Source organism: Diorhabda sublineata, chromosome X (genome assembly GCF_026230105.1).
Source record: "Diorhabda sublineata isolate icDioSubl1.1 chromosome X, icDioSubl1.1, whole genome shotgun sequence".
NCBI lineage: Eukaryota > Metazoa > Arthropoda > Insecta > Coleoptera > Chrysomelidae > Diorhabda > Diorhabda sublineata.
In genome coordinates, this window is record NC_079485.1 from 30,038,794 (window position 1) to 30,244,746 (window position 205,953).

The 205,953-nt window shown below is 32.5% G+C and overlaps 2 protein-coding genes across 6 annotated transcripts; both read left to right on the forward strand.

Moving 5' to 3' along the window:
• Window positions 1-6,103: 6,103 nt before the first annotated feature.
• LOC130450759 (neuronal acetylcholine receptor subunit alpha-7) lies at window positions 6,104-184,684 on the forward strand. Of its 5 annotated transcripts, XM_056789377.1 has the most exons (11): window positions 6,145-6,366; window positions 18,407-18,546; window positions 42,603-42,647; window positions 92,725-92,834; window positions 121,753-121,933; window positions 152,216-152,291; window positions 155,780-155,974; window positions 156,193-156,279; window positions 161,404-161,490; window positions 173,096-173,205; window positions 174,877-184,684. In XM_056789377.1, the coding sequence occupies exons 1-11, from the start codon at window positions 6,300-6,302 to the stop codon at window positions 175,375-175,377; spliced, it is 1,599 nt and encodes a 532-aa protein (XP_056645355.1). In that variant the 5' UTR covers window positions 6,145-6,299; the 3' UTR covers window positions 175,378-184,684. The 5 variants fall into 5 exon arrangements, with proteins under 5 accessions (XP_056645354.1, XP_056645353.1, XP_056645351.1 ...); XM_056789376.1 differs by lacking the exon at window positions 161,404-161,490 and having other exon boundaries at window positions 6,104-6,366; XM_056789375.1 differs by lacking the exon at window positions 156,193-156,279 and having other exon boundaries at window positions 6,104-6,366.
• A 5,571-nt stretch (window positions 184,685-190,255) lies between these two features.
• Window positions 190,256-200,886, forward strand: LOC130451379 (OTU domain-containing protein 5-A). Its single transcript, XM_056790357.1, has 9 exons — window positions 190,256-190,444; window positions 190,553-190,647; window positions 190,911-191,235; window positions 191,304-191,459; window positions 191,514-191,670; window positions 191,729-191,940; window positions 192,035-192,308; window positions 192,762-192,986; window positions 193,737-200,886. The coding sequence occupies exons 1-9, from the start codon at window positions 190,373-190,375 to the stop codon at window positions 193,862-193,864; spliced, it is 1,644 nt and encodes a 547-aa protein (XP_056646335.1). The 5' UTR covers window positions 190,256-190,372; the 3' UTR covers window positions 193,865-200,886.
• Window positions 200,887-205,953: the final 5,067 nt, after the last annotated feature.

A 205,953-nucleotide genomic window follows, 5' to 3' on the forward strand; every position in this document is an offset into this window, starting at 1 on the left:
AGGACAAAATTGCGAAAGGAGGCAAATAGTGCAAATGAAAATATGAAACTATATCCTTTATAGCGTAGAGATTAATTTTGGTGAAGCTCCAAGCATCCAGGTCCAAGAGTTAGATGAGAAAATGCGAGAAATCACAGAAGACATCTGGTTAATTTACGACCAGCAGGAAATACACCAAAAGGAAACCTATTAGAGGACCTATTATTATTTAGACAGTGGATCCATTCTTAATAAGTTAACTAGAAATTTACTACTACTAGAAGCTGTGAAAAACCCATAGAGAACGTCAAAATAGAAGAAAAAAGGAGATATATGGAGAATTTTTCTTGGATAACATCGTTTTTTGAGGGATAAATTTCATGAGAATGGAATTGGTCAAGTGTGTTTGAATAAATATTAGGAGATTGATCAATTTTCCCCATTATAATACTGCAATTCGTTGATATCAATTGATAGAAGACAAATATCGATAGTTTCCAAATGTTCTTTCTAGGACAATCTCGAGAAGATCAAACTAAAATTATATAAAATTACTTATACTTGAGTCTACCAAAATAAATGAAGGCTTCTTCTCAAACTACGCATAAAGTTTGAGTTCGGGCATTATCGTGGAAAATCCTTCGTGCTTGTTCTGTATTGCTTCTTAATAGTCTCTCAGTAAGCATGTGCATTGAGTTTGGCCTCGTGGTGAGAAGTCAATCAACAAAATGTCTTCTCTGTTCCAAACGGCGCACATAAGTTTTCGAGGTGTGAAATTTGCTCCCGATGGGACGTTGTGTGCCTCCATTCCATTGATTGCCATTTAGTTTCTAGGTGTCACTGGGTTTAACTTTCTTCGCATTTAGAAAACGAATCACATATCTGAATTGAAAAGCGGCGGTATCTACAATTACGGCTGAAATCATGAAGAAGCACTACAGCGAACTTAGAATGCCGTAAATTTTTTCTGCTTGGGTCAGAGTAACTGCCGCGCATGCTTGGAACTGTGAACTTACTTTCTGGATTATTGTTGCAGTTATTTTTGGTTTAGCAATCAAGCAAATGAAGCTGATTGATGTTGCCAGTTTTTCATTTATCTACTTTTATTGAAGTCAATGATGCATAAAGTACTATGGATGAATTACCATGGTTGAAGTACCATGGATAAAGTACCAAGAAGAAAGGGTTAGTTTTGCTTAGAAAAAATCATGAGGCAATTGCAAAAACGCGTGCTTTCGCTCTGGTTTGTGAGAACTATTGTTTTATGTGGTCACAGTACTTTTTTACCAAAGAAATTTTAGCTGTTGCTAAAAACATGTTTTTACTGACAAAAAAACTATGCCCAGTTTAATATGTGATAGTGGTGGTCAGATAATTTTATCACAAGCTATTAATGATTTCTGGAAGGTATTTTCCTTTCTAAGCTCCATATTTTCTCTAAAAGGCCAATTTCTTCGTATCCAATGATCTTGTTTATTTCGACTGCTCCAAAGACATATAAAGTTTGTTTAAAATATTTAAATATCGTATAACTAATTTTGGGAGAAGGATTTTGACTAATTGACAATTATCATCCTTTTGTGATGAGCCTGGTCCTTCAATGTCTTATTCTAAGGGTTCAGACATATTTTTAGGCACTGAAGAATCATGTGAGCGCTGCACTGGTAAATGAACAAATCTAATACTTGGATACCGCCATTTAGATCGATTTTTAGTGTTCAAACCGTTTACGTTCTTGCTACAATATTCCATACGTAACTTTTTCACTTTAAACACATATTCTCAGCATATATTTCTTTGAACTACTCAAAATTTTCTGATACTAATTTTAACACAGTAAAATACGCCCTTTATCGATTATCTGGACGAGTTGGATTGTAGCAGGGAGGTGGTGCAGGATCTGGTGGACGAGTACGTGGCCGCTACCAGGGAGGAAAAATGAGGTTGATTTCGGGGGGTTCGGTGCCATATTTACGTCGGTTAATGAAATATTTTTGTTTGGATCTGATATTTTTTTGTATTTTGATGTTTTTTAGGTTATTTGTGTCGATAGCTCATTGTTTTGTTCGTAGGGGTTGTAATTATAAGTTATATTGTCTATTATTGGTGTTTTATTTTTTTTATTCTTTAAAATTGCTCCTTGTGATGGTGAATTGTTTTTAAATAATCAAATTTTGTATTTTTATCGATTTTTCGAATTTTACAGTGGCTATTTTGAAATTTTTGTCAATTTATTGGGTTCAGATCCTAATTTTTTGGTTTGAAACCTTTTTTTTGAAGGATCTTTTATTGATAATCAGCTGATAATGGGTATTGAATAATCAATTTTCACTATTTTTTCAAATTTTGCGATGAAATTTTCGAAATTTCCTTCGTTTTATCCAATTTTTCTGATTTAGACCCACATTTTTGGATAAGGCCCTTTTTGAAGGATAATTGATTGATAATCAGCTGAAAATGATTCTTAAATGAACAATTTTTACTTATTTTCATTATTTTTTCAAACTTAAAAATGATATTTTTGGAATTTTCATCGTTTTATTTTATTGTTTAGATTTTCGTCCTTTTTTTGGTCAGGTCCTTATTGAAGGATCGTTTATGGATTATTGCCTTGAAATTTTTGTCAAATGATCGATTTTTGTGTATTTTTATTGTCTTTTTGAATTTTGCTGTCAATTTTTTTAGATTTTCTTCGTTTTATGTAATTTTTTTTATTTGGACCCTAATTTTTTGGTTCAGGACCTTTTTTAAGGATAATTCTTTCATAATCAGCTTACAATGGATCTCTAATTGTTAATTTTTGGCAAATTTTAACATTTTTTTAAATTTAAAAATGAAATTTTTGAAATTTTCTTCGTTTCGATCAATTTTTTTGTATTTAAATCCTTTTTAAAGGACAATTCATTGATAAACATCTTAAAATGGGTTTCGAATTATTGATTTTTAGGAATACGCTTAAATGATAAAAAGTAAAAAAAACTGGAGCTGGGTTGAGGGTAGATGTGTCAAAAACAGATCATAAGTGAACATTATCAGCCAAAAAGACACTAGACAAAAAGTTAAACCAGTATCAATTGTATTTGTTGGACATATAAGTCAAAACATTTTTATCCCACTTGACTCAATCGATTCGGGTATGAAATATGTGTTATTGTAAAATAAATGAGAAGTAAATTCCCATTCATTAAGGGGAGTAGACTCAGTTATAAAGGCATGCTTCCCTGTAACTTTTTGGCACCTAAGCCAATAATTACTAGGTGAGAAACGTGACTGGAAGCAGTTTCGTTTTATTTCTCAGAAATGCAACGAAATAAAATTGGTAATGTCAGAGTTTGATGATGATATTTCCGAAGCAATCTAGAAACTCGTATATATCAATATTATCAAAGCCACGGATTAATTAATAATATTAGATGTGAATCGATGTGTTCATTCAACTAATTGACAATATTGTTAAAGTTGGGCTCAATTTATACAGGGTAACTTAATGCCAAAAACAAATTACTAATATTTCAAATCATTTAGAAACATTTTACAAAATAAAAATAATTTTTGAACTTTACATAATAAAAATATAATTTGTTATTAATTACGCACATTTTTGTATTCACTGGTATAAATGAATCTTAATAACATACAGAAGAAGCTTGTGCCCACGGAATAATTTTCACAAGGACAAAAAATATTTTCCAATCCATTTACTTATTAAAAATATTAATGAATGGTTTAGAAAGAACATGGATTTGTAGATCGAAGGGTGTTACAGCTTCGAAATATTCTGTAAAAACATATTATGAACGCTTCAACTAAAATTAAAACCGCAATGTAATTAAACTGAACATATTGTTTACAGCCACTACAACAACACTTACAATTACACTAGTACACTGTTTGACGATAACCAAGTTATCGTCTTCAGAGACTAACTTAATACAGACTGTCCCATATCGTATAAAGATCTCGCTCATTTGACAAAATAATTTAAAAAAATATTTAAATACATTGAAACAACATCGAAAGTCAATAGCAAAGGAATGTTTGGAACAAGGAGTAGATAATCCTCGGTTGCTGAACTGCATGATTTTTTCGGTACGATTCTAAAACGAAGAGATAGACACAACAGTACCTATCACAAAGTAATCCAGGACAAAAAAAAGTGAAAACGATGGTCATCTGCTCCTTTGACAGTCGCGGGGTGGTTTCAGGTGGAGTTCTTTCCACCTGGAGAGACCGTGATTAAAGTATTCTATTGAAAAATGATCGACAGAATGTGCATTAATTGGGTGTGACAATGCGCCCTAACACTGTCCGTAGTTTTTAGATTGCAGTAATACCTTATCTACTATATTCGCCGGATCTATCGCACTACTACCACTTTTTCATCCCCAAAATAAAAAAAAGGGCTTCAAGTAACACATACGCTGTTTCCTAGATGGAAACGAATGGAAATTGAGCTGTGATTAATCCTTTACTGAAAATAGCTAAAGAGCTAAGAAAAAGCATCATATCGAAGATTATGAAGACATTCAAATATCATTTTGGTTCAAGTATTCAGATTAGATATACATATAATTGTCGATAATTCTTTACTTTTAAATGTCTTATGAATAATTTTTTTCAATCTTCACTTTGTATAATCATATGAAAAGGAAGTCTCTAGATTCGATGTATTCTATGATCTTTTAGCAAGCTCTTTGAGGTCTTGGCGAAACCATTATTTGGGTTTTGATGCACTGCACATTCACCATCTCCTTTGGATTCAACACAAGAATTTCAGAAAGGATTGCATCAAATCGATAATGTTGCAAGTGCGAGATTTTACTTGTGACCAAGAAATATTGCGTCTTGCATTACATTGCACGTTGTATTGCATCTTGTCAAGAGGTCCTAAGCAATTTTCATTTAATATATAATATATATACATAGAATATTAGAAACAAAAATGCTTCCATTTTAAAATTGAGGTTAAATACCGCAACAGTTACATCAAAATGGTGTCACGAGATTGAGATGTTAAAGGTATGTAGTACGTGATACCGCTTATAGAATGTCATCCAAATTCACTTACAACAGAGAGTTCCATTTTAAAGCAAAAAGTGATTTAACTAATGTAATAATTTGAACACGTCATTAAGAAATCGCTTTTATGCTATTTTGGGACACCTGGTATTGAAATTATCTTATTACGTTTTTATATTCCCAATAAGTAGTGATAATAATCTCTGTTACCCAAACAAATATTTTTTTTCTTTTTAATTTCTTATTTCTTGGACCGTTTGACATGTTTATGTTTCCAAATGCTCTGGATTTTAGGTTTCTTCTGTTTTAAAATTATTATTATTTCTTTTAATAACTTTTGAAAGAAAGATAAAATTTGACGTTTCGACTTTTTTTTAAGTCATTCTAAAAATATTTTTAATCTTTTTTCAAAAATTATTAAAAGAAACTATTTTAAAACAGAAGAGATCTAAAATCAAGAACATTTGGAAAGATAAACAAATATTTTTTCGACTACTACAAAACCTATATGTAATGGTGTTATTATATTATGTATTAAGTAGACGTTCTATGTAAATTGAAATTTAATAATAATTCATGGAATTTATATGATACAAAAATATAGGACACTTCGAAAACCATCAAACTCGAGCGAAATATCTGTGGTAATCCCCCTATTTAAGAAAATTTGAATTCCAAGTCTGCCAGCAGTTGAAATCAATACTGACACCTAATTTTTACGGTTAGTGTGAATAACGAAGCGAAATTTATGCAGTGATTCTGTGTTTGCGAGTCCTGCTCTGTGGTGTTGCAGATATTTTAATGAGGCTTGAAAGAATACCGCGAGAATTTGGAAAAAAGATTGACAGGGTTGTTTCCAGGTTTGCATGAGGAGCGTGTGGCTGGATTTATACGTCTGATAGTTTTAGAAGCAGTGATTCATCGTAACCACGATGTTAAACAATAAGTTGTGACACGAGGGGTGTATGAGTCTGGTCAGTATGTGGCAGCACGCCTCTGAAAGACAAGGGAACCCGGGAAGAGAGTGTCAAAACGAGATAGCGCGCGCATTCCAGGCCCCTATCGATCATCCAGCTCCGACTCTGCATCGGGAATCGGGAGAGGAGTAGTTATGGCATTGCCAGTCGGGGGTGCAATGCTCAGCTAGTAGTAGAGGAGCGACAGGCCTCCGTAGGCGTGATCAGAGACGTACGCGGGTTCGGTCCATCGCTTCAGTCCTTAGCACCTCCTAGGGCATGACTGCCAAGTCTGGAGGAACATTATTTATTATCAGTGAGTCATGATCATTCATTCAATCTAGAATGGTGAGGAACGATCGAATGTTGTCGACAGTGGTGGTTGTCTTCCTATTTGTCACCATGCTGCCAGGTAAACATCAACACATTAAAATATTTTTCTCTTTTCAATACCTGGACTTCAATTATTTTCGTATCATTTTGGTGATTTATCAATAATTAATATATTTGTTTCAATTCTAAACCCATATTTCTTTTGAATTTTTTTTTCATCCCACTTTCTCTTATTTACATTTCATAGTAAAGTATACTGTACACTACAAAAAAATAGTTTACCCTTTTTTAGAACAATTTGTTGTTAACGTTTCGATTAGAAATCAATGATTGGGTGAATCTCATATAAAATATATTAAATAGATATATAAACTACGATTATATTTAATATTTATCATAAATAAATCTACAACTTCTTCTTTATTCCCCAAGAGTTTTAAAAAATAGTTGGGGATGATACTATGAAGAGGAAAGGTCCCTGAATTTATTTATTCATTGTTTTATTCTTACCGTGATTGATTTTTAACTTTTATTTATTGTTAGTTTTTCTATCATTATAATCTGATCATAATCTGATAAACAATACCATTCTATCCCAAATTAGTACAAATGTCTTGAGCTAAGGGTCTTAATCAGTAGAAGCTCTATTAATTGTATTACAATTAACATTAATATGTAAGATTTCGCACTTTCTCTGTTTTCACATTATGCATTTAGGTAACTAACTCAAAAGGCTTCCTCTTCTTCATTCTTCTCTCTAAGTTGGTGTTATCGAGGAGCTGGATGTTTAAAGAGCTACTTTCGTAACAAATCTAGTGATTACTTGCCTTACCGTGTCTATTTCCAGGTCATGATGGAGATCGCTGTTTCGAAAGTATCATCACTTGAGGCGGATAGTGTATTCTGTACAGCATTCCGTTTAAAACTTTCTCAATTTTCAAAATATATCATTGTTCTAATTATATATTGTGTAATAAAATTAAATATACGAGGATGTATTGATATCTAGTTCCTTGCATAAATGAAATATTGCGTTATAGCATAGCAACGAACAATAACTTATTAGAAGTGTAAGTGTAAAGTTTGAGGTCAAAAAAGTAAACCAGAGTTACGCAATAAATTACAAGAAAAAAGATGTCTAATTGGAGTATCGAGCCATCATCAAGTCCCTGTATTTAAAAGGGTTAAGAGGTAAGCAGATTTACGAAGATATGCTTAATACCCTTGGTGATCAATGTCCTTCGTATGCGACCGTGCAAAATTGGACTGCAAGCTTCAAAAGACGTAAATTTTCCATTGAAGATGATGACCGATCGGGAAGGCTAGTTTCTATGTTTTATTAGACCGTCGAATTGGGCTAAAACAGATACCTAAAGCACTTAATATTTCATATGAACGCGTTCATCATATAGTTCACGTTAATTTGGACATGAGAAAAATTTCTGCAAAATGGATCCCCAAATGTTTGAATGTTGACCAGAAGCGTTCGATCTGTGCTCGATTTGAAAGCGATGTAGACTGCTTTAAAACGAATTGTTGGTATGGATGAGACTTGGGTACATTTCTACGATCCAGAAACAAAACAACAATAGATGGAATAACGACACTCTGGTTCTCCACGACATAAGAAGTTTCGTGTCCAAAAATCTGCTGGAAAAGTTGTTGCTTCAGTTTTTTGGGATTGCCATGGAGTAATCATGATTGATCTTTTGGATAAGGGTAGAACAATAACTGGAGATTACTATTCGACGTTACTACGGGAAAAAATTAAAGAGAAAAGACGCGGAGAGTTATCCAAAGGTGTTTTGTTTTTGTAGGATAATTACTCTGCCCACACATCTCATGTTGCCATGCAAAAAATTTGTGATTTAAGGTTTGAATTACTAGAACACCCCCCTTATTCACCAGATTGAGCAGGTTCGCTGTAATAAGTGTATCTAATTAAGAGGAGAACATGTAATAAAATATTTTGACATTGAAATTTTGTTTGGTTCTATAGTAGGCTAAGAATTTTTCAATATATCCTCGTATATTATACCTCTACATAATTTCAGTTCAAACGCGACGAATGGGGTATAAATATCGGCCAATTCACTCAGTTTCCATAGATTTTCAAAAAGCTTACGATACTGTGAACAGAAACTATTTGTACCACATTATGAACGATCTTAGTGTACCAAAAAAGTTTATAAGTCTTTTCAAAATGACACTAGAACATACAAAAACGAAGATAAAGGAAAACCAATTCAACACAGGATTAGAACAGGAAGATCCGCTATCCACTACGCTGTTCAATATATAATGGATAGTACGTAAAATCTTTTGGAGCAGAACGAAGCCACTAGAAACAAAAACAACGCAACACAACAAATCCTATCAACATCGGAAAATGAGCTTAAAAAAAACGGGAGAAACATTGAATCTACGAGTCAATGAAGATAAATCGAATTCATAAGAAAACCACAAACGAAAAGAGTAATGATAAGTTTTTCAATACATGAAATATCTATATATATGAATATCTTGGGGTGATTAGCAAGAGCGAGGGTAACGAGGAAAGAAGGAGAAAAGCAAGGATGACGAAGGGAGCACTGAATCTTTACAAAACAATGATAAAACCAACAGTGAGGTACCGAAGTGAAAGGGAAATACTCATGAGGATACTAAGGGATAGAAAGGACGAAGAATTAATGATAGAGTAGCGGTCACATCCAAAGAATACCAGATTTTAGAGCAGCTAAAAAAATGATTGACATAGAACAGGGAGGAGCAATAAAAAAAGGAAGACCAAGGAAAAGATGATACGCAGAGGTGATGGAAGACCTAAGAAAGAGAGGAATTCTGGAAAACCAAAAGGACTGCGTGTAGCAACTATTTATTGTTGATGTATTTTTCATTAATTATTATTTTTTTAACGTTTTATGAGTAATTGTCAAAACTTAGGGTGGTATTTAATAAAGTAAAAGATAAAAAATACGTTAATCTCATTTATATTCACGTGGAGCTCGAAAGCTATTTGTCTCTCACTTAATTCATACACAACGCTCTATTGTTTGAGCAAAACTCAATAATGTAAACGTTTTTGAATGATACTTTTTCAAAGCATCTGTTTTCATCAGATAGAAGACACGAAATAGAAATCGAGGCGATTGTAATGATTAATAAATGTTTTGACATAATGGAGTGACATCCTGATTATATTATTCTTTTTTTTTTCGAGAAATATAAATTGTCATGTTCAGTTTAACGTCCTGGTATGCGGAAATTTTAAAAATTCATTTAACGACCTATCCTAGCTACTGTTGCACATTTTCAAGTTTCGCATAGCCGGAAATCATAAATGGATACCGGTTTATATGAAGTTTATTATTCTCGGATTTTAAAATGAGGAATTTTGTAATAAATAATACATATATTTTGAAAAGAATTCAGCTGATGTGCCACTGAGGATTAAAAGCTTTTAGACTTAATATAAAATAGACTTGAACTACCAAATCATTTTACATTGTTTTAGCGTAATTGAATTTGCAATTTTCTAAATTTATTTAAAAGCTTATTTTTTATAAAATACACTAAATTTATATTGTTTGCATTTAGTTATCAAAATTTCATTGTTTTATTGCAAATTACTTAAAGAAATTTGACCCCTATTTTGAACAAAAAATATAAATTTGATAATTGGTGAATATATTTGTAAAACTTCAAATGTCTGAATGGTGCATTTTAAGTGCGCTCGTAAATCCAATAATTCCTAATTGATCTCAATAATTGTGTGTTTGTTAGTTGTTTGCTTGAGATACGAAATTTGTCTATTGATATTCACTATGGAACAAAAAGTTGAGCAACGAGTTTGCTTGAAAATGTTCCAAGTATTTCAGTGAGACAAAGCATTCAATGAAGGTCATGATATTCTCGAAAACTTGCTTAGATACCCGAGAGATAGTAGAGGCTCTCAACATCTCTCAATGATCGAATAATATATCAAGCGCTTTGAATATTAAGCCTAAGTCAATGCTAAATTTATACCAAAAGACCCTATATTCATGAAATACATTATTATTGTTAACAAAACGTAAGTTTATGAATATGACGCCGAAATTGTTATGCAGACAATGTAGTAATCCTTTCAAAATCGGAAAACGAGCTTAAGGAAACCTGTAGAGCCTTGATAGAAATGGGAGAGACAGTGAATCTACGAGTGAACGAAGATAAATCGAAAATCATGGTAATGACAAGAGCTCAAAGGAAATACAACTGTACGAAGAAAAGGCAATGAGCTTAGAGCAAGTTGAAAGTCATGTATATCATGGGGTGGTTATCAAGGACGACGGTGACCAGGGAGAAAATTTGGAAGTGAGGATGACGAGGAGTAGTAAATAGTGGGACCTCTGAACAGGATAATAAATCTCTTAACAAAGCAGAGGAACAGAAGCTAGATATATGGGAAAGAAAAATACTTAGAACGATACAAGGTGGTGAAAATGAAGGAGATTTATGGCTGAGGATAAACAAATAATGAAATAAGGAATCTATTTGGAGAAGCAGAACTAAGCAAAATAATAAGCTGGGTCTCATACAGAGAATGCCAGATTTTAGAGCAACAAAAAAAAACAATGGATATAAAACAAGGAAAAAACGAAGATCGAGGAAAAGATGGTACGCAGAGGTGATGGAAGACCTAAGAGAGAGAGAAAGGTCTGGAAAACGAAAGCAAAAATAGGAAATAGTGGAAGGGAATCACTTCTATACTATGGGCCTAAGAGGCCTGCGTGAAGCACCTATATATACATATATATATATATATATATATATATATATATATATATATATATATATATATATATATACGGTTTATTATAAATATGTATATAAAATTGGTTGACAATGAACAGCCAAAAACATAACCTTATCTTTTCTGTGTGGTATTTCTTTGCGTCCCAATTTAATAAGGCAGATATTTGTATTGCTTTTTCGTCTCCCTCAACTTTTGTTGTCCTGGAAACCATATCAAAGTCTTTTGATAATTTTTTTCGTTTTCTGACTTTTCAATAACGTACTTTCCAATAGTTTTGACAATAAATTTGGGAGGTTGTAATAATACAATATGAAAATAGTTTTGTAAGTGAAAATTGTTAACATTAGTTAGACTACGCCTATTTTATGTCAGCTGCATTATGTATTATAAATTGGAAATGAGAAAAAGCATTTATAATTTATGTGGACAGATCCCTAAGCCTGACATAGTTCACTTTTCACCAAAATATTCCACGCATAAGTATTTACCGTGCCTTAGCCTAATGTTAAGAAGATATACCATGTCTGAAACTTTCAAAAAGTGGAAAACCAAAAATTTTCACCTGAGAAAGAGCAGAAAGACTAGTAAGAAATTAGCACGTGAATACCATACTTTAAGAGTACCGTATGGCAGAAAATCATTTAGCACGGATACCAAGAATCTGTCCTCAACTAAAGGGAAAAATTCTTCACACTTGTCAATTCGGAAATCAAAGGAAACGATGGTTTTTAAACGAAAAGTATAAAGAAAAAGGAAAATTTGTTGATAAAATTCTAGTCTTGTGTGCGATTTCGACGAGGGAGATATTAAAACCTCATGTGGTTCGAGTAAGATGGTAGATTCTGAAAGGTATATTAACAACTGCCACTAAATTGATTTTGTACGTCAAAATCACGTTGGAAACGATATAACGTTTTAGTCAGACTGACGTTCTACCATTATGCAAGGGCAACTGGAAATTAGCCCCCCTAATTTACCTCAGACTCGTTCAAGTGACGATTTGTGGGTACGTTTATCTCGCAAAGTGTATGATGTAGGGTGTCAAGTCGAGGAAAAATTACGAAGTGGGGTTTTTAGAGATATTTGTCGAAAAGGGAAAGAACATGATCCCCTCTATTCAGTTGATTATGGCAAATAAAAAAAGGTTTCATTGAAGATATTTATTACAAAAGTATATGGTAAAATATTGGGTCATACGTTAGAAGTTTGATTTGCTATGTAATTTTCTGAATGAAAATTAGAAAAAGCATCATAGATTCAACTCAAATTTGTAGTTGTAATTAATTTCTTCCATTAATTTCCGCGTGGGAAAAAGATAATGTTATTCCTCTATGCAAATGGACTCTATTTGCACCTTTATTGATAGTATCAGCCAAAGTGGAAAAAAAATCGGTTAGCTCTTTCCCATTTGAATTGTGGGTTAATTGAGACAGTCTCCCGGTCTCCGGTTTCAAATTTATTTCATATTTTTTAATTAGACTTTTGTAGTGTGAAGCGCCTTTGAAGAGAGAATAATGAATATAAATGCGGGTACTTTTGCTCAGATAATTTTAAAAATAAAAAGTTTTTGAATTTATATTCTTTCATAAAGGATTGTCAATGTTCTATAATAGATTGTCGCTTTCCATTTAGCGAAATAAATCTGACAAAATTTTCATTCTAGCACAATTTTTAAAAGCGTAATTTTCCCTACAAACCCAAATTTATTTTTCCCCATAGTCAAGATTGATAATCGTACTCCAACCAAGATTTTCGATACACTGGGTTAAAATCATGTCCAAAAACATATTTACAAAGACAATTGCAACAAAATAGAATATTATGGCATCCGAGGTGTTCCCATAAAATTGTTTGAATATCGAAAACAATTGGTGAGAGCTAATGGTGAAGTTTCAAGGAAGTTGCCAGCTAGCAGTGGTGTACCTCAGGGTTCAATTTTGGGTCCAGATATACAAGCTTTACATTCTACCATAGGCAAAGATCTCATAACTATTAAGTCCTGGTCTGACGCGAACGGTATCTGTTTAAACACTGAGAAAACTTTATTTTCATCCTATAAAGAATATTTACCAGTTCTAAAGCTCAACAGTGGCTGAATACGATCCTCAAGATCAAGTTTCTTGATCTACAGATTGACAGTGCCTTTCAATGGTCTGTATATCTGGAAAAAGTTATCTACTGCTTCTTTTGCGATTGAATCTGTATCTGAACAGCTCGATTCTCGTACTGCTGTAACAACTTACTGTTCGTTGTTCGAATCGCATCTTCGGTATGGTTTACCTTTCTGAGGTTCTTGTAGTTTGCACCTCTTCGAATCTATCATCAAATTACAAAAAAGAGCTATTCGTTATATTTTTGGTTTGAGTAGTAGAATACATTGCGAATTCTATATTGAAAAACACAAAATTTTAGCTCTCCCCGCTCTTTTCATTTTAGTATCTGTTTGTTTAGTTCGCAAACACTTTCACAACTCAACTGGGAGACCCATTCATGCCTATCCTACTAGAAGAAAGAATTTGAACATTTACTTAATTATTATCACTTCTGATTTGGTAGAAAATTCCATCATCTTCAGCGTTGAAAAATTATTTAATCAGCTACCTTCGTAATTAAAAATGACAAACACATTTAATAAGTTTCGAAGATTGACAAAGATATTTCTGCTTGAAAGACCTAATTATTCTATGGAAGAATTATACAATTTACCATATATTCAAGATATTACATATATAATATATATTACAATTTATTATAATTACTTTCTAAATTTTAGGTATCTTCTGTTTGAAAATTAGTTTCTTCAAATAATTTTTAAAAGATAGTTAAAAATTTACTTTTGACTAATTTTAAGTCTTTATCAATTGAAAAACAAAACACAAACGAAATAACAAAATATAAAACATTTTTCCTTACCTCATGGACAAGGACTTACCCAGAAATTATCGAATTATTTTAATAAATATGATATTAGTATGAGTTATAAAGGATATAAAACATTATCCAAATATTTCACAAAATTAAAATCTAAAACATCAAAAAACAAAAGAAGTAATATTATATATCAAGTGCCTTGTACTAATTTTGACGCTGTCTACATAGGACAGACATCTCAGTATTTAGAAAATAGACTAAGAGATCATCAATACTGATATAATTTTTTTGTATTGTCGATAAAATTGTATAATTTTCTAATGACTATAAAGCTCATATTTCTCTAATACGAAGTCAAGTCGTTTTAAGTCAACAATAAAGTCTAGATCAGTTACTACGTGCATTTGACGCTAAGGATCCTTTATTATTATATCTTTTCATTTTCATATTATTAGTATTTTATATATCGGTACACTCAACACAGACCATTTATTTGGAAAATATCGAATTGCCCAAATAGATGAGTGTCTGCATTTTATAAAATACAGATCCAAGTATAAGGCACTTATTAGACGAGGTAGCCAAGCTGCCCACTTAGTTCCTTACCCTGTTCCTGGGTATTGGTTCATATGTAGCTTATTACACCGAGGTAGCCAGTCGCGCTGCAGCTTTATGGCTGCCGATTGGTTGCCCATCCCGGCAACCGCACCGGCACTGGTTACGTTCTTGTATACAATACGGATCTTATTATATTGGTCAGCCAATCGCCCGTCGCCACTATGAGAGTGTGGAAGAAGCAAATATTCATTTCTCATTTTGACTGTCATATTCCCCACACGTTCTCGTCTAAACTGAACAACGAACTGAGCTATGCATTGTCCTCCTTTTTCGTCTTCTTTCAAAATTGATTATTTTCTAGCTGCTCTACTGGTTGCTTTGTCGAGAGACAGACTGGCAACTAGTTGCCCGACTGGTTGCGCAACTTGAATGTCTTGTTTAATAAGGGCCTAAGTAACCATAAATTTTATCCCCTGGCATTTTAAGGGATAAGATTATGTATATAAGTTTGACGTCTTAATTTATACGTTCTCGTATCAGGTGGACTGGAAAGTTCGTAAGTCGGCCATATTTGCAGTTAGTTCTAACCTTCAACAGACATTTCTATGAATTTGACAGCTCTCATACTATTAGTTTGTAAGCTATAGCGTTTCGAGTGGAGCAACTTTTGTTAGTTTAGAAAAATGGGAGTTTCATTCCTTATTGGCAAAAAATATTTAAAAGGGTTTGATAAATATTATTCAGACTTTTTCTTGAGAAATGAACGGTTGAGAAGTGGTTTTGAATGAGGCGAAATGAACACTGATAAAAACATCAAAAAAATTCAAAAAATAATTTCTAACAACTGTAAAACGAAGATGAATAACACTTGATATCAAAGGAGATATTGTGAAGCGTGAAAAGACGCGAAAGTCAACTAACAAGTACATCAGTATTTTGGGATGTGCCTGGTATAATTGATTATCTTAAAAAGGGATTAGGCTTAGAATTGTTGGAGTGTTTGAAGGAAGAAAGTTAATAATAACCTTTTATGTACACAGAAATTGATTTAATTCAAAACATATGTTTTATTTTTTCATGAGACGTAAATTTTAGTTTTTAGTGTAATTTTAAAGACTGGGTTGATCGATATTTCCTTGAATTAAAGTTGTTCATTTGTTCACGTATCCTTTAACAATCTTTATATACAACGTATTTATGGACGAATAAAAAGATATATCGTGAACCATGACCTTAAAGCATGTAAACAAGGAGAGATCACTCGTGTGGAAAATAATCATAAAGTATCCACTGAAGCATTCCATGAAGCACTTTTCTTGTGGTAGGTTATGAGTTTAACTACTTTTTAAAACTCCAATAATAGAAGATCATAAACCAGATACGGATTCACTAAAATTATATTTATAACTTATAAAATTTTAATGATTATAAAGTTATTATAAAAACTATATTAGGTAGAATAAAATAACTAAAAATGCTGGCACGATTTTTAGACTTATATAGGACAAAATATATTGAATAATGGGATAAAAGATTTCGGTTATTATCTAGATTAGGTTACACCGATTCCGTTAAAATTTTAGTATGTTATAGAGAAAATTATGCTGAAAAATTTGATATTTTATGATACTTGATGTCATCATTAGATAATGGAAACATAGCTTCGCAGCTATGATGTATCCGTCCAGATTAAATTGTTGATCTCTGTTTGGGCAAATCAGCCTAATAGACGTTTAAAGAACAATTCTCGCCGTTTACGAAAAACAATCATTTTGTTTCATTTGTAATTCAAAATATTTTTAGGTTTTAACAACAATTCCCAGTTTGAAAAGATTTCTTAATATTTTCATAATTTGCCATTAATATTTCTGTATTAACTCTAAATAACTGTGTGTGTGTGTGTGTTAAATTGAGAAGACACGTGACAATACGATGGCCATTTTATTTCAAGGCCAGTGTAAATGTAAATCAACTTGGATGTAATCAGATAAATTTTCAGCTATAATCAAGAAAATCCTTGTGTCTTGTAGTAATTCCATCTAGGATCTTAGTGTTGACAAACAAGAACTTTAACATTATTGCTGTTTACCAACGTCGTCGTTTTGAGGTTTGAATTCTATAGGAGTTACTGCGACACAAGATATTCATTAATGACGAAAGCTTGGAAACATGTCGCATTTTTTGACATGTTCATGTGAAAGTGGGAATTTCCAACTTGACACCAAAATGCATATGATTTTCACGGGAAACTCATTAAAACTTATTTTGTAGCACTTTGGTAATTTTCCATTCAAGGGAATTAATACTGATGGAAGTTGTGCTACATGGAATTTAATTGAAGTTATAGACTAAATTTCTTTTGTTATTCTGATTCGAACAAAAATTAATAGTTTTTTAATATAAAAAATAGATTAACAGCATTTTAATTCAATTAAGTAATAAGTACTAAGAAAGAAATGGAAACAAATCTAATTAATCACCCTGACATCACCCACCTAACGATTCTTGAAAATAGACCAGACACATTAATCTGGTAACATTTAAAACAATGTTCTTCTGCTTTAATATCTGTTCTATCTACAGTTATTGTAGAATTCTTGATTCTAATCAAGCAATAATTCATTCGGTCACTGTCATATTGTTATTATTCGAAGGAGATCTCTGTGTTTACAGCTTATCCATCAATCCCACTCTACTACATCTACTAGGTCTAGCGTCTTCAGGTGTTTGTTGAAGCGACGGTGTCCTGATAGATCTGTTAGTATTCGTAGATTGCTCTTACTTAAGTTGATACATTCAGCAAATCTACTCTGGTTATAGTTTCCTAGAAAAGTATTTGCCTCTGTAGTTTGTCCCTATATTTTGTTTTGCTCCTATCTACCTTATTTTCCAGTGCTTTTTCCATTGTTCTGTAAGGATTCGGGTCCCATGTCCCGCTGTAGCGAGATTTTCAGCTATTTCATTTCCCTGCGCTCGGGTGTGTCCCGGAATCCTTTTTCTTTCCTAGCTCGTTATATTTTTCTAGGCTATCCCAAACTAGTTTGGATTTTATGCTAGTATGAGTTTCGAGCTCTAATGGCTGATGATTGAACTGATCACATTTTTTAATTGCATAGATTTTTGCTTGAAAAATGCTTGGTGCGCTGCCCAGGCTTGGTTCTCGGCCCTTACACTCCTATTCCAGTTCCATATACCATTTAATGACATTTCTGTTCATTTCTTGTATGGCGTTTGGATTCCACTTGCTTTACAGTTTATTATTGAGGTGAAGTTTTTCTCAAAGCTAAACTTTCCATACAACTTCCTGAGGCATGTCCCAGGGTTGATCATTATTTAGGAACGGATTTTCTTTGATGATTCCATCTCTGAACATTCTAAGTGATATTTTCTCTGCCACGCTTTCCAGTGCAGCTAGAGGGCAAGATTTCATTGTACTGTGATATTCAGACTAGTTCTAGTATCACTGGCCTCGTTTAAAGCCTTATTTAATTGGTGTAAGCTAGTAGTTTTCAGAAAGACAACCCAAACGTCGAACTATTGAATCCAAGAAATCGTCGGTAATGCTTTGCCGTGAAGCCCGATTGAATACCATAATATTACGTAGGTTATGAGAGAGGCTTTCTAATTTGCACGAAACCATACTGATTTAGCTAATTCACAAATATGTAGTTTCTTGGAATGATATGCCATCATCGTCTTTATTATCGTCAATACTTTCACATGCGGCAGTAGAAATCTGCAAGTGTATTTCGAGATATTTGTTTCGATCAATACTATTGTATATCTAAAAGTAACCAGCCTGATAATTATTGGGTCCAAAGCTATCCTTAAATCCATCTAATCCATCATAGCGGACAGTATTTATATAATATTTGTTAAAATGATTATTTTCCAGGTTCAAAACAAGGTCCACATGAAAAACTACTGCTCACCAATTTGCTTGCAAACTACAACGTTTTGGAAAGACCCGTTGCCAATGAGTCGGAACCGTTGGAAGTGAAATTCGGCCTAACTCTTCAACAAATCATTGACGTGGTAAGTAGAATACGTTATAAATCGATTATGTTCCCAAAATGTCGCTCTCTCTGCATTCAATTCTCAAAAACAAAAATTTATTTTTGAATTTTGAATAATATGACGAATGCGCCAATAAGACACCATTCAATATAATTTTTGATGGACGTGCTGTTCCTTCGCCATAAATTGAGCAGTAGCTTCACGTTCGTAAAACTTATTGAAGTAAAATATGGCTATAAATCTTTAGTTCAGTGGCAGGTTAAGCATATGAAGAAGAATACACTACATATTTCTATTTACCTCACGGAAGCAATAAATTAAATATTTAGTATGAAATAAAAATTAAAATAGTGACCATCGGTTGAATGGCCAGAATTGTTTTATCTTTTTTGTTTTTATTACGTTTTCGAAAATCGTATTCATGCTGGTATATTCTGGATTTCAAGTACTGTTTAGTCATACCAATGTAACTTTTATTGCAGTCTAAACAATTTATTTTATAAATCACAATTGAAATGCTGGAGTTTGAGTGTTTTATCATTGATATGTGTGAATAAGTTGCCAACTTTGTTTATTGGGTAGAATTCCAGCTCACAATTATTTGACAAATGCGTTTTGAAACAGTTTCTCCAACAATCCTCTAATGTACGGAAATTTTCGTTTCGAGGTACCTGTATTACGTTATGATTGCTCTCATTTATAATTTTATTAACCAGCTCTCTTGGGTAACCATTAACTTTGATAATTTCTCTGATTTCATTAGTATTATTATCAGTATAGAATTCAGGGCTACATAGACGTGGATACCTGAATATAAGCCCTTTTATTGTCCCTAATTTATGTCTCCAAGGATCGTTTGTATAAAAGTTCAGTTGTTTACCTGTTTATCTTCATCAATGTTATCAAGTACCATACATTTTAGCACTGATAAAGTGTAAATAAAAGATCGAAACGTTGGCATTTTAGAAAACTCTTGGACAGTTTTATTTTGAGTACTCAACCCGCAACATCATTCGATATTACATACTAGAAACGACAATAATTTCAACAGTAAAAATTAATAGTAACATTTTTGAACTAATTGATTATATCTTATGAATTTCATATTTAAAATTGATTCGACTGGGAGTATTTTCACCAATCCTATTTAAACTGATAAAAGATACGTGTATCTACCTTTCAAAAGTGAAAATAGATATTTAATGGAGTTTTCAGTGTTAAATCGAACGATGAAATTGTTGAGTTGTGAACTTTTATCGAGGCTAGCACTTTAATCTACAGGAAATTCAGAAAAATATATTTTTCTGTCGCCGAAGAGGGGACTAATAATCTGACAAGCGAGTATATCACAGAATTATTTATAGGTTTTAGACGACGTATTAAAAAAACGATACGGAGTTATGAAAGAAAGCTCATCTTAAATATTTAATGGCTATAGCTCACCAATAAAATTACAGTAGAATTTCAATTTGATTATACACTGTAAATAACCAATTACATAATTAGAGCAATAAAATCAGTATTGTAGTCTCGGTACTAGATAGAGTAGGATGATTTTATCAACAGTAAAAACACAAGTTTTTTTATCGGATACATTTTTTTTGTAATGAAATCGTTTTGCCAATCAGTAATTTTATGAGAAAAACTGAAATCGCGAGACCAAACGTCGATTGATTTTGTCAAAAGTTTATTGAGCAAAATTACTTATGAAAAAATTTTGCGTTAAAAAGAATTATCAAAAATTATCTATAAATGCATCTAAATGTTCTGGATTTTAGGTCTCTTCTCTTTTAATAAAGACTTAAAGAAATGTCGAAACATTAAAATTTATCTTTCTTTTAAAAACTATAAAAAAACTAATTGTAAAACCTAAAATCAAGAACATTTAGATGCATTAATATATCGAAAGGTCTAAGAAATAAGAAATAAGAAATTATCTATATTGATACAATTAAATTATTTAAATGAAAAGTTACTAAAAACACAATTGCTATAAATTATTTGGTTTGGTGTACTGATTTCAAAATTTTCTTCTCTGGTATTCACACATGGAGAATATTCATTTTGGTTTTTCTCGCTCGAGGCTTGTAAGGAACTAATTTTCGTGATATTCAGGATCAATTTGGAGGTAGGGCTTAATAGAAGATGATGATGTCCCGTTATCTTTATAAGTTGTTGGCACTTACTTCTGCTTTGGCTAACTAGGAAACTGTACTAGCACGTTTCGAATGATTGGTTATTTTATTATTTATAATGTCGAGTCCAATTTTAGTTGCAGAATATTTGGTCCAAGTATAAATCGTATTAATACCCAATGGAACATTTTTGTACCAACCTTTAGAATTTTTGTCTTTCCAAAAGGGATTTGGGATTAAAAAAAGTCGTTCAGATGTTATGTTTTCATTTCTTTTTTGCAACACTAATTTTAACAATGCAACGGGACAAATACTTTCAACCACATGCTGTCTTCCAAGTTTTTCGACCCATCCTGTGTCGTCTTTTTTTCTTTCAAATAGTAAATTTCAAACTTTGCAGCTTCTTCTGTCCTCCAAGCTAATTCATAAGAAGCTATATGAAAGAATCTTTTTTGTAATCCCTCTGGGTTGTCTATATTCCACAATTTTGCCATTTTTACTATATCCTTCTTGTTCAATGCTATATAACTTACTTGTAATTCTTTCCGTTCACTATTTCTCGTATCACGAGCTTCTTTGAAAGTTATGTCGGCAAAAGGATCTAATTTAATATTGTATTCATTGAATTATTTTTCTTCAATCATCTTCGCAGTTGATTTCGAACTTGATTTAACTGCATATTCTTTCTAATTTTTTCCATTCCTCTTTTCCATATTATAGGCCCAATCCTTCTATATATCTGCTACTTTTTGTAACGGAATTATTTTCGACGGTGCGTAATTTCGAACTTGACAAAACACCATGAATTGTCTCCATATTGACGCTTTAGTATTTTTTGTAGATTGCGGGATTGCTTTTTCTAAATTTTTTGTTATTTGTTGAGTCGAAACTTCCCCAAAACGACTCATGTTGTAATGTTTCAGTATCAGTTATCAACAATACTTAAATAACTGACAGGGCAGACATTGAAGTGACTAGATGTAGTCGCTTAAGAGGAACAGGCGTTTTTATCGGTGATAAAATACGATGCAAAATGACAAAACAGTCATATTTAAATGACACATTTTATATAGGAATTAATTTATCATCATAAAATCGTTCGATTGCTACCGTTAAAATTTGCAGCATTTAAATGCTGTTCGAGTGAGCGAAACTAATTTCATTCAGTAGGGATTCTCAACAAGCAATTATCATTTGTATAAAAATCCAAATATTTCAACGAAAATTTTATTTTCCCGTGGAAGTACAAATTTCAATATATTAATTTAGCTCATATTATGGTCATAACAGTCCTAGAAGTACATCAAAGCTTTGTTGATGAACAAATTCCAAAAATTAAGCTCAAATACAGGAAATTCCTCTTTAATCCATATTCATTTTCGTTGGTTTATTATAAACGAAGAAAAATAGAAAGTCTGCTTAATACAAATTAGGATAATTTTGCTTAAAATAATTTGGTATGTATCTGATTTTAACGCAATGTATTTCGAGATGACTATTGGTTCTATATTTGTAAAATACTTAACCTGATCTACACAATTTATTTGCTCGCTAACTGTATTGTTGATTTAACGCAATAATTAACTTACTGGGTTTCTACTTCAGAGTAGATATGACAACATTGATCTATCGTAATAATAATAAAGAACGAGGAAGCATAAATATGAGTGCCGCTGTATATTTTGGGATACATGGAAACTAGAAGTCTTTTTTTCATATTGAACAACCATAGAGGCATTTAATATATTACAATCTGGTCAACAGTGACCAATGATCAATTTAATTCTAACTTAATTTAATAGAGTTTGAAATTTAAAACTAAGGTATACCCATCTGTAGAATGGATTACTCTGAAGTTTTACGTCCACGTACAAACTCTACTTTTTCATTAAAACACTAAACTAACTCAAAAGGTTTGATTTTCTTAAGGCTTCTTTTTAACCCAGTATCGCCAAGTCTTTCTTTATGACTTATTTCTTGATAGTATGGTCAAAATTGTCCATTTTCAGGTCCCTATACACCAAGGGACATCTACTATGTTCCTTGGTGCTTTGTTTTGGAATATTTTGGATGATTGCTAAGCTGTTTGCTTTGAAGTATCCATATAGTTAATAAAATCTGATGTGATTTCTTTAATATTTATTTGTCTATCTCTTTGTCCAGTTACAGAAACGGTGGACAGTTTTTTTGATTGTTGGTTGCTTCTTCATTGCTTGTTTTCTACGTATCACTCTCCCATTGTTTACAACACTATCTGAAAAACAGGGCCTACTAGCACATGTTTCATCACCAAACCATTTCATTTTCTCTTAAATTGGCTATAAATTACAGTGGATCAAAGACAATTAACAAATTATTATTTAGATGGTGAATGCAGTTAAAAATGTTGTATTGCCAAGTTTAACTTTAGGTTCGTGGTATGTCAAAAACATATTCTATTTTTGTTGCTCGGAGCTATCAATTAGCATACTTAATTGCTATGTGTTATACGGTAATAGCGTATACAAGGTAGTCCAATTTAGATATAGAGATAATGCCATGTTTTGATACTTAAAATTCAAAAAACATTATATTTTTCACTTATCTCATATAAATAGGTGATCAATGATAATGTTATATCTATAAATTGTGACATAATATATACAGGGTAGTTTAAAAATCACAATTGAACCATAGAATTTATTCCAAACTGTTTTTTGGTTTGTTATATTGACGTAGCCCAAAAATTGTTCGTTTGATTGCAATGTCACTTAACTAAAGATGGTAAATTTAGGAAATTATCATTTTTGAAATAATAAATTATATTATAGAGAAGTGACAATAATTTTGGGAACATAATGTATCCACTTTTAACTATTCTCCTATTTTCAGTCCATATATTTATTTTGTGGACTAATATTTGAGAAGTTGAAAAAAAATAATATTGAAATATACTGTATTGGTTATTATATGAGAAGATCTATTTCGAAATACATCAAAGTGTACGAATTTATGTTGGCGTAAATAACACTTGATGATATTTTGAAATTAGTTAAATTAATAAACGTATACATCATTTCATTTTCTGAAAATATGGTAATTTAAATCTAGGTCCAAAATGTGAAATAAATTGGATTTTAATTTTCAGCCAAAGTATTTAATAAATATGGTAATTACAAAGTACATCAATACAAGAGAGAATTATGAAGAAATATGTTCATTAGTGATAACTAAATTGTATTAAAAATAGTAATCAGAACTTTCCCCCATCTATTTGTTAATTATATTGATATAAAATAAGTGAAATGGATTAAAAATACCGAGTAAAAGCTTTTTTATAGTTCAGTCATTTTGGCAATGGACCTCGGAATGACATAATAAGATGATTTTTGGTATACACATACCTTTTTGCGTTAAGCTTAAATTTTTATCTGCGTCGTAAGTCAACGGACAAAAATATTTCTTTCTGTTGCTCTAATAATATTGACACATGAAAATTTTTACTCGAAACATTGCTTCATATGCTCAGTAAGTGAGTTTATTATCTTTCGCTTAATTGACTTAATTGACTATTACTACAGTAATAGTCCAATCAGTTATCAGCCAATGAAATAATAACAGTTACTGGTACGATTGTGTTATTTTTTCAAAAATTTGAACTTGAATTTTTGAAAACCTCTCTTCAGAAACCTTCCCGAATCTCAAGAAAAAATTACACATCGTCGGTAACACTAGTTAGTAATCGCAAGTTTTCTATGGGGGTTGAAATCCCAGCAGTTATATCTACCATATTTTTATTATAAAGAATAATGTTTTTTTTTACCTGAGTATGTGATATTTTATGATAGAAATGGTGAAATCAATAGATCAAAGATCGTAAAAAAATGTGCGATAGGTGATTACGATTTTCCCTGTCTATCGTATTTCATCGAGTAAGAATTTTTCTTTGAAGTGCTATATAAAGATTCCCTTCAGTGATTTTCGTAAGCACTTCAGTTCGATTTGTTACATTTGAGAGGTCTCATGGCCTCGAGCATCGTTTTATGATGAAGTAAAACATGAACCGATGCCATTATGTCATTCCAGTGATACTACGGACGTAAACTAAACAAAAGTTGTTCGTTCACTACTATTTTTATTGTGATGTAGAATGATCTTCTCGATTTTTTATGTAGTAACAAAATACAAAACAGTTTATAATAATAATAAAACCGATACAGTATATTTTACAAGTATTATAGGGCAAAATCAGGTATTGCTGTTAATAATTTTCAAGTTTCTGACATGATATGATTGAATACTTTTCTGTTTTTTTAACAGTGAGTATAGAAAACTGTTTGATCATTAAATTCACCATCGAACCGATTGAAACTCTACTAATCTATCCTCTTCATCAAGCTAGAAAGAAAACTAAACAAACAACAGCTCAGAAAGAACTGAATAAGATTCAAAGGCTAATTTATTCAAGCATTACAACCTGCCTCACCACAGCCTTAGAAGCGCAACTAAACCTGCCTCCTTTTCACTTTATAGTGAAGAAAAAGGCATTTAGCGACGCTCACAGGCTAATTCAAACAGTAAAATTGAAGAAAGGAAATCTGAAAAAACTCTAAATGTTTCTTTCTGGTACCCAGACAGCTCTAAGCTAGCGCAAGGAGCTGGATTAAGTATTTGTGCACCAAACCGCAAGCTCATCACTCATAATTTTTCAGATACAGTTGCTAGCAATAAATGAATGTGTTCGGGAGTGTTCGTTTTTCAAGATCTTGCCACAGCAAAACAGGTTTTTCTACACCACGACGGTATAAAAAACTAGTTGCGTATGTGATTGGACGAAGTATTTGGAATCATGGAGAAGGTATCTGTCAGTCAGGATCATCACGGATCATCGTTTTATTGAGGGAGTTTGTTCGGAAAAATGCCTACCTGTATTGAGTATTTTTAAATGCAAGGTCAGAAGAGAAAACTACAAGTTTGAATTTATAAAATGAGAGTGAATATACAAAAAATATTTAACTATTAACAGTAATGTACAATACAGGTTATTCATTCACTTCGACGATTTAACAAATCTGTGAGCAAGCTTGGCAATATGAGAAGCTTATGCGGTTAATTGGAAACGAACTAATATGGTTTCTTTGATCTTGACATCAGTTTGTAACCGTCGTCCTTTAAGCTACTTCTTCAGTTTAACGCCAGGCCGTGACTGCTGTGATTACCGTTTGAGCCGTGTGCTGTGAGACAGGTATTGTCGTAAATTCAAACAATTCCTGAACGCATCATGCCTATTGGTTTATTTTGAACAGCTAACACGTTCACAAGAGAAATCTGTCCTCTAAAAAAACATTATATCGCTGAAAGTTTGTTTGAATTTTGTGGATAACTTTAGAGAATTTATTTCCATCCAATATTGCAACGCACATGAAGCTCAAGCGCTGCGGCCCCTCGGCGATTTATGAAACTTCACTTATTGTAAACGATTTTCCTAAATCAGTTGGTTGTTAAGCAATATCGTTTCTAGCGTCATTACTCTAAAAACAGATATTTTCTGCTTGCGAGAAAAACTCGTAATTCACATAACGACGGCCATATTGTAACTCAACAGAAAATGGCGTGCTGGACTCGCCAGTTGAGCGTGTGGATGGCCATTATATAAGGCGATCGGGGGTTGAAACAAAAACTATTGTACAATAGAAACTTGAAATTTATTTTCGGCGATTTCTGATGTATTAGTCCACCCGAAACAATGATGTTAAATATATAACATCAGTTTTTTTTGTATATAATTATTCAAATTTAATGGAAATATCTTATTCAGGACTTTTGGTACGTATGTATGAAAAAATGTTTAAAAGGTCAACGGACTCACTTTTTTAGTGCCCAATTATTTATGTAATGTATAATAATTTTTTATTTGATGATTGGATTCACTTGAAAGTACTTAAATAGGTTGTTTAAAGCATTTAATATGAATAAAAATCGCCAGACGTCAGAAGTAGGTTTTGATTATTTTAAAGCAACAAGTTACAAGTTTCCGCACACGATATGTTAATATGAATGTATTTATCAAAATTCTATTGATAATATATCGATATACTGGGAGAATAAGTTACAAAATCCAAAATTCTACCTCTATGATTAAACTTACATAAAATTACCAGTTTTCTAAGAACATGGGACGGTTTTGTATTATTGTTTCACATGTTTATTTACTTACTTTGTAGTAAAATAATCATTGGGACATTCCGGTCTCACGGCATTTTAGTTATTATAAAATTTCAAAATGCTTACAAGCTGATGTAGTATTATATTCGTACTTACGGATTTTAAATTAAATAAAAAGTCAAATTAGTTCTTAAAAGAACTGATTTTAACAATACACGTTCGATAGAAAAACAAACAACACAGTAAACAAAGCTCACGTTAAATTCAACATTTAGTACGTCAATTATATCGTTGTCTCTTTTTCGATTACTACTGTCAACATAGAGAAACCATTAAGTATGTCTAGTAATTGGTCTTGTGAAGAAGATAATCGATCTTATGTTTTTATATTTGATTTCTATCGACAGAAAAAGATAGTATGTAGGAAATATGTATTCGATAAATTGTAGATTGGGTCACGTGATGAAACACCTACTCCGCTTTTACTATAGTCTAGCTTCACTAAGTATTCGTCATTACTCTATTATAAAAATAGAGATTGGTAAAACCGTAAACCAATTTTTTTTGAGCTATGTGAAACGTTAGAAAATGAAATTTCTGTTCAATTTTTCATTTCTATTGAATCTAGCTTGTAGTAATTTCAGGAAGGCTATAGTAATTAATAAACAACTGATGAAAATAATATTGTTTGGTTCATAGTGGCTCCGAACATTCTGAAGCACAACGACGAATCGAATAGCTGCTCTGTTTAATTGCTGAACTAGTGTTACACCAGAGCTAGATTAAAAACAACACTAGTTTAAAAGAACTAATAACGAAAGGAAGGAAAATTTTTTATATAGTCTTAGTGGATTAACAAACAATTTTGTGCATTTGTCTATAAAAAATTGAATGTTTGGAAAAATTGAGCGTTTTTTTATTGAAATTAATATCCTTTATTAAGAAAATTAATTAGTTTTAATGTAAATAACATAATGCTTATCTTAAGCAAGTTATCATTAGATACAAAGGGCAATAGAACTAAGAACAAAATTAAACAACAAACAACTAATGAAAAATATTCTATCCTATGTCACCATGTATTAGTATTCATATTGATGATATGCATAATTTATATTTTTTCAAAAAAAAACTCTCCCACGTTTATAGCAGTTTTATGAATATAAACTTTTCATGGTCTGATGATGAAGCTTTCAACGAAATAAAAAAGTGAAAAAGACTTATATATTATGGTGATTAATCGAAGATTTTGTTATAAAAACTTTCATTACTAACATGCTTTTAGAAATGAATAGATGGTTACCGTATTTGATGATGCGTAAAATTTCTCTAAAATTTTAGAGAAAAATCGTCATTTTAGAAATATATCATTTAGTTTAAAACCGTATATTTCCACAGATCTACTTAGAGTCTTCCCCTTAATAAATAAACCGTGAAATTGTTAATAGTTTTAAAGATTTCTTCACTCCCTACAAAGACGATAAAAGCATTTGACTTCAATCCCAGTGAATTTCCGAATAAATATTCATTTGAATCCTTTTAACTATTCTGATTGGGAAGATTAAATGTTGGCTTTGAGTTGAATTAGGAGAAACAGGTTCTATTGAGATGTGCAAGCAATAATTCCAATTAATTTTAAGATGAATACATGTAGCTTTAACGTCTTAAAGCTGAAGTTTAATTCTTGGTAAAGTATGAAATTGTTTTCTCAAATAATAAATATTTTAAGCGCTATATTGCAGCAGTGTGTGAAAAGTTATTAAAATAATTCATTCAATTGAAACATTCTCTGTTGTATTGGAATCTAACCAGTCTTAGATTACGAGATCTAAACCCTTAAGACTTTTTTGAAAGACTAGAAGGTGTATTGGCCCTGCTTCGACATGGTACAAAAAGCTCTTAAATATTATAACTATATCAATTTAAAGCAAAATGGTTTCTCATCTCGCAGGGACATGGTGACCATTTACTTCTATCTGTGTACTTTTTTCTTGCTACTACATATAAAAGAGACCTGAAGTTTCAGGTCACTATAACTTTACAGCTAGTAGTCTAGTTCCAGAGATAACTTGAAGAAGGTCACGTCTTGCTCCTACAAATTTCTTGTCCAAAAAATGTTCTTCATTGAATTTTCACCTTCGGGCGTTCAGTGATTAAATGATTTGGAAAATCTACTATTTTCAGCTGGAGATAGTCTTGTTAGGTGGTTCCTTAAGCGGCAGGGTCCTGTAATGAAGACAGTGAGCTTTTAAAAATGATTCAATCCTAAGAGTATCTTTCAAAGTGGTTCTAACGAAACTTGTAATTGAATTATTTTCCCATAAAGGCTCCTGGCCTGTTCTGGTCTTGTTACCTTCAATTACAGTTACTGAGCTTTCCACGGCTTTCCTATATCAGCTTTGATGGCAAGTATTTCTGCCTAAAATGAGTTCCTCTAGTAATGATTACTCTCATCGGGGTTATTGAACTATATATGTACCAATCGAGGAAAATTTTCTGGAAAAACAAATTCTCAACGCGGACGGTCACCAGGAAATCAGAGTTTACGTGCTTATTGGTTATCACAATTGGGAAGGTTCACTGAGGCTATATTAGGCGAAATATGGTAGTTGGTATATTATTACTTCGACCACATCGGTTACCGCGTCTTGATTTACAAGAAATTATCTAGTAGCAATCAGGATCATATATATATATATATATATATATATATATATATATATATATATATATATATATATATTGTGATTTAATAAAATATTACTGCTTAAATAAATTTTTAAAAAGTAGAAGATATGAAGCTCTAACGAAGAAATATATCCTAAATTGGTCCCTTGTGTTCAATTTTCCCGGTGTTTAATTTCCAATCGATTGAAGCTGCATTTGAGGTTTTCCGTTATACTTAGCGAGAGAGAAAAAATAATGGAGGGATAATCTAAGAAAAAGGGATATAAACTTCGGATTCCGGACAATGCTACCTTTCCTAATAAAAAACAATGTATCCTACGTCTCTTAATATTTTATGAAACGGTGAAAAAGGGAGTCGTTACACACCTTCAAAACAAATTCTATTTTAACCTAGTGAACTGCAAATTCTGATCATAGCCAACCCAAGAGATTTGGACTATTCTGAGAACAATAAACAGTTTAGTTTCACCTTCGTTCATGGAAAGAAAATCATTGTTTATATTAGGTGAATGAAAAGTTTCTAGGCTGATATATTGTATTAAATCCATATGATTTTTAGTTAGCACTAATTTTTTACCGAAAGCTCGAAATGTATCTCTCTGGTACACAGACAATTCGGCGCATTGAAGGTTTTGACAGCTATTGAGTGCACGTCCAAACTAGTGTGGTAGTGCAAGTAAACTACAAAAGAACTAGCTAACAAAATAAAGAAGCCATAACGTACCTTCCAGGCCACCAGGGAATACCAGGAAATGAGGAAGCAGACAGTCTTTTCCATTTCGCTAAAACGATTAAGTACCTCAAAGGAGCAGTACTAGGGAAGTGGGACACAAGAACCCGAAAAAGTAGCTTCCTTCAGGAGATGCGTAGCATGCTCCGAATTTAACATTATTATTAGAATAAAAGTCGTTTATAGAGTATAAGGCACTTTCCAGTGATTATGCCTTTAAATTATTACGAAATGCGGGAAAAGATGTTGATAATCGTGTTTTTTCTCGCATTGTGAAGTAGACAGACTTGCCAAAATAAGAGCAACGACCCCCTACCTTGGACCAGAATCCTACTGTGGTCTCACGAGATGCCACATCAATAACGAACTTAACGAATGGCTAAAGAATCAGATGGAGTCTTACTGAAGAAACACTTAGGCCTAAAACAAACCAAAACATTCATAACCCTTTCAGCCAAGTCTGAAGAGCTTCTCGTGATGACCAGGAACGAGATGAAACTATTGGTTGGTTTTTTGGTAGGTGACTGCCCCATCAAATACCACATTAAGACGATGGACATGGCAGACGATGACAATTGCAGATTTTATGTCATGGAAGCAGCATAGCAGCTACTCTGCGAACGTCCTGCCCTTAGTAATACTAATACCTAGGGAAGTTGGACACAAGAATCCAAAGAAGTAGCCTCCTTTGAACATTATTATTAGAATACAAGTCGTTTATAGAGTAGAAGGCACTTTCCAGTCAGTATGTTCTCAAATTTTTGCGAAATACAGGGAAGGATGTTATGGATGGATGGATTTCGCATTATGAAGTATTGAGCCTTTAACTAATTCTGAACTTGGAGTAGATAGATAAAGGTCATGCTCCGCGTTCCTAAGTGGATAGATGTACTTTTTAAAATTGGAAAAACCTGCTTTCGGATTAGGCAAAAGGCTTTAAAGATAAATAAGGAAGGAAGAGTCGATATTTTGAATATTTTAAAGAAGTCCGGGCAGTGAGTCCTGTTGTTTAGTCTGAGTAAATACCTAACAGCTCTCTTTTGTAGCTTGAAGATTCGTTGAAATTGTGTCGCACCACACGTACTCCAGAAGGTAAGGAAATATCGGAGGGCATAATAAACTGTTATAGAGTTGAGTTCTTTGGAAACTGATCTTAGCACAAAACAGGCAGAACTCAATTTGTTACACAAAGCGGCAATATGCAACGCCCATTTCAAAGAATTGTCTACAATACTACAATTATGAAGTGTGGAGATAAGGAGAAGCCTCAGTGTATCAAAAAGTGTAAGTTGAAAAGGAGGAAATTAATATATATGGATAGTTATAAACAATAACGTCATCAGTATTTTTTTGTATTTATTTAATATAATATTCTGACTCAGAAAGTATTGTTTTATGGAAATGCATTGTCAATGTCACTATCAACGTATCCAGCATTTTTAATGTTATAATTACCAATTTTCTTTTGACTACTTGGTGAGTCTTCGAACAATAACTTGCTGTTTACAGATATGCATTATTTCAGCCCCCCTTCCATTCAAAACGGCTCTTCTCACCTCTATACTCCTTATATTCTTCTAGTTAACTTCTTTTCAAATATTTTTGGATATTCCTTTCGGATTTCCTGATACCCTTCCTGTATTGTAATTCTGATATCGTTCACTTGCAAATTTTATTCTTCGTAAATATTTCAAAAGAATTTTTTCTCTTTATTTTTCATTTTTTATAGAATTTTTATAGCTAGATCTATATAATGGGATCACGTACGATTTTCTTTGATCTTTCAACTTCTCAAAATATAGGTAAAATATGCTATTGCACCTGACCTCAATTTCCTTTTTTGACGTGAGTTTATTTCCCAGAGTGCGTCAAACTGAACTCGACGCAATCAACAGTGAAGAATATAAATGATAAAATTGTGTATAGAGAAATATAAAAAACATTCAAGATATGCGGGAAGTACATAGAATAACTCGCAAACGGGGACAATATATCACAGAAAAAAACTTTCGAAATGGCACCAATGTAGAATGATTTCAACTTTATTTTATATTAGCAGTTATAACGATTGTAATTGAATTCTAAATTCAAGTTTGAGGCAAATAGAATCTGAGATAATGAAATGAAATTGGCCCTAGTCAATTATCATCTTAAAAATCTTGAAGAAGTCCTCAGGAAGATTTCATAAATAACTTTACAGTATTTCCATAGATATAAATCAGTACACACGAGGTGTGGCTATTAAGTAACAAGTAGCGCTGCTAGAGAAAAAGTACGCATGCGCTTGCGGTTTGCGACTGTCAGTTGTTTAGTCTGAAGCCTACTCTTTCGAATGCGATGTAAACCGTGTATATACACAAACCAGTGTAGCTATGGCGAGCTGTTTATTGTTTTGCCTTAAAAATACAACAGATTGTTTTGAAATTACACATGAAATTTGGAAAAACTGAAAATGACACTCATGATTTATTGAAACAAATGTATGGCGATGAATGTTTATCGCATCCACGTGTTTTTTAGTGGTTTAATATGGTCGAGAAGATGTTGAAGATGATTCATGTTCGGGGTACCCTTTCACGTCAAAAACGGATGGCAATATGGAAAAAGTCTGCAATCTGACTGTCGTGAGAATTCTGACTATAGGAATTGACAATGAATTTGTGCGGCAAATTTTACATGAAAATTTTAACATGCGAAAGGTGTGTACAGAACTGGTGCCTAAAATCCTCAGCAAAAAAAAGCTCGCAAAAATATTTGTATTGATACTTTGAAAAAAAAAAACTTCCTGCACTGTTTCGAAGATTCGTATGGAGCGATGTTGGGATAGGGGAGGGGCATATATTGAAAGTGATAAAAAATAAATATACATACGAGGTTGGTTCAATTATAAACAGGAATTTTTGAACAAACGCGCGTCTGCATTGGATCTTAGACTGGTCTGTTACGAAGCTTAGAGAACAGCTGGGACTGCGTAACTCCACTTTTTAGTATACTTATAGTCATGAGTGACAAGGATGTACCGATGTAACGCTTCATAATTCGAGCATTTCGACTTCTCCAGGGCTCAAGTGGATGGATTTGTTTCGGGATGTGACGGGAGTAATTGAGGTAGATTTCATCGCTGAACAACGAACTGTGAACGCGCAGTATTATAATAACTTTCTAAAAAACACGGTCGTTAGTTCAAAACGACGCGATATTCCAATCAGTGGTGCGATATTGCTGCGCCAGACCGCATATAACGGAAAAGTTGAACAATTGGGTTGGGAAATATTGTAACATCTTCTTTATACTCCCGATATATCGCAATGTGACTAATAGTTATTTGGTCCATTGGAGGAGGCACTCGGCGGATTGCGATTCGAAAGCAATGTGGAGCTAGAATCCGTGCGCGAATTGTTATGTTATGTTATGTTAAGAGATTTTTATAAAAAATGCACCTGAAAGCTTTCGGACATGTATCGAAAGTGTTCAGAGTGTGACGAAAATTATCCACAAAATCTGTAAAAAATATCAGCTCTGTAACTTAATGATAAAATTTTTTCATAGCAAAATTCCGGTTTATATTTGAACCACCCTCGTAATATTAGAATAGAATATTTTCCATCACTAGTATCTTAATAGCCACATTTTGTATATAATCTAATTGAAAATGTGTACGATCTTGTTGGTTCGTTCAATTCACTCTCTAATATCTTCTGTTATGTAATCTATGTAAGTTTCAGATTCATACAAAAATAATGATGCTAAATCCGAATCTCTTTTTAAAATAAACAGCGATTTAGATATAAGCTACTAAATGTATTGATGGTGGAATTGTGCAGGATATTCTTTTACATTATAGGATCATTTTACGTTTGTTTTTATTCGAAAATCGTTACAAAAGAAAAGACACGTGTAGTTATTTTTAAGTTAAGCTTATCTAGTTCATGATGCTACTTAGGTTATTCTTCTTTTTTCTGTAACATATCCTTTTTCTATATGATTATGCAGATATCCATTACTCTGGAAGTATTCTGACCGTGTTTGAAAAATATGGCTGAATATTCAGTAAAATCGGATTGACTATTAAAGAAAGTAGTTTACAGACAAACATATCGACGGCTTACAACCAAAAGTAACCAAATCATAATTAAGATTTTTCACAATTATGAAATCAGACATTACTCTTTGTCAAGTGTATTTTTTATATAAAAACACTACATCAACACACAATTACACTGTCTAGTTCTAATAAACACTCTGTTTACAATGCCACTACACTAACAATTAAACTGTCTGACGTGCGTTTCGATTACCAAGTTATCTTCTTCAGAAACTGAAGGTAAGCTAGTTCACTTTACCTTCAGTCAGACAGTGTAATTGTGACTGTTGGTGTACTGGTATTGTGAACAGTGTGTTCAGTATGAATTTAACCAACGGCTCCAGAAATTCCAGCTTAGAAAACGTGGTAGTTTATAATGAATATACTGAGAAACCATAACTATTTTTACTTTTCCAAAAAGTACGACTTTGTCGCCTTTTGTTGTACAAAAAAAGATACATTTGACTGAAAATGAAATGCAGTACAATGGTAGACAAAACTGAAATTCATTAACTGACAAAAAATTCTCCCCCGTATCATTTTCATAGTTGGATGGTTCGAATCAGATGAAATTGATTTATACCCTGGGGGTATAAAGTTCGTTAAGCATAAACTTAGAAGGCTGTTTTTTTCTGTGGTATTGGTTTACAATAATTGAATATTATGAGAAATTTGGAGAGGATTCAGCTAGGTTTGGTTATTCTACTTATTATCGTCCTTATTTCTGTTTTTTGGAATTTTACCTAGAAAATCCGGAAATTTCTGTTGGTAAGAGCTACTTGTCTGTTGCCCAGTCTTTCAGAACATGCCAATTTGGACATATTTGATAACTCATACTTACTTATTCGCAACCTCTTCAACTAGATGTAGAGTTGATATTTCTACTCCATTTGGTTCTATCATCAAGTTTGGTATTTCTGTATCCCATTACCCTCTGGGTCCATCTTTATTTTCTCTTTGTTTCGGTTTCCCATATCACTTTATTCGTTCTGTCCTTCATCCTCACTATGTGTCCAAATCATCTCAACTGTTGTTGTTCGATTTTTTGCACTGCTCTCACTACCCTTAATTCGCTGATTTTGTAGCTTTTTATTTGATTTAGTTTCTTCACCACTGCTATTTTTTTCGGTATTTTCATTTGGCACTTTGTTATTATCTGCTTCAATTTCTTGGCTAGCACCCAGAATTCGTAACCATAGATCAGCATTGGCAGAAGTACTGATTCATAGATTCCCTTTTTTGTACGTTTTTTATCTCTTTTTGTTGAAAAATACTTAGATGGATATTATCTTATTCACCCTAATGGCTACTTCTTCGTCGATTCTTCTAACTGATCCTGTCTTGTCTATAGATACTTTAGCTTATTAACGCTGTTTTTTTTTAGTTCTTGGATTTGCACAGCTATTTATGATAGTTCGTTCAATATTTTCATTATTTCTCTCTTTTATATGTTCATCGCAATCCTTATTACTTCATTTCATCACTTCTGTATTCTGTTTTGTATTTCTTTTCTTCTTTATCTACTTCGTCTATTATAAAAAGGAATAAAACGATTCTCTATTTTCTTATATTTATTCTTAACTATATTCATTTATTGTTTTCTATTCCTCATTATTTTTCGTTTTTTTCTCTGTTTATACTTTCGAGGACTTTCTCTAGGTACATCAACTGCTGCAACATTGTCTGTTATTTTTTCTGTTATTTGTCTCAACTAATAGTTGCTATAAAATTTTATCAAATCTCGTGTGACAGCTTAGATATTTCATACTTTACAAAGACTTGCAAATATTCTAATTTCCTTTGGGTGGAACGAATTTTGAATAAATTATTTGCGTATGTTTAAAAGAATAGCAAAAGAATTTTCAGTAATATTCCGTTACTCCTTCAGAGGAAGGTTTCGTTTGGGGTAGTTGTTGGAAATGTGAAAGTTTTAAAAGTTTTATGTCAAGGGGCTTTTTCCAGAATCGTAGAGCGTAAACTCTCAAACTAACTGAGCTTGTAAAGTCTTCCGAAAACTAGAAAATTTCTGTCAAAGATGAGTAAAGTACGATGGAATATTATAATAGATATTTTAGCAATTTTTAACTGAAGCTTACAAAAATCCCTTACAGGTGACGTAATAGCCATGGGTCACGTCACCAGGTAACTGTGACACCTCGTTTGAAAGGTATTGAGAATACCAATTCGATCACGATTGTTCAAAATGTGCTCCATCTATTGTGATATTGTTAAGAGCTGTAGCATGAACTTTAGATTTAAGATATACCCCCTAGAAAAAAATCTGGTGCTAGGTCCGGTGACCGAGGTGGCCATTCTATTGGACCGCGTCGTCCAACCCATTTACCAAGATATTCCTCATCTAGATAACGTCTTACTACAGAGTTATAGTGTGCAAGACCATCTTGTTTGAACGCCATTTCAAAGTTAATAAATTCATTTGGGTTATTTTCTAGAATTTAAAAAATAACCGTTCAATTTAGTCTAAAATCTCGAGATATACTGTACCGGTTGAATTAGAATCCAAAAAAGAGGCTCTATGTGGTACCTGCTCAGATATTTACTTCTGACGAGAACTGTATCAGTTTTTCACGAAACGTGAGGATTTGTGTCATTCCAACACCTCACATTTGGAATTGTTCTTACATAGTATGGCTGTTAGAAAATTTTAGTGGACATAAGTTCATAGAATTGTAGCCTTCGGTCGGATTGATGCATCATTTTTAATTTGTATAGGTAAAATTTGTTTTTGGTCAACTCCCTGTGAACTGTACTGTGACTGAGTTCACAGGTAGATGCTACTTAGGCTGTGAGAGAAGAAGGATGTACTACAATTTCTGCAACCAGATCAATTCGATTATCAATACCAATATTTGATCGAAAGATCGTTTGGCATCATTAATAGTATCTGTGTTGGAACTAATGAAAGAGCTTGCTGAAATAAGTCCTCGATATAGGTATAGAGGATTCACTGGCTCTTGGTTAACTACGGCTAGCAGAGAAGCTTGCAATAGTTCATTTCCTACCCTCCAAATTATCAGTCTAAGTATTACCATTCAAACCTTCGATCTTTTCTTGTATGATCAATTGGGGTATTGTATATCTTTCTTCACTAAGAACGTGACCCAAGTATCCAACTTTTCGTACCTTGATCAAGTTGAACAACTCTCTCGAAGTCCCCGCTCTTCTTAGTACATCCTCGTTCCTTACTCACAGTATACGCAACATTCTTCGAAGGGTCCACATTTCGAAGGCTTCTAGTTTATTGATGGACGGTATCTTTAATGTCCATGTTTCCATGCCGTACAGTTAAATTGACCACACATAACATTTGACCATTCTATACCGAAGATCAAAGGAGAGATTGCGGTTACACAACATAGGTTTAAATTTAATGAATGCCTATTTCGCGTGTTCAATGCGGCATTCAATTTTCTGCTGAGGGTCGTCCCATTTCTCATTTACAGTTATCCCTAAATATTTGAACTCCTTTACTTGCTCGATAGGCGTGTTATCTGTATGCAGTTGGGCACTTAAAATTGCATTTTTACTTATTCCTATGCACTTGGCTTTTGTTGCATTTATTTTCAAACCATATGATTTATTTTATCTAGTAATGCGTTACTACTACTACTGGAGTACGTTAACTTTAACGTCATAATAGAGCCTTCAAGAGCCCCAGCAAAGACATTCTCTACATAGAGGTTGAGCAGCATAGGAGACAAAATACACCCCTGGGGTACCCCTTTTAAAACTATGAATTCTTCTGTGTTGATTGTCTGATTCAGCCTAACCCGTGTTTTCTGGTTCCAGTAGAGGTTTTGAATAATTCTTATATCTCTGCTTGACGGTATCAAACGCCTTCTCGTAGTCGATAAATGTGATGTAAACGTCTTTTCGTTGGTCAATGCAGTTTTGAACGAGGGTATTTAGGAAGAAAACTGCTTCGCGGGTACCGATACCGCTTTGGAAACCAAACTGGGTCACTCCACTTAGTTCTTCTGACTTTCTGAACATCCTTGTGTGAAGGATTCGGAGGAATAGCTTTAGAATTAACTAATCATATCGAAATAAAAACCATCACTAGATGAAAAACCTCAGCTTTGTTAGATGATTAGTCATACACCTTTTTTTCAATTCATCTCATCAATTTTCAGTATTTTGAGACTAGTATTTGGCCATAAATAATTGTATTTTGAAATTATCATCCAACAAATGTATTCAAGCAAATGTTAAATCGAGGGCCAATGTGAATTGATTAAAAACCAGCCTACGAACTGTCTCCCTTAAAATGTAACGCTGTAGAGGGCGGTATGTATTTAAATTAGCATCCTGTATACGAATTGAGCATTTTTTATTTCGCAATACAGCCCAAGAAAAAGTTTTAAATTCAACTGGAAATTTAAAACTTAAATAATGAATATTTTAGAAGTTTTCAATGAAAGTAGTAATGACCTAATCTGAGGATCGTATTTCTATTAACTTAATGTATAGGGATATTTTAATTATACTTGGGTATATTATATGGGAGTAGTTTCCAGCTAACTTGTACCTTTTTGCTTTAAATTTTATATTCTGTAATTAGTTTGTATACGTTTTTTTTTCTAGGTACGTGTGACGATAAAAAACATATTAGAACCTATTTTTTGCTGAATCCAATCATCTAAATGTCCAAAGTGAAAGTGAGAAATTAAATTTAATTACATAAATTGCTGTTTCCGTGCTATATTATTTCGAACCTCAATATTTTTACAATTCCAATCAATAATCACAAGTCAACACGAATTTTGTGGCATTAATATATTCAATCCCGTTCGAATGACAGGTACAACCCCCAATTTTTAAAATGGAAATTATAATGTTATCGTTTTCAAGTTTATTACTACAATTGAGATGAAATGAAATCATCATAATTACAGTAATATAATGAAAAAATGAAATATAAAGCAAAATGTACTAAAATGTCAATGAAGTAGATGTCAAAATATTCACTGCAAAATTTTAAATATTAATAAAATCGTCTTTCAACCTTATTTAACATATTAGAAGTAATTGAGTTATCTAAATGATATGATTTAGTTTTGTACAGTGCTCCTTACATATCCCCTTTAAAAGAAATCTAATAATGTAATATCAAGTAATTGCGTTGGCTGATTCAACTCCAAGACGATAACATTTTTGAATAGAGAATAAAGAGATTGTTATTGATGCATAATAACACTGCAATGCCTCAATTGACTCTGGTTTTCGAGACCGATATATAGAAAAAAGAAAAGGCTGCACCCCATCTTTTTTAATCACTATAGAACTAGCTCTTATTCACAAAACACATTAAGATCTTCAGAGTGTAATATTCTTCAAATTATTTTATCAACAATTTTATTTCATTTTTATAGTTTAGGAATAAGTTTTTGGACACAATTTTTTTTTAAGACCTAACCTAACCAAACCTAACCTAATCTAATCTAACCTAATCCAACTTAACCTAATCCGACCTAACCTAACCATTTGCGTTGAATAATGAATATTAAAAAAAATAATGTGAAAAAATATAAAATCTTTACAAAATTTTTTCAATTGATACCTGCAGCGTTGGATTTAGGCAGTTACCGGGGGGGGGCTAGAGCTCGAGGCCCCGAACAGATAGGGGCCCCGCCAAAATTACTAATTTGATCATTTATTTCAAAAGCAATATGGGATCCAGTGTAAAATTTGGATTTTCTTCACAAATTTAATTTATGTTTACTTATAATTTATATTTAATTTAAAGCTAATATATTTCTTTTTGATTTTGAAGTGGGCTCGTAGTCGATTTTTGCCTCTTCTAAATCCAACTCTAGATCTCTGCATATTTAATGAACAAAATGAGCTGGTATATTTCATTAAAATCAAATAACAAATTCTGAATTCATTCATATTCAGTTGTAGCACCTGATTGTGAAATTTCTATGTGACTACTGTAACAATCGAAAATACAAAATGTATTTTCATTTTCAATAAGAAAGTTTGAAAGGAAAACATCATGGAATTATATGAATAATTCAAAAATAATACTGAACTATTTACTTCATATAATGAAGAAGTGAAATATGAGCTCCTTACGCAAAGTTTGTGATAATAACCCCAAACACTTTTGCTATAAATGCGGTAAATTTTACAAAAACAACTCGTCTCATAAAACAAGTTTATCATGTATATTTCGAAACGCAAATAGTATATCAAAACAAAAAAGTAACTTTGTCTTTGGAGTCAAGTTGTGCGCAAAAACTTTAGTTTTTTGATAAGGGGCAAACCACTTGGATACACCTGGATAATTACTACACTGTCAAAGTGAAAGAATCGACACCAATAAACGTAAGGATTTTCTCAGAATGCACGCAACGATTTTTTTCAAAGGGGCGTAGCTAGTACACGCACTATATAAGGTTTTCCCCTTCTGAATCGTTAGTGCTGCGGATTTTCTGCGGTTTCCTTGTAACCTGGTGATCCAGTTCACCATCCAAATGGCCTGCCATTTAAATTTTTCGAAAAATAAGAAAAAACATCAAATATTCTTTGTTCGCTTTACCTCCTTTCCAGCCAGGACAGCAAATACAATCCCACACAACCCCAGCCTTGCAGAGGATCAACTTCTATATCAGAGCCAACTCCAAATAGCCGTTCTTCTGCAGTTGTTTGGCTCACCCACGTACAGAAGAATTCCAATCAATTTTAACATTTTTTCCACTACCATGTGTGCTATAGACTCAATATGTTTGCTTCAAGTTTCAGTTGATGTTCACTACAAGCTCATGTTCGCCTTTTGCTGCACATATTAGCGCTATATCGTCGGCAAATGCTATGGTTGTAGAATCTCTTGTTAGTTCCAGCCTAAGAACATGATGGTATTCTAGAAAGTTGGACCTAGTACCAAGCCCTCAGGAGTTAGTGTGCATACATCAAGTATTTCTTTATGTTCTAAGACATCATTTATGATCTATTTTAGACAAAATGCTCCAAGGAGAACAATATCAGCAAGATATTAAAACCACCTACTGCTACAATAACCGCTGTTATTTTTTGTTGATCAATTTGAAATAGAAAAAGATGTAATTTTGAAGAAACTTTTAGAAAATACGGTGCTAGCAACAATTATGAATGAATTCTCACTTAGAAATGTAGTTTAGTCGGAAGAGATTTTTTTCCTGAAACTGTGTGGAAGAAAGCTAAAATTTGGCATGAGACTAGTTTTTATTATCGTAAATACAAAAAAAATTCATCCTGATGGTTGAAATAACTTTTATGAGTTAAGAGGTAGCTATTTCTAAAAACTAACCATACCAAATTAAAGAGCGGGAAGTTTTGCATAAGAAATTATGTCTTTGGTTTTCAAATGTTTTTCTTGGATTCGCGCGTCTCTTTCTCGTTTAACTCATGCGCATTTAATGTATAGTTATCTAATACCACTAAAAATGATTCAGCACTTTAACATAGAAGAAAAATTATGAATTTGTACCAATTAGGGTAGTTTATACTCCCGCGCGGTCAACCCTCAGTATGGATTCTTTGATTTTCTATTTTTTAGTTTCAAGTACTAGCACTACAGTCTTACAGGGGGACATCGATTTTCTCTAGCCTCGAACGCCATCGTTTTACGTTCTCTTGTAAGGACCCTCCAGTTTGATGCACCAATATTTGTAGCATCTTAGACTCTATCTATACTGCCCGTTGGTATGGCCTTAGAGTTCTTTTTGTGAGCGCGCTGTTGTCCTAATCCCAATCCTAATTATTGTTATTAGGTCTTCAGATGTTATTTTCTTGGACAGGCATGTGAATTTTCCAATTACTATAACTAGGAAGAATTCCAGCTTTCTTTCTTGCGATTTCAGCTCAGAATCATTTTTGGTTATTATGAGCAAAATATTTTGTTGAAAAAATTGTGTTTTTTGCCAAATTTTTTTGTAAATCTCTAAAACTATAATAGTGAAAAATAATTGATATTTTTTTTTGATAGTATAACCCCTTTTTTTTTAAAGTGAATTATAAGAATAATAATTTTTAGGGATTGGAGTTGTACCTTATGAACTCGAACTGACTAATTTTTTATTGTGTTGACCTGTGTAGTACAATAAATTTAGTATACTTTACAAAAATCCAGACTAATTGTTATTAACTTAATATCTATTTATTAAAAATAATGACGATGAGGACACATCAAAAAGTAAAAGGAAACAGCGATTTTTTTTTATTCATTCTGATCGTGGAAACCTACGTTCTCAAAAACTGTCTTGCTTTATTATTGTTTTCCCTTGTATAGGACGAAAAGAATCAGATTCTCACGACAAACGCTTGGTTAAATTTGGTAAGTGTCATGAGGTCTGCCTAACCTCACGCAATGTTCTTACAGATCAAACACTCACTAATGCCTGGATTTAAGTCTGTGTTTGATACTGTGTTGAGTGGCTATTGATCGTATATAAATATATAGCTCCCGAGGCTACAAAAACCATCTATACCGTATCCTGCTATCCTGTTACCTCGTTTAATAGAAATTAGCTCGTAGAAATATGTTTACGGCACTCTACCGAATTTCTAGAAAGTGCGTTCAAATAAAAAATCAATTTACAAGTGATTTTTTTTACTATTGTTAATAGTTTTTGATAGAAAATTCTAAATTGTCTAATTGAACTGAAATTTAAAAAAAAATCTACTGATATTGTAATGAATTTGAAGATGTATTGGAACTGAATATGGAATAAGAAAAAATTAAAAGAAAAGAGGTAGTGTACATGAATAATGCAATAAATAGGAAAATAGTACGAAAGTTTGAGGTAATTTTCGTTTTTAATACCCTTCATATTTCCCGAGTTTTTGCGATAGTTCGTATTTCATTTCTAGCAGAAACTGGTGTCTTTCATCTATTTTCATGAAAAACTTTATTTCAAAACAAATGAGATTTTAATAATAAAGTACAGTTTTGTAAATAAAAATTAATCAACCAATGTAATATTGAAAAAACATGATTTCTAAACATGTATTTTGGATTTATTTAAGACGAAGAATAATATACTCAGTGTTATTGGAAAATAAGAAAAATGAGATGACAAATATGGATAATGAACAACGAAGTAAGTTCTTTGCAACCACGTTCAAATCAGTACCGTATCTTGTAAATCTAAGAAAGGCTGCTAGGCTTTTTTTATTGGTCTCGAACATAAAACTAGTTGAGTAAAAATGTCCTCGGAAGAACATGATGTGTGATGTATATTTACTCGCAAAATTAGTTTTTCTTTTCAACTTCATCCTCCGGAATTATTTATGGAAGACCATGATCAGGTTTAAGGGCATTTATCTATTAAGAAGCTATATCAAATTATAGTTTTGCAATAAAAAAATGAACTGAAAAATATATTAAATATGTGGTTTCCTAGAGACAAAGCTATAAATTCTTTACATTCAATGCCGCACCAAAAAATATTGTTAGCGAATACTGAGTCAGCATACAAGAAACAACCATTTAAAAAATATATTCCAAAACTTCCCCAGCATAAATACTATTTTACAGCACTGAACTAATTAGAAACATCTAAGCGATATATTTAATTTTTTATGTTATCCCTAAGTAAGCACAAAATGGAAAACTTCTTAATTATAATTTTTTTTACGAAGTTTTTTTCATAGAAGTTCGAACGTACTACCAAATTTATGCGACCCAAAATGTTTAGTGTAACCGACGCATTTGGAAACTTATTTTGAACTAAAAAAAATACTTTTTTTGAAAAATATGCAAGGATTATTTGATGTTTGTTAATTCAAAAACGTCAGAATGGATATATAAATAATATACTAGTTGAAAGTTTCTCAATACATATCGTGTAATTTCTCAATTAGTCTCATACATTGTACAAATTTCTAAAAAAAAAAAAATAAATTCTGAATACCGAGGACGATCGGATATTTTTGGACTTAAATTTGTTTTAATGAAGTTAAAAAAATTGTTTAATTATATAACTTCCAATAGAAAATATACGGTTATCTTAGCCTATTGGAAAAAAATTATTAAACGATTAAACTTAAACTGAATCCTTATTAGGAATAAAAGAACGAGAGAGAGAGGGGGAGTATTTGTCCTTGTTTACAGTTCACCCTTAAGTTCCGGAGTTCGATACATCAGGATTGGCTTTGAGAAGGATCTGTCGTTGCTCTAACAAGTTTCTAGTGCATAGCTTATTCTGAGTTCGGTTGTGGTGGATGCGCCTTCTGTAACAAAGGGATCCAGGTTCGTTCTTTGCTCTAAAAAACCTGCAATTGTCTTTTTGTGTTAAACCTAAACTCAATTTTCAATGACAGAAAACCATTGAAATTTAGTAGAATAGTTTCACTAGCCTCCAGATAGTTTTAAAGTTCTGAAGGACCTTCGCAAATTAATAATTAATTAGAAGATTGTTCTTTCTATTGGAAACCGTACTTGTAACTACATTTTGCTATGATACAGAAAGGTTTGTGAATTATATTGATCAGTATATCGGTCTCCTAGTTTTCCTTGATTCCCGAATAACGTTTAACGACTCTATTGCTCTTGCTATGTTATAGAGCTTTCTACAGCAAACCAGCTCTAAATCGTTGATCTTGGAGGTGAATATTTTTCTTAAAAGTTTAAATCTCTCTAAACGCGTTTTGAAGCTGGTTCCATTTTCAGTTGTAAAAACTGAAAACGTATTTTTTCCATAATATCCATAGCTTTCCAGGTTTTTTATTTTAATATTTTCTGGATGCTAGAACAAGTAACTAATGGGTGATATTTTTATGTCATCCTAGTTGCTAGTGAAGTAGCTGCGAGTACTTCAGAAAAGACATCAAAAAGAAGACGAAGGGTAGTTTCCACTAGCTGGTTGGTTAGCTACTGAGCTAGTGGTATTATAAAATGTGTCATCAGGCCTTAGCGGAAACTATAACCCGGGTTCAGGTAGATCACCTATCAGATAATTACAGATTCTAACCTAAAACGATGTTTAGATCGCAGTTTCCGAACGTCGCGTTGAATTTTCGGTGAATGTCAAATTTAAAACTTGATATACAAGAACTTTTGATTTTTATTACTTTTTTGTGATGTTTATTAAGTTATATAATAAATTCTAGATGTTTAATAAATGTTATTGAGCAGTTATCACATATTTACGCCCTCTCAAGGATTTTGCACTAAAGTTGAATACTAATAAGCTATTTTTATGCAGAAATGTCGAAAAATATAAGAGCCGCAAACCTCAGTAACTTATCAATGACGCTACTCATGAGAATTAATAGTAGACAGCCATTCAAGGGGAATAAATAACTTTTAAGGGCTCAAAAAACCATAGAAAAATGAAACCACCCCTCCAACGCTTCACTAACTTCTGGATGTCGTGCTTATAGAAGGATTTGTCTTTTGATTCAAAATAGGTATTAGATTCAGGCTGCTGTCCATTCAGTTGATGATCATTTTGATTTCGGAGTGAAGTGATGGATCTATGTTTCATCCATTGTCACATATCGACGCAAAAAGTGATTTATTACTTGTAAACACTGCTCTGAGTCATCGAAAGGTTTTTGATCGACTGTGAGTAAACGCGGCACCCACTATGAAAAAAGTTTTCTCATGGTCAACTGCTCATGCATAATTGTGAATACACTGCCTTCTGATATCTTTACAGCCTCAGCTATCTCACGCACTTTTAAATTACGATTAGATATAACCAATTTGTGCAGTTTTCTGGAGTAATCATCTCAATTGGACGACCATTCACAATTATTGGTGTCTGTACGACCACGTTTAAATTCAGCAATCCAATAATAAATGGTTCTTTTCGACGGATAGTTTTTAAGCCATTGCTGAGCTTGAATAGTATTTTTAATAACCAAGAAGCAATGATAAATCAACACACGAAAGTGTTTTGAATCCATTGTTTTAAAAATAACAAAAGTAGCTTCAATTTAGTGGCTGTCACTTTTTTGTGACTTATCGAAATGTCATGAAATTTGACACATAGTCTTTTGAAAGTTGGTACTTCATAAACGTCATATGGATTTGACATTAGCAGTGCCATCTGTGTGTTAGTGACACGACTTATTGAGGGAAACATTACATTGTTATTGGAAAGTGACGAATCCAGAAACATTTTTTTTTGAAGACGAAGCTACAACCTTAATCTCGTCGATTTCTGATATGGAGAACGATATTTCTGTTAAAATGGACAACATTTCTAACATGAAGAATAATATATTGACTAACAAGAACGATATTTCTGCTAAAATGTTGAATTTGGTAACTTTCAATTGTCTAAACTGGTTATTTGTGCTACTTAACTCACTTTTTCACAATATGAAGTCAGAATATCAAAGAAAATCAATCCTACGGTATGCAAACATAATACACCTTTGCGTTATTTATTTTTTGCGCAGGTGTGGAATTGTTTTTGTGACTCATAAGATATTGTGGTTTATGTACTTATAGGGAAAAAGCTAGTACGAAGGGAGTTAGGGTTTATATAAAAAGAATTGTCATAAAGGTATCACTATATATCTTTTGGGGATTTTGTGAGAAACAAATTGAAATACCATTGTCTAATACATCGACAAAGTTTTTATTTCAACCAGAACTTTTCGTATTTTCAAAGGTATTTTTGAACATTTGGCGGAAAAACAAAAAACAAAAACGCCAATGGAATGATAATTAAAAAAAATTTAGAAATCGAGTTTCTCACAAAATTTACCATAGAAATGTATATTTTTCCCACGCCATCTAAAAGTAGAGATTCCAACGAATAAAAAGCAGATGTTCTCTTTTTTATTAAAAATTAGGGTGTTTTTCATATTAATTCAAATTAAGGTAAAAAGTAAATATTCTAAAATAAAATATTCACAGTGTGTTTGCAACTTAGAAAAATAAGTTTCCACCGAATTTCGTAACAAATGATATATTTTCTCGAAAGATGAAAATAAAAAACCAAAAATTTAGTTATTTGTGCTTTTAACCTGAAATTTGAGGTTATTCTCTCTCTCTCTCTCTTTCACTTCTCGACTTCAGATCGTCTGTATACTATTTTCACTTCCATTTTGGTTATATTGTGTTCCTTTTTAAATGGTTTTCATCCTACTACTATTTCCTTCTATTTTTCATCATTTTCAAAGGCTTTAGCCCTGGTCTATTATCAATAAATATCTAGAATAAGATATCGTCGCTTGTATTTTGAATAACATATACGTTTCTCAATGTATTTACTCTATATATATATATCATAAAATTTTCTACATAAAAGGGATTTTCCATTAATATAGCAGTTGAAAAGCTTCTGCAAACAACTAGTCTTTGTAACATTTAATTCCTTCGCTTCCAAAGTTATTACCAGTAGCGAGGTGGAATACTTTGTTTGCTGTCAGGACCGACCCTTGCATGCCGCTTTCCAAACAGTTCTTATTGTTACTTAGTTGTAGGGTGGAGGTTTAAAGGTTAATGTGTCTATAGGTACCGAAATAAATGTAATCTTCAACATTCATTCATCTTCAAATTTTCAGGGACAGTAATTGTTTGTCTCTGCATTTTTTGAAAATTAACAATTGTTTTGAGTGAAACAACTTTTGTTTCTTCTCTTTTTTTGTAAAATGACGTCGCCACCTGCATCAAATACATTAGTGGTGCTATAAAACACAAAATTTACCCATTAAACTTTATAGCTCGTTATTAAATGAATTATTCTACGAAAATTTGAATATTAGAAATTCGTTGTTATAATTCCGTATAAATTTGAACGTAATGCATGTGTCAGCCATTGCAGTCCAGAAAAAAGATCAAATAAGTGATTAAGGAAGAAAATGCCCTTCTCATTAGATCATTTTTTCAATTTTTATATGTTTTACTTAATAAATACGGAATCAATTTGGTACTCAAGATATTTAAACTTCAATTCATGACATCCGATGTCACAAAGAAGTTTGACTGATAGAGCTAACCAGCTACCAGATTCTCAATTTAGATAGTTAGCAATTCAAAAAGCAAAACTGCATTAAAAGAAAATAATTATCCTGAAATAATGAAATATGATGAAGAGAAGGATTAACACATTTCTATAATCAATCAAGGAGCAAAATAAAAAGATTTTCCTTTAACATTATGTATAAAAACTTTCCGAATTATTTCAATAAATATGTTATGAGTATATGTCATAAAGAACACAAAAATATTTCGCTAACCAAAATCGAAGACACCTAAAAGTAAATAAAGTAATATTATATATCAAGAAATGATTGTAACGCTGTTCACGTAGGACAGATATCTCAGTGTTTGGAAAATAGATGAAAAGGTCATCAATATGATGAAAAAATAGAACTGCATTAAGAAACCAGTATCAAAAAATATACGTTCCAAAATACTTGAAAAGGAGTCGAAATAAAAAAAATATTTAGATTATTTAACGTCGTTTGTGATTAGCTGTTCTGCAGGCGTGTCTAATTCACCAAACTTTCTTCTACCTTACTCAACAATTGAATTTTTCTATTATCTTAGAAAAACTAGAACAAAAATAACAATAATTCAATTTTAGACAATTTAGAACCTACTAAAAGTGAAAATTTGATTTCCAGTTCTCTTTTAATGAGAATGACTGTACGTACTTTATACTGACGAGTTGCCAATATGACAAAACTGAGCTACACACATTTGTTTTATATTATTTATGTATTATACAACAATTGAAGAAATGGAAAGTTTTTATTTGCTTAATTGAGGTACCTGGATACGGGTTAAAGTATTTTTGGTGTTGATCAGTCAGTAAAAATGACTGAGCTCAATCTAATACTCAGACTTGTTGTGCTATGCATGCCATGTTATGTTACTAACTACCGTTGTTTCCCTTTTATTGTTTTACCATAGGACGAGAAGAATCAACTCCTAATAACAAATATTTGGCTTTCTTTGGTAAGTGAAAACCAATTGACTAACTAAACTATGTACACACACGGCAGTTTGATGATTTTGTTCAGTCTGTACATTTTTCAATTTTTTCTTAATTATTAGATATTAACCTATCAGAATGGTATGATATTATGGTGTTGTCGATCTTTTCACCTGTACAGAGCTAGTGTTTCTAATGTATTGCTATGTTGTTGCCCATATATTTTGGCAACTTGAATAGACTGTCACTCCTACCTTGAAATTCCACGTCAATTTTTTAACAAAATTCATTAGAAATATATTAGCATCATATTAATTTGAAGATTACCTTCAGCAATTCCATTGGCACCGCATGTTTTTGGATAAACTTGTTAAATGGATTAATAATGGGGGGAATGGGTGATAATAGGGATAAAAAGGGTCAGAAGATTTAGCGGTTAGGGTCATATCATTTGCGGTGATAAGGAATAAGGATTAGTTTGATTTCTACGGTTGCTTGAAATATTATCTAAATGATTCTGAGAAGCGTTAATTTGGTTCTAAATTAACATCATTCTAATATTAAGAATAAAATAAATAAGGGAATCTTCGGTTTTGAATTGCTTGGATTTTTTTCATTTGTTTTTTAATTTAATATTAGAATCAATCCAAGAAGATTTCATCCAAAATCTTTGAAAATATATTTTAGAATTAACTCAAATATGATGCTATTATTTTTTTCTTATTTCTTGAAAAAATTGGCGATCTTGCAAAAAAATTAAAAACAAAAAAATCTCGGTAATAGTGTTGGTCTACTGTCCCTAGATGTTTATGCCTCCTGTAAAAATTTGGTTTAGAATTAAGGTTTTTTGCTCGATGTTTTAAGTATCACATATGACGTATGATAAGCTATGGCGGTATTTGCACAAGTAAACATTCATTCTTGATTCAGAGTGATGGAGGTTCATTATTAAATAATGCATATACACATTTTGAAAATAAACACCGCACATATTGATCTCTGATTTTCCTGAACTAAAAATACCATAAATATTGTCGATTTCTAACGTCCACTTTTTTTAGTAAATAACCATACAAAAAGAAAGCCTTAATTTCTATGGTTTTAACTTAACTTTCAGAAATTTCTTGTTAAACAATTTTTGAGTTTGGATGCAAAAAATCGTCGCAGTCCATTTTTAACATCTCCTTTGGATTTTTTTCCACGCGAGAATTTCGCCTCAGATCTGAATAAATAGTAATTAATCTAACGATAAAAGATCCGGACTAAATGCTAGTTTAATTTTTTTTATTAAGCATTGGTTTGTTAACTAAACCTGAATAATGCTCCAATGAAACCTCATATATTCGCTGTCCACTATACAGCGTGTCCCACGACGAGTTTAAACTATCTGTATGTGGCAAAATACTTAAAATAAAATCATGAAAATTTCTACGTTTGAGTTTTCGGATACCATCTTTCTAACTAAGATATTTTCATAGATGATCGACTTCCTGTTCTATCGGAAATCGATTGTAACTTTGTTATTTTAAATAGAACACCCCATATATTAATAAATTTTTGAAATCTACGTGAAATTTTAGTATACTTTTGTCTGAGAACTTTTTTCGAAAAATGCATACTTTTTGAGTTATTAGTTTTTTTGTAAAAAATTTGACCGTTGCAGAATTTTTTTACGGGGATACCTTAAAAGAAATGGGAATGGTTTCTGTTCGGTTACTTTAAGCAAGGTCAGGCGTATTTGAATCTATGTTGAAAAATTTTTCATTTTATACAGAGTGTGTATAAAAATTCAACTTCATAAATAACAAATTTCTTCATTTTTTAAATAGAACCACCTGGTTTTTTCTATTTAAATGCATTCAAGGCAAATTCTTTTATATTTTCCTAAACGTCAACAAGCATACTTTCCGCTACTGGAGTTCAAAGAATCCAAAACACAAACTTAAGAAGCCTCTACTTTCGTCTAAAGACACCGCAGATATTAGACGACTTCTTCGTGCCTGAATTGCTTAACATTAATATAACAAAAAAAAACATGATTCCACCAGGACGGAGCAACTTCATACATGTCCAATAGTTCTCTGCCACGAGTTCTTGAAAATTCTTCTGGCAAATTGATTTCCAGGAGAGATGACATAAGTTGGTTACCGAGCAGCCCCGATTTAACAACTATGGATTTGTGAGGCTTCCCAACACAATTAAAAGAAAATGTGCAGTAATCACAAAGAGAATATCTGTCGATCCATTACAGGCAATTTTGTTGTTAGCGTTTTTTTAATAAATAAATTCCCGAGCAATGTATTTTAGTCTAAGAGCTGGTCGCTACTTCGATTAAGGTACTTCACACGATAACTGACTCTAAAAACACTCAAATATGGAAAGCAACGTATATTGAACTAAGAATGTATTACCTGTATGTCAACCTTATATACAGGTAAAAATTCTTTAACTAGAGGGTCGATAGGGTTGGTAGACTTTTGTGATGAAAATACTGTGCCACCCGTCTTAGCAACTTTCGATCCATTTTACAGATACTTGCAACCGAGCAAATCATCTGACAATTTTTATTCACACTCCAAATTGTCGAATTAAAAATATACTCGAAAGCCAGATTTGTGAAGATGCCAAAAGTTGATTTTTCTACTTTAAACATATTAAATAACATATAGAAAAAGTTTCAGCCTTATTCGAAGTGGCGACCTGCTCTCCGACTATTTTAATACGTACTTTTCCTTAAATTATTTCTTCTGAGATACCTTGTATGTAAATATCTCTTTTTCAATATATTACAATTATCAATAATCATTTATCATTTCGGAATAAATTCAGGGGCAATGAGAAATGGTTTAACACGGTTGGAATGCCGGATTTAACGAATACTAAGTTTGTAGATGAATGGAGGGCTATTTCTTTCACATGTTGCATATATGTTACGACTTCACCCCTTCTTATAGCATTATCGATTTTTCAAGAAGGTGATGCGAACATTTCTAACATCAAAGGCACGTCCAAAATTATCCGGAGTGGATTTGTTATGTTTCGTTGGCAGTTTTTTGTTTCGTACGAATTTATTTTGCGATGTGATGAATTGTACTTTTCACGCTACAAAAAAAAGGATTTCATTTTTATTAGTACTATTAATATAAATGGAGGCTATAAGACTGGGCTCAAGTGAGTCAGGAAAATCGTAAAGGAATCCAGAAAGACAAATCAATTAGAAAAAAATTGAAAGAAAACGTTGGAACAAGTATTTGAAATTATACTCAAAAGGAGATAATGGAAAAAATGAGTGCTAATATAAAAATCAAAGTATTTGAGTCTGCGAATAGAGGTCACCTATATCACCAAGAAGAAAATAATTAAATGAAGAGCCAGAGTTAAATCATATAAAAAAATCACCGATGAGTTGAAATGGATCAGGGAGAAATGAGATTAATACATTATAAAATCGTAACTTTTACCTTTACTTTACCAAATCTTAACCTAACCTAACTTAATCTTGACGTGATCCACACCAATATTGACATAACCTAATCTAATCTTGACATTACCTAACCTAATCTCGACGTAACCTAACAAAATCCTGACCTGGATTAGATTAGGTGAGGTTAATGAAGATTAGATCAAAATTAGTTTAAGATTAGGTTAGGCTAGGTTAAAAAAGATTGAATTCGGTTAATATTGGTGTATTTGATGTTAATCAAAAGTGCCTCTCTTTGCTAACACTGGACACATTTATTTATGAAGAGCTGTAGGTGCCTTGCAAAATGTAGGTATTCAAATCGGAGTACATTTTACATGGGTTAAGTTAAGTTATACAGCGCCCAGGCCCACGGGTGCATTTTAATTGGAGTTACCGGGCCATGGGGCGCCCGGCTGCAACGCACTCCATGTACTGTAGGTACAAACAAATCTATTTCTAGTACAAAGTAATACAATGTGATCGTTATCAAGATATAGACAGCATTGGACGGATTCGCTTCTTCTTTTTGAGAAGAACAGCAGCTCTATTAATAAGCTATTAAAAATTGTACATAGAAATAGAATTTTCTTTGTCTAATATCATTCAGGTGTGAATTTATTGTTCTTTTTATCTCAAAAGCCGGGTAATTTACCAAATAAAAAGCCTTTCTCGTAACACAACGTAAGCAATAGAGATAGCATCTTTAATCAATTATAAAAGAATTTCTTTGAATGAAGCTGACGTTAAAAATAATTTTATAAACTCTAAAAGCTCAAGTCCAACAAAATTGTGGCTGTTATAAAATAAGGAAATTATTGTATAAAATTACTGCCGAAGAGGATTAAAAATATTTCTGTAAACTCGGCTTTTTTATGATTCCATTTATATTGTAGGCGATGTTGAAGAGATAAAAATGGAGGAATTAATGAGAGGAACGTTAATTTTACCCGGAAATAAGTACATAGTCTGTGTAAAATCATTACATTTTCTGAAAGAAATTGTTGATACATAACGAATCGATTGCTCTACAAAAGTTATACCCTTATTGCTCTAATGAGAATTTAATTCTTATCGGTATTTTCGGTATTGCCCAACAAACTTTGAAAGCATCCCAAACTTTTTTTTCTTTGTTTTTAAAGCTTGGTTAAACACGGGATCGTTTTTAAGTTGTAGAATTTATGGCCTAAGAAAGATAATTTCAACTTCAAAATCACAACGTAATAGTCCATTCATTTAAGGTAGATTTAGGCAAGAATTTCGGAAAATCGAGATATCCAGCTATAAAGTCGTTTAAACTTATTCATTTGACATCTTAAAACTCCTCTCAAAACTCACATATAATTCGATGTGAGCAACTTTAAAAATCGGGGGTCAAAAGTCGAAAAATCTATTTTTTGCACATTTTTTGCAAATAACTCGTTTTCTATGGGTTTTACGCTATTTATATATCTTATCAATATTGTAGAGTATTAAATTCTCTACAACTTTTGTTTCACAAATTTTTTCATACGGTAAATCGTTACTGAGATAGAGGGCAGCTAGAATTCCGTTTGAAATTCACTGCTAGTCCCTCAGCAAGAAGGTGTTGTGTACCGTGTTTTGGCACATGAGAGGAGTAATTGCGGACTGTGAACGCGCAATTATGATAACCTAAAAAACACGGCGAAACCTGTCTACAAAACGACGCGATATTCCAATCCTTCTTCTTCTTCCGTGTAGTAGGCGTAGTCGCCTGTTTTATCTTCGACATCCTTGCCTCCTATCCTGCTTCAAGGTTGTCGCTCCACCTTTTTCTGGGTCGGCCGTTACTCCTTCGGCCCAATGGGGATTTATCGCGCGCTATTTTGACCAGTCTGTTCTTATCCATACGACTCATTCCATTCTTTCTTTCTGGATAGAACCCATTCGTTGAAGTCATCTATTTTGCACAATCTTCTGATGTTCTCACTTCTTCCCCTGTCCAGAAGGGATTTTCCGAGTATCCTGCGTAGCACTTTCATCTCTGCTGTTTCCATCATTCGTTTGGTTTTCGCCGTTTCTGGCCGTGTATCTGCGGTGTAGGTCATTAAGGGTCTTACCGTGGCCTTGTATATTCTCGATTTGGCTTCTATTCCGATATGCTTATTTCGCCATATGGTTTCGTTCAAACATGCTGCCATTCTTAGTTATTTGCTCTCTTTCTTCGTTCTCTAAGTCTCCAAATCCTGAAATCTCGATTCCTAGGTATTTGAATGTCATTACTTGGTGAATTATCAGGTCATCCACGACAATCCGTGGTGCGATATTGCTGCAAGAAAACGCCAGACCGCATGCAGGAGGCTTACGATAGAAACTTTGAAAGAACATTTTCTTCATAGTTCCGATTTGTCGCCATGCGACTATTATTTATTTGGTCCATTAAAAGAGCTCTTGGCGGACTGGCGCGAATAATTACGTCACAATTCGAGATACTTTACCAAAACGGCAGTGAGAGAGAAAAACTGTAAAAAATTCAGTTCTGTAACTTCATGATAACATTTTTTATAGTAAAAGTCCGGTTTATATTCGAACCACCCTCGTATTAGGTTACAGTCTATGTGTTCTACATTATCTAGGAGCCTCAAAACAACAATAGTTTTGATTACGACTTCCAAATAGTTATAGAATATTTGGTTTTGACAGCTAATTTGCATTTACCATACCATTTACCATATTGATGTTAAGAAAAATCAAGTAGGAACCATTCAATAATTATTTTTAAACCAATCGGAAACTATTGAATATTGAAAAAAATGGTATTGATTGTATTTCGCATTTAATACGTTTCTGTTGAATATCAAACGATAAGGCCGAAGTTGAAACGTGATTGGCAAAATTTGAATAGTAATTTATGAAACAATGGAAAGTAAGATGGCCTGAGCAAACTAGATCACGTTGCATATTGGGTTCCTAGATTCGGGACACAGGTAAATTAATATCGAGATCAGATTAGATTTCAAAATAATTTCCAGTCTTTGTTCAGATCCGTTATTTGTGATCTGGGACTTCCCTCTGTTTCTGTTTAACCCGAAATGAGGTTGAAACATGATTTAAATTACAAATAAAGGCGAACTTAAATAACAGTTAATGAAGATTTGAGGTTTATACTTAACTAAAATGTATTATACACTGGTTAAAGACATGTATAAGCGCGAATTATTAAAAAAGTTGATAGGAAGATAGAAAGTTTATTGACCTCATTGTATAACAAAATCTAAATTGAAATTTGTCCGTCCATTTTTCTCTTTCAAATAAGAGTACAATCCTCATGATAAAAAAATGTTTTTCTTTGGAAACTTTCCACTCAACACTCGTATTTGCAAAAAAATGGAAACGGAATGGCAGAAACAGTACTGACTTTCTCCACCGATCGTGAATTGACGCACTAGAAATTTTTCTAAGGAAAGAGTTTCATATGAGGAATATTGAATTTGAATTAATGGAGTTTTAACATGAGAGAGATAAATTTTGTTGATGGGAGTGAATTGAATAGTGAACCGCTGAACCGCAGTAACCGCCGACTCGACGTATGGTGGTTTCACTGTTAGTGTCGGAGAAAGTGGGTTTGAGTGTGAAGGTGGAAAAGAGTCATAACTCAAAGAGTTTGTTTGGAATCCTGAACTTTTGGTTTGGAAGCGAGGATACTACGGAGAAGACTAGAAGGCAAGGGCTCGTTATTGTAAGTTTCGGAGGCGAGGATGTCAAAAATTAATCTAGTAATAAATTGTCCCATATAGTCGGATTGAGGATATTATAAAGGGGTCTAAGGAACGAGGATTGGTGATTTTGACTGAGGGAACTAGAACATTACAACATGGTTATCTTAGAGTTTATTACAAATTCTAGGTTATCTGCGTGCGAGAAAGTCATGGAAAGTGGTAGCCGTGGTGAAGGGCATGTAAGTTTCTTTGGATACAAAGAAAGGTTTATCCGAAGAAAAAACATAGGTAGCGAAATTGTGTACCCATATTGACGTATACAGGAAGACAAGAAGGCTAAAGATAAAAAAGTTCACAACAACCATTCTAATTTTATGTTTGGCCTTTCAAAATTTAACTTTTTGTCTGTTGCCGCGAATTTTGTAGTACATAATGTTCACTTGTAATTTTTTTTGATAAAATATATCCTAAAATTTTTTTTAATAGTGACTTGATTTTAATTTTTATCAATTAAGCCTATTTATTAATCGATAACAGGTGTATATAGGTTAGTTTTTGCGTAACAGGTAGTTCTAAAAGACGTTTTTTAAACAATCCAGATCATTTTTGCCGTACAAGCGGAGAATATGTGTTATACCACACAAGTCGTGTGACTAACTAAGAAAAAAATGTTTTCTTTGACAAAAATCCATTTTATTCATCAATGTATTCTCCTTCAAGAGCAATACAATCATTCCAACGCTTCTCTAACTTCTTGATGCCGTACTTGTAGAAGGATTTGTCTTTTGCCTCAAAATAGGATTCAGCTCCAGCAATTGATTCTTTATTTGAGCTGAATTACTAGCCAGCGAGCATTTTTTTGAGATCAGCGACTAGCCAATAGGGCCAGATCTGGACTAAACGGTGAAAGAAGAAGCAATTCAAAGTGTAATTCGTTCAATTTAACCATCGTTGCAATCTATTTGTGAATAGGTCGATTTTCTTTGATTTCTGCATTAAAACTATCCAACAACTCTATGTAGTATTTGCTATTGATTGTCTCTTCTTTTTGGTATCGATGAGCAATATTCCATGCGCATTCCAAAATAATGAAGCTATAATCTGCACAGTTAACTATTGTGCTTTTGGACGCTTCGGACGTGGTTCACCGGCTGTAGTCTACTCAGATGATGATCGTTTTGATTCCGGAGTGAAGTGATAGATCAATGTTTCGTCCATTGTCACATATCGACGCAAAAATTCTGTTTTATTACATGTAAACACTGCTCACAATAATCAAAAAGCTCTTGTTTTATATCTACTGTGAGTAAACGGAGTACCTACTTTGACACAAGCTTTCTCATGATCGAATATTCATGCATAATTGTAAACACACTACCTTCTGATATCTTTATGGCCTTAACTATCTCACGCAATTTCAATTTATGATTAAAAATAACCAATTTGTGGATTTTTTTGGAGTAACCACCTCAATTGGACGACCATCATCGGTGTCTGTACGACTAAGTTTAAATTTAGCCAACTAACTAATAGCAAATGGTTCTTTTCGATGGAGCAGAGTCCGAATGATACTTTTGAAGCCATTGCTGAGCTTGTACAGTATTTTTTTCCATCAAGAACCAATAAAAATGCCAAGATGTTTTATCACAAAATCGTTTGAAAGCTGATAATTTATAAACGTCATATGGATTTGACAATAGCAGCGCCATCTGTGTGTCAGTCACATGACTTATTGAGTGATGTAATAAGATGGTGAACAATACCTAATTTAGAGTCTTCTGGGATAAAAATAAGAAGTCTTGGGCTCCCAATTGTGTTTGCAAATCGTGTGTGGAATGTTTAAGATTATGAAGAAGTGGTAAAAGAAGTGCCTTTAAATTTGGGTCACCAACTATTGGGAGCGTGAATATTTGAATTTCTTTACTAACATCTGAACCACCTCGCATAGAAGAGAAATAGGTAAAACACATTTTGAACAACAATATATTTAAAATTCACTTAAAAATCAAATTTTGGTCGTAAATCTTGGTACAGTTGGTATTTAAGAAAGATTAGGATTACAATAGTAATTACCATCTGGAAAGGTTTATGGAAGAGTTGTGAGTCATCAGAAAGTATGTTAATTATCCACTTAGATTGGTAGTGAAGAATTATTAATTTATTTCATTCGATTTTGTTATGATCGGGTAGCTTAATCCATGTCTGACTAGTAATAATTAACTTGAACATTGTATTTTGTTGTCGAAAATATTAGATAATACATGATGTATCTCTTCATTTCTTCAAGTCTTTTCAACTCCTGGGTATCATGAAATAAGAAGTTTTTGACTTCAATATTTTCTTCTTCAACAATTATATTTTATAACCATGACATTATCATTTCTTTTAATCGTTTAATATGTGGTCGCAGCCATTTCTTACAGACTTCTGTGGTATATTGATGAAATTACAAGTAATTCCGTATAATTGACTGAGTTGATAACTTGTACGAACTAGCAATTGAATTACAAAAAATATAAGAAAATGTTGTCATAAAAAATATAATGTATATACTGCACGCAGTAAATTTTAGAAATGAAATTGTTTTTCATACTTCATAAAATCTATTCAACATAAATGCAATACGAGGTCTGGCTATTAGATAACGATGGGTACGTTGGGTATCTAGATATCCTGTCTATGCACATTCCAAAACACGTTTCCGTCACTTTTATAGTATTTGAGCAGTAGCGGTTTGAAACGAACGTATTTTTATTAAACTCAAATTACTAGTTAAATTGAAAAAAACTCCGACTGAGTGCTATAAATTGTTGCAAGAGGCCTATGTGGACAATTCTCTATCTTGTGCGCGTGTTTTGAGTGGCGTAAGCGCTTTAGTGAGGGCCGAGAGAGCAAATCAAAATTCAAGGCAATGTTGATCGTTTTTTTCCACATTAACTGTATCGTGATGATTAAATGGCTTCCAACCTTCAACCAGACTTACTATTTGTCAGTTTTGACAACATTGCGAGAACGAGTTCGTAAAAAACGGCCCGATTTTGCATCAGGACAAACGCACCTGCCTATAATGCGCTATCTGGGAAGCAGTATTTGGCCAGTACGCGCACTCCAGTGCTCGAACACCTGATTCGAGTCTATGGAAGCGGTAAAGCAAAAAACGGCAGAGCTCCTAAAGGTTTTCACTAAAGAAGACAGCACCGCTTCGATCAATGAAAAAAACGTATGGAAAGGTGTATGGTGAGGGGAAGCATTCGAATGTAGAATAATTTTTTTAATAAAACCATTTTTCATAACCAGTCCCATTATTTAATAGCCAGACCTCGTATTACAGAAGTCTGACTCGGTTTTCATTTGTGAAAATTTCTACGCCTAAAATCAAACATGTGGTAACTTGTTATTTTATGGAGAGTGAAATTGTTTTACTTTATTTTAATAATTTAAATATTAATATCAACATGAAATTTCTGTATTATTAACATATTATTTGAAGAAAAGTTTAAAGCAACAAGTGAGCGAATGGCATAGCGTTGGTTCAATCGTTTCAATAGTGAATATTTAATGCTTGAAGATCTTTCACGCTTAGGTCGCCTATCTGCGTGGGATTTTGAGATCAAAATTGCAGCAGTATAAAAAAACCTAAGTACTACCAGCACTCTTATTATAGAACTCCCTTGAACCTTCTATAGATACTATACGAGGATATATTGAAAAATTCTTAGCCTACTATAGAACCAAACAAAATTTCAATGTCAAAATATTTTATTACTCAACATATTCTCCTCTTAATTGGATACATTTATTACAGCGAACCTGCAACCCTTAAAAAAAAGTTTTTTCTTGCTCTGCAAACCAGACCTCCACAGCTTTTAGTTCCCCTTCGTTGGAAGACACATTTACGACCTTTTAAACTTTTTTTTGAGTTGAGGAAAGAGATGGTAGTCGTTGTTGAAAATGTAGTGCAATAATTTTTTGCATCTTAGGCCAAATGATGGTTTTAACATGGTCTCAAAGAACTTGCTGAACTCTGGATTAAAACCATAGATTACCTACAGTGGGCTACACTTCGAATATTAAGGATTTCTTTTGGTATGAATATTGGAAATTGACATTATTTATGAGACACTCTCTATATTTATTTACTAACAACATAAATTGGAGTTTAGAAATCGTATAATGGGGTGAATAATGTTAAACTGACATTTCAATTTTTTCCATTTCATACGTGACTCCATCTCTTCAAATCGATACTGACGTGAAATTCACTCACATATCTCAGTGAAAAGGTGTATTAGACATTTCAATAAGGGTTTGTAGTTTAAAATTTATTATAGCGATCAGTATTGAATTACGGCCCCTATCTCTTTGAGTTTACTGGAAGACGAGATGAGTTCGAAAATATTATCATACTTTCACCGCATCTATTTCAAATCAACCGGAACAACTAACAATAAATTACGAAATGGAATTTTCGTAACACAGTCATTAGTTTACAGAATTTAGAAACCTATTTGTACGTCATCACTGACTTATTTTTTTTTTTAAACAATACACTTCTATAATCAGAGTGATATCGAATTACGGTTTTCATTAACATGAATTATGTCGTCACCAGTAAATATGGCGGTGCCACCGGTGCCTAGGCACAGGGCGTAAACTTTGGGCGTTAAATTAGACAAAACATTTTTTGGCCTTATTTGTTTTTAGTGTTAATCGGAGTCAAGCGGTGCGAGTTTATGCGGACACACCCATCCGCGGACACCGATCTCCGCACAGGCCGATTAATAGTATGTTAAAAGCAAACATCTGTAGTTTTTACTTAAGAACTGCATTCAACATGAAAAAGACGTAGGAGGAAAATTAATTCGAAATTTCAAAAGAACTACACCTTGAGTATCCGATATAGAAGCACCCAGACTTGAACGACGGGGCTTAGTTTGGGCCAACGCTGGGAAACCCGATATTGGCAAACCAATAATGGCCCAAGCTTGGTTGAAGTCTGGGTAAGTGGGGCCCCGGCCATTCTATAGTCAGCCAAGGCTGACTGAACTCTATGTAACCTTACTTCGGCCATCCCATATTCACCCAAGCTTAGCTGAACTCTGAGTAACCCGACCTCGGCCATCCTATAGTCAACAAGGCCTAGCAGATAACTATATAAAGTTTTGTTCTAATATCTTATCCATAATAGATCTCTCAACATTAAAAGTCATAATTTTTTATGAATAAAATTGTAAATTAATTAGTAGAGTGCATTGATAAAAATTTGTCATGAAATTATAATTTTATTAACAATATATTAAAGGTACGCAAACCAGTCTTGGGTTTATCTATAGACAACCAGGTCTGGTCCAGGCTTGCAAGCGAGGGACATCGTTATCATTCCATAATCCCACCAAGCCTGGACCAATAACTGCTTCCAAGCTAGGGTCAGAGTTGTACATACTTCGCCCAAGTCTGGGCCTATACTGGGCCCAAAGTAAAATCCTATATGGGTATCCATTATTTGCCAAAATGCTGCTTAAATGTACTTTATAATCAAAATACATGTGACAAAAAACAATAATTAAATATTTTATAATTTAATTTTAATCACAGACCTCTAATATTTTGATCTCATTATGTATATGAACATCATATGCCGTAAATTTGACAGTCGCGGTCTTTGAAGGTAAGGCATGTTCACTGACCCTTCTAGTGTTTTTCACCAGTTCGAAATTCACATTATGCTACCTCCCTTATTCAAAACTACCATAACAAGTAGAGCAGGGTGTTATTTTATGATAGACGTATGAAGACCAAAGTGACCCAAAAATTGAATCTCAAGCATCAGAGTGGGCAACTCTGCAATTGTGGTTGCGATGGTTTGGGTTCCAAACAAGGACTGTACGACTCATCAATTCGATGTTTTGACTGTCCAAAAAGTGGTGGAGAATAATTCGTTTTCTCCGATTGGTTTCCCTGACTTTTTCGAACACTTCTGGCGAACAAATGCTGGTGTAAAATTCTGCAACTGTTCTACATTGCTTTAATGGAACGTTATTCCAGAAAAACAGGAGACTATTTGCTTAGTTCGATAAACAACTTCTGTTGGATTTTGTTCGTCTTGAAAGACCCATACAGTCTTTTGTTGTTTATTGACACTAGCTTTTTTGAGCGATTGTCAAATTATGCGGTATACGAGCGAACATATCTTTTTGACAGCCAAATGTTCATGCAATATTTGATGTTTGGGAGGTTTGTCACATGACGATCTTGCACTAAGAATTTACATACAGCATCGATGTTTTCTGGCACTACCACTTCTCATGTAGTTAAGATTTCATTCGGAAAACCAGCGAAACACGGTGGCTCGAGATGGTGCTTTATCACCAAATGTCGAAGCGAGTTGATCGTCATAGTCATAGAAAATCGTCACATTAAAATTAGTTCCATTTTTTAACCAAGATGAATGTTTCAAGTATCTGTAAACAACTCAATCAAATAGCACTCGTTTTGGATACGTTCACAATTAAAAATGTCAAATTTATGATTGCAATGTCAGAATTGACATATTCACATCAATGTTGCTATATCTTAAAACTACTCTAGTAGCAACCCTCGCAGTATGACAATAGTCGATTCTAAGGTTAATACTGCACGCTATCGATTGTATTTTTTATCCAAGTTAACTCACAGAACTAGTGAGGGAACTGTTTCATCCCCGCTTGGTTATTGATTATACTGATTCTGAAAGTATATTCTAATTCATCCATAAATAGAAACATCCATCTATAACCATAAAATCTATGACCGCGCCGTAAGATGATCGTTCTAGTTACTTGCGATGAAAAATTGATTTATCTAAACAACCCTAACATGGAAAATCAGTAATTAGACGAAAGACAGTTACCAAAACCCCTCTCAAATGAGTCCGATTAAAGCGGAAAGTTTTGTTGTGTTTGTGGTGGTATTATGAAAGTTTAGTGTGCTTCGAAATGACGGTCAAGCTGTCAATCTGATCTAAATGTTTCATTGGAGAAATATTCAGATTTAATTAACCTGCAACAAGACAATGCTAAATCACATACTGCGAAAGTTACAGGAAATAAAATCGAAGAACTAGGTGGTACTGAACTCCTACCACATCCAGCATTTAGTACGGATCATGTACCTTTATATTTATTCATATCCATAGCCTGGGAAATATTTGAATCCAAAAGATATGTTACAAATGCAGTGTGACAATTTTTGGCATCCAATCCAAAGAATTGTTTTATCAAGGTCTCAAAGAGTTGGTTAAACACCATAGAATACTTTGATTATGGAGATTTTCTTTTTGAATGATTATTAATAAAGAAAGTGAACATTGGAAACTGACATTATCTATATTTTCAAAAATGTTCAAACGCCCCTCCAACATTTGCAGTAGAAAATAGTGGAATTAATGTTTGCTTTCAAAATAAATGGAGATCTAAAATTTGGTTTTTTGAAAATGAATTGTTTTTTGGTAAATTTTTTGTCTTTACGACTACAGATAGGACCGAGTGCTTTTCTTAACTTGCCTCATAATCAAATTATTTACTCAAAATATGTTTAAGAAAATATCTAAAGGTATTTATCATTTCTTCCATTCTATAAACCTTTTATTGTCACAAAAACTAGAATTATTGTTAAAATAATGTGCAGAAGGCTTCTGCTTTAATTGAGTTGTTTCCCATAAATTATATAATAAAGAAAAAGCAATAAAATCATCCGGAGTATGTAGGTGGTGATAATAAAAACGGGTCATCATCCATTTCTCGGTACATCAAAGTGAACTTTATCATATTGCAACGCCTAGAGGAAACACAGAATTCTTTCTCTTTATTTCTTTGGATCTCGTGCCCTTTGAATGTATTCAGAGTTAGTGTGAGAGTTATTGTTATCCACAATTCATTTATATATTTTCATTTGACGTATACGTTAGATTTAGATTTACATACATGTATGTACGTAAGACATTTCAGTTTTTCTGAAAGCATCGAATCGTAATAGAAAAATCTGCAATATATAAATAAAAATGAAAATAAACATCTCGACGCATGTTGTTTTCAATCAATTCGACTAAACATTCAACCAATTTCAGTATTCAATGCCCATTTATACCGAGCTTTTTTGTTGAGTGAAAGCTTTTTCCCAACCTCTCATTATTTAATCTTCTACGAGTAATTCGACCTGAAAATTCATTTTAATTTCTGGAAAAAACTAAGTAAGGAGCTATGAAGATGTTTTCTCTTCATCTTGAAAGACTATATCAGTCATTGAGTATTCTTATAGTCTGGAGCGATAGATCTGCGCGGTTTTGCTCGTTCAAAATGTATAGGGTCTATACTATCGACCAAGATTTTATGTATGAAATAATTTATTTTTTGTATGCACGTTTCGTACTTATCACATATCACGTATTTTGAAAAGGCATTGTAAACTGGTATACGAATCACCACTTGCCAAAAAGCGTAAACTAACAGCTAATTTTTCTTTCCCGGTTATGCACTTTGGAGAGTATGTGTCTTGTTTCGCAATTTTTGGTTCAATCAAATTTACTAGAGAATTTTCGAAAATGTCCAGTACTATAATCCAGGGATAATAGATTTAGTAAATGGTTTTTCTCCTTTGTTAAGCCTTCCTCAATTCTGATTTGTAGTACTGAAAACACAAAGAAGTACAACAGAAAGCAAACAAATCCAAAAATTTAGCAATATTCGTCACTTAAATGATTTGCCAGGTGGTTGAGAATTTTGGAGAAACACTGGTAAAACAAAATCGAGACGTCGAAGGTTCTCTATAACGATCGAAAACGTAGACAGTGTTACTCGGCTTGTTCGTGACGAGCTTGTTGCTTTAAACGTACATAGATAATTATTATTTTGCATTCAAAACAAAGATTTACGGCTACACCCTTATAAAATTCAGTTGGTGCAAGAATTGAAGGCCCAGGATGCTGCTCAGAGGCTTCACTTCGTAAATCAGATGATTGAAAGCTTTCTTATGTTTACCAACATCTTGTTTCATTTTAATGGACATGTCAGCAAGCAAAATTGTAGCTAATGCAGTGCAACCAATCCAAAAAGCAAACATCAGAAACCCCTATATACTTTTTTGAGGATAAAAGGGGTCGCACAGAGCCGTTATATGCAGATGTTAGACGACTTTTTCGTACTTGAACTGCAACTGGTTATAATCAATGAATATATATCTCTATCAAGAGTGAAATTTTTTCTGGCAAATTGCTCTCCATGAGAGGGGACAGAAGTTGGCCTCCACAAAGTGCTGATTTGAGACTTTTTTCCTGTGGGCGCCAACAAACCGAAATGGCAGCATCGTGGAGAATACCTGCCGAGCAGTCATATGCAATTTTAGTTCTTAGCAATGTATTTTAATATATAACAAACATCTTTTCAATAAATTTAATTTTCTTAAAATTGTGAATGTGAACTTTCTTTTCAGACACCCTATACAAGATAGGAAATTATAAAATAGAGTTGTAACAATCACAACTCCTAACTTCATACTGAAATAAAAAGGACCATTCCATTTCTAACGGTATTATAATAGTTTTTTCATAATATTTCCACAAATTTCTACAATATCATCATTAAAATGTCGATACAATCGAAATAATGACATAATATACGTAGATTTTGGCCAACTAATGAATGAATAGAGGTGGGGATATCTGATGGTTTCAAAATAACAGTTTGTCAAAACAAGTTCCTTTTTTTTTTGAATACACACCAAATGTAACGGTTTAAATCTACTATGAAGCTATGCACTTGTTCCCTGTAATGTTTTTTTTGAACTATGTGTAAGATAGTAGAAATTTCAATTTGGTAACTATGTGGTGTTTAGATGAAATTGTCTATGAATTATCGTACAATATTCTTTTTTTTATAAACCTATATACCGTACTCTGAATCAGGAATATTATTTATTTTTTACCGAGTCCTTGAGTAAATTATCTCGCCGTGCACAACAGCGAGAGGAAATTATATTTTTAGCAATAAAAACATAAGTACACTATTAAGGAGAAATTTGTACTACACATATAGAGTATTAAGCTACGCTGAGGAAATAAATTGTTTCTGCTTTGGGGCATTCTGACAGATATAAAAATGATACAAATCTTGCGCAAACACTTTCATAAAATAGATTAATTGTCCTCAAAACCATGTTATTTTGTTTGGTATAATTTCTAAATTAAAATTTATACTGTCGTCACAGTCACAGTATACTTAAAATACTTAAACCGTAAAATTTTAAATATATCAGTTATTAGATTATTCTAAAATTTTTTAATGACGCCCCAATGTTACAATCAAAGCTGTTCAGACTATAAATTCTGATTCACATCCCGCTTTTTATGCTCAGCTTTTTATTAAATATACCAATGGTCCCTCCACCATATATAATGCAATACAAAGATTGTTGTAGAGTAATAAACTAAACAAAAAATTGGTCAGATACAAAATTGGTAAAAAACATTCAGATTCAAGCGCTAATGGTGGAGATACCTGAATGATTGATAATACTCTTAATTATAATTATAATTATAATTTGAAATAAAACATCGGTTCCTCAATAAGATCTGTTGTAAAATTCAAGAGATGGCGCTACGAAATGCGTCATTCTAGTTTTCTTAAAGTACTACTTGACCTTTACGAACACGTGGTTTTCATGTAGTTGATGTATTTATAAATATTTTGTACAATGAAAATCATTTTAATTTCGGAAGATACATCTACCAACGATTGTTCCCCTACGATCCAAACAGTTAAAAAATAGACAGCTACATTTAAGAGTGGTCTCAATAATGTGAAGGACGTCCAAAAATTAGCAAAAATTAGGTACCTCGAGCAATATTCATAGAAGTTATAGATCTGTGAAGCATTAGTCAACAACGGAATAAAAAATGTTCATATATGACTTCGTCAACATTTTTGCGTTTAAAAAACGATAAAAATATGTTTGATAACTCTGTATCTATCACGATAATCAAACAAGAAACAGTTAACATCAGTTTTTTGAGATGCAAAAGGAATTTTACTTTCACATAATGGTGAAAAAATGTAAAAATCTGTGAATCTAATTACTATCTGTTACAGTATCCACAATATTCGCCATACTTAGCTCCCTCTGACTTGTAACTGTTGACATTCCAGAAAATTGAAGCGTAGAAACGAATGTCATCAAAAAAAGTCAAGAGTAGTCGTAGATGTGTATTTAAACACCGGTACAAGTGTATTGGAATCCAGGAAATCTCTTTTAACCTGTAGAATCTTGTTTTCCTTATTGGAGGAAAAGATTTATTCAGCAATCAGTATATTAAAATAACAATAATTGTCAACAAAGCTGCAATCCGTTTCCTGCTGTAATCTAGAAGTTCTAGTATCAAAAATATGACTGACTAATTTCATTTTTAGTTTTTTAGACAAAAAAACTTTTGTGCGCGAGTTCCATAACCTGTTAACCTAAAATATAATAACGTTCTAATGCGTGTGTCACAAGCTTCTTCAATTATACATTTTTTGCTATTATACTAAGTGAGAAATGTTGCGAAGCTTAAGAGGAAATTAATTGAAGGGTTGGTTAAAACGTAGTGAATATTCCTGGAATATGTACAATTCCCTATCAGAAATAACTTACATGACTCGCATTCAATTCCATAAGTAGCTCGCATTAGAGATTATACAGAATGGAGTTCTCTAACTTGGCGAATAAAGATATGTCGTAATGTTCTGACACATCAATTTTATTTTCTGAGACATACTACAAAGAGGTTTGTAACATTTGTAGTGTTACTAAATTTCAATTCAAAGTTCTGTGGAGGTGATCTAATAGGGGTGGTGATTTCGGAACACTTTCAAAGAGGGGAGCTCATAATATGAGGATTGAGTGCAATACCTTTATACCAAGCTGCATCCTAGAGGCTCAAATTAGAAACCAAAATTTAGAAAAAAATTAATTTTTTTGAAACCCTTTAACGTAAAAAATCAAATTTTGTATATTGTATAAGACTGTTAAGGGCATTTAAAAATAAAAAAAATTAATCCTCCGGAATAGTTCAGACGTATTCTTCTTACCATTACTTATAGCCCTTAAAAGTCCTACAGTGTACTAAATGTAGTATTTTTAAGTTGAAAGTAAGAAAAAAATCTATTTTCTCAAATTTCTGGGCTCTACTTCGATGCCCTATTGCTCCTTAGGAATGCAACTTGGTAAACAGGTAAATTGCTCCAAGTCGTCATATTTGGGGCTCTCCTATACACCCTGTTTAACCAACTCACAAATTATTGAGGAATTGAGCAAATCTCTGTATTATTTTTTATCGAAAATGTCGTAGGACAACCTTAAAAGGTTAAAGATTTGCTTTATCTAGTAGCATATAGGGGATACAAAATACTCCTGAACGGATTCTTTTAATTTTCATGAAATTGAATATTATATAAAATTTGTTTACAGACTGTCTCAATTTATTTCTTTCAGCGCTCTATATGTATGGAAATACAGAGCAAATAACTTTATGTAAATGAGTTCTATATTTAAAAAAATTGCTTTTATTTCTTTACAATTTTTTTGTTACTTCTCCCCGCTATTATCTAGTAGTTTTATAATACATTAATTGAGGGACTTCTGTAGAAAGCTGAAAAAAAAGAGATAGTAATTCCAGGTCAGATCCCAGAGTAATTTTGTTTTCGATAATGAAAAAAATAGTTTTCTGGCATATTAATCATATTCAAAAAGAAATTGCACTGATTCTATGATATATTGATTAGTGTGATGAAGTTCAGTGTCTCATTTATCCTTTGAGATATTAATTTAAAAATTTGACCCATTATAGCTATGCTTAGTAATCATATTTTAATTATTTACAATCTTACAAAATGTTCTAAAATCAAATTACATATTTTTAAATGTAACACCCTATATTTTATTGCATAATTGGCTATCATCCCTCAAATTTTTTAAATTAATATTTCAAAGGATAAATGAGGCACTGAACTTTATCATGGTAATCAATCCCCCTATATATATATATATAATATGAAATTTTTAATTTATACTTTTTTTAAATTACTTGTTCCAGTAAATGAGTTTAATTATTTCAAAATATTTAGGTTTTTAACCCGCCTCCGATTTTTAACATCAGATTGAAAGGTTGCAAATGCTGTGTTATAATAAACATGAGATTTGAATTCAAGCTTTTATCCCTAACAATTAAATTGAGCCTGAAGCAATGCCCGTAAAAAGCATTTGGGATTGTTAAAATTGTTTTGGTTTATTGTACAAACCTATATAGAATCATAGCATGTGGATATTTAGTATTATCGAATCCTCTGGGAGTTGGCCTTTATATGTCTGCTTGTAAAATATCGGGATTCTAGTTAATTTGAGGTGTAGAGAATTTCTTTGTAGTAGTAGAGACTCTTGAAATATCAGAGTCGAAAATCACACAAATAATAGATTTACAATTTTTGAATGCACCCTAATACTATGGTGTTCGTTGACAGCTCATTTTACCACTCATTTCCACAGGTTTTCATGATACAAATTCATATTTAATTATAAATGTACAATTTTGGTTACTATTTTTGGTTACTTTAGTATTTAAATAATATAATAACAATTAATATTAAATTAGACGCCAACGGCTCTTAACGACGTTAAAAATAAGTAAAAAAAAGGCGGAAAAGCTGGAAACACTTTATGAATTAAACTAATAATAAAAATTAAACATTCTTAAAGTATCCCCGGACACGATACTCCAAATTGATATTTATTGCTGAGAGCAATACAAACAGTTTCAGCAACAAATAAATTTATTGAAAAAATGATAAATTCACGTTAACTGCGTATCCAAAACAGCACAACTAATAAAAGCAATTATTAATTAAAAACAACTCAGATCTATATATTACTAACGATATGATTGGGATGATTGCAGCCCTCAACTGGTTTCCCACTTGTTGGAATTGAATTTGTGATGTTGCACCTTTTGAATTCCTAGTTGTGGTTCAAACTCTAGCATGGCAGCTGCAGAGCAGCTGATTTAAACTGGAGTGTAGAGGAAGAATTCGAATACATTCTGAGGTTTTATTAAATTTTTCGGGGGGAGGTTTCTTCAAAAACTCGAAAGATAGAATAAATAAATTCGAAGTGACTACTGTGCAACAATACGTGATCGAATGAACATTCAAAATGTTTGAAGAAAAACGTAACAAGCCGAATGATATGTTACAGAGTATAAATTTATCTTGGAATTTGCATGTCCTGAAATTTTGAGTGAAAGATGGCTGAACTTATACAGGGTGAGTCATGAGGAACTTTATATACAACTACCACATGTTGACTGCCCCAATGAGGGTATCATGTGGCTGTTAAAAAATGTCAATTTTATTTCATTCTTAATTTACAGGGTGATTTGTGAAATTGACTATAAATTCTAATTGGCTATAATGTTTACGCAGCTCATTGGATTTTTTCAAATTTTTTCAAGTTTCAGTACTATTATTTGAACTATTATCAATAATTCGACTAATATTAGCCATGAAAAGTTCCAGGACCTGCTTTAAAAAAATCAATTTACGGATTCGTTTTGAATATTGACCCTGTACAATAGTTTTTTCAAGCAATAAGTGATTTTCAAACTACATAAAACATATGCGACAAATTTGTCGTATTTTTGATTCATTTTTTTTTATTCTGCTCTGGGTGAGGCTGCTCTTTCGTTATCAACAGTAAAATACTGTGCGCGAGCTGGCAGACATACGAGGTCTGACTATTAAATAACGAGACTGTGCGCCTAGAGAGCGCCCTAGACGAGTAGGGTAAAAACGAGTAGTGCGTTAGGTATCTAGATATCTTGTCGCGCCGAAAACTCCGACTGAGTGCTATAAATTTTTGTAAGAGGTCTATGGAGACAATTCTCTATCTCGTGCGCGTGTTTTTGAGTGGTGTAAGCGCTTTAGTGAGAGCCGAGATAGCACTGAAGATGATCAGCGCCCAGTTTGCCCTGTGACTGATTCAACTCCGGAAACAGTGACCAAAATCAACCAAAATGTGCGTGTAGATCGTCGAATGAGCATCCGGATGATTGCCGAGGCTGTAAACGCCGATAAAGAAACGGTTAGAAAAATTTTACACGAGGAATTACACATGAAAATAGTCTGTGCGAAGTTGGTGCCAAAAAATCTGACTCCTGACCAAAAGCTCTTGCATCAACGGGTCTGCTCAGATTTTCTTGAAAGGTTAGAAAAAGATCTGCTTTGAAAGGGACCCGATTTGAGCCGAGCTCATAAGGACCCTGACCCTAGAAGACTTCCAGCACTGCTTCGATCAATAGAAAAAACTTCTGGAAAGGTGCGTGGCGAGGGGAGGGGAGTATATTGAAGGGAAGCATTAAAATATAGAATACGTTTAGATACTTATATATAATATTTAGAACTTTTTCGTAACCAGTCTCGGACCTTATCGGTTGGATGCCGCATTTACTCACAATAGAACAAAAACAGCGTCGTATGTCCATCTTGGACGGAACATAAGACAAACATAGAGGTCCTACAGCAAATGGGTAACTTCTCACGACAATCAAGGAGAGAAAGTTGCAGTACTTAGGACATATTCTCCGCCTGATAATATAAGGGAAGATCGAAGGAAAACGGTCGGTTGGCCGTAGACAGACTTGCGCAGATGGCTCGGAGAGGCGTCTACAGAAATTTTCAGAGCTGCAGTTTCTCGTGCGATATAGCCATTTGGATCGTCAACTTCCGTAGGAAGAAGGCGTTGTAAGAAGAAGATGTCCATCGAGAGTTTGACAAGGAATTGATCTGATTGTTTTGCTGTTTCATAACCATGGATGAAACGTGGGTTCATCACGTCACATCCAAAACAATGGACTAATAAGGGAGAACCAACTCCAAAGAAGACTGACCGTTATATCTACAGGCAAGGTAATGGCTTCGGTTTTTTTGGATTTGAGTGAGACAATTTTCATTGACTATCTTGAAAAAGGAAAAATTATCAACAGCGAGTTTTATGCGAGCTTATTACAACGTTTGAGTGGAGAAATCAAGCACAAACGGTCGCAATTGGCTAAGAAGAAAGTGTTGTTTCATCAAGACAATGTACCAGCTCCCAAATCCGTTAATATAATGGCCAAAATTAATAAATAACATAAAATTTTAATCATATATATATACATGAAGTTTGACGTTAATCAATATTATCTACTATTTATCGAAAATAGTGATTCAATGTGATTTTTTTCTAAAAATTTAAAAACTGTTGATTCTACCCTAAGAAATAATATGAAGTGATGAAGATGTAGTTGAATTTACATACACATATTAAATAATGTTGTAGGTACTGTTTCAAATCAAATACTTTGATAATATTGGATAGTTCACTAAAAATTGAATAAAAATGCGAAAACCTTGTCGCATACGCCGTTTTTATTGGTTATTTATGTATGAAAATGACAAAATATTATACAGGGTGCAATATTCAATACAAATCTTGATAATGACATACAGCATCATTAAAAAATTTAAAAAATGAACTGTGTAAACACAGTGTATAGTCGGTTAACCATTTTCACAAACCACCCTGTGAATTATTAAAGAAGAGGAGTTGACACTTTCTAATAACCACATGATATCTTCCCTGAGCGGTTCTAAATATGATAAAAGTATATATAGCTCCTCATAACTCACCCTTTATAACGTAAAATGAGAATTTTAGAAAAAAGTGATGGCAACAAATAACTTTAGAACTTTATTCAGATTTTCATAGAAGATGCCTTCTAAAAAGGTAATATCAATTTAGGTCCATCAACTCTGGTCTTCTGACCTAAGTTTTAGGGAAAATTATATTCCCCAATTTGTTTTAAAACCAAAACAAGTGAAACTACATGCATATCATAATAACGAAATACAGTAGAAAGAAATTGATAAAACGCCAGTAAATCACGTACTACTTAATTATATCAAATATTCAAAATGCTTGTCAAGGTTGTTATACACTAATTCAGCTTTTCAATAAAGATATTAACTCAATTCCTGCATTTCCATTTCAAATTCCAAATTTATAGTCATTTGTTTCTGGGAAACACTTTTATTGATGTCTGAATTGAACCTAGATTGTGTGAATTGGTTTGGGAAACTGGCAATTACCCCGAAGAAAGTACGGGGTTATTCATAACAAACCACCCTTACTTGGTTAATAGGACATAACAAAAAGAGAAATTAATTTCTCTCTTTCCTACGTACAGGATATTATCTCACGCAAAACGCAAACTACAGATACTAGATGGCATTTTAGGTTCTTCTAATATAATTTATCTTCATTTAAAAATTTCTCGTAAGAGGTTGACGTTGTTTAATTAGTTTTTAAGCACATTTATAAAAAAGCTACGTACAAACTTCAAACTTAGTACATTGTAGAAGCCTCCATTGATAAATTATTCACTTTAAACCCGCGTTTTTATTAGTAAACAGGAAATTCGAAAGCTATATGGTATAGCTCCCTTAGATGAACTTTTAAATGAAGATAAATTTGCCTAGATCTTTTGATATTGTTTATATTTCTAGATGTTCTTGATTTTAGGTCTCTTCTGTTTCAAAATTATCAAAATATATTTTGATAAAGACTTAAAGAAAAGTCGAAACGTCAATTTATTTCTATTTTTTAAAAATTATTAAAAAAAATTAATTTTGAAACAGAACAGACCTAAAATCAAGAATATCTAGAAACATAAACATAAAATTTTATCTAGTATCTGTAGTTTTTATATGATAAGGGATAGAATGTCATAATTGTTTTGGAAATAACAACTATGGTAAATGGTGGGGAAATTATAATGCATTGACTTTGGTAAGATTTATATTCAGTAATTGTATTTTTTTAACAACGTTAATTGAGGTATATTTTGTAGAAAATATGATCAAATTATGCATAAAAGAGTGTTCAAATTATCTATCCACATCTGTCAATTTAACCCTCAGTATAGAAAATAATAATTCTAATAACGTAATCAAATATTTAGTCGGCATTTGGCTTTAACCGGTTTAATTTTATACATATTCGCGAAAGTAAATGTTTGAACATGGATAGCCCGATGTAAAAAATAAGGATAAATTGGATTTAGTTTCTTTTTGCTGGAAACCACTCATTCAATGCTACTAATTGTCAGTTCAAACAGTATAAAAATAGATGTACGTCATGGAACAAATATAAGTCATATTTGAACAATGCTGCGAGAGCTTGCGTGAATATTTTGATGCCATTAATTAATGAATAAATACATGTACATGTACACTACTGGTCAAAAGTTTTTGCTCACCCTATAATTTACATAGTACTCAACAATACAACAAGAATATGATCGATTTTGATATTTATATTATAAAAAAACATATATAGATAGTAATCATATAAATACAGTCTGTAATTTTTACATATTCAAATTTTTGGTTCATCGATCATTATTCTAGTTCACAATTTTAACCTTAACTGTCCAATTTTTCCTACAACTCAATCCGGTTCAAGCTGTGACTACCAAATCATATTTTTCTTTTCAAATACTTTTTGCACAGCTTCTAGGAATGCTTGGGATCGTTGTCATGGTGGAAGATAAATTTTCTGCCTATCACTTTCAAAATCCCTCCAATTTTTACCCGCTCTATATTTTCCTTCCTCCAAAACATCCCTAAACCATAACCGCTTTCCATGGATCTAGCATCCGTTCTGTTTTTGATCTGCACACAAACACTATTCTTTTAGATACAAAAACCTCATTCTTTAACTCATCACTGCATAAAACTCTGTCCCACTCTCCAATTTTTATAGTATTTAGAGCACTGCAACCTCTTAATTTTATTTTGACGTCTTAGCAGAGTTTTCTTCATTGCCATCCTCATTGATCTGCTGTGTTATCTCTAATTAATACAATACGTTTATCTTCAACGATTGTGGTATTTCGATACCATCCTGAACGTTTTCTATAGCTAAAGCTCCTGGTTGATGTATATTTTTTCATGTTGTAGTCCACTGTACGAGGAGGTAATTTTAATTCGGCGGGAATGGTACAGTTATTTTTATCTAGATTATGAAGACTAGCGATTAATGCACTAGTTTAACCATTTTAAGACTTACAAGTCTGAATTTGCGAGAACAAAAACAATTCGTTTACGAATTTAACAAAAAGATGTCTTGGTCTAAAAACTATAACTCACAGCACGTTCTGGCGTCTCATATGGCTAATCGGGACTAAACTACAATCACAAACATCGACAAAATAATTCACAGCTGAAGAATAATAGACAAATCACTCAATATTTGCAAGTTTTAACTTGTGCCACTTACCGACAGAATATAAACATGTGCTAAAGTGTATTATTTTGAAATTTAATGAATGGATTATGGGGTAGGCGAAATGTTTTGATCGGTAGTGTAGATAGACTTGAAAACTGTAACTAGACGTTTTCAATAGAAATGGATCACTTTCCTTATTGATGATATATTTAATCGGAAACAACAAAATTTATTGCTTAAAACAGATAGAAATACTTCATGATGAACCTCTGCCAATAAATTCATAATAGCTACTTTTTATTTCAAGACAAATGTTATTAAATTACAAAGAAATATTTTATATTAGTTTTGAGCTACAATAAAATTCTGAAACGACTCATACAAAAGACTGTTAAAAAGTCATTAACACCACTGTTGCCAATATTAATAACAAGTTATTTCTTGACTTTTTAATATCTGTTTACTACTATTTGTCAATGTCTTTGAGTTAATGGTTTGGAAACCTTGACACTACATATTGAGTCTTTTTCTTGTTCCGCTTCGTCATCTATTAAATATACAAGGGCGGTTCAGGTATGATCGAGACAAATGCTGTAGATGGCGTGCCTGTATATTTTTGAAGATCTCGGCTTGATTATGTGTTAGCTGGATCCCTTTCTAACAGTGGTGCTAAATTTTCATAAAACGCACGTTTCCCGTGCATACTACGATCATGAGTGAACGTCGAGTGCCGACCGCCGTTGGCAACGTATTGCCATTCGTTTATTGATTAAAAACACATAAATTTTTCGGCGTTCACAAAATCAATTTGGTAGTGAGTGCATGAGTAGGTCATATCATAACAGATTTCAAAGATGGCTGCGAAACCATCAAGAATGACTGGATGAACTTCGTTCGCGAATCTGCATCACACTAGACAAAATTCGCCGCGTAGAACATTTTTGAGGAACGTAGGGTGAGTATTCGAAAAATTTCTGCTGAACTAAACTCGTTACGAACACCTCCAATATCGAAAAATAATGGCGCGATGAGTTTAAAAACTGTTGAACGTGGCTGGAAGCTTACTGACGCCATTCGTGGTGGAAGGGGGTAGATTTTTAGCGCGAATCTTCACTGCAGACGAATATGGGTACACTATTATACCCCCGAAGGCATGGAGGAGGAGGCACCACTCAGAGTGAAGACAACCAGATCTGCGGGCAATATTATGCTTACTGTATTCTGGGACTGACGAGAAGTGATGTACGTTGATTTCCTGCGTACACACAATCCATAAATGCTGCATACTACTCTAACCCAGTGTTGATTGAAGGTGAGGGGTCTCCAAGCAGTGGGAACTTAATAAATCCAAAATCACTAGTATATTTTCAACTTACACATTCAATAACAATTAACAGTCAGTAAGCGCAGTACGTACGTATGCTTGAAAACTATACAACTGTCTCCCTGTTTATTATAATAAATAAAGTATTTTTACAAAATATTAGCTACCTCGACCTCACTTAATCGATTGATAATATGACAATGTGAATGTTGCAGATATATGGCTTGTTATAAATTTAACATCGCGTATCTAGCGGTACGTGATTGTTAACCGAGTCGAATTTCACGTTTTTGATTTATCATGGCATACAATTAACCTTCTATTTTGAACGACCTTCTGGTTCAACAACCGTCTCAAAGGAGAGCAGTCCAGCGCGAAGTGCGATTCTTCTCCAGGATAACGCGCGTCTCACGCTCAACATAATATTATAACTGGGGTGGGAGATACTAGAACATATCCACTGTAGTCTGGACTTATCACCCCGCGACTACCACATGCTTCGACCACTGACAGAAGCTTTCGGTGGTCGAAAATTTAACACCGACGTCGAGGAATAGGAATTGTTAGAGCGTTTGTCTTGATCATATTTAAACCGCACTCGTATTTACGTGGTTTCTTTCTAAAAAATACCAGTTTCAATTGTGTGAATAAAACAATACATCCATAAAAATCTATTACATAAACGCATGAAATGATGTACATTTTTCGAAACTCATGTTTAAATTGAAATTGTGAATGTGAAAAGGGGAAAAATCAATTTGCTAGCCATTCTAAACCTAAAAGAAAGAGAATTGGATTCTATATTATTGAAAATGTTTCATATTGGAGCTCACCTCTCGTAGTAAGGGTCCATTATTTTCACGTTTTCGCTGAAAATAGTTTTTTTCAGCAGCTTTTTCGTTATTTTGCCTCATTTGCACGGAATTATTTTGAATATTTGTAACCAATTTGATATTATTAGAACAATTTGTTAGAAATAATTCATTATTTCATAATAGTAACATCATGTTAACGACTCAATAGTTATGTTTGATAATGTTCGCAGAACAGAGCGAGCTGAGAGCGATTTGTAGCACGTGATCATAGGCTGTACTGATTGATCGTGGTAATTGTGAATGAATAAAAACTAAAAATAATTGAAGTTTGGAGCCTTATGAAAGTACAAAAATTTTCATTTTAAATGCTTTATTGCATACCATCAAAGCTTGATCATACACTGTTTGAATAAATCAATTATGCTTGCTGTTCAAATGTTTGATGATATGTAAATTGGAATTGGTTTCCAATAAATTTTGGTCTACTGCATAGTCTATGCTCCATGGATGTACTTCTTCATTTCTTCTTACTCTTTTAAGATTCGGAGAAAAGAGATCTTACACACACACATACACACACACACACATACACACACACTTACGTGCGCGTGAGGAAGCTCGTCCCTCTAAGTATCCACCCCAAGATAAATCCGCGGATGGATGCAAAGAAGGATATTCCACCACCCTGTCATTTCGACAGGTCCTCATCTTCATTCTCGGAGGTCTTATCTTTTCGTTAAGCCTGTTGAATACTCATTATTTTCTTCTTTGTTATCTGGACGTCTTAAAGTGTGTGTGTTTCGCTAAGTTGTGTAAATCCTTTCCAACCTTTTCGGCAAGAAAAGATCTAATCCGAGTGGCTCTTCGCCATCTTTAGAGCTGTCTTCCATGTATAACTCAGCACTTGCTTATGAAGTGTTGAGTTAACGTGTCAGGGGGTGTACTCTAGTGAAGCAAAGACTGTTCCAAAATGTATATAACCGAACGCGAACCGAACAGGGAGATCGAAATAACGTGGATGGACGAACGGTGCCGAACAGAGTCATCAATAAAAAACGTAAATATAATTATGAATTTTGAATCTGTCAACTGCCAATTGTTGCTCATAGATCTTCAATAGGAACGACCGGAGTATTAATACATAATAAAATTTAAACTGAGTGGAAATGTTTAATGAAATATTGATTTATGTCTGTAATTTCAAAATGTGTTTTAAATAATATAGAAATTGTTATATTCAACTCGATGATGACTTGAATAATGCCACATGTTTGTTGTTTATATAAAACTAACTAGTGATTTTAGTATATGAGGTTGGTACCAAACTTAATTGATTATGTACATTGTTGTATGAGCTATATCCTGTAGTTTAGTTACAACTTATCAATAATGTGGGCATTAAATAACGTTTTCTTTCTTTGTTTTTATAATAATGATCATATAATTTGTTATATTACTATTATGATATTTTGATAAACACCGAAACCGAATTAAGTCGAAACGACAAATTTTTACATGTTATATTAAAGTGATTTTCAGAGAGGTTTGAAATGTGAAAAGAAACTCATACAATTATTTGAGTAGATATTTCATTGTCGAATATCAATTAATAATATTTCATATTTGATTTTAGAAAATTTGGTACATAGGAAATTCTACTACATTTGTTTCTATATGTTTGATTATAAAGAAAAGCAAAAGTAATATAATCTAATATCCTCTTATCTATTGTCGACTATTGATTATACCAGCAATAATCAATTCTCCTTTCAAGGTCCTTTGTTACTGAATTATAAGGTTTCTTTAAATTCGTTGTACTTGTACATGTATTATTTTGACGTTCTGAACAAGTTTAAATCAATGATAGCAGATGCGGGCTATGCCTAATGGTAAATAGCTCTTCAGTTGTAAACAGGCAATTCTGCTGTATCTATAATATTTATTTTATCAGTTTAAAGAAGTGTATTTACAAAAACTAAATTTTTCAAAAAAAAAGGAAAGATTTAAATCACTTTATATCACAATCATAGCTATATGGTGATTTGTAAGCGCTATTTTTGATGAATATTAGACATGAATTTTTACCCTCAAATGTTGAAATATACATACCAACATAGCATTTGAGGTGATATAGCTCAGTAAAGAAAGACAGAGTAATGAACCCTTGGAAATTTTTAGGTCCATATTAGACTTTGTTTATTTCAATAAATAAAACAACGAACACCCGTTATTCGTCATTGTCAACCAATCAACAAAATCGTTTGTTATATTTTCGAAATTTTACTGCCGTGTGTGTTAACATTTAAATTATTTTTTTAACAATACTGCTTAAATAATTAACTAATCGATTAGTAATAGGAAATCCACAATTTAATATTGCAAAATAATATCAGAAATTATTCGTAAAATTGATATTTTAGTAAATTAATAGAATCTATTTTAGGAAGAAATTTTTGAAAAACATTTTGCAATGAAGTTTCCGAGAGCGTGAGATTTGGAAACTCCTTTATTTTGCTTGGTACTTGAATATCCAAAATATTGCACACTGCAATCGTACTATTAATGTGAGTATCGCTGCTGGCGCCTATTTCATACTTTTTATTTCCTTTTCCAGTTTTGTTATTTATTATTCCACGTTAGCAACTCCCAAAGCAGGCTATTTTCCTGGGGCTTTGTTGTCATATGTCATACCTATTGTGTTAAGATGGTATCTCACTTGGCAGAAGACCGATCATCAGTTTAATGTCGTTCCTGGACAACTCGAGAAGTTCCTCAGACATTCTAGTTGATATAATTCTAAATATTTTGGATTGTCTTATCTCTGAATTGTTTCTCTGATCCTTTAGCTCGTAAATCACGTTCAAAATAGTTATTACCAGTTTTAGTTGATACATTACACCATATTACCAACTCGTTAAAAAAGCAGATCTAACCATGAAAATTTAAGTACACTCCTGTTGTAGAGCTTCCCATGGACTCCTGGGTGTGCATCTGGACCACTTTGGGAATCACTGCTTTAGCCTTTCGTTCAGTTCGTTCTTAATGTGAAATCTCATGAGGCTACAGTAGAGATCTGGTCCAAAATATGAAATCGTTTTTTTGACAAGGCTACCTGCTTCCTTATTGCCCGGTATACCCTAAATCTAGAATACAGTGGGTAAGTGGGAAGTTAACATATTAAGAGAACCAAAAAAATTGATAGTTGATAAGTCTAACGTAACAAGACCCATCTGCTTGTCGATATCGAAAGGATAAACAGCTTGGAGTCAATACTAACCGACATGGTTGGATGCGTAGACGAAACTAGAAGAAGAATATCCTTGCTGGGACATACACAACAAAAAACACTGAAATGAATCTGGTCCCAATCTTCTCATACGGTTCAGAATCGTGAACACCTAAAGCTAAAGAGCGGGAATATATTGATTTATTTGAAACGTGGTGCTATTGGTTGTTTAGAATTCCTTGGACTGATACTAGAAGAGTCCATTGTAACCACCAGAGTAGTATGATTATGAATGAAGAAATTGTTGCAATATTTTGGATACGCAGAAAGACGACGAGATGGCAGACAGGTTTATAGTAATGGGTGAAATACAGAGAAAAGAAGTAGAGGCCGATCGCCTATGAGATGGTATAATTGAATCAAACAATTACAGACCAAATTCTTCACCAGGCTGATTGAGAAATATGGAAGGTGACAATAAAAATAGGAATAGAGATATTTGAAATATGTTATGACTGAGGACAAGAGCAGAAAGAGAAATGAAGAAAGATCCCAATGGTCTGGTAGCAACACTAGGATTACTGTTAGTTGGGGTTTACCTTCCCTCTATAGTTTGGAGTTCACTTATAAGCTTTCAGGGTATTTAATGTTGTTTGCTTATGTAAAAATGTATTTTCTAGTGAGGTTCTTATTTTAATACGTTCATTGCTAACAAAATTTTTTCCCAGTGGTTCAAAACTGCTTCTTGTACTAGAACCATCTATATACCATCAAGATGCGTTTCGAGCTTGTGTAAGTCGAAATAATTTTATGTATTTAGCAGAAATATGATAAATTTCTGGTATTAAAATACGGATTTAATACCCTTTTAATGAAATCATAGAATATTCTGTGAAAGCAGCGACTTCTAATAAAAATTAATCGGTTAATCTAAATGAAAGAACTAATTGCGATTTTAAAGTAATTCCTCTAGTGAATTTCTAATGTATTTAATCATTATTCCATTGCTAGTACTACTTAATCTCAGTCTGGCGAACATGAACGATGTCTTGCTATTAAAATTAACACATTTCAGTCGGTCTGTTATTCAAATTAAACAACAGATGAAATTTTTGTTACATTTCTCTTCTTTTTTCTCATTTCTCGTACAGTTGTCAAGTTATCATCAAGTTACATTTCACGTAACGCATTTACAACATTGTGATTGATTATGTCGACATGTGTCAAAACAAATGAAATTTGATTTCGTTTTTTGTTGACGGAATCTTTTTATCATTATTAAAACAGGACGGTGCGAATTTTCTTATTTCTCAAAATATAACCATCCTCATGATTGATGAGGGATTATTATATTCTTTTCTCTATATTTTCATTTGATAATATTTAGAAGAGCTAAATTATTTGAATCTTCGATTCAATCGAGACGATCGATCTGAATTATGTTATTCATTGTTTGAAATAACATAAAAAACTCTTGGGAATATTTTTTTTTCGTTGATTCGATTTCTAAAGAGTTTACTGAACAATCGAGAGATTTATGTATTATCATTGTTTTGTTACAAAAGGGTCTCGAAATCTATGAAAAAAGGGTAATGGTCGTTGTTTTGTTATTTCATTCACCTTTCGGTACTACGAATAACCCTTGTGGATAACGATGGTTTTCTAGAATGTTAAAAACACTTCCACATTCCCATAGGAACTCTATTTCTTCTCCTCTCGAATCCTGATTTTACTCCCCCTCTATTAATTTAGTGAAAACATTTTTTATTTTGTTTTTTTTTGTGCTTGTTAGTGATAATTCAAATATCTCACGCTCAACGAAATTAAAATCTCAATAAAAATTCCTATCGTCGATGTAATCGTCATGAGATATTAAAACTTATATTTTAAAAATCATACACTAAACGTATCTTGTTAAAAATAAAAAAAAAATATTAAAACAATTTATCCTCGCATGTCCAGTCTGCATGTTCGTAAATATTAGGCTTTTTATTTTAAAATCAAATTTCTTCCAGCTTTTTAGAGTAGCCATAGTAGCACAGAATTAGTTTATAGCAGCGTCACTCTAGCGCAGTTAAAAAACCTTTTCAAATATTTAAAGAGGAACAGCCACCCCCTAAAATTACTTTGTGAAACTCGGCCGGAATGTCCTTTTTATTACACGAATATGTGTTCCGATGTATATATTACTGAAAATTATTTCAAAAACACGAGGTGCCATCGCTAATATGGATTAACATTGTAGTATATGAAGAATATTCCCATGAGATATTTCGACTAATCCAACCCTGATAATTAAACAAAAGGTTATACAATTTGTAATGTTTTTTCTCAAAAGTTTTGAAAAATAAATCAATATTGGGAATGATAATGAGGTGCGAAATAATTCAAAACAAACATTACAAAAAACAATAACGACAGATAGTGAGACTATTTGACGTAAAGCAGACTGAAAAAGATTTGACACGATTTTCAAATAACCCAAAATAATGCATTAAACGATTCACGTGAAAGAATTGAACATTCCAAAAATAAGTTCTATGATAGCTAACTCATTTTGAACTAATCATTTTTTTTGTAACAGAATATGTGAAGCCTCCTATATCGGGGTTGAAATACCTTACAGGAGCTTTTATATATCTACAGAACCCTTCCTCTTTTGATATATTTTACTTTTAATAATTTTGCAAAACATTCAACAATGAAAGAAACTACTAATTTTTATTTAAATGGAAAATAGAACTTGTAAAAAAATTTAAAATTTAACAAAAAATTGGCAGAAGCTAATTTTTACCTACAGAGCTTGGTGATGGTAATCTCATAACATCCTCAGTCTGAAAAACAACAATAACAACAACAAGAAAAATGCTTCTATAGATTTCATTTTAATTGGTAAATTATTGTGCATTTTTTAACATTGTACAGTATTGAGCCCTTAACTAATTCTGAACGTGAAATAAATAGACAAAGATCGTAACTGTAATTCAAAAGAATTCTTCATTGAGTCAATCAAAAGGATACCCTCGCAGTCCCAAAATTTGTAACCATCCACCTTTTTTGGTACTTTTCGTGACGTTTCCGATGTCACTCCATGGAATCTTTTTTAGTGAAAGACTATAATTTCATCACCTGTTACAATTGATTGGATTACACTTTCTTGATCCTCAATGAAAAGCTCTGAAAATCGCTCACCACATTCTACTTGACGCTGCTTTTGCCCTGCGCTGAGAATTCGAAATCATTTTTTAAAATGCTCTATGCTACAATTTCTTAGACGCCAGTCACTTAGAACAATTTGACGTTTTCTGGAGTAGTCACCTCCACAAAACCTCCCGTAGGTCATCTTCTAATTATCGTCTAGCGAAACAACTTTGGCGAATTTTGAATTGTTGAAAATGAGTTTTTGATTTGTGTTGATGTTAAGCCTTTTTACTTAAGCATTTTCCAACAGCGCAAAACAACTTGTCTGAGTGGTTGTCCGAGCTAAAATGGATCGAAGCTGCTAGTTGAAACTTTGTGTGAAGCTTGTTGTGACTTATCACTGACGTGCGCATAAAGATTTTTGCGAACGAACTCTACTTGATCATTATCAGACGCTTTTCGCAATGAATGCCACAAGAAACCGTTTAACTTTGATATTGTTTTATTATTTTTTCAAATAATAGCACAGAATGTCGCCTGGAATAAAATATGAGATTGAAAAAAATCCATTTGCCGGTTCTGTTCCATGCTTTTTCATTTCTCCTTTGGACATATTCAATATTTCAGTACCACTGAGCAAAACCTCAACAAATTCATCTTAGCAGCGAAATCAAACTTCTTTTTAATCTTTTTCATTTCTGATATGATTCGATCAAACACAATTTTTCGAAATACAGTTGAAGTGTTCGTGATTCGTTATTATACATTTTCCATTTCAGAATGAATTTCTTTGGTAAAAAAGATTTTATTTGATATTCAATTGATTTTTTTCTCATTTTGCGCAGTATTTTTAGCATATTATATGTTATAGCATTCGTTGATGTTGCTGAAGAAATAATAGTATGTTTTCAGCCTAATGCTTAGAAAACTAATCGTTCTATTCAAAATTGCTTTTATAATTAGTTTGGGGCATGTCCCTCCAACTAGATCTATTCTTGGCACCCGCTACCTTCGATAAATTTCCTAGAATCTTAAATTTGCTTTTTCGTATTCTCACTATACTACAGAAGTTATTTAATTATTGAAACAAATGTATGGTGGTGTTCATTATATTCATGTGTGTGCTGTACAGGATTAAATATTGATGGAACGGAGCTTGAAGTTACGTTACCGAAAGAATTTTGAAAAATGTATGAAGATTTGTGTTAATGTATTTCCAAGCAGCTTTTTACAAACTTGTGCTATACGTCACGTCTAAAAATGCGAGGCACCCTATTTATTTAATAGACTCATATTTATTTTCAAAAGGCAAAGAAGATATCAGCAAGAGAATGCACCGTAGACAGTGTTTTAAATTACTTTCTCATTTATTATACACTCCAGATAGGTTGCAATGGTTCTTTAAGATAAATGATCTACAAAATATTTGAGAAAAGTTTTTTTAAATACTTCATAATCGATGTTTCAAACATCATCATATACAGAATGCTTTCATATGGGTAACTACGATCACTTAGACTACAAATAACTTTGTAGTCTTTAAGTCAGATTTCTGTAAATCATAAGGCGCAAATTGCTACAAAATTGTCGAAGGAAAATGAGGCTAGAAATCCAAAATCATGAACTGGATGTACAAATCCATTGTGCAGCCTGTCATAAGCTACGTATCATTTGTATGGTGGCCAAGAAAAAAAACAGATTGGGGAAACAACCAACGACAGCAATTGACAAATGAGGGGGTCCACTCACTATACGAAAGGGCTCAGAACATGCGCAGATCGCAACTCAACTACCGTAGTGCAAAGATATTTATTCAGAGCAGCTCTACAACTATTTAACTCTCATAAAATTGAGTCAAAGTATGATACCGTATCGAATCTTTGACTCAATGGGAGCAGACAATGAAGTTACTTTCATGTGGGCTCCTTGCCACACCGGAAAACACTATAATAAACAAACCGATCATCTGGCGGAAAAAAGGCTGGACAATTCCTTTCATAGGTTTTCCAGGAAGCCATTAAGTCGTGATCATAAAAAAATTGGAAAACATGGAATAAGACTCCGGTTGTGAAACCATCGAAGTGATTTCTTTTCTATCTCAATAACTGATCTCAAAACGATCTTTAATTGAGCAACGACGAGATAAGAAGAGTTACTGGTATGCTTGATAGAGACTGTCTGGCGAACTACCATCGGAGAAATTCATGACAGCTCTTGAAGTTTCTATGAGTAACCAAAGGAAACTGCCGAACACTGTCTTTGTGAATGCGAGGCAATCCATAGACAGATACTACGGTATTTATATTCAAGCAAAGTTGCTACTACTTGACTGTCCTGAACAGTCCGGGGTACATAATAGATCAATAGGTCAAAGTGTTAGTGAGATAGATTCACGACCTTATACCCAGCTCATCTAACTTAATCTAACGGTGGGCTGAAATGTTCTTAGGTTAGTATAAAAAATAAAATTTTTCTATAGAATTTGATTCAGTACGATATTTCTTTCGACTCTAAATACACGCACAATTGCTTACCAGAGATCCGAGATCCGAGAAGAGGAAAAGTTGCTGGGTGCTAAATCTGTATGCTAAGGTGATTGTGGAAGCGATTAGAAACCCAATTCATGCATTTTCGCTATTGTTTCCATTGATTTGTGATAAGATGTCTTGATGACACAGCAAGGGCTTCTGTTTCAAATGCTACGTAATAGTTTTGTATACTAGTTTTTACTTTTTGGGATAGTCGATGGGTATTTTACCATGCGCATCCCAAAATACTTATGCCATAACCTTGTTAGCCGACTTTGCGTCTTTCCACGTGTTAGAATCGATTCAGCACGTGCAGACCACTCGGATGACTGTAGATTGGACTGAAGTGAAATGATAGAGACATGTTTTATTCATTGTCAAATACCGATGCGAAAATTCGGGTCTATAATGATTGAACAGCTTCAAACATTGCTAAGAACCATCAATTTGTTGTTCTTTTCAATCGATTGTGAGATCCTACGGTACCTGTTTTGAATAGAACTTTTTTTGCCCAAAGATCAATTCACGATATATCTAACGCGTTCCTTTGATATCTTTGGGATGTAAGCAGTATCAATCAGCTTCACTTTAGAGTTATTCGAAATGATTTTGTGAACTTTCTGTTTGTTTTCGTCTGTAACAGATTCTTTAGAGCGTCTACTAAACCTAACCAATAATATTCAGTCATTGACTAAATTAAGTACAAAAAATACAATTTGTAACCAAATTATGACCCAGTATCCGTATAAAATGCCAGTTAACCTACCAGGTTGATTTTTGAAAGTTATTTTGTCAAAATTATATTAAAAGATACCCTTTTTCATCAGTTTTTTCTCAAAAAAACATATATTCGACCAAAATAGACATAGAAAATTTTTTACAGTAATAAACTTTGCTTCAGTAACGTGAATTCCATAGATAACTAAAAATTCGGGAAAGCAGGTATTTTGCCAAATTAGACCTCATAAAAGCTAGTTTTTGTCCAACTTATACTAAAAAATGCCCCTTTTCCACAATATCAAGCACAAAAGAGATTATTTTATAACCTAATGCTTCTCCAAAACTTTTCTATAAACTTGAAAAGCATCCAAATGGATAACATTAATATTAGAATTATACAAAACGACGTTATTCAATGTATCAAGTAACTGACTTTATTATTGTTTCCAATTTGATATTTCTCACAAATTTACTTTCTCAATAGCAGCAAAGTATTTTAATAATATTCTTCTTTCACTTTCAGTTTCCATTAATAATTTCCAAAGTAAATCATTTAAAAACGTCTTTTAACATCAACTATAATTTTGATTGACTATTTCGGTTCAAGCTCAATTGAAAACTATATCAAATTTTGTCTTCAGATGAAGAGTGAAATAACTCAACCACCTTTGAATGCATTATATCACAAATAAGTCTATTTTCAGCGCTTTGAATGGGTTCTTTGATCGACATTTCTTTCAATGAACTCACGAAAAGTCGTTTCTTATATGTGTAAGTTCTTGTACGAATGGGTTCATGAAAAGATTTTCTCCAGTGTATATCGTACCTCATACTAAATATTCCGTTAAAATTAAACATTTGTCAGTTTTACTTTGTGGCTAAACTATTTTCTAATCTATATTTTTCAAATTCCTTACACATTTATGATAAGAGAATCAGGCCCAGTATTCCATTTGGAGTTGCAAATAAATCAGTCTTATAATAATTGTTTGTGAACACTATTCTGCTTCCAAGTTCTTTCATCCCTTAAAAGCATATATCAAGAGTATGACGCGAAACTCACTATAATAAAGTGTAAAATATTTCAATCTGTATATAGACAAAAAAATTCTCACCGAAGAAATTTTGTTCCAAGAAATATATTAGCGAAAAATTACATTTTTTCATTGAAAATGAAAAACTCGTGTCTGTGACATTCACTGTGCGGCAGTTGTTTTGAATTCTAATATTTTATTTCCAGTTATTTCCAACCATTTTAAGAGATATACGAGTACAACATTAATTCAATTTTCGTTTTTATGAATTTGTAAAATGGCCGACATTATAGTGATATTTACATCGCTTTATGCAAATATAATAAACTTTTTTCATCAAAAATCACTCTAATATATATGACAAATATTATACAGGGTGTCCCACGATGAGTTAAAACTATCTATGGCAAATATATGGCAAAACTATATATGGCAAAATACTTTTCAAAGATGGCCGACTTACGGTAGGCTGTAACATTGTTATTTTGAATAGAACATCCTGTATACTAGTACGTTTTGAAATCTACGTAAAATTTTAGTATACTTTTGTCTAAAAACTTTTTTCGAAAAATGCATACTTTTTGAGTTATTAATTTTTTTTGTAAAAAATTTTACTGTTGCAGACCCTTATAAATTATTTTTTTACAAGGATACCCTTAAAGATATGAAAATGATTTCTATTCGGTTACTTTCAGCAAGGCTAGATGTATTTTGATATATATCTATATAAAACTTTTTCGTTTTATACAGGGTGTGTATAAAAAGTGTTCAAAATTTAACTTCATAAATATCAAATTTCTTCATTTTTTTAGATATAACCACCTGGTTTTTTCTATTTTAATGCATCAAGGGGTAAAAAATCAGGCACATTCATGTATACTTTCCTATACACAACCCTTATCGTTAGATACTAAAAATTTTGTGTAAATTTTTAGAGATGTACGAGTGGTCTAAATTTTATTTTGATCCGTTGATACAAGCACTAAGTTTTTAGACAAAAGGATACTAAAATTTCATGTAAATTTCAAAAATGTATTAATATTCAGGGTATTCTACTTAAAATAACAAAGTTACAGTCGGCCATCGTTGAAAATATTTTAGCTAAAAAGATCGTATCCGAAAACCCAAACGTAGAAATTTTCATGATTTTACTATAAGTATTCTGCCATATACAGATAGTTTTAACTCGTCGTGGCACACCCTGTATATTATAACGAATAGAAATAGGCGTTTGAAATCCTTGTAGATTATGTAATTCCCATATTAGGGGATGGGTCTATAATATTCATTAACGATAGTGATACTGACCTGCAAGACTTGAGGCCTTATAAACAACACAAATTAATGGATTACTTGATAATTACCCAATGAGATTCTCCTCGAGGATTTGAAACTTCATATTTTCATTAAGTTTACTAAAATACGGTTACACTAAGCATCTGTAAACAAGTTTCACAGCTGAAATCCTTTATCATTTAATCGTAAGAATAAAAATTTTACTTTCGATCTCTTAACAGTTTCGAAATAAATCGTTTCTGTTAAGAAACCTACACTAAAGATTTAGATCTGCTAAAATAAGCCTTAGTAGTCTTCAAACTGTGAAAAAACCTTAGATATTGTATAATAAACTTTGAGAAACATTCCCTCTAGCGTATCTGCACTAATCTATTAATACACGTGTTAATTACTGACTAAATGAGCACTTCTTTGAGCACCTTCAATATCTCTACGACAATCTAGGTCAATAGGCTTTCGTAGCAGGGTAATAAATTGAAAAAATTATAGAGACTCACGCCGGCCAATATCAAATTTCTTATTATAAATGAAACCTCCTGTATATTATTCATTTTTCAGGATTCTTAAGAAAATTCTAGACATAATCATTTGGAATGCACGTATCAACTGTTTCGGAAATATTAAGTGTTTTCAGATTCATAACAAAAATGAACGAATGTGAATCATAAGAGTCGAAAAAAAAGCCTTTACACACGAATTGCAAACCATATTATTTCTATTAGCGAAAATTTTATCAAAATATAGAGGTTCAATGGTAATTTCTCAATTAAACATAAGTTTAATTTCTCGTTAGAACGCTTTTATTGATTCCTTATGAAATGCATCATATATTTATTAATATCTTGAACTTTTTAATCAAAATTAGAGCAACAGACGAATTCAATTATTAACAATACTAATATTGAAGGTGCAATTTGTCAATTCCTCTTCAGCATGCATAAATGCCACCAGAAAATAATTATAACATAAATAGGAAAATAATAAATGGAATGAGCGCGACTTGAACCTGGGACTTGCCACGTGTGAGCCTCGTACTCTAACTACTACGCTACGGAGATCTTAATAATAATTTTCTTCACGCACTAGTGTGTAAAGTGAAGTTTTACGCATTCTAAAGTGTGTCTAAAAGTACGCACGGTAGTAGAAAAAAATTATTCTTCGCTGCATTATACCAAAAACCTAATAAGTAATAATAATTATTTATTAATAATGTGAAAAAATAGAAAAGCATGATGCTCAAATTGCTGGTAGCGAAGATCTTGGCTACATACTAATCTGGTAAAAAATGTCTTTTTATGTTACTCAACATCTTAGACGTGACTTGTATAATCGCAAGCGTCTTATTACGTTGAGGGTATTAGTTTTGTTTTTTTATCACATATAGAATACTCCTACGTCTATGACTTGAAACTCTAAATAATACGCATGATCAATGCACTATCATGTGCACTAGACTCGACGTATAATAAGTGAGACTGACTAGCAGTATAAGAGTGTTACATATTTGTTTTGTACACAATACTTCTGATATATCCTCATAAAAAGAAGTCTAATGGTGTCAGATCAGGAGATTGTGCTGGACGTTCTAACGATCCATATCGATTTTGAAAAAATTGGTTTATCTATCGCCGCATATTGATTTGTTGATTGGGAGGTGCTCTATCTTGCTGAAACCGTATATTCATCTCCATTCAAGCGACCTACGACGCTATGATTTCCAGCAATGTCTGCTCAAACATCAGGTTTTTCAGAATATTGCGTATCTTCTTTCATCCAGTGATGATTCTCATTAGATCAATAGCGGCAATTATTTTTCCACATATATGCGTTCTCTTATCTTCCATGAGTTGGTATAAGTTTATAGGGATGCATTTTATTTTCGAAAAATTGATGTGTTGCTAACCTAGAACAGTGGGGCAGCTTTTCGACCAGAATTCTCTTGAAACTCAAACATAATATCAAATTTTGCATCATCATTTACTGCATTTTCATCTGTCTAAGCTCACGAAACTGGTCTTCTATATTTTGCTAATTTTTTCTTGGAATATAGGCGGCAAATTTCGAAATTCTTCGTGACTGAAGCGAACAACTTCCTTTAGTAACCGCGTGTTATCTCGACTTGATATTTGTACAGTTAGCGAAATAGTCCTGACACCGATCACTGATCACTACTGTCATATAGGCAGAAAGTTGCTGAAGCTGAGTTTTAAATAAACATAACATAATAAAATATATAAAAATATATTTTTTCTGATAACCTCAGTAATTGAAATAATTTTCTTTTTTCTATGTCAATTTCTCTGATAAATCTGAAAATACTTAATATTTCCAAAACAGTTGAAGTTAAGTATAGGACATTGACATTAATTATATTCAGAGCTTTCTGTAGAATTAAAAAAATGAATTATATTATTTCATTTAATACAAATATGAAAAATCCAAAAATCCAAAAATAAATTTAAAAAAAACGTGCCTTTGACAATACAAATTGACATATCCAAACGTGTTTTCCAAAACGCTCTTATTTATTTATTAATAATTTATTCCATTTGGTTGTTCCACATTGTATAAATATCTAATAGTACACTATATATCAAGAGCTAAGTTTTCAAATTATATATTATAATTTGGTCAAAGGAAAATAATTCATTTCGGAATGTTATTTAATGCGGTTTATAGAAAAAATTAATTCTGTGTAGATAGCATGCAAGCTTGTGGATGTATTTCTAATTTTGTAAGATATGTATAGTGTTATGTGTATATATAAAGAAAATTGACAACCTCGCTGTTAACAATATGGACAAAGCTGAAAATTTCATTTTTCTTAAACAAACATGTCAAATCGAAATAATTAAAAATTTTTTTGTCTGTATATTTTTACCAATTTATCAAATTTTCAGCTGAGAAATCCATGAATTTCGAGAACTGCGTATTTTTATCAATAATTACATTTATGATCCAGGAATGGAATGACTACAATCTACGATGGAACGAATCTGACTATGGAGGAGTTAAGGACTTGCGGATCACCCCAAACAAGCTATGGAAACCTGACGTTCTCATGTATAACAGGTAACATGTGTTATGCATTGACTGTTGCATCATTTAAGCTTCCGAAATTGAACATTGCTGTTTGACTGGTAAGAGAGTACGAGTGGGAAAACCGGCGAAAATTTTCATTCCACCAATCAATAATAAATCTATTACTATTGAAAATGAATAATAGCAGTTCATTACTTAACAACAAAAATTGGACTAATTTTGTTTTCAGATAATCTACAATATTTTAGAAATCTCAATTTTTATTTACATTTACAAATTGTTTTACATAAAATTCAATGATTCTAAAATTGTTGTAGGAACATACCCCTCAATTTATTTCAGTGTCTATATAAAAATAGAAAATGTGCAGTCACTTTCAGAAACGACAGGCTGGTTTTCAATTGAAATTCATCAATCCTCTAGCAGGAACGGATACAACTCTCGAAATATTTTTATTTAGTTATTTACGTTTCAAAAAATACCGAATACTCCCTAGCGAGAAATCCAGTGAAAGCTATAAACACGTTTTTCTAATATAGACTATTTCAACACTATGTTAAGTTTATGTCAAACTGATTTTAATCCTTTTACCGCAAGCAAAGGACTTTTTTGAAGCAACCTTATGGTGAAAGTGAAATTATTTCGGTACTATAAGAATTAATTTGGTATTTTGTTGTGTTGTAAAATCTGGTAGCAATAATGTCCACAGTTAATTACAAATCCTGCCTTAATGTACTTCTAGTTTATACTAGGATAATAGGCGGAAAGGATCGTTCTTATAGTCTCATCATATCCCAGTTGAAATTATCGTTGAAAAGTCGACCAAACACATTGGAATAAACCTTTTGAAGTCACTAGGCAGCTTGTGACACTTGCCCAAGTGTTTGAGCCACGCCCATTAGAATGCTGGTAATTCACACATGACATGGTCTACTGTTTCCTCCATAGTATGAAGATGGTGTCTAAAATGACCTTATTTGGCTAAAACTCTAGTTACCGGTCGATCTTGTCGCCTGTTCAAATGGTGCAGTTGTTTAATAAGACATGCGGAAGACCCATTTATGTGTGCCTTAGATACCTATCTATCCATCTCTCTATCTCTATCTCTATCCATCTCCGCAGAGTCTACCTCGCAAGAAGACCATCGAGATATGTAATAACAGCCCTTTGACATCATTATACTATACTATAGATACCATTAGTTGCTGGTAACTTTTGTTTAATTTTCGATGATGAATAAGGTCCATGACTGTAATTTTTGGGTCCACTGAATTGATAATCAAGTGTAAACCACTATAACTAAACAGGGTTATATTGTTCAAAATATAACTATTATTATTGATTTCTTGAAACTATGCTTTACACAAACAAACGCTTCAAACGCTTGCTGGAAGTCAAACAAAATTGTACGGTTATAAATAGGCGTTGACGTTTGTATACACTACAAAGATTTTTGAGGTTATGTGCCTCCTATTTTAATGGATTATAATGGGTGAATCCCATATTGTTAAAAGTTAAAACAGATTTTAGACGATGATTTCGACAGAAGGATGTATTTGTTTTACCTTTAAGTGAACATTTACCTAACCAAAATTGTCCCAAATGGAGAGGGGCAAATCGCAATTTTTCATACAAAATATCCACAGAATAATGTTATTGGACCTTTGTTCATTGGGGAGGGAGCTTGAAGTTGTCCTTCAACTACATCAACATGATACGGGTGGTAAACAGTTTCTGCAAAAGATTTGATTACATCCAACAAGCTGAAGGTCTAACATATTCCTTTCTTCCATTTAGATAGATTTCTTGGCAGATGGATTGGTCGAAGAAAGTCATGGAATGAATGGCCACCTCAATCACCCACTTAACTTAAAATTTCTATAAAGAGGCATTCGAAATTGATTTTTCATAGAACAAAGTCACGGGATTTGGAAGTTATTATGAGAAGAATAACAGAATCAGCCTCAAATGTATGTATATATATACAAAGGCTTATATGCAGACCATTTAGGTTCATGGCATGGTAATTTCTCTCAACTTCTTTCGGTACCTTGCTTTTACTCTCCAGTTCTGGATGTTTTTCTCTCTAAGGTCTTCTTCCACTACTTCCTTCCACCTTTTTTGATCTACCTCTTTTTCTCTTGCCCTCTGGTATATTCCATGCAGTTATTTTCAAGAGTCTGTCTTCGTTCTAAGTGACCTTCTGTAACCTTCTTGTCTTTATAAACGCACTGATTGATGACTAATTGAAAATTGTGTAAATTTCATGGTTTGATCTTCTCTCTCATCCTAACTGTCTGTTTTCCTACAAATATTCTTCTTGGTATTTTTTTCAGATTTCCAATTTCTGTTTAGTTTTATTAGTCATTATCCAGGTTTTAAAGGCATATGTCAGGTTGGGTCTCAAAATTGTCTTATAAATTCGAACGTTCGTAGATCTGGATATCTCTTTCGATGTTAATATTTTTCTGAGGCAAACCACAGCAAACGTTTATTTTTGTGCAAAAATTATTCATGAGCTTATTCCAATTAATTATTGTAACTAAAGTGAGCTTTTTAACTGGTTTATTTTTTAAAGGGATTTGAGGGTTTTAGATACCTCAAAATTGTATCGTGAGATTGAGAATCCTCTCACAAAGAATCGAAAGTGTGGAAGATACCATAGTGATTAATGCGTTTTCTTCCACTTTATTCAAAGCTTTTCATTAGACATATTTGTTATTATTATTTGCTTGAGTCTAATTAAGATAAATATTTTTATTATTGATTGGTAGTATGATGTTTTTGACCTTTTTTTCTCTACTAGTATTTAATTACTAGTTAAAAAAGACTAGGTGGTTGGGCATTTTCTTGCGATTTTATTATATCAAATACTTTTGTTAAGATTTTTTTCAACTATTATTTCAACATTTCTCTTTGATATTTCATGACACCTGTGGCATTTTAGTTCGTATTTACTGAATAAACCCTTCGAGAACAATAAAACCCGGATACAGAGAAGACATTTCACGTTTCCGGACGATTGCGAAACGGTTTCATAGGTACCAAATGATAACATGAATTTTTGTGTGTGTAGCACCTAGTATTCACTTGATAATTGTTCAAAAACATTGTTTTAAATAGTAATTATACATCTCAATAGCTACATGGCCATTTACACTGAACGTCACGGAAATGGGCCACCCCAAAAATTTGCGTTATATGATATTTATACGATTTACAATTAGAAAATAAGCAACAATTCTAGAATTGTTTATTAAGAAACAACACTTTCATTTGACACCATAATAATTGAACAAAGCACACACAAAAAGTGTTACCAACCATTACCAACAAATCCAGCATATGGTAGTGCATAATCTTTTAAGATCTCTGTAACATATATTCGTGCTGTTAGTGCGCCTCTGTCATTTACAACGAGATCCGTGTGTGTCTCAAAAGAAATACCTTCCCAAAACATTACTGATCCACCCCTATACGCAACCCGTGGTTCCTTCCAGTCGTCCACTGTCCAATTCATGTTTTCAAATCAAGTCTTCTGTAAGCTGCAGAGTTCTTTAGCTGGACTGCAAGCTATTAAACCATTTCGTCACACAGTAGACGTGCTGATTGTTATTTCGTGAACTTGTTGAAGGCCGCCTTGGAGCATTTTCATGAGACACTAACTGGTGGTGAGAGCCGGTCGCTAGAAACCGCTAGTTCGTTCTTTGTACTGTTGAGCGACTACGTCTCGCTATCGCTCGTTGACTCTTTCCAATATCCAGCAATGTTTCAATCTCAACAGCTCTCCGACATTTTTCTTTTATTGTTAAGAACTCTACTACTTTAGTACAACATACGTCAAAAACTTAAAATCACTTGAAATGTTACAACGCAAATGTTTTAAATCACAAGAAACGTATATGAAGTAGTCGAAATTTTCATTCACGTGATCGGTGACCAATAACTAACAATTGTATCGTTTTCTTAGATCCGAGAAGTTGTTTCTTCTCTGAACAGGGCCGGTCTGCCTGCTTCGTATACATACTGACCCATTTAACTGAATTAATAAATAAGCAATTAGTAACAATTGACGACTTTGCAAATATTTGGGGTGGCCCGTTTTCGCTGACGCGCAGCTTATTTTCAATAATATGAATTGTCAAGCATAAAATGTCAAAAATACTAAAAATTTTTTACTTCGTTTTATAACCGATAATATTATCCAAAGTATTGTATTTTATTGTTTATCCATTTATTTATGGGATTGAAATCAGAGTTTGTCAATTTCGTCTGATATGCAACAAAATACTTTTTTTTCAATTATGAAAATTGATAAATTTTTTTGTTTCTTTCCGAGTCCCTTCCGATTTCAGTACAAATAATCAAAAAAATTAACAAATATAGAAAATATTGCAAATTTAATATGATTTAACTACAAAAAATACGTTTCATTCTGCATTCTATAAAAAACTTCAATAAATAGTTGAAATTAAACAATAAACAATATTAAAATTTGTCTGTATATATATATGTAAGATTTTAAAAAAAATTTTCTTCTCTGAGCATGGATCCACTAAGCTAAATTCTCAGGTATTTAACAGAAGTGCTTTTTCTAACGTGACGGGGCTTTGCATTTATTAAACTAGTATTTTTGTACCTTGTTACTAAATTTCCCGCACTATATAGTATTTTTTGGCAAATATTCCTACTCTAAGTGAATAATGATATAGACTTTGCTTTGAATAGGTTATTTTGTCAAAGCTACCTTTTATTTTCTAATGAAATATTGATTAAATGTATTACTGAATATAGAAATAGAAAATTTGAGGTGGTTAAGCTCTATCTCTCTGTATGTTGCATTGTTAATTTATGAAAGACAAACTGGTCCAACTGAAATTGGAAAGATCTCGTATGTATTTAAGAAATACCCATTGAAAGTAAATAAAAGTAGCTTCTAATGAAAAATAGATGATTTCAATAATTATTATCATAAAAATTTTTATCACAAATAGTCGGAAAATCTAAATGAGATACAACCGAAGCTTTTTGATTACGGAGTTTTTTTTTCGCAAGGAAATGTTACTACCTATGTCGCGGGCCAGTCTATGGGTGACAAACGTCTATGTTGTCGCCAATAGTAATTGAAATAGAAATCTAGGTCGATGTAGGTATCTCCGAAATCAATCCTTTTGGTTACCAAACTAGATCCGAGGGGGAGATAATGCCTATATACGAGTACAAGGTAATGTGGCTATGGATCACCTTAGGTTGGCCTATTTTATAGCATGAATTATTCTGAATAATCAATGATAAATGAAATTTAATGATATATAGTGACGATGATGAACAAATAATTATCTGTAAACAGCAAAAACTGCTTATTGCGTTACATTTTGCGAATGTGGGCGAGTGAAATAATACGTGCACAGTTTGAAATGTTTGAATGGAAAGTCGATTATTATAGTTCCATTGAAATTACAAATGTAGCATAATAATTCCATGTCATAATTAAGGTCACGTCCAAGTTATTTATTTGTTTCAAATAAACATATTATTTGATGATCTACATTTGGTTTCTCGCTGAATACACTGTATACACCACCACTACATCAACACTCACAATTACACTGTCTGACGCGCGTTTCGATTACCAAGTTATCGTCTTCAGAGATGGTTATCGAAACGCGCGTCAGTCAGTGTAATTGTGAGTGTTGGTGTAGTGGTGATGTAAACAGTGTGTTCTGTATGAATATTGCCAACGGTTCCAGAAATTCCAACTTATTTGGTTCCTTGTAGAATACAACAATGTTTCTCAATCAGTTCAGTTTATGACAGAAAGCTTTAGAATCAGTGTTGTATTCATCAGTTTAAACCCTAAAAAATGATTCATTTTAAGTTTTTGAACCGGTTACTATTCATACAATGTCTCCTTTATTATCATATCAACACCTTTTAGCTGTCATTTGTCATATTCTTCTCAGTGGTTTATCTATTTATTGTAGTTTTTTATTTTCCTCGACTACTCTAAGCTAATAATGGCAGTCGGCTATTTATGAAGAACGGATTATATCAAAGCTACAGGGGAGATAAATTCTAATAAAACTCTAAGTATTTTTAGAAATTAGGTCTACCACTTGAGGGAGTATTTGAAATATAAATTTAGAAAAAAAATTTTAAAATTCACCCAATTAAGTGGTGCTTAAGCTCTGCGCATTTTTTCACGAGTTTTAGTCTTATCTCCTCTTCAAATAAAAAGTGGGAGGGAGTGGCAAACTTGTTATGAAAAAATGCCTCCGAAAAAAGTACGATTCTGCTAAGCCGATCTTTATAAATTTGATGTTGTTTGAAAGAAAATTTGTCCAGCAATATAAATTTTTTAGATTCTAAAAGATTTAATCAGAAATGTAAATTCTAGATGGCATTGTTTCATATACTTTATATATTATATTGGGTCTGTTAAGAGTAAAATAAATCAACATTAAAAACGCGAAAGCCACATATTCCTATCCCGAGATATCTTAGGAAATGTGTGAACGACGAGATTTTTTCTTCAAACATCTATTAGAGTGGTTCGCCCAAACGAAAACTGAATATTTATTATGGGTGGAAAGAACTTATATTGGACTACCTGCAATAATTTTAAAAGTTCCCAAAATAATATTATTATTGCCGCTAGATGGCGTTATCTAAATGTAAAGCTAATATTCTCAACAATAAGAACATATCATTAAATAAACCATGTAACACATCTACCAATTGACAGCTTAGATAATTAACAAAATGTCATTTCAATTTCTGCCATTGAAATACTTCGTATTGCCTATCTTATCGTGGATCTATTGGTTTAAATGAGATCTTTTATTAGGCCCTACAAATGAAAATATAAGTAAGTGAGGTCTGGAGATGTTGGGGGCCTAATGAATGAACTTCCATGTCTTATTCACCTTTCAAGGTATGTTTCATCCAAACAATGCCGAATAATTTACCGTGCAACCATCATGTTATGGCGACGAATGGCTTAGGGTATGCTAAAGTCTAAATATCTTTCTTCATTAACTGTCTCATTAATAAAAAAAATGACCCAATTGTTTCTCCACCTAGAATCTCGCACAACATATTTATGGCGATTTACTTTACCAGTACTATGAACATTACCTCATTTGTCCACGAAATTTGTGAAAATATTTCAGGATCGTCGTGTATCACATTTAATAGTCAATGGCAATAATCCAGTCTGAATTTTGGAGAAGAAAAATAATTGATATGAAACAACAACGCCCTCTAGCATTCACTTTGCTAATTAAATTGATTATAATATATATATTGTATATTGCTGGACAAAAGGTCTTTCAACCAACAAGTTTATAAAAATCGCCTAGCCAGAATCCGAATTATAGACGTTTTTTCATAACAAATCTTCCACTCTCCCTAATATTTTTAGAATTCGATTATTGTACATAAAGTGCCACTTGAATAAGTAAAAGTCGGAAAATGTTTATTTTTCAATTTTACATTCTCAAATACGCCCTCTAGTGGTGTCCAATTATCCTTTCTTGTATATTAAGCTGATTTACCAACATTCATTTCAATTCATGATAAATATAAACGTTTTTTCCACTTTATCCCATAGAATTCCCTGAATGTTTCATATGAAAAGCATCGTCATAAATCTTCTTTTCACAATACAATTAAAGACTAAAATTACTTCTCTTGATACGATTTTTCCAGGCATTCGTTTTATCGACATTACTAAAGGCATGTTATTGTTTTGATGCCAACGAGAAAATTACATTGAAGCAGTTTTACTTTCTTTTATTTCAGTTTTGGGCTTTGATGTTCTGCCTTTTTTTTGTACCAAATGTTTTCATTCAATTTTCGCATATAAGATATTCCTGTCGATTACTTTTATTAGTCTTGCACCTCATTATACCACGTATCACCAGATTCATATTTTATTTATATTAAGTCTCTATGTTATTTTTTATACAATAATATCAAATATTATAACAATTGCAAGTTTTTTTCTTGTGAATTAAAGACGTATTTAACAGATATTATCTACGTCGCAATTGTTTCCTAGTAAGGTTTTCAGGTCATTTGAAAAATTAGATTGTTATCTTTCGCGATTACTGCATATTAGCGGCCACTTTTCAACGCTTTCCTTTATTTGTTTCAGTTTGTGAAATGATCTTTGCCACTCAGTTTGCCACTGAAGATTAATTTTCAATTTGATATATGCCTTAACATCATTACATATATTCACTATATATGTACATCGCTGCAAACCGTAGCGTCTTTTGCGTGTTTGTCAGCATCTTTATTTCCTTGTATTCCTTGATGAGAGGGCACCCACAAAAATCTGACATCTAACTTCTTGTTTTGTATTAGATGCAATTATTTCTTGATTTGTAGTTCAATAGGGTTGTTGGTATAGATATTTATTAAGGAGTCTGTTATAATTACAATTTTTGGTAGGTTTCATGACAGAATTTTGAGCAAAGCTTGTAAAATAACATATATACAGAGCTTACGTGAGGTAATTTATATTTCAAGGGAGGTTTATGCAGCCCCAACGTCATTGGGGGCTTTGGATGCATCAGTGTATATTTTATGGAAGTTAGAATACATGGAGAGTTTCGACCGAAAGTTTTGATATATTATGGAGACTGGCGTTTCTGCCTTGTTAAAGATATTCAAACTTGTGTCAATACTCGGAGTTTCAATCAGCCATAGGAAAGGTATATCAATATTCAATTGCAGAATGGGAGGAAACTGCATATTTAGTTGGATAGTCGACTCTTTTCCTGAAATCGAACGTGCTTTGATATCAATTTGCAACTGTGGTGTTATAATTTGTATGTTCATGGTTGCTCATTATAGACAATGCTAGGTATTGTCTTCTTTTAGCTAGTGACGGTGATATTCTGTAAGTTATGCGTAATGCTTGATTGGATATGGTATAGGAAGCATAGGCGATGGACCAATAATCGATCCTAGATCTTATGACATGCCTGTAGATTGAAATTGAAGTTTCTTGGTCAGATCCTTAGTCTTTGTTTGAGAGAACTTTTAATAGGTTTAATCTGACGACAAGGTCCTCAATGTGTTCGTTCTAATTTAATTGGGAATCGGAGATCATTCTCGGGTATTTTTGATACATTACCGAGAGGAATTTAGTTCGAGTAGTGGTTTTTGGTTTAGTTCTCTTTTAGAGAACATTATGCATTTGGTCTTCGCTGCATAGAAGCGAAAACCGGAGTCTCTGGATCATTTTTTGAGTATATTAATGTGTGATTGTAATACCAATTTTAATTATATATACGAATCGATACAGAACATCAATTATTGAAACAATTCATGTTATCTAAAGACAAATCAGTTTTCCCATTTTTCTTAGCTCCCTCAATAAACTTGCTAAGCTTTTGAAAAAATTAATGAATTGAAGGAGATCTGTAACATGTTTTTTGCACAACGCCATTTAAAAGTTGTTCGTTCTGTATTCATTGTATCCATGTAGTAAAAGTGTCTGCAAAGCACTTTCGGGACGCTCTGGAGTAGACAACTTTAACTTCCTTAAATATGACTCTCACCACTTCAATGTTGACAGTTGACAGTTTCACTTCGATGATTTTGCATAACCTTAAATTTTTAATTCTCTGAAATTATTGTTTTTTCCGAAGTTTTGTCTAAATTAATGGATAACAATGAATGATGATGAAAAAGAAAACATCAGCGATAAAGAGTTACTCGAATCCACGCCACCTGATCTCACCGAAGAAAGCGATGCGGCCATTCTTAATTCGTTGCCGGATAAATCTCTAAAAGTACGAAAAACAGTAGGAGTGGTGTCACCAGACAAAGGCGAAAAAGCCAACGGAAAACGTAGTGCTCGCATATTTTTCAGAAAAATCTAAAATCTGGAAAAGTTCTATTTTATGGTCTACATTCTCAATGATTAAAAGTACTCTCGCAATAAAACAAGATGTTCAAATCAACAAATATCCAAAACTTATCAATTTCCTGAAGAAAAGAAAGAAGGGTACACTGCAAAAAAAATCAAAGAAACCGGAGAAAATATAATAAAATTCTTGTTACAATCTTATGCGTCGTCTAAAATATGTTGGCTGAAATACTACTTTGTTGGACTCGTTTGTTTTTCAGATTTTTAGACTCATCCAACAAAGTAGCACTTTCAGTCCTTGGCATACAAGATCAAATGCGACCTATAGCTAGAAAATATTATCGAGTATTATTCCTCGATTTTCCCCTGCCATCTTAATTTCTTCTCTCTATCTCCTCTTCGATGTTTCTTATTTTTGTTAAGCATATATCTTTCGTATTAATCGTTTTCATCCCCATAACATGAACAAACCATCTTAATTTTCTTTCTTCGATTTTTGTTTTGACTTGATTTTAAATTCAAATTTCAAGTCTCATTTCTGTATTTTTTTGTTTCTGTGTGAGAGTCTATGCCTCTAATGCATATATAATTATGAGTTTGGCTCCTTTTTCATATATTTTCGTTTTTATTTGTTTTGCCATTTCCCTTTTTGGCTAGGAACTGTGTATTGTTGTATGATCTTTCAGTTCTCTTATTTTTTTCTTGTTCCAGTCTTCTATCTTGTGTGATACCGAGGAATTTTGACCTGCTGTATTTTTTATTGTTTTAATTTTATCTTATTTGTCTTTATTTTCATATTCATTATCTGTAAACTGTCATCAAGCAAATATATGTCCACAAATTCTCTCTAATACCTTTATCAATACTATGTAATGTTTTTTATGTTACTTAGTATATATCCAAACAAATTGATTTATATTTTGTTGCTAAGTGCCGGGAGATTTATTATAATACATTTCTTCTGAATCAACAATTTATCGTTGTTTATGTTGTTGATAAAACTCGGTTATTTCCATAATTCTAAAATATTCCATTCACTTCGTTCTAACATTAAAAAGTGAATGTCAGGAATTTAATGAATGGAATATTTTACTTTCATATCTCAAAATGCCAATGAATGTATCGATTTCAATAATGCAGTATAAAAATAGCAACACCTAACATGCAAATTGCTTGTATTGATTTCAAAACAACAACAAAATTTTTGAAACTAAGTTTCTACTATTAGTCAGAGAGCCCGCTGCAAAATCTTAGGCCTATTATTACAGGATTCCATTCCTCGATTCTACAGTTATCTTTTTTCTGGATGAGTTTTTTTTAAATGAATGTTGAGAAAGTATGCACAGGAATATCGTTGACTAGCACGGAATAAGTTGACTATAAAAAATCAGCTGCAATTACCTGTAATTGATTTTAGTAGAATTAATTCATTAATCTAATTTGCATCTTTATGTTTTTTCAATCAATTTCACGACATCTGTAAAAAAAAATGATGTCACGAATTGAAATTAAAATTTTGGTTGCCAGCTCTCAGTCAGCCGCGGCGTTAAGGCCCTCATACACTACGGGTAAACACGACAATCTTAACCGAACAGTTAAAATTGTATATGCAAAATTGCCGCTTTTAAGGCCCTTATACACTACGGGTAAACACGCCAATCTTAACCGAACAGTTAAAATTGTATGTGCAAAATTGCCGCTTTTAAACACACTACACTGTCGGAAAATAACGTCTGCAGTTGTGTGTTTCACGATGAACCGCAAGCACATAATTGCAGTGGCTTTGGTTTTTGCATTGATTGGTTATTAAAATGAAACGAATTTTCCCATGTTAATCTATTAAAAGAGTTCAAATTGGAAAAAAGTGACTAGGAATATCCTGAAGATTTTATTTTCCATAAACTTGGCAACGATTTATATAGCTCCAAAAATTCAATAGTAAAATCTTTATTCCACATTCTTGTATCGGCTATTTTAAAGAACGATATGTTTTCACGACAGATTTGAATGAATGAATACACTAGCAATTTTAACTGTTCGGTTAAGATTGTCGTGTTTACCCGTAGTGTATGGGGGCCTTTAGTGTTGCCAGATGTAAACAGGTATATCGGGATTAATTATTGACCCTCACCTGTTTTTAAAAAAATCCAATTAAAAAAAAGTTCTATCTATACTTATTACGAAAATCAATGGTTGTTAGTTTATTAACAGCCGGAAATAGAGGTAGCCATGATTTGAATGAATCAACGCGCCATGATTTGAATGAATCCACGCTCCAGGTAAATGGAAGCGACGTGGAAAGCAACCATAAAGCAACAAGGCTCGAAGACACAGTTAAAGAGCGAAACAGCAAAATGTTAGTTTAATCGCGTTTAGGTCGTCCACTTGGCTGGGATATTCAGGTTCTTAGCGAAGCAGTAGAAACCTATCAGCTGATTATTGGACTCCCTTGAACCTCCTAAAGATACCATAAATGACCATTATCATATTATGATAAAAATCAGTGTTGAGCTTCTACCACATCCAGCATTTAGTCCGGACCTAAGTCAAATTTCTCTGTATTCATATCTATGAGGAAATTAATGCAAAGGAAATGTTATAAACGCAGTGCGACAATATTTTGCGTCCAACCCCAAAGAATTGTTTTACCAACGAGCTTGCTGAACGTTGGGTCAAAACATATAGAATATGATGGGATTTGGGCTTTTTTTCTTATGATAATAAAGTAAAGATTGGAAATCAACCTTATTTATGAGACACCCTCTATACTTGATTTTTTACGAGTTGCAATATTTAATTTCCATTTATTCAAAAAGACCTTCAATATAGTCTCCACTAATTTACGAAACGATATTTTTTTGGAAATATACCGTCCGTACATGTGAACAAAAAACTATTTTGTCTTTGATGTTCTATTCCATTCGATTCATAGAATAAAATTCCAAATTTAGAGTTTTCTTATAATATCCTACACATTCATGGGATTATTATTTGTTGTTTATGCATATGGCTATTTAGGCTTATTAATGTTAATGTAGTCGTCCCAGTTTTTTCTTTCCCATTTGTTAATGTATTAGGCGGTACATTAATGCCGTATATTTTTGTTTGTTTGCCCGTCTCTAAGTGTTATTAGCTATCCTGTTATTCCCGAGTCTCTTCTTATTTCTACCGCTTGAATTATTATCTATTCCATAGTTGTTTTGTATAAAACTCATTCGGTTATAACGGTGAGTGACCCTGTAGGAAAAAAATATGCGAGCTGTATTGCTTTAAGAAATTAAATAATATTATCTGAAGCTATAAGAGACTGATTTATGTCACTGCCGATTTGGACTAGATCGAGTGTTCAGAAAACTTTTATATTTTGAATTTTTCCAATATAAATTTTATTAGTTAGACCCTTTGGTTGAGTACTATTAGAAAAAACTAAATGAAATGTCTGAATTTCAAAACGAGTTGTGAATTTTTAGAAAAGTTCAGGGACTGAGGGTTTGGTGTGGTTTTCGAAAACGGTTTAATTATTTTTAAAATAAACTTGAAAACAAGTGATTATTATGGTTTTATGTAAATATCTGTTTGCTGTTTACGTACTTTATAAACTTATTCTTTAAATACATTGAGAAAACAGAAAACTGCCTAAAAACGAATTCTAGTTTACTGAAAAGCCAATATTTTATCAAATGAAACTCAAAAAATCCCATTTTTTCCGAATGTGATTTCGAAAAACTATTTTTTGTCAAAACTAAACCATAGAAAGCCATATTTTGTCAAAATTAAACCACGAAAAGCCACTTTCTGCTCGATTAATATCGGAAAAGCAGAGTTTTGTCAAAATGAAATTTAGATAAGTTAAGAGCCAATTTTCAGTCAAATTAAATATGGAAAATCTATTTCCAACCAAATTTGATTTAGAGCCAGAAAACCCAGCCACATTTGAATTTGGAAAAGCCATATTATGTTAAAATGGAACAAACTATGAAAAGAAACTTTTTCAAAGTATTAAACTCGGAAAAACGAGCTTTTGAAAAGCGAATTTTTGCTGAAAGAGCTTAGAAAAGCCTTTTTTTAACAAAAGTACATTCAAAAAACCTATTATTTGACCAAATTAAATTTTGTAAAAGCCAATTATCAAATTAAACACGGAAAGACATTTTCAGCCACATTACATCCAGAATAATCAGTTATTGATCATATTAAACAAACATCAGTCAATTTAATCAAATTCAACTCAAGCTTACATTCGTAAAAGCCAATTTTTGTTATAATTAAACAAGAAAAAGCCATTTTTGACCAAATCAAATTGATAAAACGCTAGTTTTTGATCATATTAAAAGTTCATTAAATCAAATTTAACTCGGAAAAGCCAGTTTATGATAAAAATATATTCGGAAAAACTAGAATATAGAAATAAACACAACACAACGTTTGACCAAATTGAATTAGGAAAAAATTATTTTTATCCAAATTGAATATGTTAAAGAATAATTTTGTCAAAAGTACATCATGAGAAGACACTTTTATATAGAAAAAGGGAAAGTTTGACAAAATTGAATTGTGAACAGCCAGTTTTTGATAAAAAAATAGAGAAAAATAGTTCTGAAATGAATATCCATATTAAATTGGATAATCAATTAATAAGTCAACTGATTTTCGTTAAGTCTTGTGTCTTGCAAAATTTTCCCATCACGTCTTTGGAAATATTTTTCGATAAACAATAAATATGCCTCTATGACAATGTGGTAATTTGAATCCAAATACTAAATATCGAGCCAAAGTTTATTAAATAATGATCAAAAACAAGTTTTATGATTGCACAAACATTGTTTCTAAATATAGAAACATTGAATTTTACGAATCCGTTCCGTATTTAAATAAATGTCTTTTCTGCAGATATCCAGGAATTCAGAAATCAATATTTCGTCGCCGTAGCATTCATTCCTTGCAGTCAAACATTTAATTTACAGATATTTGTTGAGTATGCAGGTACAGTTACAATGTTATTCATAAGTTACGAATCATAACTATTCATTTGGACCAATAGTATAACTGAAATAATCTTTTTGACACATACAAGGCGATTAGGTTTCACAAAACATACAAGATCTATTTGCAATAACAACGACATCGCAGTGTCGAATTAACTCATAAAAAAATATTACCTTTGATTATATTGTTTATAAAATCGATAAAAAAAGTAATTTCCGTTTTTATATGTGAAAATTACTACGCCTCAATTTGAACACGTCGTACTTGTTAAGACTAATCTTTAATTCTATGACAATTGTTTTACTAATATTTTTTTTAACCAAAGAGGAGGGCAATGCTCATCCGCACCATCAGCGATCATACGAACCGATGTGTGGGGCTGTACTTGTACAACCCACTAAAACCCTTCCTCTTTAATCTAAACCTCTTTGAGGTTCCCATCCTGGACCAGCGTTAGCATTCCACAGAATGCTTATCCTTCGCTTTGTGTTTGCTCTGTTCATTCGCTGCTCTGTACTATCTTTAGCTATTTCTTGGCGTGATCTGGTCATCGACTAAACCGTCTCGTTTCTTCGTTCGTAAAATTGTTTCCTTGTATTCAGCTACAGCGTCCCAGTTCTCTTCTTTCCTACGATATTCGGGAGTGAATTTTACGATCGTTTTTCGCCGTATTCCGCGCTGTAATTCCCAACGACTACATATGAAGAATATGTGTATCCAGCCCTTGACATATGGCAGTCCATCTACTTCGTTGATCCGCCTGCTGCCTTAGGTCCATTGCCACGAATATTTTTCCTTCGCGACTTTGTCTATGTTTCGATGTGCTAGCAGGTCTACTGGGATGGCTCTAGCAATGATTAGTACTGCTGGTTCTGATACAAAATGGTATGCACTGCATACTCCAAGAGCGGCTATGCGCTGGACCCTCTCTCTTCCCATATCTCTGCTCCGTACAGAAGTATTGAGTTTGTGACTGACATTAACAATTTTCTTTTGGTGGCAGTCGATATTTCTCATTAGTCGGCTTAGTTATTGTGTGAGTGCTTTACTAATACGTAATACAAATGGAGAACTTGATGGTATTTAACTTGTACCACATCCAGTATGTAATCCGAACCTTTGAATCCAAAGTAGACGTTGAAAATATAGTGCGAAAAGTTTTTGTATCGAAGCCCAAAGAATAGATTTAATAATGTCTTGAAGGGCTTGCCAAACGATGGGTAAAAATCATAGAATACGATGGGTTATATTTAAGGCTACATTTCTGTATAATTATTTTATAAACAAAGTGAAAATTGGAGATAGACATTATTTATAAGACACTGTAAATATTTTTAATCTCAATAACACATCTGTGGAGATGAATATTTATTTGAGATTACATTTTCTTATTTGATAACGAATAAATAGGGATAGAAAAAAATAAAAAAAATCATTATACTACTCGGCTTTAAAATAAACATTATTCTATTTGGAGAAATCGCTGCAGAGCGTTGAAATCTAATAAAGCAACATTTAGCTGCGGAAGAAGCATGTTCAGTACCCACGACCTGGAAATATTTTATTTTATCTAATAAACACAGGAGCTATAAACTTAATGAATAACATAAAACTGATTGACTTCTATAATAGGCAATCGATTATCATAATGGTATTAACTCAATTAAAAAATATGATACGGGCATATGATCTATTATTGGTTATAATTGTTCTAGCGATAGATTTAATGCTATCCTTGTTATGTTCGGCAAAATCAACTACAAAATGAAAATATCGTTTTGATAATAATTATCCTTGTCTGAATAGGGTAGCTGTAATTCACTGATAACAACTCCATCTATTAGTTATCAATTGTCATTGTCCGATTTAACATTATCCGATTTTATAATACAAACGTGGAACATTTGCTGGAACACAAAAGTTTGTTCACTAGCTGTATTATTTTCTATGTATGTACCATGGAAGTATGAGAATAGGGAACATGTATTTTAACCATAGTGAATATATATATATATATATATATATATATATATATATATATATATATATATATATATATGCGTTTTCGTAGTGGAAATGCAAAATTAAACACCAATGTGTACTAACTCTAATATATTCCGAGCTTTCAACACAATTCAAAAGTAGTCCCCTTCTCCCCTTAATAAGGGGCACTCGAAAATACCCCTTAGAACCCTTCTGTCCCATATTTTGATTTTCTTCTTCGTTTCCTTGTTTTTTCTTCATAATCTTACACTCACTACCAGACTGCACCGTTGGTTGTGTAACTGTCTTCGGAAATATAGAATTTTTTATACACGCATGTCAAAATTTTTTGTAAATTTCTGGATTTTTTTGCACAATAGTTGAAAATACACCCTCATAGTGAAAGTATGTAAAAATCCATGGAATATTATGTAGTTTTGTTCAAAATATTCGAAAATAATATTAGTACATTAAATGTATAGTTTTCCGTTTGTAATAATTATTTTTCCGAGCAAATGATCTGTTTTTCGAGCTCGCTCATATCGAAGTCGAAGTCGCTTTGAATGATCACGAGAAAGCTTTTTTTTCTATGATACTATCAACGTCCCTCTTCTGATTTTCTTGTATTACAATGTTGCCATTCTACAACTGTAGATACACGTTTTCTCAATTAATTCATGTTAAAAATAAATATCTCAAATTATTTCGGAAATATAGAATTTTTTATACATGTATGTCTATTTTTTTCAAATTTCTGGATTTTTTGATATGATAGTTGAAAATGTACCGTTATGGCAAAAGTAAGCAGAAAATGATAAAATATTATGTATTTTTGTCCAAAAAATTGTTAGTTTCTAGATCAAATGTATAGTTTTCTAGAAAATGACTCTTTCTCATTTTTCTGCCTATGATATTTTTTTTTAGAGCAGCTGAAATGTCTTTCGAATTCCTCGTATCAAAAACTCCTTTCTACAGGATTTTAACAGAATCTGAATTAATTTTTTCTCTGTTTTCGGAGCAACTTTGTCACTTTGAATGATCACGAGAAATCTTTTGAATTTTTTCTATGCAAATATCAACACTCCTCTTCCGATTTTCTTATATTTCAATGTTGCTATCCCACAGCACTGTAGATGCTATAAAGTTATATAATCATATTTTTTCTAAAATTATAATCCAAATTTAACATTGTATTTTTCTCACAAATATAAAGAATCCGATATAAACAATCACTTAGGTACACGATTTCTCAATTGATTCATTCCAGAAATAGATCGATATCTCAAAGAGTTTCGAAAATACCGAATTTTTTAAAAGGATTTTTGAGCTAATTATTAGAAAGTCCCTATATGACAAATCAACTTCTCTTCAAAAACAAAGATTTAGGCCAAAATTTTATTTTTTAGTATTTTATTTTCCATAAAAATCAACAAACAGACATCGCATGAACTTTTATTTTGTTTAAATGTAAAATTTATTAGTACACTTTCAAAATTTATCATCCTACGCAAAATTCTTGCCTCTCAATGATGTCGAGGTTTTTAAACGATGCAGCAGCTATAAAACATGGTCCAATCGATCTTGCAAAAAATGTTCGTTATTCACGGTCACTAAACACACTTTTACAAGGTGAATCTACTAAAAAATGTTTATTTAGGAAACAAAGGAATACAGTTGGGTTTTAATTTTATTGATAATAATATTATTGAATTATGTATGACATGGAACTAAGCAGATAAGTAAATATTTGTGATTTTAATGTGGAAATTCATTTTCGTATATATTATGTCATGATAAACTATGCATGTATGGGTATCTGACGTAACTAAACATGTGCCATCGTATAACTGAATGGAAAGTACACATATTCAATGTCATTTGAATTCATTTATTTCAATTAGATAACTTCATCAATTATTCGTGTATATCCTGAGAATACATTATGAAAATAAACATAATATTTTCGATGATAATGGTATATTGTTAAGGAAGATTCAAGTTATAGACTAACAAATGTGTTTGAATGTAATATCAAACAATTTGAAGATTTATAATTGAAAAGTGTCTAATTTTGTTAGAAAAATTGGTAATTGTATCGTTTAACCCTCACAGCTCCGATGACCTTGAAAATTTAGTATGTTGTAGAGGTGATCACGCCGATTAATTTGATATGCATATATGGGGCGAGGAAATCATATCTTCACTTAGTTTGCATGCAAAATTTCTCAGGTTGATGATATCTTACAATGTTAGAAAATTTAGTCCAAATTTGAGCACTGGTTTCAAATTTTTAAGCGGTTTCTTATTGGGAACGTGGCAATGAAACACTAAAGTGGACTAACTAACAATATATTTTCCTAGCTTTCGATTACTTATGTTTTCATCGTCTGGGACTGAAATTATGGTCAAATACAATATAAGAGATATGAATAAACGTATAAAAGTAATAAAATTTTTACTTACAATAATTAATTAACATTTTCGATGGTTATGAATTGTATTATTTCTTGTAAAAATTTTAATTTCATATGTTTCAAAATTCAATATTCAAATTGACGTTGATAGAAATACTAATTAATTGAAATATTGATTCTACTATAGGAATTTTAAATAAATTTTTAATTGGTTAGATTATGAATGACGTGGAATTTTTATAGGTTAGATAAGGATAAGTTGTAGTAAATGATTTTCAATATTGATTGGTTAATTTATGGATAACATTAAATTTCAATAGACAAGGTCGTTATGAATATATGAATGTAGCTGAATATTTATTAGTTAGAACATAGACAATAAATTTTATAGGTTAGGTTAGGTCGTTATAAGTGAAGTTGAAATTTATAGGTTAGGTGAGGTTAGTTGCTTGTTAATAGCGTTGAATTTTTATAGAATTTGTTTTTTCAAAATCTAAAAGATACGCATAAATTACACTAAGGTTATTTAGGGTAATACATGTTTCTAAAAATGGACGTTTTTTGTAGTTTTTTTTAGTTATCAAAACTTTAGCAGATTCATAATTCATATTGTGTCCTTCATGATAGACATAAGTCGTTAATGAATATTGAATTTTGAAACTGAATTTAAATCTTAATTAATTATTGTGAGTAAAAATTTTATCATTTTTATACATTTACTCATATTTCTTATATTGTATTTGACTATAATTTCAGTCCCAGACGATGCATACATAGGTATTCGAAAGCTCGAAAAATATATTGAAGTTATTCCACTTTGGTGTTTCATTGCCACGTTCCCAATAAGAAACCACTCATAATATAGCTGGCAAAGACTTCTTTACAATTCATTTCAATATTCCTATTTAACATAAAAAACTGTACAACATACTAAATTTCAAGGTCATCGGAACGTGTTAAGCGATACAATCACCGAAAAATCTAGTCTTAGAAATGTCTAAACATAATACAATTGAATATAAGCTTTAAACAAAAAAATGTAGAGATTGAAGTTTCCTATAAATTTGTATTCATGTACTTTTGACGTATTTGCAATAGAAACCGAGACATTCGCAATTAACAATCAAAATTTAGAGTATTTTCGTAGCGGAAATGTGGCAAAATGGAACATCAAAGTGTACTAACTCTAATATATTTCCAAGCTTTCGAGTACCTATCTATTTATTAGGGTGGGCCAAAAAAACTTTTTTTTGCTACTATGAAAATATCGTCCAAGATGATTCTGGTAAAGTTTGAGCTCTTAATATCAATATTTAGAGGTGTCGAATCATGATTTTTGATTTCGCATTTAAATTACACGGTCATTTTTTTGACATTTTAATGTATTTCAACGAATTATTGTGTGATAAAAAGTAAACGATATTTTTGTGGAAAATGGAACAGCCTACAAAAAGGTCTGAAATAATTTTCCGCTAAGTTAACTCGGTTAATTAAAAATAATTATAATTGAAAGTTATATACAGTTGAAGTTCAACCCAATATAATATGGGATAACTTTCTTTTATTGCAGAAAAATTTCTTAAAAACATATTTTTCGTGATTATTTTTATTTTTACTTTCCACATTTTTTGAGAAAAACTTATTTCAACTGATTTGTCGGAAGAACTATAAAGATTTTTGAAAGGATTATGTTTATTATTTAATTATTTGAAATCAGTTTTCAACGCTTTCATTCGAATCGTGCTATATGATATAAGTTGTTCTCAGAAAATTTGGGAACTGAAAATGGGAAAAATCACGAAAAATGTATTGTTTCATGCTTTTGAGACATTGTTTTGTAGAAAACTATAAAAGATTGTGAAAGTCATGACATATTATTTTGGGTTGAACTTTAACTGCGAATAACTTATAATTAAGTTGACTTAACGGAAAATTATTTCAAAAGAGCTTTTTTGAAGGCCGTTTAATTTCCTACAAAAATATCTATTTCTTTTCACTACACATTAATTCGTTGAAATGCGTTAAAATTTCAAAAAAAATCCCGTGTAATTTAAATGGGAAATCAAAAATCACGATGCGACATCTCTAAATATTGATGTGAGGAGCTCAAGCTTTACCAGAATTTTATTTTCGTCATCTTGGACGTTATTTTCGGAGTAGCTAGAAAAAGTTTTTTTCTTTGGTCCACCCTAGTATTCATCATCAGGGAATTAATTAGTTGATATTTGTGGGGCTTGAATTTTGTTGTTTTTTTTTAATCAATAAATTCATCAAATTCAAAAATCAATATTGATATAAATCTCTTGATTTCTATCAAGCGTCAATTTGCATAATGATTTCTGATTTTGATGAATTCAATCATTTTTAGACAAAACAAAAAAAATCAAAACTTGCATTTCTTAACTAATTAATTCCCTGATAATAAATATATAGGTATTCGAAAGCTTGGAAATATATTAGAGTTAGTACACTTAGGTGTTTAATTTTGCCACAATCCCACAACGAAAACGTTCATAAACTAGCTAGAGAAGACTTTGTTCCAATTCATATATATATATATATATATGATGTTCGATGTTTTTTCTCTCAAAATATCTCCAAAAATTCATAATTTTCTATTTGTTAAAGCTCCAAATGTGAATTGTTTATTACAAATATCATTTGTGAATAAATTGAAATTGATTAAAAACAATTTTATAGGAAATTTTTGTCTCCACTTTCTTAACAATGGTAGTTTTTAATACTGAAACCCCAAACGAAATCCAAATTTATAATTGATCTTAAAATAAGGATAGACTGTATTTTGAATGAAGTGATAATATGAATAGAAGTTATGTGTTGGCGCATGTGCTTTTGTTGCGGCTTTTACCACGTGTGCGAGATGTGAGCTAGTTACATTGGGCGGGAAGTACGAGACTCAGCTAGCCGTTGCTGTAGGCCACAGCTATTTTCCGACCCCATGGAGTCGAACAACAGGTTGATACCACAGTCGCTTCTTCACGTTCGCTAATTCACTCACACAAAAATCACTTGCATTTTTAAGTGCATGCTTAACAAAATTTTTTTGTTGTTGCTGACGGGTAGCAGCTTACAAATTCGACTTCTTCTGGGCCGGAACGTTCCTACAAACTCTCTCACTTACAGCACTAAAAAGAAACTAAAACTTCGAATTTAAAAAAGAATTATAAAACCGAAACTGATTAAAAACCGATGATGTACAGAATTATAATATAAAACATATTTTAAAAAATGAAAAATTTAAACACGATAAACTAAAACTGAAGAAATTGATAAAAAGAAGAAAAAATAATGGTCTACCGTTTCATAATTAATAAAGTGGTTGTGGAGACGAAAGGTAGCTAGGTCACTGCAATTGTGTTAGACCAAATGTCTATGTTCAGTGTATGTCAATGTCACATTTGATGTTCTGTGTGCTAATTGTTGCAATATCCCAGTTAACATTCAATCATATAAAAACCTAAATAACAATGGTAAATTCATAGATTTCTCAATATGGCAGCTTATCGTTAACAATATAGCGATACAGGCAAATTGTAGTATTAGTAAAAATATCAAGTAATTTTGAAGCACCATGTGTAAAAAATGTGAAGTAGTGGTAGATATCTATAACCTATAAATTATTAGAAATCATATAAAACTTATAATAGCGGTTATAATATTTTGTTGCCCATAATCTTTCGATCAGCAGCCAATATTTACTTTTATGTGAAAAAATTTAATATCAACGAAGCCAATGAGATTTTGTGTACTAAAAATGCTTTTATTAAAAAAAAATGATTCTGAGACAACAAAATCCCGTTATTAGTCCCTAAATATCATAATGTGAATTATTACTACATTGTCCAAATGGAATATTCCATGTTTCCCTCGCGTATACCTAATTATCTACATATTACCTCTTCATACCTCCCAGTGCTGCACCAGCTCGAACTCTGATGACGGTAATTCGCAGTCAAAGGAAGCACTATTTGTAGACGGCACTAAGTTATCGTACTAGCTAGCAGTTTAATGAGCAGAACGCTCCATGAATTCTTCGTAAAAATCTTCATGCACAATGACAAGTCTCAACAAGCTATTATAGTAGAGCTGGAATGACTAGTCAAATTGTTTTGGAAACTGTCTCAAATTGTGTTTAGAGCTGCACGTGCGGGAGATTCTGCGACAGTAAATACTCCAGAAAACATTAAATTAGTGGAAGAAAGTGATTCCAGTACAGAACATTGGAAAATAATCTAGAGTTCTCAGCGCAAGGCAAAAGCAGCTTTTCCGGGAGGACCAAGAAAGTATTTTACTATGATCCGTCAACCAAAGAGGTTTCTATGGACGGGTTTTTGAAAGGAGACCCTGAGCCAAAAAAAAGCAAAATGCTTTGTAATGAAGCAAGCACTTAATGACAATGCTCTACTCCACACTGTTTCGCTTTCCAAGTTTACTGTACACGAATGTGACTTAACAGAGATTATATACCCACCATATTGCCCTGATCTGGCCCCGTCCGACTATTTTTGTTGAAAACCGAGTTAAAGGGTGAAATAATTTACAACGACGATAAAATTAAACAAGCGGTGCACGAATATTTGACTCTAAAGATGGATCATATTTTAATAATGACATAAGATCTTTAGTGAGACGTTCTGAACAAAATAAAGGACGAATACATTGAAATAATCACAGTTTTTTTAATTTATGACCTTACTTTCCATGTGAGGCTCAAATCTCATAGACTATCTTGACGTTCTATCGTGTCTCTCAGCAATTTGATACTTTGTCTGCCATTTGATTCCCTTATACATTGCTGTGTCCAGGTATCTAGCAGAGTCTAATCTACTTAAACTTTAAAGATATAACCTGCTCTGAATATGTTCATGATGTTGCCGAAACATCTGTGACTCTTCTAATGTCACTGGGTGATATTTATATTGAAACAACTAGTATTTTCCTCTATTGGAAATTTATGGCAACATATATTTTCAACTTGTATTGATGACGTTTTTGCAATGGTAAATTTATTTTTACAGTACCATTTGGTATAGGATTTTTTTCTATGAATTTGCTTCATGTCTTTTGCTGAAAGAAATGAAAAGACGTTAATTATTAGTTAAAGTTATCAAAAAACGGTTTCCATGTTTGTCGATGTAGCAATCAACTTCTAAAATAACTCAACAGATTTAATAGTTCATAATATTTCTAAAATCTAAAAACAAATAATTTGGCGATAAATTGTAAATGGTATGATGAAATAATATCTCTTTCTAATAATTATTTTATAAGTATTTGCAGTGTGTGTGGTCGTTCGCTATCCATTACACCTCAGAATTTCAATTTTATTATTACGAAAATCATTCCATGAAAAAATAAAATATTTACGATCTTCTGCTGGCATGTTGATAATAACTTTTTTTCCTTCAAATCTTGTTCTGAAATGTTATTGCTCATGTTATCAAACAAGTAGTATTTTATTCAACTATTCAAGTACCCTAAAAAATTATATACAGAGTGGAGAAGTCAAGTAAAAACGTTGTACCTACCTTCAACTTCTTTAGAATGGGAGGAGCTACTCCACATTTTTTACTAAGAGCTATGGGCTTTTTATATAATGCTATTGTATTACCGTAATTATGTACAATTTTTATGACGAATAGCTTCCATATTAAATTATATCTGCCTCAAAACACTAGTCAACAAAAAAATATATTATTATCGTCGATCATTTCTTGTTTCAGAAACAATGTTGAACGTTTTATAAGAAGATAAAGTACTCAAATTAATTTATTTTGTACTGAGAAAACTTGGAGTTTACTGTGATTGAACACTAATAGTATTTCCGTAGGGTTCATACTCATATGCAAGTACAGAAAATGTATTGCTTTTCATTTAGTAAATTCACAACACTTTTTTTATAATGTTTCGAATTTTGCGGGGATTTGTTATTTCCTAAATTTTTACTATTGCTGCGAAAGAAATCTAAGCTTCTTTTTAAACCTTATTCAAGGAAGAAATAAATTACCTATAACTATCAATAGTGAAATTTAACATTCTTCTATTAAAAACCAGAAAAACCAATCAATTGGTATACACTCAAGACCCATCGCTCCCACCAGATTGTCGACGTCAAACAGATTAGGTTTTTGCTTCAATTCCAAATTTATTATATGAGATTTCTTCCTATATAAATAGACTCTGATTGAATTCTGAATGGCTGATAAAATATACCTTTTTGGAATATTTTGAACTGAAACTTCCTCTTCCACAAAATTTCCTTTTCGCAATGTTTATCTGACACTTCTTATAGCGGTATTAGAAGTCGATTCTCTTAAAGGTTTTTTGGTAATTTTCTGTAGTGGGTTGGTGACCCTGAATAACAGTTTCAATTTGACAGGTGACCGGAAAATGCATAATATTTTGACGAATTTTTAACGTTGACTTTAACATGGAATAAACCTTCCATATTATTGTGTATTTATAACTTAAACTCTTGACATAAAAAAAAACAATTACCACATTTTTTGCGATAATAGTGGCCCCTTTATCCCGCAATTCTGGTGTTGTGAATTTAAGATCTTCGCCCGACATTTCGCTAACAGGATGAGTTTTTTCTAACTTGAGAAAGCTTCTAAATTTAAACAACATTGTTAAAGTTAACTGTCAAACATGAATCAGTCCTATCAACCGACCGTCTACTTTACGGTGTAATTTCCCCAATGTATATTTCTAAAATATTTTTCTATGATGTGAATGCAAGATGAAATGGAGAAAATAGTATGAAATACTCGTAACCGAAGGCCATTACAGAAGTAGTTTCTTCCTGGAACTCTTTCTGGAATGAAAAGTCTTCTGTCGCTGGCGTAATTAGCTTTTTTCTATTTTTTTGTATGTGTATGAACCACAAATAAGGCAAAAACTGTTGGGAAAGTTAGCAACCTCTGAACATGTTGTAAATTTTGTTATACTATTAGTGCAAAAATAAATGTCTTGATAGACAATTGAAAACGGTCGTCGGCCATATCTTAGGTACAGATCATATTACAGCTTCATGGAGAAACATTATAACAAAATTAGCCCCGAAAACACTTGGAGATTATTTCCAGAATTTTTGGTCTACTGTTAGAGCATTTTTTAAAAATTTACCCAATTAAATGGCACTTTATATACGATAATCGAATTCTTCAACAAATTCTACGTATTTTCCATTCCACAAGTTTTAGTCTGCTTTTCAAATAAGATGTAGGGGAGAGTAGAAACCTATGAAAAAATGCCTGTAAGTCTCGTTCTGCCAAGCCGATTATTATGAATTTTATGTTGTTTGTAATAGCTTTTTTCTAGCAATACAAAATATATAAATTCTGAAAAATTTAATTACCAGTGTGTATGCTAAAGGGTATTGTTTTATATATTTAAAAAGAGGCATAAAAATTTAAGTAAGTCTACTAAAATAAAACGAAATTAAAATCAAAATAGCGAAAACCAAATGTCGATAACTTTTTTCTATTTCGAGATATCTTAAAAAATGTATAAAGGGCGAGAATTTTTCTTTAAACCTCTAGTAGGCTGGTTCGCCCAAACGAAAACTGAATATTTATTATGAGTGGAAACTTCTTACATTGGATCTAATTTGAACTGTTCTCATAATATTATTGCCGCTAGATGGCGTTATCTTAATGTAAATCTAATATTATGACCAATGAGAACAAATCATTGATTAGTGGCGCCCCAGGTGTTCAAAATGTCGTCCATCATATTCTATACATGAAATGATTCGCGGACGTGTGAATAATACAGCAAAAGCTAATAATTCTTATTACCTTTTGTATTTTTTCAATCATATCATCTTTCATCTTGGGTCTACTGGTATGAACGAGATATTTTATTCGGTCCCACAAATTAAAATCTAAGAAAATTAGGTTTGGAGATTTGGTTGGCCAAATAAATAAACCTCCACGTCCCATCCACCTATCAGGGTATGTGTCGGGTAACCATCTTGTTGTAATAACATGTTACAACGAATGGTTAAGGATATGTGTTCTGAAAGAAGAGGCAATTCGTTTTTTAAAAAGTCTAAATGTCTTTCTGCATTATCTGTCTTATAAAAAATATCGACTAATTATTTGTCCGCCTAGAATCCCTCAAAATAAACCAACAACCATAATACACTATGAACATGGTCTTCTTGTTTGGTTTTCGTTAATTATTATTTCATATTTTAAATTTTACTTGCTCTTGTTTGGCAAATATGTAGTAGCTAGGTTTTGATTCACCGCAAAAAAATACAATATTTTTAAATAATTTAACACAACTTACTTCATAAGTTTCCTAGACGTTTAAAGAAAAAATCTCGCATGTACATATCTTAAGATATCTCTGGACAAAAAAAAGATATCAACAAGCAATTTTCACTACTTTAATGTTAATTCAGTTTAGCTTAAAGACTTATTTCAACTTTCATCGTTAAGTTATACCAGAATATCTAAAATATATAAAATACCGCCCTCTAACATTCACTCTCTCCAACCTTTTATTTGATATAGACTAAACCTTGTGTTGCTAATTAAATTGTTTAGAATTTATATTGCTGGACAAAAGGTCTTTCAAACAACATCAAATTTATAAATATCGTAAGAATCGTAATTTTAGGTTTCCACTCTCCCCCACCTCTAATTTGAAGAGATAAGACTAAAACTCGTGAAATAAAAAATGCGCAGAATTTAATGAAGAATTCGATTATCGTATATAAAGGGCCACTTAATTGGATGAATTACAAAAAATTTCGCCTTTTTAACTTTTAATAATTTCGACGTGTTACTAGAGGCCACTTTTGTTATAATTTTTCTTCTACAAAAGCTGTAATATAATCCGATTCTTAGGTACAGAAAATCTCATTTCTTAATTCAAATACAACATAATGAATAGGGTTGATAATCGAATATACGATTTGTACTTCATAATTTTAACAATTTTATGTTGACTAGTGTAATTGATTGATAGGTCCAAAATTATTCCAACATTGATAAATTTTCCATTCACGATGGAGTTATCATAGATAAATAAATTCATTTGTCATTATTTGATTTCGAAATTACAGCGATGTATCGTTCTTACAATTTTTCTGTGGTTGATAAAGACTAATGGTCATTTAAACAACCGGAAAGCCAGATTTTGATCGCCTCCAATATATCATTAATCAAATTTTGTTTGCGTTGAATCTAGCTTCATATGTGAATGGAAAAATACTACTAAAATATTTATTAATTCAATTAGATTATTAATTAACTACTAATTGAATTGTTTTATTCGATTCAGTATATTTTGGTTAATAACTTTGATCTTTTTCAACTGGGTAGGAATCATTCCATAATCATTGCGTTTATCATTTCATTATTATATAGTGTTGCTTTTAACGTTAGATTAATTAAAACAGGATCTAACTGAAAGAATTTGGCAAACCAATATTAGAAAATATAATTTAAAAATAGGCGAACAAAAATTAGTGAGTTGATATAGGCTGACATACTAAACTAGACCAGCGCATTGGAGCCATAAATGTTGATTGTTGCATGTACAACCAAAAAAAATCGCGCTGTATCTTAAAAATAAAAAAAAAGGAACAAAATAATCCTGACAACACGAAGATCAGAAAATTTTAACTATTTGTGTTATTATGAAGTGCTGATGAGGGTTTCGACGGGACTTACCAAACTAATGTTGTGGTCAAACATAACGGCAGCTGCTTGTATGTCCCACCCGGTATCTTCAAGAGCACATGCAAGATAGACATTACGTGGTTCCCATTTGACGATCAACATTGTGACATGAAGTTTGGTAGCTGGACATATGATGGCAACCAGGTATTGCTGAATTCTTAACGTTTTTTGTTACTACCTTCACACATATCCACAACTTACTCACTGCGTTTCAAGTCTTTATTTATTCTTGTTTATCCTGATTAGATTAGACGATCTAATGTTTTCTCAATATTTTCAATATGGACATCATATAGTGTGAAATACTTTTTGAAAAATACTTATAAATAATATAAATTAGATAATGTAAAAAATTCGAGTTATCATAAGCTAACCATAAAGATTTTAAACCTTCGTCTGGAAAAATTTCCATACTTTGAATTCTTCTCTTAATACAAGGTGTAATGAATAAATACGTGATTGAATTTTCATAGTAGCAATTATTTGCTTGTATTTCAACTAGGGAAAAATTTGAATCCGTTCCGGTTTGTTAGGAGTATTTGTTGTGAAACACATTAACATTAAAATGAACAGAAATGACAAAAAAGTTCGCAAAATATCAAAATCTTTCTCTGTTGTAATGTAGTTTCTTGTACAAGTGGTTTGACCGATTTAGAAGTAGGAATAGGTCAGATTTAGCACCATGCGATTTTTGGTTTTCATGTCGCAATAGTTTTGGCACAAATTTTTAAAGATTTTAAAAATAGGTTGTAATAATACCATATTAAAATGGCTTCTTAAAAAAAATTGTTCATTTTTTGGACATTACTTAGACAAGTCGTTTTTTTATGTCAGTCGCTTTAAAATATCTGGAAATAAGAAAAAGCATAAAGACTCTTAAGCTTTACATAATTAGCATTTTTAGCTTATACCACGCTATAGTCTAATTCGAAGAAGGAATACCATCTCTGAACCTCCTAAAAACCGGAAAACCATGAATTTATACCCTAGAAAGAGCGGAAAGACTGGTAAACAGCAAACGGGGAGTCATGGTTTCCCTGGGGAAATAAGCGCTTGAATACCATACTTCATAAGTAGCGTATCGAGGAAATTAGTAAGGAATGGTCTAAAATAATGTTTTGGCGTCCTACCATTACGCTATGACCACTCAAAATTGACTGTATGATGGAGTTTGGGAAGCCAAAAATAAGGGACAATATCGGCATAAAACTTTTATAAAAATACGCGAATTGGATGTTTAAATTGTCCAAGATCTAATGAGAGATATTCGCAGAAAATTATACCTAGTTGAGAGCCCTTCATTCATTAGACACTATAGGGTTAAATATTTTGTGCCAAAACTGTTGGGACAAACGTTATAATAAAAAAGGAAAGGTTTTGCCCCCTTCCTGACATTATTATAGCATAAATTTTCCATTTTCTAAATGGCGTTCGTCTAATTCTCAATACTGTCATTTCTATCTGAGACTAACAGTTTTGATATAAGTTGATAGGTTCGATGACAGAACACGTGCAGAACACATAAGAAGAAGAGAATTCACTAATTGTCGTTGAGGAAATATGTTTATGTCCGTTATACGAGAAAATATTTCATAAACGTGGCATTACAAATAAAAGAAAATAAACTCAATGTGAAGTGAATTAAATTCAGTATCCGCTATAAAATATTTGAAGAATGCATATTAAGAAATATTTTGATGTACGTAGAATCTGTTAACATTGGAAGACGTAACTTTTGACCTTGGTGAATAAATCAACGTATTTATGTTTTCTTCCATTTTCATATAGGTTGGATTTCTAGGTTATAAATATGGAATTTAATATGTTCTTCCCAGTAGAAATGTTTCCGTTTCAGATAAAACACGATTTAAATATATTTATGTAAGCGGCGAGATAAAAACAAATTCCACATAAATGATTTCAAAACATTTAATATGTATAAAAAGTGACGGTGTACCAAAAACATGATTCTACAATTTCAAATTATTCAAGTAGAGCAAAAATTTCTATTTTGGGTTTATTATTGAAAGATAATATAATAAAGGGGACAAATGATGATTATTGAACATATTGACGCAAAATTTGAAGATGCTTTGAAAAAATAAAGGTCTTGAAACGTACACATTTGCACTCAACACTTTCGCGCTAGCAGAATGTCCGCTTGACTTTTTAAAATAAATCACTGCGATTGTGAAGCCTTGGCAAGACAGATTGAGCTATTGTTTTAACTAGTTTTGTGAACCAATTTGAATCAACACATTTTGATCGGTTATTAGTAGTCATCCAAGTACAATATTTACATTATTTACTGTCGTTCTGGTGGAATGAGTACATTTTAAATAAATTTTTTGCGTTAATAATGTCAGTTTTATTTATAATAAATAATAAAATAAAATATCAGCCTTCAAACAAGAAAAAAAATATTTTCATGGAAGTATAAACGACGTATTCCTCTCTTATAGTGTATTTTTATGAATGAGAGTAATAAAATGATGAAGTATTCGTAATCCATAGGCGTACCACTTCTTTTAGTAGACAGTTGAAATGTTTTTTCAAATTATACATCGAGTATTTTCGTGTGAAATAACATTTGCACAAATATAATGATTATATCGTGTATACACTTATATTTTCACAAAATTAACCTGCTTATATATATTTTATGTTTCCACAAGGTATGAAGAACATTATCTCACAATGGTTATATAGGGTTTGAGCTTGGATTTTTAAACAACCTTACGTTCAGGGAGAATAATTTTGATATAAAAATTAACCAGTATAAGTATAGCTACTTCTTAAAAATCCGAATTAGAATCGGAATCAGAAGATGAACTATTGCAACAAATATTTCCAATGATCGATCATTACATCGGTAATATTGTCCAGCTTCCACATTGCTCTTCTTCTTTATTCTTTTATAATAACTTTTTAATATCAATCATGTTGAGAGAATTATTTCTTCGAGAAATTCCTTCCTTTATCTGTGCCCATACCTGTACAATAGAGTATAGTTCGCAATAATTTGGTGGAACTTATTTTTCTTTGAATATCTGTGAATATTTTTTAATCACTCGGTTGTGGGTAATTTTTTCGAAAATCTCAAGTGCTAATTCAAATTATCTATTACTACAAGAATGGTCCTAAAAGTATCTGGCCTGACCTAGAGATGCCGGTAGTTGCTCGAAAAATTCCACGATATTAGAAAGTACGTAACCTATACAGCATATGTTCCAAGTTTGGAGACGCCACGTTTTTTAGTATTTGTTTGGCAGACATCAATAATGAACGTTTCCATTGAATTTGTAAACACGGAAAAAATTGGTCATCGTTATGTGATCCAATATTTTCATTTTGGAAAATATTATCCCAACCAATATAAACCTAGTTCTACTCTGGGTAAAATATTGGATAACAGAGTTTAAGCGAGGCCGTACGACCGACCTGCGAAGCAGTGGTCGACCAAATGAGGTGACGACTCCAAAAATGTTCAAGAAAATCCACGAAGCGGTACTGGATGATCGTCGACTGAAAGTGCGCGTAGATTGTTCTTACTTAGGTTGATACATTCAGTAAATTTACTCTGGTTATTATTTCCCAGAAGAGTCTTTGCCTGTCTCAGCCCCTACAGGATGTCCCAATAATTGGCTTTGCTCCTATCTATCTTCTTTTCCAGTGTTTTTCCCATGTTCTGCAGCTGATACCACAGAAGCTTATCGGCTTATCGGCTATTTCTCTTCTCCAAATTCAGACGGGTCGTTGCACGTCTATCCACTTAGGAACGCGGAGCACCACGTTCTCTCTAAGTTCTCCAGGGTGTTTCGAATTTCATTTTTCATATAGATACATTTTTTGAAATGATACATTGTCATCTGATTGGCTGAGCTGCTTAATATTCCGCCAAAGTTCACATCTTTATTTTCTTATTCAAAATTATTTAATACTTAATTTACTTGTATCAAGTTATATAATAAAAAAGTTCAGTGAAATACTATTAGATAGATTATATCTCCTTTTGTTCAAGGTGTCTCGGCACTCATGACATTCATTTAATCAAGTCCTAAAATTACATTTGTCGCCTCGGTAGGTATTCTCCGTGATAGCTGCCATTTTTTTCTTTTGATGGTCGCAACGAAGTGGGTTTGTCAATGAGAACTTCAGATTTGACATAACTCTACAGGACAAAGTTCATAGTTTGTTAAGTCGGCACTGCGTGAAGCCCAACTTTGGTCACATGTCCTTTAGATCAATTTACCAGGAAACGTTTCACAAACTCGTTTCAAAGATTCCGTCCAGTGGGAACAATGTTTTTTGGTTAGAACCTTTATGTTTTGTAGTTCACATGACACTCTGAATTTACCGTAACTGTCCTTTTCTTTTCGTCTTCAAAAAAGTGAGCTTCATCTGAAAACAAGGTGTTGGTAAATATTGAAAAGCTCTCAATTACCTGGATCTGACCAGCATCCTGAGGCTTTCATTCTTGCACCAACTGAATTCTGTAAGGATGTAACTCAAAAAGTTATGTAAAATACGGATTAATGATGATTTATTCACTTTTGAAGCACCAGAACGCTCCCGAATAGACAAGTCATGCTCGATCGGACCAAGTAGCTACGCCTGTCTACGCCTGGCACATCATTTGAGTCACGGACATTGGGAGCATTGCAGTTTTCAACGCTCTACAGTCGAGAGTCGAGAAAAGCTCTATAATAACTAAATTCCTAAGAACTAGGCTCAATATTTTACAAAGCAAAAAATGCACAATCACTTGCCAATTGAAATCAAATCGATATTATATTTTACGGCTTTTCGTAATCATTTGAGGGCATATTTACTGGAGAGTGACTTTTTGACAATAAGGCATTTCTCTCTCTCTCTCTCTTTCATTTCCCTTCGATCCGGTATGTCCCGGAATCCATTGTGTGGTAATTTTATTTTTCTTGTCCAGCTCGTTTAATTTTTCGAGGCAATCCCAAACAAGTTTAGATTCTATGATATTGGAGCTTAGAGCTCTAATGACTGATTGACTATCGGACATTTTAGAAATATTAATATTATTTTGTAATAAGATTTAAAATGACCGTACTATGTTGCGGATTAGTAAATAAGTTTTATTACTCTCCCGTCCATAAAAAATAGACTATGGGTTAAGATAATAATACCATGGATTTACTGTATAGACTGATGATTTTATTAAGTTGAAATAAATGAACAAAATGAAATTTGAATATGAAAAAAGATTCGAATCAAAATGTTCCTTTTTTGTGCGGTGAAAACTTTAAATGAAATTATTAATTAATCTCGTCATAACGTTCTAATCTCGTATAACGCATTTAATAATAAATTATTTAACATAAATTTTATGTAGGCGAAAGCTCTATCTTTGTTACTGATGAACTTTCAGAACGTAACGCGATTATACAAGTATTGCTTATTTAAACCGTCTATCTTATCCTTATAGTAAGTTATTTGTCATGAAAACGAGAATTGTATATCACTTCTACCTTCCACTAGAATGAACTTAAGTAGAATCGATTGCTTACTGTATATATATATATATATATATATATATGTGTGTGTGTGTGTGTATATTCTCAAATAGTGATTCACGTTGGTATCAGATACAATCTAGCTAAGACAAATATCCTTTTCAATCGATTACAAGACGACGATTCAACTAGTTAACAAGTGTTTACTAGGCTTAGGTAGATGTGTTACCATAACAGGTTGCTTTATGAGTAAATAAATTAATTAATAGTAGCATATCTATTGAAATAATTAGTATTGGTCTTGTGATTGATATTAATCTTACACTATCAACAATCACTAGTGTTTTGCGTCAATCGTCCTCTAGACATACTGCACGCCTAGCTGCTAGGGTGGTCTATGTTAGAGGTTTTTTAGAATAGCGCGGGCAAATTCGTACACTTACACTTTTGAAAATACCTAAAATATTTGAATTTTACCATTAAATTGAGTTTTGTTTGAACCTTGGTCTGGATTTTCGACAAAATGACTTCCATCTATAAATACGTCCAATGGATTTTTTTCTATAGACGTACTGGGAACAACTAAGAACTGCCATCGGCTATATATCTGGAACGGATCATATTACATCTTCGCGAGAAAAAAAAATTGGAGAGAAAAAGACATGGAAATTATTTTCAGAATTTGAGGAAAAAATTTTTAAGATATACCTAATTAAGTGGTACTTTATATAAAATAATCCAACGTTTTAACAAATTCTGCACATTTTTCATTTCACAAGCTGTAGTCTATCTCTTCAAATCAGAGCTAGGGGAGAGTGGGAATCTTGTCATGAAAAATGACTGTAAGTCCGGTTCTACTTTGCCAATATTTATAAACTTGATGTGGTTTGTAAGACCTTCAGCCCAACAATACAAAATAAATTCTAAACAATTTAATTAGCAGCTTAAATGTTAAAGGACGCTCTCACATTGGACTTCCTGCGGTAATTCAAACTGTTCTCATTACCTCTAGATGGCGTTATCTAAATGTAAGGCTTATATTACTAACAATGAGAACAAATAATTAAATAAACCATGTGACAAATCTAATAATTAACATCTGAGGTAACTAACTACGTAATTGGTGGAGCGCTAGGTGTTCAAAATGGCGTCCATAATTTTCTACAATGAAATAATTCGCTGACGGGTGGATAAGACATCAATTTCAATTTTTGCCATTGAAATACTTCGTATTATCATTGTTATTCTTGAAATCACACCAACTCTTGTCGTGCGTCTATTGGTTAAGTCTGAAAATTTGGGTGGCCGAATAAATAAATTTTCATCCATCAGAGTTCATCGGAAAAATGCCGAATATATATGGAATACACAAGGCAACCATCATGTTGTAAGAACATGTCACATGTCAAATGGCTAAGGGTATGTCTTCTAGTAGAAGTAGCAATTCGTTTTTTAAAAATATTTTTTGTTCATTAACTGTCTCATTAATAAAAAATGACCCAATTATTTGTCTGTCTATAATCCCCCACCACACATTTATAGTCAAATGACTCTGATGTTATTATGGCGATTTACTCTACCAATACTATGAACATAACCTCATTTGTCCACGAAATTCGTGAAACTATTTCAGGATCGTGGCCTGAATTAAAATGCCATACATTCAGAATATCATATTTCACTTTGCTTTACTAGTAAACAAAAATAACATTCAAATAATTAATAAAACACAATTTACTTCATCAAAAAAATCTCAATATCAAAAATATATGAAACAACGCCCTCTAACACTCACTCTTTTAAACAACATAGTGTATAAAAATCGACTAAACAGAACCGGACTTTCAGGCAGTTTTTTATAACAAATTCCCCACTCTCCCCCACCTCCTCTTGGACGAGACTAAAACTTGTAAAATGATAAATGCGCAGGATTAGTTGAGAATTCGATTATCGTATATAAAGTACCACTTAATTGGGTACATTTTAAAGAATTTTTTTAATTTCATATTTTCAAATTTTCTCTTCAGTAGTGGAACTAAAATTCATAATGTGTTTTCTCTGTAGCTGTAAAATAAAATGTTCCTGAGATATGGGCGACGGTCGTTCTTAGTTGCCCACCCGGTACAACAAACTGGATTCGAGGAACGTGTCAGGCAGTTTCACTAAATAGTAATAATTTTTGAAACAATATTTTCTTTACTTATTTATCCATCAATGTCCACATCTAAATTTATGTTGAAGCAACTTTTATAAAAATGTTTCCGCGTTGATGGTTGTAGTCATAAAATGGCGCAAACAATCTAGATCAGCGTTAATAGTTCAAAAAAGGGTCATTAAGTGTCTGGTTAGAATGTTCTCGTTTCCTAACGGCCGAGAAAAGCTTTAATGAAGCTCAAATTAACACATTAGAACAATGAAATTATTAGTGTAATTGAATTAAATGCTTAATATAACGCATAAGTAAATATTTCAAGCCACTATTGCATTGCCAAGATCTAGGAAATCGTCGAAATTAGGCTAATGAGGGATGATATCAATTATCTCGTACACGACTAGTGTGATATGTATAAATTTTGATTTGTATTTTGATTTGTAATGTGGCTGCTATTAGGGTGATATTCTCATAGTTGTCACAATTGTTTTTGAAAATATAAAATATAACAAAGTATTTTGTTAAACTACTTTTGTTATATTCCGACGAGTAAGAATGAATTAATTTAAACGTGGTTTAATGAACTACAACTGAGCTTGAAAAAAGATACAACATATTCTCAAAATTTTGTCCATTCATTCCTATTAATGACCGTTGAAAATTTCATTTCTCTGACATAGTGTACTCTAACATGCTCTAGACTCGCTACAAAACTCTACGTTCTACAAACACGAAAATATACCCGCCATTTTGTGTATATGGCAGTTAAATTCTCCAAATCGAGCGCCTCAACCTACTTACAAACAAAATTAAAGCCATCCTTCCAATGTACCTCCCATCGACATTTCCCTGTGCAAACTTAACAAACTGGAACAAATTAGGAGAATTTGTTTCTAAACTCAAAGAATTTCCATAATTTACTTCGCATGTACAGATGGATCCAACGTCACTACAATTTAAGTTACCCGAAGCAAGTAAGGTCTGCACTGGAGATCTCTCAACTTAATCTATATGAATAGCCAATTTTATCACCAAATAACAGTCCAAAACCACGACAAATTGGTAGAGGAACAGCGAGGGAAGTGCAGACGTGTAAAAGTGCAAAAACTGTAACAGAAAACAAGTATAGAAACTACGCGAGGATCACTTCCAAGTTAAATTAACTAGGTTATAAATAAATCATAGTGAGTTTACTCATGGCTACTCATTTACTCAATCCATCTTTGGAGTATGGCTCGTACATTTGGAGCTTGACTCCCAAACATACACTCGGGATGCTCGACCCAATACAGAAGAAAACAATTCGACTTATAGGCGACCCAGAGTTGACTAGAAACTTGGACAGCTTAGAGCATAGAAGAAAGGTCGCTGACCTGACTCTGTTTCACCGATACGACCTAGCTGTCCAACATAATTCCACCTAGAGCAGTACACCGAGTTCGCTCGCAGATGCCCAGAACGTCAATTTGAGACTCAATTTCGAGACTCCTTTATTTGGAGAAGTGCAAGCCTGTGGAATCAGCTACCAATGCACGTCTTTCCCGAGCACTACAACCTACAGAAGTTCAATCAATATCCACGCATCTTCAGATGAACTACTCGAGTGGGCTCGCTTTTCATATGAAAAAAAAAAACTCATAAAACACCTAAAAAAAGACTGCCGAAACTTTCAACAATCAAAACAAGGCAAGAACTTTCATAATAATCTAAAAAAAGTACTTGAAAAAAAAATGAATTTCATATAATATTGACAAAACTACGAAGAGTGACTTTTAAATAACAAGACTGGAAATAAAAAATATTTTATTTTGATATTATCACCTTCAATATACAACCCTCCTCTATCCCTACATCGCTCCATGCAAATTTTTCATTGTGCGGAACAGTGCAGGAAGTCTTCACGTCAGTTCCTTCAGAACGCGGCCTACTTTCTATTTTACAGCTTCAACAGACTCAAATCTTGTCCTTTTATTGTAAATTTGACCTAAGTGAAGAGATAGAAATTACTCGATGCAACATCCGGTGGATAAGGAGGGAGTCTAGCACAGGAAAGTTGTACTTGACTAGAAGCCTCTTGACAGACCGTACGGAATGATGCATCAGTTTTGCACACATTCTTCGCATTTTAATCTTTTTACGTAAAATTGGTCGCCCACATTCTTTGTCAATTTATTTAGATTCACTAATCGCAAGAATACTTAAGCCACGATCAGATCGAACAAGATCACCCACAGATATTTTCATCCCTTTTTGACATCTTCTTGACCATCTTGAAAATGCTTAAACAACACAAAAACACGTGGACACGACAAGCATCTGTTGCCTTACAAATAAATTATACATTTCAGTTGAAGTTTCTCCAAGTTTCATGTGAAATATCACAACAATCCGTTCCTCTATTTTTACATCAATCATTTTTGGTACAAAACAAAAAACATCCCATATTAAAACGAAGGCCACGGCTACGCTGGTTTGTCTACAGACAAAGTAGAGATCGCATTCGAAAGAGTAGGCTTCAGACAGCGAACAGTGGCTAAACTTAAACACATACTTTTTCTATAGCAGCGCTAGTCTCATAGCGACACCTCGTATAATCCATTTATGATTTGGTTACTAATAACCCCAGTTGAAAATGCTTTCAGCTGGAGAAAACATAGAGAATATTAAAGATTTCTGAAGATAAATAACACGATGATCGATTTGGAATAACAAAATTCCATGTAAAGATAATAATGTAAATACAATGCAAACATGATATCGGTCATATTACAAATCAATATTTACGGAAACCGTTTCCAAAATAACTGAGGTGTACCTGAAATTCACTTTACATTATGTTAGATTATAAATAATTTCTTATCATTGTTATTATTGTGATCAAATATAAAATTTTCTTCTATTATATTCTACTGAAATAATTATTTCAAATGTGGCTGTAACGAGTTTAGTTTTATTTATTTTTTGAAAAGTTATATTACGTCAAAGTTTCCTCATTATTTTATAATGACATCGTTTTATAATTAATAGGAAAATAATAAATATGCAATATTGTGACACAACTCAATCTATCATCTGATGAAAATATTTAAAATAATGACTCTATTCTAGTTAACAATAAATTGGAACGTATTTATTGTGGAAACTTTACGCTCTGAAGTATACAGGCCTGGAACAACCAAAATTGTTTCCAAACTTTATTTGTCTTTCACTGAAAACCATAGTGTATGAGGTTACCACTTGTTAAGACACACTTATAATGAGCATTCTAACTATTTTAGGTATTAACTACAAACTTTCGATAACAAACTAATCCTTTAATTACAACTAATTGTTGACTTCATGATTGTATTTTGAATCAAAGTACTTTGATTATTATTTTCGTGCTGTTTTATTATGGAAAAGTGTTTTACTTTTGCTGCAAATATCAAATTTTAGACGATATATCGTTGAAATTATTTCATAACTTCACATCCAACAACACAAGTTTATCAAACTAAAATACCTATATATTGAATTATTGACTTTTGTTAAACAGATATTCAAATTGTTAGAAGGAAATCCTTGATTCTTAGATTTTTTAATTTTTTTGTTATTAAACTATTTCCATTTCAGGTCCCTTCTTATTGTAATTGCCCTTTTTTAATAGATAACAATCTTAACGTTTTGACTTAATTTTGGTCTTCATCAAAATATAACTTCACATTAGCAACTTGGATAATTATATCAATAACGAAATAAAATATATGTCAACCATACTAAAAAATCAGTTATCGTATCACAAAAAATAATTAGCAGCCCCCAAATAAATAATTAATAACATTGAAATTGATAAAATAGAATTATAAATTGTCTATCATTGACCAACTATATGTTTCAAGGATTTTTTTAATAACATATATATGTTGGTATTCCATGGTTTATTAATACAGTTCTATTTTTTTATGTGTTTATAACCTTTCATCTATTTTCCAAATATTAAGATATCTGTCCTATATAAGCAGCTTCATAATCATTACAAGGTAGTTGATTTGATATTACCAGTTTTGTTTTTGGATACCTTAAATTTTAAGTTATTGAAAATATTTGATGTCCTTTATAACGTATCCTAATATCACATTTATTGAAATAATTTAATAATTGTTGAGAAAGTCCTTGTATATATGGTGATTTCGATGTTAAAAATTTATTTTGAACTAAGAGGCACACATAGTATGACAGCCTAAAAATAGGCAATTTTTGGGAATTAAAAAAAAAACTAGTGAATCAGTCGTTTTAAAATTTGGAGGGTATATTTATACATGTTTTGAGAATTCACAGTAAACCGTGCGATCTTAAATTGTTTATACCGCATATTTCTCAACCGTCTTCATGGTCCCTGATGATTTTAGCAGACTCAAGAAGTACTGGTTAACGACTTTCTCCATGACTTTGGTAATGGCTGCGTCTAGAGCAATCAGACGGTAGTTGTTGAGAAGCTTTTTTTTCTTTTTTTCGTATGGGTTGAACCCGAGCAAATTCCTAATCTGCAATGAAGAGACCTCTTTTATTTCCTAAGTAGAAGAGTTTGCATAGCGGGCTTGTAAATCAGCTGTGTAATTCTTCAATACGGTTGGTGGTATTCCATCTGGGTCATTGGTTTTATTGATGTCCAAGCCTTTGAGAAGTTTTGTCACATTGAGATGTGTCGAAATTTTACCACATCTCAAATATACTGCAAAAGTTCAGCTGAAACTTGTTGGTATTCACCTTCTACAATTTGCAGCACTTAGTTCGGACCTTGCATCATCAGATTATTATTTATTTAGATCCGCGTGGGTAAAATTTGAATCGAAAGGAGACGTTGAAAACGCAGTGCGTAATTTTTTTGTTGTTAAGCCCAAATAATCGTTCTACCAAGGTCTCAGAGAACTTCCTGAACGTTGAGTTTAAAAACCTTGAAATACGATGAGCAATATTTCAAACATTAAAACTTTCTTTCTGTATGATTATTAAATAAACAAACAGAACATCGAAAATCGACATTATTTATGAGACGTATTTCTAGCAACTATCTATATTTGAATGAATCTACTTGTATATTTTTGAACACAAATCTTGGATAATTATAAATAGTTTTAGTACATATAAACAACTCAAAGTATTGCGCATTCGCCAAATATTGGATCGTTGCCTTCTAGTGTCAAGTGCTATTGATGTTCGTAACTCAACTCGTTCAGTGTATTCATAAATTTAAAACTGTTTGTATCTTCAACCTTCAGACTAAGCTTAGGCCAATGTTGGCAATCTGCATTTTTCATTTTCTCTGTTTCGTATAAAATTAGAGCATAAATAAAATCACGTAGCAATGATAAACATCTAAAAATAATTTGAAGCTTAGAGACTTATTTCATATTTCGAGGTTCTCTCGTAGTCCAGCTATACTTATTTTTCTCGTCATATTCCTCGTTTTGTAGGATTAAGTGCAAGAACTCAATTTTACATTACTGTTTGTTTTTAAAATGAAAAATGTCTTGCGAACTAGGTATTGACTACATTTTCTTTCGCATTTTTCATTTAACTTTGTGAGGCGGGAGCGATATAATGTTTTTTTCTAATTATCCCGGTTCCTGTTCTTGTTTACTTCGTTACTGAACTTATAAGTAGGAATACTGGACAAAGTAGACGCAACATACCCTTTATAAAGGCTGGGGTTATTCCAATATCGAAATATAATGAAACACGGATTAGTAAAAGCCCCGAAAAAGTTGATTACATTCCAGTTGATTGAGTAAATTATCCAACCCCTATCATCTTTATTACTGTATAAAGAAAAGAATTTGCATGTAAGTTCTGAAACTTGGACGGCATTTTTTTAACAGGCTCTTTAAAGTTTTGATTTTAAACGATATTAACATATTAATAATATGTTATCCATACTTTACATCATGCTAATTATCCTTATTAGAAACCCCTGCTGTTAAAACGTTCGTTTCATCAGTGGATTGTGAAATAATCGGATCCCTTATGTAACTTCCATATCATCTAGTGGCAAAAATCAAGCTTTGCTGTTTTGGTTACACAAAGAAAAATACAGATGGTGTATGGGTTCTATGAAGAGTAAAATTGCTTTACTCAATCATTTTATCTTTGTTTTGAAATAAGGGAAAACAAAGTTGATGAGCGTATATAAACAGATATTTTCTCTGCCGAAAGATTATCCTTTTATTAGAAACCTTTGAGATTTGAAATCCTTCAACTCATTCCAATGTACCTCAAAATATTCATTATCATTAGCTTGATGACTACACGACTATAAAATCCTGATTTTAAATATAATTATCAATAAACATATATTGTAATTAAATTAATCATAATGAAAAACATCTTTCCCCACAATACGTACAAGGACTACCTCAACATCTATCAAAGTCTCCTAATAAATTAGAATAAATGACATAATACAATATCAAAATATTTCTGAAACCTGAGATATAATTTGAGAAATAGTTGATGTTGTATACATGGGGCAAACATGTCAATATTTGGAAAATAGATGAAAAAATCATCGATGAGATTATTTAACAGCATTAACAATCCACGTGATAGCAAAAAATACATTAAGTTATGCGAATATAAAAAACTTGTTGGAGCGATTTGGGGTTATTCGTTGAGTATTCCGTTTTCAAATTAATTAGAAAGGGCTACAAAGAGATTTTTATTATACATTAAATTTTTCGTTTCCTGTATTTATCTCTCCGGTCTCTATTTTCAATAAAGAATGATTATAAAATATTCATAAAAATCTAATCAATTTTATATTCATAATGTCCTTGAAATTATCACGTTTCTTACTGAAAAATTTTTTAATAAATATATATATATATATATATATATATATATATATATATATATATATATATATATCTGATGAGTTTTATCCTTTTCTATATAACAATGTTTAACAAACATCGATATTTATTTTTACATGGCAAATACTACTTAAATTAAAATAATCCAAAGTCATTAATACATTACCTTAGAATCTTTGCTTTCTGTTCTTAAAACGAAAATGTATCATAAACATGAATTCGGCAGCAATTAAAAACTTTTTATTTTCCATAATACAACTTTAAAGTGTATTGAAGCCAAATTTACAAGTTTTTCACTCAATTTCTTCAAATGAATAAGAAATATAACGTAATCGTTGAGCAAATTCATTGAAATTTTGTAAAATTGGCTATTATAATTTGAACTGATTGAACTAAATCAATGATGTTTCAACGATGTTAGTTGTAATTGAAATGAAAATCTGTTTTACAATTTCTTACAGATATGAAAAAAATATTGGAAACAAAACAATGTAAATTTGTAATTTATTTCGCTCCACTTTTTTTTTATTACTTCACATATAACAAAAACTTATTGTCGAAATATAAACTATAGTAGACGGATTGGAAAATTTTGTAGCTAGTAATTTATAGAGAATATTTTCATATTAGTAACCTAAATATCCTGGCCAGGATCATCAGTGTACAAGATCCCAACCTAAATAAATAATTTTGGACAGCTATATCGGGAAATAGTTTCAAACCATGCTACTGATTAAGTGTACTTTCCTGTTAACAGTAATCACACTATATTTACTACATTTTCTTTTATATTTAGACCTTTTGGTGATAATTATACTTGGTAAAGTATGAACATTAGTGTGGAGAGGCGTTACCAAGTATGAAAAACAAAAATTCTTTCTTGAAAACCGTTTCTAAACAGAATATTGTAAATATTGCTGGTAAATCCACCACTGCATAATGTACTCAAATAGATTATACGATAATATATTTTCTAATTTTTTATGAAGCATTGGAAGTTATGGCGTTTTAGATCGTAGAAAATTACTTTAAATAGTTGTTCGAATTTCTACTATTATCCTGTAAAACAATTCTTACGCGAAAGTATCTCTTTTAAACCCCTCCCCCCGTCCTTGTCACAGGTTGTCACATTTTATAACCCCCCCCCCCCTCCTGATGTGACGTCACACATTTTTTAAATTTATGTATGTATCTAAAAATAATCGAGAGAAAACAGCTATTTTCATTTTTTACTTATTTTTATTAAATAATAATCTAATAAAATCAACATAAAGTCCAACATTTCATAAAATTTTTTAAATTTTCAATCACATCCAAACTTTGCGTTTTAGTATTTTAAATTTTAATATGTGACGTCATAAAACTATTGACACTCCCATGCCCCTTGTCACACGATGTCACACTTCGGTGATACCCTCCCACCCCATTAACGTGTGACGTACTTTATGGATGGCCCCTAAGAATGATCTAGGACTGAGAGAGTTTATATATGCTGGATTCAATTCCAGCTATTTCCATCCAAGTTTGAACAAATGAAAAATTTTTTTCTCTTCATTTTATCATAGTTTTTCTAGGAATTGGGTAAAGGCATTTCTAAAAACACTCATTTCAACATTCAATTTAATCGCTAGCCCAAAATCTCCCATAAATATATATTTATTCCTACTACATCGATCAATAAATTTTTGGTCTACAAAAAAATTAAGTTTTTTGGCCAAATTGTGTAGTATTCATCAAAATGTGATACAATCAGTCCTTAACTTCTATAGCATCAGCGTCATAATAGTTTTCTTCTCGAGCAATGTCTTCTTTATCAATTTGATACTTTTTACTATGGTTAAATTTCTTCTATGTATCCGTTTACCGTTAATCTCCTCGCTCCACCATCAATTTCAATAAAAACTTAAATGCCCACCCCAACCATCCAGAAACCTCCTCCAAAAACAACGTTTTCTTTCATGCAATCTTTCTCCAGGTGGTCTTCTGTAGACTCATTATCTTCTATCGCTAGTTTGCAGGTATACTCTGCTTTCATCTGAGAAAATATCGGAGCCCCATTGTTCGTTAATCCAATTAACATGTTCTCTCGCAAATCGTAGACGGGAGCTGCTCGGTGGGCTTGAGTTAATTTGGGGCCAGTAGCTGGCCTTTTTGACTCAAGGTTAGCTGTCTTAAGTCTTCTTCTGACTGTCCAGCCCCTCACAGTCACTCCTCGTGCTCCACTATTGCGACCATTGTCGCAATAGGGTGACCGCTTGAGCAGCTTTATCACTTACTGTATCCATTTTCAGGTGAAATTCTTGTTTATTGTTAACACTGATATGAATCGGTTGACGTTTGATGTTTAACTGATAAAGGTGGGCCAGGTAGATAACCTTTTATAAGAGTATTTTGAAGCTGATACCATTAGCTTTAAAATTTCACTAAGAAATATACAATTTCATGTTCAGTTTTTTTGTTAGTGACTCGTGATGGCAGGGGTGTCGCTTGAGTCGATTTATTTTAATGGAAACAAGAAATACTATGATTTGTCGCAACATAAGCTTAAGTATATTCACGATGTTTGCTTCGAAATGATAAAACAAATTAGGTTTCCGAATTTCTAATGGGCTAAACACATTTCAGACTGTTTATTTGATTAATGAATATAGCTAGTTACCAAAGGGGAAAATTTTCGCAAGTTTTCATTAATCCATACGGAATGGGCTAATCCAATAAGTGAGAAACAAAACTCTAAAACTAATTATTAATCAAAGCAAAAGCTTTCAAAATGTTTCTAATTACCAAGAGGATATGAAGATAAATGAATATATATATATATATATTTACTTTAGCTGTGACAGAAAAAACGACTCATTAGCGAACCATACGCGTTGAGTGTTGCACTTAATTAAGATTTTTTCAAAGGTCGGTGTGAGTTACGAAGAAAATCGTTATGTTTGAATACTCATTCTAATGATGTTCCTCACATTGTATAATTCCTACTTCAAAATAAGAGGGGCTGAAGAAACACATTGACAGATCTTATTTCTTCAAAATCCGATGAATACTGCAATATATTTGGGTGTTGTCTGTATCCTAGTGTCTATTCATGATTTTTGTTTATAAGGAAATATCCTAATGTGTTTTATTGGAATTTTCTTCAGTAATTTCCCTTTGCATTATTGATCTTCCTGTAAATGCATGAACAACCCTCGTCACTATGCTATTGTCTTTTTATTTGGCTCTTTCTACTTGAGTTGAGAAAGAGAACACCTGTTCACTTTTCCACATTGAAAAATCTTGTGCTACAAGATTTCCTGCTATGAATAGATACTATTATTAGATTTATATTATTTTTCTTTATTTTGTAACTTATTATACCATTTTGAATTGGATTTCCCACAACATTCTAAGTTTTAAATATGGAATACTTCATACAAACCATAACTTTTTCAAAAGAATTACTCCATTTTAACAACATAAAACTTTATGGTTTCAGAGTTACAACAGCTTAAGTTCAAATAATACGAGGGTTGGATTTTTTTCAAACTGCGATAGCCCTTTTGTAATTTGTTGATTTTTTTTATTAAACAGTGATATATAACACTTTCTTATCATTGATTAGAAGGTAGTGACTATATCAATAAACAGTCGTCATCACTTTTCCGACCAATAAAACCGTCTGCTTTTTTCGGAGTAGGTTCACCTTTTGCAATCCCCTGTTTGACTGTTTTTTCGATTTCGAAGTATACTGGTGGATCCAGATTTCATTTGCAGTTATAAAGATCTGACAACAATGTAAAAATTACCAGAATTTCAGCTGGAATTCATAAAAACCAAAGTATTCCATACTTTGTATGAAATATATCGATTTAAACATTTCCTCTTTTGTCGATTATATAATAATCGCCACTTTTTATATGTTTAATGTTGAATCTATTCGCAGCATCACCTGATAGTATAAATGAAAACTTCTCGCTGTGTAACATTCTAAATGAAAAAAGAAAATATGAGTAATACAAAAATCCAATCTGCAGATATTCCCCAATCGATGAAATCGTTCGAGGGATAATTGGTCATTAAAAGACTTTCCTATTTTCCAATTTCAAATCGACAAGCAATCTTATTAGAGAAAGATAATGAACCTGGCCCGGAAAATACTCACGATTCCGGAAATAAAAAGAATTATCAATAAATTCTCATATGGTAATATATACAGTTATTGGTTATCAGAATTTAAGAAATTAAATTCGATTTTTTCAAAATTCAAACTATGAAATAACCAATTAAACGTTGTTTTCAACTTAATATTATGTTCGTTCAAATTTCTTAATATCTCTCATAGTATTTAGAAAATTGTATCAACTTATTTTTAAATGTTTTCAATTTGAAAATCATTTAAAATAACAATTCAAGCCAAATGTAAATGCTATTGCTTATAGTTCTGCCTTAAGATTTTTGAAAGCTAATAGTTTGATAATAATTTTATATTAATTATAATTAATTTAGTTAAAACATGTCCAAATCTGTAAGAATAATGTAACCAGTTTTCTCCCTACACATTAACATTCAGGGAACCATGTGACTGTATCATTAGATTTACTATTTTGCATGGAGCACAGTGCCACAGTTTCTCTGCTATTGACTTTACATCCATCAATATAATCCGCACATGTCTTACTAGATAATTTGTTTGAAAATTCTTCTTTAAAAAATATTCCTTCTAATCAACACACATTTTGTTTTCTTATTTACTATAAAAACCGAAGAAACTCATTTACCAGCTCTTGTTGTAGAATAACTATCAGAATCTGTCAAAAATTACTCAAAATTATCAAGAAATTTATATTTTGAATAATTTTCTTTAATTCATGCTGCCCAAGATATCGTATACAGGCATCCATTTGAGAAGAGAAATGAAAAAAATGCATTTAACATTTAGAAACGATTAGATAAATAGTCTTCACTTTGCAAATTACACCCCTCTGTATATTATCAATTAAAACTGCATTTCATCTTATTGGAAGTTCAAAAACAAACAATTTTTAAAATTATACCCTGCAGAATCGATGCAAAAAGTGTTAAAAACAGACCAGCTGTCTTGAAGATCATCCAAATCCACAGATTATGTTTGATAAAACAACTTTTTGAGATAATATCAAAAAATATTCCTGTGGTGTAGAATGAAGCTATGAGTCAATAAATACCAATCGAACCGATGGTAGAAGTTGTTTCCAAACTAATCTACCCCCATGAAAGTACCGCCCAGTTTTATTGACCGATAATTTTATTTTTAGGTTTTGATCAATCAAAAATATTGGATTCGAAAGTAACCAAATCAAATCCATACTTTGTCTAAAATGAGTAGAACATAATTTATATATAACGATATCAAAGTCAAACTTGTTGGAAATCATCCATGCCCATATAATTAAACTTTGCCAGAATATTCAGTAAATATATCACTGAGAAATGATGAAACTTCTTCTATGTATCTGTTCGCATTAATCCTCCAGCACTGCTGCTAGTTTAAATAAAAAGAAACTCGGTTTTTGATTCCGTTAGAATGCTCGCTTAAACCAGCCAGGAGCCTTCTTCAAAAGCCACGTTTTCTTAAATGCAACTCTGTGCCAATCTTTCTCTAGGTCCTCTGTATACTCGTCCACTTTTTGGGCCAGTAGCTGACCTTTTTGGCTCAAGATTAGCTGCCATAACTCTTCTTCTGTCTGTCCAATCACTCTTAACGACTCCTCGCGTTTCCCTGTGCTCTTGTTGGACTAACATCAGTGAGGGCCCGGATAATGAATCGGTCATCTCTCTCGATGTGTACCTCCGGAACCATGTTAGCAGTCTCTTGGTAACGACGGTAATCTGGCCTTGTCGCTATAGGGTGACCACTTGAGCAGCTTTATCACTTCTAATGTCCATTCTTGTTTGTTGTCAACGGAGATGTGTATTGGTTAAATATTGATGGCTAACCGATATTGGTTGGTCAGATAGATAACCTTTTATAAGGGATAGTTACCTCTAGTTAGCACAATTGTAAACAAGCATAAAAAGGGAGGTTAGCAATCATAACATATTTTTGAACTGTGAGATCAAGAAACATCAACTTCATCAAGAAACATCAACTATTTTACTAAGAAACATATAATTTCCTCTTCAATTTTTTTACCAGTAACTTGCGATTGTGGGGGTGTCATCCGAGTTGATTTTTTTGCTCACGAGTCTAATTCAGGTTTCATGGCGGATTGTACCGCTGATGGTGGACGAGCAGTCTTGTTTTGTCCAACAGAGGAAGCCTGATGTCTTCGAGGAAGACGTTGTCGGTATAAACGGGTCGCTGATCGAGCAGTTCTTTCATATTCATCATAAACCAGTCTCATGTAAACTTATTCATTTGATAACACAAATTATAGATGGTCTTGACTATAAAATGGGAATTTTTTGACTTAGAAAACATCGCTTTATTAAATTATAAAAGAATCTACAGAATATTAATGATTTTGTTGTTATAAATAAAGAAATACGTTACTGGGAACGTTGTATAATGTCATTCAAATCAATTTTTTTAATAATTTTCTAATCTCTTGTCAAATGAGCCTGCTTTCGACAACTTAGGTATAATTTTTCGTAAAAAAGAAATCAACGACAGGATTTTTTTTTAAATCAAAACAAATATTTTGAAATAACTGTATCCGAACCGTACCCGAATTGATTCAGCGTAATTTTTCATCCGAGGGACAGCTGAGATAACATCAACAGAATAACAGTTGGCATTGTTAGATTTATCGAGAAGCAAAAAATTTGTCGATGTATTGATAGGTACATGCATATCGAGTAAGCTTGTGTGAGTTACAATCATCCGATCGAATATTTCCCGCTTTCGTGCTAATTACAGTTCCCCAAATGCTTCCAATCCCCATAACTATACCCGACCTTTGTAAAGTTTTTAGCAGAAAGACTGATATATCCTGCTTAGTGGGGATGTAAAACAGTGTGCGTACTAGTGAATATCGGCGAAATACATCGAAAATTTAGTTCTGTTAACATATAGGGTGATATATTAAAATCATATAAAAATATTTAATTGTAACTTATTGGTTAGCATTTATATTATTACGTCCTCTAACTCAGAAATAAGGCGCATAGATCAGTTTTAAAATCAGATACGAATCCTTCATAATTCATCCCACTAAAATAGTGCGGATCTAAAATTTTTATGTAAAATAGATCCAATAGTAATGATTCATGCATGTTACGTTGAAAAAAATCTTTAATATATCATCCTGTATAACGACCCTTACTAATAATTATATGATAAGCTGCAGTGGTTTTCACAGTCAAATGACTTTGAAAATGAATGCCGTGGTCCAAATATTTTTACTCGGTTTTAAAACGCTTGAATCATTAATATGAAAATGACCCTCACTAATCTTATGCAAAATTTTTTCTTTAAATAAACGGTGTGCAAACAATCTTGAAACTCAACATCGTAAGGACAATTGACTAACCAACCATTTTTTGTTCTTTAAAAAAGGTTGCAAAAGATGAAAAACACTTCGAACGGGGACTGGTTAGACACTACAGTGTGTAAAAATAAATGTATTATTTCGGTAACCATATATATTAATGAAAAATACCGTATTATAAATTGACGTGAAACTTCACGAAGTACAACCTCAAATTCCTCGAATTGTAGGTATAGGCTTGTGATATACCGTTCTCTCTTTTCTCTATTCACGAATGATTACAGAAATTCTTCACAATAAAATTAAAAACTAAAATGTAATGCAAAATATAATAAAATCTAAAACAATAAAAAAAACTATGTATATCTATGAAGTAGACGTTCAAAATGTTAGCCGCGAACATTTTGGCAGTAATCTGTAAAAACTAATTCTTATAACTTTATTTAAGATATCCTTCACATATCGACATAAAAAGACTTCTAATAATGTAAAATCAGGTGATTGTGCTGCTTATTATATAGATTTCACCTTCGTATCCACCGATTGGGAAATACACCATTGACATACTGTCGGACATTTCGTTGTTATTGTCTTTGTGCTAAATCCTGCTGAAACCCCATCGCATTAGATAGAACTAGGTGTTTCCTTGATTAGGATATAAATTTTCCAAATTTGGGATGACATAATTTTGTAGTAGCTCCATTCAAATTATCCTCAATAAAAAAGCGAACAATTATTATGGTTTCCAATGATTACTGCTCAAACATTAACCTTTTAAGGGTATTACGTGTATTCTTCTCTGAGGATTTTCCATTAACTATTAGCTGTAATTTCAGACATCATAACATCTTATAATTTTCATCCAACAAATCCTATCAAAATCGTCTTCCTTCGACTCCTAAGTAGGTGTCATTTTATAGGGATGCAATTTTTCTTTAAATCTATTTACTGTCTGTATGGCTAACATTGGAGTGTACTTGATATCTTTACATCATTAAGAGGTTATAGGGCCTCAAAGAAGGACCCAAAAATTTCGAAAAACAAATCATTTTCTTTACCACCACTCTAACTTGAACATATCAAATTTGGTACTCTAAGATTGTTAAGGGCATTAAGCAATGGTAAATAGAAGATGATGAAACATTCTTGGTGGTTGATAAGGAGTAACTTAAGCGACTTAAACTCAAAATTTCACTGTTTCCTCTCTGTCAGTTTCATACCATGGAAAATTTAATTCAAATTTTTTTTACTCTTTATAAAACTTTGTCATTTTGAAGTTGAATGAAGTTACAAAAAAGTCAAGAGTTAGCTATCGATTTAAACATTATAAAATTTGACAATTTGCTCTTTTAGTAACTGTTGTTAAATTTTTTTAATGGAAAAAAGTCGGTGTATAGATGATTTTGATATGCCACTACGTCTAAGTAAAGTACAAGTATTAATATACCGTTGATGGTATTCAAAATAAGTTTTTCATCTCATACACTCATATGAACAAAATTTCCTGTTTGTCATTAGAAAATTAGATTAGTAAACCTCCTTCGATATTATTCTACAATTCCTCTACAGATTCTTTCACAAAAACAACACACACATTAAAAAAATTAGAGCAATTCAATTACTGAAAGAACTGAATCGAAAATGTATAAATTCATAGCCAAATCTTGAATTTTTAAAATACAATTGTTGAGCATATGTCTTTGGTATTTTGACATTCGAAGATTTTCCGGGAAAACCAACTCACCTAAAAATCTGAGTATATTATAGCAAATTTCCATACTGATATGATTTTATTATATTCTCAAGCACTGTCACTTGAAATTATTGAATAGAAAATAGAGAGAATTTAAAACGATATAACACAATCCTGTATTTCTGATTTAAAGAATCATATCTATTGTATTTTTCTTTCTAAGGGGGTTGTAAATAGATCTATAATTTAAATATGTACATTAATTTTTCGTTTTATATTGTTAATATTTCATAAAATTAGTGCAGGATCTTAAATATAATTAATATCGTGTATGTAAGTCGATTCTTCCCCCATCGCACTTCAAACTTTATTAAATATAATGAGTGTTTCATCTTATTTGGTACAACTCTTATCACAATGCACTGAGTTTTTATCATTCTTAAATGATCAGAGTGAAGTAAGTATAAATTAGTTTTTTTATTATTATTGTCATCAATGGTTCCTTCAAAATGAATGGATTACTTGAACAAACTTTAGTTTCGTTAACATATTAGAACAAGACCGGCTTCTCGGTCTATATCAGTGGGCAAGTTCGTAAGAAAATTATTTTATTGATTTTTATTGTGAAATTGATGAATAAGTGAAAAATTTATTTACTTTTTTTGTTGATGTGTCATCACACGTCAGGAAAAAGTCAATTTTCCAATTTTCTAAAGGAAATATTTAGTTAGTGAAGTTTTTAGAGGACCTTCATTTAACTTTGTATTTACTCTCTTTTTCTTTGAAATAACGACTCGTATTTTAAGGTATTAGACGTTTCGAACTTTTGATGTTGAGGGTCATTTTTTTATTTGTTTCACAAGTTGCCAATTGTGTTTGAGTTTCTAGGTATAAATTAGTTTCAAATAATATAACACTTTTCAAACTGACTTTTAATCTTATATCATACCCGACAAACAATTAATCAAAATGTTGATTAGTTAAAATGGAAAGGGAACTGTTACCACTTTTCCAAGTGGTGTCCAATAAGTTCGATACGCTTTTCATAAAAAAAATCATCAAGCTTCTCAAAATAGCCGGCATCACCTCTTCATTGTTCGAAAATCTTTGGCTGCCGAGCCATTTTTTTAAGTCTGGGAACAGATAATTTTCCGAGGGGTTTAAATCTGGCATGATGTAGCAATTCAAACTTTAATTCATTAATTTTGGTCATTACAATAACGGATGTGTGGGCTGGTGCTTTGTCTTGATTTAATAACCCTTCCTTCTTAGCCAAATGCGATCGTTTTTGTTTAATTTCTTGGCTCAAACGTTGCAATAAGTTCACAGAATACTCGCCGTTGATAGTTTTTCCTTTTTCAAGTCGATGAAAATTATCCCACGCGCATTCCAAAAAAACGGCTGCCAAACAAATACTAAACAACGTGGCGTCTTCAAACTTGAAACATATGCTGTATAGATTGTGTACTTTCTAATACAGTGGCATTTTTCAAGCAACTACCGCCATCTCTAGGTCAAGCCAGATTAATGTTTGCTGTAGATGCAACTATTCAATTGAATTATCTAGGGTTTTAGTCAAGTTTACAGATTTCTTGTAGTTTGCCTCTTTTCTCTAACCCTCCGCTTACCATATATGTAATGGGAATATTTAGTGTTTCGAGTTGTTCCTTTGAGGTAGACGGTATAAATTCTCAAGTGGTATTTTGTTGAATATTTAACTGTTAATTCCATTTAATCATCTCCTATTTTAATTATCATACATACGATAGTTTATTCACGTAACTATGTGCTAGAAACATGTTCACTATTTAAATCAAACCCTGGCCCATATTTTAACTATATTGTTACAAAAGGGAAGCGGAAAGTAATGTAGCTTCATTAATTTAAATTCAAAACAATGAATGAAGTTTTAATTTCAATAAATAATATAATTACCTCTGTCATTAACAACGTTTTGCCATCTAGTGTGCAAATCTCCAATTTCTAAAATATCTTGAAAAGCTTCCACATAGTTGTATCATGTAAAGATCGAAATAAATGGAAATCGAAGGGTCAGATATCAGGAGAACATACTTGGTGACCCCAATTAATTAATTTGTTCGTCTTACAGACAATCACCGGATACCCTTCGATTGAAGATCCATTCGATCAAATTGTTCACAATAATGATCTGTTGTTTAGGTTTTAGGACTTCAGACTTAAACGTTCTAAATATACTCCACCAAATAGAATAGAAGCGCTTTTTGCTTCGTAGCACTTCATTGAATGTGATCGATCGGTTAGATTATCGATTACCCAAAAACTTACTTTACTTATTATTCAAATCTTCTGAAAACGTTGTTAGATGGTCGACCAAAATTGGTCAGAGCTATGAAAACCTCCTCGGTTATATACCATGGATACATTTCCATTTCTGCTGTTAGCACATCGATGTCTGATGGTGTTGGTTTTCCTGATAGATAGGAGTCAGAGAGATCTGAACTTTCACGAATTTTTGATGCATTTGGATGAATATCGCAACTATTGCATTACTATCCTTGCAAAACTCTGAAAGCATACAATATCGGATATAATCTTCTGGTATTTGGCTAGCCATTTCACCCCAAATTTCAAAAAAAGTCTAATATACAACTATTTTAAAGTGAAAATATCACAATAATTTTTGACTGTCTTGACGTACACAATGGGCTGCCAAATGACAATCAAATATAAACATGCATAGAAACGTTTCGTTTGATAGTATTTCAATTCAGCCTTTTGAAACTAAATTCTTTTGGTTAAGCGATGCGATTTCAAAGAAATTCTCATTACTTTTCAACAGATTCAGACAGTTCAAATTATTCTAACAATCAATGTTTTGACGTATTTTAAAACATGATTCGGCATAACGAAAACTATTTCTATAAAAAATATCATACAAGAAACAAATTCATGGGAAAAATGGGTAGGATGTCGGATTTTTGTTGTTGTATTGATGATTTCTCAAATGAATGAATGATTTTTTGTTTGTTTTAACAAAAAATATAGGAAATATAGGGGGCGTATCATAAATGATGTCGGTTTCGCAATGTTTCGCAAGATCTTTGAGAACTTGGTTAAACAATTCTTTGAGCTTGGATGCCAAAAAACACTTACAACATCTCTTTTTGATTCAATATTTTCCTACGCAGAAATTTCGTTTTGGATTAGAATAAATAGTAATCTAACGGTGCAAGATCGGGCTTGAATGTTGTAGGAGATCAATACTACCATATTCTTTCGCAGTATGTGATTGTGAGAGAACCCTGCTTTGGGTTAACTAAACCTGAATATTTCTCCTATAAAACCTCATACCTTCGCATAAGCTGTTCACTATATACCTCGGCATTGATAGCTCGACCATTTGGAACGATTTCGAAGTACATTGAACCTTCATAATCCCACCAAACACACAACGAAACTTAGCAATCGAATCGGTTTCTCTTTGCGACAGATTCTGGCGATTATCCTTTATTTAACAACTAATTTTCCATACTGGGTTGTTCAGATAATTTCATTCGCCATCGCTAGTAATAAAGCGTTCAAAAAACGATCATATTTCGGCAGAGCAAGGAGCTATTTACACACCTCATAAGTTATTTCGGTATACGAAAAGTGCAATAACTTTACTTTTTTTTTAATAATTCTCTTTGTTTATTTAGGGCACGGTACTCTTAAAACAGCAGCAAGAAAAATATGTAAAGTTGAAGGGAAGTTAAGTCGCTTTGATTTGATGCGTGTAGATCTTTCACGGTCAGAGATATTGAGGTGATAAGAAAGCAGTAGAACAACTAATCTAGTACCAGCACAAATAGTTTCTTGCGCTGCCGAAATATGATCGTTTTTTAAACGCTTTATTACTAGCGATGGTGAATGAAATTATCCAAACAACCCAAGCATGGAAAATCAGTTGTTAGATAAAGGACAATCGCCAGAGTCTGTCGCAAACAGAAGTTGATTTGATTGCTAAGTTTCGTTGTTTGTCTGGTGGAATTATGAAGGTTTACTGTACTTCTAAATTGTTCCAAACGGTCGAGCTATCAATGCCGAGGTATATAGCGAACAGCTGATGCGAAGGTATGAGGTTTTATAGGAGAAATATCCAGGTTTAGTTAACCCAAAGCAGGGTTCTTTCACAACCACATACTGCGAAAGAATATGGTGGTATTGATCTCCTACAACATTTAAGCCCGATCTTGCGAAATTTTTTTGCATCCAAGCTCAAGGAATTGTTTAACCAAGTTCTCAAAGATCTTGCGAAACATTGCGAAACCGACATCATTTATGATACGCCCCCTATATTTCCTATATTTTTTGTTAAAACAAACAAAAAATCATTCATTCATTTGAGAAATCATCAATACAACAACAAAAATCCGACATCCTAGCCATTTTCCCATGAATTTGTTGCTTGTATGATATTTTTCTATAGAAATAGTTTTCGTTATGCCGATTTGTGCTAAAAATTCAAATCATGTTTTAGAATTCATTTAAAATACGCCAAAACATTGATTGCTAGAATAATTTGAACAGTCAGAATCTGTTGAAAAGTAATGAGAATTTCTTTGAAATCGCATCGCTTAACCAAAACAATTTAGTTTCAAAAGACTGAATTGAAATACTATCAAAGGACAATTGTTACTGAAGGGGGTGTCTTGCGCGGCTGCAAAAGACTCGATTGATTTTTCGCAAAATATGCGCCTGAATGTATGAATTATATTATCAATAAGGCAGCTGCAGGTAAACGCTTTCCAATCCTGAAAAATCGTTCATAACCGTTCAAATTGTCAAACAAGTATTTCGAACTCAATGTTATTTCAAAGAGGAAATTAAGTTTGAATTGTACCTTTTAATGTATCTCTTACCTTTGATGAAATATTTTTAATCAAAGTGAGAGATTGAATTTCCTAGTTACCGGATTTTAAAGAAAATAGTTTCAGACCATATCTTTGGTTGTGGACAAGTTCTCAATTCCCTACATCCCTAGCAATAATTTTGATATTAACGACATTTATAATCCCATTAATATGACGAATTTGTAATAGAAGATATCCTTGAAGTCATTTACATGTATGAGACCTGAAATACAGTTTTTTTTTCAAAAAATATAATTCCGATTTCACCCTATTCCTTATATTTATGATCTCAGACGCATCTGATTTGAATACAACAATTTCGTATGTTTCAATTATAATAATTGACTTTTTCCTAACCCCACACATATCCAGAATATCAAGTTTCAAAGAAATTATACACCTTCCCATTTTGCAAGATCCGATCCTGAATATCTTGATGCTCCATTTCCAGGCAGATGGATAGTAAAAAGGAGTCTACCAAATGAGCACTACATATCAATCATTTAGACTTTTTTAGGGGTAGTTTTTCAAAAATAAATTTTCACATCAAACCGGTAAATGTGGAATGTGGAATTATTTTAACCCCATGTTTGTAAAAATGTTCAAAACTAAGTACTGAGTATCGAATTTATTCCAAATGACAGTTTCTCTCCATGCAGGGTCAGTTCGGAAGCTAGTAGGACTCATTTTTTCAATATCTATTCATGAAAATTGTACAAACTATTAGAATTTAACGATGTAGCAACCTCCCAGATCTACACACCGCTATCAACGAGTATTCCAGTTTTCGTACGCCTCCAGGAACGTCTGGACCGGAAAGTTGTTCAGCTCCTGCTTCACGACCTGTTGGACAGCCTCTACCGAGCCGTAATGCTTTTCCTTGAGCGTCAATTTCATTCTCTGGAATGGAAATAAGTCAGATGGGGTCAAGAAGATCCTGGCAGATCGCTTTCCCCCACAATTTCAATATCAGAACCTTGGGTTTAGGTATGCTCAAGCTATCAATAATTATTTTGATACCATCCTACGATCACCATTCGATAAGTTTTTTATTCGTGACACATTTTCGTTGGTCGAAGGGCGTTCAGATCTTCCATTCTCGAGACAGCTTGTGACTCAAAAACACTCAATCTAACCAGGGCAGCATCGACATAAGCCTTGTTAATAATGTATCTTTGCTCAATGATTCTCCGTGACGAGGCGTTTCTCACTACAAGTGATCTGCTCTCTTCATCGGCCGGAAGTTGACTGCCGATTTTTTTCCACGTTCTCAATATCCCTCTCCTGCAATAGTGCGCACGCAGACCATTTTTCCTCCGCACAGTCGCTAGGAAAAATCAGTCCAGAAGTTTATAAGGTGAATTAAATAGAGCTTAATCATCTCTGTGATCCCAATACAATAACTATATGGCTTTACTGTTTTAATTCTTTTAAATATTCATTTTAAACATAAATATCAAAATCTATTCATATCCTTGCATTTTGAAGGTAAATCTGACTGACTTTTTCAGATAATTGTATGTATTATATATATTTGCTGTAATATAAAATAGTTGCCACTATATTTTTTCCTATTTTCAAGTATCTTAGCATGATTCTTTAAATTCTTATAATAATGATTTTATCCTATATTTCGCTTTTTATTATTTAAAATCTTGTTGTTGTCAACACATTACTTTTTTCATAAACACTAAGTAGATTGAGCGATAGTGGATGTTATATTTAATAACGTGTTGTTATAAAAAGTATTTTTTTTTAAGATGAAACGGGATAAGTGACTGGGGGAATTTTCTACTGAAAAAACTGTAGTTGTATGTGATTGCTTGCATGTTCTTAATTTTCAGTATCCTCAAATTTTATCGATAATAGTTTTAATAAAATTGAGTTTTATCAATGTTATATGTTAAATTTTTCTGTAGCTCGATCTGGTTCTTAATTCTGAAGATGGGGGAGACCTTTCTGATTTCATCACAAACGGAGAATGGTATTTAATCGGTAAGTCATATTATATTAATAATTTATTGAACTTATTTTAACCCCGCTAAGATTTTGATATTAAATTCCTGAACAATCTACGTGTAGTACACTTTCTTGTAAACTTGATCAACATTTTCATCCCATCAAGGGATTCCCTGAGCAATACCAATTCTTTGGGGTCAAAATCGGTCAACAATAACGAAAACTGATTTAGGAAGTTGATGAGGTATAAAAATCGAGCTCATTGATTAACGCATTTCTTATTTATAACTTATAATGCCACGTATACCAACTTGTTACAAAATTGACTACTATTTTCTTAGGAAGTATCATTGTCCTTTTGAAAACCGATAACGTTTTCACTTGCTTGTTATCGGATATAATTATTACGGACGAAATCATGATCAAAATCAAGTCCAATCAAGCTCCTAATATTTTAAAGAAGATGTGTTATGAATCATGTCATCAAATAATCATACATTCATAATCATTTTCAACAATCTTTTTTTGACTTTGTTAAAACAATCTTTGAGCTTAGATATCCCAAAAATTGTCACACTTTAGTTTCAAAATTACCCCCTTGCAAGTATTTCGCCATGAATTTGAATAAATAGTATTCAGACGGTGCAAGGTCTGGACTAAATGGTGGACGTGGTGGGGCTCAGTACCACGAAGTTCTTCGATCTTATTCCGCGTAAGTTTCTTGGATATTAAACCTCATACATACATTTCTAAGTACAGTAAACCTTCCTAATTCTACCAGAAAACAAGTCTTTCCACTTTGCGACTGGTTCTAATATTATCCTTTGTCTAACCATCGCAAGTAACAATGCGTCTAATAAAACGATTATATTTCGATAGAGAAATGAGCTGATTACATATCAGTGAACCAACGCTATGCCGTTCGCTCATTAACTTCACATATTTCCGTTGTTGCATCCGTTTCTTTTGTTTCAAATACTATTTTAACAATAAAAGAATTTCATATTTATCGCCTTCCATACTATATATTGTAGAAACGTACTACGTCGTCAATAACAAAGATATAATGAATATAGAGAAAGTTAATCAATACTGTTCGCCTCATAGAATTAGAGTCTTGCTTGCTTGCTTGCTTGAATTGATGCATAGGAATTTCCACATATTGAAACCGACACTAATAATGAGCCACCCTCTGTATAATGAAAACATTGGTAATTTCCTAGTAAGACTCGAACCTTTGACCATTTGACTACAACGCAACGATCTAACGACACGACAGTCAGAACATTTTTGTTAGGAACATAGTTAATTTAATCGATAAAAAGAAAAGTGGTGGAGCGATTCTATTCCATGGAAGAAAATTATTTCTAGTGCACTCGATACCTTATCAGGGTTTTCAAGGACGCTGCTTGAGGTACTTGTTATTCAGTGCGTGATTCACTTTCTTAATTACATAGCTTTCCAAGGAAAGTTTTTACTTGGTTACATCTGCGTATTAAAATTCTATAAACAAACCCAAATTTGAGAGGAAATATGAACAATTGTAAAACAAATATTTATTCCTTCGCAGCAAAAGTTTGAGACAATGTTATTTTATCAGTAACTCACGCATTGTATTTACTGACGGATTCGAGAATCTTTTCAATTCATATATTATTTACTAAGTACTAAATCCATATTACGCACAGCCTTGGAAGAAGCCTATGTGATAATACAAGAAGAGTTGGTCATTATCAACATAAATAAAAAGCTTCAAAAAATGTTTATCTGAGTTTTATCTGTCAGAAGTTCTGGTTGCATATAGCGCACGTGAGTCGAGCGCACAGATTATATAGGAGGGTGCATCGAACGCACATTTGCAGGTATAAAACGGTATATTCAATCCCTATATTTAGCTGGAAATGTTTATTATTATATTACTAGTCATAGTCTCCTAACCTAACCTAACTTAACCTAACCTAACCGAATCTAACCTAACCTGACCTGACCTAACCTAACATACGAAAGTCTTCATGGGGATTAGTCAACTCATTCTATATTCTCAGTATTCAAAGTTGCCCCCCACCCCTTAAAATATAGTATTTTGAAAAATACACTTTTCTATCGTCATATCTAGTAATCATTTTTATAAAACAAAAACAAACCATTCGAAAATCAACGAACGTGGAGATTTAAGACTGAAATATGAAATTTGTAGAACTTCACCAGGTTTATCCATAACTTTACTTTGTTATTTTAGTTCTTGTGTCAAAAATTAATTAGATACTTTCACGTAATTTGTATTTATAATTATTAATCACATTGAGTTTACATACAACCAATTGTATAAATAGGAGCAAGGGTAGGATATTTTTTTCAATTTGGCTATTAGGGTGTGAAGTATCATTTCATTTTGAAAAAGGAGAAAAATTATTTGGAAATTCCGTTTCTAAACTATTCATATTTGCATAAGACTTACTTTCTGCATGGTTGTTCCAATAAATGAGCTTTAAAACATGTTTTTAATAACTCATTAATATTTTGTGTTGATAATGTTCATTCATACGAGGATATATTAAAAAATTCTTAGCCTACTATAGAAACAAACAAAATTTCAATGTCAAAATACTCAACATACTCTCCTCTTAATTGAATACGTCTCTAGACCTTTCAAAAAAATGTTTCTTCTTGCTCTGCAAACCAGACATCCACAGCTTTTATTACCTCCTCGTTGGAAGACACATTTTCGACCTTTTAAGTTTTTTGCCTGTCAACATGAGAATTTTTTCCCGTAGAGTGGTTAGTGATATCGAATAGTAATCTGCAGTTATTGTTTTACCCTTATCCAAAAAATCAATCATGATTACTCCCTGACAATTCCAAAAAACTGAAGAAACAACTTTTCCAGCAAATTTTTGACACGAAACTTCTTAGATATTGGAGAACCAGAGTGTCGCCATTCCATCGATTGTTGCTTTGTTTCTAGATCGTACAAATGTACTTAAGTCTCATCCATAGTAACAATTCGGCTTAAGAAGTCTACATCGTCATCAAATCGAGCACAGATCAAACGCTATGCTTCCACCCTTGCACGCTTTTGGTCAACATTCAAACATTTGGGGATCCATTTTGCAGCAATTTTTCTCATATCCAAATCGACGTGAACTATATGATGTATGCGTTTGTATGAAATATTTACTGCTTCAGATCAGATCCGTTTTAGCACAATTCGACGGTCTGATAAAATCATGTCATGAACTGCATCGATATTTTCGGGGACTGACACAGAAAGTGGCCTTCCCGATCGGTCATCATCTTCAATGGAAAATTTGATCACCAAGGGTATTGAGCATATCTTCGTAAATCTGCTTACCTCTTAACCCTTTACACTTTACACTGACACTTTTAATAAGTTATTGTTCGTTGCTATGGTAACGCAATAATTTGTTTATGAATGAAACGGGTCTAGGCTAACTAGATATCAATACATCCAAGTATATATAATGCTTGTGCATACAAATGAATGATCCAGTTCTGTTTTGCAGGTATGCCAGGGAAAAAGAACACAATAGTATATCAGTGCTGCCCGGAACCCTACGTTGACGTGACCTTCACAATCCAAATACGACGTCGGACTCTGTACTACTTCTTCAACTTAATAGTACCTTGTGTGCTGATTTCATCCATGGCTCTCTTGGGTTTCACGCTTCCACCAGATTCCGGAGAAAAACTAACCTTAGGTACATTGCCCATGCTGTATGTTGCACTGTGTGTTTGCTTTATTCCTTATTTGTAGGTGACACATTGCTCAGTGTCAATAATAATTTGGTCTTATTAATGAAAATCAATTTACTACATACACCGAAACATGTATTTTAAGACACTCACAATAACGCAATCCCGTTTGGACCACCCGACAAACAAAAAACACTTTCAAAATTCAAAATCTTCATTTCAGGTGTCACCATACTTCTTTCATTGACAGTATTTCTGAACCTAGTAGCTGAAAAGATACCAACCACATCTGATGCTGTTCCGTTAATAGGTATGCTTGGCCTACTGGGAGCATCGTGTGTTTTACGCCCCGTGTCCCTGTAAACGGACTGTCCGTTGATACTTGGAGGGCGTTACCGAAATGCCCCTTTAGTGTCCATCGAGCGCTGCAGAACCTGTTCTTATATATCATTAGGCTCATAATTTACAAAATATCAATTACTACTATTAAATAAAGTAATATTATATGTCTATGATGATATAATGACAGTTCCATGAGCGCCATAGTATTCACAAAACATGGTATATTAAACTAATTACAAATTAATCACACATTAAACAACAATATCAATAAAATTCCATGTTGTGTGAGTATTATGTAATCATACTGTATATAATATGTGTGTACCATTACAGTGGTTATTTTCAGCATGCACTAAAATCAGTCCCTTCATAAATTGCTTTAATTGTTCCCTTTCTATAGAATTTAGATAACAGCGATCAAGAACAACAAGGAAATAAACTGAAAAGTCTAGTAATAATTGATGTCGTTTTCTAGTATTCGCTTAAATTGATTAGAAACCACCACATAACTCAATATGAACTAGGAGCGGCTTCAAAAAAATCGCAATAAATATTTGGTGAATAAGTTTCAAATGAATCATCTTAAGCAACCACGATTCTTCTTCTTTCTAACATGGATGACCATATTAGTGGATTTTTGCCCGTTCATTGCCAGCAAGTCTTCTTGGGAACAATAATTAAAGAACTAAAATATATAGTAGTATTATAGTATACTCAAAAAGACGTCCACAATAGGACAACGTCACAATCCATCCCAAAGCCTTCTTGGACGCGAAAAAAGTGATGTTTGCTTGGTCAAAGTCTTCTTCATCAATCAAGTAAAACGTTGCATTTAAAGTTTAGACCTAATCAAGAAGGAAACACTTGAAATTTCTTCCACAACTGTATATTTCTCAGATATTACTTCATCATCATCAATTTTTTTGTCCTTTGAAAAATTTCAATAAGAAGAAGAAAGATGAAATGGAAAAATATATTAATTAATATATTATTTGAAGGTTAGGCATTATTAAATTGAAATACCATTTTGTTTAGTTTGCTCAAAGTCGTACTACTTTTTTATGAACATACGAAAGTCTTCATGGGGATTAGTCAACTCATTCTATATTCTTAGTGTTCAAAGTTGTGTTGTTTTCTGTAGTAATCACAGTCACAAGACGTTCTGCACTTGGTTCATCTAATGGTTCTACTTCCCACGAAACAACGGCTTAGTTTAAAATCTGCTACCCAATATTTTACTGTTGATAACGAAAAAGCAGTTTTATCCAGAGTAGAATCTAGTTCAGCTTTCATATTGGTTGGGGACATATGCTGTATATATTGAATACTTTCTAATACAGTAGTATTTTTAAAGCAGCTACCGCCATTTCTAGATCAGACTAGGGACTTCTGGGACCATCCTCATATATCGACAGACTCACAAATGCATTGCATTTCGAAAAAAGTATAAGAAATAAATAAAATCAGTTTCAAACCATAACATCGCATCTTTTAGTTTTCAAGCATAAAACTTAGTATTTCCTTTTGCTTTATTTAATCAAATTAATTTTAAAATCTATTGTGAAACGACATCAATTAATCACTAGACCCGTAATCAGATTCTTCATAAAGGTAAGTGATAAATAGAGACTTCTATGGCTATAAATATAATAAGAAGCCATAAGAGAAGAAATTCGATCAATATTTTCATTGAATCAAAATAGAATTAATGTAGATACTTAGCAGGATAGGAAAGCTATTGTGCACTCATATACATCGTTATTAAAACTAGTAATGGAGGAGAAAATCAGATCTAGAAGAGGTCCGGCCGGGATACAATCCTAGGGGAGCGGCTTACCGAAGTTTTTTCAGAAGATAGTTCCTCAAGAAAATATTTCGGCCGTAAATATTTTTTTTCAGTTTTAAACTTAAACAACCCGTACTAGTATCATTGTATCTAAGCATGTTTAATTAATCACTTTATTTGGAATCAGAGAATCTGTTCTCTATTTTTGCTCAAATGCTACGGGCGACATTGTAGTGAATCATTTAGTATCGGAAATAATGGAATAATTTATTTTTCAAATCAACGATAGTATTTACTGCAAAACTATTAAGTTAGTTTTAAAATTGAAAAGTAATTAATTGTGGCAGTGGAAACTCTTGAGATATTGCCGGAATTAAGTTTCAGTGGTAGAAATTTTAACTTTATCCACGTAGAATGAAGCAGAGTTTGATTACTCTCCTTATTTGAATTTATAAAACAGGTTCTCTGAAATGAATTTAAATCTGGAGCGGTAACACTTTTTATAGTCCAGTCATTTTATCGATTTACCTCAAAATGCGAAAAGATAAGCTAATTTTTGCTACATCTCATACATGCCCAGTGGAATCAAGTCACTCCTTTATGAATTATAAAAAGATAAACATTGAAAAACCCACTTAACGAAATTCAAAGATCTCTAGGTACCCAATAACATAACAATAAAAGGAACTTTGAGTTCGTGAATTGATTAGTTAAGTTATTTATACATTGGAATAATCCAAATTCGTAAGCCTCCCAATGATCATAAAAATCATGAGTGGCTTCAGACCAGTTGAACTGGTTTGGTCACAATTGAAACATTTCAGAGTTGACCTAACAAGACATTGCATCGATGACACCAAAAAACTGGCCAAAATATGGAAAACATGTGGTGAATATAGAAAATTCCTTTTCCTTCTGGGAAACTGAGCAAATAATAGAAATAATTGAACAATTGATAATTTCGCACAACAATCAAGATTCCGATACTGATAGCAACTAAAAGTTAAAGTATCTTAAATGTTAGCGATAAAATGTAGCAAATAACTGTTTTTGTGGTTTTTTAAAATTCTAATTTTATGCATATTTTAATGTTTCTTTCATTCTATTGTTGTACCAACTTGTGAACAGCAGTAATTTAAATCAATCAAGGTGTGTTAAAGTCGAAACTACACAAACAAACAACAAAAAATGTTGCAGTCAAATGAACGCGAAGCTGAAAGAATAGCCGAGTTAGTTGGACAGGGACAAAATTTTCGTGAAGTGGCAAATCTGTTTGGCGTACACCACACAACCATTGGCAGATTGATGCAAAGATTTCGTGAGACCTGGACAAGGTTTTAATTCCTTGAGATGACCGTTTTTTGCAATTAAATTCATTAAGAAATCGGTCAATGACAAGTATCGAGCTCAACAGCCTTTTACGAGAAGTCCGAAACCTTCTATACAGCAGAAGAGATCTCCAGGCACTTTTGATAACCAGATAGCATCGTGTTACTAGACTAAGATTTGCAAGGCACCATTTAGATTGAAATTTAGAAAATTGGTGCCAAGTTTTATTTACCGATGAGTCAAGAATCAGTCTAAGAGATGGACGTAATCAAATTTGAAGACGGTGAGGAGAAAGATTTGCGCAGTCTTGTATCATTTCCAAGGAGCCGTTCCAAGGAGTGTCTCTTCCTATTAACGCAGCAAGATACATAGCTGACATTCTTGAAAATCACGCCGTTCCGTTTGGTCCATTTATTGGCGATGATTTTCGTTTAATGCATGATAATGCTGGACCACACGTTGGGGTAGATGTTCTGAATTACCTAAACGAAGTAGGAATTCATGCCCTGGACTGGCCACCAAGAAGTCCAAATATGAATCCTATCGAGCAAGTCTGGGACATTTTGAAACGCCGCATTCGTTGTCGAAATCCATCTCCTCAAAATTTAAATGAGCTTGAGCAAGCAGCATTAAAGGAATGAGAGAACATACCTCAAGAAGTGATACAGCACCTAATTGAAAACATGCCCAGGAGAATTACATCCATAGGCGGAAATACACGCTACTGGCGTTTTAAAAAAAGGAACATTATTGTTTAGACTGCAAGTTTTATCTTTAAGAAAATTTGGTTTTTATTTTTATTTTTTTACTCATTAATAATCACTCAAAATTACTAAACATTTCTTATTATTGCGCCAAAATTATTGAAAAGAAGTTAAGCAATAGCAATATTAATTTAAATTTATTAAACAAAAAAATATTTTCAGAAATCAAGGTGGTACGTTATTTTTGACCACGAGTATATTTTGATTCAGTAGTGACAATGAAAACGATTTTTTTCAATTCATGTTTTTAAATTTGATTTTATCCTTTTTGTTCAAAGAGGTGGGGGAAAATGGGAACCTAGTTATGAAAAAATTCTTGTGAGTCCAGTTCTGTTTAGCCGATTTTTAAAAACAAATCTTTTTTATGTCCCGAAATATCTTAAGAAATGTGTAAACGACGAGTTTTTTATATCTATTAGGGTGATTCGCCCAAACGGAAATTAAAAATTTATTCTGGATGGAAAGATTTTATATTGGCCTAGCTGCAGTAATTCAAACTGTTACTACTGGCCTTATTTAAATATAAAGCTAATATTTCTATTTCTGACAACAAATCATTAAATAAACCATGTAACGAATTTGACAATTAACAGCTTAGATAACTAACTATGTAATTGGTGGAGCCTTAGGTGTTCAAAATGTCGTCCATCATTTTCTATGCATGAAATAATTCGCTTACAAATGGATAGAACAACAGTTTCAATTCATGTTATTGAAATACTTCGTGCTGCCTGTCGTAATCTTCCAGTCATATCCGTAACAAAATGGAAAATGGTTAGGGCATGACTTAGAGCCAAAAGATTATGGTTGAATATCCTAAGATAAAATTTGGAACTACTGATACTAGCTCCTGATGAATTACTGAATCTTTTTTAGGTGTAATGGTCAAGCTTACCTCACTTTTTCCTAGTAATTCAACTGCAAATTTTATGTTCTACCATGTTTGTGATAAGTGGAACAATGGAAGATAATCTTTGACACCAAATTTTGCTAAACATTTGACATGACTGTGTATACCAAAGATCAGCTTATCATTTCGCATTCTGAAGTTGACACCTTTTCATGCTAAAATGTCTCGACTATTACAACAAATTTTAAACACCGAAGACTACATTCCAGAAAAACACATCGCAAATAGATTATACACAGGGTGTATCTACAATAAAAAAAGTAATGGTCGTAAATTCGTAATGAAGCTAATGTTCTGTTGCAGGAGTGACCATCTTACTATCGTTGACTGTGTTCCTGAACCTCGTGGCTGAAACCTTGCCCCAAGTATCTGATGCCATTCCCTTGTTAGGTACCAATCGTTATTTTGTCTGACCTGCCTGTGCTGGCTATTATACATCCTCAATGCTGCCTGGTGACTTATGTATCGTTGTGTATATGTGATTGTTGTGTCCCGCGCGCGGTTCAGCTTCATTGGCACCTTAGATATTTTTTATGGAGATCATAAAGAGAAAGAGAGAAACACCACAATCTTACACTTCTTAAACATTAATTATATTTTATAGTTTGCTTTCTATCAAGCCTGTATAATATCGGTTTGGAAGATTGGTGATTAAAACTGAGTGTGGAATCTAGTTCACTGTTTTTATTTAATGAAATATACGAAGTATATTCACAACATATGGGTACATGTACAAAAAAAATATTTCTATAACATTTAAGTCAATTTTTTACAAATATATTATCCGTTGTAAATTCTAGTAGGAATATTAACTGCTCTATCAAAGGCTTTTTGAGTCATTTCTTGTAGTGAATCAATCCACGTTTTAACCATTTTTTTTCAACTAAATTTTTGGCTTTTTCCGTTATTTTTGTATCCTGGCTATTATGTATTCCACTATCCACGGACTGTTACTTGACTTTTCCATTGGCTTTTCGGACTTCCCCTGGGACGGTTTCCTAAGGGCTTTCATTCGGCTATTTTTTTCAATTTCACTTATTTTCCATTCATTTTTTTATATTCTAGCAATCGATTTTATAAATGCGGACTTTTCATTTTAATATTTCTCTAGTTTCATCATTCAACAACTGTACTGTCGGTCACCGAACTTGCCCCACGTGGTTCTGTAGATTTTCATTTTACTACTTCTAATTTTTGAGCATAGCATCAGAATTTATAGTATGCTATGTAGCTTGCTTGGATCCTTTGAGTAATTTCCTCTCTTCGTTCATTAAGGTTGTTAATTGTCACTATCTTCCTCTTCTTTATTCAAGAATTTTCTTTTAGGCTTTTCACCCTTCACACGTCAAAAAAGTAAACCAGAATCACTCAATAAATTGAAAGAAAAAAGATGTCCAATAGGAGTATCGAGCCATCATCAAGTACCTGTATTTAAAAGGGTTAAGAGGTAAGCAGATTTACGAAAATATACTTAATACCCTTGGCGATAAATGTCCTATGAAAAATTGGACTGCCAGCTTCAAAAGACGTAAATTTTCCATTGAAGATGATGACCAATCGGGAAGGCCAGTTTCTGTGTCAGTCCCCGAAAATATCGATGCAGTTCATGACATGATTTTATCAGACCGTCGAATTGTGCTAAAACGGATACATCATATAGTTCACGTCGATTTAGATATGAGAAAAATTGCTGCAAAATGGATCCCCAAATATTTGAATGTTGACCAAAAGCGCGCAAGGGTAGAAGCATCGCGTTCGATCTGTGCTCGATTTGAAAACGATGTAGACTCCTTAAACCGAATTGTTACTATGGATAAGATTTGGGTACATTTCTACGAGCCAGAAACAAAGCAACAATCGATGGAATGGCGACACTCTGGACCTAAGAAGTTTCGTCGTCAAAATGGATAAGTTCTTGCTTCAGTTTTTTGAGATTTTCATGGAGTAATCATGATTTATTAGTTGGATAAGGGTAGAACAATAACTGGAGATTACTACATATTCGATATCACTGACCACTCTACGGGAAAAAATTAAAGAGAAAAGATGCGGCAAGCTTTCCAAAGTTCTTTTGTTTTTGCAGGACAACGCCCCTGCACATAAATCTCATGTTGCCATGCAAAAAATTCGTGATTAATGGTTTGGATTACTAGAACACCCCCTTATTCACCAGATTTGACTCCGTCATCTCTTTCCTCGACTGAAAAAAACTTAAAAGGTCGAAAATGTGTCTTCCAACGAGGAGGTAATAAAAGCTGTGGAGGTCTGGTTTGCAGAGCAAGAAGAAACATTTTTTTAAGGTCTAGAGACGTTGCAGGTTCGCTGTAATGAATGTATCCAATTAAAAGGAGAATATGTTGAGTAATAAAATATTTTGACATTGAAATTTTGTTTGGTTCTACAGTAGGCTAAGAACTTTTCAATATATCCTCGGACATTTTCCAATATGAGTCTCCGTATACTTTTTTAATCTCGTATTAATGATGGAAGTAAAAATGTAATTAGCGCTCATTTTTTGATTTCCATATGGCTCCACTATTCCATCCGTTTGCTCTTTCAAACTAGCTCTATTAACTAGTGTAGTCTATTCAGTAGCTCATTTTCTCCGTAGTTTACCATCTCATTGACGATTTCATCTGGTCTACTTTGTTTTTTATTTCAATTTCCTAATGGTAACTTCTCCCTTTCATCATTGAAGATTGTCCTCTCTGTTTTCAACCATGTGGTAACATTTTCTTTCAGTTCGTCATCATCGTTGGAGTGTTGACCACCAAAGATAGATTTTAGGTATAAGAAGAGATGAAAGTCGCTGGGAGCGAGATCCGAGCTGTATGCTACAGCCAAATTCCTGTAGTCAAGTATTATCGCGAAAAAAACATCTTCTAACAGTAATCCTCGGCGCTTTTTTCTTAATAGTAAACATGTGAAAGTAACTGCTGCACTTGCTCGGAACTGTCGCTGTGGATGTACCTCGTACTTCCAACTGATAGTAACTTATTCTGGAAACCAAATTTTTATTTTTGAACAATTCTATGTAATTCAAATGATTTTCGAAGCTTTTTGCCGTTAAATGCGGTGCTTGAGTGTCATCAATGTTCATTTTACTCGTACCAGTTCACTTTAAGAATGTTTTGTGATTTTTAAATTGGATATAAATACAACAACGATATTATCCACGCTGATTAAAAAGCATAATTATCCAAAATACTTATATTCACATGTATACTAACAATGGAAACTTATTCAAAAAATAAATTGATTCTAATTACAAATAACATACAACAAATTGCACATTGCACATATATTGCACCCTGTTTTTGTACGTTGTGTTTCCCCTCTTTTTCCTGTAATCTTCATTTTTGTTCACGACGACGTGGCGTTCAAAGAAGAAATGTTTTTGGGCAAATTTGTGGTGGTATTGGCAGGAAGTGCTGTTATGGTAGTTTGAAATTGTATCGTGTTTTGTCATTGAATGTCATGTTTGTGTTTGTTTTTTTTTTTGTTTAATTCAATTTTTTTCTCATTATCACTTTGTATTATTTTTCTATAATAAAATTTCATCGGCCTGGTTGTTCGGGGCAAAGTATCAGTGAAAAAATCTTTTGATTTTAATATTGTGTTTTTGTATTTGTTGTTTCTGATAGTCCTATTGAAATTTTAGTAGAAACGTAGATAACAAATTATTTTTTCGTTCGATATCTTTACCCCTAACTAATATCAATATCTATAGGGTGGCTATTTCATATATAATGTTGAATATATTCCCCTTCGAAACAGTTTAGATAAGTAGAAATAATTTTTTATTTTTTATACAATGCACAAATTTGAAATTTTACGTAACTCAGAATATTCGTAAATACTTTATAATGTGCTGTTGTATATGCTATAGCCACAAATACTTCTTGACCTACTTAAAGTATACGAAATAAGGAAAGGGATAACATCGTGAAATCTTTGACCGTTGAGAAATAAATATATTTAATATAAGAACCCTTTGGGAAATGGAGTTTTATAAGAGGGTTTGGGTGCCGCAAACATTTCCTCTTTGAATCGAACGTTTCACGGGAAGGGAGCCGGATACTTGGAAAGGAGGGCCGTCTTATAATTTATATTTCTACAAGTATTATTTTCTATTCTGATGTGACCTTGGATACTACCACATGTGTCTTTACAGTATAAAATTTTTCCGTATAACCGACTTTTTCATTTCAAAATGAAAACAATTCAAACTGTAGATTATAGATATAGATATTATTGGGAATGAAAAAGTTGTAGCGTAAATGTTTTTTACGGAATTTTTTACTGTTTGTTGTTGATCCGCGGCACAGGTCACAGGTCAGACGCCTCGCGTGACGCACTGTCTGTTCCAGGTGTGACTATCCTGTTATCACAGACCGTGTTTTCTCTGCTGGTGGCGCATGTTATAACTCAGACGTCCGACGCTGTGCCCCTGATAGGTTAGAGTCTCGGTTCAAATATTATTATATTATTTTATTTGCAAACAACACACTACTCCGGGCACCGGTTGAAGGCGGCCCTGTCTCTATAGACTATAAAACAAACTTTGAAAATTAATCAAAACTAATAAACAACCCGCTGATGAAACATTATCGATAATAGATTATAACTAACGAAAATTTATTAATAAAAAAAAAACTGAATTCAAATTTTGTTTTAAAGAGAAATTTTCGTCATTCTTTTCTAAAAACAATTCCGTTTATTTTTCAGTTTTCTAGGCAACAATATCTTTTCTTCGCTAGAATATCGTTTTATTGGAACCAATAACAAAATTCATTGATCATCTACATCATTTTATAATTTATTTCATAAATTTAAAATTTTCTTTGATTCATTCAACTTCATTTATTGCATCAACCATAATTTTCTAGTTTGGTGCCAATAAAACGTACCGTGATCCATAAAAAAACTTGAATCACAATCATTGTTTAGTATAAATGTGATAAAGTCGATGAAAAATGAAATTTGGAAGTTGAATGTATTTGATTGGAGGCCGGGCCGCACTTTGCATGCACTCGACTGTAACAGCACTTCGCCCAGCCACAGCTACAGCTACAGTACAAGTACACAACTAGTCTGCATTCTCTTGCAGCTAGGCTTCTCTTTACTGTGTTGGGGTGAATGGTTGGCTACTGCGACCGTCGGCGAGGCTAAAATTCGATTACCGTTTTAATTTTGATTGTTAAACTACTAATCAGTTAATGAAGTATAACAATTAATAAATAATAAAATCATCCTTCTAAAAGTTTATCAGTCATTTTATTTCTAGTTGTTCTAAAATATTATATATTCACAATATTTCAAACTCAAAAACCGAAGGAATCGAAATGAAATGACTGTAATAATCCCACTTCTATCCTGATCCTTTAGATAAAATAATTCTTTTCTTATACATTAACTTCTCCATAAGCAGCCACTTTCCATATCCTCTACTTATCCCTTTTTAGTACTTAGTAGGGTTACAGGATGGGCTATGCAAACTGCATATATCTGCAAATTTAATTTTCCTAGCTGCTCACTACTCAGACTCGCTACCTAGGGTGCGCTGCGCTACGCTGTGCGCATACAATTCACTCTTGACTGCCAAAGACTTTCTCACCTCCAAGTATCAAATGGCTCTGTCCCACTAGGATTATCAATCTGTATGTTTTGTTGTTGATATGTTTATTTCCTTTATTGTTTGTACTATTTGTCTTAACGAATTCTTTGATTTCATTTTTCTTTTGACTCGTTACCTCCTCGTAAAGTGTAGTGCTACTTAGAGGTATATTATGTATATAAATATTTAAAACAATTACATTAACTTCGCTTTTAAATAAATGACACTAGTTTACAGTACAACTGTTGCCGAATAAATTTTAGCTATATATCATTCAAAAATAGAAGATTTTTATCAGCTCTAGTTTCTGAGTTTCAGCTATGTAGGGATAAAACAGAAAAAACATGTATTTACCAAAAATAATTAATCATTGAGTTCTGAAAAATTTTGTTCTAATGCTCTTTCCGGAAACTTGTCAAGGTGACAGATGGAGAAAGTGGAGTTTTATATCATAGAAGCTTTCAATTCTAGCTCAGCCATAGAACGTCTAGATTGAATACCCATTATTGAATCGAGACAAATTTTCCATTCATGGTCATTGTTTTGTAAAAAGCAATTACTAGAGGTTAAACCATATTACACTCGAGTAAATCGATGGTGCCTGACCGTGGTTATAGTCTTCAGGAAAGATGTGACTTGGTAGCTGATTGCACAGGCTTGTACTGAAAGAAAACCCAATAAATTGACGTTCTGGGTATCTGTAGGCGAACTCGGAGTTCATAAGCCACGTCTTCCTGTCGAGTAGGTTTTGCAAATACTGCTCTAGGTGGAATTATATTGGGCAGCTCAAAAGAGAATCTGCCTTGATAGTATCGATGAAACAGAGTCAGGTCATCGAACTTTCTTCGATGGTCGAAGTTATCCGAGTTTCTGTACAAATCTGGATCGTCTATAAGTTAGAAATAATCAAGTATTTTCGTATCTGTTCTACTAAACATTAAGAAAAATGGCTCAATTGTTCGAGACTCAAAGAATAAACCTTTTGATTGTGATTGGTTTGGGCAATAAAACAATCTACAATGATTTTGAGAGTTTTGCATAAAGAAAAAAAACAATTTTACAATTGCAGTTGGTTCAGGAGTTAAATGAAGATGATCGTGATAGAAGAAGGCAAGAATTCTGTGAATTGATGATGGACAGAATGAACGCAGATTTGCAGTTTATAAATAAAATAGTTTTTTTCTGTTGAAGCGACGTTTCATTAAAACGAAATGTTTAACAAACAGAACTGTAGATAATGGAGCAGAGAAAATCCTCATTAGATTGTTAAGGTTCACAATCAATATCATAAAAAAAATGAGCTTTTAGGCCGGTAACATTAACAACAAAATTATTGGCCCTTTTTTTTGAGGGCACAGTTAATAGTGTGGTTTATCTAGATATTTTGTGCCTACATTACAAAGACTTTTTCCTGATGTTAATCAGGTTATTCCCAATAGGTGGATTGGAAGGCGATTTGACGCGATTTGACTCCTCTCGATTACTTATTATGGGGTTATTTAGAATCTAAAGTATATTTTAATATATCAGACCAAATTGCTGATTTAAAAGTTAGGATAACGGAAGAAATTAACAAAATAACCCCTGAGGTCATACAAAAAAATGTTGTACGAGAATTCCAAAATCGCCTCGGTTATTATGAAGAAGTGAATAGTGATCATTTTGAACATTTAATTTAATGGTATTGAAAAATACATTCTAAATATTATGCGACATTATTATTATCTTCATTCTACGTAAAGTTTTGTGATAGACATTATCAAAATTTTATATCTAAAAAATTAATTTTCTCAGTTATGATTGAATCAAATTAAAAAAACTTTATATTGCTGAACAGAGGGCAACACGACCTTCTTTCTTCTTCAAAATTAGGGGGTGCTAGAGGGGAATAATATTTTCATACTCTAAATTGTCAATTTAAGAATAAAAATTGACCTGTTCGAGGTTTTTTTGTAATAATAGCTCTAAAATTGAATGTATTCCTTACATATGGACCGCATTGTATAACAATTTAAACAACGTCTCTTTGAACTATTGATAACCCAAAAACTAAAACACAGTAAAATACGCTTGTTGTCGATTAATATATACGGTTAAATGATAAAAACAAAGTAGCTCGAGATGTTCGAAAATTTTTGGGGTAGATTTGGGAAAAAAACAAGTTTTAATTGAACAATATCAACCAAAAAATTCGCAGCAACAGACAAAAAGTTGAATTTTGTAAACTAGTGTAACACACATAAATAATTAATTTTAAAATGCAGAATGTCCGGAAAACAGTCGATTATATTTTCTGTGGTGGATAAAATAAAATACTCGGTTTGTATTGTGTATTAAAATTCACTTTTTATAAAACTTTTGAATCGTACCTAGATAATAAAAGAAATAACAAGACACCAACAGTTTGTAAAAACCAGTCTATATTCGATTTCAAAACTATAAAAACAATTTAAAGTTGTTCATCAAAACAGAAATTTAAAACTCTTTTCTAAAATATAAATTTTAATTTACTTTTCGCAATTATCTTCAAAAATTTACAACAATATTATGATCGTAGTATATACAAAGGGGTTCCGTAGAATTATAGAGAATGAAAAAGTTTTCTACATTCGTCTTACTTTAAAAGGATATTAATTCATCAATATATATATGAATGAATACATAATAAATAGACGTTTATTGTCATTTTCTTTTTTTATTAGAAGAAACCTTTTCCTCCGCATTTATTTATATAACAATCCGAAGATTTTCTTTTGGGTATCAAAAAACATTTGAAGTGACATTCTATTTGGTTATAGTATTAAAATAAACGTATTTCATTTTATCTACTATCGTATGTCAACACGTTTTTCCGAGCCATCTGTATGGTTTAACCGATATTTTTCTTCATTGAATTAACAATATCAATTAAATGAAAGTGCAAACTAAATGTTTGTAATAAATTTATGGTTTTGTCGTGCATAGATTGGCAGTCGTGGGGCCGAAGTGCGAAAGTGAAACCAAACACTTGATTGACTTAGCTATGACGGATCAGATCAACTTAAAGTGTATATGTTGTCCAAAGAGCAATCAAATTCCTCAACGATTCCAGATTCGGCTACCACGTCAGGTAATCTTGCACTATCACGAACCAAATTCAAATATAAACAAAATACTTTTAAAAATCATGTGCACTTAGAAATTTTTATATAAATTTATGTATTTAGAGAAAGCTTTGCCTTTTCCTTAATCTTATTCTATAGCTTTCATCCCATCTGAAACCCGAATTTTAAAAAACTAATGTCGGAAATTAAACTTAAAAATAATCAACGAGTGGGTTAAAAAAACGACAGTGTCGATATGTTTTTCGACTTGAAACACATCAGTATGAACACTTAAAAGATATAAAATAACTACAGAAGATACTCAAACACATTCTATAATTATTTATTAAAATAATCTTCAGACTCATAAATAATCAAGAATTAATTCATTTAAAACTGAAGATCAATAAACAAAGTTTCGATATGATATCTTTTGTCCTGCACTGGTATATTGATCTTAAATAATTGAATGAAATTTTATGATTAATTTGGTAGCTTTCTACTATAATTAGTTATATGGATTTTTTAGTCATGCCTTTGTGTTTCAACTACAGGTATTTTTTAAACATTCATTATTGAAGCTTCAAGTATTTTCTCGCAATATTAATTCCATTTTCCATGCTATATATAAATATATATATATATATATATATATATATATATATATATATATATATATATATATATATATATATATATATATATATATATATATATATATATGACTTTAATCAATCCTAATATTTTTATGAGCAAAGAAATCTGATAAACTATAAGTAAACATGCAAATATTCTCCCTGATTCTTCTATACTGAACACACGGTTTACAACACTCACAATTACACTGTCTTAGCCGCGTTTCGATAACCAAATCATCGTCTTCAAATACTGGAGGTATACTGAAACCTATTAAAATGGACTATTTATATTAAATTTTCCCCCAAATAAACTTTTTCACGCGAAAAATTAATCCTGCGGTAAAAACCTCTTCGATGGTAAATTTCACATTCTTTCCTTAAGTAATAAACTATAGATATAGGCCTTTCGTCTCTATTTACCTATCTCAATGCTTTCAAATGCATCCATCGATGCATTTATATTCATTTTATGATTATTACTAGTAACGTTAGCGCCGATTTTTCGGTGCGTCCATATTTTAAAAAGGGATATGTGCTCTTTAAACCGGAATTAACGGATCTCTTAGTCTGTCCGATATACTACCCGTCACAATTATCACAGCTAGTTTCATATCCACTACTCTTATCCAAATCTGGTAGTTTATCCTTGGGATTACCCAATAATGACTTTAATGGAGTGTTGGATTTATAAACCAATTTAAAACTCACTCTGTTAAATATTCCTTCCGATCCCTTTGTATAAACAGAATTAAAATGTACCAGAGCAAATGTTTCTTGTTTTTAATTGTTTATTCTGGAAATTGTGGACATCCTTAATAAAAATTCTTCCCTTATTCCCTTATTGTAACTTTCGATGTTGTGGAAAGTGAATTAACCAATATACCAACAAATGGAGACTAGCTATCTTATGTTGGACGTAATGGAAAGAATCAACCGGAATGTACCTGCACGTAGTGGGGTTTTTTCTAAGTACATCAAATTCTGATATAGTGTATGAATAGACATTTTGAATTGAGTTTTAAGATGAACTCTACATTTGCATTAAAATGACTCATGAATAGTTTGGTCATAAACGCTGATAGCCAATTAGTCAGAGCTGTTTCTTTGTGTTATTTATACAAAGGAATTGGTAGGAATGTTTAACAGAATGGGTTTAAAATTATTTTACAAATCCAACTGTGCATCAAAATAATTGTTGGTTAATCTAAGAATAAAATATCAAATTTGGAAAAGAATGGTATCTAAAAAAGTAGTCGTAAGGATTATGTATGTCGGGTAGACTAATATATCCGTTAATATCCGGTCTAAAGAGCACACAGCTCATTTAAAATATGAACCAAAAAATCTGTTATTGCGAAGCACGCTGCTAGTAATAATAATAAAGTTCATACAAATAATGTAAAATTGTTAAAAAATTTATCCAATAATACATTAATGGATGTATTTGAGAAGATGGAGATAGTTAAACTTAAGAACAGTTTAAATAAAGACAAAGAGCTTATTCCTTACAGTCTACTCTATAGTTGAGTGGCTAAGGAATGAATATGAACTGTTTCGCCGAAGAGATTTTCTTGTTGAAATTGTTTTTCAAGTTCATTGGAGGGAGAATTCAGTATATATTTAGTAAAAATTATGGAAAGGTTTTAGTTTACGTTGGTTATTGAAGCACGCGTGATACAATGTAATTGTTGATGTAGTGGTAATGTAAACAGTGTGTTCATTATGATTATCAGCAATAGTTCCAGAAAGTCCAATTAACTTATTGTTCTCAATGAGTTTTTCTTCAATTCTTCTTTGCTTTTTAGCCGATTATATGTAGAATATTCATTTTTTTTTTTTCGGGAAGCAGACTTTAGTAAAACATGGTTTAGCTATCAAAATTTTACTAAATACAAAATTGTTTTGGAAAGTCACGTAGCGTTTAAAAAATCTTATATATATATATATATATATATATATATATATATATATATATATATATATATATATTAAGTTAATTAGAAACCCAAGGCCATCGGTTGACGATTGTCTATGTGTATTATTACATACTTTTTAATTTAATTTTATGGCGGTGTCTTACAGGTCTGTCGTCGAATAGAACGACTCCGTGGGATGTACTGCCACACATAATCAAATCACATTCGATTTGATTGGATGCGACGTACAACACCTTTAGCTTAGTAATATGTAGAAAAAACTATTAATAATTTATTCTTTTCAAACATATGAAGATGGAATTAAAAAAAATTATAAAGTTAATTAAAAAATACCTATTTTGTTGATGAACGGCATTGTCCCACCGACCTCGGCCAGTGAATTAGATCAAGTGAATATCATTGAGGAGGGTACGATCGTAGTACGTGAAAAAATAGTAAAAATTATTAATATTGATGTAAAAAGCTTGCGTGTGTGTGTGAGTAGAAAAAAAGTACTACATAATTTGTTTATATTTTGATTTAGAAAAAAGTTGGGTGTATATATTGTAGGAAATCATGATATTAAGGGTGTTTTATGCTTGACATATTCCACTTTCATTTTAATAATTTTGTACAGTTTTTCGTTTCTTTATTTTTAGTAGTTTTTCGTAGTTTCTCTAGATGTAGTGTTTTCTGTTACTCGATTAAACTTTGTAGAGTTTAATTTAAATAATGTTACAGGAACATATTTCAACTGTATCATGTTTATGGTCGCATCCTCTGTGGTTCTCACAGTTGTGGTGCTAAATTATCATCATCGTACTGCTGACATACATGGAATGCCTCAATGGGTACGTAATATTTTTTTCTTCATGTTCTGAAGATTACAACGTCATAAATTAACCAAATATTTTACGATATGTCTAAAATGTGTGGTACACTTTATTTTTTCTTGCACCTTATGTAAAATAGTATAGAATTTATTTTAGCGTTGCTTGGAATATACTGTCGATCAATAAGTTTCCACTCAGACGTATAGAGGTCACCACAAATAACTTATTTCTATTTTTCCTCGAAGTACGATAATTCGAACGAATACTGTCAAATTTTGACCTCAATACTTCCAATATTTTGATTTTTGAAATTGTTTTTGGGCATAATGGGGAAAATAATTCTCTGTGTTGATTGAGCGTTGGTATGAACCAAAAAAAAATACAGCTGATGCAAGGCTTGGCTTGAAAGTATTATGGTGATTTTCTACAGGAAAATGAACTATCCTTTACTGGTACGCAAAGTTTAAACGTGAGTATCAACATCAAAAAATCCTGGAAGAAAATTGTGTTTACATTATATTACATGAACATGAAAAATATTGTTTTCTAAATAGTCGTCGCGTTTCAAAGAATTAAAAAAACAACAATAAATTTACTATTCCAAGCCCTATCTGGAACTGTTTTTTCAAATGGATTTCCTCTTCTTCCGGTGCCTGCTTCATTCTAATGGAGGTTGTGGAACATGGAACCAATCTCGAAGGTTTTTCAACCATAAAAATCTTTTTCTACCCAGGCCGCGCCTACCTTCTATCTTCCCTTCCATGATCAGCTGTAACAAGGCATATCTTTGATTTCTAAAAATGTGGCCAAAGTAGGAAGCTTTCCTTTTCTTTACAATGGGTAATAGTTCTCGTTCTCTGTTCATTTGTCTCAGCACCTCGTCGTTGGTCACCAGATCCGTCCAGGATCCGTCTGAAAATTCACTTTTCAAAAGATTAGTTATCGATATTACCATGAATTTCGTTTTACTGTAGTTCATTTTAAGTCCGTAATTTTAACTGATAGTATTTACTCTGTTCAATAGCTGTTGAATATCTTGAATGGTGTGGGCTAATATTACAGTGTTATCTGCATACCTAATATTGTTTAAGATTTTCCCATTAATTTTGATTATAATTTCAATGTCTTCCAGAACCTCCTGGAAAATTGCCTCTCAATATATATTAAACAGGAGCAGGGAAAGAACGCAATCCTGTCTTACACCTTTCATAATTTTGATTTTTTCTGAGAGACGGTTATCGCACTTTATCTGGGCATCTGAATTAAAATGGTAATCATCTAAGTAGACTGTAGCTAGACAATCTAGCAAAAACACACCAATCTGGGAAGTTTAATTATAACTTCTGTATTATGGAAGAAAATAATTAACATTGACAATCATATATGATTACCACCATATAAAATCGATGTATTGTGCAAACCATACACTTTAACTTTGATCCCCAGCGACTAGTAGCTGTACTAATAACAACGTTTCAAGGAAAAAAATATCAATCAAATGAGGAATTTATCGCTAAAACGTGAACCTATATGGAATTTAAAGAAAAGATTCGAGCTAATTGCAACCACTCTCAAAGGAAACTACTTATTTGGACAAATGGAATTTGTCTAAAAAACTTGGTTTTTGGTTACTATATTGGACACTTATCGATCGATTTGTTAATTTGAATCACTTCTATTGTTTTGTAGATAAAATCGGTATTCCTCCAATGGCTCCCGTGGATTTTGGGTATGAGTCGACCTGGCAAGAAGTTAACCCGTAAGACAATCCTGATGAACAGTAGAATGAAAGAATTGGAATTGAAGGAACGTTCTTCGAAAAGTCTTTTGGCGAACGTGCTGGACATCGATGATGATTTTAGAAATGTAACTGGTGCTACCAGCGGCAGTGGTAACAATTCTACTTTAACAACAAATCTGGGTCCGGGGTTTATACGGCATCCTACTACAATAGAAGATACGAATATATCCGGCAGCGGTAGTTTTCAACGAGATCTCCAGCATATTCTTCGAGAATTGCAATTCATTACGAATAGAATGAAAAAAGCAGATGAAGAAGCTGAAGTTATAAGTGACTGGAAGTTCGCAGCTATGGTGGTAGACAGATTTTGCTTGATAATATTTACAATGTTCACGATAATCGCTACAGTAGCCGTACTACTGTCGGCTCCTCACATCATTGTTCAGTAGGATTAGGTGAAGCAATAGGCGAGAAACTAAGAAATATGTCTAAGTGATATGGTTTTGAAGAAGCATCAACATCAGTATCAAGTGCGCTAATGATGTGATGGTGATGCTGTAGTGGTAAAGGCATAATTTCATTAAACAAATTTTAAAAATATCAAGATATGGAAAAGAAAGTTTAAAAATAAATATTTTAAATGAAATATATCGAACAACGCGGGCGCCAGCGTCGATAGTAGTAGAAGAAATTTTGAACGTTCACTGTGATAAAACAGCAAATCGTGTCGTCAGTTCGGCACATAAAGCAATTGTGCAACTGTGCCTCTTCTGTGGAACATTCACGAGCTGTTTACCAACTAAAAGGCAGGCACCTATGTGCACGTTTTGCTAATCGCTGCACCGTACACCGTACTGCTGTGGGGCCGTAAGACACTTCCAACTGTGTCAAACTGTTCGTACTTCTATTGAAAATTGTTTGAGTTTTGTCGTTTCGTTTTCGACGACAATGAACGGACCTTGGGCACACTCTCGTGTTCCATTATCCATTCGCTATAATAATACTAATAATTCAGTACTAAAACGGTACTTGTTATCCAGTACTGACGTGCAAGTAGTTAGTTAGTATAGTATCATTAGTTCGAGGTACACACGTGTCTGCCTTTTGTTCGCCCATTGATGATAATATAAAAAGGTGTCCAAAACACACATTAAATCTATTGTGATGAACTTCGCAAATTAATAAGTAAAAATAAATATATGATAAGTTATATATATAGAATAAATAGTATATAAATAACCTTGACGTGGGTAAAAGTCGTGCGTTTATATATTCGGAGATGGGACCAGCGGCCGATATCGGATAAGATTTCCGACGAACCAAGTTTTTGTACTCGTTCGTCGAATCTATTTTGTCTCCGTATCGATATCGTAGAACGCCTCTTCTCACTCCGCCGTTTTTTGGACGTCATGTGCTCCACTTTTAATTGGGCGAGTCTCAAAATGTCAACCAACTTTCATCCATTCAAAAGGCGGTATTCATTTTTCACGCCAAAATAAATCATGTACGTTTTATACATTACAACGTACCTCATTTATTTAAGGTATACTCTAACTCGAAAAAATGAAGCACAAAAAGGGCAAAATCTAGGAGTTTCAGAGTGGTAAGAGACGAATCAAGATGCAACAAAGTCCATTCGATTCAGGAGAGCCTCAGGAAATTTTGTGGGCAAAAATTATGAATAATAAATGAAAAATTGATTTTAATCAGGGGAAAAAGAGGGAGAGGGATTCGTTAGATAGAATTTGGTAGAATAAGGAAAATTTTAAAAGGAGGATGGTTTGTTGGAGTGAGCCCTGATATAGGAATTGCTCCTCTGCAGGGCCGGGATTGTGTTTGCTAACTTTTCTGGAGGAGGAAAAGCGAAGATTTAGAGAGCTTGCAAGTAAAAACTGTTCTTCTCGGTTTGGTTTTTTTTTATTTTTTGAAAAAGTTTTCTTTTTGTTTATTTTAAAGTTAAAAGGGGCGGACGGGTACAGCTGCGGCTGCGTTATTTCCTATCGTCGGCCATGTGGCTGGAGAACCGGTTCACTAGGTTGCAAGGAAACCGCAGAAAACCTGCAACACCGACGAAAGGGTAAAATTCATGCATCTCGAATTAATTTGAAAAATATTACCGGAAATGAGATCAATTGTTTTAATCGGAGGTTTTCGAGGTCGATGCACACGAATATCTCGACGGGGATAACCTGCGAGGTACCTAGTGCCCAGGGTGGATGGTTTATAGGTCATCTCCTGGAGCTTCTCAGAAATTCATTGTGACATTGGCCAAATATACATTCTGAGGGTTGTGGAAATCACTGAATACGAATATTACGACGAAAAGAGTAGTTTCCATTATTAAAGATTGCAAGTATAACTCTGAGTAACTAGTTCATTATCATTTTTCATTATAAAAATTCATTTATTTTTCACAAAAAAAAATAATATGTTGTAAATTTTTCCTGCATTATAATTCTGTTTCGTCGTTTGCAGTTCTGAATATATGTACAATTAATGGCTGCACAATTTGTGCAATCGACTCTGCAAAATATCATATTCATGATGCTCGGTGGGCCAAACAATTATGTCATTTTTATGGGACTAAATGCTGTTCTTTTAGTTCTTATTTTCAAACAGTGGGACTCATGCCCTATGGATCCCCAAAAAGCTACATTTGCAATTTGCAAATAAACTCTTTTCAAGCTTGTTAAAACGATATCTTGCAGGTCATCGCCGTGATATTCGTGTACAACGACCTTCAAAACTTCCAGGATATATATACTAGGCTAATTTCCATGGGGCCCCAGAAAATGACGTATAAACTAGTCACCTTGGGCACCAAGTACCTCGTCATGATGTTCATGTTCCGCGACTTCGATAACCACCAAGATTTATATATATTCGGTCAATTTCATGACGAATTCCCATGGGACTGCAATACAAGACAAAAGATATCTAGTAGTCCTTTTCTGTCGTCAAGTTCGTGTTCAGCGACCTAGTAAACATCTAACTAGTAAAATTGAACTGATTTTCAGCAATATTTACCGAGTTCTTTTTTTTTAATTTTAACCCCTCAATATACACTTTTCAAAATGAAGTTTTCGTAGAAACAAAGGCAATTTTCATTTATTTTTCACGATTTTTTTTCCTGAGACTCTCCCGATTCGAATTTACTTTGTTACATCTTGAACTGTCTTACTGATCTGAAATTCCCAGGTTTTTTCCTCAATATTCTCGACTACTTAGATAATTAAGCTTCTACATTGAACATTGAAAATGCTATTATTTCAAAATCTCCGCATTCCAAGAAGCGTTAACCATACTAGTAATATTGTGTAATTACGTACTATTTTTATATTATCTCTTCCCGAAGGAACCGTGAGATATAGTCTGGATTTCAACATTAGTAGATTATGTTATACGTTATATACAAGTTCTTTCATAAATTTCATTCTCAAATTTATCAGTCTGTAACGTTAGGTAGCCTCTCGCCAAGTACATGACGTCCTATCACTTTTATATCATGTATTTATACTGATTTATATTAAAAAAAAATAAAACTTCGAACTTTTCATTACCAAGATAACTTACAAGTATGATAGAAACGAAAAAATCTAAACCTGCAATTATAACAATAATGTTATTTAATTAAATATGTATTAATTAACAATAGAGTTTAATACGATTTTAATAAAAAAAACATATTCTTTGGGCATTTTTTCTGATAGAGATTGTGGGATAGCTTTTTTAAATTGTATCAAACTCACAATCTAATTGAATATTCGTAAATTCAACCAACAAATGAATTCAATGAATTTTATATTAGAATAAATGAATTTAAAAAAAAACATAATAATAAAAATTTTAATATGATATACAGTGGAACTCATATTTCTACAAAAAGTAGCGAAGAAATGTAAATTTTGAGTATATAATGTCATTGGTAATCATCCAATCTTATTACAAATAATCTTAGAGACATTGTTTTAAAAAATATTCACCAGTACCTCGGCTGGTGGTCATAAATTGACGTCACACTATGACTTGTACCGACCAACGCCAGACCCGTATTGGGTAAATGCAAGTTAACGAATCTAGACATACCCCTCCCCGATAAAGTTGTACGTTCCCACTCAGAACACTCCTATACTCGATTTACTGAGTATACAAATCCTTTGATTCTGAGTATAAAATAGCTGCGACATTTGCCTATCCATCCGCCCATCCAAGTCAACTTTCAAATCCTATATTTGTTGGATTCAGGGGCCGTATCAATGATACGGGACTTCCGGGTTACAGAGGCCACTAACGTGTGTAAACAAAAATTAGTGAAATATTATCCCCAATGTCGCTTAATCTCGTGTTTCCCGGGAAAAAACATAAAAAAAAACTGTCATACGTGCCTATAGAGTTTTTACTTTAGAAATGACAAAAGTCAAAAAAGCAATCTCTTTTTTTCCCGGGTTAAGCATTGCTAATCCAAGTGTGTTATTCTTGTAAATACTTTTAACACGTTAACCCTCCTCAATGTTAAATGCCGTACACAAACTATGGATTTTTCGTAGTGCTTGTCACATTTTTTTATTTACTATTTGAAATCTTTAATCCTGTTTCTAAAGCCTTACAGCATGAAAATTACAGAAAGCTAGTATTTCATTAAGTAATCTTTTGAATAGACTGAGCGAAATAAGAAATCAAAATTCATTCAATGGTTTGCTAAATGAGTCCAGAGATTTAGCAAAAGAGTGGAAAGTAACAAGTGTTTTTAAAAATAAAAGACGAAGGATAACGAAGCGTTTTTTTGATGAGTTATCACAAGATGGGAGAATTTCAGACCCGGAATTATATCTCAAAGTCAATTTATACTATTGATATTTAGATATATTAATTTTTCAAACTAAACAATGATTTGAGAGCCTTTGTGACTTGAGTAATATATTCGAAGTTTACAACCGGAGAAACTCCTATGTTCTTCAAACGAAGTGATAAAAAATGCTTCCGGAAAACTGTCTGCTAAATACAGTAAAGACATCTCAGTTAATCTTAATGAACAAGTAATTGCTCTGAAAACATGCTGAAAATCTGAAATTCAAAAAATTTATTCCATTAAGGAACTAATGGAATTAGTTTTCCAGAGGTAGTAACCGCATACTTTCTATTCTTGACACTTACAGTTACGACCGCAACAGCTGAAAGAAGTTTTTCAGAATTAAAACTGATAAAAAATAACCTAAGGACTTCGATGGGGCAGCTATAGATGATTTAATAAATCAATTTGCCGAAAAAAAGGCAAGAAAAGTGTACATTTAATTTGAATTGTTTGGCTAGCTCAATTTCTAGGAGGGAGCGATAACTTATAATCAATACATATTTATTTTAATTTAATGCAACAATTTTTGTTTGTTTTGTAAGAAAATTTTACCCTTCATTTGGGCCCCCAACTAATTTTGATATAGGGCCCCTCCAAAGCACGCTACGCCACTGGTTGGGTTTAACCAACATTTACTATAGGAAAAACCAAATGCGAGGCTCTAATATTAAATGTAAAACCCCCTTGGAACTTGAGAAATTGAAGGACGATTTAACGAATCCAAATTTTGGTACGGTAAGTACAGATGCACCAGACAAGAGATGGAAGTCATCTTGTGCTTTATTTTAAGCAGGAGTGTGAGGTGCAAGTCAAACTACTAGAATTTAAATCCGTAGCTGGTGAAACATATTATTGAGTCATCTGATGACGGTTTAGTAGTAGTGGTGAGATTTTGTGGTAAAAATACAAGTTTTGGCATAAAGAATGATCTTGGAAGAACAATAAATACCATTTATTGTTTAGCTCATATCGTTCGAAACCCAGTCCAGACTGCACTAGATATGGGTTACTCAGCTCAAAAAGTTTTGTGATTTTCCAAATATTGAATACCGTAAATTATTAAAACACAAGATTCCTCTGCCTTATGCCCTTACTTGAACTAATATTTTCTGGTTCGAAGGAGTACTTGTTATCTCAGGTAATGTGTCCAGCTCTGGTAAAAATATTTTTTCAGGATGAAAGTGGTGAAATATTTATTCGGTTTGTGCATAGTCAACATTGTTTAGTGGAATGGTTTCAGCCCTGGAAAAAAATTAGTCCAGTGGTACAGCTGTTGGACTTACACTCATTACAAATGCTGAAGGAGGAAAAGGAGGAAATGTCTACTTAGAGCATTTCACAGAAAAGACAATGTACGAGGTCTGGTTATTAAATAACGAGACTGGTTATGAAAAGACCACACACCTTTCCGTACGTTTTTTCCATTGATCGAAGCAGTGCTGGAAGTCTTTTTGGCGAGTACCTTTAAGAGCTCTGCTTTACCGCTTCCACCGCCTCAGATCGGGTCCCTTTCAAAGCAGATATTTTTCTAGCCTTTCAAGGAAATCTGAGCAGAGCTTTTGGTCAGGAGACAGATTTTTTGGCACCAACTTCGCACAGACTTTCGTCATATGTAATTCCTCGTGTTAAATTTTTCTAACCGTTTCTTTATCGGTGTTTACAGCCGCGGCAATGATCCGGATGCTCATTCGACGATCTGCACGCACAATTTGGTTGATTTTGGTCACTGTTTCCAGAGTTGAAACAGTCACAGGGCGACCTGGGCGCTGGTAATCTTCAGTGCTCTCTCGGCCCTCACTAAAGCGCTTACACTGCTCAAAAACACGCGCACCGAGATAGAGAATTGTCCCCATAGGCCTCGTGCAACAATTTATAGAACTCAGTAGGAGTTTTTTTCAATTTAACGATAAATTTGAGATCAAATCGTTGCTCCACGAGAAAAAAACACGTTCGTTTCAAACCGCTACTGCACAAATACTATAATAGTGACAGAAACTTGTTTTGGTACATGGATAGATAAGATATCTAGTCACCCAACGCACTAATTGTTTTTTACCCCACCCGTCTAGAGCGTCCTCTAGGCGCGAAGTCTCGTTATTTAATAGCCAGACCCCGTATTCTGTTATCGCATTGCCAGTGACTTCAATGAATTTTACAGTTGGTGTATCTCTTATATTAACCTGTGAGAAAACAGTTTCGAAAAACCACAAGACCTCGTATGGATCGATGAAAACATCATTTTATTGACCAGTCCTTTGAAACCAGACCTTTGAAACTATTTAGATAGTTTGGGTACTTTGTCCAAGAAAATATTTTATGATTTTCTTTTTAAGAAGTCGACAACTTTAATAGTACAGTTCTGAAACTATCCATGTGCACTTCGGAAGTATATCTGTCCCTATCTGGAACTGAAAATGGGTCTACGTCATCTAAACTATCATAACAGCTTGCCCAAATTTCTTTATATAGGGACTGTCCATAAATTACGTAGCGCCTTGGCACACAAGCAGACTAAGAACAACTTGTTACGGTAGTGTTACGGATAGACAGAGAGGATTTTATTAAAATGTAGCGTAACATTTTTTAAATTTGAATTGAACGATCCTAAATTCCCTTGGGATAAATCGGCGTAACCATTGCCATGCCGTATTGACATTAAACCAGAACATCCAGGATTCACTAGCATGCCTTATGACTATTTTTACCCAATCGTGCAAAAAGATTTGTTGTGAAGAACTTGCAATTTGTGCGACTTGTATTTCGCTACAGAAAAAAATTCATAAGAAAAGCATACATGGTACATCTGTGTCATTATCAGAAAGAGTCAAGCCATTTCAAGTTATTGCAAGACGAGGCAAAGAAATATTAAAAAAGAAAAAAGCAGAATTAGAGAACAAGTCGAGTGGGTGAACGAAGGGAACATTGATATAGAAAATCTGAATATAATCAAATATTATGAACTTGAGAAAAATTCTGTTCCAGATATTCATAATCTTGAAGAATTGTTGGAAAATCCTTTTATCGAGGATACGAAATGATTTTTATAATTGTACTCCTTTATATAAAATGAGTGCATAACTTAAGATACGCCCAAAATTTATTTATTTTTAATAAGACAAAAAATGTATCAGAGCAAATATAATTTCAACAGTCATATAATATGATTGTGTTAGAGCCTCAAGAGCAGCAGCATACCTAAATGACACAATCTGGCGAAAGAAATACATTCGAACTGAAGCAAAAGCCCGCATACACAAGACCGCAATCAGACCTATATTATCCTATGCAGCAGACACCCGACCTGAGACCTCTAAAACGAAACGGATATTGGAGACTACAGAAATGAAAATAGTTCGAAGAATAGCGGGAAGAACACTAATGGATAGAGAAAGGAGTGAAAACATAAGACGAACATGCGGGATAGATAACATCAATGACTGGGTACTGGATAGAAAGATAAAATGGAATGAGCACATTGACCGCATGACGGAAGAACGAATTGTGAAAATATCAAGGGACAAATCACCAGCAGGACAAAGAAGCCTTGGAAGACCTAGGAAAAGAGGGAGTGACAACCTCCCAGGTGACTGAGCAGAGGCAATGATGTGAAGAAAAACAGGCAATCATGCCTATACACAGCAGGAAGAAGAAGAAGAAAATATAATATGACATTAGATAATTTAGTTAAAGCATCGTTTTTAAATAGCTTTTTTATGGTCCATATTACTCGTTTTCTTTTTCGAAAGGTTGTCACGTTATCCTAGATAGACAGACAGAGTAGAGTACAATTGTTACGGTAGCGTTACAGACAGGCCATGAAGTTTTGAAATTTCAGCGTTACGTAATTTATGAACAGTCCCATATTTTTTCATACTTGATGCTTTCTTATCCTGGTTCTGCCTTTAATTCTAGTTTATCAGGTGATTCACTTGAAATTTGACACCGACCACGTTTAAAACTTTTGTTTGTACATGGTGAATACAGTTAATCTATAAGTAAATCCAAGAGTTACAAATATACATTTACAGTTACACGATTTATTTATTTAGGAAATACATAAGGGAGATTTGATATCCGGATCATAGCATCCTTTGACAGTTATATACTCTCCAAAGACCACACCAAATGTTTAAAAGAAAATTACAACCGAAACATAACCTAAAAACACAACGTCACAGTGTAAATGTAGATAGTTTAATAAAACCGAAAATTACGCAACCAATGTTACCAACGGAACAAAATATAAGAGCGGTAAATTCAATTTGGGATCATGTGTCCCTGGCGATCAATTATCCCCGCTTTTCCTCAGATCATTATAATAAATTCCTATAAAAAAATATAAATTATAATAAATGACTATTCGATATATGTATTGTCATAAAAAATCCGATTTAATGGGTAAAATTTCATAGAAAGTTTGTTATTAAACAAAATTTTTGGTAAATCGAATTAATTCTGTTTCAAAATGTTATCATAGTAATCATTATATTGGAAATAAAATTTATTAATTACAATTTTTGATTTACTTGACAATAAATTATGAGAATTTAACTATGTAAGAATATAAATAAAAGTATGTGATGTATATTGTACAATTTAGAAAAGCAACCCTCTATTATAATAAGCTATGAGTTAAATATATACTATTATGTTCGCCAAAATTTTTGTTGAGCTATTTCATAAATGATAATGTTAGCTAAAGTTGAAGCTTTTTCTAATGAGTTCAGTATATCTTGAATGAGAGGGACAATCGAATGAAGCGACCAACTAGTCTAGACTCCCTTGTCCAACATAGTATAATATATTGCAGTTTGCAGAGATGTGTACCCGATATTAGAAAAATACCTAATGTTATTCTGTACCTTGGCTTCATTCTTTTAAAATAAAGTTATATGCTCAACTAACTTGCGTTTCTTTCACCAAAATGTTGAAGAAATAAATATCATTTTGTTGTTCAGAAACATCTATATCATACCTACATATATGCTATTATGGTGTTATATTGACAAATGACTGAAAATGTCATGTTTTATATATTTGTATATCACTTAAGTTACAATCGTTAACATATGAAAAAGATATATTTATGTGTCATCTCATTCAGAGTTTCAAAATGTAGAATGTATGATTGCAAATAAACAGTTTTTCCATGTAACAAAGTTTTTTATTTCCACTATATCTCCCGCAACTGCTACAGTCTTATCGTATTAGCGGTATGCGAGCGGCTGCGAGGCAAAGCGAGCGCACAACGAATGCCTCGCGAGCACGTGCGGCTGCGTCGCGAACACGCCGCAGCTGCGTTGTGAACACACCTCGGCTGTGCCGCGAGGACGTCGCGGATGCGTAGCATAAATGCAACGTGATGAGTACCAAGATTTATGAAATTACTGTTCAGAAAAAAAATCATTAAAAATTGTATCTTCAGCGTTACTGTTCTCGACGAATGACAATGTAAAAACTTTTTTATCGATGGTAACGGAGCTTCATTGAACTCTGAAAGGCTTTGAGTATTTAAAAAATTGATAAGACATTCAATCAGTTCTACAATAAACACAATTTTAAAATATATCTACAACGTGCAGTATGGGACGCTGTTCGTCAGTGTACTAAAGTCGGTTAGTGTTTGGCACACGCTTGTGTATAAATCTTCCAATTCACAAGAGAATTTTTGTTTTGTTTTTGGTCCCTTTGAACATGAAGTCGAAGAATATGGATGTAAATATCTTTTTTGTGTTTCAAATTATTTAAAGAACCAAGTGACAAACTGCAAACGTCAAATTCATCTGAATCGTCTAATTGTTCATTAAATTTCAAGTCATTTAAATGATCGTGACAAATTAATGGGCTACAATGAATTATTGCAGCGTGGCTCTGGACTATCCTGGATAGTTTGGAGCATAGCTGTTAGACATATGCTTGTATTATTCCAAAATTCCCATAATCTCAATTTTGGCATTCATTTTATAGTCTGGATGAATTGATTTTAAATCTTCAACCAGAGACACCGCAAAGTTGTAGTCGGGTTCACTTTCACCGCTTTTTCTATCTGCATTTATCCTCTCGTCCGTCCTTTATATTAACTTCGTAATCATTTCGTCCTCTTCCCATGCTTTTTTTTTAAATTACGATCACTAAATTCTCTTCTTTTTTGGTCCCATAATACGTAACGATTTTGAATCATAACTAATATTATATGAATGTGAATATAAGTTTGTTTGTTACGTGATATAAAACAATTTTTTGTCAAAAATCTCAAAATCTAGCTTCTTTAAAGCAATCTAGTATTCCAGTAATGAAGTTCCAGCCCTAAATACCGAATTACCGTTGCACTGTATTACCAACGGTCACGTCAATATCCAATACAATTGACTATAGTTTCAACTGTTTGGAATTTTTTTATTTGTTGTCATTATATATGCAGTATATATTTGACGACTATTTGGATTTTTGAGGTTAGGTGTCATTTCAGTGGTTACATGCTATTCATTATTTTAGATCTTACTCTTTGGTTTTAATTCTCACTCTGTTCTTCTTTAAAAATGCCTCGGAGGCAAAAACCCCGTGCAGCAAAACTTGTACGAAATGAAGAATCTTCGGTTAAGGCAGACAACAGCAAGCAGAGCGACAAAGTGTTTTGAGAACAGCTCAAACTTCTCTTCAGGCACGAGTTCCTTCAGAAAGACAAGCTACACTGCAGGCGGCTAGAAGACTGATTTTGACGGTAGTAAATTCAGCCAGTAGCACGTAGGTGACCTTTTCGTGTGGTAAATTCAGCCAAAGAAAATTGGGGTGCTTTTTACAAACCAAAAAAAAATAGATATCGAAATATTTCGAGTAACGAAAATTAGTATGCAACTGTCAGATATGCATACGAGGGTTGCTACTTAAGTTTTAAGACAAATAAAAACCAATATTTATAATTGGATAAGGCTGTATTGGGTAATTTTATACTTTGTCGGTTCCCTCGTTTTTTTGGCTTTAATGATTACTTATAAATAAAAAAGGTACAAACGATTATATGTGAGAAAAGATCAATTGTCATTATTTTTAATTGTAAAAACATGATAAATCAACATTTTTGTATAAACTTCTTTTTCAATGTGTTCGTTATAATGTGTAGATTTGATTATTTAAACATTTAAAGCCCTGAAACCAATATAAGTTTCCATTTTTTTTATTCCCATAATTTTTTTCGTAAATCCTCCGTAAAAACGAAGCTTTTAGAAAAAATCATCGAAATCGGATGATTTTTCAATTTTCTAGAGCCAAAAAACGAGGGGACCGTGAAAGTTTAAAATTACCCTTTATTGTTTTTCAAAATATTCCCCATTAATATCAATATACTTTTGCATACGTTTGAACCAATTGTCGAAGCGGTTTTGCCATTCCGATTGAGGTACCTCCAAAACATGTGATTCGAACGCACCATCAGTTTCTTCAGATGTAGAAAAACGTTTCCTTCGCTATTTATTTTAGATCTGCGGGTATCATTGGTTACCAAACGAGGACTGTACCCATCAATTCGATGTTTAGTACTGTTCAAAAACGTTTTTGTTTGAACTGATGTGTAAGAGCTCGCGTTGACGTTGTAGAGAATGATTCGCCTTCTGCGATTAGTTTCCCTGATTTTTTCGAACACTTCTAGCAAACAAATGCTGGTGTAGGTATAATTCAGAATTAACCGTTCTACGTTACTCTAATGGAATGGTGGCAACATTAGAAAAGTTGAAAAAATAATGAAAGAGCTGTTAACTAAAATATAAACATTGTAAAGTACATAAAAAATTATTCACACAGCATAAAACCATTTAACCGATTTTAGGACCTTAAATTTGGTTATTTAATTATTTTGAAGCTCGTTAATATTAGCTAATAAAATTCTAACCCAACCATTGTCCCTTTTCCGTTTCCGATTCCTTGTCTGCCTCCTGTACTCAGATACCTGTGACACTTTTTGACCGAATTGACCAGTTAATTTAAAACGACCTTTATGAAATAGTAAGTTAGATTATTAATTTGGCCGAATTGACATCCCCAGTGAATTTTATCACATGAAATATTAAAAATTCTCTTTTCACGTTTAAAAATGTGTGTTTTATCTACATCTCAACTAAACGATTATCGTATTTAAATCCGTAAAAAAATTATAATTCACTTCATTAGATGTGACTTATACAGAAATTCCTAGGTATTTTTTCTATAAAATTCTTAATGAGTTGATGAATCACATCAATTCATGTATATTTGGCGTCTACTTTTGTCAGATCTCGTCCATTAACAATCCATTGAAGCCGATTGAGGTGGATTGATGTCTTCTAATGTCTATTAACGCCGATTGTGATCCAAGCAAAAACAAACTTCAAGCTTTAAGAGGAGTTTGCATTGGATGAAAAAAGCTTCCTGCTCATTCTCCACAAGTTTCCAATATACTTGCTTTTCGGACTATATTTACCGCTTATCTACACTAAGCACAACACTGCATAATCGAAACAATAGAATAAAGTCTAAAATACAACAAAGAAATTCACAAAGCCACATAAAAGATTACGACAAAACCATTTGTTTACCCTACGGCGGACATTTTTAAATGGACATCAGCTTGACAATCCGTTAGATTGATCAATTGTCATGATACATCTAAATATTGGTGATCTGTGAACTTATCGGGTCATACTCAGAACATATCTTAAGAATAAATACTAAGTTGTTATTCAGTGGAAACAACATGGAGGAAGCCCAGTAAATACGTAGAACTTCAACCTAATCTTAATGGCCAATAAAACATTCTGATTCCAACGTGACGTCATGCGCGAGGCAAGTCAAATTTGACCCGACAAGTCAGCATACCAGTATGTGTGTCGTGCATTTGTGACCGCTCACAGACCAGATTAATAATAAGAAAATATATCTAATATTTTTAAACCCAGACCTTTCAATGTGTTGTTCTTGTCTGTTATTACTACCAATTAAATATGATATTGGGAACTATTAGCAATAAAACATAAACTTTTTTTGGAAAGCTCAAAATTCCTCATTCGATTCCTTATTTGTAAATACGATACAATTTATCATGTGATAATTATATCTCTGATACTTCAATATATCATAACATTGTCTTTCTGGAAATATATTTTCCTCATTCGGAATTAACCGAAAATAAGAATCTTGAAACACAATAACTTTCTCAAATAAATAACAACTGCAATTAATAGAGCTTAAGTCCTTCTGAAAAGCCCTTCCAATATCTATGTGATTTATTGAGAGTACGCAAAGTTCATCAATAACAAAATTTAATCCAATTGTATATAAAATAAAGTCCGAAAATAAACTGAAACATATGATAAGCCAATGAAAATGAAGGTTCCTTGAAAATTTCAAATTTTATTCTTGTAGTACCATGTCGAGTGCTATGTAGACCTTTATCATATTCTTCATATTAATTGCAGCGTTTTATAATATTTAGAAGCCCTCCATTCTCCCGTTTTCCACACACTATGTGTAGGAGATGATTAAGGAGCTACTTTACAAGGGAAGTTAAAACCTCAAATGTCAGTTTAAACCACAGATATCGACTTTTCCATATTTTATAGGTAGATGGCGTTACCGAAAAACTTCAAAAGTTATCGGCGGTCTGGGAGTAGTTTAAACCTTAGTTTGACACGATACTCAGAATTCTAACACAGTTTCTTTAAATTGTTCACGCTTTTATTATGATCCTTCAGTAATGTTTTAGGTTTCCTAAAATTACTGAAGATAAGCAATTCATATCTAACGATGATGATTTATAAACATTATCAATACACTTAATGCTAATGCAGTATTTGCAGCTAAATGGATTTTGTTTATTTCTAATGTAATTGTTTCTGTTGAAGTTGTAAAATTGGGCCTAAACTGTTTTTGATACACTATTAGCACAAAGCACCTAAGGCCATCTATGATTGTTACACTGTATTTATATTCAAACTGCGGGTATTAAAGAAATTGATAAAAACGATGTTTACTGGTTTCTTCTAATCCCCTAAAGAGCTTACTTCATGTATTCAGCTTGAGATGGGTTAGTAGCTACTATCAAATTTCTTCAAAAACTATTTTTTATATTTCTAATTAATTTTATATTTTTACAGTATAATTTCAACGATTGATGATTCCGAAATTCAACCAATCATATTATAAAAACAGTAATTGAATTAAATCATATTTATTATATATAATGAATGACAGATTACAGTTTTCGATTATAGTACTCGATTAAAATACTTGAATGAATTCGTTTTTAATTGCTTAAAAAATTAAAAGCATAATAGAAAAATATCTGTATTCTTAATTTTATTCCTTATTGAGCCAATCTCATATTTTCAATTGTATAATACGTTCGATTCTTGCATAATAAAATCCTCAAATGAAACAAAATCTACGTGAACGATTTCTATTTAAAAATCGATTATAGGGGGGTCTGTTGTTTTGAAGGAACTTTTGACAACAGATGTATCAGAAAGACAGACATGTTTAATGTTGTTCAATAGTTATTGTGAATATTGTTATAAATTTAATAGTTAACAATATAAAAATTTGAATACTATTAAGAAATAATAATGACTATTCTACCTACTATACGAAAAACAACCGGTGGCGCTGAAGAAAATAAAGATGCTAGTCAACAGAATGTAGGTTCACAAAGATGAACATATTTTATAATGGAAGTCTATAAATAGATAAAGTGAAACAGGTTTACGCTTTCATACTTTACATAATATTTGTGTTTTCATTTTTAGGCTTCTACTGAAAGAACAAATAGAAGAAATGATATCAATAACATTCAAATACAATCCCTTTCTGAAAACTCTACAAGTACAAGAAGATCATCTTAGTAAGTCCAAATGTTTATTATTTATACGCTGGTCTTGAACAAACATCAAAAACTTTTGCAGATACTTCACCTATTAAATTACAATCAATTAGAGATAACATTGTGATTTGTAAACATGCTTCATTCTATAGGGAATGTGCTGAATAAGTTTTTTCAGCAACAGTATCGATTAAGTGAACACTGTTGATTTTATGTTGTAATAGTTTTAATTTAATTTGGGTAATGGCACCACAAAAATTGTACCAAAAACTATTGTTTTTCAGTAAAAATGATAGAAAGGATCGTTTCCATAAAAGATATAAAGAATCAGAGAGACCGAGGGATAGGGAGAGTGTAAGAGAACAAAAACGGGAAGTTAGAAGAGAACAAAAAAGAGAAAGGATTGTGTTGGGCAAACGTGATATAATCTCTGAACCTTTACATGAGCCGAGCGCTATTACCTCCCCTACGGATAGTTCTTCTGCTGAGGTACCATGCAATAATGATAAAATTGTGATTAAGGAAGACTGCACTGGTTTTAATAGTGAAGATGAGTATGATGAAAGTTTTTTTAAAAATAGGAATCTCACAGATGAGGAATGGCAAAAGGTAGAATTTTCAGTACTATACAATATTTAGGGGTTGAAAGGTAGTATTTTTAATTTTTATATTTGTAGAGGGATGCTCTTTTTGCACGTTATATGTCCACCCTTGGATTTGAAATAAAAAATATGCATGAAGATGGTGCTTGCCTCTTTCGCTCAATTGCTGACCAAGTATATGGAGATCAAGAATTTCATTTTCAAGTCAGGCAAGATTGCATGAATTACATTGTAAGTAGTATTCTATTTTGAAAGAATATGAGTGGAATTAATAAAATTTTTCAGGTACAGAACCGTGACTATTTTGAACCCTATGTTACTGAAGATTTTGAAAAATATGTAGCTCGAAAGCGTACTTGGCATGTCCATGGTAACCACTTAGAAATTCAAGCTATGAGTGAACTTTACAATAGAGCAATTGAAGTCTATTGTTATCAAGTTGGTAAGTGTGTCATTATAACATATCTATATTCATTTTGCTATTTTTTAAAATATTTCAGAACCTATAAACATATTTAATGGAGCAAGAATTACTTCTTATGAACCAATCAGACTCTCCTATCATAGAATGTGCCACTACAACTCCATCAGTAACCCCAACAGTCCGTCTGTTGGTGTAGGTCTAGGCCTTCCTAATTACAAGCCTGTTGATATTGACAGAAGAAGATTCAATGATGCTGTTAGAGCAAGTGAAGAATTACTCATTGAACAGGTAATTATTACCACATTTGTTAGTTTATATGGGTGTTACAATGTGTCTTAATAAGTAAATGTGTCAGTTTTTCCTTTTCATTTACTATTTTTAGACTATGTTGGAAGATAAAATCAAAGCAACTGATTGGGAGGCTACCAATGAAGCTATAGAAGAACAAGTTGCTAGAGAATCATATATTCAGTATTTTAGGGATACAGAGAGGCGATTAAAAGTTGAAGGACATGCTCAAGCTAGTGCCAGTAGCTCTACAATAACTTCAGCCATGATTTCAAGTCCTAGAACTTCTAGACGTGGATCAGTATCACCTAAAGGTGGACAGTCTCCAAAGGGATCTTGTTCCCCAAAAAATAGCTTTTCCCCTTTAGGTAATTTTTTAATGTAACTTTAATATCTACTAAATCTTTTCACTGCTAGCTAATATTATTTTATCGATAAATCCATTAGAATAAGTTTATTCGCCTTTTTTAGAGGGTTGCAGCAGTCAAATGTTTAAAATTTTGCACCCTGCTTTAGGGGTGGTCTGCAAGCATTGAACATTTCTCTAGACCTAATAAAGTGGGCTCTAGCACTGCCCAATATAGAAGTGAGTTGCAGTGAAAAAGTTAACAATCTACAAGAGAATGAATTTGTATACTTTGGAGATTTAAAGTCAATTTTATTGTCTGGTTTTAGTTACTAAAGATTTTCTATTAATTACACTAAGAATATTGTTGTTATTATGCAGTCAAAAACATTTTTCGAAGCTTGAGAACATTATTAGCCACTTCAAAAAAATTTAGTTTAATTTATCTTAAAACAATATACCATTTCGTGTTTAGCAAGTCCTAGATCAAATTCTGGCAATATGTCAATGATTCCCGACTTTGGTATTGAAAATGTGCCTGTACCATTTGTTCCTACGAAAGAAGAAGAAGCCCTCGCTAAGAGATTATACAATTCTCCAAGGCGAATCACTGAGCAGACCGATACTAACTTTCCTGGTGAACCATTGCCTCCAGATTTCTCTAATCAAGCTGGTCCTTCTACCATTGACAATAACCTTGGTAAGAATTCAGTTTATTACGATAGTGTATATTGTAATATAACAAGGTTTTAACTATTTCTTGAAATTTTTAAGTTTTTATAAATTAATCTTTCAATTTCATTCCTATGGTGTATTGCTTTTATAGCCAAGTAGGGAGCCCTAGGAAACTCTACCACAGTACCAGAATATCTTATGGTTGCATAATCATATACACTAACAGTCAAAAGTTTTTGCATATCCTATAGTTTGCGTAATACATAACAAATTAAAACAATACGATCGATTTTGATACTTATATTCCAAAGAACATATATAGATAAAAATACGGTAATAATAAAATGACGGTTTGTAATTTGAATTTTTGAATCATTTATTTAACCCCATTTTGCTTTTATTATTTTGGTGCACAATTTTTACATTTTACGTATCAACTAGGACAAATAATTGTCCAAAGATATGAAGAGGAAGTAGGACACTGCTTCCTGACTTCCATGTCTAATTTGTCTCACAACTCAATTGGGTTGAGGTGGGGCAACTTTGACGGCCAAATAATTACTTTCAGGCCAGCTACTCTCAATCCCTTTTTCACTGTAGGCAGATCTCTAGATTCTATGATCTAAGCTGCTATCTCTGGAACAATGGATCAATACAATACGTCTCATTGGTTCACAGGTTTTGATTCAGTACTTTTGTACTGCAATTCGACTCTACTTTTCTAATATCTTTCAATATTACATAAAACCATTTTTTCTTTGAACTATTTTTTTAGGATATGATGACTTTGATCAAGAGATAATGGCCCAAGTGCTGGCAGAATCCCAGAAAACGTACCTAGAAGAACTGAAACATAAATCCAAGAAAAGAAACAGTTCACCGGGGCCATCAACTTCATCATAGTGGACACGAGTATGCAGTTGAACATTAAGTTTTAATCTAATTCTTCTTCAACTTACATAATATCACCTATCAGGCTGATCTGTGTATTTTTACAATTTTATTCGCTTTTTAATAATAGTACCAAGTGATATTCAACATTGATAAGAGTTATTGCAATAATAATTGTGTTAGGGGTAATTATTGCCCACCACAAACTACTCGAATTATTTGGTTTGAAATTCATCAAAAATCATCATCTGCAGCTTTATTTATATGATTTGTCATCTCGTGGCCCTCTTTACATATTTAGATATTCATCCTTCAATTATTCCTATCAACAAGGCCTTCCTGATCTCTTTCTATTTTCAAAAATTGATATGCATCGAGCTTGACTATGAATTATTTCATTGGAACCGCTCATATTTCCAGATTTTGTCTGAAACAAAATATTTCAAATATTAATGAACAAACATTTCAAAATTTGAAAGTGAATATGAAAATTTCGAAAAAAATTCCCCATTATCTTTTTTATTTAAATTTACAAATTCATATACTCAATTTTTAAACCATTCGATTCGATTTTCTGCGCAAAGTAGCGCCACTCGACTATCAAATTTTATTTTATTTAAAACTAATTTGTACATACCTTACTGTCAAGTAAATTAATCCACTGCCTACAATAAATATTTTCACAAATTCCGCCGAATTAAACTGATAACAGTTATAATTACTAAATACACTTAATACCTACTATAACTATAAACTATGACAAAAATCGACAAAAACGGAACGAAAATCATCGCACTATTAAAATATTCTACCTTAAATTGTTAAGGTAGGTAGTAGGATGTTATTTCAAAATTAAAATTGTGTTTTGTGTCAGTATAACTCATAGTTCTACTCGATTTCCACTACCTCTATCACCTTGGGTTGAGTCATCTTCTGGGTCTCTTCATGTTTCTCTATATTCACTTATATGTTATACATATGTTATATGTATAAGCTTCGACGAGATGTAGATATATAAACAGCGAAGCTATTATACAGGATGGTATCAATGAAGAAACTAAAAAAATGAATATAGTTTAAAATAAAAACTAAAGAACACGCTGTTAAAGCTCATCAAACTAAAAAGTTGAAAATAATTCCTAGAATAACAAAAAAATATGAATGAAAAATATTAGTATTATTGTGAAAAACTGTCGGGGGTTCCATGTACGAGAAATGTGGTACAAAGTACCCCACTTGTTTTTTACAATAATACTAGTATTTTCCATTCATTGTTGTTTTAAGCTTATTTTAAAAATTATTTAGTTTTCCGTGCTTTAAAAGTTTGTTCTTTAGTTTTTAGTTTAAACTATATATATTTTTCAATTTTTAGTTTCTTAATTGACACCATCCTCGTATGATGGCTTCGCTGCTTATATACCTACATATAGTCTAAATTGGTATCGAGCCTACGGGGTAGTTGGTAAGGTTGTAGAAGTACTTATTTTCCAACATTTGCCACTTTCTCTCAGTCTAAAGGAGAATTACAAGTGAACAAACAAACCCATATACAGGTGAAGCTAATAAAAGCGTGTTAAAAAGACTGTAATTGAAATGAGAGGAGTTGGCAACATTTTATTCTTATATATAAATAAAAAACAACTTGGGGTGTCGTGGCTTATCCTCATACACATCTAGAATTATCTGATTTAATATATGGCGGGCATTTATCATAAATTAATATGTTTTCCAATAATAAAATAATTCAGTATTAATAATGCCAGTTAGAGCTTGAAATAATATGATCACAAGATATATTTAGTAATAATTATTATTTATCACAGTTTTTTCAACTTTTTCATACCAGAATAGATTTGAACGAGATTTGCACAGATTAGTCTTTTTTCTAAGACCATGTATTTTATATAACAGTGAAAGTTGTGTACTTTTTAGACTTTTTCATTGTTCGAGTGTTGCACTTAATTTTACATTATCAAATCTGTCAAAATATTTTCAAGGAAAATTTTATTTTCAAATTTTAGATAATCATTGCATGGTGAAACATTAACATTCCAAGAATCAAAATACTCATAACAATTGCTGATGTTGATTTTATACATATTATTTCAATTAAATTTCATTCGATTAATTATATGAGTATTCCTGGAAAATTTCGGCAGATTTTATTTAGGGGATGTTTTTAATAATTTACTTACAATACATGTTCGCCGAGGCGACTCTAGGAACGCGAATGCGCGAGACTCGAATATATATTGCCGCGAATATACCTCGAATCGGTTCGTGCGTTGACTCGCACACACTAGAACTGTGTAGTGTACATTCTCGATTCTAAGGATGTCTGAAATCAATAAAGTATGGATATTTTTGAATATATTGATATATAGGTACATGAAAAATAAATATTTGGCCCAATGTACTTCATTCATCTTGTATGTGGATATGGATATCATATACACTACGACCCATAGGATCTATAATGTCCCCATTTCTTGCTGCGATACTGGGGATTCAACATCTAATAGAAATATTATCCAGGCTACTAGATGCTCCATGATATTTATCAAATCACACCCATCTCATGGACCTGAGAGTGCCCACAGGACACAAGACAATCATCAAACACCATAAAACCATGGAAACTCACCCAAATCCACTACTAGACCTACAGGACAGGAAGTTATAGAAGACGATCATCAAACACCATAAAACCAGGAAAACTCATCCAAATCCACTATTAGACATACAGGACAAGAAGTTACAAAAGGGACAATCATCTAACATCAAAAAATCATGGAAACTCACCCAAATCCACTATTAGGCCACAAGGACAAGAAGTTGTAAAATAGACTATCATTGAACACCATAAAATCATGGAAACTCACTCAACTAGAGGAATTGTTAAGACCAAGAATCACAAAAAGGCTGACTGATAGACCTAGTATGAGGTATTGGAGGTTACATTATTTGGATGTAAACCTCATCAAGACATCAGAGAATGTAAATAAATAATTCTGATTGTTAATAAAAGTTTGTTATAAAAAAAACAGTTGAAATATTTTTTCCTATGGTCATTAATATTCATTTAACATACTAGATAAATACTAATCAATAAACATAATTTTTAATAAATCCAGAACAAAGATAAAAAATATACAGATACAGACATGAGAAAACTATTTGATTTATATACTCTGTTGTTACTGTGAGATTTGCAGCAGATGTCACTCTCTGAAGAAACGGAGGTCGCAGGCGATATTAAATACTTTATGTCTGAAAGGATTGGGGTGAAATGGCGACAATCAGAATTTGGTTGGATTATCTTTTCTGGGTATTATAGGTATTTTCTGAGTTTGGAATTGTTGTGGTAGTAGTGGGTCTGAGTTCAGGGGAAACAACGGGCAGGTTGCGCATGCTTGAAAAATACCTTGTACAGGTTGAGAATGCGTAGAACCGGAGTGGAACCTCGGCGGATAGAGAAATCGTTATCATTCTGTCTTTTTTAGTCGGAACAGCTTCCACTTATAGAAACTGTCCATATAGAAGTATTACATAAATGCTGACACTGAACTTAACTGACGTTGACAGACAAGTTGCCAATTTAAAAACTAACTCGAGTACCATTTTAAAAAGCAGCAAGTCGAGTCGACCAAAAAAAAAGAAATTTGTTGTACATTATCTGTTCTTGGGTCGCTTCTACGAGCAAGTACTGTCAACATTACAGATATATATATATATATATATATATATATATATATATATATATATATATATATATATATATAAACCTTCATCATACTATTTATGTGAAACTGATCCGTTATTATTTATTTAGTTATTTTTATGCCCAGTTACAAAATATGTATGATAAAAATATATTTTTGACAGTCGATGAAAATTATTAAGGGGATATTCGATTGTCGTTAAATACTGCTTGTGAGATTGTATTCGATTTATAATCATTTTAAATATAATCAGTATAATTCATTCAAAATTAAGTATATAGTTGTTTCAACTAATTACATGACTATTAAGTAAATTTTTAAAGGAACACACTTTTGTCTATGCGATCTACGGGTTTGGATCGTAGTGTCCAATATTTTTTCCGTAAATTAATTTTTTGGTTATAGATAAAAGTTTTTCCATTATTATATATAGTTGTAAGCATAAAAATCGTGGTTAAATTTCCCTACCAAAAAATTTGTAGCTTTTGAAATAATTATTTGTTTTTATATTTTTATTGAACACACTGTTTACGCTACCACTACATCAACCTGTCCGATTTGCGTTTCGATAACCAATTCATCTTCTCCAGACACCGAAAGTTAGTGGCAGTAAACGTTGTTCAGTAACGATTCATTCCTCTACTTATACAGTGTGATTCATTAAAATTTATAGATCCTGAAATATTATGATTCAGCACAATACAGGATACAGTTCTAATTTTACTTTGTAAAAGTGTACTTAAAATATGCGAATTTAGTTAGGTACGTGCTACCATTGTCGAAAATAATTACAATTAATTTCATTTGCCAAAAATTTTTTTTCATTATTTATAAGGGTAATTTTTATGTTAGAAACTAAAATATAATAAGTAAAGGAGGACATAATATGTGTACAAATTATTATTTTGATCCTAATTATTGATTTAGGTGTATCTAACCTAACTTTTTGATTTAACACTTACCATTACCAGTGGTAATGACGTCATAAATCCTTACATATATCCAGAGTACGTTTCACTTAACGTCCGCATAGTAGAGGAACGAGAATAAAATTTAGTGAATTTTCAAGAATTTCTAATAAAACTGACTGCATATATCAGTTTCAGAATTGTTAGAAATAGTTTCTTTTGTTTATAAAGGGTGTTTCAATGGTTCCGGAAGTTACGTAGAACATACTGGAGAAAATTGTGTCATAGATAATCTTCATATACCGAGAAACTATTTCTCTATGTGGAAATTGTGAGTTTATGAAATTTTCTAACCAAGAAGATTGAAATTTTGTTTCATAAATGACATTTTTTATATAGATTTTAATTTAAATTTTACATTATTATATTTACAACAACTTTAACTGATAATCTACTCTATATGTATATATTTTAATATTAGATACATAAACGTGTTTTATACACGTGCAGTATTTTTGATATGTCGTTGATGTATGACGTCAACGCAATTGCTGACTTGTTAAGTCAATAATTGACGTCATTACTACTTGCTAAAGTAGAGAGTTTTTCACAATCCAAGAAAGTGCCTTTACAAACCTACATAAGACGCAAAAGTCGTAAATTTATGACTATTTATTGGAGCCGCATTAATTTTTTGTTAATAGTATCTTGTGATATATTGCTCCAACTTTCACATCGAGCATTCTACATTTATTCTCACGAGGATGACCACAATTACGGACGTTCCTATCAAACTATTCCCACAAAAGTTCAATGAGATTGAGGTCCGGGCTCTGAGGAGGCCAAATCATATTTATTAACACCCCTTGTGCCTCCTTCTCTTCCAAATACACTCTGTATAATTTTGAGCTATGCTTAAGATCATAGTTCTTTTCGAAGATGAATCCCTATCCAAATCATCGCAATCCCTGTTTCATAATACCGTCAATTTTTATCAAATCGTTAGTTACATTATTAGAAAAGCAACCCTTAGGCCATAATTGAACCACCACTTTGGTTGATTGTTAGGACTACACAGTTTGGTATCATAGACACTGCGTCGAACGTAAATTATTCGGTTTGAACTCAAACTTTGTTTCATCGGTCCATAGAACTTTTTTAAAATCTTCTTCAGTCCAATCTCGATGGGCAAGTGCCCAATACATCGGTTTTTTTTCTCGATTTGTGACGTTAGCAAAGGTTTTCGTACGACTACCATACAACTTCGTAAGCACCAAAGTTGTAGTGGAACAATTAATCTCATCATCAGTTTCCCCCAAATAGTCTCCATGAAAATGACTATAACCGTGGCTCTTTTTCTTCTACATACATTCCATTGCGACGAATTAAGTCTTCGTGAAGGGAATCAATGCTATCGAATTATTCACAATTTTCCAAACTGTACTTTCATGAATGCTCGTTAAAGCTGAGTCTCTTTCAACGAAAAGTATGTTTCTTGGCCTCACTCTACTAACTTTAAGTAAACAATTTTAATTATCATTTTTACCTCAATGGGCTGATACTATTGAACTTTATAATACACAGTTTTATGGCTCGAAATGAACTGACACAGACAAAGGCGTTGGTATAAATTTAAAGATAGAATGTATTCTATTGCATCTCATATATTAACTGGAGGCTAATCATTTTCTTACATCGTGAAAAATTCTGTAGGAGTGTATATTTCATTTTACTGTCATTTATCTACAGTTTTATTCGATTCTCTCATGAGTTATTTTGGGAATTTACAAGAATTCTCTCATATTATGAAATTTTTTACTTCAATATTGATAAAAATCTATTTTGTGAATAATTAAAAGTAACTTTTATTTACTTTTCATAAAAAATTTTCTAATTTTGTATGTTTTGGCAAACGTTTTGTTGTTTATGAAATTTTTAGTTTGAAGAAAAAATCGATTCAGCTTTAAATGAAAAAAAAATATTTTTAAAAATTAGTAAAAACAGAAAATTGTCAAAACATCGTAAGTATTATCAACAATCATAGTTAATATTTTCGCCATAATGTATTAATTTTATGTACGTTATTTTGTACGATTTAGGATTGTATTGATGTTGGTGAAAGTGTGTTCGGTAATCATTTACACTAACCAACAAAGTTGTGTGATCCTTCTCTTATTTTTATTCCGGAATCTATTGTGTCAATATCAAAAAACTGAATCCGAATAGTTTATTATACACCATTATTACTTAAGCGAAAATCTAACAATAGGTTGTATGATTTAGTGGTATATTAATGTGATAATTATTTTAATATTTTGTTTAGTATTTTAATATTGTGTTTCTATTGATTCAAGGTATTTCATAATTTTGTTATATATTGTAAAAATATAGTTATTCAAGGACATTCGGTGTTTTAATTCACTAACCTGATGCGGAGGTTAAAGGAAAGTAACCAAAGAAGAGCTACCATTTTGTTTTTGTCTCAAAAATAAAAAACTATTCAAAAACTAACCATTTATTGACGATAAATAATCACACATATATTTATAAACAGCTAAGTAAAGGTCTTATTTTATTAATGTTATAATACGAGGGTTGCTACTTGAGTTTTGAGATATAGCAACACTGATTTGAAATGTCAAATCTGACATTGCCACCATGAAGTTTGATATTCTTAATAGTTTTGTTATACGAATGCTATTTGAGTTGTTTACAGATAAACTTCTTGTGATTTTTCTAAGGCTTTCGATTATGTTAATCATGATATTTTAATTAACAAATTGCAGTACTACGGTTCCAGCGAAACACCTCTCACAACTTGGTTTAAGTAATACCTAACCAATTGAACTGAGCTTGTAAGAGTTGATACAACGATGTCTTCTTGCAAGCCAATAGAATTTGGAGTGCCCCAAGGCTCAGCACTAGGCCCTATTTTGTTTCTTCTGTTTATAAACGACATCGCCTTTCTTTTGGATAAACCCTGATCTCACGGTACTTCATAGAACCATATCTCTGATCACCCTTAAATCATGATGCCATTCTCATATTCTCTGTCTCAATCGCTGTGCTTCAAAAAACGTCTATAAGAACGGGCAACGAATCAAGGATCTAAGCATATGAATACGAAATTAAACAACAATAAACTCTATGAGTCTTTCAAGATGACCAAATCCAACAAAAGTTGTTCGCATACAAAGCACTTTGAAGCAAATGGTCGCCACCGTTCCATTAGAGCAACGTTGAACGGTCAATTTTGTTCGAGAACGTCAGGGAAACCAATCGCAGAAGACAAATCAGTTCAAACAAAAACATTTTTGAATAGTCAAAACATCGAGTTGATGGGTACAGTTCTCGTTTGGCAACCAATGATTTCTTCTGATTTCCGTAGATCAAAAATAAATTGCGAGGACCACGTTTCTCTACACCTGAAGAATTGGTTGATGCGTTCCAATCACATATTTTAGAGGTTTCTCAATTCGACAATTGGTTCAAACGCATGCAAAAGTGTATAGATCTTAATGGAGAATATTTTGATAAACAATAAAGCCGTATCCAATTGTAAATATTTGTTTTTTCTTTCTACCTCGAAAGCTAAGTAGCAGCCCTCCTATGTTATTGAATTGAGTAGTAAACAGAATTGCAAAATAGACGTTAAATATTAACAAGTACTCAAAAATGGGCTACACATAGAAACTAATAATATCTTTTACGTAAATAAATATTATAAATATTTATTTATTTTCTCTGGTAGCTGGAAGAAATTACTTAATTTACGTATAAAAATCACATATCCATGTATCAAACTTTGGCCCAGCACAGTCATATGTGTCCAGAGATTACAATTTAAACATCTGACCCACAGTTCACCTGCTACGTTGTTCTATCTAAATTAAACTGGATATCTTCTTCACCTTCACTTTTTTCATATTTCCTATATTTTTTTGCTGGGGTTTCTTATTTTGTTTATATTTTCTCCAACAATTTTCTTCTTATTTGTTTCAATAAGATCATTTTCCTACGACGACGAAGTGGCCACAGCAGCTTTTCTACCTCTATTAGATGTCTTTGAAATTTTTTGGGGCACGGAGCTTAAGAAGATAGTATACCAAGACTGCTGCGATCAATTCCGAAAGACGAAGGTTTACTGTAATATGTTGGTTTAATGTACAGTTCCTGGATTAGATTCTTCTATTGAGTATCAAGTTTCAGTGAAGACGCATTTTTTGTCTCAGATCTAGACTTCGAGTCTGATGATACGTTAGAAATCAAATTCTCATCATTATGAACAAAAGTCAATGGTGAAAGGGGCAATCTAGGATTATTAGTTGATAACTCATCATTGTTGGTAGTTTTTGTTAGAGTAATATCTGTGCATCTATCTTTGACAGCGTTTTGTTTCGCTGCACTAACATCTCCATTGCTGAATAAGGTTTTATTCAAAGGCGAAAGCCCTGTAAAACGCAAAACCCGTTTGCTGCAATTTCGCTTATTTGTATTTTCATGGAAGTCCGTATGCAATGCCAAAAGGGCTCAGTGCTCTGTTGTTGTTTCTGATCCAGGTTCGTATTTCTCATTGATACGTACCTGAGAAAATTTTTTGATAGCGACAACACAAATATGGCCGACATTGGGGACAACTCGCGCCCGACTGATGGGACAGAGTGAGTGCGATGTTAAATCCAATGAATTCGTGTTCTCCCTTTTTTGCATACGCTCAAACCAATTCTGGATTTTTCCACTCTGAAGAAGATATTTTAAAAACATGGTTTTGAAAGTCTTCAATAGCTTCTTGAGGTGCACGCTCTTCTTTTGTTTAAAACTGGAGAACAAGAAAAAGTCAGGCGATAAATCGAGTGAATACAGTCAATCCTCAATTTTTGAAAAGGCTGTGGGCGGAGCGAGTTGTCGTAGTTGCTGTTATGTTTCCCACTTCACAGCATTTCAGTCGCCATGGAATAATGATTAAAACAACATCAAGCGTTTACTGTAGAAGCGTAGCAGCTCAGCGTCAATTTCGTACTCATTTTGAAGTTATCGCAATCATGCAGTGTTGTAGTTGTTGTAGGTAACAAATTTTGAGAATATCGGTAAAACAACGAGGAAAAGACATGACTGACTGACTGAAGAAGATCGCTAAGGTTAGCACGTCAGCAGAGTGTCGCTCTTTGAATTTCCGATAGGTTTGTTCAAAGGTCATATTTGTTCCATAACCCTTACAAAATTCAAGTGGTTCATGCAATGAACAAAACCAATTTTCTTGCCTGGCGGCAATTTTGCGAAACATTTTCGGACATGCTAAAGAAAACTACGAGCTTGTTCAAAACCAAGGGACGAGGCATTTGTGAACAAACAAAACTTCAGGCACTGGAGTGATCAAAGTTCTCATCAATGTCATCAACAAACCCTCCACTTAGCTAAGGAACAGTTTGGTGATCCATCTCCTCATTGGGAATCATAGGCCCATTTTTTTTTTGAAAATAAAAGAGGGCAGTTTGTTACCGAGAATGCAGAGTGGTATTCGGAAATGTTAAAGTCATTATTCATACCTCAACTTCGTCAACATGCAGTGATTGATCAAACCTTATTCCAATGAGACGGAGCCACAACCCGTGTCAGCATGAATACATTAATGCATTAATATACAGTAAGATATAATAACAAAATTTTGAAAAATGTATCAGTTTCTATTTCACAGCTATTTCAAAAATACATGATTGACTGCCGCACCCTGTATCTCTCCTTCAGTTGTTTGACGTGTTTTATGGGAGCTAGCATGTGGAATCCATCTGAAACATGTCTTTCTCACAGCTATATGTTTATTTAATATCGATTGTATGATAGTCTGCGATATCCTTAGAGACGCTTCTACTTGTCTATCACATGCCGATATTTTTTGTTGCGGACAGCACCGATTTGGGCCAATCTTCTCCACATTCTTCACTGACTGGTGCTTTCTTACCAAAAGTAGTAAGAAGTGATTATGTGCATTGTTATTTAGTAAGGCCCTTTTTAAAATCATAACAAATCATCCAACGTAAGCCTTCACGGGTGATTTCAGTTCTTGCAGAAACTTCCTTCTTTTAAACATCTAATCAGTCAATTTCTAAATTGCCATTGGCTTCGAAATAACAAACGTCAATGTTCATAAATACAGTGGTACCACAAGTAATTAACGCCATTGTACGACTGTAAAAACTTGGAAGGCAACCTTTGTATACTGTCAAAATTCAGGTTTATTACGAGGATGTATTGATATCTAGTTATCCTAGACCAGTTCCATGCATAAACAAAATATTGCGTTACCATAGCAACGAACAATAACTTATTAGAAGTTTCAATATAAATCGAAAAATTCGAGTATCGAGCCATCATCAAGTACCTGTATTTAAAAGGGTTAAGAGGTAAGCAGATTTACGAAGATATGCTTAATACCCTTGGTGATGAATGTCCTTCGTATGCGACCGTGAAAAATTGGACTGCAAGCTTCAAAAGAAGTTAATTTTCCATTGAAGATGATGACCGATCGGGAAGGCCAGTTTCTGTGTCAGTCCCCGAAAATATCGATGCAGTTCATAGTATGATTTTATCAGACCGTCGAATTGGGCTAAAACGGATCTGATCTGAAGCACTGAATATTTCATACGAACGCCTTCATTATATAGTTGACGTCAATTTGGACATGAGAAAAATTGCTGCAAAATGGAACCCCAAATGTTTGAATGTTGATCAAAAGCGTGCAAGGGTAGAAGCATCGCGTTCGATCTGTGCTCGATTTGAAAACGATGTAGACTTCTTAAACCGAATTGTTACTATGGATGAGAATTAGGTACATTTATACGATCCAGAAACAAAGCAACAATCGATGGAATGGCGACACTCTGGTTTTCCAAAACCTAAGAAATTTCGTGTCTAAAAATCTACTGGAAAAGTTATTGCTTCAGTTTTTTGGGTTTGCCAAGGAGTAATCATGATTGATTTTTTGGATGAGGATAGAAAAATAACTGGAGATTACTATTCGACATTACTGACCACTCTACGGGAAAAAATTAAAGAGAAAAGAGTTTTGTTTTCGCAGGATAACGCCTCTGCACACAAATCTCATGTTGCCATGCAAAAAATTCGTGATTTAGGGTTAAAATTACTAGAACACCCCCCTTATTTACCAAATTTGGCTCCGTCCGACTATCATTTCTTTCATCAACTGAAAAAACGTTTAAAAAGTCGTAAATGTGTCTTCCAACGAGGAGGTAATAATAGTTGTGGAGGTCTGGTTTACAGAGCAAGAAGAAACATTTTTTTTTTGAAAGGTTGAGTAATAAAATATTTTGACATTGAAATTTTGTTTGATTCTATAGTAGGGTAAGAATTTTTCAATATATCATCAATAATACCCAACAAGAACATTGAATTGAAGACTTAAGTACTACCCTGAAGGAATAAAGAGGATAGCTGAACATTAGTTCTGGAACTA

Coding starts and splice junctions, on each gene's coding strand:
- LOC130450759 (XM_056789377.1), top strand. CDS start 6,300: ATGGTGAGGAACGATCGAATGTTGTCGACAGTGGTGGTTGTCTTCCTA. Junction 18,547..42,602: donor TTCAACAAATCATTGACGTG/GTAAGTAGAATA, acceptor TCCCTTGTATAG/GACGAAAAGAATCAGATTCT. Junction 161,491..173,095: donor TGATGCCATTCCCTTGTTAG/GTACCAATCGTT, acceptor ATAATGTTACAG/GAACATATTTCAACTGTATC.
- LOC130451379 (XM_056790357.1), top strand. CDS start 190,373: ATGACTATTCTACCTACTATACGAAAAACAACCGGTGGCGCTGAAGAA. Junction 191,236..191,303: donor CAGATGAGGAATGGCAAAAG/GTAGAATTTTCA, acceptor TTATATTTGTAG/AGGGATGCTCTTTTTGCACG. Junction 191,460..191,513: donor AAGATTGCATGAATTACATT/GTAAGTAGTATT, acceptor AAAATTTTTCAG/GTACAGAACCGTGACTATTT.